Source organism: Tachypleus tridentatus, chromosome 2, assembly GCF_004210375.1.
Source record: "Tachypleus tridentatus isolate NWPU-2018 chromosome 2, ASM421037v1, whole genome shotgun sequence".
Taxonomy (NCBI): domain Eukaryota; kingdom Metazoa; phylum Arthropoda; class Merostomata; order Xiphosura; family Limulidae; genus Tachypleus; species Tachypleus tridentatus.
In genome coordinates this window covers 106448880-106735556 of record NC_134826.1, presented here as the reverse complement: position 1 = coordinate 106735556, position 286677 = coordinate 106448880, and the positions used below count along the sequence as shown (strand labels likewise).

Sequence of the window (286677 nt, the reverse complement as noted above, 5' to 3'; positions counted from 1 at the left end):
TATTGGATAGAACTAGTGACATGGGACTGTTCATACTTAAACATTTATTTGTTTGTGGTTTTGTTCACTGAATATAAAGTTAGATTTGGTGAAAGTGAATTCTATAATTGTTGCTTATTGGTTGGTAGGGTATGTCTATTAATGAGTTGGAGCCTTGGATATAAAGTTCTAAAGCTATCTTACAGGATTCGATAGATGAGACTTTTGTGAAGAAGGAGATTACTTCCAAACTAGCCATTATAGCTTTGTGGTTTAGTTGATTAAAAACAGATTTAAAGTTAAAATAGCCTTTGAAAAAATACCTGACCGATGTTACATATTTAGAAATTGCCCACACTATGTATTTATCAAGGTTGTAGTTGAACGATTCACAGTTCGACAATATGGATCGTAGTGGACAAACGGGTTTGTGAAATTTCAACTGTTAGTTAGCTGAGACGGCCATGGTTAGAGACTGACTTCAACCTGTGGCCAAGCATGAATTCCACAATCTCCTCAGTGATGCATTGTATAGCCATCAATTTGCGCCAACTTCTCAAAAATATGGGCATCAATATCCACGCTTTGGATGGAGCAACGAATATCACCAAGCTTTCTGGTACTTTCTTTAACGGATGCTACAGTAATGGGTATATTCAGAGCAAGATAGCGAGTTCTTATTGGACACCAATACCAATAACAATGATTGGTTGGTTTGGTGTTTTATGGCACAAAGCATCTAGGCTATCTGCGCCAAACATCCGGTAAAAATCTAAAATTAAAGTAAATTTAGTAAAATTCATAAAAGGAAATTAAAGTAAAACAAAGTTTGACAAAATATAAATAGCATTAAAACCAATGTTTACATCTAGTCCACAGAGATAACAGAAAAACTACAGTAGTACAAGTTGTAAAGGACTTTTTGTAGCATAATTGTAGTTATCAAAACCCGCCGGGAAGACAAAAAGGTAAGTACAAAAACCAGTCCTTGTTCCGAGTTATTTGAAGTTATAGCCATTTTCAGAAAGTAAAGTAATAAAAGTTTAAAAAGACTTGCAGCAAAATTTTAAGTATAACTCGCCAGGATGACTGACGGGTAGATCAAACAGTAGCGTTAGACACCTGTAGTTGACCTTTCCAGCCTTGGTTTCGAGTTATTGACGTCACAGTCATTTTCTAATCTCAAATCGAACTAGATGGACTTTGATGCTTAAAAGGGAATCACATTAAAAAGGTATAATATATAACTCAAAAAGCTTAAATAGCATTATAAGGATTAATGGCCTTTAAAAAACTTAAAACATTTCCAAAGTGGACAGTGTCACCATCACCAATAACACTGTTTGTTTGTTTTGAATTTCGCACAAAGCTACTCGAGAGCTATCTGTGCTAGCCGTCCCTAATTTAGCATTGTAAAACTAGAGGGTAGGCAGCTAGTCATCACCACCCACCGCCAACTCTTGGGCTTCTCTTTTACTAACGAATATTGGGATTGACCGTAACATTATAACGCCCTCACGGCTGAAAGGGCGAGCATGTTTGGCGCGACGGGGATGCAAACCCGCGACCTTCAGATTACGAGTCGCACGCCTTAACACGCTTGGCCATGCCGGGCCTCCATGTATGGAACAGGCACTGCCGTAATAGTGCCAGAGCAGATAGATTTAGCTGCGATGTCGGCGAGCTCGTTCCCGCGAATATCAACGTGGCCCGGTATCCAGAAAAACTGGATAGAAGTAGATGTTAATGTGAAATGAACCAGTAGGTTTTTAATATCGGCGAGAACAGAGTGTGATATAACGTGAAGCGATTCCAGGGCCAGTAGAGAATTAAGCAAGACAGTATAAACAGTGCAGTTTGAGTACTGCTTGGCTTCTACACGATCCAGAGCAAGAGAAATGGCGTACAGTTCAGCAGTGAACACAGAAGCTGTAGAGGGGATTCTGCGCGCAACTGCGAGCATCATATGGGAATTGAAACCATAGTAATTTCACCCCTAGAAAATTAAAGCCATTAAGTAGGAAAATATATAAGTCACTTTAGAAGCTCAAGAAAAAGCAACTAAAGGAGCCCCATTTAACATTGCTGCTTCTTGCTGTGGAGCTAGGTAAGGCCCGACCACTGCTAATAGACGAAAGTAGCATAGATGCACATAAACTGATGCACTTCTATGGTTAATTAGAAGTACTTTATGATCACTGTTAAATCCTGAACTGTGATTATCTGACTGGACTGCGACTAGCTGTACCCAGAACTCTAATGCAAGATATTCTCTAAACTTAACACAAAAACTGGAGACCATAAAGATTTTAATTACACTCATGCTAATATGTGGTTCTTCTGACTACATCAAAATCAATATGATCAATATTAGTATGAATATTGCATATTGTATTCCACTCACAGAAAGAACTAGCCAAAACAATGAGCCAGATAAGGAGTCACTAGAGCTAGAGACAGAAGATAGTTCCAACAATTAACATGGTTGCTAATACGGAGTTCATAATAGATATGGGTTGAACTGAATGCTCTTCATTAGCTAGGATAGTCGTAATTTAAAAGACAGTGATGGAAACAATTTTGTGACCATTGCTTTCAGAGAACCTAAGTGGTGATATGAAATACCTTGTACTCACAACACTGTATGATTACTGCTCAGTCACAAAGTAGGACAGTTGCTAATTAGCATGATCACTGACTGAAGGGAAATGACATTCATTGCTTTCTGATATATCAGTTGTTATTGTAAGACACTGCGTGTACACTACGTTGTAAGGATACCACTCAATCATCAGAGTTAAGATAGGTTGTTTATCATAAAATTAACTTCACTTTCTGAACTACTGAAAAAAGTTTCACTTGCTGAGATATCCACTGGATATTGGATATTAACTGCTTGAATTACTTCAGAAGCTAAAGCAGTCATGTACTGAAAAAAAAGTTATTGAAAAGATGTTGTAACCATTTCCTTGCAAGCCACTTAGTGAATCTTCTAAAACAAAAAGTCACCCAGTGCTTCATGTGAATCACTCCCATGACCTAGCTGAGTGAATTATAAATTACTTAAGAAACATGAAACTTATAAATACAATGAACGAATGTTCATAGAAAGTTACCAGTGACTGTAATATATATATATTTATTTTGTGATAACGAAAATAAAAACTAAGGTGAGTTTGACAGTTCCGAGATGACAATATCATCCTTATTGAGGCACAGATTTAAGTGGATAATCTGATAAAGTTATTAGGTGTTGTATAATACAAAAGAAGTGTTACACAAAGAATGCAATAGAAAGAAATATGGGCATGGACACACAGCGTTTGATTTTCATGTTGATAACACTGGGGAACACTTTTTCAGTAACGTTGAGTTGCATTGGATATTTTAACTGATTCTGAAGGAGTTTTAGGCGCTGATTTCAAATCTGAAATTAGTTTTTCTCTACAAGCTCTAGTTTGTATGCAATTTGAGGTTAATGAAATTGTACAAATGTGAACTTGCGTAAACCATGTATAAGCATTTTCACGTCCATATATATAGATAGCTTCTAATATTTTGATCATTCTTCTTTTGTTTCAGATCAAACATGGCTTCCAAAAATAGATATCATTGCAGAAGCAAGCCTGATGCCTTCTGCTACATATGTGGATGCTACACACTCAATCGTCAGAGACGTAACATATCCTCGTTCGTCAAGCGTGCCTACAAGGCATATTTTGAAGTTCATCTTGGTGATCAAGAAAAGCAATGGGCTCCTCATGTTGTGTGCCACAATTGTGAGGAAATGCTTCGAGACTGGACCAAAGGAAAACACAATGGTTTGCCTTTTGGTGTTACAATGATTTGGCGCGAACCCACCAACCATGTAACTGACTGTTATTTCTGCATGGTAAACACAACGGGTGTTGGGAAGAAAAACCGACTTAAGATTACGTATCCGAACATTCCCTCAGCTATTCGGCCTGCTCCGCACTTTGAAGAAGTTCCTGTTCCAGTTTTCAAAGGCTTGCCTTCAATGGACGATAAAGACATTGGATATGATACAAGCGAACAAGACAGTTGTGACAGTGAATTGTCAGAAAAGTGTACACAATCGGAGAACTGTTCTTCAGACACTAAACCTTTCCCCGTCCCCAAGCCTCTTCCACACGCTAAACTGAATGATTTAGTGCGGGATTTAGGTCTTTCAAAGAAAGCAGCAGAGCTTTTGGCATTAAGATTACAAGGCAGAAATCTTGTTGATCACTCTGTTAAAGTATCATATTTCAGAAAGCGTGACCAGCTTTTTGTGACCTTCTTTTCAGAAGACAGACAGTTTGTTTACTGCCATGACATCCAAGGGCTTCTCAAAGAACTGGGTGTACCTTACTATAGTCCTGCTGAATGGAGACTCTTTTTAGACAGTTCAAAACGCAGTCTAAAGTGTGTTCTTTTACATAATGGGAATGTTTATGGAGCAGTACCTGTCGGTCACTCAGTGCATTTGCGGGAAGACTATGATGATATGAGAATGGTCATGGACTTATTAAAATATCATGAGCACAATTGGATCATTTGTGTAGACTTAAAGATGGTCAACTTTCTTCTTGGACAACAGAAAGGTTTCACCAAGTTTCCATGTTTCCTCTGTATGTGGGACAGCCGAGCACGAGACAGACATTGGGTCCAGAAGGACTGGCCTATTCGTGACACCCTTGAAGCAGGCATGCCAAATATCATACAAGACCCAATTGTAAGCAGAGATAAGATCATCTTTCCTCCTCTTCACATCAAATTAGGTTTGATGAAGCAATTTGTCAAGGCACTGGAAACCGAAGGTGAATGTTTCCAACACATCATCACAGCTTTACCAGGGTTATCATTTGAGAAGATCAAAGCAGGCGTGTTTGATGGCCCACAGATTCGAACCCTAATTCGTGATGATCAGTTTGTTGCTAAGATGACCGCTTTAGAAAAGGTAGCATGGTTATCCTTTGTGGCAGTCGTTCAGAACTTCCTTGGAAACAATAAGGCGGAGAACTACAGTGAACTTGTGAACAGAATGCTCCTCGCTTTTTTGTGATCTCGGGTGCAACATGAGCATCAAGCTTCATTTTTTGAACAGCCACCTTGATAAGTTCCCTGACAACCTGGGGGCTGTGAGTGACGAACAAGGAGAACGATTCCACCAAGACCTAAAGGTCATGGAAGAACGCAACCAAGGGCGCTGGGACAAAAGTATGATGGCTGACTACTGCTGGAGCATTAAACGAGATTGTACAGATGAAGTGTACAAACGCAAAAGTTACAAACGCAAATTCCTACCTGAATAAAATACACAAACAAATTGATAAGCTATTCCTATAATTTCCTATAATAACGAAAAATTAAAAAATAAATAAAAATGTCAAATTGCATAAAATCTGTAGCTTGCAGACAAAAAACCGACTTCAGATTTGAAATCAACACACTCAAACTGACTATAGAAAGGTCTTTTTTTAAATGCAACAAAATGAGTGTTCCCCAGTGTAATTGATGATACGATGTTAAGTGTGAGAACTAAACAAGAAGGTACTATTTCAAAATACAGTGAGTTTGTTATTTTGGTTTTTACCAGAAAATGGAAATTTTAATTTTGACATTCGAATATTCGACATGTAATGAATTCTCATGGAAGAGATAAAAGTAACAAACAAATGCATGCTTCATTTGAGAATTTTACCTAGTGTTTCTTGTAATGCAGTTATAAAGGGCATTGAAAAATATGTTTGAGTTGGATCAAACTGAAATATTCCTGACAAATATGAACTTTCTGTATCTATTGTTTTATTTGATTATGATAAAATACGTTCAGTCATGTAGATTAAAATATTAACAATTAGCACACAGTTCACTGAATATTGTCTTAAAATTGTTTAAACACAAGGAGCAGAATCTAAATTATGAAAATGGCAGTAGATGTACTGAGGAGGCAAAAATTAGCATCTGCGTGTAGTGAAAACGTTTTAAATCATGCCAAAAAATAGTATTACACTTGTAACTGAAAGTAAATCCATATGGCAGTCTCAGACAGACTATGCCCGACTACGTGGTCTGTTGAAAACATACGCGGACTGTTTGAATTGCGCGGCTCCAGTTGGCTCCAGGGGAATCCGCTTGGTGTCGCTACGTTCGCACAGATCAGCTGATTACGACGCCATTTCCCGATTGCAGATATCTTCATTTGTGTATTAGCTACGCGGTTTTAAGTGAAGTGCGATTTTTTCGTTTGGCGGATTTCAGAATGAATGACCTGAAGGAGCAACGACTTGCTGTGAAATTTTGTGTTAAACTTGGAAAATCTGCGACTGGAACTTTTGCTATGCTTAATACGGCTTACGGTGATGTTGCTATGAAGCGTACGGCATGTTTCAAGTGGCATGAACGTTTTAAGGATGGTCGGCAGTCCATTGAAGATGATGAGCGTCCTGGACGTCCTTCCACGTCAACTGACGACCCACACGTCGACAAAATCAACACCCTGGTGCGGGCAAATCGACGTCTGACTGTCAGGGAGCTTGCTGAAGAGTGTGGAATATCAGTTGGATCTTGTTACGAGATTTTGACCGAAAAATTGAAGATGTACCGCGTTGCTGCGAAATTTGTGCCACGCCTGATGACGGACGAACAAAAAGCCCATCGCGTCCAGGTTTGTCAGGAACTGCTTGATCGTTCAGAAGAAGATGAAAACTTCTTGTCAAGGATCATAACAGGTGATGAATCATGGGTTTATGGTTATGACATTGAAACGAAGGTTCAATCGTCCCAGTGGATGGGTGAAACATCCCCCAGACCCAAAAAAGCTCGCTAAGTTCGATCCAAGGTCAAGGTGATGCTGACAGTTTTCTTCGATACTAAGGGTGTTGTTCACCACGAGTACCTCCCCAAAGGCTCCACAATGAACCAGACTTACTACATTGAAGTTCTGAAACGTCTGAGGGATGCCATCCGTCGCAAAAGGCCAGAAATGTGGAGGAGTGGCGACTGGTTTTTCCATCACGGCAATGCTCCAGCCCATTCAGCCCTCAGAAATCGTGAGTTTTTGGCCAAACACTCGATCACTGTTCTTCCCCACCCACCCCTACTCACCTGATCTTGCTCCTTGCGATTTTTTCTTGTTCCCCAAACTCAAAAGACCCTTGAAAGAAAGAGACGATTCCCGAGATTAAGGCAAATGCGACGAAGGAGCTGGAGGACATTACAAAAGAAGCGTACCAGGACTGTTTCAACAAGTTGAAACACAGTTGGGATAAGTGTGTGCGTTGGGGAGGAGAGTACTTTGAAGGGGTCCCAGACCTGTAATTTCTAAATAAAGTACATTTTGTTTTATGACGTCAGTCCGCGTATTTTTTTAACAGACCTCGTATGTATCATTTTAAAGCAAATGGACTCTCTTTTGTTTATTGTTGAAATGTAGAGCTAGCATGTCACATACATCTACTGTAAAGAATGTGACTCGTAGATAAAGTCAGACAATTAATAATTTTTGACAAAAGCAGAAAGAACATCTACATGTAGTAGCTCATTTAATGTTCAGAATGGAAATATCTGCAGAAAGGTAAGAATATGTTTTTTACAAGATAATAGTTAAACATAGATTCTTTAAGCTTTAGCAAAGCAAATCTACTTATGAAGTTAAACATGAGATTTAAATAAGTGTCTTTATCAAGACAAATAGATGTTATATATTAAACTAGTGAAAATATCCGGCTTAACTTGAGTTATTAGATTAATGGTGTGAGTATTTTTAACCTATTTTAGCACAACACTATAATATATATACTTTTGTTGTTACGCGATATGAGATAAAAGCCATCGCTGAAATGCATTTTTAGCAAAATGCACTGTTTTTTCATATGTATTAGAAGTTGTTATACAAGAAACCAGTTATATTCTATGTGATTCTTTGCTAGTTTGCTTTATTAAAGAAATGCACACCCGTCTGCATGCGTATACATGAATAAGTTACAATAGTCGCACGCTCTTAGGGACAACATGCACTTCCTACGTGGTTCTTCACTAGTTATATATATATTTATATATACATGTATACAAACCCATATACACACCCTTTTATTATTATAGATATATAAATGAATGGGCGATAAACGTTTTACTTACAAAATTGCAGAAGATACAAAAAATATATCATGCAAATGAGATCTAGAAGCAAAAACTATAGAACTAATGAATCACTGAAGTGTTTTATATTTACATATAAATTTGCATGCAACTGTAAAAGTATGCGAGGTAAATTATTGGATATAATATTTGCCTCATTCAAATATAATGATAATATGTGTAATAAAAATTGACATATATAACAGTGTTATAATAGCTGTCTCGTTGGAATAATAATTTTACTTGTAGAGGCAAAATAGTACGTATGTTAAAATCCTACATGACTAAAGAAACGCTCTCCTTAGTTACATCGTCTAATAACCAAACAAGACGAGCATTAACCTTCCTCTCTTAGGTCGTACACAGACAGCTCGTCAAAGCAACTGGACGGTAGTTTGGGATTCTTCTCAGGCTTAGAGAAAGATAGGACAATAGCCTGGCACCAAGCATCAGGAAAACATTCTTCTGCCAGATCTGGTTCAAAACAATCAGAAGAATAGCAAGAGAAGCAGGAGATATATGGGACAGCATTTCATAGTGTGCATCATCAGGTCTCATTGATGTACTACCAGACCAATAAAGATCTAGGTTGAGTTCAACCAGTGTAAAGGAACGATTCTAGTCATAGAGAAAATTACCTCGAAAGGAAAGAGGTGATGCTCTGTCCAAGTATTGATGGTTAAGAAGGTGGAGGATGAAGCAAAAGTGCTAGATGCCTGGCAAAATCTTTCATCTAGAGGAAGAGCGATGCTGGCCATCAGCGAGCAAGATCGAAAGGGGGACAGATTTATATTGCCCACTGACCTTTCGAATCTTATCCCATGTTACCTTGGAACTGATGGTTGTGAACTTAATCCAAGATTACTTCTGGCTTTGACGGAAAACGATGCTGGAAAACGATGAGATGCAAGAGTGTGTGGTACCTACAAAAAGTATCCCAGGCCTATGTTTGAGCTTTCCATGTCATGTGGCTGGAAGGATTCCACCACGGACAAAGATATCATAGAAAACGTGTTGAGGTTTTAGTAATACACTCAGTTACTGCTGCCACACAGTCATTGATTGATGGCTTAGAAACGATGGCAGGATCAAGTTCTGAGAGAACAGTGAAAGAGGGCAAGTTTCCTTGACCCACCTTTTACAGGAACACGGGTCAGGTGGAACCGACCATGACCAGTCTCTCTCAAAATTATAGGAAAATGATCATTGCATCGTGGATTATTGTCAATCTTCCATAAAAAGTGGGAGAACAGTGAAGGGAAGCAAAGTGAGAGATCAATAGCAATAAAGGATTGACTAGGTGCATAAAAATAAGTATAAGAACTACTACTGAAAAGAGAAAGGTTGTGATCACAAAGCATGCACTCTACAGAGCGACCCCTCCCATTAATATCAGTACTTCCCCAGAGGTAATGATGTCCATTAACGTCCCCCAGGATTAAAAAGGAAGATGGAAACTGTTCAGTAAGAGTATCAATGTCTGATTGACCATAGATCTCTCCAGGCAACAGGTAGAGAGAACAAACAGTGACGGCACGACCCAAGGAAACATGAATGGCTACAGCCTCCAAAGGTGCATCGAGTGTCAAAGACATGGTAGACACATGTTGATCAATCAACAGTGCCACCCCTCCATGCACTCTTCCATCACACAGCCTGTCATTTCTGTGCAACAAAAACTGCAAAATGTGACTGTATCAGAAGGTTTCAAAAATGTTTCCTAAAAGGAAAGACATACAGGATGGTAGGAAACAATTGGTACTTTGATGTCATCCAGATTAGAACATAAACCTCGACAGTTCCATTGTATCAAGGTGGCCATTTTTATTTATGTGAAGGCGAATTGGGTAGATATCCCTTCTGTTTACGACCATGTCATTTTTATTTATTGTCTTTATTCGAGGGAGGTCTGTAGACCTCCATGGATCCTGCCCTTGGTCGATTGGACATGCCTTTGTTGTTGGAAGAGGATTCCAATGACTTAGGACGTAAACGAATGATCATTTTGAATCTTGGGGTGGAAGAAGAAGATGTATCTGGTGAAGTGCCCGTACCCAGAACCAAAGGAAGTGGATCTTGGGATTTTTTTAATGTATGTTAAGAACAGAGATGAGTGTTAACATTGATACATCAACTTTTTTAACCATGGAGGTCAAAAGACTTTTTATTTGGTTTGAGCACGATTCTTTTAAAGGCACAGAGAGATCCATTTGCACTCCCACTGTAGTAGTGGAACGAAATGCAACAGCATACGTCCGAGATGAAGTGGTGCACAGCAACTTTTGAGCCTCAGCGTAAGTAATGTTTTGAATTATTTTCATACGCTGTACCTCTTTTTCTTCCAACCATTTATGGCAAGAACGAAATTTGGACGGGTGAGAGCCATAGCAATTGACACCATGAAGGTCCGTTTCACACTCATAGGCATCATGATCCTTGCCACCACTACAAGCACACGTCAAGGAATCGAGACTGAACTGCTGACACTGGACACATCCAAGAGAGTTTGGAATGTATGACCATATCTTGCGATTAAGATAACCTGCTTTGATGGTGGCAGGTGTTGCAGAGATATAAATGTCAGAATAAGGACATTGATCGGCATCATAATTCCATCTTTGCGAATGGAGATACGCCTCACTGCAAAAACTCCTTGAGTGGAGAAATCTGCGAGAATCTCTGACTTGGAGACGTTCTTCAAATCCCTCTTAACAATAATTTCTCATGATGAATTCAAAGTGGTATGAGGTGTAACCTCAATAGGCATATCCACAATTGCCTTTGAATGCAAGAGGAGTTCACTGTGTTGAGATGTTGATGTTTTCACCAACATGTCACCAGATCCAAGCTTCTTTACTGATTTTGAAGTGCCAGCAAGTCCATTTTCAATGAAAAAGGGAGACATCTGTCCTAAAGGTTTGTCTGAAAGAGAATGTAGTATAAAAAAATGAGGTACAGGTATTAAAGATGCTGAAGATTGCTGCTCAGAATCTTCAAGACGTGGTCGTTTACCTATGGAATGTTTTTTTCACTATTTTAAAGTTTTTATTTGGGGAATCCATAATAAAGAAAGAATATTTCGGTGCCCACTGACTCAATCCACCATGAAGTTCTATGAGAGGATACACTACAATGCTAAACAAGGACACTGCAGCAACGCCAGGGTCTCGTGAGCACTGTACCCAAACACCAGCATTGAATACAGTGTCCACAACACCTGTTAAGAACATCAAACACTGCTACTTCATTGACCCTAGTCCAAGTACACCATCTGATTAATCTTAGGGACCATCGCAACAACGCCCGTCTACAGGAATTCAAGGCCAAAGTGGTGTATTATGGCTGGACTGCTCAACCACCACAATTCTCTCCTCCCTTTCACTGATCACCACGCACGCCAAACCCGTGGGTTTATGTTTAGATAACAGAAGATGCAAACTGAAATAACAGAACCTTCCCTTGGAGGTCCCCTCACCACGTACAGGAATCCACACCGAGGGGGTAAGACCGAAGAATCTTAGGGCAAGTTTCTAAGATGTAGACTTTTCTCTCATGGCACTAGTTTTGGACGAAATGTGTATAGTTCAGTGGATGAGATTTCTGTATGGCAAAAATATTTCATCACGTTTGTTGACTTAAATTTTATCGTGAATATATGTAAATAAGTTTGATATCAAATAGTAAATTATAATTCAAATTTTAGTATTATACTTTAGTTAATTACTTAATTTTAAAGTAAATATTAAAACACACCTAAATATCTATTTTTGTTTATCAACTGGCATGATGAAAGAAGTATTGGTTCAAATTAGATATTTGTAATATCCAAATACAAAGTCTATAGTTTCTTATGAATTAGGAACTCAAATTCTTTATTCTTTATTTAGATCATCTAGACCATGGTTTTTCAAACTATGCTCCACGGAACCCTTGGGCACTGTCATAGTTATATGGGGCTCTGCGAGGAAATTGTAGATTACTATTTTTTCCTAAAATTGTGAAATTGAATCAGAATAAGCTGTAGAAAAAAAGTAAAATACATCTTTAATAAACACGTTTATCGCGTATTGGACCTCTTAATATTTTATTCTGCCCAATGCCTACAATTTCATTTAGCTTAGGGAAAGTTCTCACGGTGAAAGTGTTAATACAATCTCGATTAACTTTGACAGTGGCACCACTGGTTGCTAGTAGATATGGTACCATCTCAAGATAGCATGCGTCATTGGAGATGCAAGATAGCCTGGTGATTATCGTATGAAACATCAGTCAACCTTGGGTAGTGATACCAACTGTCTTTTAAAAGCCAGATCTGAATTAGTGGCTAAATCCCAAACGAAATGACGTCACAGCTGAAACTTATCTAAATTTGAAACATTGTGATGCAATTAGATGCAGTATCAATTGTTTCAATATAAAAGTATATTTATATGAAGTATAATTATATTTATAACAAGTATAACTGGTAATTGTCAAGTTATGTTAGATTCGTCGTAGTTTATAATTCGATAAACTTGGTACCAATGAGCTCTATGATGTCATGTTTCATTTCATTCGAGATTTAGACGCACGTCAGATTTAGCTTAATATTTTGTTATTTGACTTTAAATTTCTGTTTAAAAAAATTGTAAAAATAATAGGCAACCCTTTTCCTTTAGAAAAATACATCATTCTAGTGGCCTAACCTTTTTTCCACAAATCTTTATATCTGACTTCATTATGGCAGCACTGATCTTAGACCAATATGTCATTGTATAACAATAAAACTCAAGTGCTTGAACAAGTTTTCATTAAGAAGTTTTTAAATCCATGAAATACTTTTAAAGCGCCAAAGATGTAAGAATACGATTTTAGACAAATTAATAATTATTTGTCACTCTTATAATGCATAAGTGGCTGAATATCTGTAATAAATCAAATACGAGTAAAAATCTTCCTAGGCCTACTACGAATTCATCGGCGTTATCGTCGCGTGCAAGCACGCAGGATTATGCAAAAAGTACCGAAACAAGAAAGATTGTTTGTTTTTTGGAATTTCGCACAAAGCTACTCGAGGGCTATCTGTGCTAACCGTCCCTAATTTAGCAGTGTAAGACTAGAGGGAAGGCAGCTAGTCATCACCACCCACCGCCAACTCTAGGGTTACTCTTTTATCAACGAATAGTGGGATTGACCGTCACATTATACGCCCCCACGGCTGGGAGGGCGAGCATGTTTAGCGCGACGCGGGCGCGAACCCGCGACCCTCGGATTACGAGTCGCACGCCTTACGCGCTTGGCCATGCCGGGCCGACAAGAAAGAAAAGACAGTATGATGAAAGTTTTACTGAATATGGTTTTACATAGACAGGTAATGAAGATGGGCCTAGTGGGTTATATGTTGAATGTTAAACTATCTTGAGTAACAGTAACTTGTATCCAGCAAAGTTAAAACGGCACCTCGAAACAAGACACTCACAATTAAAATATCCAACTTCCGAGTATTTAAAAAAAAGTGTTTGCAATTAAATGCAAGGAAAGCTCCATTTCGTTCATTTGTTCATCAGAAACAAGAAAGGTGCTTTCATTGCTTTATATCGTATTAGTAACCGTATTGCAAAAGCAGGTGAAGCTCATACAATTGCAGAAGATTTGATAAAACCATGTGCAAAAGATTTGATAGAGTGCATGATTGATGAGAAATTTCTTAAAAATCTTAACTTTGTGCCCATTTCTGACAACTCGGTTTCTCGAAGAGTCTAGGATATGTCAGGAAATTGCTTAACGGGGTCAATAAGGTGATTAAAAGGTAGTCCAACTTCTTCACTTCATATGGATCAATCAACAGATATCGCAGTTTATGCGATGTTGCTTGTGTTTGATCGCTACACTCATGAAGCTAGTTTTGTAGAAGACATGGTAATTTGCAAACCTTTGCCTACTCAAACAACAGGCGAAGAAATATTTAAACTGATCGATTTATTTATGGAAGAACATGAGATCCAATGGCAGCTTTACTCAAGTATTTGCAATGATGAGGCTGCAGCTATGACTGGAAAATTTTCAGGCACAGTGGCAAGCATAAAAAAGAAAATCTCAGACATCGAGAGTATGCACAGCTGTCTTCACTATCATCGTTATGCAACTGCAATGAAACGAATGCCAGAAAACTTAAAAAAGGTATTGGGTGATGTCATAAAAATAATTAATTTTATAAAATCAAGATCACTTAATGCGAGGATCTTTAGTTTACTCTGTGAGGATATGAGAAGCTTGCATAAAATTTTGCTACATCATACTAAAGTCCGATGGCTTTCTCGGGGAAAAGTGCTTGCTCGGTTTTACGAACTGCGTGAGGAGATAGGTTTCTTTTTATATGAATGCTATTTTGAACTTCCATACAAATTGAGGAACAAATGCTGGATACAGAAAGTGGCTTACCTTTTGGACGTATTTGCCTATCTAAATGAAGTGAATGGTACAATGCAGGGTACCAGAGTAACGTACTTCAAAGCTCAGAGTAAAATGGAAGCGCTTCAACATCAGCTAAAACTTTGGGGTGAAAGTATACGTATGGAAGAACTTGATTGTTTCAAAAATCTCAGTGATTTTTTTACTTATGAATGAAATTTCCTTAAGTGAAGATGCAAAAGTTTCTGATTTATGTACAACTATTGGAGAGTACTTCCATCCTCATTTAGAAACATTACTGTGGATTCAAAATCCCTTTGTTGACTCTGCAAATACTAACGATTTGCCTTTGAAAGAGAAAGAACAGCTTATAGAAATTTCAACTAATCACAACCTAAAAACAAAATTTCAGCAGGAAGAAATTACACAGTTTTGGATTCAAATGACCATGAAATAGCCTGAAATAAGTAACAGAGCTTTGAAAATTTTGATGCGTTTTCCAACAACATATCTTTGTGAGCAAACATTTTCACTCTATACAGCTGCAATTACCAAATTTAGAAACAGGCTAAATACGGAATATGATTTGCGCTTACAGGTAAAAACCATAACTCCAAATACTGAACTTCTTTCTGAAAAAAAGCAGGCCCATCCGAGCCACTGGTAAATAAGTATACTGTACTTTTACTGATGTAAATTTTGCAAGCTGAAAGTTTTGAACAAGTAGAAGCAAAACTTCTTTAAATATTGATATTTTTAATACATTTATATTCTGAAAACTTGAAGTAAACTTTATCTGGTGCTAGTGATAGATTGTTTCTATTTCTAGTGTATAATTTTTATTAAGGCTCTGGAATGTTTTTTTCTTTCTGATGTGAAGCTCTGCAGGTCTAAAAAGTTTGAGGATCACTGTTCTAGCCTATAAGAACCTCCTATCTTTCCATTTTGTGATATATTAATAGATATATTAAGTCAACCAAGGTGGCCCCGTACACCTCTTTCATTTTCCAAAATACTTCCTTATGTTCGCCTATTTTGCCCAGTGACATTGTATAACTAAACTAAAGCTCAGAATGTTCCCCTAATGGTTTTCTCAGCCTCTGTGAAGTATTTGCGTGGCAAACTTTTCATGCTAGATTTCATGCGGTAAGATAACACGTTGATTTTCAAAGAGATACGACGTGATATCCGCTCTTTCTAGAAAGCATTTGCTCGTCACTCCCTAGAAACCCTAATTCGAACCTAACCTAAATTTAATAAGTATCTACAACGGATATTTAGGGTTAGGTCTACATTCAGTACCCGCTGAGGCCGGAAACCTATTCCACTGAGAAGAGTCATCGTGTACATTCGAGTATTTTTTTACCAGTCTCTTGTAAACCCTTAAAAAATAATTAGAAATAAACCGATCCAAACACAATCAACACTTACGATGTGATTGTCGGGCGTGTAATGAAATCAAGGATGAAAAAACAAGGCTACCGTATCTTGTTCTTCGAGTCACTCAAACAAAGCATCGATCTCTTTCTACTTAGACAAGTCTAGCGTGGGTAGCAATAATGTAACGAACTGGGATACTAGTTTAGAACTATATAACCTAATTAGTCGTGCTAAATTAGAACTCGGTAAATTAACAAAAAAGAAAGGGCTGGGCGTTCTGCGGGATTAGTGCCTGAGTGAGGCGGAAAAAATGTTTTTGATTAAATTCTAATTTCTTATTTAATTAATAATTTCTTTGAATATTAATTAATTCTTGTTCAATTAATAATTTGTTTAAATATTAATAAATTATTTTTAATTAATATATTCTCTTCTTTTTTCTGCCGTCATCATTCCGAAGGTCGCTATTCGAAAGAATGATTGATAATTTGCTGATGGAAAATTAGAGAATTGTTTGTTTGTGTTGGAATTTCGCATAAAGTAACTCGAGGGCTATCTGTGCTAGCCGTCCCTAATTTAGCAGTGTAAGACTAGAGGGAAGGCAACTAGTCATCACCACCCACCGCCAACTCTAGGGTTATTCTTTTACCAACGAATAGTGGGATTGACTGTAACATTATAACGCCCCCACGGCTGGGAGGGCGAGCATGTTTGGCGCGACGCGGGCGCGAACTCGCGACCCTCGGATTACGAGTCGCGCGCCTTACGCGCTTGGCCATGCCGGGCAATAGGAAAATAAGAGAAACCATGGGGAGTAGGTAAAAGTGAAAATCCGCGCTGTTTCAAAAATTTAAGTAAGAATCAACTTTCTGTGGAATGGAAAGCGAACAATAAAACGTGGATGACAAGAGCTACATTCGAAGAATTTTTGAACAAATTAAGCAAAAGAATGGAACAAGAAAATAGGAATATTCTACATTTCCTAGATAATGCAACTTGTCACCCAAACGTTCAACTTTCAAATGTTCTTTTAGTCTTTCTACCTCCATGTACAGCATCAGTTCTACAGCCACTAGATAACGGAATTAATTATACAGTATATAAAATTGAAATACAGAAATTTGATACTTCGGTATATTATTGCAGACATGGACGATTGTAAGAGAGTGTCTGAAATTACCATGAAAATTGACGTGTTAGGTCATTCAATCACATGCGTAAAAGATGAATGCGTAATAAAGTGCTTTCGAGACTGTAGATTTATTCTTGATAATGGCGGAGATTGTGGAGAGGTTTGTTATGACGATTCTAGTGAAATCCAAAGTCTGATTAAGAAGACTTATTTATGCAGATGATTCTGTGAACGCGGAAAGTTTTGTAAGCATTGACAAGAATGTTTTAACAGAAACTAATGACATTGATTTAAAATCTATAATAGAATCGCAAGATAGTAACAGTGTGAGAGATTAAGAAGATTAACAAAATGGAAAAGACAGTGAGGAAATAGAAATTCCTACTTAATCGTAAGTGTTAAGTTATATTAACGCTATTAAATTGTAAGTAAAAAATGAAGGGGGGAAATGAACTTCATGAAAAGGCCCTAGAACTGGTGTTCTCTTTTAACCGCATGAGAAAGCCCATTAAAAATGAAATAGTTGAAACTAAACACTTTCTTCAAATAAATTTAATTAAGATTTGGTGTATTTATGTATATTTTGAATGTCTGTTTTTGTTTTTATACTAATAAATATGGCGTAAACAGTATAATAACTTTATTCACAAATGTCTTACTTCCGTTGAGTCAACGGCCAGGTGGGTTAAGGCGTTCGACTCGTAATCTGAAGTTCGCGAGTTCGAATCCTCGTCACACCAAATATTCCCGCCCTTTCAACCGAGGGAGTGTTATAATGCGACTGTCAATCCCACTATTCGTTGGTAAAAGAGTAGCCAAAGAGTTGGCGGTAAGTGGTGATGACTAGTCTTACACTGCTAAATTAGGGACGGCTAGCGCAGATAGCCCTCGAGTAGCTTTGCGCGAAATTCAAAAATACACAAACAAACCTTTGAGTCAAGCAAGTATAACGTTCCGCTCAAAAATTAATATAATTAAGGAAATGCATGTTGACTGTCTCAGCCGGAAAACCTGCTTAAGCCAGAATTTTTACTCGGTCTCGTGCGATTTCGCCGTAGACAGATTTTACTGTATTAGCAATAACCGTTATTATAAATTGCATTGTTGTGTGTATATTAAAATATATTTGTGTTAAGAAAGAAAATTTTATGTATCAATCTTGTTGGCAAGTATCATACTTAATACATAAACATTTAATTAACTTTTAAATTCAAATTTCCTGTTATTTGAAATCGTAATACATAACGTACGTAACATAATAAATCGAAGACTCGTCCGAGATAGATTATAATACGTAAAAATACAGCGAACTAAAACTATTTAGAGAAATAAGTAAATACAAGCAAATATAATTCCCATTGAACGATTAGCTAAGGGCAGAGTCGTCCTAAAAAACTGCCGAAGACAAAGACTTTAAGCTGAATGGCCGAAAGAAGCATTTAGTCCTAAGAACATTGAAATACACTTACGAGATATGAAACTCAATACACAGCTCTTCATAGTCAGTGGGATACACTGTTTCATAAACACTAAAAACATCAAAGATAAAATTACACAAATCTAGATCCCATACACGAAAACTGAAAGTATAATTTCAAGGACACAACAACCTACTAACAATATCAAAATACACACACACAACGTGAAGGAGCCCATAACTAATGGTATCAGACTATATATCAGAAATCTGAAGTCGAAAGAACGACAAAACAGGCCGTGGTCATCAGGAGCATAGATTTTTTACACCTGATGGGGGGGGGATGATTTTTGCAACCACGTATGTGGACTGTTCAATTTGCAAATTGGTAATCTCTGATTACGTGAACCTGAAAGCTGTAAACATCCAGTCACAGAGTAATGCGGCCCGGCATGGCCAAGCGTGCTAAGGCGTGCGACTCGTAATCTGAGGGTCGCGGGTTCGCATCCCCGTCGCGCCAAACATGCTCGCCCTTTCAGCCGTGGGGGCGTTATAAGGTTACGGTCAATCCCACTAAAAAGCATTTGACAGCGTATGGCACAATGCCATCAAGTACAAACTAACTCACCTAAAAATAAACACTACTAGAGTTAAATGGATATCAAACTTCCTGACAGATAGAACAGCACAAGTAAAAAGTCAATAAAACTATATCTAACTCGTTTAATGTAACTGCAGGAGTGCCTCTAGGATCAGTCCTTTCTCCACTATTGTATATTATTTTCGTCAGCGACATACCTTTCCCCAATTTAACATACACTCATAATTCACAATACGCAGACGACATTGCTATCTGGAGCACCTCCAGAAACCCAGTAATGGCCATGTCTCGCGTGCAAGAATCACTTAACAACGTCTCGACCTGGAGTAACAAGTGGAGAGTAGTTTTAAATCCAACCAAAACACAAGCAATCACCTTTTACAGGAAACTAAAAAGACAAAGAAAAACTCTAGAAAAAGTAAAATTATCACTCGGAAATACGCCCATTAACATGAACAAACACATCACATTCCTTGGTATCACTTTTGACACAAAACTAATATGGAAAAAACATGTTAACAACATACACTCATCAATCAAAAAACGCATTTCACATTTAATGACTTTAACTAGCAAACTCTCAAAATGCTCACCAAAAACCATTATACAAATATATAAGGCTTACATCCGTCCGCTAATAGAGTATGGATGTCAAGTCACATATAATATGTCACATATAACACACTCCAGAAAATCCAAGTTCAACAAAACAAAATACCAAAATCTGCATTCAGACTACCATCATACACTCCAGTAAATTATATACATCAAATCAGTAACTTTCCAACGCTAAGAAACAGACTAACAGAAATGTCACACAAATACTATTTAAAAGCAGAACACAGAAACAAACTAACTGCATCACTCTGTAAATTAACCAGTGCACCAACCAAATTTATTTCACCATACAACGTATTTCAGGAATCACAAATCACACAACAAAGTACTTAAAGGGCAAAACTCACGTAAATATTATGTATTTTCTTTTTCAGGTCTCGGGCACAGGACAGGTAAACCTTTTGTCGCCTGTCCTGTGAAAGTGGGTTTTTCTCGGGGCGCTCCCGTTCCCCCCACAGCAAAAACTTAGGCATTGGATCTTTAGATCCCAGCCAGGGCAACTTTATTGCCATGCCCTGAATCGGGTCGTTTCGTTTCGCGTTTATGTTCACATTTACTATGCCATCTGCCTTTCGGGAAGAGTTATGGCTGTTTTCTCCGGTGCTACCTTTGTCTCGTTCATGAATAATATTAATTATGACCAACTTCACTCCTTCACCCAAAAAGAGCCCCAAAAAAGGAAAAAAAAACCAGCTAAATTCAATAACCTTCCACGAAAGGGGACGAAGAGGAACCACAACGTTCCTGAACACCCCAGTTGGAGAGATAATTCTTCTGATTTCTCTCTTTCTAAACTAAACCCCTGCCACGTTAGTTTGCGTTTGCACTATTCGTTGGTAAAAGAGTAGCCCAAGAGTTGGCGGTGGGTGGTGATGACTAGCTGCCTTCCCTCTAGTCTTACACTGCTAAATTAGGGACGGCTAGCGCAGATAGCCCTCGAGTAGCTTTGTGCGAAATTCAAAAAACAAACAAACAAAACACAGAGTAATCTTGTTGTCACGATACTTCAAGGTTTCCATGTAGGTTTGTATAAGTGAGGTGTTGTGAACAGTTTTCAAAATGTTAATAGAATAAAGACAAATGTGTTACAAATTAACTGCCACATGAATTTATTCCTGCACACTGCACAGTATAAAAGATGGCCATTATACTTGACAAGGTTACTAATAACTTTCATTGCATGAATTACGTTTTCAAATATTAATAAAATTAGTAATTACCTTTGATAAGTTTATATCTACTGAAAAACTGTTCATGTTGTTTGATAAAAATAATTAAAATGTCTTTGCGAACTCTTGAAAATTACACATCAATACAATGTAGCACATAATTATTCATACTTTTCATTGAAGTAAGATTCATTTAGTCCTCCAGTCTACATGTTCCCAAACGTAGACCTCCTTTGTGATGATCTGTTTATGAATTCTTTCATAAGCTCTTCTATATTTATCTTGTCGACCTCATCTTTGTGAGTGTGACAAACTGCCACATGGTTGAGGCGGCACTGAGACATAGTTGATCTTAACCACGTCTTGAACTGTCTTAATGCAGAAAAGATTCGCACCTGGATACTGGACATACAAGCAAAATTTTTCTGAGAAGAAACATTTCACTAAACATCTGCTGGCTTGTTTCATGCATTTTACAGTAAGCATCCTTCGCACCTTTCAGAGATACTGCTTTTGTTGTTCCTTTGAACATGGACAACTGAAACTCGAGCCGTTGTGCAGAGATTTCTGGATATAAGTTTATAACCGAGTTGTCAATCTTGCCTGATGTGATCATGTCCTCAAGTGCCAGATATTGCCTCAAGTCATTCTTGTCTGCATTGAATCTAGCGGTCAGATGTTCTATGACTGTGTCCACAAATTCAAAATATTGGCTTCTGTAGTAATCTCTAGCTGCTGCAGAATGGTGTGCTGAGTCATCACCTGTGATTCTTCAGGGGGGTCTGTGAATCCATGATAGTTCAATAGGCACCAGATCTAAGGAAGTTACCTTTTTCTCAGCTTCATCAAATATCTTGTTGTAATTTTCCTCTGTTCGTAGTACCCGCAATTGCTCAACTGTCATTGCAGATGCTTCAATCATGCCATATACTGTCGCTGATTTTGCTTGTAACTCATGGTTTAGTTCCTCTAATGCAGCTAATGGATGCTGAGCCATCAACAATCCTAAAACTGTCTTTCCTTTGTCAGATCTGTCCAGCAGACCACGTGCTTTTACTGCTACATCTGATTTTTCATTTGCTAATTCAGACAGCCACAATGGTCCAGTTAAATACATCCGCCCACTATGTACAACACGCTGGTTGTGCCGCCTATCTGCAATTACATGTGCTAATGATCACTACAGTGACATTGTTGATTCTTTGTCTGAATTAGCAAATGAAAATTCAGATGTAGCAGTAAAGCACGTGGTCTGCTAGACCATCAACCATTAATGCAAAGATTTTACTTTGCTGCACTTCGTGTGCTGGCCCGGCATGGTCAAGCGTGTTATGACGTGCGACTCGTAATCCGAGGGTCGCGGGTTCGCATCCCCGTCGCGCCAAACATGCACGTCCTTTCAGCCGTGGGGCGTTATAAAGTGACGGTCAATCCCACTATTCGTTGGTAAAAGAGTAGCCCAAAAGTTGGCGGTGGGTGGTGATGACTAGCTGCCTTCCCTCTAGTCTTACACTGCTAAATTAGGGACGGCTAGCACAGATAGTCCTCGAGTAACTTTGTGCGAAATTCCAACACAAACAAACTTCGTGTGCTATGTTCCTCAGTATTTGATGGCTGAACATTTCCATTATTTTATTCTGAGCCTGGGGTGATGTAAATGTGGTTTTCTTTGACAAGTAGGCCGTCAACTCAGGATCTTCCTCTTCCAGGAGCTTCATTAACTGCAGGAAGTTCCCCTCCGTATCAGTATGTCCACGTAATGCTAAACCTTGACGCAGTAAAAAATGTAAACTTCTGAATATTTTGGCTAGTCTTCTCTTGCATTCTTCCTGCTGCTTCTTTTTTCCATCATGTAGCTGGACAGTCACTGGAGTTACATCAAGTGAACCTTCTGGAGATATAGCGAATCTGTGCTGAGAGCAGGATTGGTGTTCGTTAAATTTCTGTTTTGCCTTTTTACAGTTGCAAAAGCCGGTGGATATGAAGGTATACTCCACTGGCCTGTCCAATTTCCCTGTAAAGAGGCCTCTATTTTCCTCCTTGGCACAATGAAAGCATATGACTTTTTGAATCTGATTGTCGAAGTGCAGCCATGGGAACTCATCAAACCACTTGCCCTGGAAGTTGATATTTTGAAATTTTGCTTTCTGTTGTAGTATCAGTTGTGCGTCTGGATGATATGGCTTTCCACACTGTATCTGTGGAGTGTCAGATTTTTCATCACTGCACAAAGTTGTTTCACAACTATCTGGTGGTTCATGATGTGCAATAGTTGCACAAGCATTTTCGGACTCGTCCTCTGATGAACATGGTATTTCCTCTGTATGGTAAGTTTCTATTCCTTTGCTTGAAGTTGTTGGATTATCTGCATCTGCATTGTCACTTGTAGTACTAGTAACTGACTTGCAGAATTGTCAATATCGGAAAGTTTCAGACGCTTGCTTGTCATAATTGGAATCTGTTTCACAGATGACTCAACAGGCTAAAATACAGTCTTTATTGAAACACTCTAACGTACAACGAACGAAGATAGAACAGAATGGAAGTGGGACTGAACTGTACAATGTATTTAAGTCGAACGCGCGAACCTCACAGTGACTACCGAGCCGATTGACCGCCTGGGCATCGCTGGGACAATAATGTGTGCAAGTTACAACACAAGTAATTGCAAGTTTCTCGAAAAATACTTAAACAATCACAAATATATTATATTCCTGTTAAAGCTCATCAAAAGGCAAACACGTTGTGATATAATGTCTATAAGCACGTCTATTAAATAAAAACACCTAAACAAAAACTAGTAATACAATTCGAGTAGAGGCTTCAGGCTGTTGAAATCGCCCCTTTTGTTTTCTAATTATACAAGAAAATACAATATTTTTACTATCTATTATAAGAGAATATATTGTTCTGTTACCATAAAGCACCAGCACTTTAGTAGAGGGCGGTGATAATATGAAATTTCATGGATTAATGAGGGCCACAAACACAGGTCTAATGTGCCCTGTTGTAAAATCGAGGCTCAGACTAAAGGGAGCGGAGGGAGTGATGTAGGGCGCGTCTGGATCAGAGCAACCCAAACCTGTCGTTAAACAACTACTTAACAAAGGACTCAACTTCGCAATAGCACCTAGGTACATTCCAACCATAGAAATCAAAACATGTTTAGAAGACCTAGCCAGGAGACTTGTGATATTTCTACAGAGAAAAAAACAAGGAAACAACCAAAACAACCAACAGAAAGAAGACAACTTAGATAATTTTATTGACATCCAACAGCCAAACTTCCCAGGTAAAATTACAAATTTATATTTTCCAGAAACACCTAAAACAACATCTTAAACGATTTTTCAAAGAATTTTCATCAACATAATTTCACAAAACAGAAAACTAAAAAACAACCTTACAAAAGAGACATTAATTCCATTAAAACCTAAAACAAGACAAAACATAAAATTCTAAAAGCAGATAAAGGTAACGCATAGTCATAATGAACACGAATGAATACATCCAAAAAATGAATAACATCCTATCAGACACGAACAAATTTAAACCAATACACACAAATCCAACAAAGACACACGAGACACAACTGAACAAATTACTACTACAAATGAAAAAAGCCAACACAATTTCACAAACACTTAATTCCTACCTACGTAAAACCGACTCACGCACACCGCAAATATACGGCATCCCCAAACCTCATAAACCAGAGTGTCCATTACGACCAATAATGTCCACATATGAATCGTTTAATTACAATCTTGGTAAATGCATAGCATGGGCATTCTCCAAATATGTAACATCAGCCAGCTCATTTATCAAAGACTCTTTTAATTTCAACTCTAATCTAAATCAACTTAATCATAAAGCCTTAATGGCCAGTTTCGATGTTACATCCCTCTTTACAGAAGTTCCAACCACTGAAGCCTGCAAGATAGCCTTAGAACTCTATATCCGAGACCCTAACCCAACTATAGAAATTCCCAGTAACCAGTTAGCAACCCTCATAGAATTCACCACGATAAAGACAAACTTCATGTTCAACAACCAAAACTATATACAAACAAATGGCCTAAGCATGGGCAACCCAGTATCACCAGTTCTAGCCAATATTTTTATGACACAAGTTGAAACACAAGCAATTAACACAGCATTACATCCACCACTATACTGGTACAGATATGTAGATGACACGGTTGCGGGATTCAAATCTACAGAACACATACTTAATTTTTTCAATCACATTAACTCTATACATCCCAACATTTACTTCACATGTGAACAGGAAGAAAGCAATCAAATATCATTTCTTAACCTCAAAATTACAAGAACTAACACACAATTCAAAACAGAAATCCACCGAAAAATCACCCATACTGGACTATACATTCCTTGGCACATGAAACAAAACAAAAACTCAACATACTAAGAAACCAAATAAACACAGCCATAAAACTATGCTCACCAGATAAAATTAACGATGAATTAGACAAAATAAAACAATACTTCACCAACATCAATAAGTTTCCTCCACAAACCGTAGAAAACATTATACGCACACACCTAGACAGAAAGCAAAATCAACCAACTAAAGTAAATACAGCTCACGAATCAAAAAACCACGAAACCATATACTGCTGTATACCATACATTCCTGACATCAGCAAACAAATAACCAACATTTGGCAAAAATTAGTAACAAAATATGACATTCCAGTTAATACCAAATTTATTCAAAAACCCGGCACAAAACTGAGGTCTATACTATGTAAAAACTACACTGACAAACACCACACAAACATTATTTATAAAATACAATGTGATAACTGCCACGACTTCTATATTGGGAGAAACAAGTAGAAAAATGGAAACCAGATTCAAAGAACATAAAAAGTCACCTTCACACGTTTTCGAACACTGCAAGTCAAATAAACACAACATAACCATAGAAAACACTCAAATACTAAATAAAGAAACAAACATAAACAAACGCAAAATTAAAGAAGCCTTACTTATGCAACAACTTAAACCCAAAATAAACCAATATAAAGGAACGCCTTTATACCTATATTAATATAATACGCCCGCGTCGCGCTAAACATGCTCGCCCTCTCAGCCGTGGGGTGTATAATGTGACGGTCAATCCCACTATTCGTTGGTAAAGAGTAGCCCAAGAGTTGGCGGTGGGTGGTGATGACTAGCTGCCTTCCCTCTAGTCTTACACTGCTAAATTAGGGACGGCTAGCACAGATAGCCCTCGAGTAGCTTTGTGCGAAATTCCAAAACAAACAAACAAACAAAATTAATATAATAAAATAAATAAAATTATATATTCAAACATCTAATACCGCCCTCTACATTTCGACACACAGTTACACAACCCCTTTCAAACATGTTGTCAGCTTCCGGTCAGTTACCTCTTTTTTTGTGAACCTGACGATGACCGAAGAAGGTCGAAACGTTGTTCGCTCTTCTATGTAAAATATTTTCTCAACCCAAACGAGCCGTTTTTGCATATAAACGTCCCTAATTTAGCAGTGTAAGACTAGAGGGAAGGCAGCTAGTCATCACCACCCACCGCCAACTCTTGGGCTACTCTTTTACCAACGAATAGTGGGATTGACCGTAACATTATAACGCCCTCACGGCTGAAAGGGCGAGCATGTTTGGCGCGACGGGGATGCGAACCCGCGACCCTCGGATTACGAGTCGCACGCCTTAACACGCTTGGCCATGCCGGGCCAGCTAAAAAGAGTAAGGCGTTCGACAATAAAACCAGCTAGACATGCATAATAACAAATGGCGTAGGAAAACCGCACAATATACACATAAGATTGATATAGCTACAAGCTACAAATTGCCTGCCAGATCTTGATCACAGGAGTTTACGCTTGGGAGTAATATTTTCGAATTTCATGCTCTGTTCAATCTATTGTGATGAAAATTTTATTTAATCTTACACTACGTACAACACGTAGGTAGATTATGTGACAGTGCTTGCAAGCCTTGCATGTATACTTAGGCCTACTGACTGATACTTACGAACTTAGATCGAAAAGCTTAGAAGCACGTCTATATTAAAGATGTACATTTCGGCTACTGAAAAAGCCTACATCTAGGCCTAATTATGTAATTCGATTGGTAAGAACACGAGAATCGCAAGAACAAACGCATAATTTGTAGGCCTGTGATGCGATAAAACAATTCAACAGACCAAACTGTAGGGGGGGGATGATTGTATGCCCCATACCCCCTATCTAAAATGAAGGTGGGGGATGTATCCCACCCATATCCCCCAGGATCTACGCCCCTGGTGGTCATTACACAAAGCTTTAATATTCAACGCTACGGTTGCATAGCGGCAACATTCAAGTCGTTACCACATTGCGTTTGTTATGGAGGTATCCACCTGATAAGTGACTGTACAAAGGAAAACAGTATGCTTTGTGATGTAACTGTAACCAACACCACACGGCAAACTATGAAGGTTGCCTAAAATATAAGGGCATTAAAACAAGAATATTCAACATGAATAACACTACATAATAAAAAACACCAAGAACACAGCTACAACAACAAATAAGAAAAGCACTACTTCTCACACCCATAATGCTAAAATCAACCATAACAATATACGCTTATGTAGTTAAACAACAACCGCAACAGACCAAATCTTCAAATAATATAAAAGGGTTAAATCCAACATACAGTTTTGTTTGTTTTGAATTTCGCGCAAAGCTACACGAGGGCTATCTGCGCTAGCTGTTCCTAATTTTGTAGTGTAAGACTAGAGGAAAGGCAGATAGTCATCACCACCCACCGCCAACTTTTGGGCTACTCTTTTACGAACGAATAGTGGGATTGACCGTCATGTTATAACGCCCACCACAACTGAAAGGGCGAGCATATTTAGTGTGACGGGGATTCGAATCCGCGACCCTCAGATTATGATTCCAGTCCCTTATCCACCTGGCCATGCTAGACCATTAAGTGAATGAAACTCAAGTATCAACAACACAACACCTGTAAAAGAAATACATCTCAAACTTATTTGATGCTATTAAAAACATTTTTTAAAGATTTCATTACACAGTATCAAAGTCCGAATACAAAACTGTTACTTTTGCTATAAACATACCAAAAGTCCATAACAATAATTCCACTTATAGTATAAAAATTCATAGGTACATTTTTAACATAAACATTCACAATCAAACACATTAACATCCAAGGTGGTTTTGCTTCCAAGCGGCGCAAGATTTGAGACCTAATATTATATAAACTAATCCTGATATTGTTGTTACTGAAACTATGTGTTATAAAGATAATTCATTTCACTTTTGTGGATATATTATCTTAAACGTTGACAGAATAAACAAAAATGACCCCAATAGAGACATAGCATTATTGTGTAAATCTACTTTTTTTTATTAATGTAATAGATATTCAAAATATTAACGAAAATATTACCATAGATGTCAATGTATCAAATAATACGATAATAATCATTGCAGGAATTTATTGTTATCTCCCCAAATTACTGGATACACAATTTCTGCATGAATAGAACATAATAAACAATTAACAATAATTGGTAATCTTAATATTAAACATAAATTTCGATTGCAATTAAACAAACCAAATGCAAAAAGGCTCTTAAACATTGTAAATGATTCCGGTTTGCGTTGTTAAATGACAGCGCCTAGCCATACCAGTGACGGACATCACACAACTGATATACTAGATATATGCATAGTACAATAGAACTAACAAATAACCTTCCAAAACATGTGTCTTTGATCTCGCATTTCATCACTATCAACTAATAATATCGGAAAGTAATTGGTCTGAATATGCAAATTAATTAGATAAATTAATATCAAATTTATAGTTTAAATTGCACAAGAACCATTGATGCATACTGTCAAACAATAAAAGGCGCTGTAAAAACGATAACGAAATAAGTACAGAAAGTAGAAACTGCATGCACATATAAAGACAATCAAAAGAATACTTAGAAATCAACACATGGATACAAGAGGTCCAAATACTAAAAAGCAAATTAACTTCCTGAGAAATGAAATTAAACAATTAAAACAATATAGTTGGGACGGTTACTGCTCCAAACGAAATGAATATATTGACTAAGAAATTTTGGATACCTTTAAAAAGATGCACAAACAATCAAAGCATTCACAACTATCAGACTTTATGCTACAATAACAAAATAGCGTACACAAATAAACAAAAAGTCACTACAACAATCCCCAAAAAAATAATAATGAAGATCCAGCACAAAAAAATCATAAACATAACTAAACCCGAGGTTATACTATCCATAAAACAAACAAAGTACAAATGCAAACAATACTGTTAAAGAAAGGCACTTAAAGAAAGTGATTGTTTGATCACTTAACGGCTTTATTTAATGTCACTAAATTTGGGATACATCCTTGCCGCTTGCAAGCAAACAAGTGTTGTTGTGTTCTTGAAGAAAACCAGCGAATAAGCTGAAAAATTAAAGACCAATTACTTTAACTAGTTGTCTAGACACAACTAGTTGTGATGGTGGTTAGATTTTATATGCAATGCATCCTACGACTTCATCTACGTAATTTGTGCTATTCACTTTACACTAAAACGAAAACTCGCTAATTGAACTACTTAAAGAAAATAGCAGTATCTATGAGGTTTTAATTCCAAAATCATAGATAGAGCTTGTGTTAAGTTCCAAAATTGTAGAAAATATCTTAACTCCAACCTTTCTCCTATCAACTACATTACAGTGAATGATTAGCAATAGGATCTCAAATTTTCTAGATATTACGTCAAAATTACCTGAAATTCAAAGTGGTTAAAGAATATTTCGGCAAACAACTGATCATTTAGTTAGGCTTACTGAAACCATAATAGATAGCTTTAACCAAAATAAATGCACTGTAAGTTGCTTTACCAGTATCGAGAAAGCATTTGACACTATGGCATAATGGTTTAAGATTCAAATTAAAAGAAATGAAATTACCAATAGCAGTTATTTGCTGGTTATCCAACTTTCTTGACAACAGAAAATGTAGATTAAATGGTGAAAGCACCTACTCGAAGTATTTTACTCCTAAGCCGGGTGTTCCTCAAGAAGAGGTAGTTAGTCCTATCCTGTACATCATGCATGTAAGGGACATGCTATAAAACGATATTAATTGTAGTTCAGCTTCAGAGTCTGAAATAATTTAAACACACCTCTATAGCATAAAACAACTTACAACGAGTTTTAAGTTAATAAATAGAGTACTGTCAGAAACATCCACTTCCCTTATTTCAATTTCAGGCCTACCATTTCTTATCTGCTTTGGTGCCATGCACAGATTCTAAGCAGCTGACTAGAATATTGCCAAACACTAAGATACTCTGTGATGGAAACATTATGTTGACTAAATTGCATTATCTAATAAATTTGTGCAAACAATTTTGAATGATAAAAGTTCAAGGTGCCTGTCATGTCTTTCTGATTCAGTCATGCAGTTGGTTAAAACTGGTTATCTCACTTAACTTCCCTGGACGCCTAGGTATAGCCAGTTCACTTCCAAAGTGATGTAACCAGCTGTGGCACATATATTATATGACGACCAGAACATCTTCCCTATTGACTTGGAGCAGCAGTGGTATGTGTCAGTTGCTGGTTTGTCCTCAATAAAGAATGACTGATTATTGATTATTTGAAAATTAGCACAAAGCTACACAACAGGCTATCTGTTTCTTGCAGTATATGTCTGCAGATATATATCGCTATGACACTGGGAGGCCAATAAAGAATTAGTTGGAAATGATATACTAATTTGTGTATGATCGTCTATTCAAGGGACAGAATAAAGGTAATGTCGCTAGGAAATATACTATAAGACAGAGATGAGAATTCTTTTATTTTTGGCTGGGTTTAAAGCAATGGAAAAGACTGATTCGAATGAAACACAGCAAAAACAAAATAAGTGAAGTTTAAAATAAAGTGATGATTGTGTCACCTTTATAGGAAAGATATGTAATCTTAGTATAAAATATTTCTAATTATCTGATTAACATACATACTAATAACAATCCCAATCCCATTTTTCTCACTATACAGGCGCTACCCCAAAATTAATAGTTACTTTCACTACAAACCAAAAAAGTCTGTATCCCTGGGGCGTTACCCGAGTTGGAAGTGGAAAATTTCATTGTTGATTTCTATAAAGTATATTTGTTACAAAAAACTATCTTACAATTACAGCAAACTCTTCTACAACCTAACTGACTGACCCAATTTCAAGAACAATTAGGATGAGAGGAATTTAATGGCTAGATCGCTTTCGTTTTTAAATACAAATGCTAAATGTGTAGAGAAATCTTGGAAGATTTATATATTGACTAAGATGGCAGGAAACACATGGCATACCTGCATACCAAAGTGTCAAACGAAATTATAATAAAGTTCTGATACAGGTTGTTCAACCACAACTTTATATCGGCTGTGGTTGTCACGTGGTTTACTGATTATTTTATATTTGAAATATTTTAAATACCTTTCGAACTTCAATAATAATTGACTGAAATATTTAATATGATTATTATTGCTTCACACTTCTCGTGGATAAATCTAGCTTTTTGAGAAGTACTGGTAGATTAAATCGTCCTGGAAATAAAATTATGTTATCTCAAGTGAAATTGACGACAGAATTTGATCTGTATTGTATTCCTGGTTCAAAGAGGTATTGTTACTCAGGTAAGCTACCCACGCATAACAAGAGGATCCAATATTTCGCTGGATAAAATATTAATGTGAGGATATGTACGGGAGACAAAACACAACTACGCATTGTTGTTGCTAATTTATATTTCCCAATTGTATTACACGTCTTTCAGGTTAAATATACGAAAAGTAGAGTAAGAATAAAACTAAATTAATTTTAAATTAAAATATGGTAACAAGCAGTCTTAAATACTCTTAGAACCACTTACTGTATCACATCTAGGATGCTCTGCTTATATAGATATAAAAACACTATAGCACACTTTTCATGCTTCTACTTCATCATATAATTTGCCAAAGTTCACCAAACTGTGAGGATCATACTTCACATTACAATATAACCAGATGTACCAAAACTGTGTCCAGTTACTTCAATTGCTTTCTTTTTCAATTTTTTTTCATCATATTCAATATTTGTTTATCAATAGGATTGTTACTACTTGCAATATTCCTTGACTTGAATAAGACTTTAGGTTTCACAGCAGCAGTATTTCTGGAATTCAAAAGTTTTACAAATGGATACTCTTACTCAATGGCAAGAAAGCTCATTTATATTTATTTGTTGTTAGAACTGTAATGGTACACCAATGATGTTACGGTCCTACATAAGATCTTACCTTCCACTTCTTTAACTTCATTAATCACTTCTATGATGCATGATATGCTCGAGTGGTAAGTGCAGAGTCACACTAACAGTGGCCAAAGTGCTTATGAAATACTATTAAGACAAGCAGTTCTTTGTTTCTTATATGGTATCAGTACTGAGTTGACGTAAATGTACCCGTAACTTATGCTATAATATACTACATGCCATAATGCGTGTGATAGCACTGCTCTTGTTCAGCAATTACTGACATGTGCATCAAGACTCAATGGAATTTTTCCCTTTTCAAATAATTTAACACCAGATCATCAACCAAGTCACATTTTACTGACTTCAGTCCATCTAAGATGCAGTTCTGCTCATTGGAGATGCTGCTGTCAACAGTTTGCCTATAAATCATGTGTAATATGATGCAAAGCCAAACAAAGCTTTATAATTCTGTTTTGTTGTAGTTTTGGATGAGTATACCATTGTTCACACTTCAACAAGATCTATAGACACTTTGTTCTTACTCCCATGTATCCAAGAAACTCCATGTGCCGACATGAAAATATTTCTTTGGCATCAGTTTCACAGCTTTTCTCAAACGATAAAATTCTTACTAGATATTCAACTGGGGACTGAAATATACAACAAAACACAAAATATTATTGACTAAATTAGACATCCGTTATATATGCATACAATAAAATAAATTAATAAAAACCTCCTTGAGTGCTGAAAGCATATTAAATATCTGTTCATTATCTTGATAAACTTGCCAGGAGATATACCATAAATATAGTGTACTGTACGAAGAGGACTTTTCCTATGCATCAAGACATTTGACAATGCATGTGAATTGAAATACATCTATATATGTTATCTCATTCACTTCACAAAAGTCCACATAAAGTCTTAATGTGTCCCATTTTTTTTTTTTTTCAACAATCACTACAGCAGTGACAAACTATTTGAAGATTGAATGATTCCAACATTCAGCATCTGATCTTTAGATTATTGGCTGTATCGGTGATAATTCAGTGAAGTTTGTATGGATATTGCTTCACAGCATGTGCATCTCTGGTATCTATATGATACTATGTTATATTTATTCTTCCCAGCGACCATCGATCTAAACATATACATCAGTCAAATCTGTCAATAACTGTTTAAACTTTATCTACTAATCTGAAGTTAGATTGTCTCAATAATCTTTGATCAGCGATCTTAGGCTTATTGCCAAATGTATTTGTTAGCATTATGTGACTATCTAGTAACAGTAGTTACACAACTAGCTTCAGCTACTTCTTCTTCTTGCTTTATGCCTTTTTTTTTTCAGTCTTTATTTCTACTATTCTTTTGCCATTATTACAAATCATAACTGGAAATTATCTTGCCCTCTGAAATATAATCATACAAGCAAGAAAGCCTGATTTAAACCAATAATTTTAATGGCATTATTTATATACACTTATGCAATATCTGGCTCTTGTCATATTTTCATTGACATTCTATGAGTTTTACACAAAGATTTAACCCGGGACCTGGGTTATACTAACAGATAGCATCTGTAATAAATCTAAATTTAAAATTTCAATTCTTGAACTGAGTTCTGTCATCAAATTTTTACACATTTAAAGAATCTACCAACACTGATTAGGAATCCATCTTCTACATTCCCAGTAAATCAATGGGGGTGTACGTAAGAGTGACTGATGCACTGTAAGACCAACTAGAGTTTTAAAAACCCTGTATAAATTAAATTTTACCTGAAGTTCATGTTGTTTTACAGGTATATATCAAGCCTTATTCAGCCTTGTAAATGGCATACATATCATTACGTTTGAAGAAACATGCAGGGACAATTTTCTCTCATATCAGAGTACTATTATATAATAATGTATGCCAATGTAAACCATCAGAAACAGCTGTGATTAGCTTTAAGAAAAATAAATATCCAACAAATGAAAGAACTGTGAAAGAAAATGCAATTTCATTCAATAATATCAGAGAGATCACAATGTTTGTTATTTTAGAGATAATTTTTGGAAAACTTCTAAACTATTGAAGATTGCCAAAGTCAGAAGTATTGTAATGGCATAGAGATATGGATACGACAATTCTTGTTCTTGGTAGCATCCTTTCCTTGAACCTAATATTGTGTAGTGTTGTGAGTTCTTGCATCTGGTCAAAATGTTTGGGTTTTCTCAAATAATATAGATTATTTTTACTGAATAAAGCAGCAGATGAGCACATAGAAATCATTTGTAAAGTATACCAAAAAATCTCTTTTTGATACATTATAAAAGTTTACAAATTGAAGTTTAAAATTATAACATTGGTATATTTATTAATGAAACTGAAAGAAACCACAGTGATACTACAAATTAATTTGAAGTTGTATCATTAGCAGCTAAGCTACAGATGTCGAATTTCCTTAGCTGAGTGGTATGATATGCTGTGTAAATAAATCTAGTTAGCAAATTGTCATCAAGTGTTTCAGAACTTGTTTTATCATCAACTGGACCAAGAAAATGAAGTTGTCTGGATGTTATCATCATTCGCGGAAAGTTACTTGCTGCAATAACTATTTTTTGTGAATATATTTTAAAAAATATTAATTAATTAAAAGACAATAATTAAGCACTACTTATGAATTCAAGAAGTACAAAAAGGTGATGATTAAATGTCATTCGTGACTAGATAATGAATAGTGATATTAAAGATAATTCATTAATTAATTATTTTCTAAGGTTGTCTCAAAGTTCATTACGGTGAATATCTAGTTTAGTTCAAAGGGTTTTCTCTGTAGTTAAGGGATGACTTTTTAGGCTCAAAGGTTTGGCTCTGCTAATCTGTGAATGAAACTAAGTTTAGTTTTAGCTTTTTGTGTGTTTATTGTTAAATGCAGGGGTACACAATGAATTACCTGTTTTATGCCAACCACGAGTATCAAAACCTAGTTTTGACCATTATAAACTTTCAGACTTACCACTAAGCCATTGGAGGGCCTAGCTGTTAGACATTACTATTTAAATATACATGATACCTGATGTTTAGTTTTCTATCTAAAGTTTTCCAATACCTATAATACAGTGGTTCCCAACCTTTTTTATGCCCCGCACCCCTAAAAAATGTTAATATGTTCTTGCACCCCTCACAGTAATTATTTATTTAAGAATAAAGGTGAAGGTGGCCAAAACAAGTTTTTATAATGTTATCTCGCACCCCTGGTTGGGAACCACTGCTATAATAAGCTGAATAACATCTACCAGAAGAAATATTATGGTAATGAGTTTCGTTCATAGAAAAATAAATAAGTTGTCTATTTAACATTTACTTACTATTCAAAGATACTTAGTAAATATTAAGTTAATCCTTAGAAATGTTCCATATCTTAAACATTAGTAGCTCTACTTTGTCAGTCCAGTTGTAGTATATAAGCTCACCATATATTTCCTATGCACTTAGTTAATATATAATTTTTGTTAAAAGTTTCTTCACATATTAAGCATTATTAACACTAACATAGAAAGTCAATCACTTGAACTACCAACATATGAGTTATAAAGTTATGTAAAGAAACCTGCATAAACTATCTCTTCTAAAAATAACTAAATTTAACACTTGCATTGTACTTAAATGGAAAAAGTCATATATATCTAACAATAAGCCACTCTTCAAAAAAATATTTACACTATTTTTATACTATGTACAAAGATTGTTTTCAGTTCATGCAAAAAGCCTACTCCTACAGTCTGTACCAAAATTTGCAGTCCTCTTGAAGGCTTTAATGTAGAACTAGAACTGGTAATTCTGGAGGCACAGTGTTCGCTTCATGATCATCATATTGTCGACTTTGTTAAAATATAGCATTCTAAGGATTGGTGAACTTCCTAACATCTTCAGCATCTGGAATGCCATCTGATGTGGTTGTTCCCACTTCGATTTGTTTGTATGGTCTTTCTTTATCAAGTCTGATGTGGTACAATAGCTTCAGCTTAGTTTGGGATGAACTTCCTGTAGTATTTTGCTAACCCCAAGAAAGAGCTGACTTGCTACTTGGTTGTTAGAGCTGGTGCATTGTGTATGCACTAACTGTCAGAGCACAATGCCGGTTAGCTTCTCTTCCATGGCTATCTGTTGGTCATCTGCCTTATGTCCAACAACGTTCAGAACCAATGTAGCACTTAGATGATCTGATTGTCAGGCCTGCTGTTCTCACTTGTCCAAACAGCTTTCTGATTTTTTCAGATAATCTTTCCATATGGTTGTGTGTGTCAGAATGTCGTTCATGTAATACTCAATGTTGGTGTTTTTGTATAACTTCCTCAACATGTGATTGAATGTCACTACTGAGTTGAAAAATCCAAACAAAATCAAAAGATAAGACAGCCTTTTCGACACCAGATGGATGCTAACAGTTTAAGAGGAAGCTGTCTAGTTTTTCCATGACAACCTCTGGGTTACCCATAGGTTCGGAGTTAAAGTTCATCCCGAGGTTTAGCTTCCAGAAGTGTATGCAAAAGTGATTTAAGTCATCCCTCTTCTTCACAATTTAACTAGTGAAGAGTAGATCGTCTTTGAAGGCTCCATGATTCAAGCTTATAACATTGCCCCAACTTCTTGCTTGAATTAAGTCTCTCTTTGCGTAGAACATTTGGTAGGACTTTATGTTGATTTGGACTTATTCTTGTATTGTACAAGGTCTTTCATGCCTTGTCTTTTTATGATGACATCTACATAGTGGCATAATAGATCTTGTAGCTTTTTCTTTTCCTTGCCAGTCAGTTCTTCATTAATGTTGACATCTTTTTGCATCTCATTTTTACCCAGCAGTCTTAGGTCTAGTAAATTTTAATGTTCTGTCATAAAGTCACTGTATTCTAGTACTGCATCTTTAACAATCACACATGTAATGTCTATCTGCCTTTCAATAGCTACACCTATTAAGTCCTATCACTTTCGAAGTACCTTTTCAACAGATTGGCATGGTAGATCTTGGTCTTCCCATCCATATCATCTTATAGTCCATTATGCTGGCCACTTCCTGAACCTCAAAAGGACCTTTTCACTGCATAATGAGTTTGTTGTATGTGGGTAGCAGGATCAAGACCATCTGTCCGACCTTAATGTTTATCATTGACAATTTTGTCATAGAAGTTCTACTCACCACACTCAGTGGCATAATATTCTAAAGAAGGTTGACCTGTCTCCTTCAGTTTGTTTTTGAGGTGTAACACATACTTGTATGTGCTCCTCACCTTTGACTCTTCTGCTCCTGTCCTTAGTTATTTTAATATCTGCATTGGACCTTGTACTGTTTTCTATACAGTAACTCAAATGGTAAATCCTGTACTCGTTTGTGGGACTTCTCAGTAAGCAAATAATACTGTTACAAGTACCTGTTCCAGTCACGTGGTCTCTCTTGACATATCCTTTTTTAGCGTGATCTTTAAGACTCAATTTACTCTCTCACAAAGTCAGTTACATCTGGAGTTATATGGGGTAGTAAAGAAAGATCTAGTGCTAATGAGTTTGCACACCTCTTACGTCAGTTCTGGGGTAAACTGGATCCTTCTGTCAATTCAAAGTTTTTTTGAAATCCGTCTCTTTAGAACATTTCCAGGAGAGATTTTGCTGTTCTCTCCATCTCTATCTTTAGAAATGCTATTGCTTTTAGACAATGCACCACACGGTCAACTACTGTCTGCACATGACAGTTGTTCTTCTGAGATACAAGTGTTATTGATTTGATCAAGCCCACTCTATTGAATGGTTCTTATATGAGATGCACAGTGACATCTTTACTTTCCAACTTGATATTGTTCTTTGACAGAAATCATGACCTGCACAACCTGGCAATGTCTCCAATGACCTCAGGCCAATGGAAATTGCTGGTGATTTTATCTGTCATTTTTCTTTCCTCCTAGGTCTCCTCCCCAAATTGACTCATGAGCCAATGTCATAACTTGAGTCCATTATTCTGCTGGTATTGTAATATGTTTAATTTTCGCAGTAAAACTGCCTTTGGAGATCCAATACAGCATTCCCCTCTCGTTCTCTGTTCTGTAAGTCCCTTTCCCATTGATCTTATGCTCAACTTTCTCTCAGGCACTGTCCTAAATTTTCTGCAGTGAAGGATCTTTCTTCAGTTCTCGTAGATTTATGTTCAGGATGTCACCTATTGAGACTTGCAGAAATTTGATTTCTTGTTTTTTCCTTTTTCTGAGCTCTTCCAGGAGACTACAAATGCCTACTCAGTATTATTTCTGTTTGGTTCCTCCAAACTTCTACTGCCTTACATATTGCAAATTACCAATTCATAGAGGAATGCCTTCATCCACACAGCTTTAAGATCTACCATGTAATATAAAGTATCCACCTTTATTCGTGCTATAGGAAGCTTCCTCACCACCCCATCAGTCAGCAAACACAAATGTACCTTGCCTTTCATCTTGTTGTCATAATATACTAAATTTGTTCTAACTGCTGCACCCAGTGTCTCATAGGACTTTCACTTTCTTGTCTGAACATATCTCTCACCTATTAGCATGCTCTGGTTTGTTGGCACCTCTTGATATTTTTCTCATGCCCTTATAACTATGTACACTGTTGACCTGTTCGCTAATTTCAGGTGACCATTAATCATGCACTATTTAATCATATTTATAGCACTTCCTTCTTTAGATGAATCTGATGAGTTGTCTCTTTTCTGTTTCTTCTGGCAGCAACATCCATGGTGACAGCCACTCTTTTCTTATTTCTTACCAGCACAATATTTGTACACAGCTACAGCTGTTCTGTGTCAATTTCTGTTGTTGCTTGTCGGTGACACACTTGCATTCCTTCACAATATACACAATTTTATAACAAGCGTAATATCTCTTCTCCCCTTTGACTGTAAATTTCTTGTCACCTTTTTCGGCATCCTGCATGTGGTCAATCACCCCTGGTTTCAACTTTGACTGGTGACTTGTTTGTAGACTGTTTGGAAATATTTCATCAACTACTAGGGATATCGTTTGTAAAGGTTAAAAGTGATTTGCAGTGACTGCCTTTTACCAGTGACGCCCTGAAATTACACATTGATCGAGCAAATTATTAAGCAAAGATATGGCTCCCAATGTATAGGTTGGAAGCCCTGCAGAAAGTGGTGGCTAGGAAGAAACACATGAAGGATTGTAAGTTGTATGGAAGAAGCTGCCATATATTCCAGCCATATGTTTAGAACTCTTACCGTGTGGATGCTAAACCAAATTTAAAACAGGATCCAAAAGTTTCAAGAGCCTTCTAAAATGTACGCTAGCATGTTCACACACTTCTATTAGTTGTTTTAGTCCCGCTGAGTGGCTTGAAAATTGAATGAAGTACCTTTTGACAACTTAAGCACATTATCACATTGTGGAAGGATATATAGATGTGTACAGAACGGATACAAACTAGCCTATCTTAGTCCTTTTTGCTATGTAAAAAATACGAAGAAATAAAGTCATTAAAATAGCTACCTTTTCTTATTTTTCATCAAAATAAACTTAAAGATTAGTTAGGTCACATATTAAGATATTTTATACATTGTTTTAACACTTTAAACAATATTATAGATAATGAAAGTAAATTTCAACTGTTTATTATATTTACAACGTTGAAAGGGGTTGTTTTGTTAATTTTGTCTAAATTGTCTTGAAATTGACCTTGAAGATGAAATGCTGATATGATATCTCATTTGACTCGAACACTGGGCGAACAAAGGAGACATGTAAGTAATAACAAAAAATGACATAAAAACTTTAAGCACATTTAATAGATTTATCCGGCCTATTATTAGGTTTCGAAACAAATATTGCACACTACGGCTGATGACACTTGACGTGAACAAATGCAAAAAAGAAAAGTTAGCAACTCAGAGGAACTCATTTTGTTTCCTTCTTTCAAGGTAAATTCGTACTGTACTATCTGCATTCCAATTGTTAGAGACAATTGAACTCTGGATTTTATCATTGTGTCCGACCATAGAACTATGAAAGGAACATACATTTGAAAGCTTTGCTTTTATACCAAATGAGTGGAAAACATACTACAAGTTCCCATAATACAAATTTGCCACCAGATTAATTTCTATGTTGAATAAAAGTGAAAACATTTTATCAAAAGTCTTATCTGATGTATACCTGCTGATTGTGCGTATTTTCTCACAGTTAACGAGTCAGGCCATCCTGAAGTTATTCGTAATTTTATTTCTATTTAATTTACTACTCCGTTTCTACAACTTATTTTCAACTTATATAGTGTCCACCGCTAGTACAGCGGTAAGTCTACGGATTTACAACGTAAAATCAGCCCTTCGATTCCCTTCGGTGGACTCAGCAGACAGCCCCATGTGGCTTTGCTTTATGAAAACACACTTGTATGGTATTATTTCTTTATTACTACAAATTTATCAAAACCCGGCAGTTCTAGTCACTAGTCCAAACATTCTTTTTCAGTAAATTGTTTATCTTTGTTTAAACTTTAAACCATGTCTTGTTTCTTTCACCCCATTTGCAACAGATTGCCAGATAATACGTATTCAAACTTCATGATGTTACGAAGATCAGAATTTGTGCTTGTTTTGTAGCTGGAATAATATACTTTACTTACTCTAAACTTATTAAATAAGTTAGTTAGTCAACATAACTCACCACCAACTCTTGAACTAGTAATTTATCAACGAATAGTAAGATTTGCCATTACAATACACCAACGGGTGAAAAGACGAACATGTTCGGTGAAAAGGATTCGAACCAACATCCAACTTATTACGATTCAGGCACTCAAGTCCATGCCACCTCCAACCAAAAAGTGTTTAAATTGTCTCAGTTTCTCTATCTTAACGTGAGTTTGATATATGCGATAACATTCACGATGTGACACAATAAGGCATAGAGTGGGTGTGACATTATAGTTTGATACCAGAGGACTTGTTATTTTAGATGGATGTTGCTGCCAAGTTACAATAAGAAAATGGTACTATTAAAGGAGATGTTTCTATAAATAGATTGTTTTACAAAGGATATGTTTGTATCGGCGGATTATGTTACTTGGCAGATAGGTGTATCGTGAGTGTTTTACATAGGTAGATACTATTTCTATAGCCAGACAGTGTTACTTTACAGTCATAGAATTGCATATCGATTTGTACGAGGTTCAGTTTGTTTATAGTTTAAATTTATATATTTAACCGTATTACATGTATTACAAAGGCATGTGATATTACTAGGTAGAAAGTGTCTTAACTTATGATTATATCATCAATGTCTACATTTAATTTTTGTTCTAAAATGTTACAAGTAAAAACCATTATTTTAATGAGACAACTATTATGACGCGTTATGTATGTTAATTTTTATTACACATATTTAACTTTAGATGTAACATTTCTAGGTAACTGTGTTACTCTTTAATTAAATCTAGTTTAAACAACAATTTTATTTACTCTTGCCAATGCAATTCTCAAATATAACCATGCGTATTCATCATAACTTAATATATTACAAGAATGATACGTTTGACTATTATCGTCAATTTTACGTGCTTCATGCTGTTCTTTTTTCAGTACTTGTAATATAGGGTACACTTGTTCAACGTGTATATATTAATAAGAATTAATTTAATCAGTTACTTATTATCATGAGCCACAGTATTTAAATAATTATAAAAATGAGAAGTCTGACTTTGATAAAACAAAGAGAACCTTATCCGATGTCATATCAATACCATGATAGGCAGATCGATACAAAAACGAAATAGAGGTAATATTATTAACACATACAACATTAATTACATTACTCCGTCCTGCTAAGAAAAAATCTTGTTCAGCTATGGTGTGACATTATAGTTTGATAATGTGATGCTCTATAACATTTAGAGCATGTTACCAGGTTAATGGTATCCACTGTTTAAACTCCTCTCATTCTGTTGAAGAAAAAGTGATACCTTTTTGGTTGGCTATAGCTTTCCTTCTCAAATGTTCTTTAGTTGCCTAATATGAATATTCAGATTATTCTTGTAAATTGATAGTGATGTAATGGTCGTTTCCAGTAGAATCAATATGATATGAATCAAAACCTTCATTATGTTGTATAATAATAGAGAAACTTAACTGTTTATTCTGTTTTACTGGTTCTTCTTGACTACTGGAATTGTTCTTTTTCCCCATTTCATTAATGTCAGCAATATTTCTTTTATTTCCAGTAGACTAAAATGTAAGCAAAAAACAGCACCATTGTTCATCAGTATAATAAATATGACTGAAAACAAACATTACTATACCAAATAAACTCAATAAATATATGTACAAGTAAAGACAGACATACTTGTTACAATATACTTATATTTAAATTGGTTCATCATACATTTTTTCATGAAATAGAAATGTATCACTTTGATTAATGATGAAAGGAACAGGATACTATTTGAAGAGTGACCCATATTTGATGAACTTTAGAGTGTTTGTTGTAGAGATATATTAAAAATTAGAATATGTCTGAAGTTCTTATTGTACCTACCAACAACACCCAGAAACAACCAATTCTGTTACCATTCGAGTACGTAGAAATATAATTCGTCGTATCATACAAAGAAATCGTAAATATATATTTTGTGTTTTGTAAAGTAGATGTAGCTTTTAGTTCTAAGAAGTTACAATAAATATTAAAATTAACAAGTAGAATTGAATTGCTCATAGTCAAGTTATATTTCCTTTTAAAAAATACCTTAAGTTGTATTTTCTGAATATTTGTAGGCTGACAATTTTAACTTTTGGCCAATTGCTGTCTGTCAGGTACGGTTTAATCTTAGTGAGTAATGAGCATAAAATATTTCTGCTGTAAAGTACGATGAACTCAGCAAAATACAAAATTTGTACATCTTTTTCAGTTATGTTCATTTGTTTAAAAAATGTATTTAATGCTTCGGTGAGTCAATAAGTGTCACATAATTTCTTATTTGTCAAAAATATTTAATATAAATGTTTCAAAGTGACAAGATTTCGGTGTCAATACAAATTAGAAATAATATATTTTATCAAAAAGATGTTTCTATTGCAAAATTTTCTAACACCAGACCTCCACTTTCAACGGTATGATCATTTATTCTGTCAGGGTTAAGATTATGACTGATTATTTGGCCACGTGATGAAACTCTTCCGCCCATTGTGTTTCCTAAAGCTAACGTTTAACCATTCTATCAGCAGTTTTAAAGTTGTAGTCTTAGGCATATATATTAACTAGGATAGGCCAACAATAGAATTAAAAAATGATCTATCTGTATTAAACATTCGTTTTTCAAAATTGTAAAAATATTACTAATTAAGCTTATATGCATCAGCAAAAAATAAGCTATGGATAAAGATTTGTGTAAATATCTACAGAAAGACAAGATTATATGGTTAAATATATGTACATACATAGATCCTTAAAATATTAGCAAAACAAATTAACCTATAAAACTAAATATGAAATTTAAATAAGTATCGGTTTCAGAGCGAACAAAAGTTATTTTTAATCCATTTCTATAATTGTTATATTGTATAAATGTTTTACATATAAAACTTAAGAAAGTGAGAAAAGTATTTCATCAAATTAAATGTAGAAGCAAATATAATCTGTACATTAAGTACGTATTAAATTAATAGTTAGAAATACAATCAGTTATAGTAGCTGTCTCGTTCAGTATTTATGACAATGAAACATATATAATAGACATTGTTCAGGATGTATATCAGTTAGAAAAACTAAAACTAATAAATTAGCAATATGTGTGTATGTAGAATGGATTATGCTCTTACATGTTCGTTCAAATAATGGTTTTACTTGTAATATTTTAGGACATAAAATTAAATCTAGATACTGATGACGTAATAACAAGTTGATGCACCTTAGAATGAGCTAATTTTTCTGATCTTGTTTTGAACATATTTAAATTTTAGTTTGTTTTGAATTTCGCGCAAAACTACACGAGGGCTATCTGCGCTAGCCGTCCCTAATTTAGCAGTGTAAGACTAGAGGGAAGGCAACTAGTCATCACTACCCACCGCCAATTCTTGGGCTACTCTTTTACCAACGAATAGTGGGATTGACCGTAACATTATAACGCCCCCACGGCTGAAAGGGCGAGCATGTTTAGTGTAACGGGGATTCAAACCCGCGACCCTCAGATTACGAGTTGAGTCCCTTAACTACCTAGCCCTGCTGGGCCTTTAAGTTTTATGTGCGTAACTATAAAATACAGGCAGTTTCTGTTTCTGCATGACATGAATCTTGGTGTGATGGCATAAGTACAAGAAAAGAATTACAATAAATAGATGTGTCTAAATATCTTTGTTTATTCCTTTTCATCAGTACGTTTAAAGAAACAAACTATTATTTTTCTTAGTTTCAAAGGTAAATTGTATAGAATTTATATTCTATTCAAATAGCTTGCAAAGTCTGTTAACGCTTTATTACTATATATCCACAACAAGAATGCGTGATCTATGTACCTTATCCAAATATCACCTTTATAGTTGCACCATTTATGACTTTTGTTTTAAATGCATCCATATACGTCACATAACAACAATGAAAATGGGGATTCCATTGTTAATCCTTCATTCGTAATGACTTGTTCATAAAAGGCATTGTTAACCTGTAAAAATGGATTATTTACATGCACACCTTTGCAAGGTTAATTTTATCTATTATTTCCACCAGGTGAAATTTTATTTTGTAACATTGTATCTTGTATTAGAATTATCATCACATTAAAATATAATTTAAATATGTACTTAATCATTACACATTAACACATACACTAATTGCTGAAGAAAAACTGCATCTGGTAAGCTACAAATGCCACCACTGATGGCTAAGCCTTACTATCTATGATGCCTTAATGTCCTTGCCATACATGAGCCACTCAACTAAAAAAAAAGTTTTAATGGCACCAAAAAAAAAAAAAAATCTCTGGCAACATTCAGCCAAACTAATGTTTGAGCTAAAATCTATTTATTTGTGATGTGTAAGTTGAATACAATATTCCAAGACAAGTACTAATAATAATAGCCAAACAAGCAAAATATTTATTGATGTATAATCAATCCACCCATTTTATCTTCCATCACATGTAAGTAAATACAGTCAAATCCCATAAAATGAAAACTATTCTATTCAGATCCATCAAAAGCTAACTTATACTGTTCTGAAAAAAAAATCCCTTATTGCACATGAATAATTCATACTTAATTGGGTGAACTTAGAGAATCTAGTATTGTTTACTCCAAAAAATTTGAGTATTCAAATTCCTAGCAATCATTCTCAAACATGCAAATAGATGTCTTTGTTGACACATCTGCTGAGACCAACTACCCTAGCTAACCATCAACTTTGGGTCATGAGCTGTTTTCTTAGCAAAATTCTACTCAACAGCTCAGAAAATAGAGATTGCAATACTCTCTCTGTCCTGTTAATTTTACAATTCAATAAATTATCCTAAATTTGTGATAACTGAATGTCAATCACTAAAGATAGTGCATAAATTTTATTGTGAAATACCATTCAATGGCTCAGAAAGCAAAGAACACCTCTTCCTTGCTTTTGATCTCACAATCAGTGACTGTCTTAATTACTGGCATGTAATCCCAGCCACAGTGATCACAAGGTCATCACTGGCACCTTTTCTGACCAGTAGGGTTAACTTCTGGATTTTTTTAAAACACTTTTTCATCTTGCATGACTAGATAAGAAGATTCAATATCTCACTCATCATCTGAGCTGAGATGACAGGAAACAGTAGTCTCATCATTTTATGGCTCTTATGTCTTGATTCTTAATTCTTGGTCAAGTTAATACATAAGAGACATGTCAGTAACATACAACTGCAGCTTGTTGATATTTTCTAAGTGCATCACTGCATCTTTTATGCCAGTGGATCAACCTACTAATGTATGAAATACAGTCATGTCCAGCCTAAATCAAACTGTTTCCATATCACAAGAATGCACCAAGCCATACTTAGCTCCTATGTTAAGAGCTTGACTTTTTGCCTCTTTTATCATAACACCAATTCCTATTGGTTGTTGCATCAACCAATGCTTACCTTATCTACTCCAAATAACCTTGAACACACTGTGGTACATCTACCCTAGGGAAGGACTATACATCACATCCATTAGGAGCAAAATTTCCTGGTAAATTTTTTTTTTTTTTGTATTTTATGCAAGGCTACATAAGGGTTATCTGCACTACCCATCCCTAATTTAGCAGCGTAAGGCTAGAGGAAAGGCAACTATTCATCACCATCCGCTGCCAAATCTTTTACTAACAAATAGTGGAACTGACCATCACATTATAATATCCCCAAAGCTAAAAGGGCAAGCATGCTTGGAGTGACAGATTTGAACCTGCAACTCTCAGCTTACAAGTCAAGTGCCTTAACCACCTGGTCATTTCTGGTTAAACATTAGCCTGTTCACCAAACAACCTGTTGATGTCTGTCCTGTTGGATGGTGTAATCATGACTATGACAAGTGTTCATTACAGTTGGTTTTGCAAACACTAATAAACTTCATATGCATTTTGCTGATAGTTTGTATCACAAATTCTGCCAAACAATCAAATTATGGTAATACAGTGTATTGAGTAGTTTGGTCCAATTCAAAAAATTTCTTGCAACTAAAATTAACTCCCAGATAAATGTGAATTTCTTCAGGGGCACCACAGTGGGAAATTAGTGCTGGACTAAGTGGAAATATAAATTAATAGATAAGCTTTGGTCCACTTAGTAAAGTATAATTGATACAGGTATGTACTTACTCCTTCTCTAGTTTCAAGAAAAAAATCTAACAATGTCTAAAGCATTTTGGGTAAAGGAGAACCAATTATTTTCTGCTGGAGTGAAACCTGTCCAGTGCACTCTGTTCACACTGCTTATCACATCATCCATAAAGCAACCTCTCAAAACTGCTGTAACACATTAATAGCATTATATAGTAATAACAATGTAACTGTCACTACAAAATAAATATTTTTGAGTCATCACATGACTTGCCAGTAGAAATTGACAGTCTATTTTTGTACAGTATTCTCTACATTACAGCAATCAGTCTCACAAAAGTGCATGTGACACCCTCATTGAATGATCTATTTCCATAAGTAAGTAGGTTAAGGGAAACTTAAGGGTTTTCTTGTCTAATTAAAACCCAAAAGGCTTTCAAAACTGATGGATGGCATTATAGCCTGTATTCATGAGTATTCACATTCTAGTCTTATGTTTTACACATGAAACTATTATTAATTTGTGAGCAGCTTGCTTTCAGGTTGTGGTATTACCAAGTTACTGCATGACCACACATGTGCACAACTTAAAGGTAACATTAGTCAACAAGAAAAAAACAGACACATGACCATAATTTCTGTGTCAGCTTTTGTTTAAAGAAAATTACATGCTAGCTATTTTTTCAGTTATACAACTAATAGTATTGTAATTAAGTTTTGTTTCTGGCCTTCTATAAACTACTTTCTAAACAAAACTTACAAAATAAACATAAATCTTGAAGATAACTCTGCCAAAAGATTTGTCCACAATATATATACATTATTTCTTATCCAGAACTCTAATCTTAATCTTGTAAAATAAACTCGTTTGATAATCTTACATGCAACAGAAGGTTAAAATTTTGGAGACAAAATTTAATCATCTACTGCCTATCAAATCACATAATACATGACCTTAACACATTAAAGAAAATTAGATCAAATGTTAATTTCAACACATTCATCAATAATTGTAAAAAACTAGTAACAATACCTTGAAACAAAGCACATTACTGATTTACTTAACACATACAGACTATTAATATTACTCAAAACAGACTAATAAACACCTGGTTAGAGATAAAAATACTAATGATATCTGAACTTTAAATCTTGAGCTTTTCTGAAATTTTATTATAAAGGACATATACTTTTATACCTAAATGACTTGTTCCATAAATACTCATGATACCATCAAGTATTTTTGTTAAACACAAATGGTCATCTGTACTGTTCCAACCACAGATATCAAGACCTGGTTTTCAGCATTATACACCTTCAGAAATACAATTGAGCCACTGAAGTGGGCTATCAGTCACTTATACAAAGTCAGTCAGTGTCATTATACTATGAAGACTAGAAGCCATGTAATTTTTACAATTTTGGAATTTCTTGTAAAACTAAAAATGTTAAGGGTTGTTTACAGAAAAACTACTAAATATATCTGCCAAAGCCCTAATTTGAACTGCTGACCAGAATGAAGGGAACTGACTGGCAACATCATCACATTCACTAAGCTACTCTTTAACAACAAATTGTAGAATTGATCACCATTTTATAATGCTCCCACAGCTGAAAGGATAAAGATATTTGGCACTGGGTTTCAATTCCATAATCCACAGATTACAATATGTAACACAAATTTTGTTTCTGGATAGTATGTGTTATTTCTTAATTGCTTATGTTGTAGACGTACAAAAAATGACCATTATTCCTTTCAAACTTTGCTTTTGTGACCTGCATAATGAAATTAAGAAATTAATCTATTTTCTATGTAAAAACGGGCAAATTTGCACATTTTTATTTACATAAGGTCTGAATAAAACAACATATGAATCAAGATTTACATGTATTTATACTAAAGTTATACAAAAATGTTTAGAAGTGAGTAGTTTTTTGAGATTTGCAACTGTTATGTAAATCACTTTCACGTATCAGCCCCCAAATATAGTCTGTTATTGTGTTTTCATTATACGCTCCTTGGTAGCGGCATTCAAAGTCCAGTATATCTTGGTGGAAGCACTTGCCTTGCTCCTTTCAGTATGCTCCTATGTTCTCCTTGAATTCATCAAGATGAGCATCAAGGATATGAACTTTCAGGGACAACCTGCAACCCATTTTGCTGTAGTTCTTCACCAGAATCTCAACCAGTTCCACATAATTTTCAGCCTTATGATTGCCCAAGAGTCCCTGAACCACTGCGACAAAGCTGCCCAAGCATTTTTTTTCCTTCCTACTGAGCTTCTTGGGGGATTCTGTGTACTCCAGAATCTTCTTTATTTGTGTCCAATGAAGATACCAACTTTGACCTTTGCCTTAGACAGCTTAGGGAAGAAATCTTGAAGGCATTTGAAGTCTGCAGACTCCTTATCAAGAGCTGTGGCAAATTGTTTCATAAGACCCAATTTTATGTGCAATGGTGGGAACAACACCTACTGGAGGTCCACTGGTGGCTCACACTTGACATTGCACCTCCCCACAGATAACTTGGTCTGTTGTGGCCAGTGCTTCCTGTTGTACTGCATTGCTGTCCAAAAGGCAAAGATAACAGGGAAACTTGGTAAAGCTCCTTTGGAGACCCATCATGAATGCCACCATTTTGAAGTCTCCAATAACCTCCAAGCCATATTCATCATACTTCGAGGCTTCTAGCAAGGTCTTGATGTTGTTGTATTCCTCTTTGAGGTGCACCAAATGAGCCAGGGGAAGAGATAGATACTTATTCCCATTATGGAGCAGCACAGCTTTGAGGCTTCTGGATGAGCTATCAATGAAGAGGCACCACTCATTTGGGTTACAGGCAATTAAAATTGCCTCAGCACTGAATCTATCTGGAATGTTGTAGAAAATGGGTAAATTTGAAAATTTCATTACCCAGGTCCCAAAAGCAAAGTTTAAGGAGAAAAACAGGTCTTTTCCATTTACTTTAGGCATAAACAATTGGAAAATAACCATTTCTGCCCAGGAACAAGTAAAAATTTTGTTGCATAATGTTATGGATACAGCATCCCAACCACCAGGCCTTTATAAAGTGCTTCAAAAATTAAGAATTTTAGGATTACTAGAGATATCCAATTTCATTGCCAAAGCTAAAAGTGAAACTTTTATTGATTCTTGAATGTTAGACAAATTACTGACAAGTTTACAAAGTGTAAAACTTTTACAATAACAACAAAAAAGCAATATGATTTCATTATTGTTATATGGAGACATTAAAGAAAGTTATCATACTAAGTTGTAGGAGAAATTGTTCACTTTTCTTAACTTAAAGTTATTTATTGCTGTTGAAAGGTTGAAGAAATTTACAAGTTCAAACAGTATAAAATAATTTGTTTTAGAAATTAGATTGTAATTGGATTCTCAAATAATAGCCGTATGGTTAAAAGTTTGTGGGCATGTAACCAAGTGAGTTGCGTGTAACTTGTTTCAACTCAATGGAACTTAATTTAGAAATTAAATAGCAGATTTTTTGTCTTGAATACAAATTTTATTTTGTAATAAAAATCTAGTAACTTTAGTTTCAAACAGGTAGTTGGACTATTTACAGAGAATGATACTCTGTAATATTTTGATAATCTTAAGTATATTCTGTTTTCACTGTATTTCTACTCCTAAATTTATAATTAAAACACACTAATTCCAAAATAATAGGTTCAAGTTTCAATAACAGCAAACTGTTTCTCTTCTCCAGTATATTATAGTTAAGGCACCAAATACTTGTATTCACAGAATGGATTTGTTAATCAAAAGCACTCAAATAAATGTGCAGATATTTCAAAGGTATTGAACCAAGACATGCTCTTTTATTCATATTCTCTTAAAAAATTATTTTTAAAGTGCACATGGAAAAAATATATACATGTAAAATCTTTAAAAAGCATTAGTCAGACATTACCACTGACTTCAAAGTATCACATGTGACAAGTCTAGGAAAGCAACATTCTATATTTTGTACTTTCTGTTACTTTGAAAATATTGAAAGATGAAACAAAACAATACCTAAAATGGAAGAGAAAAATTAATATTTGAACTTGAATAGGTGACTAAGAAAATGACACAAATATAACTACAAAAAATTATGACCTGAAAAAATGAAGCTGAAGAAACAAGCACTGCCTTATTTGGTTAGATACACAGGTATAAATAAAATTGGAACACAGTTCAAAATTAATCATCAATACATTTAAAGTTTCTTGTTACTTGTTAACCCTTAAAAGGTAGCCATCACCAATTGATGCTGCTACCTACAACATTCCCAGTGTTTAATGTTTAAGTAAAATACTTAATTCATGGTTTCACATTGCCTTCCAAGACTTTATCAATGAATATCATTTTATTGCATTATATAAATAAACATAAAAATATGTTACGAGTTAATAAAACACAATATGAAAGGTAGATTGTCTAAAAATTGAAATCTATAAAATGATAATTTTACTTTTCTAGCACACAATATAATTAAGAAAGACAAAACAAAAAGAATCTACTACAATTCAGATTATTTATTTTTCAGTGTTTTATTTTCTAAGTCATTAGTTGGATAGTTAATACTGGATCATACTGACATTGTAGGGGAAATTAACTAACCAGTAGGCATGGTAACATTTGACTCACATTGTGTCTAAACCCCCAAACAAAATCACTTTAACCTGTAATAATATTTTCAACTTCCTTTTGTACATTTAGTTATTTACTCTACTTTTAGAGATGCAATAGACTATAAAATTATGTAACCTGTATTTGTTAAGAATTCTTAAAATTTGATACATACATATATATATATATTAACACCAGCTTTAAAAGTTTTGATCAAAACATAACTTTTTTGAGCTTTAGAAATTATTCAAACATAAATGTGGATGTACATACGAGTTTTTTACCTCTTAAAGGACCTGAAAATAATTTTTATTTAGTTAGTAAAGATGATAAGTATAGAAAAATTTCTTGAACTATATTTTCCACTTCGTTCAGGCCCATGTTTTAAAGTCTCTTCAGTAAAAAACAAAAAAGATTCCAACATCCAGAAGAGTGCATGTTGGATTCAAATGCATTACTAAGTCATGAGAGAGTAGCAATAAATGGACTTGAGCCAAACAACAAAAGAGAGAAAAAAACAAAACAACATTCACCTAGGTAACTGTTTCTGCTGTTGTTACATTGGTGCTCCTTCCCACTCAATGAGATACTGCACAATGCCCTGGGATGTCACTCGCCGTGCCAGCACACGGAACTTTTCGCCTTTAATAATACGACTGGATGATCCAAGGTAATTGCTGATCAAAGACTGCTGGTCTCCAGTAGAGAGATCTGAATTCTTAGAAATGCTGACTAGTGAACTGTCAAAGATGTTATCAAATCCCATTGTTGTGTTTTTAACACTATAAAGCTGTCCATTCAGCCATGATTTTTTGGTATCATTCATTTTCTTAACAACTTTTTTTTTAACTTCTCTAATTTTAAAGATCTGAGTATCATCTTCACTGAGCTGATCTTTAATTGGTCTTATTGGTGGGATGTTTCTGACTGGTTTATCTAAGTCTCTGAAAGGATGATTGACACCCTCAAAGTTGATGGGTGGAGGGATAATAGTGTCCAGTGTAGTGAAAGATGATATATCATCACCATCTAACACTTCCTGCTTGATGGTTGAGCTGTGACCAGTGCTTTTAATGCTGCTCTTAGAACTGTTTGTGCCATTAGTCCTCTAGTAAAAAAATTGTAACAAAGAACATGTTACAAATGTGGGTTTCAGTTGATGCTCGAAAATACAAGTAACTTTAAAATCTACCATTATCAAAAACACACTTTACTGTGTTCTACTCATTCAGCTAAAATTATTACATAGTTACATATTCAATTGTACCATTTAGAAAAAATGTGAATAATTCCCAAGCATACATCAGTTTTAGAGTAGCTTCTAATGTTAATGTGTATATATATCCTGATAAAATACACAATTTGGATTAAAAAAATCAGTATTCAACATCACTTCAGAAAGCACTACTTTACAGTTGGCTGAAAAGTTAAATTAACACAAAACTTTTAACTTCCAAAGTAATTTATAATTTTCAACATGAATGGGAATGTACTCTAAATACGTTTTTTTACACCCTTTTGCCTCAAACAAGTTAAAAAATACTGAATTAAAAATGTTATATATAAGTTACAACTACAGATTTTAGCCAGATAAATAAAAATTGTAAACTAATTCCATGTAAGCCTTTGGGTTAATAGACAAGAATATGTCTTAATCTTAAAATTCAATTTGACACCATATGGAGAACATCATAAGTTAAAACATTTTACTTATAAAACTGTTTCCATCAATATGTATATTAATGACGTTAAATTTAATCTTTTAAATTACAACACAAAGTAATAGCTAGGTGGGAATTTTCATGGTAAAGCATGTTAAATGTGAAGAATTTGATAAAAAAATGTCTAGGATTTTTAGTTTAAAATATAGATATTAGTTTTGTTAATTCAAATTAGTTTGATAAATACCTTCTTATTATGAGCTTCCACTGAACAACTAGTAATTCGATGTCCATTTGATGAAGTAGAAGAATCATATGGAGAATCATTACTTTTTAACTTTTTTCTTATACGAAATAAAGAGCTGAAATAATTCACAATTACAATAAACATTGAAATGAAATATATTTTAACATGCATATATCATAAAAAGCAATGTTAAACAGCAATAACAAAGATAAACTAGCTTTCCAAACTTAAGAGTTTTTAGTTAACATATTATTTAAAGAGCTGAGAACAAGAAATATGCTCATGACTCTTTTGGAGAAAACTCGCAAATTTTCTAAGAATGCATTTCAAAAAGAGAGAGAGAGAATTGTTATGATGTAGCTTCAAGCACCTATCTTCAAGCCTCAAAGATTACAAAATGTTAAATATAACACTTTTGTCAGTCATGCTACCTTACCACATAGGTCAATACAGTCAGAGTTATACTTTTCAAAAGCATGACTCTCTGGTTAACTTATATTTTTTAACATGCACTTTTACTGCACACATCTGACACAGTACTTATAGCATAACAAGGTATTAGTATTTATGAATTTAATAATTTATAACTATGTCCAACCTAATGTGTTTACTTTTTTTGTTAAATCCCTAGTTATAAGCTTGAAAATATAATCTTTATATTTTGATTCAACTTGTTTTTGCAGTTTTCCCTTCCTCTTTTTAAAATTCAAAATTTTTAACTACATTGTTTAAAACAATTAAATTTTATGTCCATTTACAGAGAATAAATTTTAATCCACAAACAAGCATATACATCCAGTTGAATGTTACATGTTCTTCAACAGTTTGCTTCTGCATTGGCTATTTTTCCACCCAGTCATTATTCACTGAGCTAAGCGATTTGTGCATGAAATTTTATGTAAACACATTTAAAAGTGTTGAGTACAAAGGAAGCTGTTCACAATAATGTCATATACATTATTTATTTATAACCACATAAATCAACTTTCAATGAAAAATAATCAAGTTTTTAAACAGGTCGTGGACATTTGCAGCATTTCATGTGGTATATATGTCTAGGTTTTAGTGCAAAATACTTAGCTAATTTTGCTGTAGACTTGTGGGAAAAAAAAACTGAAATACCCATTTATGTTTTCAGCAAAGTACAAAAATTAGAAGAACATATCACCACAAGAGAATAGAAACCCACTATGGTAATTGTCTGCTGTTAGTAAACTCACTGAAACATATGCAGGTAACCATGTAGATAAAGTATGACAGGGAACTTGAGAAACATTGAATCCTCAATATGACAATTTTCAGTTAATACACTATAAGTTCCATACATTATTTTCCAATTGATATGCATTAGCAAAACACCAGGTTTTTTTTCAATGACTGAAAATGGACTTTCTTCAGGGCAAAAAAAAGGAGGTGTTTAAATTAATTTAAAAACTACTCTACAATATACTTAATACTGCATTCATTACTACTGTCTAGGTTTCATTAAAAAATTTGTAGCTATTTCTTTGAAATGGGTAGTAAAACTATTATCAACAAGAAGTCTGGAGATAGTTACAAATTGGTTGGTTGGTTGATTTGGTGTTTAATGGCACAAAGCAGCTAGGCTATCTGTGCCAAACATCCAGTAAAAAGTTAAAATTAAAGTAAAATTAGGAAATTCATAAAATGAATTTAAGGTAACATAAAACAAAGTAAAAAAAATAGCACAAAACCAATGTTTACATCTAGTCTACTACATTAAGAGAAAACTACAGTAATACAAGTGTTAGAGGACTTTCTGTAGCATAACTGTAATTATCTGAACTTGTCAGGAAGACTAACAGGCAAGTACAAAAACCACAGTAAGTCATCTGTAGTTGGCCTTTCCAGTCCTGGTTCAGAGTTTTTTAACGTTATGGTGATTTGTATGTGTATGATTATTTATTTTCATGCATTTTTCCCACCCTGTATGATACTTATTACTTTTGGCCAACAAGGCAAGAAAATCTGCCATCACTTGAAAAAAAATCTTGGCCACCTCACTTCCTCAGCAAACCGACAAGCAAGTATTGCTCACATTAGCCATTGCAAGTCAAGCAAATGTGAGATAGGCCATCTATTTATAGCACTCTGTAACCTGTAGAGAGCCGTGCCATAAAGCAGCATTTTGGCTTTGGCCTATTTGAAACTCAAAGTAGAAGTGTTTCCATTGAATGTAAAAAAAATATGGCAGGGTTACTAGTCCATAACTAGCCTGTTTGCTTAGATGGTTAATGAAATTAAAATTACAGAACATTTGTCCTATTATCAGTGATGAAAGGCAATTTTACTCCCTTGCCTTTCAATACTATTATTTGGAAGAGTTTAGTAATATCTTTCCAAGGTAAAAAGCCCAAGACTGAACACAATATTGCACTTTGGTTAGTTAACTGAAAAAAATGATAAAACAATTTGCAATAAAATGATAAGGCGCAAATATGCATATAGTTAATAGCATTTTACACAGTATTTTGTTAAAGGTTTTATATCATCAAATTGACCCTGCTACACTCCAGTATCTAAAAGTCACAATACAAGTTTTTTTCAACTGTTATGAAGATAGTAAAATAGATATAGATTAGTAAATCTGTTATTTTATTATAACAAATAAGTAAACATTACTTTCATTACATTAAAACTATACAAAGAAAATAGATTGCTAAACAATATATAGAAACATGTGGGAGCAATAGGAGAGGCCCACATCTTCCCAAACATTCACTGGGAGTTGTTTTTTTTTTAAATACCAAAAGAAGTGCAAAGAAAATACAGGTTAGGAATGGTCTAAAAAGGTGTGACAGCCAGATACCTTAAACAATTAACCAATTACAAAACATTTAAATCTCAAGAACATTAAAAAACAAACAACCTTGTTATCTCCATTTTACCTGTAGTTTTCAGTTATGCTGAGAACTGTATTTTTCAAAATATTTGAAATTGAAAATGAATGTTAAGGAATGAAAAAAATATTTTGATAAAATTTGTAAAGAAATTGTTAAAACCTTATTTCATTTCCTGCTATTAAAAATATGGCTACTAAGTAAAAGGAATTAGATATTTTCCCCCATGGGCCAATTTCTCTCTCCATAACTAATTGTACAAATAAGAATGGAAAGCAAAAGACAAATGATGATGACATTTTATGTTGTGTCCAGTAGAACATTTGGTGACCAATTTGGCAGCAATTTGTTCTAGTAAGAACACTGAATATACAATGTTTTGCCTTGGCTGAAGAGGAAGCACTTGTTTAAATTTAAACAAATGTTTGAGAACTGTTTTAAGAAAGCTGCATTATTAACATTTCAGATATAATTGTGAAATATACTGATAAGAAAAAAATCATTTGAAGAGCAAAGATTAGAATTAGTCATGGTAGCATATACACAATTATTTATTCAGAGTAAATGTCAAAGAAATTAGGTTTGACATTACTTTTTCTTGGAAGTAGGTGTGCACAGACAATTTTGAAGGACCAAATGGATTCTTGTCATCACACAGTAAATGATAAAATACAGGAGTAGCTAACATAATTAACCAAAATCATGTTTTGTGTGTGAATACATTATGAAATAAGTGCATGTATGTGTGTCTAATTTCCCCTGGCTATTCGAGATTTATGGTCACTATGCATTAACGATTTCCTATTTTCAGTTCTTCATTTATCTAATCATTGCAGTACTAATTCTTTGCATAATCTTGATTTAATTGTCTTCTAAGTTTACATAATAAATTAAAAATTTTAATTTTCAAATACATTTAGTGTCCTTATCACTTTTAGAATCTGCACATATACCAGGTAGTAAATACTGATGCATAACCAAAACTTGCCAAATACAGCAAGTTTCGAGATACTGACTACATGATACAAACTGTACTGCAGTAGTTCTTATTGTGAATATCAGAATACAACCTAACATATATCAATACAAAACCTCAACCTATGTTCTACTGTTGTGGATAAGCTGTAACAAAAATGTTTAAATCACTTTTAACAATTAACAGGCACATAGTTGCGATGTCTGAACAGCTGTATTTATATGTTCTTAAGATATCAAATCACAATAAGACCACATTCTAATTTCCATTAAAAATAAGATACACATACAGATGAAACTGAAATGCATTTAAAAGTGAAATCATCATCACAAGTTCACAATCTTCTTTCAAGAGGGAGCCCAACTTCACACATACAATCATTTATTATTGCACAAAAAAAATTTGTTTGAATACAATTTCAAACATTGATTACTCCTTAGATATATACACAAAAAAAACAGCCGTGTCCTATCTTAGGAATGTACAGATCTTTTGACATATTATGTACATTTACCCATCATCACAAAATCACTTACTGGTTATAAACACTAAAAACAGCTGTAGCAACCCACTTCATGTGTCCTATTGTAAGTATGCATGGCTATTTTGATATATTTTGCACATTTACCCATCATCATGAGATGGTACCTTTATTTTATCTATAAATTGATCAATTATTAATTTTTAGTTCTGACATTTATTCCAGTTTTATATATTATTTTTCTTTAATTATGCAATAATGCTAATCGTTTGTAGCTCATGAAGGATACTGACAAAAGAACAGACTGTCAAAGATATTTAAGTATTGTACATAAAACAAACATGAAGATAAATAGAAGCTGAACAAACAAACAACAAACTACAAAACCTTATTCTGCTGCATACCATATGTTCCAAACATCAGTGAAAAAAATAACCAACATCTGGAAAAAACTTAACAAAACACAACATTCCAGTAAACACCAAATTTATTCAAAAACCAGGTACAAAACTAAAGTCCACACTATGGAAAAACTACACTGACAAACACAACACCAATGTTATTTATAAAATACAATGCAACAACTGCCATGACTTCTATTATTGGAGAAACAAGCAGAAAAATGAAAACTAGATTCAAAGAAACACCTTCACATTTTTGAACACTGCAAATCAAATAAATACAACATAACCATAGAAAACACCCAGATATTAAGTAGGGAAATAAATGTAAACAAATTCAAAAAAGCGCTACTTATAAAGCAACTAAAACCAAGCTTAAACCAATATAAAGGAACACCTATATACTTATAATAATTAATAATCTAACATCCACATGCAACGCCCCCTACAATCCAGTACCTGTTTATACTCTCATCCCTAAGACGTGTCCTTCAATGGTTACATTCAAACTCTCTCTTTCTTAACCTAAAGATGACCTAGGAAAGTCGAAACGTTGTTCTCTCTTTATCAATGAAAGTGTTAATACCCATACCAGCAGTTCTGAGATATATTTTAATTCCAAGTGGGTTTCTCATCATCAAGAAACATATATAAGGTTTTATTTCAGTTGCTAACACACACAAATCTGAATTAGGTTTTGTGAATGATTACAAACATTCAATAATTGTTTCACTGTAGCACACAAACATGTATATCTATGAAGCCAACTTCATGAAGAAACAGACAGACAAGAAAATACTGTCTTTGCTTCATTTATGGCCCAAACTGTCCCTTTTTACATTAAACACAATATAAACTATATGTATTGTAATAATGGCTGTTTATGTTGGCAGGTACACAGAAGCTAAGGGGTGAATTGATACATTTAAATAAATCATATACTGTCAAAACACTTACTCTTTTTCTTTTTTAGGTTTTCCTTTTGTATCACTAGCAGACTTCTCATTGATTGGTCCAACAGCAGGAAGGATGACTGAGGGGGCTGGAGGAGGGATTCGAACTCTCAAACCCCAAAGAGTAGTCTTCTTCTTTATCTCTTTCCCACATTTAAATCTTTAGAGCAACAAACAGGAAAAGAAAAAAATGCTGCACACTACAAACTTGTCACTTACAAAAAGTTAACATCATATCATAAAAGCTCCTGTTGACAGAAAAGTTTACAAGATTACATTGACTGAACCATATACCCTACTTAATGCAATTTTCCATTTTTGGAATAAATTATCATTAACATTTTTTATCCATCTTATTGCTAACAATAATTTAAGTGCTCTTGATTAGATCAGCAAATCAATCTATCAAACAAGAAAAGAGAAATGGAAGAGGGAATCATATTAACTATAGTACATTCTAAAGGAAATGTTTTAGTTTCAACATAATCCAATTATCACAGCTATACTTTTAAAAGTATATATATAACATTGAAGTAACCAGGCTATACTTTGCTCTGAAATCAAATCATTATATACAATTTCTAGTGGCCACTTCTATCTCTATCATGTATGCTGTTGACATTTCTAACACTTTTTTCCTTTATTAAGAGTATTTGTCATCTCATTTACTGAAGACATTTCTGAAGGACAATACTTGTTAAAGTGATTATATATTCAAAATAACATGTAACCAATTTCAGAAAGAAGTATTCAGCCACTATCCATAATTTGAAGGAGAATTACATGTGTGTGCACACCCTAACATAACAATCTAAAAATACAGTATTAGAAGGGTTTTAAGATATCACTCTTGTAAAACAATACCAACATAGTAGCTGGAAAAACAGCTGTTACTCTGTAACATGCTCTGAAGAAGTTCTGAAAGATGTCTAGTACTCCTATTCTCCATTATTACTTTAAAATCTCAGTCAATTGATAATGATTAGAACAGTTTTTCAGTAGTCTCAAAAATATTATAAAGGGCTAAGACCTGAGCAAAACTAAATTCTAAAGCATTGATATTATTTCAAAGCCAAGCAAGAAAACATGGTAGATAGTAGGGAACTATTCAATGACCAGAATGTAGCCCATACCACAGCACCTCAACCAGAATTCTTCCAATACCTTGAAATTTGTGCAAAGTTATTCTCAATTATTATTCCAGTAAATGTAAAAGTGCTCAGATTTCCTGAAACTGATGTGTACTTTATGCACTTTACTTCTACAACCAAAATATTCATGAAGAACATGGTCAAAAGACCTTACAGTAGTGAATGCTGAGATTGGACTCAATAAGAATACAGTGCAGTTATTTCAAAGAAATCTTCCGGCACTTTTCTTCCAGTCCAAACAACAAATTCTAAGCTCCAGCAGAATTATCCTCTGACCTAAATACTGTTTAAGCATTATACTTTCATATAGTCTGCAGTGTTGAATGATCTCACACAAAACCAATAATTAATTTTCATGGTTCCAGAAGTTTATGATCCTTCCACATATTTACCGAACCCACGTGGTTTTGACATTGTATAAGCTGTGTCAATACCAATTGGCTGGTTTATCCTAGGATCTGTTATCATTAAATTGCACTACCATGCAAGACTAGTGGACCATATCATACACTTAAGAGTTGTGTAGGTATTTCTGGCAAACTATTATATATATATATATTTATACACACACAAACATAATATAAATCACAAAGAATAATTTCTTAAAATTTTAAAATATCTGAGGTACTCCTTCACTATAAAAAATTCCCTGATATCTTTTACACAAATTTTTATTAAAATCAATACAAATAGTTTTGTTCAATTGGTGTTGGTAAGATAAAAGATAGCCTTTTTTTATATTTACAAAAACCATTCTCATTACAATAAAAAAATTATAATTTTTCATTTAACGATGTTTTATAGTTAAAATGTGTGTAATAGTTTTCAAAAGCTTGATTTACATACCTACTCCTATTATTATGTAGAGCTGACATTAGTATTTCTCTCCTCTTCTCTTCAGGTACAGTAGCAGGCTATTAGCAAAGACACAAAACAATCATTGAATTTTCATTATATTGATATATTTTTCTCTGTCTTCATTTACCAAATCTAAATAGTAAAATAAGAGGTAAAACGTGGAGATAACATTAAATGTTTTGCTAGCATGAATTATTTTCCTTGAGAAAATGAGAAAATAATTATACTTCAGGTATGCTCTCAAGCAAAATTACTACTAGCTATTTGGAAAAGTAATTATTTTTAAAATTAAGTTTTAATATTCTACCTTAGGTGGATCAAAGTTTGCAACTACTAGTTATTTTTCTGTATATCCCTAAAGGTACTGTTTCTCTGATTTTGAAATTGTTCTGTCTTAAAAAAAACAGGAACACAAACATATCATAAGGCATTAAAAAAATTGCAGCTGATACATCTGAAATCTGTCACTCACCAAGTTCAATAATTAAGAGACATGCAATGCAGCACCATCCATTTAAATACATACATAATGAATCACTTTTAAAGTTCTCTTAGATTAAAAAAAGCATCTAGAAACATAAGTTCTTTAAAATGTTTGCTTCCACATGTAATTAATCAATGTTCAATGATTGATTTTAAATTCTGAAAAATTCTTATTCCTTCATCCATATTAAACTCATTATTAAAAGCAGTGTAAAAGAAAAAAGTGACCATTAGTAAGAAAATTTTGTTTTATGAATTTAGTGTTTAGGTTTCCAGAATTAACTTAAAAGGTAGAATAAGTTTTGGACTTCTAGTTTAGACTTTCCAAGACTTTAATATTTCAATACTGCACCCTAGTAAAATTCTACAACAGTAATGAACAAAATGTTGTAATGCTGCATATGTTTTTATACCAATAATTGAGTAGTTGATTTGCCATAAAACCTACTTTTGATGTATATAACTAAAAATCGACAAAAGGACTAAATTAAATTTTGTAATTTGATCCTACTTCCTATGACCACAGGTTAAGGCTACATCATCAGGTTTATAGATTTGAATTCAAAATTTTATTGAACTACTGTTTTATGAATGCATATCAAGAAGTTTGGTATCAAATTGCAGATTAATTTCTTAATTTGAAAGTATGAAAAAACACCCTAAATATCAATTTTATGCATTACACGGTATGCTGAATGCAGCATCGATTCAAATTATAGGTTTCTGATGTATAAACAAAATCTATAGTTTCTGACAAATTAGATTCTCAAATTATCAATATTTATAAGCTAGAATGTAAGATAAGAACCTTCTGTCTTCTCCATTTTCTGAAATATTAATATATTTATTGAATCAGCCAAAGTGACCTTACCCAATTCTACCATTTTTTAAAATACTTGCTTACAATATCACCTTTGCCCAGTGATGTGTGTATAATCAATCAAAAGCTCAGAATGTCTCCTTAGTGGTTTTCTCAGCCTCTGCTAAGTAGTTACATATGAAACTTTCTTTTCATGCTAGATTCCAGGTGGCAAGGTAAGACATTAGTGAGCTCAATAAATCATTTTCTTTTAGACCCACATATAGCTTAGCTACTTGATTTGATATGGTGGAATTCTGTAATATTTATACAGTAATTTATAATTTTTCATTTCAAAATGCATACATATAAACCTAAATAAAATTTCTTTTACATCCTCCATGTGTGAAATTTTATAAGGTTTAGAAACTTGCAGCAAGCAGGAAATGAGTACAAAGTTCGTAACTAGAAGAGATAACAGTTTTCTAATTTTTTTTTCTATTCATACAAATACATTAGTGGAAATGACAGGTAAAATACATTTTTCTAAAAAAAATTTGGTAATTACAATGAGGTTATAAAGATTTTGCTTGTGAAATTTGAAATTTTTCTGATGTGTAAAGGTATTTTAAATCTTAAAATCAAAATTACTTTTCACATTGCATAATCAACATTAAAAAAAATGTATGAGCAAATCATTACTTAAAAATCTTAAAATCTGTTACAAAAGTCTGATATTTTATATAAACTAGACTCATGTTTACTGATAATCTGCAAAATTTTGATATGATGCACTTACTGTATCAACAGTTATAGCATGAAAACTATAAGAAACACAAAATGGTTATAAGGTCCAATCCCTGAGACTAGGCCCACAGTGAAATAGTTAAACACTGCAATGTAGTCAAATAATTTTTAAACTAATTATATAAGAAAGGAAATTTAAAAATTTCATGAAGCTGTATTCTCTTAAAATACTCACTTAACAATGTCTTCAAATTATTTCCAGTATCCCCTTCCTATTTCCACAGTTCAAGCGTGGTTTGTAAAACAATAATCAGAGGCAGGATGCCATATTCAAATGACAAGAACAACGTAGTGAGAAAATGAAACCAATTACAGCTTTAATTGTAAAACTTTATGAACTTTAGAATCAGCAGGATAAAACAAGCACTGTGTATATCAACAATTATGCTTGACATAGCTATCCCTAATAAAAATGGGATAGATATACTTTGTTTTCATTTTATGGTAAAACTATTGTAAACTAAGAAACAAAACATTCAAAAAACACAAAATTTTGAAAAAATCAAGAAAAATTAATATTCTGAGATGTTCAATCAACATGTAGGTTGCACCAATATTATACAATAACATTCTCAACCATGTGCATATAGTTATTTATAATATTTAAAGCAAAAAGTTCAAAAAAAGGGTTTGTGCTGTGCAATGATTTTATAATTTACAGAATAATGTAAAATGACTACATCATTATACTTTAAGACATATTTGCAGGTGATTACTCCAATTAATTTTTACAATATATATACTAACAAACTCACTTTAATTTGTTGCATTCAACTGAATTTAAAATCCTTTTGGCATTACAGTTACAGCTGTTTCAGAGCTAATAAACCTAGTAACTGATTAAAATTTATCAAATATGCTAAACTATTCTTTAGATATACAGTCAGCTTTGTTAACATTTTTATTCAATGTCATATTTCATTTAAAAAGTTTACTCTGACTCAGAACTATGAGTATCTAAATGTCAATTTAAAGCAAAATCAGCTTTTATGCAATTTTCATATGAAATATTTGAAGTACACCTTTTAGAATTTCCTCAAGCTGTTTTAGTGGAAAAGTCTATTCTAGATACTAAGTTAATTTTCTCTGCAACTTATAAAATGTTATCAAAACTACCAGTTTTTGAGAAATCAGATTATTAAAAATCTTTTTTCTTTAGTTTTTTTTCCTCTGTCATATTGTTCAAAAATAAGAATATACTACTAATGCTGAGGTTCACTGTATATCACCTGAAACTGCATATATAATGTTCACAGCTTTTAGCTCAAATGAAATTTGAATTATTGCACTAGAAGCCATAACATTAACCCCTGCATTATCATCATTGCTTGAAACATTGGTGCTGGCTACAGTATCATTAGCTGGAGTTTATTGTGGTTGTCCATTTTGTTTTTCTTATTCATACTAAAATAGGAAACACCATACAAGCAAAACAAAAACTTTTGTTAAAATCAGCATGCATTTTACCTGAAATTAAGATTTAAAGTTTATTTTAGCACCAGTTCATTAAAATTTTAAGAGAGAAACTCAAATCATGTTTCACTCACCTCATAACCCAATGTTAGAATTTTAATATGTGAAGGTCTTTACACAAACCATGAATAGTGAGTATTGATTTTATTAATTTTTTATTAATAATTGTAATGATTTATTTTATTAAAGTTATATGAGAAAAATGTATATGCAGGAAAAGCTGTTAAAATTAAATTTTACTTATTTCTGTCATTGGGATGAAATTGTTTAAGTTGTGAATAATCTTTCATTTAACTGTTTAAATCCAAGACTAATTTCAAATAACAGGTAACCTTAATTTGTTCTGTTGATAAGTTTTAACTTTCATTGTGTTAGAATACATAAAAAATCCATTATATTTAAATTTCTGCAAAAAGTTAAAAATTTTCCTTCAAGTAATAATGGCAGTAACAGGCCAAAGAATAAAAATGTTTAGATTAGTTTAAAAAAAAATCTAAGGATATTTAAGGATGTTTACTAAAAATATATTAGGGAAAACATTCAGTTCAGCATAGTTACAGACCTTCATTGAATAACAATAAAAATATAAAAGACATATTACATATTTAAAATAAAGCTCTTATCTCTTTCACCTCATGTATACTTTACTATGCATGACAGGTTTTAATGTCTTATTCAAAATGTTGTTAAACCTTTTGTTATGCCAATTAATAGATCAAAATCTTAGCTAACAATCCATATTTTAATAATATACAAGTTTTAAGTTCCTAATTCTATGAAAACTTGTTTAAAAAACCCTGAATATCCCTTAGCATGACACGTGACATATATTCTCTAGACATCTTGTCTTCTATTTTTTTCACCACCACATGAAAGAGTAAAAAGCCCCCCAGTGGCACAGCAGTATGTCTCTGGACTTGCACAGCTATTAAGAGAGAGAGAAGAGTTTTGATACCTGTGGTGAGCAGAGTATAGATAGCTCATTATGAAGCTTTGTGCTCAATTCCAAACAAATAAAAAGTAAAAAATTAAACATAGTCATTATAGAATCATTATTGCTCCAACCATAATTTTTTTTTCTAGCCTTCAATTTTGTTTGGTTATAGAGCTATCAACATAGAATCAAACCCTTTACCACACCCACCTGTCATATCCTCTCTTTCAGGATACATAATCAGTTTTCTCTTACATTTAATGATGTATTACATATAACCAATAAAAAGTCAAAGTTTTTTATCTATCAAGTCATGTATTGTACAACACTGTTTTGAATTGATAATAGTTAATTTCACTCGAAGTACAAGCAACATTCTAGTGAGAAACTTAATGACTAGCTAAGATGATTTTGAAATGGCATTATTTAATTAAATAAAATTATTTAAAGCATTACTACCATTAGCATGAAAAACTCGCATATTGCTATCAATCAACTACAAGAAAAAAATATCAGGGTAAGTACTTTATTTCTTGTTTATTCTTTATTTATTATAAAAGTAACTAAAATTTTTATGGTTAGTTAAGATTAGGTAAAATAAATAATACCATAAAAATGTTTCATGAAGCATAAGTACAGCACGTGCCCTGAAGGATTTACAACTTACAATGGTTCAGATAGTACTCGGACTCAGTTCAAAGGACAATCAAAATGACAATGATAATTAATTATAAACAGGTGTATAATGTTACCAACCTTAAGCTACTGAAGATAAAGAAATGTAATTTCATGTTACCATATCAAGTTACTTAGTAGTAATTTTGATTTATTTTGCTTTTAGTTGTTATGAGGCCCCTACAACTGACTGATTCCATTTTGAACTAGGTTAGAGAAAATAAAATAGTTTTATTGAGAAAAAAAAAAGCATTTGAAATGTATTTTACAAGTTTTGGGGATTACATAAACAAAATTTCAGCTTTTTGAAATGAGAAAAGGTATTTTTAACATTGAGATGAAAATCACTTTACAAATGGACTACTCTGAACAAATACTCAACATATTCACGACAAAACTTTTAGTTTATTAAACAAAATTGCTCAAAATATTTTTTAAATGCAAAACTTCTAATATTAACTGAAAGACTGACAAACTTTGTGAAGAATATACACACTGTACTGAAGGTTAGAATTATTAGGTAAAAAGACTTTAAACAAGGTAAAAATAACATATTTTGAAGATTAATCTTTAAAGACAAAATTATTTTTTCTTTTTTTAAGTGGTATTTACATTAGCAGTAGTTGTGATCTGTGGGTATATATTTTCTATCCCTTTAGTTGCTAGATAATTTTTTAATATTCAGCATAATTGAAGGTTTATTTTTGGTACACAAAATTAGTCAAGAGAACTACTTTACCACCTCATTACAACACTAATGTTGTGAGCCATGTCCATCCAAGTTCAATATAGGTGGAAAAACATAACCAACAAGTAAAAAAGGCACTCATGCTGAACAAGTAGATTCAACAGACTACTAATCAATTAAATAAAATGACTGTTTATTCACACAGAGAAAAGAGATATCAAAAGAACACAGATAAGATAAAGTACATAGAAACTGTTTCACTTGGTTTTGAGCCTCTTTCTGAACATTAGGAAGAGCATTTTGTATATGCATCACAATTCCTACAACAGCCATTGGCTGTCTTTCCATCCAGTATAAATCTTTAAAGTATTTAACCAAACATGATGCAGGGAGAGATGATCTTTCTTACATTGAAATTTCACTGTCATTGTTGTTATCAACCGTTGTTTGGCTTTGGACATTCTTTATGACCTTTTCATCCAAGAACTTTTCATAGATGGGGTAGCCATCATTGATTTTAAGCCATTGAGTGATGTCACTGTCCTGTAGATTGGCACCAAAAACACTCCTGGTTATAGCTGTATCATTTGCATCAAAGTTATTGCAATCCACAGACTTAGTTTCAGCTTCATTTATTTTTTGACTGAATCCCAGTAGGTCATCTTCATCATCATTACTGCCTTCACAACTGTTGAATAAACAAATCAGGCCTTTTTTCCAGCACCTTTCTATGCACTTCAAAGAAATATGTTCTGAATCTCTACCTCCATTGTTGAAAGCCTCTTTAAGGCTTTACTTCAAAAAGTAGGTGTTCTTTGAACTGTCTACTATTGAGTGGATAAGACATCTGCAGTTATTTCATATGAAGTCAGCAGTAGCCCTTGGTCAAGTGGCTGTATTTATGAAGTTGTGTTTTAGAAGAATTCCACCTTGATCAAATCATTTCTAGAGATAAGAGTTCCTATCGAAGGATGGCTGGCACAGTTATCTTGCAAAAGCAATGCTTTAGATTCCATCTTGTTTCTTCTCAGTTCTTTATAAATAGCAGAAATAAAGCTATTATGGAATCAGTCTTCAAAAATTGAGCTATTCATCCCAGTATTTTTGCTGTGTTCATGTTCTTCACACTGATATGGTGAAAGCAGTGAAGTTTCTTTTATTTTCCCATTGTAAATGGTGTTAGCTTGTGATTACCTGTCTTGTTGCAGCAGAAGAGAATCATTATTCTCATCTTTATCTGCTTTAATTCACAAGTTTTTGCACTGTGATTTTTCTTTACTAGTGTCTTAACAAGCAACATATGGATGTAAAGAGCTGTCTCATTATAATTAAAAACTTTGTCATCAGAGTAGCCACCTGCCTCCAGTATCTTTGGCACTTTCTTAGGATATAAACTGGCAGCCTCCTTCTCTGCTGAATTTTGTTCACTGTAGACACTTAGCCAATTCTGTGACAATCTTCGATTCTACACAGCCATCCACTGCTTGCCTTGAATTCTGTGTTGCCATTAGATGATTTCAGAATGTCTTTGCTATTAGTTGAAGAATTGTCCAAAAAAGGTATGCTATCCACTCTGTGTGAACCACATGTACAGCACCTTGTCAAATTTCACATACTCAGCTTGCAAAGCTCTCTATTCTTTTATGGCCACCTTCATCCACATCCTAAGCATTGATCCAGCTATCCCTAATTGTTTGATACAGAATTCTTGCTTCTTTTCTTTATTTCATAAATTGAAAGTTTCTCAAATATTAAATAGACTTTCCATTCCTCGATATCAGTGACACACCAGTATGTGTGGACATTTTGGGTTTGTATTAAATGTGCATTATCTCTTTTAAATGTTACTTCTAAAAGGTGTAAATAGCTAATTATACTATATATTTATGTGGCAGAAACAGGTGGTTTACAGAAAAAAGAATATGACCAACTAAATCTGTAGCCTTAAAAAAACAATTGACATTTTCAGTGAATAATTAAAAATGACCAAAAGTGAGCAGGCTTAACACTACTCTAAATCTGCTGGAACTAACAACATAATATCTCTCTTTCTGAAACTGAGCAGTATCTTGGTTTCACTTATAAAGAATCCAAGGAACTTTCTGTCCTCTCAACAAAGTTAAACTATTTCCTCTTTAATGACATAATTTATGACCAGATAGATTAAATCTCCACTGGATCAAACAACAGCTAAGTTTTCTCTGCTACCATGCATGCAAGTGATTTTAAACTGGGCCTTTTCAAATGCTGTATCAATGATGTCTTGCTATTTCAACAACTGAGCCACATCTTCAAATTCCATTCTTACCATAACTTCCAACATCCCAAAATAAATTAATATCAAAACTTGCTATTTACATCCATGGATTTTACACTTTGGGTTTCCTGCTTTTTCTTTTTCTCTTCATTTTGTGACAGATTGTAATGAATATAGCCTGTGAACAATGTAACAATGAGCTATGCCAGCAAATTATATAAATTTTAGGAGTCACAGCACCAGTGTTATATCTGAGAAAGCATTATAATTGATGTTGTTGTGATGAGGCAGTAGTGTATTAAATTTCTCTCATCTTGATAACTCGCAAAACTGCATGAATCACCAAGTCCATTGCTGCACACCTTTTCATTAAGAGGTCATCACTGGAGCATGAGTGATTCTATGAACAGGAAAGTGGTTTGTTCTAATGGTAAACAAGTTGACTATCTATATGTGTGACACCCATTCTAATACACACTGTTAGATAAGACTGCATTTTAGAGACTTAGCTTTCGATATACTTTTCCCCACGTTAAATTTTACTAAGATTTACAGAGGCATACCAAGACTAATCGAAATCCTTTGTTTCCTAGACTGCTAGTTTTCAGAACTGAGAATGAATCAACTTAGACTCTAACTCTATAGGGAAAGAAGTATATTGAAAAGAAAGTGCAAATTCTCTCTCTCTAGCTAACTACAGTTACGACAGAAAGTGTTCATACCTCTGCATCATGAGTAGTTTTTTCCTCATAACATTAGTATCATGATTAGGATAATGATAGTATATTATAAATATTATACTAACACACATCTACATGAAGTTTTATGTAAATTGAACGACAAATAAACTGTTTATAAACAAATAACCAAACATAGGAGGGGCAGAAAGTGTTCATGCATCTACTTTAAGGGTCAGTTGTGTAGCCTTTCAGGTGAATTACTTAGCGCAATCTCTCCTCATAGCCCTCCATGATTGTTTGACAGTGCTCGACTGGTAGTTTCTTCCATTCTTCTTTACAGAAGGCCTCCAACTTTTGCAAGTTTTTTGGATGATGCTGATGAACCCTGGTCTTCAATTCATGAAAAACGTTTTCAATTGGGTTGAGATCTGGTGACTGCGATGGCCACTCCAGAATGCTTATATGCTTCCTCTACAACTAGAATTGCACATATGTGTGCTTAGGGTCATTGTCATGCTGGAAGATCCAACAACACCCAAGCCCCAAGTTCCGAGCATCATTCTTGATACAAGTACCTAATATATCAATGTACTCTTCTTTTTTCATAATTCCGTTGATGCGGTGAAGTCTGCCTACACCAGAAGAGCTGAAGAAACCCCACAGCATGATCGAGCCACCTCCATGTTTAACTGTAGAGACAGTGTTCCTTAGAAGATTTTGTTCCTCCTTCTTACGGAAAATATAGGGAACATCATTGTGGCCGAAAAGCTCGATTTTAGTCTCGTCTGACCAAAGAATACTCTTCCAATAGGTAAAGGCTTTATCTACATGCTTTCTTGCATATCTCAATTGTACTTCTAAATGAACAAGCTTTAAATATGGAGTTCTACGAGGACAGCATGCTTTGAACCCAGAAGAGCGTAACATGTTTGTAACTGTAGAGGTGCTTACTTCAACCCCACTTTCCCTTACCAGTTTCTGTATGTCATTACGTATTAAACGAGGGTTCCTACTAACTTCTCTGAGAACCTTCCTCTTGGTTTTCTCTGGAATTTTGTTGGGGCATACAGAAGGAGGGAGGTTAGCAGTTGATCCTGTAAGCTTAAACTTGGTAATTATGCTTTGAACAGTAGATTTCGGCACAGTGAGTTGTGTAGCAGTACCGGAAAGAGACATACGAGACTTGTATTTTACAATAATTAGGTTTTTTTAAATCACTGGACAGTTGTTTCCTGTTCGCCATGATGACCAAGCAGATAATGACGGAGACGGCGCTAAATTGCCAGAAGTAAATGTTTTGCTGGCTAAATTCCAATAATCATGAACACAGTGTCTAGTTCTGGAATGGTATAATGTAGTTTATTCACCAGACTAAACAACATATTTATGGGAATAATGTTTTTTTCACATGTTCTGAACTGTATGAACACTTTCTGCTCCTCCTATTTTTGGTCATTTGTTTATAAACAGTTTATTTGTTGTTTAATTTACATAAAAACTTATGTAGATGTGTGTAAGTATATTATTTATAATATATTATACTTCTATTAGCCTAATCGTGATACTTTTCAAGTTATGAGCATCAAACCACTCGGGACACAGAGGTACAAACTTTCTGTCGTAACTGTACAAGCACTTGTTCAAGTGTTTAACTTAAGTTGGATTTTAGTTGTGTTGAATGTTTTATAATGTTGACTCATTTGAAAGCAAAGAAAATACAAACACTGCTCTGCTTTGAGGTTCCTAGAAACTACCCTGAAGGAAATTGGAGTAAACACTTAAAAGTATCACAGAGTAGGTTGGAAGAAGAAATTAATTTATGAGTGAATTGTACATACAATCCACAGAAGCAAGATGGCAAGTCTATCAGTTTTGATCAATGACTCAGCAAGTGAAGAACACTTAGAAGCAGGATTTGATTTTAACAGTTGTTTGAAGTCACTAAAAACTTTGAGATGACCAACTTAAAACATAGCATTTTCCAACAAATGACTAGACATCCTGAAACAGGCCCTACACAAAACAACACTGCAGTACAATGTACACTTATCCATGGCCATACAACACATAATGTTGACTCTGATCCTTGAACAAAATTATCAATAAATCTCTAAGTCCAAACTTTTTTTGTTGTTGTTGTTAAAATGTTAGCTTTTTTGGTTGACTAATCATGCTACTTCAGTCACTAAATTTTCTACTGTGAACAGGCTGTGCCTCTTTACTGCTTTATTCATGTAAATTTTGTAAGGAGAGTAACTGAGCTTGAATGGCTGTGTGTGTACATATACAGTTCATTACCACACTTTTTTTCTCTTTTGCCAGTTATAGGTAAGATTTATTTTTAAAATGAACACAATGTTTCGATCACTAGTGCGATCATTTCATTTTCAAGTACACAAGTTTAAATGCTAAAGAACATTTAGTATTTAAATCAAAACTCAAACAATATGCATAAAATTGTAATAAACCAGAAATATAACAAAATTGAAGCTCAAAACTGTTTCTCCTTCACCATTTCTTGCTGTCATCCTAAAGTCATAAAGGATTATGCCTATAGTCAAAGCACCAAAATACTGAACTAAAACTTGCCAGGAACTAAAAAGAATCAGTCAAAGGCTAGGAATTGATTGCTTCAACTCACAACAATTCAACTCCAACTGCCTTTTGCTGTCTGCAATATTTAAAAATAACTTTAATGTAGAATTAAACCAGCCTGTAGAATGTAGAATTTGTAACTAACATGTTGACCTCAACTCCTTTCCAATAAATCTTCAGTACGAACTAAAATGGTCAATTTACAAAATAAAACTCAGAATTTTCCCTGTTAGTTATCAAAGTGGAAAAAAATTACCCCCTTTCAATTATGCACACAGGCCCTAGCTACCCCAAGAAAAGTGGGGAAATCCATAAATTAAACAGAACAATAATAACTGTACACAAAATTTTATAAAAATTTTGATCAGCACAAACCAGAATAACAACAATTATATCCAGTTTTGCCTTCCTTTTAGTCAATACAAACTATAAGTATGAATGACAATACACACGTGTTTTCAAACAGAATTATCACCATGAACTATCTGCTGTGTCCACTGAGGGGAATCGATCTTCCAATTTTAGCACTGTAGAATCAGACTTACCACTGTTCCAACTGGCAAAGCTGGTTAGAACGAAAACACTAAATGCAATTGGCCACGATTATTGTTCTATTTAAATATTTTATGTTACTGGTTGTTTCCTTAAGATACTATGTAACATTAGCATGGTTTGACCTTATCTTTCCTAATGTAATGAAATTTCTCAGAATAAAAGATGACAAAATATTGGTTGAATAAAGATTAAAAATTGCTAACTAAACATTTTATAAAAATACAAAACAAGACATAAAACATCAAAATTAGTCTTTGTACACTAATACTATCGTAATTGGACCTTTTTTAAGAGCAATGTTTTTGGTTTTTTTTGGACAACAAATGCATCCTTTGGATGACCTTAAATACAGGTTAGAACAAATCAGGCCTAGCCAGTGAATAAGGAAAGTCAAATGGATGGATATTCGTTTCTGCCTGCAAGAGAAAAAGAGCCAGAAATAGAACTCCTAGATGAAACAGAAGACATCACAACACTCGTAAATCTAATGATATATCATGCATTCTATGCAAATTCATCACCATGACTAGTCAACACAAACTCCATTTAGGCAAATAGAATTAAAATAGAAAGAATGGAGACTTAAGTTCTGTCTTGGAGACAGCTCACACAACAAAGGTAGTTATGGCTGGCCCGAGTTCTAGCACTAGCAGCCATGTAATGGAAATACTATAGAACATATTGGTCAATTTCACCTGAGACACTAATGCTCCTTGGGAGTTACCTGATAACAGGCAGATCATGCTGAGTAGACTGTATGTGAGAGAGGAAATCACAGTACCTCTCATGTTCACAACTAATGTTTAGCAGTTTACTATATACGAATTCAAGTGCACCCGTGCTGTAAAATGTCAAAATAGGTCTCACACATGAAATGAAACTTTACCTGTCCAAAAAGCAAGCACCACTAGATTAACACTTATCTATTTTAGGAGGGATAAAATTTCACTTTTTTTTCTGCACTGATGGTTGATTGTTTATCTGGCTTTTAGCTGGAGCATTCAGCAGCATGGTTAGAAAGATAGAAACACCCAAAGTTGTGGATGATTTAGACAACTACACTCAATGCAGTGGCAGGAACTTTTTGGCTTACTATACCGATGTAATTATGGGGCAAAATGGTCAAATAGGTCATACAAAAGTAATTAAACAACTCAACAATTCAGGTGATATTTAAGAGATTTAACAGCTGCTACAAATGCTTCCATGAAAGATTAGTGCAGCCGCAGCTTAGATGTAGCAGACATTAAAGGACATGATTACAGAGCTTACACAGAGTTCTAAGTCAGTAATGATTGACAAAAAGAAGGAAAATACACAGGTGTTCTGTTGTTTACAGATACCTGTACTCAGTAACTTGCACCGACACATTTTCTTTTTACTACTAAAAACAGATGAATGTCTGAATCCTTTGGAAGAAGCAAAATGGTTCAACACTTAAAAACTGGCAAGCCAAACTGAATGATGAGAGCAGACATAACTATTAGCTGATTTGTATGGATTTAGCTTTAAGCCATTTGGCCTGTGTAATGTTCTCATCACTTTTTAGAGGGTTTTGAGCTTTCACAGAGGAGCTAAGAGTAGTAGCTGGACTATGCTGATGTCATAAAAGCATTTAGTCATGTTTGATTCAGTGACCAAGAACCTTAAAATATTTCCATGAATAAGGGAAAAAAAAAAAAAAAAAGCTTGAAATTAAAACTGAAAAAAAATTACATTCAGGAGCATGTAAGTGGAATTTGTTAGTTGTATCATAGATACAGGTGGAATCTCCATGAATCCTATTAAAGTAGCAGCAGTGTGAGAATGAGCTCAATCTGTGACCGAGTAAAATGTCAGCAGTTTACTCAACTTTGCATATTACTAATAATGGTTGTTGGCCAACTTCTCTAAGATCACCACACCATTAATGGCTCTTATAAGGTGGAGATGCACTTCAAATGGAGAGAGAGATGTGAGGAAGCAAACGACTCCATGAAAAAAGCTTCAGAAAAATTCCTAGTGTTGCCATACCCACAACAGCTCAGCGAGTTCTTGTCAGATAACAATCCCAGTAAATAAATTGTTAGCAGTGTTATCACAGTTGCAGGATGGAGTATAACTTGTAATAGCATATGCCAGATGTATTCTAATGGCACAGAAATACAGATACTGTAGAGAAAAGAAAAAACTAATACAGATGTAGTCCTAGTTGAGCACTGTCAAATAATACTTGGATACTTAAAAATTCACTATTTGAATAAACCATATGTTGTTGAAAAGACTGATAAATTTCTATCACATTTACTAATACATACTTTTTAATATTGATGTTAGTTAAATATATATTTAGAAAATGCATGTAACTTATACTGTTAAATGTGTATTGCAAAATTCCTACCTATTCACCAAATTTGTAAAATATTCTCAAGCGTAAGAATCAACAATCGACTATTTGTTGGTTTACTATAATTGGCCTTGGAAACAATAACTATGTTAAATACTCATTAATTGAGAAAGTATAGATATTTAACCAGGAACATTTGTAGATTTCTAACATTACGAACTGTTTAGCTTCAAGATTATCTTTGGATGTTAGTATTTCTATGAAGACACTGTATAACTTCAGCAGAAAAACTCACAAGTGAAGATCTGGCTTGCTACTCATTAAAAGAACAGTACCAATTCAACTTGAAATTAATTCATTTATTGTGAACTGTCAACAAAATATTTCAGTTACAGAGAAGATAGAAGACTCGATATTGTTTGCAAGTTTGTAAAACTTCTCTATATAAATTGTTACTTGTATTAACTATCTGTAACAGAAAATCAAATATTTAAATTCAGGAAAAGATAGAAAACTCGATATTGTTTGTAAGTTTATAAAACTTCTCTATATAAATCATTACTCACATCAATTATTTGTAATAACCATTATTGTAAACTGTATTAGTGTCTGTACATTAAAATATATTTGTGTTAAAAAAGAAAACTGTGTCAAAATAAAACACTATCAATACATCTTGTTTGCTTGTTGGCATAGATCACAATTTTGATATATGTTAACATTCAATTAACTTCTCAATTAAAACTAAACTTTCAGGTATTTGAAATCATAATGCATAATATAATAAATTGGAGGCTCATCTGTGATCAATTATAATACATAAAAATACACTGGAGGCTCATGTTCAAGATCTAAATCAGAAACAAAATTTGTTCTAAATTCAAATTAAAATCATAATTCAATTTATATTTCAGTGCCAACAACAACTGATCACATCTGATTGTCAACATTTTCTTCAATCAGCCTCTTTTGAACAAGTAGAAAGATATAACAAAAGTGAATTACTTGATACTGCCAAAGTTTTAGAATTAGAAGATAAACAAACAATGAGAAAAAATGAACCAAAAAACGAATTCCTGAAATACTTGTTGATCATGATTCCATTAAGGGAATACTCTGGTATCTTCACTAAACAATCAGAGTTGAGTGATAAAAATAAGTTAGAGATCCAGCTAAAATTCAAACGAATTGAGCTTGAACAAGACTGTGTCAAAGCCGAGACAGAATGAGCTTGTATTGAAGCTGAGAAAGAGAAAGAGCAAGTCCATATTAAAGATGAAAAAGAAAGTAAGCATCTCAAGGGTGAACAAGCCCATATCAAGACTGAAAAGGAAATTATACTCAACTCCAATCAACCAAGGCAAAATGACAAATTTGAACTCAATCAATACATTAATATACCAAAATTTTAATGAAAATAAAGCTGATAAATATTTCAAACACTTTTGAGAAATTGGCAAAAACCATGGAATAATTCAAAAATGGTTATTATTGTTACAAAGTGTTCTAACTGGTAAAGCACAAGAAGCTTATACCACTCTCTTTCACTAGAATATTGTACAGATTATGATAAAGTTAAAGAAGCTATTCTCAAACCTTACAAATTAGTACCAGAGGCTTAATCATCAAAAGATGAGGTTATCACAAGTAAGACAGCCAAACTTAATGGAATTTGCTCTCATAAAAAAGGTTTATTTTGATCAATGGTGTAATTCTATGCATATTGGAAACAGTTTTGACAAATTAAAACAATTACGTCTAATTGAGGAATTTCAATGTTTTGCTAGTGATGACAAGATGAAACAGTATAGGAAGCAGCTGCTCTTACTGATTACATTTTAAAACATAAAAATCACTTGTCATAAAAAGAAATTCCTGTCATTTCAATAAATATTTATATCTGTTCAATCCATTAAAGTTCACATTTCTTCTAAATCATTGTTCCCAAAGCAAATCATTAGGAAATGTTTAAAGGTGCCCCTGAAACCACATCCTTTAGCCAAATATTGAGCAGGACATTTCACAACGTTATAAAACTTGTCATAAAAATCCAACCAGAAAATTCATGTTGTATACTGTCATGATGAGTTAAATTGTATAATGTACATATATATATATATATATCTAACATCTTAGTTAAAAACTGTCTAGTGCCAATTATTATTTTTTTAAGGAGGGAGGTGTAATGTATTTACTAATGTATATTTTAAGATTGATGTTTGTTTTCATTAAATACATATTTTGAAATGCACATAACTTATACCATTAAATGTGTAACACAAAATTCTTGCCTATTCACTAAATTTCTAGGAGATTCTTGAGCATACAATATACTGTGTGAGTTTGTAAAACACTAGTGATTGCCAGTATTGTTGCCAATTGAACTTTTGAGAACATTGCCAAAAGTTTATAAATCAAAGTGCCAAAAGACAGTTTTATATTGTTGGTTTGCTACAACTGATACACTATAAACCACAGAAACTAAAACTGTGGTAAATGCTTATTATTCAGAAAAATACATATATTTAACCAGGAATATTTGTATATTTCAAAATTTACAAACTGTTTAACTTTGGTGGATCAACTTTGGACATTAGTATTTCTACAAAGACATTGTATATCTTCAGCAGAAAACCCCACATGTTTAGAGCTGGCAAGCCACATGTTAAGTGAACTGCACCAATTTTAATATTGAAATTAATTTGCTCACCTTGAACCATCAATAAAGTATTCACTTCAGGACCAGATAAAAGATATAATACTGTTCGTAAAATCTTTGTATCCAAATTATTTGTAATAACCGTTACTGTAAATTGTATTACTGTCTGTATATTAAAACATATTTGTGTTCTAATAAAATTGTTACATACTGACCTTCAAATAACTTCTAAACTAAAATTAAAATTTCAGGCTATTAAAAATTGTAATACATAATAAATTGGAGCTATTCTGAGATAAATTATGGAATATCAGGAATATGATCTTGTTATACTGCATTGCCTGGTCTCCAACATAGAAATGTCGAAGGATTGTGAAAACCTGTTTGTAGAATTTCCTGATTCTGGACACCATACAAGACAGGCCTTAACAAATCCCATGCACCAACTCACCATGGCAAATAAAACTTTTATTGTGGCACAAAGTATATTCTCCAATTTTATTTATGCACAGGGTATTCTAAGTGGAACTCCATCTACAACAGTTCTTGGCTTTGGTAAGTCTAGAAACTATTTTCACATTCTTTGAGTTTTAGTACTAAAGTGAACTTTGTTTCTTTGATTTTAATGGAGGATTCAGCACTTCAATGTTTGTTTTTCAAGAATGAAGTGCTGTGATCGTACATCTTACTGATTTTGTGCCATATTTATTTTCCTTCTTTCTCTTAATTCAACCAATCAGTGCACATGTTTAGGCTCATACAGGATCAAAGGCAGTTAGTTGAGGAAATGCTTTCAAGTGGTTGTTGGTATCAAGTGATCATTAGCATACATTCATTGCTGTAAAAGCAAATGAATATACATTAATGCCTCAATTTTCTCCACTGGTCTGGGGAAATTAAAAAATCATGGATAACAAAAACAGTAGATAATCAAGACACAAGTGTATCTCACTAATTAATCCTTTCTTTAATCTAAATAAAAATGTTAAAATATATTTAAGTTCCTTGTTTTAAATTATAATCCTATTACTGTTATTTAATCATATTATCCTGAAAAAACTATGAAAGTCATCACAATCTTTATAATAAAAGTCAAATGTTTGCTGGTTGTGCTAGATTTCTTCATATTCTTCAAGTTACACAAGTGCAATTTTATTTCCTATTTTGGTTGTCTTTTCTTGTTTTAGTTTACTTTAATTGCTAACACAGGCATAAATAGCTCTTAAATTTCATCACTTTTTCTACTAGTAACAGGGAAGTGCATTTGCACCCTATCAATGCCTGTGAAACATAAGTAAAAAAATTAGCACAAATCTATTTGAGAATTACCAAAACAACTCCTTTGTTGAAACAGACTGAAAATACCAACTACTTGGAGGAAAGAAAATAATTCATAACTGAGCAACATCCAACTACAACCTAAACATGCATCTATGGTTAAAGGATACCTGCCATGTAACATAACAGTGGACAGCAACTGAAGTTGAGTAAAATCTTTAAAAACTCTTGATATGTATTTTGTGTATTTTCCAATACTATGTTTTTAATCAGTAATCAAATAAAGTTAACTAAGTTACATGTGTTTTGTATTTCTGCCCTTACAGTTACAAATAAAGGGAGCAAGGCCAGACTCAAACTGACTTATGATTTGAATACATGCCATATCCTACATGTGGAAAACCCAGATAATCACCTGAAGTTATGAAACCTAAGCTACTTAATAAGCAACAAAACATGTAAATTATTATCTAGACTTGTAATGGCTTAATTATTTTTAGAAAATTTGGACAAAAGAAATAAACGTGGACTGATGACACACAATACTCAAAGCATGAGTGTAGCCCTTACTTCATGGTACAAACAGCAGTGAAGTTAGGTTAGGCATACCTGGCTCCTAGATCTAGAAATATTTGTTGAGGTTTGGTAGAGGAGAGAAACTATTTCTACCATAGAAATAACAAGAGATATAATATGAAATTCCACAAGAAAAACTTCAGGAACTAACAAATGAGTACCGTGTTTCTCCGATAATAAGACCTATCCATAAAATAAGACCTAATGTGATTTTTGGGGATAGTTTTAATATAAGCCCACCCCTTAAAATAAGCCCCAGTTAAGAGTGGCAGGAAGAGGAAAGAAATAAAAAAAAATTAACTTATTAATTAGTTTAATAGTTAATTAGTTTGTTTAAGTGTTAATCAGTTAGTTTAATAGTTTAATAATAGTTTATTTTAAATGGTTAGTTTAATAGTTTTACTTTGTAACTTCATTTTTTTAATATATCAAAATAAGACATCCCCCGAAAATAAGCCCTAGTGTCATATTTTGGAGTGAAAATTAATACAAGCCCTGTCTTATTTTCGGAGAAACACAATAACTAAAGAACCTAGATCATGTTAGGTGTTCTTGGCCTTGCAGCTAGGTGAAGTCTGATCAGTTCAGGCAGAGTAACACAGCATGTATGCACATAAATGTGCACCCTAATAAAAGTTATTATTATTAATAATAATTTCCTATTTTGGTTGTCTTTTCTTGTTTTAGTTTACTTTAATTGCTAACACAGGCATAAATAGCTCTTAAATTTCATCACTTTTTCTACTAGTAAAATTGTAAAACCTGTGTGGTTGCACCAGGTCCAACCACTTCACAGCTAGGTGAAGTCTGATCAGTTCAGGCAGAGTAACACAGCATGTATGCACATAACCTATGGTACTTAAATGAGCAACAATGAGTGCAGGAAATTGTGATGTACTGTCACCTCCAACTATTGAGCTATCTTTCTCAGTTTATGTTGCAGCTAGTGGTCCTTAGAGCTTTCAGGTACAAGATTGTCCAGATTTTGCAACACAGAAGAGTATAAAAGTGTCAAATATTGTGTGCCACCCAGAGAAAGAGCCAGCCTAAGCAGAGTAAACTCCAGCAGATAGTTTTTGGTTCTTCCTTGTAGAGAATATGATATCACTGGTCCTCTTCCACAAAACAGAAAAAGTCTGTACCACTGACTTCATATAGCAGGGCAAATCTTATCCATTGGTCAATTCAGAGGCAAAAACTGATTTGTTGGTGGAACAATGAAAAAATACAAATGGATCAGGAACTAATTTCAACAGTCAGCTGTTGCTCTGAGTTGTGTGAAGTGCAATATTATACTCCCAGTATGATAATCCAGCAGAATACATGATGCAGACTACAGACAGTATGCTTGTCAAGTTTGTTAATCCCGGATGAAATTACTTAGATGAAAATTTAGGCCACGATGGTGCACCACAAAACTGAGTAGAGATTGACATGTTATTCATTGAATACTACAATGTACAGGTAGGAAACCCTGTTGACATGATGCATGGTTCTCTCCCCACAGCAAATGTTCCACTGTGTCCACAACAATGTATGTGGTTGTTAAAGGTGAATTTTCAACAAATTTAATAATTGCCTTAGAAACTGTACTTTGGTCAGGTATAATTCCTGTATGGTTGCCATATTTTTAAACACTTTAGTTTTTGAGTAAAAAATGAAACAAAATATGCGGGTCCTTGAACTTAAGTTCCTCTCAGTCATTTGACTGTTTCTGTGACGTTTTACAACTATGATGTAATAGTTGCCAAACACACTTCGTTGCACGCCAACCACTTTGTGCCTTTCAGTGCTGATGTTTTATGTAAATCTATCAGTACTTTTTTTCGGATTACATACTTTGTGCGACTATTTTTTGTCTTGGTATTGCTACTTTATGTTTGTTTTATGATAACATGGTTTACCACGTTAAATACCATGAAAAATACCATTTTTCAAATTTAACATTTCAAGAAAAATTGAAATAAGACTATGTCTTGAACATGTTGAAGTAATCAAGTACGTTATGTATTTTTTAAAAAAATCATTGTAGACTTGTAAACAATCAAATATAAACTCCATAACATATTTCCATAACTCATCATAATAAAATTAATCTTAACACAGTACTTTGACACTGTCATATTAAATGTAAATCTCAAACCTCATAAAGCATGTTGTTTTAATATAAAATGTTATTTTTTCAGTATCACTCACAGTTCTGCTACTCTCGCTCGTGGAACTGTTTCTCATCACTAGAACTTGTCAGATCTGTATCAAAAGTAACTGTTCTAGGTTCGTTCAGAGTAGGTTTGAATTGATATGGCGCTACTTGACACTGTTCAGAACACAAAGTCAAAACAGACTCTGCCTCTGTTTCTCCGTATGCACCGGATATGTTTATTTACATTCAACGTGCTGGCATTGGTGGTTTGTTTGGCAACTATTACGTCACAGTACTTTTCCTAATGGCAAACGTAAAAACTAAAACATTTGGATTGCCACTCGGAAAGGGCTCTTTCTGCACCAAGTTCTATGTTTCATTTATTAGCGCATATGTTTTATAAAAAATGTGAACCTGCAAAATTAATCACTATGAGTAGTTCTTTTGATTGCAATGTTTTCTTTTTTCTGTAAAATTCACCTTTAAAGTCTGGTGTATCTGACATAACCAATGGATGCATGTTAACAGTAAGGAAAGGCCACCTTACATCAAAAGCACTACTAGAATAAGAAAATGAAGGAATGAGTGTGGCTTTTGTAATGCTAATTGGATGAAAACACTTCCACTATATATGGACAAGTCCTTATCTTGTGATCTAATGAGTCATGTCATTTAGAATACGAGTTACAGCTGTCAAGATGAGGCTTTGATTTAAAAAACACACCAATCTCAAGTACTTTAAAGCACATGTTAAGTGTGCTAATTTTTACAAAGATAAAAATTTACAGTTTCAACTCATTTTAAAATCACAATCATAAGCTGCTTTAACTTACATGCCAAAAAGTTAGCACTAGGAATCATCATAGTGATCACTAAACATAATATATGCAAACACGTAATTCGAAAAACCAACTACACAACTCGTATCAAGAAGTTACATATTACAATTATAGTAGTAGAGGGCCCATCAATTAAAGCAGGGGTTCCCAACCTTTTGGCACTCGCGACTTGAAAATGTAATTGATGAAATAAAATTAATGTTATCCCAAGCTACTTCTAACAAGGCTACACGACTCCCCTGCCAAGGCTTTGCGACCCCTCAAGGGGGTCGCGACCCACCGGTTGGGAACCCCTGAACTAAAGTAACAAAATGATTCAAAATTAAAATACTTACCTCTCCCTGAAGCTGAAATAATGACCAATTAGAATTCAGGAATGGGACAATAGAAGTGTCAATATCAAAGTATTTCTTGTTATTTTGAATAGTAAGATTAAACATAATGAGGTGAGCTACATCCGTCCTACACATAAAAGGAAAACAAAAGAAAAAAACTTTACTTTAATGTTACAAATAAGATTAAAATAAGTTAATAAATAATATAATTAACTCTTTAAAAAAATACACTTTTAGTACATTGAAAATGTATATCAAATAAAATTTAATGTTTGCTAGTATAAATATTCTAAAATTTCTTTTTTCATACTAAATTAAAAAAAGATAGAAAATTTCTTAGTATTGTACAAATGTTCAAAATGGCTATTGGTGCATAGCCCTCCATTATTTTGAACTTATACACTATTAAGAAAGCAGCTAGTCAGCACCATCCACTTTCAACTCTTAGAACTATTCCTGTCTGATCAAAGGATGAGATTTGATAACTCTAGCCCTTTCATTATGGGTTGAGTGGAATCCACCCAGCTCGTAACCACAAAAGTATCCACAAGAATAATTACACTGAGTTTTGATAATGTATGCACATGTTTACAAAATTTTGCAGGTTAATGGCAAACATTACAAAGCTTTCATACACAAAATATGAGGTTTTTCAATGAAGTATTAAGATATTTTAATTGAAGATTTTCTCATAAAATCTTTTATTTCTGAATGTTGACTATCCTGCATGCAAAGTAATTTTCAAATTTCACATGTAAAATTTTTATAACATCCATGTAATTATCAAATGCTTTTTAAGAAAAATCTTTATTTTTGTTGCTTGATCAATCTCGGTCCCATATTTTTTATGATGGTTATGAGAAATATAAATTATGCTTTGTAGAATGACTACAAATTACAACTGAAAAACAAATGTTTATTCTATATAACATTATACATTTGTGAGTGTGTGTATTGACCTTTCAGCCATTGCTGTCTAATTTGATAGAAGTTACAATCACAAGGTGCAGATACTCTCATGTTACTATACCCAAGAATATAAAAACAAACCTTAACAAAACAATCCATCTTGGTTGCATGTTAGTGTACAAGTATTTTGTAAAATACAGTCATTTTAATAACGCATAATAAACAAATATATATAAAATACACATTATTACTATTTACAAATATGTTTTTAAACTTATTTTCCTTAAAACATAGAATAGTGAATAAAGAAGTAGAGCTAACAATTATCTCTTCTACTAGTTCTAGTTATGAAATTTGTATGCAACTGCTGTTTGTCATAGGTTGCTAAGCCTTAGGCAATTTTGCATGTGCAGGATGTGAAACAATTTTTTTTTTTTAAAGTTTTGTATACACATTTCAAATATCAAAAAATCATAAATTACTATATCAATACCACAAAATTCTAGTATAATTTATTAGTAACTGAGCTGTATTTGGGTCTAAAAACAATATACAATTTTGAACAGGCTAAAGGCTCAACTTACCAGACAATGCTATAATATTTTAAAATAGCCGAGAAAACCACTTGTGAAACATTCTGAGCTTTCAATTGGTTATTCACATTATATACAAAATCAACTGTATATAAGACACCTTTTCCAAAAATCAAAGAACATGAATTACAAAACTGTGTTCAATTCAGTACATTTGTGATATTTTAGCATACAAAAACGAGGTTTTTATTTTATATACTAGCTTTTAAGTATCAGTAACTTAAGTTCCTAATTTGTACAAACATACAGACTTTATATTTTAGTATAATAAACATCCAATTTGAAGCAGTGCTGTATTCACCGTTCCATGTACCATACAAAAATCAATGTTTAGGCATTTTTAAAAATTTGAATTATAATCTAGTTTGATACCAAACCTAAAGACATAAATTCATAAAATAATAGTTCAATAAAATTTTGAATGCAAGTCAACAAACACTAACATGATCTTTGATCTATGATCTGTTGTAATCTGGTTAAACATGCACTCAATCCAAAATGTAGAGTACATTTTTGTAACAAATTCACAGTCTAAGCATACTAACCACTAGGCTATGTCCAGCTCAAGAAGAAAATAAAAATAACTTGCTTCAAAGTAATTTTATTGACTATTAGAAGTATCTAATGCCATTTCTACTGTTTCTGATGCAGCAAAAGGCAAAAGCTTGTTTTCACCATTTTATTTTCACCTTCAGACATTATCATTATTTTGACAATTTTAGACTAATCTCTTTTTTTCAAAGCTAAATTTAATATATAGTACTGTCCAAAAGTGTTAATGAAAAAGTCAAAAATTAATTTCAGTCTACTTTAAAAGAACAACAAAAAGTAAATCACACACAAATTATTAAAAATTTATTAGTTTTCATATTTAGTATAACAAACTCAGTGGAAGTGATCTAGTCCAGCAAACAGTTACTGTGTGTGTCCTCATTTTCCTTTAATAACTGGAGACGGTCTTTCAAGTATTGTTGTAAGATATTTAACCACTGTATTTTCGAATTTTACTCCAAATGTCTTTGACACATTCCCATAAAGGTTCTTTGCAAGTAACTTTTTATTTGTCAAGTTTTTGATCTATCAATTCCCAGATCTGCTCAACTAGGTTGAGACCAGGGCTCTGTGACAGCTATTAGTATAATTTGAATGTCTCGAACAGATTTGTTTTTCTAGCTAAGTAATTTCTGCATAGGTTGAATGAATGTTTGGGGTAATTAACATCTTCATACTAGAATCCTTTTTGAATAACATGCAAACCACTGGGTATACCAAGCAGATAAGTACCTGATGATATTTGTATTGGTCCATTATTTCATTTATTTTGGAAACTTCTCCTTGTCCTCTCATTAAAAAAACACCCCAAACTATCACACTGCCTCCCCATGATTCATGGTAGGTGTGATGCATCGAGGTAAGTATCTGTCACCTGTTTTAGACCGTACGTACAACCTATGCTTTGAATCAAATACTTCATACGTGGACTTGTCCATCCATAACACCTTTCTCCAATCATCTGCACTCCAGTTTTGTACTTTTTGGCAAATTTCAGTTTCTTAGCAACATTTAGAGATCAAAACAGATTTTTTAACTGCCACACAAAAAATATTCCATTCTCATTGAGTCTTCTTGCTACCATAGATCTGGACATTTTTGTCATTTGGCATACTTAACATCAGTATCACTGAATTTAGATGTTTTGCCTCTTTCTTTTCTGCTTTTAAATTTAAATTGGTCTCACGATCTAGAGTGTACATGACAGTGTTTGGGGGAGCTTTTCAAGTCTGCAACAATTTGTCAAAGAATACAACCAGCATCACAAAGTTTTTATTCAAACTCTCTGCTCCACTGAGAATTCTATGTGCTTTTGGGGCTTTGGCATGACAACAAAACTTAATATATAGTGTTAAACAGTTTTTAGCAAGGTTTATTTGTGGAGTGCTATCGAATTGATTACTTCCAGCACATACCAGTACCATAAGCTAGCTTCTTTCAATGTAGTCAAAATACTGCACAGTGTACCATAACAGTTATTTCAGACCCTAAAGTTTATCAGCATGTCACCTTATGACATGCCCTTGGTACAAGTATATAGAAATTCTAAAGAATTATAAGTATTTTCGTCCTGGCTTATTCAGTTGTCAACAGGAATCAGTGAAGAATTACAAAAGTGTTGAGATTTACATTCTGCAATTACATGGAAAAATTATCCCAACAAGATGGAAAGAATGAAGGAATATTCTCTTGTCCTAACACTTTTGCTTAGTACTGTTTAAGTAGATGTTAATCAAAAACAATTATGAAAATTACATTTATAAACTGCCAATTTCTTGATTGCATAACAGTTTAATAAACAAAAACATTATGTTGAAAATCAAAAGGTCTTTACCATTTTAGAGCTAGCCTGGTTAAAAACTCAGGACCAGTATTACACACTGAGCAGACAAAGATGTAGAATCGGTCTCCATACAAAAGGGGAACATTCAAACATTGAAGACAAGCTAGAATATATATATATGTATAAAAAAACAAAAAAACAAAAATAGCAATCAGTAATCTAGGGAAGCAATTGACCCAATGATTATTGTTGCAGGAAATGTTATCTTGCTATCTAAACAATTAATTTATATCTAACACTGAAATTGAGCCACATACAGCAAAACCTTCAGATGATTGTTTTACATAATTGTGAAAGTTATGTAACAAACTTAAGAAAAAAACTTTATAGTTAGTGCAATTTCAGTCATAAATTGTATGCTTATTTGTTTCTAAAGCACAGCCAGCTTTTGGCATTACACCTCAACTTTTAATTTTATCTTGTGCCAAACAAAATATTCTGTATTACTAAACTAAATTATGGAATTTTTTTTTTTTTCAGTTTGACCTTGCTACTATTAACATGTCCTTCCACTTCTATAAGAAACATCTCTCACGATAGCACATTTTTTTTAAATAAAGCAATCAAACCATTAACCCTTAAACAGTGTCATCATCAACTGATGATGCTACCTACAACATTCCCACTGTTTAAAGGTTAATATAATAGTGACTAAAATTATGTATTTTTTCTGTTTATAGAGTTAATTTGTATTTAAAATCCTTATCTAGTTTTCTCTGAAAATATTTAAGTATGTGCATATTTTATACTATATTTCCATCAAGATAGCAAAATAGTGATTACCAAATTACCAAGTATAAAACAAAGGGTTGAAATATAGAAGTTAGCACTTGTGGTGAATAGGAGTTTCACTACAGAAGTTTAATAATATTAATCTAGCATTCATAAGATAATGGAAAACAAAATTATCTGTTAGTGAAACTTCCTAGTTTTAAAATTTTCATTTATAATTAGTCTCAAATTAGGTGGGTGGGTGTTTTCTTATTGCAAAGCCACATTGTGCTATCTGCTGAGCCCACCGAGGGGAATCAAACCCCTGATTTTAGTGCTACAAATAAGTAGACTTACCGCTGCACTAGCGGGGAGGCTCAAATTAGGTGGGAATTTAATTTGTATGTTGATTTTGTATTTCAGCAGGACTGCCACACCTCTTCTCATGTAATTAGCAGTAACTATGATATTCAACAGTGTGTATGTATTTTATTACTTGGATTTTTAGTTCCATTTTTCATGATTTAAATAATGAGTGACTACTATCTCAAACACATTTTGAAGTTCTCTGCTAAATGCAAAAATAAGGACTGAAAGATAAAGATTTCATTCTAACAAATATATATATATATATATCAGAATTACATTTAAATTTTTATCATTCTTATTGCATAATTTTACTGAACAAATTTTCATTTTAATTGGTTTTTATTATCAAACTGACATCATTGATTTTGACAAAAAAACATCTTTATTTTCTTACGCTATCGCATTTGTGGACCACCTGAGTGTTAACACCGAAAAGTACTTATGATACCAGTTAATGTCATCAACAAGCATATACTGGAGACTAGACTAATTTCTATGGAGTAATAAAGCAAAGTCAAATAACTAGTCCGACACACAACTTCAGATATGTATTTTAGAATTTTTCCTAATGAATGAATATATTAATCAAAGAATAAAAGTTAAACATATTTCTTAAACAATACAGTTTAAAAAATACATCAATATTTACAAACAGCTAACAATACCTCAAGAAACTATACATACATATATAACAATGGCTAAACTAAAAAGCTTAACATTTGGCATTATCTAAAAGCCATTTTTTGTTAAAAAGCATATGAAGTATTTAAGCAATTAATCAAAATGTGACAATGTGTCACAAAATATGAAGTCTTTAAAAACAACAATATCACTGCTATACAACTTATATACTACCATAAGGTTTTGCTAGGTCCATTAAGCTGTAATATTCTGAAGATTTTATATACAGTTCTAAGAGATATGGTACAAAATCTTTATTCATACAGAAGTTAAAAACAGATACACGAGTGCCAGAAAGTTATGATTAATAATGTAGACAAGCTTTTCACTTTCAAGAATTAATTTATCTTAATAATGTATCCATTCTATTTTAAGAAACCTGACCAACCAAGAAAGTTTAATGAACAATAATACATCCTACCTTCATGAAACCACTGCTTACACCGACAACACTGCAGCATCTTTAAATACCACCTATAAATAAACAATTTTTAATCATAACTAATGATTTTTCTAACTTTTATTAGACTAAGGAAACAAAAAGAAGGGAATGCTTTGCAGACATACACAAAAAACAAATGAAACTCTAATGCTATTACATGTTCAACAGAATTATAACAGCTGTAAGAGAGCGAGAAATCATTATAGCAGGTGTTAATTCCTTTCATGTACTCCAAGGCATGAAATGTACTACTATAAACTGAAGTTTTGCTAGGCACACTATATTTTTTCACTATAAGAACTAACTTATTAAAAAATTGCAAATGTATATCTACCTATATTTATAGCAATGACTTCTTCCACAGTATTAAAAAATTAAAACTAATACGATTTACTACAAAATATGCCGTGCAAACATAATGTCTACATGATATTGGGATGTTTAACGATTTAAATTTCAAGTCATAATATGTAAAAAAATTAATATTTTATTGCAGTCAATATACATCATAAAATCAAAACACTAACAAAGCTGTCCAATGTATGAAATACACCTTGCTTTTTCTCATCATACCTAGGAAAAAGACAATGAAGTTATGAATGGTCAAGTCTATGCAATTTTACTCAAACATAGTTGTTTCATGTTGTGTCAACTAAACTTTTCTCAATTAAAAATTATTCTAATCCCAGTGAAAAATAATCATGTACATTAAAATGTGTTGCAAATATGAAACTAAATAACTGGACACTAAAGTGTCCACAAGCTAGTAATTAAACCATAACTGTTGTATATCAAGCCTATAATGGATTAGTTTCCTGTCAGTAAACAAGCTACTAGCCTAACTAAAAGTTCAGTGACAGCAGAAATTTTATAATGTAAATGAAATTATAACAAATGTATCAATTTTTTATATATCTTAGTAATTAAACATAAAGGTGGATTACAAATAAAAGCATATATTTTTTGTAAGCAGAACCACATTATTCTTGAGCTAATATGATTGACAGTTATTATGAGGTGAATGTTATATGCTACAAAGTATGCTCACAAGAAAACAAACACACACACATGGTAAATGAAAACTGAACTAAAATTCTTTTAAACATTATTAGTGTTTGAAAATTATAGCAACAAAGTTACACATTATTTTTAGTTATTTGTTTCAAATCATCATACCAATTCTTAGTTATCCTTCTCAGTTTCAATCACATATTTTTGGAATACAAATTGGGCAGCAGGTAAATGCAAGTTTGAAAGTGCTCATATTTTATACTGTTTTTAATTCAAAGTTAACATTTTCCTTATCTAAAAATCCATTTCAGATAGTTGCTCACCTTTCTGTATAACAGGTACTACCTTGTAACACTACTGAGAAGATATCCTTGCATGTCACAAACTGTAAACAAAGTTACCACACCTACATGCATTAATATGGACTACACTAGCCTATGATATAATCATCACCAGAGTACAGATCTTCAACAAAAGAAAGGCAACACATCCATGTGCAGCAATACCCACAAACACAAGTACTTGAACAAAGACTCATTCTTGATGAATCAAATAAATACACTGAAGGTGGTAAGTTGTGCTTAACTACCTGAAATATATTTTCTGATAAGTAAAATGTTAACTTCATGAATATTTACTCACCTCTATGTACAACAAAGAGCTAAATTCCACACTGATAAGATGGAGAAGGATACAGAGTAAACAAGGAAATTTAAAAAAAAATTAATTCAGCTTGTTTCTTAAATCAGTGTCAAAAAGAGATAATCTATGAGGTGTGTCACCAACAGGGGAAGAGGAAAGGATAGTCTAAGTGGACAACATTTGGTAGAAAACCATATCCATTTCATGCAATAAAAGTGGCAGAGTGAAATAGCTGTGGAAAGAACCTTCTGCATGGTGTGAAAGCACTAAGGTATGAAACCTTTCAAGTCTTGCTTATGAAAACATTAACTAGTTAGGCAATATATCTCCTTGAAGATACTGGAAAACTTATCTCAAAGATATATTCCTTTCTAGTGACAAAGAAGAAATATAGCATTTTTTCAACTAACAATAACAACACGTTTAAAGGGTATTCAAATTACTTTAAGTAATGGAAGTGAGGAAAAACAATAAATCATTATTAAAACTAATATAAATCTACAGTGTGTATTATCAAAAATAGACTATTAATTTGGAAAACTCACTCTCCTGGGCCTCCACAGTAGCAATAACATTGCTCACTGTTAGACTTGTGTTGAGCATCCCATGTTAAGGAATGAATCTGTTGAAGAAAAGTATATGTTAGAGTGTGAAAACTATCATAAATAAAAATTATCTATATTGAAACTTTAAAATTAAATTTGTTCATATACTTTCAATAGCAATGAAGTAAATGTAGTGATGATTCAAAAACTACTTATGCAGAAAAGGACAAAAAATAGAAGTTTGTTCAACCTTTTATAATTTGAACATGCAATTTATACTTTTTAGTATCCCTTTTATTATTATTATTTGAATAATTAATACTATATTGTATTTCTTCTCGTATCACATGGCCTGACACTGAATCTTTATTTCTTAAGTAAATTTTAAGAAACAATATTCCTTGCATGCACTAATATAAAAATCTCCTAACATTCTAAACCTGTAATTCTTTCCACATTCTGCCAGAATGTTTTCATGATTTCCTAATAATTACCACCATACCTTATAAAACTTCATTATTCTTGATTTTGTTGATAACAACATGGTTTGGAATAGTTTTCAACCAAAGAGGCATAAATATTATCAGATGCTGTCATTCATTGCCTGATGGGTAAATTGAGATTTTAAGCCATACACTGCCAGCATCCATTTAGGTTGAAGGAATTAAGCCTATTTGTTGTGTAAGAAATGTTTATTAATGTATTCTTTACTATTAAATAAACATTTTCTAAAACTTAAAACATGCCTTGTAACAGCCACATATTTTAGTTCTGATTTGTTTTCTTAAAATAGATAAAACTGTGGCTTCACAAATCAAAATACAGTTAAATACATAAAACGAATTTATATTTTTATATTAACAAATGTGACCTTGTAAAATTTCCATAAATAAATCTAATTTTAGTGTGTAATGAAAAAATGTGATGATATGTGTATGATTAATTCCCACTCCTTGATTCCCTTTACTATAAAAAAAGTCCTGTTGTCTTGACACACTTAAATAAATAACAGATGATGTTGACAACACGCATAAGGAGCGTTTTTGAAAGCAATTTCAAACCAAAACAATGGAAAAGTACCAATCATCTTTTCATTGTTGTACAAGTTCTCTATTAATGCTCTAAATTTTTTGTCAGCTTTAAATGTTTTCATGCCTTTTGGTATTTGTGGTTGAGAAATTTTTGCCAATACTTTTATTATGAATTTTATGTTAATTGCTTTATAATGCTGCCTTAGAGTGAAACTATTTTATCTATGTGTATCAAATTTCATTTTATACATGAATTTTTTATGCAATAGACATGTGATGTTGTATTAAATAAATGTGATCAATAAATAATTTTACACAAAACACAAACAAAACAATATTAAGTTACCTCTGTTGAACTATTAATCACCATAATTATTATACCAATTTGTTATGTCATCTGATTACCAATATGGTATATAAACTATTATGTTCAAGCCTTGGTAATAACAAATGACACAACTTCAATGCAGTCATTCATTATTCAGTTACTGATCCTTTGAGTAATGATTTCCTGTCAGATATGAAATTTTTATTATGGTAGATAAGTTGATTGTGTCAGAACGCATACATTCTGCTTTGCCAATAAAGCAATAACAGGCATAGAAACCATAACAAACAATAAATTGTTTTAGTCCTCTGTTTTTCTTTTTCCCAAATCAGCTGTTCAAAAACCTTGGGAAAAATCCATATATGGAATTACAGGTGCCAAAGATTACATTTGTTGCATTTTTGAATGAGATAGGATGTTGCTCAAAGTAATAAAAATGTCTACCTATTACTGCTGAGCATGTTGCATTGATGAGAATATGCAAACAATTACTCAATTTTTTTTTTATGAAGAAGAGTAAATAACTATACAAAGGACAATGAACAAAATATTACATAAAATTCTTGATACATTAAAAAGAAAATTCAACTGAACAACATGCATCTTTGTGGTGTTATCATGGGGGAACCCAGGAAGATAGAGTATAATAAATGTGTTTTGTTACATGCAACTTGTTACAATCTCGAAATGGTTAGATCAACAAAATTTACATAAACCCAACAGTGCTGACATAAACAGGTAGAACTGTACATAAGACAAGTCTGCAATGATTTTATTTTCTTAAATTTTTTACACTGAATCAGAAAATATCCATTTTTCTCCATGGCACAAGATTTTTTCACAAAACGTTTTTTGTACTTTTACATAAGTGAATAAGTTTCATAACATTTTGTTATGCTTAAAATGTCGACAACCACTGGCTACAGATTTCTCTGTACCAAATCCAACACTAGTCTTATCCATCATTCTAGAAACACCACTGGTGCATGACAGGCCTCATTACATGCCATTTGTGAATAGTATTTATTTGTGTGTGCACTCTAAAATTTTTTCTTCAATATAATTTATTCCTCACTGCACAGTCCTCAATAAAATGTAGACATGAAGAGTGTTTGAAATTTAACATTTCAACAAAAAAAGAAAAGTTCTCTCTGTTTATATTTAAAGGAATCAGTTATGGTGTGTCTGAATTAAGATCAAACTTTTTTTTTAACCAACCTTTAAAAAACCCACTTAAAAGATGAGATAGATATCTGAATAGCTTTATCCATCTAAAAACACCTGAAGATTTAATAAAAGTTACAAAATTATAATTACCAATAACAAGGTATTTTATTGTTAAACTCTTTCAACATGTTACATGAAACTACAGTAATTAATATAAATTATCAATTTATGTATATCAGTTACAAGACCAAATGGTTTGTGAACTTCATGCTTTTCAACAACTAAGCCACATAAACTGAAGCACAATAAACAGGATTTTTATAGTTATTTTAAATAACCATAATACTAACAGAGCATATCATTCTTAGCTTATGTAAGTGCTTTCAAATCAGAACATATTTCTAACTTACATCATAAGGAAGTGCCATTTTCATCTCTTGCATAGCATGACCTTAAAATGAAATACAAAACTGAATGTTTCATGATAAGTTTACATAGTTTAGTTAAATCTTAAAATATTAGTTGTATTTTATAAACCTACTATAAAATACAGTATATGACAAAAAGAAAACAAATATATGAACAATAAAAAACAACAAATTTTCATTACACAACTCTAAACATCAATAAAAAAAATTGGTAATACAAAATACACCAAAACATATGCTGAATTTCTTTTTTCCTTGCAGCAAATTTAATCAACACTTTGTATTTTCAGATTCTAAAATAAATCTCACATAAAGCACGAATTAAAGAAAAACTTCAAACAGTTAGTATGTAAATTATTATGCATAAATAATTTTAAACAGTTGTTAAAAATACATCTAAAAACTTACAAATATTTTAATTTATGAAGCATTAAATACTAAGTTATGAAAAATAACAGCTTCAGAACAAAACAAGATTTTCTATTTACCAGTATTGTACTGGGTTACAAATCAACTTTCTTTCTACTTGAATAGCAATATAAGCTTACCATTAACTCCCTTCTTGACAGCTCCTCCTTTCTGCAATAAGAAATGCTAGCATATATATATGAGTCAACTATTTGAAATTCCAACTACCAAAGGTACACTAATGGGATGACGAGACTTTAATAGGAACAGTTTATTTCTTTATCTCAACTACACATGAACAATGTTTATATCAGGTAGTTTAGACAGTGGTAGTAGCACTCAAAATACCAAATAAATTAAAGTCTGTATTATTTTGTGGAGTGATATTTATTATACCTATTGCTTTTAAAAAGGATGGGGATATATGATTTCTTGTAGAACTGTCTCAGATAACAGTTTGTAGTTTGCACAATAGTTATTGCACTGTTTAACATTGCTCTTTTTATTATAGCATAAAGCTTATATTTTTATAAAATGTCATGTCTAATTTGGAAATTACAGGCTTGACTTACTCTATGAGCAATTGTGCTGCAAACATTTTCCAATTTTATGTTTGTTGTGTTTAATCATCCTTTACTCTAGAGTGCTAACAATTTCGATGTTCAACATGAAAACTGAAGATTTTCCAACACTGAAAATATATGATACCTACTTTCACACACAGCTTCCCCCATTCAGTGCTAGCCTCTATACACACATTTTTTGCTTGCTACTAGCATTGAACTTCCACATAAAATTATACTTTATAATTATAAAAGTGATACTTGCACTGTTGTATGCAAATGAGCATGCAACAATCCTCCACCAACAGGAGTGCAATACACCTCCTAGTGCAGTGAACTCCCTCTATACTACTTATTCAATCATCACTTTGAGATTAAGCAAGAAAAGGAACACCAATAGTGGGGATGATTGGTGGAAAGTGAGAGTAAAGATAAGATCAATCACACACATATATTTTCCAGTGTTGGAAAATGTTAACTTCTCATGCAATACCTTACTTCCTCTTACATACAGCCAGAATTCCACACAGAAGTAATGGAGAACATCTAACCATTCATGCCCTCCTCTAATTTGATCTACAATTGTTACCAATCTCTCAGATCTTGTTGTTAATTCTTTTCAAAACTCAATACATTTTAGAAAATACTACCAATGCTCAAAAGTTACAACAATGGTTACTCCAAAATGCTCCCAGATTAGAAGTGAATCAGAACTGAATTTAACCTTAGCATCATCAGCAAAGCAAACCCATAAATATCTACAATTTAGTAAAAGATGAAATAATAGATCAAAATATAAAAATGAAATGTGTTTAGAACTCCCCAGAACTCACACAGACTTACCCCTACAATGAAATTTTCAATTCAAATTTACACAGTTCAAAAGAATGACCAATAAAACATAAAAATATATGGGAAACTATGGACCTGCATGAAATTCTCATGCCAGGTAACTAACGATAGTTGATACTGATAAATCTTGGATGAAAAGCCATGTGAAAAACTGTGAAGGATGGGGAGCAGAAGCAGAAGGGAAGAAAGAATATATACTGCAAGTGAAAAAAATCTGAAACACCTTGCAAAAGACCAGACAAAACTTGCATATGAAGTTGGAATTATGATGCATCTGCATAAAAAAGGGAAGAACAAAGTTAAAATTAATGGGAGAAAAAAAGAGGCATGGAGGATTGGAGAAGGTTCAACAGAAGAAATCACGATTTAACTGGCCAATATGGAACTACCAGAAAGAGTTTCCCTAATGAGAAAAAGAGAGAACAAGAGGGAGGAGATGAACAGGAGGGTAAGCACAGAGACAGAAGTTGGTGCAGTACTGACTAAATGCATCTACTGCTAGATCTGATGAATGTGGAACAGGAGATTATTAAAGGGCAAATTTGGTGTTATCATAAGTGGCAAATGCATCTATAAGAGAAGTTTCCACACAACAGCAAAGCCAATTCATAGGCAATGTCCCATTAAACTTCAACAAACAATCAACAAGATTCATGGCACCTGGGATATGATAAAACTACTAGCAATGGTGTTAGAGAATGTGCCCAGAAGAAAAAGGTGAGAAGAGGAGGCATAAGAAAGAAGAAAAAAACTAAGAGCCCTTCTGAGGAATTGAAATAGTGAGAAAATGTGGAATTATCCATACAGATTATAACTATATGGCCATGTAATATTGAAAGAAAGTGATATAAAGCCATCATTCTGCTGAAAGTTCCAAGAGATTGATATGTAAGGACAATTCGTCCTGGAACCATTGATTCAAATTGGTAAAATGTCTATGCATGCTCCACATCCCATGAAAGCATATATAAAAAAATAGGCCTGTGACATTAATGTTGCCAAGTCACCCAAAGGAATGAAAGAGAGTATTTGTGAGATTAGCCTTGTCTGATTTGACTAATCAACAAAGAAAATCTGTTTCCTAAAAGAGGAAAAAGCAGTTGTAGAAAATTTGTTGAGATGGAGCCAAATATAAAACTAAGATCTGGAGCAAAAGCCCACTGTTAAGTAAGAAAAGTATCCATAGTAAATTGAAAGAGATCAAGAAATTGGCTGAAACTAGACACCAATCCCTTTTCCTTAGAAACAATGAAATGAGAGAAATAAAGTACTGGAAAAGGATCAGAAACCCATTTGACAGCATCTTTAGCCAAATGATCTCACACTGCCATGGAAAGATATTGGCAAAAAAAAATGATTGCTTAGATGAGTGGAAGTATTAGAAACAGTCAACAGTGGAGGAAGAGAAGAAAAAAAATAAAGAAAAAGGCCCTCTGACATAACATCTACATATTCAACAACTGGCTAAAAACTGAACTAAATAGGCCCTATTAACCCTTAGCCTACAGGACAGTCACAACCACAAATGATGGCACTGAAGTCTATTTGTGGAAAAAGAAAGGACTGAAACAGAAAAATGGGAAATGTGTGCAGGGAGAGTAGGAGAAGCAGAAGGATAGTAGACTGAAAAAGGTGAAGGAGCATGAGAGAGATGTAAAACCAAAGAGGATAAGAAACATCATTAGCATGCAGCCCCAATTTGACTACAGTGAATCAGGTACTCCAGTTAAAATCATTTTGGCAGAAAGAAAAAGCCAAACAAAAATACCTAACATAAAAAGAAAGTAAAAACACTTGAGTAACAAGGACATCTATCCCTAACAAATTCTAGCAAAAGGTCAACCAAATATGAAGTGAACAAATATCCACTGAAAACCTTTCAGGGGAATGATAAATTATCATAGAAAGAAGGTGAAGGGAATAGACAAAAATATACTTTAAAAAGCTAGTGTAAAAAAAGTGGGAAAAGTAAGCCTTAGAAAGTTGAACAGAAGACATAGGTGCTGATTCCTTCATCTGAAGAGTTTGGAAGTCTTGGAAAGGCAGTACAGTTTAATGTTAAGCTGTGCATACAAGATAACAAAGAAAAGGGTACAAGGCATCAATGAACTTTTCATAATTGAATATGGACTTCAATATTTGGAAAGAAAGTAAAAACATAAAAGTATGAAGCAAGCAGCAAATTACATTGTGAAGAAAGAGAAAGTAACATATATGTCCCAGATTATGAAATGCCTTAGGTAAATTCAACACAGCATGAACATAAACTTACACAAAAATGTCTGGTGGGAAAAACCCAACAAAATCCATTCTGTTGTAAGCAGAAAACAGGTTCAGACTGACATGAAGACTGCATGAAAGACTCCATCTGCCACACAAAAGCCATCACACTTTCCCAACAAACAAAAACAAACTCAATGCCATTTAGTAAATAATCTAATGTGAAAAGACACCATATTCCCCTACACCAGACAAAGTGGAGGTTAGTGTGGCATAACTATGTGGAAATAAAGACACAAAATATGCATACCCAGAAAAATTTGGTTGGTTGGCATTTTATAGTGCAAAGCAACTATGCTATCTGAGCCAAACTATCTGAAAAAATTAAATGTAAAATTATTAAAAGTTGCAAAAAGGAATCAAGTTAAAGGAAAACAAAGTTTAATTTTTGAGTTAAAACTTAAATGAGCACTAAATCAAATTTTAAAATCTAGTTTACGGTAGTAAAAAAAGAAAGTAAAGAGAAAGACATTCTGTGGCATAATTTTAATTATTGTAACTTGCCAGGATGACTAATGGCTATGTTCAAATATCAGTATTAGTCACCTGAAGTTGGCCTTTTCAGTCCTGGTTTTGAGTTATTTAACATCACGGCCATTTCCTAATTTCGTATCAAACTACTTTTACTTTTATTCGTAAAAAGAAATCATGTTAAAAACAATGTCTAATTTATGAGTTAAAAACTTAAATAGTGTTGAAAAGGACAATGGCCTTTACATACTAAAAAGATTTGTCAGATGAACAGTGTCACCATTACCAATAACACTGTCCAACATCAGTGATAAACTTTGGGACAAAACATGTCTTAAATGGTGCCATCATTGAGAGTTGTAATGACAGCATGACAGTAAAATATGAACTATTGTGACCTGAGTGTCACACAGACCACACATTGGTGCATCAGTCCTGGATCAAAGAAAACAAGTTAGAAAACTGACCAATGCGTAGTCTAGTTTGGACAACTTCCTCTTTCTGATCTTTACGTAAACAAGACGGCCAACATCCAATAGAAGGTTTTATCTGGAAAAACTTTGTTTTCATGTTGCTCACTCCACGTCGACTACCAACTGGCATGAAGCTAAACTTTGAATACAGGTCCATAGGTTCATGTATGGAATAGGCACAGCAGTGATTGTGCAAGAGCAGACAGACTTGGTTGTGGTGTCAGCAAGCCCATTCTCACAAATACCAATGCAGCCTGGTATCCAGAAGAACTGGATAAAAGTAGATGTTAAAGAAAAATGAGCCAAGTGATTATGAATATCAGCAGAACTGGATGAGAACTAATGGGAAGCAATTCCAAGGCCATTAGAAAACTAAGCGAGTCTGTATAAATATTACAATTTGAGTACTACTTAGCTTCTATGTGATCCAGGGCAAGAGAAATGGCATACAGTTTGGTAGTGAGCACAGAAGCTGAAAAGGGGATTCTTTGCACAGCCACTGAACCACATCAAACAAGAGTAGAAACCACAGAGTCACCTGATTTCAAACCATCCTTATAAATGGGAATGGAGGAATGGTTTGAAAGATTGTCAGCAAATAACAGACAGTATTTCCAATCAGGAGTGTATGCTTTTCTCAGATGACTTAAAGATAGGTAACATCTGGGGACTGTAATAAGCTATAGTGGGATGAGCAGACCAGTGGATACTGCAATGTTATCCAAGGACAGACCCAATTCATCCAACTGCACCTGGATACAAAGGCTAAAGGAAACAATGGCAGATCATCTGTTCTGAAAAGGCATGGACCACTGAGGAAGTAAAACACATACACAGGTGGGATGCTGTGGTAAGGATCAAAGTTTTGAAGGATACAGTAAAGACAGTTGCAAATTACAGAGGTGTAGAAGAGATTCATGAGACCCTGTGTATAAGCTCTGAACTGGGGAAGTGAGGAAAGCCCCAGTGCAGAGCCAAAGTCTCTGATGATGAATTGGGGTCCAGCATCTTTAAGGCCAAAGTGATCCATAGTCTAGTTTCAATTGAATAAGAGTACAATATATCTTTAGCATAGAACACTGATCCACTCCCCAAGTGGTGGAAGAGAGGACATGGTTGATGTTCAGTGCTCTTGTACATTTGACCTCTAGCTGCTTGATGTGTGGCATAAAGTTCAGTTTATGGTCAAAGATAAGCCCCAAGAACTTTGTCTCAAGGACCACAGGTAGCACAATTTCACTGATGCAGGGTTCAGGATCAGGGTGAATACCCCATTGGTGGCTAAAGTGCATGCAAACAGTTTTGGAGAGAGAGAAGTTTTACTGTTAGGAGCTGACTTAGACACTAGATGAAACAAAATGAACAGTACTGTCTGTCCTTTCTGAATATGGATCATGAAGTTCCAAAGTAAATAACCTCAAAATTTCTTACAATATTTTTACACACAAGTTTTTTTCTATTCTTAACAGCTTAAGTAAAAACTTGACAAACATAAAGGAAAGAACAACCAATAATTACTTAGTTGGATCAAATAAGCTCACATAACAAATTTCCACAACTTTCACTTCTTTGAAAAAAACAGTGAGGTAGTATTTATCAACTTACTAATAGTATAATTGTAATAAGACAATTGTCTAAAGTTTCATCAAATGTTTATGTTATGACTGTAGAATGTCTGGGCTGATCCAACAAGTCAATTAGAGAATGTATCTTACAGAAGTTTTTGAATCCCAGTTCTGAGAACACATTTGGGTAGGATTTGCTGGCTTCCTTACAATATAGAAGTTGCAACAAGAATTGTCTAAAGTACTTTATAAAAGTGAGAGAAAATATTTATAATATGGTTCTTTACAAAGTTGCATCTGATCAAATAAACTTGGGTGGTAAGGCTTTGGTTGTAACATAGGTGTGAAAGAGCTTATTAAATATTCTATTCCTATTTTACCATGCTCACACAGTGACCAAAAAATGCATAATTTCCAGTACTTTATAAAGTACAATGGGGTTATGGTTACCATACATTATATGTTCACATAAATATATTTAAATTTCAGTAATTTTTCTTAAAACAGTGAATAAAACATATTTGGAAAACACTAATCTCCAGTACTTACAATGTTTTTTGTTTTTTTCACTCATAAATCATACTTGCTAACCCTTGTCATAAGCCTTGTCCAAATTCACATGGTGATGTAGAAATATTTTTTTTATACTACGTATATGCATTTTTTGAATACCAAACAAATATAAATGACTACACTGATACCACAAAAGTCTACTGTAATTTATCAGAATTCTTAACTATGCTGTATTTGGGTTTAAAAAAAAATTTACATTTGGAATTTATATAGCATTGATCATAATACTTCAAACGCTCCACCAATATAAGAGCTTTTCTCTCATACATATCTTAGAAAGACTAGCAGAATTACCTAGAGGAAATGTACAGCTTTGGATTGGTTGTAGAATTCTTGGTATAAAAAAGCAGGCATAAAAAAATAAATCTTCTCAAATGACGAAGCAGTCAGTGTAGCCAATATAATGGATTCAATAAATATATCTCAGCAAATATAAATGATGAGAAGTTCTTATTTTGTATTCTAGCTTTCCAGTTCATATGAGACTACTACAGACGTTGTACCATGGGCATCATAAAATGTAATCTGACCAAACCCAGAAGCTGACGTACTTGTGTGACACAGAAAAAAAAACACATTTAGCAATTACTCTTTTCATACTTGCTTTCAAGTTAAAAAACTAAGTATTATATAATACCAAAAGTTGAATTAAAACTTACAAGTTATCTAGTTTATGATACACGTTTATAATAGTTCAATAAAATTCTAAATGAAAGTCTACAAACACAATGACATGCCCTCTGACCTCTAGCTACGTGTTGCTATAATCACTTCAGAATCACACATATATGTTTATTAAATGCCAGGAAATTTACTTGTTACTACCTGTTAAGTGAACTTGTGAAAAATGTATGTTATTTATTTTAAATTCTATTTTAAAATATAATTACTTGTAACCACCTTTAGTTTTTAAAAAACTGTCTTTTGTGCCCAATAACAGACGTATTTATTTTTCTCCCATTGAAATATTTGCATTTCCTGTACTTTTTCTCTTGAAATTCAGCCTCAAATTACAATAGCTTTTTATTAACACATAGCTGCATCTTTTATTTTACCATAATACTACCTAAAAGATACATTAAATCAGCAATTTTATACAATATTCTCTGTCATTCAGTTAATATTGTATTGTATAAATGATTTATTGTTAAATAATATAAAAAAAATTACATTGTGTAAATGCATATACTGATAATTTATGATAACAAAATTTGAAGCTATCTAGCTTTGAAAGTAAATTTAGTATCCAGGTTTAAGTGTTAGGAACATTTATTCATATTGAATAATCCTTTATCACCATCAAATGAGTACTGCAATTTCATACACCATCAAGTAACTATTGTTAGAATGAATAAATCTATTTTACATTTCATCATAATCATGTAAAGATATTACGAAAAATGTCTTTTACAATTGTAATCTCAAAATCTTACCTTTGCTGTAGAAGCAAATATACAGTTTCTACAAAACCATAGAACCTCTGGCTTCAAAATCTCTGCAGAAATCTTTGGTCTGTGACAACGTTGGTGATATCCTTGAAATAAGTTTGTATATTTACCACAGAAGTTGTTTGTTTTTTTCCATTATTTCTTATATACTGATACTACACATTTATGTAAAGCAGAATTCAAAATACAAACAAATACTGAAGCTTATTCATACAACTATTTTGATGAATCTACAATAATACATGTAACAGTAAAATGTTCTTGAATTTAGTAAGATCTCTAAACAATATATGCAATTCTTAAGTCAGTCTAGTTTATGCTGCTACATTTCAGTTTTCAGTAAAATATATTTATATATACCCTGCTTTGTGATTCATTTTATACATACTTCTAAGTATTTCTGAAACCTACTGTCAAATTGATAGTACTTATAACCTTCATAACCAACTGTAATTTGTTACTTCTGAAACCACATCTTTACAACAAATCTATTGGATACATTATCCTGTTTTTGCATTAGAAAATACACCCAAAGTCCAATGTATTCTTTAGGAAGTACAAGTTATTAGTAAACATTCTAATTAATATCCTGAGAGAATGAAAAAAAAACGATGATGGTAAAGTATATTTTTTTGAAAATATTTTTAAACTGCAATATCCATATCAGATTTTGAGTGTCATTATTCTATCTCAATGAAATTCCAATCTGTTAACACTCATCATTTTGGTTTGTACATTTATGATAGTTTAATGAATGTACTGGGACAAAAAACCCTGAAAAGAAAGATGTGTTTTTTCTGTTGGAGTGCCATTTGAATAAGTATGATCTTTGGTATTATTCACAAAATGGTAATTTACTGCCATTGATCATTACAAGTAGTTATTTATTCAGTATTCTTAGAGACAGCTTCAAGAATAATAAAATTTTGTGATTTGTTCTTTTTTCTTCCTAATGTACTTCAGTTTCATTACATCAGGATCTGTGGACTAGTTGAAACAAATGTTATTTCTTTCAAACCATCATTACATCAGGATCTGTGGACTAGTTGAAACAAATGTTATTTCTTTCAAACCACTTCTGGATGTGGAATGAAATATTATCATAGTAAAAGAGGAATGACCCTCCTCCATAGAATACAAGCAACGCAATATTGTCCAGAACATTGCAAAACAACACAGCAATTAACAATCTCTACTTCAACCACTACTAGGAGATTAAACCAAAAACATTTAAAGACCTTCAAAATGACAATAAGCCCAACAAGCCTTCTTCGTCATAAAAACAGACATGTTGAAAGAGTCTTCAGGTTGTTATAAGAAACATATCCGTCCACCTAAAGTAATATTCCTTTTCATCATTTCTACTTCTTCAACATCTTACATTAAATACGGATAGCTGAGTTGCATTCATACTGCCAATGCTGCAAACAACCACACCTCTTAGAAGGTCACTTTTTTTCTGACATCTCAATACAAAGTAGACATAGGTAGCTTCTAAAAGGATGCATCAATAAGAAAATAAGTTGATTATAGACTAATCAATATTGTGCAATTATCATGTAACGTCTGTATTTTGTCTTTCAGATAACTTGTACAATAATGCTATAGACAAATGCAAACCACTAATGGTGGTTCTGTAAACTCTGTTCAATGTAATGCTTAATAGGTTTGTAATTTGACAAAACATACAAGCATAATTATTATGAAACAAAAGAAAAATTATAATTTTCATTCTCTTTAGCACTATGATAGGAATAAAATTACAAGAATAAAAATATGTTTCACATTAATTTTTAAGATCTAAAGTATAATGTTCAAATGCATAGTAGTGAACTTAGATTAATATATAGATACTAGAACTGGCAAATACCTCTCTAATTCTAACGATTTATCTCAGCAAGTAGAGTTTATTGTTTAAAATCAAAACTCGTGTAATATCAGTTGTCCTTTTATTTTCCATATTACAGGGAGACCACACACTTAGAAATATTTTGCAAGATTTTCCAGTCCAGCAAATAAGTGTGCAAACACTGAAATTTAACTTTTTCTCATAAGCCTATATAAATAAAGTCATTAATAAATATTATTTTAGCTTAAAACATAGCTATGAAAAGAGAAAAACTTCAGACTATGGTACAACAGAAAAGAACAAAAAATTTTCAAACAAGAATATTGCAAAGTTAATAGCTGCTGGTGGAGGGGAGTCTCAGTTATCCCCCAACTTTTCCAGGTTTTAAGATTTGTGGCTACCTTATGTAAGACAGGTTTCACAATGTTTCGTATCTCAAGGTTCAGATGAATTATACACAAGTGAGACAAAAAAAAACTTAAGGACTGTTTAAATATCCAGCCTTGGATTGTTGAACTGCTCTACTTATAATTTTGTGTTTGTCAAGGGGAAATTATTACTTTAGAAAAAATATCAAATGCTGAATGATGAATTCTTCTACTATCTAAGACTCTATTGCAGCTGGAAATGTATAAATTTAAACATATTTGGAAATTTTAAGAATGTTAACAAAATAAAGATATTTGAGTAATTAAACTTCATAAACACTAGTGACTATCCTTAAAACTTGTTAAAATAAAAAAATAACCACAAAATATGATGACAAAAACAATTTTGACTTCGCAATTGTGTAATATTTGTCTAAGAAAATGTTCAAAATTCATTAACATTTAGTTCATTTAAATAAACAGATAAATTAATACAATCAAAGGCAGAAATTAATCTTAATAAATCCTATGTAGCAAGGCATCATAGGATTTATATGCAATTTCAATTGAAAAGATCCTATAATTATCTAGGTATGTTGTTCCAATCATTTTTTGTTTCATTTTTTTTACACACCTTTTAAAATTTTGCAGTTTATTCATTTTGGTTGCACAAAATATTACCAAACATTTTACTTTTCTGTTTTTCTACATTATGTAACAAGTTCTGATTCTATGAGAAGTCATTTAACTACTTTTTGTTACTTGGACTGCAAGAAAAAAATTGATGTAACTGAAGATTTTAAATAGTAAAAAATAAGGCAAAACATATCATTAATAGAAATATGTGTAATTAAAACAAATTAGACCAATTACAAATCTTGTATTTTACAATGAATATTCACTTTGGACAACAACTTGCCATGAGTGGTAGGAAATATTTTTATGTTATATATTTGTTTTTATGTTTTGTACTTGAAAAAGATCACATTAGCAACTGAAATGTTACACCTAATTTAAGTTAATCTAAAAATAAAAATAGTTCACACTACCAACTGTAAAGCATCAAATTGAATATGCAAATCTTATTACTATGCACTCAACATAAACTCAGTTACACATAGCTTAGAAAACATTAATAATTTGTCATAAATATATACAGTAATTCAAATGATTCAATACCACTAAATAGCATGCAATTCAAATTTTGTTTTAGAATTCATAATAGCTAAATTTGGGAGTTGTTAACATCTAAATGTAATACAATACCTTCTTGAATATTAGAAGCTAATTTACATAATTTACCGAGTTTCAAATTCACAATTTCTGAAATATTTAAAATACTTTAAACTTATTTGACAGATAAGTTAATACTATGCTTGTTTCTTTGAAATCAAAATATGCAAGTTTTTAAATTAAGGAACTTGTACTACTATAACTTTACAAGTTTTGCTACAGATATATTTTTGTAATTCTAAATCTATCAATAGTTAAACACAACTTTTTTCTGTTTTTCTAATAAAATTTTATATTCACAATCCAAAGAGAGAAAGCATACATTCACAAAAATGAAGACCTGTAAAGGTAGACAAAGCCAACATTGTTTAACTTGTGACCTCCATTTCAGCTTTGGATTTCAAATAATCTATCACAAACAGATGAAGTACATAATATTTTTCTTTAATCAATCCAGTCCTAGAATCAAACTCGTGAATTTTAAAAACATACATAGCACTTTTTCTCAGTGTTGTAACAAATTATCAAACAAACTTATTAAAGAATACCAAATACCAAAACAGGTATATTGTGATTAATTCAAAACTGAATTTTAGTTTGAATTCTAGTGAATTTTAACACTTTCAATAATGTTATATTTTCACTATTGCTTGATAACTTTTATGAATGAAAGTTTGATAATAGTTCTTTTTACTATATATTTATTAATGTTTTAAAAGCATATAAACCTGGGAGTTTTAATACTACACAAATTGCTACTGTATGAACAGGATAGATGTAATTGTAGACTTTGTGAACATCGCTTAAAATTTCATTTATGAAGACTTATTCTAAAATTTCTAGTGAATTAATAATTTAATCTTTAAATGATATTCTATGTTTACAAATTGCATTCATAAAAGTTTAGGAAATATATATATCAAATGTACTTTTCTGTATAATTCAAAAATCTATTTAACTTGTTAAAAGTATTTTTACCTAAGTTGCAGTGGTCACAGATGACAATTTCATTTGGAGCTTCAGATTCTCCATTCTCACACTTCACACAAACAATTTCTCCACCTGGCAGAGTTCCTGAAATTGTTGAATAAATTTTGCATACATCTATTCCACTCTGATGATGGCAACAAATTCAAAGATTACTTATAACTTCTGTATGATTTTAAAGAAAAACTTAGAAATTTTCTACAAAAAATTGATAAATAAATATTTATTACTAATTATTAAATAATTAAGTAATATCTATAAATAGTAGGAAAAACGATTTACCAGAACAATTAGTTTTTGAATACACACAGCTGCAGAAGATTAGTCTACCTACATGAACATTTAATATCAATAGACACAAGTATGTATAGATTGTCAAAAACATTATGCACAAAGCACAAGTTTGTGTATCAATTGTTTTAGTTTTAAAAATTAGATCATCCAGTTACTCATTTGTGCTCTAGTTGTTTACTGCACTTGCTAAGTAATCCAAGTATTGTAGCATATAGCATTACAAATCATTAGCAAATAATACAAATAACAGATTCTAATCACTCAATCATGCATTTTGAATACATTGTTCCAAAGACTTAAGTTATAATCATAAGTAGCAGTCTGTTGGTATTTGATGAAAAGGGCACAGTACAAGCCTAGTGACTGTATTTTTCCATTTGTTAGTATTTACTTGTATCTACCAGCATTGCTCTAAATATTACAAGCCTGATGCAAGGTGTTTGAGATGTCACTAATTCAGAGGCAGTTGTTAACACAGCATAGATATATATATCACAAGCAAAGTTCAGATTTGTTGACCCTCTGGTTCCAAAATCATCTAATTAAACAAGCAACTTAAGAATTTTCCCAGCCTAAAATTAATCACAATTTTAGAATATAAATTACCTCTTTGCATGTCTTTGAACAAAGTCCAATATTCTGATGAATCTTCAAACCTCACTAACGCTTGCCTTAATTTTTCATCAACCTATATATATACATGCATACATGTAGGTGTTTATAAATATATGTACACACACACACACACACACACACACACATAGTGTAAAACATTAGACAACTACAATTCACAATTACTTTTATTTTTCTCTTGTTAAACTGCACATACTAGCAAATGGTTCAATTGCACTTACCATAAAAAACAAACATCTTTCAAAATTAAAGAAAGCTAACAATAAACCCAAGATGTTATAATAAACTCAACAAAAAATCTGAAAATCCTGCATTCAGTACCAAATAATGAACTTAAAATAGCACATTACTTTATTATAAGTACATATAACAAACAGTGGAAATAAAATATTGTCAAGCTTTATAAATTTAGCAATATTACTAAAAACAATATTCACAACTTTTATGTTAAAATATATACATCATAAACATGTTTTGTTGCACAAGGTGTAAAATGTTTTATTGTAAAAGATGTTCACAAATTATTAATACGTCTTGACTAAACAGAATACAAACGATACTAGATAAACAGCTGCAGTGTCCTACCTGTGTGAGATTGATCCCTGATTGACTTTTCTACTAGTGTAAATGGAGTATATGATGGACATTGTCTTTAAAGCAAAGAATCCTGAGTGGTATTAGCTTCGTTGTCATGCTTTCTTTTATTATTTTTCTGTTTCCTAGCTAAATACATGTTTTTAGTACACACAATTAAAAAAAAATACAAAATATTTCAGGAGTGCTTTATAATGAAACTATCACTTATATCAATAATAATGGTTCAACTATCATTAAGCTTACCTTAATAATAACTCCTAGATATAATAACCCATCAGTCCATCTACACAAAACATCCAGTCCCTCTCGAAACTTCCGTCTCTTTTTTTTTGATTGACCCAAACTCCTTCCCGAGAAGACTAAAGAAACACACTTGTCTCTCTGAGCCCATACACCTTCTTCTTGATGGTCACTTTCAAATTCCTGTGGCCACTTTCTCTCAGTCTGCAACCCTTCCAACTTGTTTCCATCCAGTGTACTTTCTGACATTGCCCACTTCAAGAAATACACAATTTACTGGCACTACATATGATGATAATGAACCCACACAAACTGAGCAAATTAAATAAAGGAATAAAAGTTTTTAAATTTCACATTATTTTTAAATCAAGCTTCTATTCCTGAACCACAAATGTAATTTTTGGATAAATTTAATTCATACTTCATTAATTATAAAATATGTACACAGTTGACTATCCCTGAACAGCCAATTCCTCCATTGCAGCCAAAATATTATAATCAACAATTTGTTTATCTTTACCATTACAAAATAATTCTCCAGGCCAACCACTCCCCTATTCCATACTATGACCACCAAAATCAGTTCCAAGGCCATTTTTCACTTTTTACATTGTGACTGGCTGCTAATTTGTTTTGATGATAAACATTAACAGGTGTGGATGTTGTTGATTACAATTGTGTTCAATATTTGCAAAACTCAGCATGTCACTTTTAAATTATCATTTTTATTGCCTACCTGAATGTAATCTTATCTAGCATAAAATTTTCTAATTTTTACATTTTAGCTATTCTTATAATCATAAATAATAGTTTAATATGAAGAAATATAGCACATATATTTTGTTTTTTTATTGTCAACTGTCCTTATAGCCCTGAATTTTTCACCAGTGCAACTAATTCACATTTTTTTTTCTTTAAATAAATATGAACAGAAGATTACAAAATATTTCAACAGCAGAGAAAGTTAGGTATCTGCCAGAAATTTTCTGGCTTTCTTGTTTGTCTGTTTTCAATTTTGTGTAAAGCTACACGAGGGCTATCTGTGCCAGCCGTCCCTAATTTTGCAGTGTAAGACTAGAGGGAAGGCAGCTAGTCATCACTACCCATTGCCAACTCTTTGGCTACTCTTTTACCAATGAATAGGAGCATTGACCATCACATATGTCACCACAGATGAAAAGGTGAGTACATTTGGTGTGATGGGGATTAGAACTCACGATCCTCTGATTAGGAGTCAAGTGCCTTAACAACCTGGCCATGCTGGGCCTACTTGCTCTCTAATCATGTGACTTGTTCAGTTAAAAATACTGAATCATTATGTTCTTGTGGGAAAACATTTTTCTCATCAGCTAAATTATAATTTATCTGTAAATTTATCTAGATTTATGAGTAACAATCTCAAATTATTATGGTCTTGGCAACAAAAAGCGTGTGCTATGAAAATTCCAGTTTATGGACTGACACTGAAAAAAAAACAAAAAACAACAGCCACTATTCTGGGTCTTCCTGGATCAAAACATCATCTGAATGGCTCATTTAGTTCAAAGCCAAACATAACATTTTGCAACCTTCAAACAGTGGTGAATATAGCAATGTCAATGCTATGGCAGTTGATAAATGAAATGTTAAATTGTCTATTATAGAGAGAGATGCACAAAAAGATATCTACAATATGGATGAAACTAGGGTCATTTATCATTGTTTACCAGGTAAAACATTGTGAGTAAAAGGTGAACAGTGCACTGGATGGAAGCAGTCAAAAGACAGACTAAGTGTTGCATTATGTCACAGTGTTTGTGAATTTTAATGTGCTGTAGTGATTGGTAAGAGCACAAAACCAAAGTACTTCATAAACTTAAACATAAAGAGTGACTTATTCATGACTTAGTACATTAACAAGAGGGCATAAATATTTAACATCACCTTCAAAGACTAAGTTGCGGGCTTCAATAAGCACATGAAATCAGACATAAATACACCACAAAGACACCTCAAGTGGTCTTGCATAACATCCCATTTCAAATGGCCATATATGGAATTTTTTTCCACTGTTCTGCCTCTGTACAGTCTTTCAGGAAATAAGTATGCCCTGGGATGCACAATCAGCCACCTAGCAGGATCCTACAAGTAAATACTATAATAGGAAAAGAAAATATACCTGTCTAAAGACAATGGGTAGACTATAGGACAGTGAATGGAGGTAGGCAGTAACTTTGGGTAAATGAGACACCCAGATGAAGATAACGGGCAACAAAGTGTGATAGAGAATCCATATGCCAGCTTGTAAGATCACATCTTGCAGCCAGCAGAAACAGATGAACTGATAAATAAGATGAAGAATCTGACAGAATGAAATGCAGAACAGTCTGCAAGCATCAACTCTGAGTAGACCAACTATAAACACTGATAAAAGCCACAAAAGTGAAAAGTATAAGAAAAGTAGCAATGAATGGCAAAACGTCTTTCTGTGTCCAATCAACCATACAGGTGTGAAACAGAAGGAATAGATATAGGAAAAAATGAAAATCTCCTCCCCGAGTGGCTGAAGTCTTATGGAAAAAAGACCAGTAAGGATAAAGAAAAATAGAAAAATGGATACAAGAAGAGAGGTCAGACAAAGGTATCCAGGTAAGAATAGGAATTACATCTTATGAGAAAAGTGGTGTGAACTGCAGGTTACCAATAGCTCAAAAGGGGCAGGAGTAAGAATGCAGGACACCACTGAAGTCTCAACTGAGCATGAGAATGAAGTCAGTTGGTTGGATGATTTGGTGTTTTATGGCACAAAGCAGCTAGGCTACCTGCACCAAACATCTGGTAAAAAGTTAAAATGAAAAGAAATTTAGTAAAATTCATAAACAGAAACTAAGGTAAAATAAAACAAAGTAGATAAAAAAAGCATAAAACCTATGCTTATATCTAGTTTAGAGCATTAAGAGAAAAACTACAGTAATATAAGTGGAAGAGGACTTTTTGTAGCATAACTGAAATCTCACCAGGAAGACTAACAGGTTAAGTACAAAAACCACCATCAGCCACTTGAAGTTGGCCTTTCCAGTCCTGGTTCCAAGTTATTTGACATTATGGCCATTTCCGAAAAGTAAAGTAATAAAAGTTTTAAGAGACTTGTAGCACAATTTTAATAATAACTCCCCAGGATGACTAATGGGTAGTTCAAACAGCAGTGTTAGTCAAGTTGACCTTTCCAGACCTAGTTTCGAGTATTTTGATATTACAGCAATTTTCTAATTTCAAATCAAACCAGATGGGCTGTGATTCCTAGAAGGAAATCAAATTGAAAAATGTCTAACATACAAATTAAAAAACTTAAAGGCATTAAAAAGATTAATGGCCTTTAAAAAGCCAAAACTTTTCCAAGGTGGACAGTGTCACCATCACCAATAACATTGTCTAACATTATGGAAAAACCTTGGGTTTTAAAATGGTGCCGTCATTGGTGCATCAGTCCCAGATAAAAAAAAAATGATGAGTTAAAAAACTGTGACCAATGCATAGTCTATTTAGAACAGCTACCTCTTTCTGATCCTTACGGAAGCAAGACAACCAAAGTCCAATATAGGGTTTTATTTGTAAAAGCTTGTTTTCATGTTGCTCACTCCAAGTCGACTGCCATCTGACACAGAGCCAAGGCTTGAATACAGGATGAAGCACAGCAGTGAGAATACCAGAGAGATTTAGCTCTGGTGTCGGAGATCTCATTCCCTCAAATACCAACGTGGCCCAATATTCAGGAAAACTGGATAGAAGTAGAAGTTAAAGAGAAATGGGCCAATCAGTTTTGAATATCTGCAAGAACAGGGTGGGAACTAACGTGAAGCAATTCCAAGGCCAGTACAGGGCAAAGTGAGTTGGTATAAACAGAGCAGTTTGAGTACTGCTTAGCTTCTATGTGATCCAGGGCAAGAGAAATGGCATACAGAAGTTGTAGAGGGGATTTTGCATGCAACCACTGAACCACAACAAACCATGGCAGAGCTCACACAGTCACCTGATTTAGAATCATCTGTATAAATAGGAATGGAAGGATAGTTTGAAAGATGATCAACAAATAACAGACAGTATTTCCAATTGGGAGTGTCTGTTTTTCTCAAATGACTTAAAAATAGTTCACATTTGGGGACTAAGAAGTCATGGTGAGATGGGTTAACCAGTGGATACAGCAATGTTATCCAAGAATAGACCCAATTCATCCAATTGCACCTGGATATGAAGGCCAAAAGGAGCAATGGCATATTGTCTGTACTGAAAAAGTATGGCCCACCAAGAAAGGAAAACAAATCCCCAGGTGGGATGCTTTGGTAAGAAATGAAGTTTTGAAGCATATAATAAAGATAGCTGCACCTGATGGAGGTGCAAAGAAGGTTTATGAGACTATGTATAAGCTCTGAACTGGGGAAGTGCAGAAAGCCACAGTCCTTGATGATGAATGGGGTCCAACATCTTTAAGGCCAAGGTTCTGACAGAGCTATAGACCAATGACCATAGTTGAGTTTCGATCCAATAAAACCATATATCTTTGGCACAGAATATCGATCTGCTCTCCAAGTGGTGGAAGAGAGGACACAGAGAATGTTCAGTGATCTTATACATTTGACTTGTGGCTGCTTTATGTGTGGTATAAAGGTCAGCTTACAATCAAAGATAAGCCCCATGAACTTTGTCCCAGGGACCACAGGCAACACAACTTCACCAATACTGAATTCGAGATCAGGGTGAATACCCTGTTGGTGGCAAAAGTGTTTTAGAAAGAGAGAAATTAAAGCCATTTCTGTGGTCCACTTCAGTAAACAACTGAGGCCAGTCTGTAGCTGATGGTCAATATACTTCATGTTCAACGACTGAAGAGATAAGAAAGCTGTCAACATAGAGCCCACTTGCAACAGTAAGAGAAAGTTGTTCAGTGATCTTCATTAATCTTTATACTGAAAAGTGTGACACTCAAAACAGCCCTGAGGGCCTCCAAGTTCCTGTAAAATAGAACAGGAAAGTGTCAAACTTACACAAACTTGGAATCTCCTGTCCATTAAAAATATTTAATATAAATGGGCAAATGTCCATGTAACCCAAAAACATGGAAGTCTTGCAAAATGCCACACCTCCATATTGTATCATAAGCCTTCTCAATATCAAGGAATACTGACACAAGATGTTATTTAAGAAAGGCTTCCCTGACAGACATTTCAAGTTGAATCAGGCAGTTCACAGTAAAGCATTGTTGTCAGAACCCATACTTGTGGGCAAGAAGAGATTTTTTTTAGTTGAGTCACCAAAAAAGATGAGCAATAACCATCCTTTCTAAGATCTTACAGAGAGAGCTCATCAAAGCAATTGGACAGTAAGTTTGAGGAATCTTGGGATCCTTCCCAGGCTTAGAGAAAGGTAGGACAATACCCTTGTGCCAGGCATCAGGAAAAACATTCTCCTGCAAGATATGGTTAAAAACAATTAGAAGAACAGCAAGAGAAGCAGGAGATAGATGGCACAGCATGCCATAGTGTATATCATCAAGTTCAACCGATGTCAGGCCAGTTTGAGTTCCACCAGTGTAAAGGGATGATTACAGTCATAGAGACAATCAGCTCAAAAGGAAAAAGGTGATAGCTCTGCCCAAGTCTTGATGTCTAAGGTGGAAGAAAACACAGAAGAGCAAGACACCTGGCAAAAGCTTTTACCTAGAGTACCAGCTACTTCTTGGCCATCAGAGGGCAAGATCGAGAGGGGGACAGAATTATATTGTCCACTAACCTTTTGTATTTTGTCTCATATGAATTTGGAACTGGTGGTAGAAGATATGCTGATTGTGAACTTAATCCACGATTCCTTCTGGCTTTGATGTCTTACCCACTGAGCATGTACATGGGCCTGCTGGAAAGTGATGCAGTGCGAGAGTGTGGAATATCTACAAAGAGTATCCCAGGCCCATTTTTGAGCCTTCCATGCCATGTGGCTAGCAGGATTCCACCATGAACGAGGATATCATGTAAAACATGTCGAGGTTTAAGTAATACATTGAACAGCTGCTTGTATAATACAGTCAATTACTGCTACCACACAGTCATCTATTGATAGCTTACAAATGATGGCAGGATCAAGTTCTGCGAGAGCAGTGAAAGAAAGCCAATTTGCTTGATCCAGCTTTCACAGGGGCACACGAGTCGGGTAGCATTGACCATGGACAATCTCTCAAAATTATAGAAACATTATCACTGCCTCGTATATTATTGTCAACCTCCAAGAAAAATGGGAAAATAATGAAGGGGAGCATACTGAGAGATTAATAGCAGTAAACGACTGACTAGGTGCATGAAAATAAGTAGAACCACTATTGAAAAGAGAAAGGTTGTAATAAGAGAACACACGCTCTATGGAGTGACCTCTCCTCTCAAGGTCAGCACTTCCCCAGAGGTGTTGATGTCCATTAAAGTCCCCCAGGATTAAAAAGGGAGACAGCAACTGTTCAATGAAAGCAATAAGGTCTGAATGATCATGTCTCTCTCCAGGTGACAAGTAGAGAGAAGAGACAGTGGTGGTACGACTCAAGTAAATACAGATGGCTAGAGCCTCCAAGGATGTGTCGAGTGGCAAACAGGGTTTGCACACGCTGATCAACCAAGAGTGCCACCCCTCCATCACACAGCCTGTCATTTCTGTACAAAGAAAACTGCCAAAAGGTGACTGTACTGGCAGGTTTCAAAAATGTTTGCTGTAAGGAAAGACATACAGGATGGTAGGAAGCAATCAGTGTTTTGATGTCATCCAGATTAAAACGTAAACCTCAACAGTTCCATTGTATCAAGGTGGTCATTTTTATTTACGTGTAAGCAAATTGGGTGGAGAACCCTTCTGTTTATGACCACTTCTTTTTTCTTTACTGTTTTTATTCGAGGGAGATCTATCGACCTTCATGGATCCTGTCCTGGATCAATTCGGCAGATCTCTGCTGTTGGAAGAGGTTTGCAGTGACTGATGACATGAATGAATGATTGTTTTGCATCATGGGGTGGGAGAAGAAGACGATCTGATGAAATGCCCATACCCAAAAACAAAGGAAGAGGATCTTGGGATTTGCTGGAATGTATGTAAGGGACAGAGTTGATTCATCAACGTTTCTAACCATGGAAGTCAAAAGACTTTTCATTTGGTTTGAGAACAATTATTTTGGAGGCACAGAGATACTCTTCTGCACTCCCACTGTAGTAGTGTAATGAAGTGCAACAGCATACATCCAAAATGAAGTGGTGCACAGCAACTTTTGAGCCTCAGGATAAGTAATGTAATGAATCATTTTCAAATGCTGCACCTCTTTTTCCTCCAACCATTTAGGGGAAGAATGAAAGTAGAACAGGTGAGAGCCATTGCAATTGATGCAATGAGGGCCCATTTCACACTCATAGGCATCATGATCCTTACTATCCTTACTTGAGCACATGTCAAGGAACAACTACATAATGTTTTTGAATGACCGAACCACTGCCACTGGAAGATAATGTGCCTCAATAATGACAGGTGGACATGGTGATGTAAATGTCAGAATGAGGACATTGGTCAGCATCGTAATTATATCTTTGCGAGTGGAAATGCACCTCACTGCAGAAATTCCTTGGGTGAAGAAACCAGCAAGAATCTCTGACTTGGGGATGTTCTTCAAATTCTTCTGAACAATAACTCCTCATGGTGATTTCAAAGTAGCATGAGGTGTAGCCTCAATAGATATATCCCCAATTACCTTTGAATGCAAGAAGAGTTCACTATGTTGAGATGTGGATGTTTCCACCAATATATCACCAGATCGAACTTTCTTTACTGACTTTGGAAAGCCAGTAAGTCCCTTCCGAATGAAAAAGAGAGACATTTGCACTAAAGGTTTGCCTGAAAGAGAATGCAGTATAAAAAAAATGAGGTAAAATAGGTGTTATAGTATTGAAGATTGCTGCTCAGAATCTTCAAGACATAGTCGTTTACCTATGGACTGTTTTTTCACTATTTTATTTAAGTTTTTATTTGGAGGATCCATAATAAAAAAAAAAGAAAATTTTGGTGCCCACTGACCCCACCTACCATGGAGTCCTATGAGGGGATGCACTACAATGCCAAACAAGTACACTGCAGCAATGCCAGGGTTTCTTGAGCGCTATACCCAACACACCAGCAGATACAATGTTCACAATACCTGTTAAGAACATCCAACACTGGTATTTGATTCACCCTAGCCGAAGTGGACCAGCCGATTGACTCAAGGGAGGCCACCCCAAGGCTGTCTGTCTACAGGAATTCAAAGCAAAAGTGGTGTGTTAGGGTTGGACCCCTCAACCACCAGGATGCTCTCCTCCCCTTCACGAATCACCACACATGGCAAACACATGGGTGGACATTTAGATCCCAGAGGAGGTAAACTGAAAGAACAGAATGTTCCCTGGGAGGTCCCCTCACCAGGTAAAGGAATCCATATTGAGAGAAAATTAAAAATATTTCCAGATGAGTAAGATATTGAGCAGTAATAGGGGAAGTAAAGGAAAAGAGAATCACCCAAAATGTTCTTTGAAGCACAGTAGAGTAACTCAGACTTCAGATTAGATAGGAGGCATAAGAAAATATAGTAAAAGAAGTATAAGGCACTAGTGGGCAAAACCAAGGCCAAATTTTTCACACACAGACTCAACACAGATAAAGGCAATCCTCAATATGGGAATAGAGTAAGGAATTCAGAATGATTAATATTAAGGACTTAAATATCAGATAAAGGGTGGATGGATAAGGCTTAAGACTACAGGAACATAACTGGTTCAGGAAGAGGTATACAAAATTTGTTGGAATTAGAATTAAGAAGTAGGGCACGCAGTGGATAAAGAAAGAATCATTCACATCTTTAAGATTACGTCCTAAAGCATACCTGAGAGAGGGAAACAAACTCAACCTATTTATTATCACCTCAAAACAAGGGGAAGAAATGTCTGAAAAAAGGACAGAGGCTAAAGATCCTGAATACATAAAGGAAAACCTTACCCTATGCACCATGACTATCATATTATCCCCAGTGAGCATGTCCCATAAGCCATAGTAGTTACCTAACCTGTATGAAGAAATTATTCACTAACACAAGTAGTTTAGATGTTGCATATAACTAACAAATTCATGGTTTGTGAAAAAAAAAAGGAAAGAAAGAAAGAAGGAAATTTAGTTCCTAAAACATTGTGAGTCTGATAAATTGAAAAAGAAAATAGAATCATGAGTGGAAAAGCATAGAGGGAATTTGTATCCAAGGTGGTTTACCATCTTCCTAGTGGTGGAGGGTTTTAGCTACGTAACATCATTGCAATAGCACAATTCAGAAGAAATCTTGTGAGCTTAGATAGGATTTGTTTAATGAGTAGCACCATGGAAATGTCCAATGCAGATTCACAGGGAAGATAACTGTCTGAAGAGATATGTATTGTCTCAGAACTTTTATTTTCTACACCCCAACACCAACCGTAGAAAATTCATCACTATACAGTGAAATAAATAGTTGAAATACATGAAACAAAATGTTTTTTCATGATGACAAGAAAACCAACTTGTAGAGAAAATTATATATTTAAAATGTTTTTTCATTTCTCCTTTGAGAAATTTTTCTGCCAGATCTTTAATTATCTTCACAATTTCAACTGTTCACCTTTACACATCTCTAAATTTTATAGTTTTACTGTTAGACTTCATTGGGAAAACTGTTCTTTACTTCATGAAAAGCAGTAAATCACTGAAACCCATCAAAATTTTGTCATTATGATTTTCAGTAACTTGTGTGGTACCACAAACAAAAATCCACAAAAACAGTTCATATATTGAGTATTCAAGATTCAGACAATTAGAAAAATAACTAGGGTATGTGTAACAACCAATTCTTCATCACAGAACACAATTTTAAATATTTTCCTCACAATAAAAACATGACTTTCACTAGAGCTGTAAGGGAGGATTTGATTACATCTTTATTGATGTAATTACTAAATACACTATTGAAAAACTTAAGTTTTTAAGAAGAAAATATTTTTTTCAGTAAAAATTGCCATGTTTAATATATAAAAACTTTTTTAAGAATTTTTTTTAAGGAAATGTTCATTTAATCCACAATTGTCAAACTTATAAAAATAATCAACTTATTGAAATCAGGGTTTTGAACTAGTACTCTTCGGTTGTTCCTTCAATCCAAATAATAAAAATATTGCCATTAGTTGATAAAGCTACACAATTGGCTGTTTGTACTCTGTCAAAATGATTTTTCTAATCATCTCATGTGAGAGTAACTAATTTTAGTTTTCTTTTTAGCCATTTCATATAAGATTGATTTTTTTTTAGCCATCACATATTAGAATAATTTATTGATTGGAAGTAATCAATTAACAAATTCCACTAATCTTTCAACTCTAATCAAGTTTTATATAATTTTTTGTGAAACAAAGAAACCAAGTTCAAATTCAACATCACTTTTCTTTACATTATTCAAATCAGGTATCATTCAATTTGTTTGTCTCCATTCTAGCATTTTTTCTGCAAAAAGAATTCCACAACTGTATGCAGCATTTTATTTATCTTATACAAGGTAACAGAAAATTCCTTGTTCATAAATTAAAATTCAATACGAATTATATATAAAAGTTCAATTAATAGCTATGATATAAAATAACACTTGCAAATATTATTCATATGTGCAATATCTTATTACTAACAAATGTTCTTTATACAAGTGGCTTAAAGAATGGTAATTCAAGGTTGACCTGAGCAGTCATATATCAATGACTGCTACAACTACTAGACATTCATAAATGTTGCATGCGAAAGGCAGGTGTAATGGTTTACAACAGTGGAATAAGACTCCAGACCAGAGTATAGGGGTTGGTCAATCTGACCAATCTCATAATCAACATAAAATTTTAAAGGTTGAAAAATGCAAAATACATTGAACAGCACTGTTCTATCCTTTTGATATGGATAACAATGTTAAAAAGTATTTCACATGAAATGTCTACTTTTGGCATTTTCACATTTCCTATGTTTTTCTTAATGTTATCAGCTGAATTAGAAAGTTGCTGATCATACAGCAATGAATCAGCACTCTTGCCACTGCTGTTTATGTAACACCCTAATACAATACCATCAGTAGCAAATCTCTTGCAGTACAATTACTATAACATTCCCCAGAATTTATCATAATCCTGGCTCTGAAAACACAGTGAGAGGATTTATCAGCTTGTTTATAGTATAGTGGTTGTCTTTTGAATATTGTCTATTGATTTACCTCTCATCAGAATTCTCATTTCATCTTATTTTATTCCAATCTGAAAAATTTTTTTGTTTGGATTAATTGTGAGACTAACCTTACCGAGTTCATTTCCATTTGCTGTTGTTTCTGCATTTCCTACCTACAATGAATCCAATATAGCAACATCACCTTCAAAGTATAAATTATTTAAGTCCTCATTATTTGTCCGTTTCTCATTTATCACTTGTTGGCTACATAGGATGCCTTTTTAATCACACAGTCACTTCTATTGACAAACAACAATACAGATAAGATGCAGTCTTGACTAATATCTGTGGTAGCTCTAAACCACAACTTTAATCCAAATTTGGGTCTAACTTCACAAACACTATCTTTGTATAAACATTTCATTGCAATTACTAGCTTTTCATGTATACCTAACTCCTGGCAATCCTCCACAGAGAATTCCTAAGAATCCTGTCAAACATTTTTCTAGAGTCATTGTAATTAATTATAAAGGTTTCTGTCATACACAAAATTTCTCAATTATCTGTCACAGCATTAAAACTTTTCACAACAAGATCATCCTAATAAAAAATTTGTTCTGGTCTGAGCATTACCTCTTCAGAGTTTTGTATCTTATTCAATAGAATTCTTCACATCCCTTTGGCAGGCACTGACATTACGCAAATATCTCTGGTTTGAGAACTGGCTCAAATCATCCATTTTTTGGAAGTAACAGTACAATGATCATTCAATTTTTCCAATCATTTAGAACTTCTTCAATTTACACCCTATTACAAAAAATTGTCAAATGTCAATAACTCATGTTGCTCTTACTTTTAATAATTCTGCATGGATTTTATTCATACCCACTACTTTTCCATTTTTTAACTCTGATAGTTTTTTTCACCTCTTCTTTGGTTATGTATTTTTTAAATAATATCTAGATTTGGTGTATTACTGAAGTTGTGCATAATTATCATTTCTGCACAATTCATAGTTGCTTCTTGTGTTTTAATCACATTGCTCTTGGAGTCTCCAATTGGTCCCATTGATAACTTACCTTTACTAAACAATACCAAAATAATGCTTGTTTTTGAATTACCTTCTTTCACAACTTCTTCAGCTACGATGGTTTTACTCAAGCATCATTTATTCCTATCTCTTTTACACTTTTGCTTGATTTCCTTGTCCATATTTCTATACTGGCATTTAACTTCTTTAATTTGCAATTTTACTCTGCTAAAACATAAATGTCTTTCTTTGATCAATGGTATTATGTTTGTAATCAATCATTCTATTTTTGTTCCTCTTTTAAATCCAATTACTTCTTCGACAACATCAAACATAGCAACTTTTCAGTATTTATCTATATTCTCTTCCTGTAAGATCTGCAGAGTAGACTATAACTGTTCTTTAGTGCCACTTTAACATTTGTCCATATTTCATGGTCTAAAATTTATTGTATAATCTCCTTTCTTCTTCTGTTGTAACAACTTTCTTTACCATCACCTTTAATGTAGCTACTAAAAGGAAGTGATAATAAGCAATAGTTGCACCTCTAAACACTTTTGAATCTTGTAATGAGGAAGCTCATCTTGAAATACAGATGTGGTCTATCAGGTTCATAGTATGCCCATCTGGTGATTTCCAGGTGAGCTTGTGAATGTCTTTATGCTTAAACATACTTCCTCCAATGTATCTGTTCCTTCACCTGTTGCATTAACACCTATCACACTTTCTCATCCACTGCAACCATTACAATTCAGACATTGTTCTCACAAGAAATAATTTACATATCATGACTAGAAACATCTATCACGTGTTGAACTTGTTTGAAAAATGATATTTAAACATAACCTTGACTGAGTATTTTGGAGTGTGTACCTGTAGTGAGAGAACTATAGTAACTGAACAAATATAATTGTCACTTATTGGTTCCCAGGACAGAAAAGCCCTTTGAGTTTTTATTGATTGATATATTTATGCATTGTTCCAGAGTATTTGCTCTGGAATTATGCTTGTTACACCTTTAAAAATACACTGCTGGCCAAAATCTTAAGGCCAATGAACATGAAAAAAAAATATGCATTTTGTGTTGTTAGATTCAACCACTTATTTGAGTAGAACTTCAAATGATGAAAATAAGAAATAGTCGAGTTGCAAAAGCAAGGTCTCTCTCAACGTGCATCGCTGGTGAGATTTCGCGTAGTAAAACCAGATTAAGGCCCTTACAGATGCAGAATGCAGCTCAAGAACAATAAGACAGCATCTATGAGAGAAAGGTCTTAAAAACCGTAAACATCTTCAAAAGCCACGCCTCCTTCCACACCACGAAACAGCTTGGTTAAACTTTGCTGAGAAGCACCAAACATGGGACGTAGAAATGTGGAAGAAGGTTTTGTTCTCTGATGAGACAATTTAACCTGGATGGTCCAGATGGCTTCCAACACTACTGGCACGATAAGGATATCCCACCAGTAACATTTTCTACACGACACAGTGGAGGAAGTTCCATCATGATCTGGGGTGCTTTCTCCTTCCATGGACAATGGAGCTTTAGGTTATACAGGGGTGCCAAACAGCAGCTAGCTACATTGACATGTTGGAGAGAGCATCCTTATTGACTGAAGGTCCTCGCTTGTGTGGAAATGACTGGATCTTTCAGCAGGGTAATGCTGCAATCCACAATGCCTTCAAAACAAAGGACCTTTTCATGGCAAATAACGTGATTCTTTTGGACCATACAGCGTGTTCGCCCGAACTGAACCCCATTGAAAATGTTTGGGGGTGGATGGCAAGGGAAGTCTATAGAAATGGAAGTCAATTCCAAAAAATACATGATCTTCATGAAGCCATCTTCACCACTTGGAATAACAGTCCAGCCAGCCTACTGCAAATGCTTATATCAACCATGCCAAAGGGAATGTTTGCATTTATTTGCAATGACAGCTATGCAACTCACTACTGAGACCTCTTGTTGGGCATTTCCAACCCTGTTTAGGACTTCTTTTTGGTATGGTCTTAAAGTTTTGACTAGCTAGTATTTAGGCTAATTTCATAGTATTCACATTTTCTCCATTAAATGCTGAAAAAGTTTTTATTTTCCATTTTCTTATTTTAATCTTTCAAAGCTCTACTCAAATAAGTGTTTGAATCAAACAATGCAAAATGCATATTTTTTCTTTATGTTCATTGGCCTTAAGATTTTGACCAGCAATGTACATCAGTTAGTGCTCATCCATATCATCTCACTCACATCCAAATTGTGTAACCAACAGTTCACCTCTAACCAGTTGTACCAGTTTGCCCACATTATACTGCATTCTTATAAACTAAATACATAGAGATGTCTTTAAAAATTTCAAGGATAATTTAAGTTTGTGTATCTATTATATTTCTCAGGATAAGGTCAAATCTTCTTCAGTGAAATCTAAAAACCAATAAAAAATTTAGAAATTACCCATTGCATAATCTTTTATAACTCCTTCTCCTTCATCATCCCTCACAGGTCTAATTCTCAATTTAACATTATACTTATATTTAAATGTATTTACAGAAATTCTTCTTTTAATTTCAATATTATGTATTTATTTTTAAATGCTTTTTTTGGTTTTATAACATCTTTTCTGAATAATTGTCTCAGTCTTCTTCAGTCCTCCAAGTTTTTCATTTTACTTGTTAACATTCTTTTTGAATTTGTAATGCTTATCCTAATTTTATTCCCACTACTTTTAGTAAGCCACCCTTATCTGTTAGTTGCAACTTTCCTTTTTTAATTCTCTTAAAAATAGTTCTCTTGAATACTTAACTTTAACCTCCCACATCTATCAAGCATTTTTATCTAACTCACTATTCTAAATGATCAGAATTTATCCTTGTCTCACTCCCTGAAAATTAGCCTTCTAAGGTGTGAAACCAATATCTTATTATTCTTGGTCTCCACGAGTAATTAAACATAATACTTAATTGTACAACTAGTATCCAGATGACCCTCACTTCTACCATATTTGCAACATATACACCAGAAGTTAATTATAAGTTTAAAATATCATCCTTCCTAGAAGATTCCACAATAATTAAAAAAAATAACTTGACAAAAAACCTTCCATCCAATATGCATAAAATAAAAATCCCCACAGTCTCATTAGCTGCAGCTTTTTTATTTCATTATTAATTCCATCAATCTGATATTATAAATTCCAATTAAAACTAAAAGACTTTTGCTTCCTCTATCTGGTAACATAGATATCTATGATTTATATTTCTTATCATCTTTAATATCCTCAATTTAATGGACTGAAGTTCATGCCTCACATGGAATGCTACTTCTCCTCCCTTTTTAAAATATTTTCTCTATTTAAAAGCCTATAGTTTTTATTCCAAATAAATTTCTATTATCAGAACAAACTAAATAACCACATCTTACCGATACCCATAACATCACAATTCCATATTCCAACAAGACTCATAAATTTTGTTCCTGCTGTTTCTAACATCAGAAAGATAACAAGCCTTTTTCAGTTTGAAACACTAAACTTTGTGCACAATCTGTACACTTCAACAAATGTTTAAGTAATTTTTGCTCTTACTTTAGCCTTAAGAGTGCTTATTTCAATTTATCATTTATTATGTCACATTCAACACATAACTACCTTGATTACAAACTTCAAATGAGTAGTAAAATAAGTTCACTTAGTTTAATCAATTATATTTCTATCAGAACTGTGGTTGTAAGCTGTAACACATAATGGTTTATATATATATATATATAAGTTGTTTGATACTGCACGTACAATAAGCTTACAATTAATGTTTTAAGGAATAAGCTATGCTGCATCAAACAATTTACTGTCTTGTGAATGACTTGTTATTTTAAAGTGATGCATTCACCACCTTAGACTTTTCATGTTTAACGTGTTTCACCAGTATCCAATACTGTTTTAATACTACTTAGTAGTAATTGTGATAGCATACAAGTTTTATAAAACTATATTTAAGTAATACTAATAGTTACATAGGCTTAAAATTCATAGACAAAAACAGTGAAAAGTTTTCTATTAGATGAGGCTTGGAACAATTATTAATGATAATATATTTGATTATACAAATAAATATAAATAATGCAATTAGCAAACACCTACTCATAAGGCCACATTCTAATACTTTTATTACCACCCAGTACTCAGTAGTGATACTACTAGTGATAAAAGTTCAAGTAGGAGTAGCAACACAAGTTAATAATAGCAGAATCAACGAATTTGAAATTTATGCAAATCTTTAAAGTTTCTGAATAATTAGTAAGGATTAAGCAGATATTTAGGAGAACAAGTGATACATACTTTTAGTAATGAAGGAAGAAAATATTTTCCTTAAAACGATGTACGCTTCTTATACCTCATTCAATGGTAGTCTACATGGCATAAAATTCTGTTACAAATTCCTTCACTACATGTTATACATTTGCCCGTAATTTTAAAATAAACGAGATTACCGGGCAACTTACCCGCCATATTCTAGCCAATCGGAAAGCACCATTTAGTAACCAACCGCAAAATACTCGTGAGAGCAACTAGAAAAACTCGTGAGAAAACAAAGCAACACGGCACTTTTAAAAATAAATACAAAGTATTTTTAATACAGAAATAAAAGAAAAATATAAAATATGAGTAAATATTTCAATAATTACACTTACCATGTGTATTTCAAGAAAAAGGTTGAAAACTCATCAAGGAAATATAGAACAACATATTCAACGCTCGATTTCCAGCCATCTTGGAAGACGCGTCAATAAGTTTCATAACGTGTCGCTAGACGACAAATATTTTGCAAAATGTTTACTTCATTCGGATGCGACTACGACAATACTGCAAATTACTTAATATTTTTATTTTCGGACTTGAAAAATCAAAATATTTGTTTAAAATTTACTGCTATAATTATTTTTCATACGAGAATATAGAATTAACTTATAAAATGATTATTATTGATTTTATCATGTCAAAATATTTTTTGTTTGAATCCAGATTTACTGAGCTGTGAAAGAGAATTAGGACAAAAGAACATTTTGTCATTCTTTCCAGTTTATTGGATTAATTCTTCCATGCCATTATAGAATGTAAATTTCAACACTTTCGTAATGCTCCATTGGTTCCTATTGACAAATGAATGAGCCAGGATAAGATTACTTATCGTTATTTAGAATACCTATATTCTCGTACCAAGGGCATGCCATAAGGGTTCTGCTTGAATGAACATACTGATCAGATATAGGGTCTGAAATAATTGCTCTGGTACTCCATGCAGTGTCTTAACTATGTAGAAAGAAGCTAGGAAGGAGCTAACATATGATACCGACAGAAAAAAATCAATTTAATAGCATTGTTATGAACTTCGCGCAAAGCTACACAAGGGATATCTGCGTTAGCTGTCCCTAATTTAGCATTGTAAGACTAGAGAGAAGGGCGCTAGTCATCACCACTCACCACCAACTCTTGCACTACTTTTTACCAACGAATAGTGGGATTGACCGTCACAGTATAATGCCCCCACGAATGAATGGGCGAGCATGTTTGGTGTGACGAGGATTTGAATCCGCGACTTTCAAATTACGAGTCGAACCCCTTAACCAACCTGGCCATGCCGGGCCCAATTTAATGGCATTCCACAAGTAAACCTTAATAAAAAGCAGTGTTTAGCACTATATATTAAGTTTTGTTCTCATGCCACGGCCCAAAAACGTATAGAATTGTCAGTAGAGAGAGAGATCGCATAAAAGCTTTATGTAATCCTGGTAGGACTCTCTGAAAAATTGCTGCAGACTTAAAATGTTCCTCAAACACTTTCAAATACACACTAGATCATGAGACCGAAACAAGTAAGTTTTAAAATAGGAAAGAAAAAACAGAGCACTTAAACTCAATGAAATTGATCTTTTTCTTTTATGCGGTCAACGGGACAGAAGGAAGACTGCTACTCATCTCAGACATGAGATAAAGGACCATATGCCAAATGGACAGAAAAGTGTCCAGATCTACAATGTGAAGAAGATTCTAAGAGAATAGAATATTTGATCATGAAGCAGTTTACAATCCTTTACACCGATCTCTAAATATTGTCAAGAAACTGAAAGTTGCTTTAAAAAATTGCAAAAGCTGGACTGTTGGTGACTAGAAAAGGGTGTCATAGACAGATGAGTCCAAGTGTAGAATAATTGGCTCAGACCGTAGGTTGTACGTGCAATGGAAAAAGGTGAAAGATACTTTCCTCAATGCATAACACCTGCTATGAAGAATGTGAGAGGCAGTGAATGGTTTGAGAATGGTTTTATGCTTATACAACAGGAAGGATTTGCAAAATAGATGGAATAATGGATAAGTGAAAGTAGCATCAGAGTGTACCCAATGGTTTGCTCATCATTGGTAAAGAATTTTACTACTAAGAAGATAGTGACCTCAAATACTCACTTAAGCCAAAATTATTTAGTTAAGAAAGAAACTGACTGAGTTATTCAAATGTTACAATGGCTCCAATCTTAACCCAATTTGAGCAGATTTGGAAATTGAAAGATCAAAAACTTTGCAATTCAAAAGTTACTTCCAAAGAAATTCTATGAGTGTATGTTAGAAATATTTGGAGTAAAATCCCAAAGGAAACTTTAATTAACTAAATATGTTGTAACAATGCCTGAAAGACTGTTTGCAGTTATTATAGCAAAACGGGGACACACAAAATATTAATTAACTGTTTGCTGGACTCAAGCACTTTCACACAGTTAGAGTTATATTAAATATGAAGATTAATAAAATTTTAATATTTCTCCTGTGATGTACCTTCCATGATTTTTTAAAAAATTAGTCTGAAATATAATTTTTCAATTTGTCCTAACACTTTTGTACATTAATGTATATAAACTAACTGCTAAATGTAATTGTAAATTTATAAATATTCAGTCACCTCAGTACTGTTCTATACTTGAATCCAGGATATATACTGAACAGAGAGAGTGCAGCTAGCCAGGAACACCTATTACCACAAGGAGATTATTTGGCTTTGAAACAAAAATAGAGCATTGATTGCTACTTATAATGAGCCCCAAGCTGAAAGTCCGGAGTACGTACAGCAATATTCATGGAACCTTCGATGATGACTGACACATATAGAGCAAATGTTTGGTGGAACAGTAAATGTGCAAATACAGTTTCATTTTAGGTGTCTTTTTTGTCCTCAGTGCTACATCGGTATGTTTGAAGAAGCATACCACTAGAAACCAGTTTTCGATACCCGTGGTGGCCAGAGCACAGATATCTTATTATGTAGCTTTGTGCTTAATTCCAAAACAAACTTTTTTGTTTTCATTATTCTTCATATTCAGAACATACTAAACAGACTCTTCGAGCATCCTACTGTAACAACAGAAGCTATGTGCTGTATGTGACATATTATATGAGGTTTACAAGTTGAAAACCTAAAATATCATTTACTTTCTAGCAGAACCTCCCTAAAACAATCGTTAGTAATTCACTAATTGTTATTATCTCTGAAATTACTTTGTCATTTCAGAGGTTTCTAAAATAATGTTGAATATTTTAAATAAGTGCTTTATTTAAACTGTAAAATATATTAAAGGTTTAATTTATTTTAAATCAACTTCACTATTACACACCCTTTAGAGGCTTTTATGTAGTAAATTTGGTTATAATAACTTAACACTTTTGTACTAACAGTGCTTATCAAGGATATGAGATCAGTAATAGTAGTTATTTTATAATTAAAAATATTAGTACAGAATATACGCACAGCGAAACCGTTTAGTGGCATTATAGCTAAAGTGGTGAATACACTGGCCACTAAATCAATACTGTATTACTTTTTACAGCTGCAAAGGCCAGAAAGTGTTGATATGTAAAAAACGTTTAATTTATTAATTTCATGAGCTCACCTCTTGACCTTTGTTCAGTAATCATACGCCTGTCAGTTGTAAATGTTGTATTCACAGAAATTATGTGTTCCCTCTAATAAGACCAACATTATTAATATAATACAATATCGTTCATTTATATTTTATAAAATATAACAATATTTAATTGCTTTTGTGGCAATGTGTTGTATTTTTTAACGAGATAAAGTTATTATTATCAGGAGAACGTGTTAAATGCTGTGTTTCACCCATCCACTGGGACGATTGGACCTTCGTTTCAATGTCATAACCATAAACCCATGATTCATCACCTGTTATGATCCTTGACAAGAAGTTTTCATCTTCTTCTGAACGATCAAGCAGTTCCTGACAAACCTGGACGCGATGGGCTTTTTGTTCGTCTGTCATCAGGCGTGGCACAAATTTCGCAGCAACGCGGTACATCTTCAATTTTTCGGTCAAAATCTCGTAACAAGATCCAACTGATATCCCACACTCTTCAGCAAGCTCCCTGACAGTCAGACGTCGATTTGCCCGCACCAGGGTGTTGATTTTGTCGACGTGTGGGTCGTCAGTTGACGTGGAAGGACGTCCAGGACGCTCATCATCTTCAATGGACTGTCGACCATCCTTAAAACGTTCATGCCACTTGAAACATGCCGTACGCTTCATAGCAACATCACCATAAACCGTGTTAAGCATAGCAAAAGTTTCAGTCGCAGATTCTCCAAGTTTAACACAAAATTTAACAGCAAGTCGTTGCTCCTTCAGGTCATTCATTCTGAAATCCGCCAAACAAAAAAATCGCACTTCACTTAAAACCGCGTAGCTAATACACAAATGAAGATATCTGCAATCGGGAAATGGCGTCGTAATCAGCTGATCTGTACGAACTTAGCGACACCAAGCGGATTCCTCTGGAGCCAACTGGAGCCGCGCAATTCAAACAGTCCGCGTATGTTTTGAACAGACCTCGTAGTAGATACTTTTAATAGCATCATATTCTTGTAAGTTCTGTGATCTCCCAACAAAAGGTATGACACGGAAGAAAAGACGTATCTATACTCTTATATAGAATTAGTTTGTAAAGAGTGTTGATATAAATTCACATAGAAACTATGTCAAACATTAATTAATATGATTAAACTTAGTGTTTTAGATTTATCTGTAGAGATTGGTGGCCAATGACATTCTTATTACAATAAAGTTAACAGTATTCCTACCGTATAGCATATTATTATAGATACGACTTTATCAGTTAAATTTAAGATGAAAATTATGATTTACAAAATTATAAGGTGTGAGTGTTCAACTTTGTATTTTAAGAATGTTTTAGAACAATTGCTCTAAACTGAGGTCTAGAATAGCAATTCAAAATAGTATATAGAACACATAGAGAATATATACTCTATATAAGCATTCACGTTAGTGCATGTAATTATGTTACCGTGAGCGAAATTCAGAAAGAAAAAACATCTCAGTTTATTTTCAGTCAACTTGTGTATACAGTTTTGTATTACTGTGAGTTTAACCATAAAGAGCATATAGTAGCGATTTTTAAAGTGAAAGTTTGTTTGTTTGTTTGTTTTTTGAATTTCGCGCAAATCTACTCGAGGGCTATCTGCGTTAGCCGTCCCTCATTTAGCAGTGTAAGACTAGAGCGGAGGCAGCTAGTCATCACCACCCACCGCCAACTCTTGGGCTACTATTTTACCAACGAATAGTGGGATTGACCGTCACATTATAAGGCCCCCACGGCTGAAAAGGCGAGCATGTTTGGTGCAACCGGGATTTGAACTCGCGACCCTCGGATTACGAGTCGAACGCCTTAACACACTTGGCCATGCCGGGCCCTAAAGTGAAAGTATCATAGCTTTTATTATAATAATAGAGATAGAAGATAATGATTTTTCTTCTAAAGGATGTCCTAAAGTAATTGAACTTACCTGTATATAGACTTCGACGAAAATGAGACAATTATTTACAACTTTGAATACAACTGTGGTAACCAATAGAGTAACGAATTTTTGTACATACGTTTGATTTGTTTTTAAATATATTATTTTAAAACAAGTGGACTTTATGTTATTTGTTTATTCTTAAAATTATCGCCAACAACTCACAAGCGCCAACTAAAACACTTGAGAAAACAAAATATAAAAGTTCTAGTTTTTATATCTTAAACACCAATGTAATTATGATAAAAATTTACGAAATTAGTGAAGTTCATCGCAGATTACAATGTTGATAATATAATCAAATGTTGAGACACGTTCAGATATTCTGCACTGAGTTCGTCAACATCTTTTGCAGAATCTTCTGTTTACAAAACCTTGGTAACACAACCCGCTTATAGAACACAGGTTATTTAACTATCCATTTATAGAAACACCACACATCCTGGTAGTGCTAGCCTTAGTACCACAATTTGCCAAGTAAAACCATCCGTTTGTAAGACCTTAGTAACATAATACATCTACTAACTCCACGTAAAACGCATAGAATATAGTAAATAAATATAAATAAAAACTATAACAATAAGCTGAGAGAAACTGTGTAGGAATAAAAAGAGGTTATGAAGGTAACTGGCTATGTGATTATTGTAAAAAGGGTTCAATGGATATATGTGAAATATCATAGAAATATAATTGCTAGTTTTACTTTACTCAATGTTATAATATAAATCAATTTACAAATAAGCGTACTTATTTGAAATAAATTTAGCGTATTATAATGTCAACTGATATATCTGTAGATACGTGAAATGTCTATCCATTTTTGATTATATACGAATATCAACAATTGTGTGATTACTTTTACATTTGAATGGAAAAGCCTCATAGACTGGTTGTGTTTCTTAACAAGCTATACAAATAAAACACTTCTTTAAGGATTTAAGGAAAAATTTTCATTCCATCGAAAACTTATTTTAATATTTTTAACCTACACGACCATGCACAGTTTCTGACTTTTCTTTCATCGTTTTTTCGGGTTCCAAAATTTTGCAGTATTAAGGCAACAAATGAATGATAACAGAGGACTAGATTATATTATACCAGTATGTATTGTACCGCGATCAGATTAACTAGCTTGTAATTACCTAGAAATATATGATCTTATTACAAATGAATATATTAACATCTCTGAAATAATGTGGTATATGTTGCCTTTTGTTTTCATTCCATGTATCATAAAAGGAAGAACCTTAAGCAGTGTTACAGACATGTTGTTATAGAAACAACACACCCGTGGTGGGCAAAGCATAGCCCATTGTGTAGCTTTGTGCTTAATTCAAAACAACAACAACAACAACCTTTTATAATTTATATTATGTATCGACAAGGATGAATTTCAAGTGGTGTTATGGACAAGTTATTATACATACAATATATATATTTACTTTATAATGTTATGTTTCCCTGAAGAGAGGCTATTATCAAGGTATCTTCGACTGCGTGAAAGGAACTGTACTTTATGAACGCAAAATATATATTTTTACTTTATAAAATAGCTATGTGTTTCTTTGATGAGAGTTTATATTTTTTAACCTTCAATAAAGTCGGACTTTGAATATCAAATGGTAAAGTTTAGTAAGTCGTTTTGATTATACTGAATACATAATATTGTGAAGAAATCTTAGTCGATATTAAATAAATAATAGAATATGTTGAAAACTGGCATTTGTCTGTAATATTACTTACATACACCTGAGCTTGATATTAAGTATTTATTAAACATTTTAAAGAAAGTAACTCAACTGTTTATACGTTTCAGTGTTAACAGTTGTTAATATGTAACACTATTTCGTGCACATGTTAGAAGTTTATTTTCCTGTTACCTGAGGCAACATGTCTTTACTGCATTTTATGTTATTCACGATTGTTACAGATATAAGTTTCGTGTCCTTTTCTACCTTAAAGTATTTCGTCAGGTTTGTCTTAAGTATAGTTCACATGGTAAAACAGTAGTAAATTATTGGTAGAGTTGCGGAAGGAAGTTGTCTTTTAGTAGCGATTTCCTGTTCCGTTCTGACAGGTATTCCAGTTTTTAGTGCATCCCGTTCTACACATTTAGGAGAGTAACATTAATGTAAAGGAAGGATATTTTTCGTACCACTTGACCAGTTTTTGTACACAATCTCTGATTCAGTATGCATGTGGAGCTTTTCAAATAAATTCATATTTTGAACGTAGTCGAACGTTACATTGATTTTTTTGTTTTTGTTGTTGTTTAAGGATGTATTTTGTGTGTGTTTTCTTATAGCAAAGCCACATCTGGCTATCTGCTGAGTCCAGCGAGTGAAATCGAGCCCCTGATTTTAGCATTGTAAATCCGAAGATTTACCGCTGTATCAGTGGGTGACAGTACGTATTCTCGGGTCTCTTTTGCACTGTCTGGCATTTATTGTATGCGTACTGGTGTCAATAGCGCTGCAACGCACTTATAATGCCTATTCAAAGCCGAAATGTTATGACTTCTGCAAAAGGCATTCACTAAGTTGGAGGCACATACTCATAAAAGGCTGTTGTACTGATCAAAGCTTTGACCAATAATTATTTATTTGATGGTTCTTGATGACGAGATACATTTTTATTTGATGTTTCATCACATGACTCATCAACGTGGTCATTGCGAGAAATATGTACATGTCAGTAACATACACATCTTGCCAACATGGGATACAAGAATATGTAAACAAATCTTTTTGACCCACACAAAACTCAAAATACTTGGCTATCCTAGGCACATTATGATCTATTAAAGCGCCGTCGAAAAAAGTCTGGAAATATTTAACTTCTGTGCTGTTTGTTTTTAGTCTAATCTTCCCGAAATCAGAGAGAAGTTGCTTCCACCTGACCAAAGGCAGAGTGCGTTTCCGGTGGTACCCGCTTCTCTATCCCTCACTCTCACTGTTACCTTGTTTTTGACATGCTTATGGAAATACAACTTTATTTTCTCACATGATTTTCTTCATAACTATCTCACGAAAATATATTTTACGATTCACCTCTAATTTCACCTAACACTTCCTGAATTTTAATCGGGGTCAGTGCTTCTTCTATGTTTATTTCAGGCAAATGGAGGGTGTCAACGACAATTCATGACAGGTATTTCGATTTTAAATCAGAGGTGGTCAGAATCTTTTATTTTCCTTTGCCATACTCACGAGATTAAGGTTTATTTCATGACGTGAATTATAACAAATTTTGAACTAATGGCTAAGGCTCTGAATAGCTTGTTACACTTTAGTGGGACTGTAGGAAGGTTTTGTTTGTTTGAATTTCGCACAAAGCTACTCGAGGGCTATCTGTGCTAGCCGTCCCTAATTTAGTAGTGTAAGACTAGAGGGAAGGCAGTTAGTCATCATCACCCACCGCCAACTCTTGGGCTACTCTTTTAACAACGAAAAGTGGGATGGACCGTCACATTATAACACCCCCACGGCTGGGAGGGGGAGCATGTTTGGCGCGACTCAGGCGCGAACCCGCGACCCTCAGATTACGAAGCGCACGCCTTAACGCGCTAGGCCATGCCAGGCCCCCTGTAGGAAGGTGTTAATACATAATTGTTGAGTGAGTAGCTTGGCGAGAGCATGTAATAAGCATGACTAATAAAGTGAAATGAAAGCCTCAAGCGTTCGGGAAAGTAAAGTTTGTATGTATGTCTGTTTTTGAATTTTGCGCAAAGCTACACAAGGGCTATCCGTGCTATCCGTCCCTAATTTAGCAGTGTAAGACTAAATTGGCAACTAGTCATCACCACCCACTACCAACTCTTTGACTATCCTTTTACTGCTCCCAAGGCTGAAAATGCGAGCATGTTTAGTGTGAGAGGGATTTGAATTCGCCGCGATCCTCAAGTTACTAATCGAGCGCCCTAACCATGCCAGGATTTGGGAAAGCTTTGAGTCTTGAGCTGAAAACAAAACATGGCTGTGAAGGAGAAAACTGGATGGCAGAAAAAAGTTGACATAGACAATGATGTAGTCGAAAACTTTGAACAAAGCATTAAGTTGCAATGTTAATCGTATTCTGTAAACAAAATAGAACAAAATTTATCAATAAACTAAGGCATTTCTGAATAACTTCAAATTTCTTTAGAACGATATCTATATATACTTGTGTAGTAAGTCTGTTTTTTGTTAATACGAGTATATTACTTTACTGGTTTTGCTCCGAGTCTCACACTAATTTTTAATTCTAATTCTCTTCTTTCATTATTTTTTTAGGGCTGATATTAAAGGATCCAACTACCAAGTGTATAATTTTGCTATGGGGGAAATGGGAGTATTATGAGAAACCCCCTTTTCACGGCCGAAAAAAATTCACGATTTGAGACTGGTGAAGTTGGAAGGAAGAAAAGCACAAGGTTATTACACATTAGGCGTAACTTAACACCTTGAAAACGGCTAAAATGATGAGAAGTCGAAGGAAAATCTGGAAAAATAAGGTAGTTGTCTTCTTCGGGGAATGCGTCTTTTATGGCGATATAATGATAGGAGCGCTAAATCAGAAAATTTCGATTGAACTCGGCAACGTTTATGCACTGATGGGGTGATTGAAACTGTCTGAGTGAAGAGCGAAGGAATATTCGAAAGTCGTGAATGGATTGTTCTTCTGTGTGGACTCGCCTTGTTTTCTTGGAGATGCTTGTTTGTTTTTTGAATTTTGCACAAAGCTACTCGAGGGCTATATGTTCTAGCCGTCCCTAATTTAGCAGTGTAAGACTAGAGGGAAGGCAGCTAGTCATCACCACCCACCGCCAACTCTTGGGTTATTCTTTTACCAACGAATAATGGGATTGACCGTCACATTATAACGCCCCTACGGCTGAAAGGGCGAGCATGTTTGGTGCGACCGGGATTCGAACCCGCGACCCTCGGATTACGAATCGAACACCTTAACACATTTGGCCATGTCGGGCCACTTTGGAAAGGAAATAAAGTTTTATTCTTGTGTTTTACTACAAATTAAAGGCGCAGGAGCTTTACACTTAATTTTGTTTTGAAATAACTACTTTTACCATGTTTTAAAAAAACATGGGATTGTCTTTAATGATTTACTGATGAGCTGGAGGTTGAAAACATTGTAGAAGTCTAAGTGCGTTGTCTTGGTTTTCTTGTCTAAAATAGAAGAGAAAAGTAAAAAAAAAAAAAAAACATATGAGTGCTGCTGTGGCTGTAGAAGCTGTTAGTGTCTTGAGACAGGGAGAAGATTGGATGGTAGTTCGAAAATTGACACTGAATGGAATAGCCGAGTGAATATTTTCATGTGAAACCGACTGGTCAAGGCTCCTAAAAAACAACAGAGAAAAGTTGTGAATTAGATCTGGGTAGATCACAGATAACTCGAGTTCTTGAATTCCGTGAAGAACACAGATAGGTTAGGTGTTCAGGAGTGAAGGTTTAAATAAAAATGGATCTTGTCTTCGTAGATTTAATGGCAGCGTTAGGCTTGTGTTTCCTTGGTTGAGAAAGATGTTTTTTGATATACAGTTAATGTGGACTTTGTGGGTTGTCTTCCCACGGGAAGAACTGTCACTTTATTTCCGAGTGTAAAAAAAGACGTCTTCATGATTAAGCGAGGAATTTAGGTTAGCTGAGAGTTGTAGATTTTTCTCCGCTATTTATATGAAAAGAGGTAACATCACTGGTACAAAGAGATTTCAGTTTGGAATTCAAACGGTGGCGGGAAGAACTAAAACATCACAACATGTGGTTTGGTTTGAATTTTGCGCAAGCCTAAATAGGTTAGCTGTGCTTAATTTAGCACCCACCGGCAACTCTTGGACTACTCTTTTAGATTATAATACTCTTGGCTAAAAAGGCGAACATGTTTAATGGAACTGGAATACGAACCCGAGTCCTTCAGATTGGAAGTCAAGCGCCCTAGCTTTCATATGATGTAAGAAGTACTAAAAAGATTCATAATTACGATAGAATAACTGTAGTTACTAATTTTGTCTTAATAATCTCACTGTTGATAACAATTCCAATAATGAAAATTATTGTTACAAGTGAGATTATTGAGAAAAAATTATGTATTAACATTTTTCACTTTCGACTAAATAAAGGCCTTCAGATTAGTTAGAGCCAACGTTTTGTCCACACTAATTTTCGTAAAGAACAAATTAAGAACATTGTGTGGCAAAATTTTATGATAATTATAAATGTTCTAATATGTTAAATTTTTCGAATGATGAAAATATCCAGAGGTTTCTAGTAGTAGAATACTGAAATATAATTTATAATAAAAAAAATACAAAATATTTGTGAAACATTCACGAATCGTGCACAGCTACCAAGAGCTGAGTAAGACATAAGGAGTACCAAAATGGTATTCTTTGATAGATTGTTTAGGCAGAGTATTCATGATAAAACTTAGTCGCATGGAGGGCAACTACCTGTTGCAGAAACACAAAAGTAGAAGTCGATGTTTCGAAAGCCTTCCACTTTTCGTCTGCATCCTATCTATTCATATAAGTTTCACTTTAGTTGGTGGTGTATTTATAATTTGCTTTAATAGTAAAATTCCACATTTAAATCCGTATTACAATGAGTAGGTTAATTGAAACTGGTAGGTGCACTACAAATAAAAAATAACAATTCATGCCACAAAGCAAGACTAATTCTGAATATGTATGTTTAATTACTAACGTCTTAGAATGGTCTACTTACACCCTAAAATTAAGCGTTACTGAACATTCCCGGAATCATTTGGTGGAAGTATTTTGAAAGTTTAGATCACTCTTTTCTAGTTATAGTAAAGTAATCAAGTTTCTAAAATAGGAACGAAGGCCATCTATATCATATGCGTGTGTGTGTTTTTTTCTTAGAGCAAAGTCACATCGGGTTATTTGCTGAGCCCATCGAAGGGAATCAAACCATGATTTTAGCGTTGTAAGTCCGTAGACTTACCGCTGTACTAGTGGGGTGCCCATCTATACCATACAACTAGTTGAAAGTAGTTGAAAACATGTGATCATATCTTTCATCGTTTAGTATATGTCCTGATATTTTTGGCATTCCATCATACCTCACACTGACTAATATGTGCCCTCATCTTTTTGGCATATGGTCGTAACTCCGATCAGCAATCTGCGAAGTAAAAACGCTATAAACCGGGTTTCAATGCTCGACGTGAGCAGAGCACAGGTAGTCCATTGTGTAGCTTTGTGCTTAATTTCAAATAACTCTGATCAATTTGTGTGTTCTGATATGTTTTGCAGCTGGTCATGATATAGATCAATTTCTACATGTATAAGACTATGTAAGCATGACATGACCGTTATATTGGTTCAATTTCACTACAAATTTAGTGATAACTATGTAAGTGTCAGCTTAAACTGCAAGGGTGAGAATTCACTGAATGTAGCTTTCTTTCGCTGAATCAAATTAGTATTGAAGTAACTGGACTTTACAGGGATTTTGCTACAATGTTCTGTCTCTATGTAAAAGTAAACCTATATAAGTACTGAGAGAAAGCAAAGCCAAGTACAAAGCAGTCATGGGGAATTTCAATGCCAAAATAAGAATTAATGGAGACAACAAACTGTTTCAAAGTCTAGGAAAATGTGGAATAAATAATATATATATGCATATATGTATATATATATATATATATATAGAGAGAGAGAGAGAAAGATTTATTGAGTTCGCAGAAAAAGAACAGATAAAAAAGGAAATACTTTGTTTGAGAAACAAAAAAAAAAAAAAAAAGATATTGGGCCTGCCAAAGCCCAGGTGAGAGCACAAAATATCAAATCGACTCTATACTGGTGAACAAAAATGAAATCACAGAAAACTGTTAAGTCATGACCAAGGCAGACATAGAAAGTGATAACAGAATTCTGAGAACAAGAATTAAGATAAATGAAAGATTGATGAGACTTTAAAACATACGACAGAATAAAGCTCTCAAGATCAATATTAATCATCTAAATGAAAATATAAGAGATTCTGAGTTAAATATAAGTAATAAGTTTGGTGTTTTGGAAAAAGACCAAGATTTTGATAACTTTTCTGAAAAACTAAATGAGATTTTAATACAAAAATAGAAAAACCAACAGGTTTTTAAAACACACTTTTAACAAAGATGAGGAGTATGAGCTTATAAAGAAACAAGATGACAGAAGAAAGAAATTAAGACAAATAGAGAGGAAGACCACACAAGAAAATGTTGAATATGCTGAATTAAAAAAGATAGAAAGAAAGAAAAGAAGAAGAGAGCAAGGAAAGAAGAGACTAAAAAGATCATAAAAGCTGGTAGAGGACCTAAGAATATTAATAGAAAGGCTGTAAGAGGAAAATATGCTTAATCATCATAAATGATACAACAGAAATAGTTTAAATGTGTAGATTTTTCTATCAATTTGCAAGTAAATTTGTCAGACATACTTTAATTTCTGACTTCCCTAACTTATGAAGTTTGGCCTACCAGTAAACCTATTCTGCAGCAAACGTTATGGAAAAAAAAATCTCTATTGAGAATTTAAGTGAAACTAATGCAAAATTTAAATATAAATATAAATTTGATTGAAACTAAAGAAGATGTAACAAGGAATTATAACAACAAGACTGACTAAATTATGAAATAAATAAAAAATATGCACAAAAATTGTAATAACAAAAGTTAAGACGTACGAAATGATACCAATGAAATGGAAGAGAATATAGTTGGCTGTAACAAATTTACTATTACGTGTTTATTTTAATATTCGTTTCAGTTGAATATATATTTAGAAATGCATGAAACTTGTATTGTTAAGTGTGTATTGCAAAGATCCTGCCTGTTCTGTAAATTTGTAGAAGATTCTCGAGTGTAAGAATTTCCAATGTACTAGGTGTGCATGTTGTACTAGTGATGACAGTATTGTTACCGAGTGAGCTTTCCTTAAAGATTATAAATCAACTCGCAGAGAAACAGTTTAATACTATTGTTAGTATGCTATAAAACTCGAAAGCTATAAATGTGATAAACGCTTATTAATCGGAAAACTACGGAACGTTTATAGATTTCGAACATTACAAGCCATTTAACTTCAGTGGATGAGCATCGACGTTATTCTTTCTAGAAGACATTAGATATTGTCGTCGGAGGAAAACTTACATGTGCTTCAAGCCAGCCAGCCGTCAGGTTTTTGTTTGTTTGTTTGTTTTGGAATTTCGCACAAAGCTACTCGAGGGTTATCTGTGCTAGCCGTCCCTAATTTAGCAGTGTAAGACTAGAGGGAAGGCAGCTAGTCATCACCACCCACCGCCAACTCTTGGGCTACTCTTTTACCAACGAATAGTGGGATTGACCGTCACATTATACGCCCCCACGGCTGGGAGGGCGAGCATGTTTAGCGCGACGCGGGCACAAACCCGCGACCCTCGGATAACGAGTCGCACGCCTTACGCGCTTGGCCATGCCAGGCCCCAGCCGTCAGGAGAAGTGTACCTGTGTATCAACATAGAATTAAATTGCTCTCTGTGAACATCGATAAAAGATTCAGTTCCAGATCAGATAGAAAACTCGGTATTGTTTGTAAGATCGTAAAACTCTTGTGTATAAACCATTATTTGTGATAATTATTTCTAACAACTTTTAATATAAATTGATTGCTGTTTGTATATTGAATTATATTTGTGTTAAGACAGACAATTATGTGTATCAAGCATATTAGCAAATATCATAAATTTGATACGTCGTGATATTCAATTAACTTCTGAATTAAAATTAAAATTTCCGAATATTTGATATCTTAAGACGTAACGTGCGTAAGATAATGACGTGGAGATTCGTCCGAGATAAATTATAATAGGGAACATGGCATAATGAAACATTCCAAGAACGAGTTGGTAAATAGAAAGACCAAAGTAGCCACACTATTTTCTTCATCCACTCAAGAACAGTAGCCTACTACACCATTTACAATAAGGTATAAAATGGCCAAATCTATTTGATCTACACCTATTACAATTACTAATTTATTATATGTGACTGTAATCCCCCCCCCTTAACTACTCCAGCTATGAAATTTCAAGTTTAGTTTGACAACATCGCTCAATCTAAAAAACCAACGGAATATGACTGATAGGTGGCATGGAAAACATTTCATCTCAGTTCGAAATAGGATACAGAGTGAAAGAGTGAATAGTAAACAACAAGGTATTAATCTTGCTTCTTATTTAAGAGACGAGTTATGACACCATTAAGTAACCTCATTGTTGAGAGCAGAACAACTGTCAAGCACAGATAGCTGCTTTGTTCAGCAGATTCGGAGTGACACAACAGAAGAAAGCATGCAAAACCAAAGTTCTTGAACAAAGTACGAAGGAACAAAGAGACTTGATATGAGATTTGAAAAGGTTTACCAAAACATTTTAACCGTAAACTTCATCTACATAAAAAAATTAATTGGCACATTTACAATTTATAGATGCCATAGCAAACGACGATGTAAGATTAACCTCTCAACTTCACGATGGAACTTGAATCCATTAAAGTCACAAATACACATTAAAAGCAGCTGTTTAACCATCACTTACCTCAAGCAGTTGGAAAATGCAATGGAAATTAGGGTTACCTGATCGGTTGATCGTGAAATCATCGGTAGCTTTAAATAATAAAGAACTCTCAACAGATTAGATTACAATATTCATCACTAATTTTTTGATATTATAAAGTTTTTAATCATCATGATGCAAAAACAAATAAGAATGAACTGAAAACTCTTAAGATTTATTTGTTTGCGATCGATAAAAACTTTATAAGCTTGCACTGATCTCTTCCAAGCATAAATGTTGTATATACAAGACCATTTAATGTAAGTGTTATTATTTTTTATTTTTGTTTCTTTGTTTTGAAGTTAAGCACGAAGCTAAAAAATTAGCTATCAGTGCTCTGCCTACTACAAGTATCAAAACACAATTTATAGCGTTATAAGACCAAAGACTTGAGGGCATTATTTATTTTATTTTGTGACTTAATATTTAATAGTTGTTTTTTTTTTTTTAAATTTGGAGTGTTACAGATGGATTGTTTTAAAAGTGATAGTTGTAACAAATTTTGTTACATAACTCTATAAGTCGTACGTTGTGTTTATTACTTAGGGTTTACTAATATTGCTGACTTCACATTGACCCGGCATGACCGGATGATTAGGACGCTCGACTCGCAGATTCAAATCCACGTCACACCAAACAAGCTCGTCCTTTCAGCCATAGGGGCTTTATAATGTGTTGATCAATTCAACTATTCCTTGGTTAAAGAAGAGGCCAAGATGTTGGTGACGCGTGTTGTTGACCAGCTGCCTTCCCTCTAGTCTCACACTGCTAGATTAGGGGAAGCTAACGCAGATAGCCCCCGTATAGCATTGCGCGAAATTCAAAACAAACAAACAGATGCCGTGTTACTGGAATAGTAAATTATATAAATAATATTAGAACAAAAGTTTGGCGAAGAACAAACTATTCTAGGAGTTTAACTGGTAAAAACAGTGGAGCTACGGCAGACAACATCATAAAAATATATAAAACATACATTAGACCCGTCATTGACTATGCAGCTCCTACATGGATAAATGTAAACAAAAAAAAAAACTTATTCAAACAAAACTACAAACAATACAAAATACACTACTCAAAACAGCTTATAAAGCGCCCAGAACAACATCATCTGAATTTATGCATAAATACGCACACATGGAAACAATAGCAGATAGACTTCTACATAGTACAATAAACTATTTTGACAAAAAGTGGAGAAACAATGATCTAGAGAGCGAACTTGACAGGTATTGTTTACGTGATGATGATAGACCTAAACAAGTTTCCCCAGTGAATATATATTTTCTAAATAAATAAAATAAAATAAAAAAATAAAAGGCCACCTAATAACTAGACTCCACATTGGATTAGGAATTAATTACAAAACTTCGAAGGTTTTTTTTGTGCAAACGTTTTCTAGTTAATACCTAACTGATGAAAGTGCAAATAATCTATGGAACTACAAGAGAAATGTTTTATTTGCACCAAGTGTGTGTATAGATTGTGCATGGACATTGCCCTGAAAGGGGCCTGAGTAAGTGCGGTTACTCTGGCTCTCGTGTACCATATATAAATACGGTTGACAGTTGTAAAACCAAAATTTGAAGGAAGGAGGAAGAGGTTACCGAAACTTGACCCTCCTGGGTAGATAAACATCAATACCCAAATACGCATACAGAGAGAGAGAGTTACTGGAATCTTTGGTATTTTCCTCGTTAGTACTGTAACCTTACAACACCGCTTGCGTAATTTTCAGACCACTGCAAGTGCAGTTTAGTAAGTACATTAGTCAGCGAAAGAAAACGTGAAATTATCTGTCGTGTGTGTGATTAGCGGTAATGGGCGATATTTTAAAGTGCGTTTCACATTAATAGAGATAAGGGAAATAATTTGTCTTGTACTATAGGGTAGCATAAATGAATTATTCACTGATACTATTGTAATAAGAGTAGAGAAGAATAGTTCGACTTCTCAGTTAGTAACTGTATCAGTCAAAATGGACTTTTGACAAGAAAAGAGAACTATTTGGAGTTTGAAATACAGTTGTGGTATCCAGTAGCTAAAGAATTATTGTACATAATTTGATTTGTCTTTCTATGAGTACCACCACGTAGTATAAAATGTCTGTGGACTTACTACGCAAAAAAACATTTTGATACCTGTGGTGGACAGAGTCCAGACAGCTTACTGTGAAACTTTGTGGCTAATTACAAACAAACAGTTCAATGCTTCTAGAAGTGATACTTCACCTACCCATGCTATCTAATTGCAACATTATTACCATGTTAAATATAACTTTTCAAGCATTGAACATAACCTATATTTGGAAGATGTTGTAAAACATTCTAATCTACTGTATGTTTTGTACATCTGGCGAAGAAAACTTTGTATATCTGAAAGTTTTAAGCCACATTCTGTGTATAGCTTGTCTATTGGAGAGAGGTTCGAATGTTCGTCTCTGCTTTTCTTGATGCTACACATTCTTGTATGAAATATTTAAGTGACATTCACGACTTGAAATACTAAAATATACAGTAATAATGGATACAAAGTGTTTAATGACTTAATATATCCATGGTACACATTTGTTCAACATACTTATCTAGTACTTCCATTTATGGTATTAAGGTATAGTTTGGGTGCTCATATTGATAAGGTAACATATTATTCTGTTTAAGATAAATACTGTTATTTGCGTTATTAATTTAAACGCGCCTGTGCCTAATATATTTTTGTTTAATGTTAATGTTTGGTGCAATAGAATAAGCCCTTATTCATTATTTGCGCAGGAGAGCATATATAACTCTTAGACGTTATTGTTCTATGTTTTGCCTTTTGTAGAAAGTTGTAATTTATCTATATTTCAGAGTTAAATATTAATTTTTAACGCCTTTTAAAAACAGAGGAAGCATTTTTAGATATCTATTTAAGAAGGCTCAAATGCTTATTTTAAGTCTTGATATCAATTTATACCTTTCTTTAAGGCTTGTAGTAAATTTTTTGTTTCAGTAGATTAAAATTATAAGTGACGAGAACCTTAATTGTTTTACAATTAATAATGTTCATCAGTTTATCCATAGTTTTTATAATATAATAACAAACCTTCATAAACTCTTTTCAAAATAAACACGTGAAATGCTTTCGACATTACTTGAGATATATGATAAAATGACAGTCCTAGGACTTTGTTAGATTTGTTTTCACGCCTAATAACACAGAAAAATTGAAGCGTGTTGCTGGGAAAATAAAATTACATTGAATGTTTTTTATTACATATGATGTTAAACTAGGGTTCAAATACATTACATAACATCTCTTTCACCTTTTCAAACATATACCTGACTTTTTTGTTGGTGAACTTATTTATAATACGATAAACACCACTAATATAAATCATTTACAATACAGTTTTTCATGCTTTGCATAATGGCTAACTGATAGTAAGTTATGCCAATTCATTAAATGAAACGTTGTAGTAAAATATTATCTAACAGGTCTTATATAAACAGAACCTATTTATCTCACACTATTTTCATACAAAAATTTATTCATTATGAGTATATAATAACTTATCTGGCATTTGTTGGCAAATTTATAACGAACACTTCGAAGTTATGTTCATATGAGTAGTCTCATAATGTGGATGCCGATCAAAATCAATGGTACTCGAAAGCTTTTCCGGTGACTTCATTTAGGAAACTTTCTAACTTTGGAAAGGATTGTTTGTTTTGTTTGTTCTTTAATTTCGCACAAAGCTACTCGAGGGCTATCTGCACTAGCCGTCCCTAATTTAGTAGTGTAATACTAGAGGGAAGGCAGCTAGTCATCACCACCCACCGCCAACTCTTGGGCTACTCTTTTACCAACGAATAATGGGATTGACCGTCACATTATAACGCCCCTACGGCTGAAAGGGCGAGCATGTTTGGTGCGACCGGGATTCGAACCCGCGACCCTCGGATTACGAATCGAACACCTTAACACATTTGGCCATGTCGGGCCACTTTGGAAAGGAAATAAAGTTTTATTCTTGTGTTTTACTATAAATTAAAGGCGCAGGAGCTTTACACTTAATTTTGTTTTGAAATAACTACTTTTACCATGTTTTAAAAAAAACAAATTTTCACAAAAACGTCCACAAATTTGTTAAAATATTTAATGCCATACTACTGGTGTGGAAATATGCACTTCAGAACGGCTGGTATGGGTATTAACACTTTTATTGATAAGCAGAGAACAATGTTTAAACCTTCCTTGGTCATCTCCAGAAAGGTCGAAACGTTGTTTTCTGCTTATCAATAAAAGTGTTAATATCCATACTAGCCGTTCTGAGATATATTTTTTTTACTTCAAGTAGGCTTCTCGTCATCAAGAATTGTATATCATCAGCAGAGCCCAACGCTTTCTGAGATGTGTTAATATTTGCCTCTATGAACTTGTTTTTGCCTTTGTACGAGTTATTGTTGCTGGGTAAGAAGGTTCATTGGGACAGTTGTGTGTTATTTCGATTTCTTGAGTGACCCATCATTAATATTTGTTTCTTGTTTTATTTTGGTAGTTTAAATATTAAGGATGGCTGGATTGGTCTGGAATTAAAGGAGAAAGAAAATGTGCGATACTTAACTATCCCATATGTTAGCTTTCCATTAGTTAATATGTAAATTTTTTGAAATTTCTGTATTTCCTTTCAGTTCAGTTTGAATGCTGAAGTAAGCAGCTTGACCTTCACTTTCGCTTATGCTCATGGTACATGAATTCACTAATTGACAATTAGCTCTGTTTCTTAAAGGGAAAAAAAATGATAGCTTGTGATGTTTTGAAATAGATGATTGTCTTTTCTGTGAACCAAGGGCTGCCACACTCTTACGCTCAAAATGGAATGTAAAAAGTAAAGTGCACAAGGTGTAGTCACATACAAACTTATCTTTGTTGATGGTACTGTATTATATATGTAAAGCCACGTTTGTTCCCGCGAAAGATGGGCCTGGCATGGCCAAGCGCGTAAAGCGTGCGACTCGTAATCTGAGGGTCGCAGGTTTGCGCCCGCGTCGCGCTAAACATGCTCGCCCTCCCAGCCGTGGGGGCGTATAAAGTGACGGTCAACCCCACTATTCGTTGGTAAAAGAGTAGCCCAAGAGTTGGCGGTGGGTGGTGATGACTAGCTGCCTTCCTTCTAGTCTTACACTGTAAAATTAGGGACGGCTAGCACAGATAGCCCTCGAGTAGCTTTGTGCGAAATTCTAAAACAAACAAACAATCCCGCGAAAGAAACCTTTTGGCCTTCGCTTTTAAATTTTAAGTCTCACCTTCATGTGAATTGGGATTGTTGTAAAATTTAACCTTCAATAAGGCCAGGATTGGGTTTTACTTAAAGTTGTAATTTTAGGTGGATGCTGTAGAAAGTAATACAAAAATAATAATTATCACACAGTCTCTTTTTACATACATATATTTTGCTGTCTGTGATGTAAGTACTCCTAGTTAACAGGGTCAATCCCATCCAAACTTTGTGGGATGATAGTTTTCTGTTGTTTATCCTTTATTATCTTTGACATAAGTTGACGCTAATTAATTTATAGATGACGCTACGTCCTTGCGCAAACAGATAGTGCGCTAGCAGTCTTTATATAGAAGAACGCAATGAAAAAAAATGGCCACCACTATTGCAATAATACTTAAACATAATGTATACGTTTTAAATAAATTGCGTGAAAGATTTGATTTTTGTGTTATTTATCATGATATCTACCCTCACATTTATTAAAGTTCATAACCTGGACAAATGACGGATGCTTCCTCTTGTTTATTTATAGCATAACATCTCATTACAGTATTCATTATTACCACCCCCAAAATTTTGTATAGGTTTAAAGAACTCAAATGTATATATTTAAAACATTATATACTCTGTACAATTGTCAGGGGAACTTTGTAGGAGGAAGTAGTGTCGGTAAGACTGCTTTCTGTAACCCAATTTCAGTATCCATCGCTTTGTATCTTTCCACAGTGTTTCACGTGAATAATTAACAGACAATCATTGATCGCAGAAGTGTCTCAGGGAACGAAGCTGGAAGGTTACAAGTCAAAATAGGAAGTTGGTATAACTCAGAAAGTGACCTAGGAGTAGTGAGATAATTGAGAGAAAAATACACACACACACGTTTTTATGTTTTACATACATACAAAGAATATTTTACATTTAACTTTTTTGGTATAAGTTCAGTACATTAGCAGGATTATAATGCTAAAGAACCAGGTTTGATACCCGAAATGGGCTTTGTGCATATATATATATACATATAATTATCTTGCACTAGTCTCCCATTATAAAATGTACCTATATTATGCTACTGCAGAAATAAGAGGGCTGTTTGAATTGCACGGCTCCAGTTGGTTCCAGGGGAATCCGCTTGGTGTCGCTAAGTTCGCACAGATCAGCTGATTACGACGCCATTTCCCGATTGCAGATATCTTCATTTGTGAATTAGCTACGCGGTTTTAAGTGAAGTGCGATTTTTTCGTTTGGCGGATTTCAGAATGAATGACCTGAAGGAGCAACGACTTGCTGTAAAATGTTTTGTTAAAGTTGGAAAATCTGCGACTGAAACTTTTGCTATGCTTAACACGGCTTACGATGATGTTTCTATGAAGCGTACGGCATGTTTCAAGTGGCATGAACGTTTTAAGAATGGTCGACAGTCCATTGAAGATGATGAGCGTCTTGGACGTCCTTCCACGTCAACTGACGACCCACACGTCGACAAAATCAACACCCTGGTGCGGGCAAATCGACGTCTGACTGTCAGGGAGCTTGTTGATGAGTATGGGATATCAGTTGGATCTTGTTACGAGATTTTGACCGAAAAATTGAAGATGCACCGCGTTGCTGCAAGAAATTCAGCCCTCAGAACTCGTGAGTTTTGGCCAAACACTGGTTTTCCATCACGACAACGCTCAGCCCATGTTCTCGTCCCACTCGATCACTGTTCCCCCACCCCTACTCACCTGACCTTGCTCCTTGAGATTTTTTCTTGTTCCCCAAACTCAAAAGAACCTTGAAAGGAAGAAGATTTGAGACGATTTCCGAGATTAAGGCAAATGCGACGAAAGAGCTGGAGGACATTACAAAAGAAGCGTACGAGGACTGCTTCAACAAGTGAAAACACCGTTCGGATAAGTGTGTGCGTTGGGGAGGAGAGTACTTTGAAGGGGTCCCAGACCTGTAACTTCTAAATAAAGTACATTTTGTTTTATGACGTCAGTCCGCGTATTTTTTGAACAGACCTTGTAAGTTTACTCTAAGAATGTCACGCATGTGGTGACTTAGTTCATTTCGTTATTTAAATATTGTTTTGGATCATTCTCAGATAGTTTTTCTTTCATTTTTTCGTGAGAAAACCTTATATAAATGTGAACAGCAATCTTTTACACCGATGGAGCAAGTGATACCTTAAGGATATACCATCACTTTTTTTTTTTGTAGGAATGAGCCATGATAATATAGGTAACACTTGCATCCTGAGAAAACTAATATTGTAGAACTAATTGCATAATACTACGTTTCCTTAGTGTCAAACAAATTTTTCAAAAGCTATCATAGACCTACAAAGATCTGCAGGTTTTTGACAACTTCCATAAAGGTATTGACCTTCATCCACACACTCAACATACTGAACAAAGATTATTTTCACTATCTTTTAAACTTGATCCAGTGTCTTACTTTACTGTAAACTCAGTCAAAATAAAGATAAATCAGTTTAATTCCACAATGCATTTTGTGCTTCTCTTATCTCGCTTATCCTATCAAATCACTCATAGCAAAATAAGTGAACTTGAGAATACTACATTATTAAAAGTAAACATTTGACTTGACTGATTAAAAAAGAGATTGATCACAATTTTCAAAAAAGTAAAAAATCAACCTTTATTTAATTCTTCAATAATATCAAATTAAAAGATGAGCGCACTTCTAGATCACAAAGATAGACATTTGAAATCATTGTCTGTTATTGAAACAGCTCTTTTCAGGACAAGAGAGTATGACATTACAATTATAGATATAATAACGTAATCTCTCTCAGAGTGCAGCACTATTACGTCATTGGGTATCTCAACTGAAAGTAGAGAAAGTTTAACTTCCGGATATTTCTAAACTTAGTTATGGCGATGTTACCACTGAAAATAAATATGATATCCGAAAATAAATCTCTAACACACATTTTAACTGTATGTAATTAGGACAAGTGAATTAAAATTAGTATTGCGCAAAACTGATTTTCTATATCAGATAGTCTGTTTGTGCTCTAAAATAGATATTTCTAAGAAATGGTGAAATTCTCAAAAAACAATGTCAGTATTCAAATGCGCATATAAAAGGATTTTACTCATATGTGTATTTTATAATGTCGATTACTAAAATAGAAGAAAATATGTATAACTTTGCTTCGAATAAAAACTTTCACTATGAGCACAATTATAGATTTAATTTGAAAGGTTAACAAAACTGCTGATTTTCCAATAATATTCACTGTTTACATGATTTTATTGAATCAAATATATATTAACCAGGCAAGTAGATTAAAAATTTCGTAATTGTAAATTTATCTCATGTGCCTTTCTTTTCTTTTTACTTCCCATTCCTTTGAGTGACAAAAGTAAATGATACCCATTAATATTATAGCAGGTACCAATTATAATACATGAGCTATTAAAACGAGTCATTTGGATATATTAATCTTTATTGACTCCTTTAAACAAAATCACATATAATACTATCTAATTGGTCTAATAATAATAATACCTGAGATGGAAGGATTTTGTATTGGGACAGGTTAAGATCTCCACTAATACTTCCTTTAAAAAGAGAAGAAAAAATTAGATGGAATCTAATTGGGGTGTCCAAAGTTATTAATAGAATGATTAATACCGATATTTTATATTGTTTTCAATTTTAATTGTGAAACTGACAAAGCACGGTGAAACAAATATAAATTTTGACCGAATAGGAGGCATATTTGTCTAAGAAAATTTTATTTTTTAACAGGGTGATAGCGTGGTATTTAGGAATTTTAAAAAGGCTCTATAAGTATTTAAATGATCAGGGCCGGATTTCAGTATTATATTTTGTTGTGAATGGAACTATTTGATTTAATGTAATGTTATGACCTCAGGTACTGAGTGTTTTTACAGCAGCATTTTTCAATCTAAATGCTGTTACGTTCTTACTGAAATCACATGTAAAGCCAGTAAAGATTCCTTAAAAACTACTACCAGTTCTACTATATTGTAATGCCACTCAATGAAACGACTCAATATTGATTTCTTGAATTTTTCAATATTTGTCATCTTCGTTCTATGTTGTAACACTATTTTGAATATAAATATAAATTAAAATAATTATTATTGCTTTTCATCTCGTATACTCTCGCGAGAGATTTTGTTACTACGCAGTAAAAACGAATTTGTAAGGCAGCTGTTATAGGAATTAGGCTTAAGGTTTGAAAGTGGAATATTTAGGTTCGTAATTTAACATAATCATATTGTTACCGTAGACTGCTGGTAAGAAATAGAGTATACGCTTTTGTTACAAATTTATAATTGTATTTTAATGTAAAATATTTGGAGTAGAAAGTATGGACGAAAAGTTTAACATTATCTAAAATCTAATCTTTATAGTTGCAACTGAAAGTGAAACTCTTGGTCTCCACTGTAACACTAACTTGTAAGCTTTGACTCGGGTGTTCTTAAAATGTTTACGAAAAATTGTGACTACTTTATTAAAGTAATTAATGAATTTGATGAAAAATTACATTTGAAATTAAAAGTTGCAAGTTGATTCTTAATTTTCTATGCCCTTAAGTGGCTTAGCAGTAAGTCTGTGGGCTTATGACTTAAAAATCAAATTTTGATATATTTGGTGGGCACAGTGTAAATAGCCCAAGAAATAATTTAGTATATGATATGTACAAAAAATTAAAAACTTGTATCATTTTGTGCTTCGTATTCCATACTTTATCTCAGTAAATAATGTTATTAGCTACTACACCAGTTATATGTTAGCCTCATTTTAAAAGAATTCCATGGATTATATTGAACTTTAATCCATTCACGATGGGCTCAGTATAACATACATGAGTTAATCTACACATTTCTGCATGTTAAGTATCTGCACTATCACTTTTGATACAGCATGTCTATCATCCCAGAATTTGGTAGACTTTTGTTAAAGACAACAAGATTGTATTATATAAAAAATCAGATGTTTTAACGAAATATTTTTACTAAAGATTAGTTTGTGAAAATATCAAGTATGTTTCGTAAATAGTCTCCATGCAAAGTGATTTCCTGCTGTGATTAAAAACTTTTTAATTCCAAAAATCTCAAATATTATTTGCATAGTCCCTGAAACCTCCTAAATACATTTCAAACATTATTCTCCATACTTTGTGTGGGGTCTGTCACTTAACTAATCTCACAATCATAAAGAGATTGGGGGGAGTAAATATAAATTATGCTTTTTTTTATGGTAGAATGACTACATATTATAACTCAAAAATACAAATGTTTAGTCTAAATAGTTTTAAGTCTCATAATGCTATGTATGAACACATATATTTATTATTTTTCATTGTATTGACCTTCCAGTCATGCAATGCAAGTGCACTCAGGTCACATGTATCCAGTAATATAAAATTAACCCTTCATCTTCTTAAAGTTTCATAGTTTTACTAACATATGAAATGGTTTAACTTTTATTAAAGTGGTGTATTTCATCTTACTTTATCCTTCACTGATAATGTGTTTACTTTAAACAAATGCTTAATGCTTCACAACTTGAAAATGAAACTGGCTGTGAACAGCATTCATCATTTGCATTCCAGTTTCTGTCTTTTTTTTGGCAATTGCAGTCATGTTCAGGGACTTGTGTAAGAGTATTGTGGTGTCTGCTTCTGCCTTTCTTAATGCTAACTTTAGAGTAAAGGGCAACAAAGGTCATTTTGACCTTCGTGGTAATTTTCATAGTCAGTTGGACAAATTTGTATCTGTTAGTTCTCTGTTGTCAGGGGCTTAAAGTGCTGAATAAAAATATAAAAAGCTAGAATTCTGATGAAAAGACAACTGGGACACTTAGGCATCCTGAAGGGACCTTTTGGGTTTTTGGGACAATCCAAATTTCAGGATTGTAATAGCCAATCCAAAATATATGGCCATCTTATTGCTGGTACTTCTATATGGTTATGAGTTATGTCATAATTTTTAATACTGCAATGAAAAGTAGTACTAACTAGTTAGCACCGTGTGCTACCTGTGCTGGATGATTGTGTTAAATAGTGAGTTAATTGAAGTCATAAAGTAAATCATTTCATGTAAGAAAATTGCAAGGAGAATCATATTATTGTTTCAGAGAAGGAAGTGTACTGGCATAATTCCTGACCACATTCAGCCTTATACTGCTTTTAAAAAATTACCAAGAATCTGTTTTACTGCTGTAAAGAGTGAATACAGCTGCTGCTGCTTTAATAGTAGTTAATGGGACCACTTGTACATATTTTTGCTGTTCTACACAAATTTGTACAGTCCACACACTAGAACAACAAAAATGTGTTCTAGCTGCTAATAGTTTCTGTTGGTGCACTCATGTATGTTCCAGTTTTGTGTCAAAAATTAAAAGGTTGTAATGTCATTATTTATGTTTATTATGGCAACGCCTGATGATGATTTGTTAAATTTCATCCTTTAAAAAAAATGACTTGTAAAATGTAATTTAACAAAATGTTACAGCTGCATTTTGTAAAAAATAATTTAAAATACTTTTGCTGATAAAATTCTGGAAGTGATTAATCCTTATTGAAAAAAAAAATTACCTGGAGCACTGCCACATCATTATAGTTGATGTATTTTTCATTCTCTTAGTTTTATCCTTGTTCATTTAATAAGTTGATAAGTGTCTGCAAATCACAAACTACAAATGTCTATGGGAGACAAAAGATGGTTCTAAAATTATACTGTAAGAAACCTCTGGTTTGGACTTTGAAATAAACAGTTTGAGAATTATAAAAAAAAGTTATTTTTATGTATGTTTGGGCTTGTGGTTTAATGATTTGCCATTTTTTTTTATTTCTGTGCAGTTGCAAATGTGTTCTAGTATAAATTCAATAAGCAAAGAATTAGACTTTCAGCACAAGGAATCATATTACTGTATAATGCACCTGAGCTGTTCATTCAACTACTTCCTCTGATGCTGGTTACTATTACTTTGAGTGACTTTCTTTTGCATGTTGTATACTGGTTAAGACACCAAACTAAGAATAATTTTGCAACTTTTCATTTTTATTTATGTTCTGTAAAATGTTTGATCATTTGCAACCTTTTTATTCAAGTAGATATATCGTAGAGACTTAATAAATTTAATCATTTTTCGAAACTTTAATCTTTTTCTGCATACTTTGTAATTAATGCAAAAGACTATAATAATTTTAATTGTGGTAGAAGTTAACTCTATTTAGATTACTGATTATAAAAACTATTTCAAGATTGTAATTATCAGATTAAAATAAAGAATTAACACAAATGTTAGCTAAATAAGTAAGAGAACTTATTTTAATTAACAGGAATGGTTACTGTCCCAACTCTTTGATAACGACTAAGATCTCAAAAGTATTTTAAAATAATAATTACTTTAACTAGAAATGTATATTGTAGTTGAACTTAATAACACTACTGCTAAATAATAAGTAATTTTAATGTTAGCTTTATCTACAGTTTAGTTTATAAACAGATAACATAATTTTATGATAAGTCTGCAAATTTTTGATGGATAGATAACAACGTTAATAGAAAATTGAGACTAATATTAGAATAACCTTAATATGGTTATAGGTAATTAAGAGATGAATGAAGTATACAGGGTGTGATAGATACTATAGTTGAGTTGTTTGAGAACTGAGGGTTTGATACCAATTTTCAAGAGGATCAGAAAGATGCAGCACTTTTCATATACAGAGCTTGGGGTAAAGATTTATATTACTTATTGGGGCAATAGGTGTAGGTTCAGTTAGCATTTAAAATATAAGTTCTGATAGATTACCTGCTTGAATAAGGAAGGAGATAGTCAAGTGGTATACATAGTGATGGATTTTGTTTTCTTTCCATTGTACTGATGAAATTGTTTCTAGTGGAGAGAACAGGAAGACTAGAACCAGAATTTGCTTGCCATGTGCTAAAGTACAGGATATTATAGAGTGTATTGTTAATTCAGCTGTTGGTACCAAAGAGCTTTGTGTTTGTAGTGCAAGTGATGTCAAAAATTGTTAATTAGGAGAGATTCATAAATAACGCTTTCATAGATTTAGTTATGTGCCTTAGGTAAGTGCTTCTGACACAATTACATACCTCCATTGCTCTCTAACATGCAATATTTTGCTCCTCACTAGCTTTAAAACTCACTCCTAGTATGCAACAATCCTTTATCAATAGGTGTGCAAAATATTTTCTTATTACAGCTGACTCCATCTTTGCAGTTGAACCCAAGCTTCTCTTCTCAATTTGGCATGACAATGTTAAAGTCTTGTGCTTGATTTCAGTGTTTTTATTTTTTGTCTTCTTAATTGCATGTTAAAAATATTCACTTACTGAGTTGGATATTTGGTTATCAATTCTATTTCTCACTCAGTTACAGGTAGTCATTCAATATTTATGGATTCACAATTTAATGTTGTGTTTACAGTGACTGATGGTACCACCATCAACACTTGTATTGACAGCTGCAAATGCAGCATTATTGATGGAGGAAGTGTCTGTGACAACTTCTTAAGATATATCTTTTTTCTTGCTGATCTACAAGGAATTCTACCTGATGCAGACTTGGACATTCTTTTTCCCCTTTCTTCACTGTTCAGGCATGTTCTCTTAGCCTGTTGAAGTACCTAGACTATCATCACAATTTTAGATTTGATATCACAATAATGTGTTTTTGGTCGCCTGTGTCATTTGATCTCCCCTTCCTTACTAACAGCAGCATCTGGCTCTCAGTTTTGTCTTCATCTCGTAACCTGATAATGTAGCCCATGCTTGATGTTTTGAAGATCAATTGTGTACAAAGGTTAGTATGGTGTGTGCCCCCTACATACACACACTACAGAGACTTTTGCACTTGCATCTCATCATTCAGGAAACCTTTTGGGCCATTTGAGGTTTGTCAGAAGGACTCTCACTTCTTTACCTCCTGCCTTATCTCATTTCCTTCCTTCCCAAGATCCTGTTTCCCACTAGTGTCACACAGAAGCAGTTCAAGACCTTCTTAACATGGGTGCCCTTGATCATGTTTCACCTGTACTTCCAGGATTCTAGTCCCAGCTTTTTGTTGCCCACAGCTAGACCAGGTATTGGTGTCCTGTTTTTGATCTATTCCATCTGAATCGTTTCCTTGATGCACCTCAATTCTCCAGGGTTGTGGATGACAAGATTCAAAGTGTTCAGCACTCATATTCACATTTTTGTTGCCTAAATTTTAAATTATTTTATAGATTTTGTTCATGAGATTATGTTTATCAACTTTGAGCTCTTTTTTTGGGCTGACATTGGCACCCTAAACTTTCTTTCAGTTAGTCTTGTTATTTCGCCCAATTCCTGTATTTTCACAGGTTCAATTTCCCTTTCTATATGAAAAATTGTTTTTTTTTTGTGATTTCATCCTTTGCATTGTTTTCCTCACACATCTAAAGTCTTTTCAGACAAGTCATGTTAATGGGTTGGTTTATCAAAGTGGAGAAGCCTGTTTTCTACCCTTCTCAACACCTTTTTTGTTTGCGGGTGTTTTTTAACTTGTATCAGAGTTGAGTTTAGCCTTCTCTTTGTCTGTGATCCATGGATTTTTTAATTCTTTGGCACTATCACCCTTTCAATATCACTGGAGTACTACAAGTTCAATGGCACCTCACCAGGGACCATCTGGATTTACAGATATCCTTTTCTGCTTTACTTCATTCCAACTTTCTTTGGTGGTTAGACATGAACAACATGACATTGGGAGTACCTTTTTCTATTCTCTTTCTGGATATCTTTTTTTCAAATATGCCTCATTGGAAGGAAGGGGTGCCTGCTGCAATAAACAGGAGATTTCAACCATTGGTGTTAGGAGGAGTTAGGCCTTCACATCATTGTTTTGGAATTCTTTGCTGCTTATCCAGTGATAGCTCATTTTCTGACATCTCTGTAGGGCAAGACAGTTATGATTCTTTCCAACAACTCAACAGTTGTTTCATACATCACCAGTCAAGGGGGCTTTTGATCCCAGTCTTTATGTTCCCCCATTAGATCTCCTCTTCTAGCCTCTCAGTCATCAAATTTGTTTGCTGATTTGTCATTTATCATTTGTCCATCCTGACAAGATTTAACAGTGGTCTCTTAATTCCAGATATTTTGGGGATGTTTACCAATTATTTGAATGCTAAGCTTCCTCTAGTTTGGTTCCCAGTTCCATATAATTTGGCTTTGACTATGAATGCTTTTAGCCACAGTTGGAAGGGCCTTTTCTATTATCCAACCTGGGATTGTGTTATCTTTCCTCGGTGGGCCATACTTTTTCAGAATAGACGATCTGCCCTTGTTTCTTTTGGGCTTCATATCCAGGTGCAGTTGGATGAATTGGGTCTGTCTTTGGATAACATTGCTGTATCCATTGGTCAGCCCATTCCACTGTGGCTTTTTACGGTCCCCCAGTGTCACCTGTCTTTAAGTCATCTGAGAAAAGCAGACACTCCTGATAGGAAATACTGTCTGTTATTTGCTGAACATCTTTTGAACCATTCTTTCACTCCTATTTATACAGATGGTTCAAAATCAGGTGACTGTGTAGGCTCTGCCATGGTTTGTTGCAGTTCAGTAGCTACATGCAGAATCCCCTCTACAGCTTCTATATTCACTGCTGAACTGTATGCCATTTATCTTGCCCTGGATCACATAGAAGCTAAGCAGTATTCAAACTGCACTATTTATACTGACTCGCTTAGTTCTCTACTGGCCCTGGAATCGCTTCACGTTAGTTCACACCTTGTTCTTGCTGATATTTAAAACCGATTGGCTTAATTATCTTTAACATCTACTTCTATCCAGCTTTCCTGGATACCGGGCCATGTTGGTATTCGTGGTAACGAGCTTACTGATGCCACAGCAAAATTTATCTGCTCTGGCACTATTACTGCTGTGCCTGTTCCATAAATGTACTATAGTCCTGTATTCAATGCTCGGCTCCATGCCAGTTGGCAGTCGACGTGGAATGAGCAACGTTACAACAAATAAAACCCTATATTGGACTTTGGCCATCTTGCTTTCGTAAGGATCGGAAAGAGGAAGTTGTTCTAACTAGACTATGCATTGGTCACAGTTTAACTCATCATTTTCTTTTATCTGGAACTGATGCATCATTGTATAGTCTGTGTGATACTCAGGTCACAGTAAACTACATTTTACTTTCTTGCCATCTTTAGACTCTCAACAACAGTGCCATTTTCACCATATTCTGTCCAAAGGTTTGTCCATAATGTTAGACAGTGTTATTGGAAATGGTGACACTGTCCACCTTGGAAATGATTTTAGTTCTTTAAAGGCCATCAGTCTTTTTTAAGTTTTTTAATTTATACATTAGATCTTTTTTTAATGAGATTCACTTTTAAGAATTGCAGTCCATCTAGTTTGATTTGAAATTAGAAAATGGCTGGAAAGGCCAACTTCAGGTGACTAATGCTGCAGTTCGAACTACCTGTTAGTCATCCTGGTGAGTTATTATTAAAATTTTGCACGAGTCTTTTAAAATTTTTATTACTTTTTGAAAATGGCCATAATGCCAAATAACGTGGAACCAGGACTGGAAAGGCCAACTTCAAGTGACTGACAGTGGTTTTTGTACTTAACCTGTTAGTCTTCCTGGCGAGTTTAGATAATTACAATTATGCTACAAAAAGTCCTCTACTACTTATATTACTGTAGTTTTTCTCTTAATGCTCTAGACTAGATGTAAACATAGGTTTTATGCTTTTTTTATTTACTTTGTTTTATTTTACCTTAAATTCCTTTTATGAATTTCTTAATTTTACTTTAATTTTAAATATTTACTGGATGTTTGGCACAGATAGCCTAGCTGCTTTGTGCCATAAAACACCAAATCAACCAACCAACTTTTCTTTTATACATACCCTCCCATCTGTGTAGTTTCTGTCATTTATTTCACTCTGTGTCAGGTCTTTCTTGTGGCTCCTTTCTGGCCAGCTCAACCATGGTTTCTATCCCTGTCCATTCTCCAGAAACAACCTCCATTACTTTCCCGCTCTCTTGGTCCCTCTTCTGGTAACCTTACTTAGGGGTGCTTCATTCCTGAATTCTGGCTTCATGTTGGCTTTGTCTTATCCCTTGTGAATGATCTACTTTTTTAAAGAGAGGTTAATGACCACCCATTTCACTTTCCTTGATGATGTGTTTCTCTGAGCGTCAAACTTATTTCTTTCCCATCCTTCTTCCCATGGAGAAAGGTGTCCTTATCACTTATCAACTCCTAGCCACTGAAGTGGTGGATCATAGCAGAATCCTCCTGAATGTGCACAGTTTCACTTATTTGAGAATAGGTCAGTTACATTATGCCTGTGTTGAAGATGTAATTATCCTTCTGCTGCATTTATGTTGTTGTTTTTTTGTATTCCCCCAGTCTGCACTGGATTTGCCTGTCTGTTTTGGAATATTCCTCTTCAGCTAGAAATCCTCCCTCCTACTGCCACTTGAAAGTTAAGTCCTGGTTGATTGGTTTGGGTAATAGCTGGACCAGCAAACATAAATCCTCACATGTGAGTGGGCTGGGAGCTTCTTTCAACTGTAGCCTGGATGTCATATCTCCAATGCTGATTGTTATTCCACTTATCTGATGTTGTCCAGATATTATATTCCAGGGGTTTGTTTTTGCATGTTGTGCTGAATTTGCAAACATGATGGTTTAGGCTCTCAGAAAGGATTCTTTTCTTTCCTTCTGGTTTCTAGACTTGAAGTGAATGGTTTTTGACCCTCTTTTTGTCTTAGACCAGCTAAATTTCTTCTGGTATTACTGGTCTGGACTGGAGTTGAGCTGTTGCTTATGGTTTCATATGCCCTGTTCTTTTAACACATATTCCTCTTCATTAGCAATTTAGAATTACTTTGTTCTATCCTTTAATCGTGAAACCACACCTGTAGTATCTACATGAGGTGAAAAGTATACCTGGATCAGATGTGGTGTGTTTCCTCTTCGTAGAGAAGACACACTTCATGGTTACTTTTAATATGATACTTATCTAGGTAATTTACATTGATGCCTCCATCTGCTTAACATGATATTCTAACTGTAACTGTGAGTGAAGGTAAATAATCATGTTGGAAGTTAATATTTTCTTACACTGAAAATATATTTATTACCTCTGCTCTCACTTCCAACCTGTCTTTCCCTCTTCTAGTGTCTTTCTTTATATCTAATCTGGAGTGAAGATTGGGTTCAAGTACATAAAGTCAGCTGTGATAGGAAGGTTTGTCACACTCCTACTGGTAGAGAATTAATTGTATGCTATTGTGCATGCCTATATGTAACTGAATTATGTGGTATACATGTAGAATTAGGTATAAGTTTCAAGGCTAATGGTAAGATAAGTATCGAATGGAAATGTGCATTTTATAGTGTATGAAAGTATTAACCTTAAGGCCTTTGCATGTTCTTATTCATATAAATGACATTGGTCAGGGAGTAACTGTTAATCTAATCAAGATTGCTGAAGATAAAACCCTTGGATGTTTCTAACTGTTTTGAAGATGATGAGGTTCCACAAAATGACTTTGATCAAGTGGTAAGTTGGAAAAAAAGTGTGTTGAGTACATACTATTGAAAAAGATTCCAAAAGAGTACTTTTCTTATCCTGAGCTATCTTGATCTTGATTTGCCCTTTAAGCATCGCTAAAAAAACTTGGTTAACAGCACATCAGTCTTTAATGCCCATTCATTTTTGCACCATTTTAGAATATTTACTAATTATGTGACTACCCTCCACCAATCATACTGTGCCATCTATAGTAGTGCAGCTAGCTCCATCTATTATTCTAGCACATTCGTCACTTTATTGGTATTCTACTGAATATGTATTTAACTCATTTTCAGTGTGGCGACAAAATTTTGTTTGGGCTTGATCACAAATTTATATCAGTTTCAACTTTAAATTTTGATTTCTATTGTATCTACTCATTTGTTTTAGAAATATTTTTGTTTCCTGAGTTCTAATCTATTAGAGATTTATTATGGAAGAGGATAAAATTCTTATGTAACTAGACAATAGTTTTGACACAAGTCCCAAGTCTCAGGATTGAAGAAGTATGCTGGGGAAGCATAGGTTTTAGTTTGCTGGAGTTCATCTCTTATATTTGGACAATGATTTCTTCTTTTTTGAGCTATGATTTTCTGAAAAGAAAGATATGACAACTGTGTCAAAATTTACTTTTACAGCACTTTCCACCTGTTACCTTGCCTCCATGTAATATGTTGGGTTAGGTATAGTTCTTTTTCCCAGGAAATCTGTGGTAGGTATTTCATTGTGCACTGACTTCTGAATCATCCCATCCTTATGTTTTCCATCTTTCCTAGCTCTTTACCTAGTTGTTTTTATCAGGTTTTGTCCATTTCAATTTTTTCTATGTTGGGCTGCCCTACCAAACAGCTTCTTTTTTCCTGCTTCCAGAAAGCCTTTTCCTCCTTGGGTTTTCTCTTTTTTTCCATTATTTTTGTCTTGTTCATCCACCTTATTTCTTTGTTCTGTGGTATTGGGATCTCACTATTTTCCTTCATGTTCTGTCCAGTTCTCCCTTTGAACCCATTGCAATGTGTTCCTTGTATCACATTTCATTTAAGACCTGTTTCCTTCTTGTCCTGGCATGCAGTCATCATCATTCATATATTTATGCATTTAATGTTTCCTACATCCTTTAACATTTCTATAATGTTATCCTCTGTCAGGATTGGGTTTTTCTTCCCAGGAAATTGGCTATCCTTTTCTTTTCCTACCTGTGCTCCTATTCTGATGTGGATTAATTACTTTGTTGTTCAGTTCATTCCATACTATATTATGTGGCTCATCCTTTCCTGGTTCTTGCTTCCCTCTGTTTGTTTTGTGGAATTCTTCTGTTTCCCATGATCTGTAACTTGGTTGGGTTTGTCAACTTGTACAACTGACATATTCTGACTTGTCCATGGAAGGTTACTACTCAAAACTGCCATCCTTTGGAAGATATATTCAAGCTGGTATGTAGACAACTCCCAATGCAGTTCCACATTATTTTTAAGACCTAGCCGTGTCATTCTTGGGCCGGTATCATCATCCTTCTGTAGTGATTCTGCATATGTCTGTTTCTCCTTTCAGTAGAGTAAACTGACATTATTATTTTCAATCTTTCATTGATGTGCATTGTACTTCAGGTATTATATTTGCACTAATTCTGTACTTCTATAATGCTCACTGTTAAGATGGGGTTTTTCTGTAAGAACACTGGCCACTTATTGTGTGTTTGTGTATATATATTATATCACTTTTTCATATGTAAAGGACCATTGCTCACAGCATGAGTAAAGCAAATGAGGATATTTGCCCATTCATATTGGCCTGTGATTCTCACAGTAGTGGGTATTTCTGCTTTGCAAATTAGGGAATTGCAGACACCTATTGCACTATTTCTAGAATGTATTCTCCTTCCCCTTTTTCTTCTAAAGGAGCATGGAAGATTGTCACTTCCAGTTTCCAGTCATTGAAGTGGTGGACCATGGAGGTTTCCTCCCGAGTGTGGTTTGTACAATAAACTAAATCACACTTTGTAGCCTATTTGCATCCACTCTGTGAGAAGAAAATTATTGTCATTTTACTAATTGATTATGCAGTAACATAATGATCTGAATCCAAAGTGCTTTCCCCAGATGTTTTTGTCTGGGCTGACTGGACTTGTTAATTATAAAAATTTTTTGTGAGTTACTTTGCCTAGATGAACTGAACTTGGCATATGCAGTAATATTTCAAGGAGCTTTCTCTGGATGTAATTGCCCAAGCAGACTGCACTTGGTTTAGTACTGTATATCCAAGGTGCTTTCTCCTTGGTTTTATTCAGGTGGACCACACTTTTTTATTGTAAAAACTTGTGTGAGGTATTTCCACTGAATTATTTTCTGGATAGACAGCAGCTAATGTATTCCAGTGTGTCCCAAGACTACCCTTGGCATATAATTATTTGGACCTGTTGATTACACACTAGAAATGCAGTTTTTGTCCATGCTGTGCCATTTCACATCATAGTTATACAGCACTTCTCTAGAGAACAGTGCTGTGCATTTTCTTGAAACTATAGCGCCTGTGTATTACATTCTGCCCTATATTTGTTACTGAGTGTAAAGCATACCTGTTCCAGAAATAGTGCTATACCCTACAGGTATGGCTTCTTTTCCTATTATAGCACATCAGTTTTTTCAGGATAGTTGCTCTTTACTTGATTGAATACTGTCGAACCTTCACTAGTTCTTTTAGCTTTTGAATGTAGAATTCTAGTTTTAGTTGGAAGTTTACATTTTCTTAGGCTGAAAATGTATTTCTGGTAGGTGCTTACCTCCACTTCCTACTGTCTCTCTTCGCTGATAACTGGTGTTTCTATTTTGAACCTGCCAGTTCTCAAAAGTGAAGACTGTACTAGAAACATAAAGGTAGTCACATGAACAGCACATTCTGAAATTGTGTGGAAATGAAGAGGTGTAAAAGCCTGGTTTATTATGAGCAATAAAATTTTTGATATTATTCATTACCTCCTCTCACCTAAATAGCTATTCTCATTCAGTGCTTTCCTTTATATTTATGAAAAAAATTTCCATACATCACAAACCTTGAAGCTCTTTCCCATCTTTGAATTGACTAGTTCAAATGCATCTCACCTGCAAATCATCATGTAACAACACTCCACCAGTAAGAGTGCTACAAACTTTCTTAACGTACATGTTTAATTCTGCCAAATTATCAGTTCTAGTTTGTCAGTACTCATGTAATTTTTAGTTGATGCTCTTTTCAAATGTTTATTTTTATTTGTTTCTGTAATTTTGTATTAATTTCTATCAAGAAGTTTACTCTTTATTATACAATAGTGATATTTGTAACTTGTTGAGTTACTCCGAAGTAAAATTATTTTATATTTCTTCTGGGTTACAGAAATTATTTATTCGTCACAACCTTTTGTTACTTTCTGCCAACACATTTCTGTTTGGTTATTCATTTTGATTTATGAATTCCACATTATCATTTTGGAGGTTAAATGTTCTTTTGGTACATATACTCAGGTTTCAGATAGCTGTATTCTGCGGGAAAATTTTTCAGATTTATTTTGTCAGTAAATTGAATATCTAAGGATCTGATCTTCATTGAGCCTCATCTCAAATTTAGGGGCCCACACATTTTGACACAAGGTTTGCTGACTTTGGAAAAATAAGATGCTGTTATGTTTTTTGTATAATTTTATTTTTAACATTATCATGTGCAGTTATTGAGTTTCTATAACAAAAGTTTCATTGGATTGGTCGGTACTTGTATTCATGGTCAGGTTAGCAATTTTTAGTCCAAGATGTATCTTTTTTTATATATATATTATTCGATTAGGCTTAGAATGGGCTTTGTTAATTGAGGATTGCATGTTATTCGTCTTACTGGCATATCAATCATTAGTTTAACTACATTGTTTTTCTTCCTTATATTGTGTTTTGTACATATATTATAGTTACTATGCATTTATTCAATTTTATACAATCACACATATTTTGTTTTTGTAATTATTTATCTTTTATCATTCTTACTATAAATTTGGTTTGTGTGGAACCCTTGAACCAGTGTCCACATAAACTTCTCCCAGTGTTATACATACTTACTGTCAGGTTAAGATTTGTATTTTAATGCTTAGTGATATACTTTGTTCTGTACCATTCAGTTAAGCTTCAAAAGGGATTTTTATTTTCAGTTTTACTTCTTGGTTAACCCTTTTGTTACAGGCTCAGTATAATATACACGAATTTATCTACACATTTGCACACATTAAGTATTTGCACTGTAACCTTTGATATGATGTGTATCTTCAAAAAATTTTGTATGCTTTTAACAAATATTAGAAGTATTTTGTATATAAAAAATCAGATTTTGTAATCAAATACTTTTACTAAAGTTTGTTTGTGAAAATAATTTTTTTTCTTTCAAGTTTAATGCAAAGTGATTTCACGTTATGATTAAAAACATTTTTTTCATTCCAAAAATCTTGGATATTATTTGCATAGTCTTTAGAATCTCCTAAATACATTTCAAATATTTGTTTTCAGTAATACTATATTCTGTGTTATTTTCTATACTCTAACTGTGTGGAATCTGTCACTTGACCAAAATTGCAAGCATCATAAAAATTACGATACAAATATAAATTATGCTTTTTTGTGTGCTAGAATAACTACATATTATAATACAGAAATACAAGTGTTTAGTTTAAGTACCTTAAGTCTCATAATGTTACACATGAACATATGTATTATTTTTCATTATATCATTTTTCTAGCCATGCCAAGTCAACATTACATAATTAGCATTGATGTGGTGCAGTGCATTCAGGTCAGATTCCCAATAATATAAAACTGACCTGTCTCAGCTGTGTTTCAGTGGACTAGTATTTTGTAATATTTATTCACATTTCAGTTTTTATACCTTATATATGTATATAGAGTACTACTATTTAGAAATAAATTATTAAATGTATTTTTCCTAAAACATAGAACAATAAATGAAGCAAAGAATTATCTTTTCTAGCTATGACATTTGAACTCTGTTGCTGCTGGATATAGGTTGCTAAGCCTTTTTAAATTTTTCACATGGAAGATATCAAATAACAATATTTTCTAGGTTATATATATATATAGTTGAATAACCAAAAAAATCATAAGTAACTATGCTGATACTATAGAATTACACTAGAATTTATTAAACTTAGTAGGAGTATTTAGATTTTAAAAAAATTGAAACTTCAAGCAAACTAAAAACACAACCTACCTCCTTGAAAACTTGGATCGAAATAACATAGTAGCTTATTCAAAGATTAAAGTGGCTGAGAAAACCATTGTGGAGACATTCTAAGTTGTTGATTGGTTAATCGCATGTCACATGTTGTGGTAAGAGTATACAAGGAATCATTTCAAAAAATGGCAAGAATTGAACAAGACCATGATATTTGATTCAGTACATAAGCCACATCTCAGCAAAATGAAAAGATACAATGTTCTTATTTTATATTCTGTCTTGTTAATATCAGACATTTGAGTTCCTAATTTGTGTGAAATTATCAACTTAATATTTTGACATCACAAACGTTTTAAACAGTGCTGCATACAACATACCTTGGCCCGGCATGGCTAAGCGTGTTAAGGTGTGCGACTCGTAATCTGAGGGTCGCTGGTTTGCATCCCAGTCGTGCCAAACATGCTCGCCCTCCCAGCCGTGGGGCGTTATAATATGATGGCCAATCCCACTATTCATTGGTAAAAGAGTAGCCCAAGAGTTGGCAGTGGGTGGTGATGACTAGCTGCCTTCCCTTTAGTCTTACACTGCTAAATTAGGGACGGCTATCACAGATAGCCCTCGAGTAGTTTGTGTGAAATTCCAAAACAAGCAAACAATACAACATACCATGTGACTAAAATTTATATTTAAATGTGTTCTTTTAATATTTACTTACTTTTAAATTAAGAAATTAATTCATATGTAATATTAAAGTTTGAATTCTAATCTACAATATGATTTCAAACTTATTGACATGAATTCATAAAATAACAGTTCAATAAAATTTCAAATACAAGTTAACAAATGCAATGATATGGTCTTTGACCCGTGATCTTTAGAAAGGGAAAATTGATAATCAGTGTGTCTTGTTCATTTAAGTTTAACGAGTGGCTGTTATTTTTCATTTACTCTTGGTTCTATTTATGGGTTGAGGTATAATTAGGTTAAATATTTCCAACATATAACATCACACACAGATGTTTATTTCAGTGTATAATTTCTTAACATTTCCACTATATCGACTGTTTCTTTTGTGTCTTTCTTGTTTTTGGCATTATTTATGTTTGTGATGGACCCTGGGGTGCAGGGCTTACATTAACTGTTCTTAATATTGCATACTTTTTTCCTATAACAACTAAACCCATTTTCAGACCAGCCATATTTTGTCAGTTTTCCTCCATCTTATCATGGATTGCCTTCCAGACCTCAACTGCGGTATCTGCTAGACCTATCTCAATTTTTTTTAGGCATATTTCATGGTATATTCCCAGTCTTGTGACATTGTTTCATGAGGATTTTTTTGTCTTTGTTTTGAAAATAGGTACTTTTGCATTTTTCCCTATATAGGCTTTAATTCATTTTTGTCTGAGCTTACCATCAGGTAGATTTTCTTCCTGATTTTATTTCACTTGTATCTCTGTTAATACTATCCATTTTATCCCCTACTTAGTTTTTAATTTTCTTTTGCTCTATCAACTGGGCCCGGCATGGCCAAGCTAGTTAAGGCGTGCGACTCGTAATCTGAGGGTCGCTGGTTCGCATCCCTGTTGAGCCAAACATGCTCACCCTTTCAGCCGTGGGGGCGTTATAATATGACGGTCATCCCACTATTCTTTGGTAAAAGAGTAGCCCAAGAGTTGGCAGTGTGTGGTGATGACTAGCTGCCTTCTCTCTAGTCTTACACTGCAAAATTAGGGAATGGCTAGCACAGATAGCCCTCGAGTAGCTTCTTGCGAAATTCAAAAACAAACCAACAAACAAACAATATATCAACTGTCTTACAATTACTGTTTACATTCCACTTTCTTTCTTTGTTGTTCCACCTATATTTATGATTTTCATGGGATATCTCCTCCTCCTTTTCTCTGTATTAAGACATTTGCTAGCTTTGGTTCTTCCTCACCACATGTGGCTTATTTGCTTTAAGGATCTCACAGGGTGGTACATACTGTTTGGTTACTGTCCACTGCCAATGGAGGCTTACAATCAGTTGTTTTTCTCCAGTGTTTTTTTGTACATTTAATGTTAATTGGATATCTGTGATTCTATATTCAATTTCTGTTAGTTGCTCTTTTGTTTCATTTTGAGATACTATCATCTTTATTCATTTTCCATGTCTAGCACCTTCCAGTCCTTTCCCTATCTTACCTATGAGTTTATTTTTATCCATCTTGTATGCTTGATGCTTATTGGGGTTTGGGATTGATAAGTTCCACCTGAAGCAGTTATTGGGTATTCCCACTCTTAATATATAATCTTTGATCATAATTGAATAGGCTGTTTCTACATAACTGCAAATTCTCACTGTACATGTTCTTAACTTTGGTCTTTTCACTATTTTATTTGGTACCAGTTTTTTTGTCTTGACCTTTGGACTTCTTTCAGTTCCATATGTCTTGTAAGGCTGTCTGTGTTAATCTATCGTCCACATTTTGAGAGATTTTGCCTACATCGTTTGTTTAATGTCTAGTTTTGCATAGCTCCTTTCAAATTGGGGTAGTATTAATATACTTGTGTACTCGTTCCACAGTCAGCTTGGATAGTTTGACAAGTTCTTCCTGTTGCATACCTCTCATTATAGTCCATTTTTAAACACTCTTTCCATCAATACAATCCATTTTCTTCTTTAAATGCATTCAAAGGAGTTTTCTGTTATCCAAGCCTTTACTCTGGATTTTTCTCATAAATTTCAACCTTCCCTTTTTGCCTATGTGCAATACTAGTTAAACATTTCACTCACAACATTGGGGTTACTGCTTCCTCATGATTTTCTGAAGTTTTTGTTCCTTGATGTTCATCTTCAAAGATTGGGTGTGTGGTTAAATCAACAATAGGCCTCTGAACAGTGGTCTACAAGCATAAAATCTTATCCATTTCACACCTTCTGCCAGCTCATGGTGCTTTAATTCACTCTCCTCCTCATTTCCAGATTTGACTAATCATGTTTCATTTGACTTTTTGATGGTCTTGGTTTATATCACTCACCAAGGGGACACTCATTCTTGTTCACTTTGTTGTAAACATTGGATTTTCTTTTTTGAACCCACTCACTTTACGTACATCTTCTGGAAGGTCATGCTCCAGATAATTTGCCCTTGTTGATAACTGACTTTCCAGTCCCAACACACACTCTTCATCCTCTTAATTTTTGGTAGCTCAGCCTTCTGTGGGCCAGTTCTTCATGTAAAGGTTTTTATTCTTCTGTGGCTTCCCAGTTAGTTATACCTTTTGTTTTTGGTCTCTGGATCATCATCATTTCTTCATGACTGTCTTTAAGTTCATACAGGCTATCATTCAGTTTCAAACAATAGTTGTTTTTATTATTCCATCAGTCTTCTTCCCCAAAGTTTTGTTCATCCATATCTCTCCAGTTCAGATCTTTTGAATTGATGTTTTCTGTTTTTCACTGCTTTAGTTTTCTTGGCTGTTTCAGCTTGATTTTCTTTTTCTGGATCAATTTTATTAACCTTCATTTTAGTGACTCATGGTATTACATTTCTTTGACCTTTTCTTACCATCTTCCACATTTCTTCTTTATGTGATCCACATGACTTTCTCTGTCTAGTGTGTGCTGTGGGTTGTTTCATTGTTTTTAGTGATTCTTTCCTTTGAATTCATTTCCCATGATTTTCTTCCTTACTCTACTTCTTTGTGATTCTTTTGTGCTCTTCTTCCCTTACCTACAATATCAGGTTTACCACTTCCTCCACTTTTATGGATTACTTCTGTTCCCTGATGCTCATCTTCATAAGTGAGGTGTGTGGTTTGATCTTCCTAATTTTTTTTGTGGCTGTCAAACATCAGGACTACATCTTATACATTAATCTCTCATTCTCTGTTTTGGGTATCTGTTTCTTTCTTGTCAGGGTACTGTCATCCACCTGTTGCCATCCTTCATTCTTTTATGTACCTCTTATTTTTCGTGGGAATATCTCTTGTTTTCTTTCTTGATCTCAGTATCCAAATGGTATGGTTCCTGTCAAGGTATACTTAAACTGGTCAAATCTGCACTGCAAGACCACATCAACTTACATGTTATGATTTCCATGGACAACAAATGCACACTGTTGAGATACAGTATTTCACTGTATATTTATCCTTGCAATATGTTTGCTTGTCCCAAATTGTACTTATTCATTGACTATATAGCTAAACCAGAAGGGGAGAGCTGCCCATTCTTGTCATGCGTTGTATTGAATAAATAGATATGGTCTGCTTTTCAAAATAAGTTCCAATTGATTCTCCACCATGCTTTCTTAAGAGTCATTATCGATTTTCTGTTTTAAGCTTCTAGGGTGGTGACTGTGGAAGAATCCTCCTGAATGTATTAATGAAATACTAGTAATGTGTGTGTACGCATCTATATTTTTTTATATATATATACATTAGTTGAGAGTATAGCAGTATTGCTCTGCTAGTGTTGATAATGAGCTGTCAAAATTGCTGTTCACCTCTTTTATTGGGATCCCTCATCCTTTCTCCATATGGTTGTCAGTTCCTCATGGCTGGGTTTTAGCATTAGAGATGAACCAGTCAATGTAAGTTCTCACATATGCATTATTGATGTCTGTATTCTCTCACTCATTTATTCTCTTGTTACTTCATTCATGTTGGGTCTCAAATTGGAGGTACTTACAAATAAATATAGTTCTTCCCATTCTGCTATCCATTGATATTCTTATTATTCTGAGGATGTTACTGTGCTTAGGGCATTTTCTCTCATTTTAAACTTGAGTGTGATGGTTTGCATTACACAGAAATCTTTGTGATGTTGAATTTCCAGATTAGTCAATCAGTTTCTCATGTCGCTATCATATTTCCTGTTCATGGGTCAGGAGTATATAAGATTCTCTCTAAGTGATTAAGTGAAAATAGTATGATCCTCTTTCCTACTTCCATATGGAGGTTGGGACCAAATGGCTAGGTTTTAGATTGTATTTGGCTTATCAATGGTATGATCCTCATCATATACTTCTGTGGATGTTGGTTCCCAGCATTGTGGGTTTTGGATGTCAGAGTATGGTCTGTCATGTCCTAGCACTATACCTTGTGGAAAATCTTTTCATCATACCCACTTTTGTGTTTTCCAGAATTTTGATATCTTACAGTTTGGATGCCTTTCCTGCCTAGTTTTCATCCACATGGATCTAATTCTCCGTCTTCCCACCCATCTATATGAGATCTTTCCACAATCAATGAAAATATACATGATGCAGAAGTGGGGTAATTTTCCACATATGAGGTTCTACTCTTTGGATGCATCTTTCCCTTGCGTTGGTCCCTCCACCTTTTCAATGTGGTATTCTAGCTATTTGTGTGAAAGGAAGCAATGTACCGTATCAGAAGTTATAATTTTCTCATAATGAAAATGTATTTTCCACAGACAATCACCTCCCTCTCACCTCACACTTTTTCTCCCCACTGAAAAGTGATGTTTCCATTTTATGCCAAAACTCAGAGTGATATTTTGGGAGAATTGAATAGAGGGAGGATGCCCCATGCATCAAGAGATAGTGTTGCACTGTTATGGGTGGACGGTTGTTGCATGATAATTTGCATGTGATATGCATTTGAATCATTAAATTCAAAGGTGGGTGGGTGCTTCAAGGCTTGTGGCATGTGAAACAGATCTTTTGCACACAGATGGCAGTACTGAATGGGAATAGCAATTTAGTTGAATGGAGGTAAGTATTTATTGGAAATACATTTTTATTGTACGAAAATTATAGCTTTTAGTAAAGCTTAGAGGGCAAACCAAGGTCATGATAGTTTTGGATGGGAGGAGATAAATTTTCAGTGTAAGAAAATGTCACCTTTTTTTTATGCAAACCATCAAGTAACTTGACAGCCACAACTGATATAAAGTTGTAATGGAATAGCATCTATTAAAAACTAAATTTTGACATTTTTCTTAAGTATTATGATGCCACCAAATCCTGCATGCTTTGAATACTTTGTACAATTTACAATTTTGACTGCCTTTACAGACCTTTTGAAAATAGTTCAGAGGAGGGCCACTGGGATAAAGGTGAGGGTAGAAGGGTTATCTTATAGGGTTAAGAAATTTTTTTTTTCTCTTGAGAAGAGTAGGACGTGATGAAAGTAAAATTTCCAAGTTTATCCACAGGGTCAATAGAATAAAGGCCTGTAGTTTTTTTGTGTTGTATACTGAATACATTAGGAAAAGGGGACACAAATGTAAGATTTGGAAAATGGAAGCTGTATTCCAGTTAGAAGCTTTATTTTTCTAACATAGTGATTACCTTATTGTGTAACTTGCTTTAAACAGAAGTAAAAGCTAAAACTTTACAAGATTTTAAGAGGCAAAACCAATGATTTCCTGAAAAATAAATATGAGTTCAATTGTTATTTTCCTTTTGTTTGGATTAGGTATGCTGGAACATCACTGAAGGACTAAATGGTCCCGTGTTGTCCATATATCATATATTTTGGAGTTAGCTAGTAACAAAAAATAGGATGGCCTAGGTAGGCAAAATGAGCCTCATGTTATTTCTTGAAAATGAAATAGTAGGTGTAGCTGGCAGTGTGCAAAAAATGACTTTTAATCCACATTCATAGCAACTTTTTCATTTTGTTGAAAAAGTAATTAAAAGCAAGTCAACAAAAGATTTTTAAATGTTGGATTTATGTGAATAGTAATTGTTGTCAAGAGGTCCTGTAGAGCTAGGTGATTGACGATTATTTATGAATGTCACGTATATCAGTTAATGTGACATGATGTAATGGATTAATCAGCATTATTATTAAATCAATCTCATGAATATAATCATCTAATTGAAATCAGAGTTTCCAGTTAATTTCATTTTTGATTATTTCAGTTATCCAAATAATCAAAATATTGCTGTAATCAATTCTTATTATTAGTTTTAATTAAATCAGGGTTGCTCAACTTAAGCAACAAGGGCCATAGCTAAAAGAAATAACTAATCAATTGAAATTTTCCAGTTGTTACTATTTTTTATTGTTTTACAATTGCTAAGTGCAAGTTGTTTGACAAGTCAGTCATCTTGTTAAAGAAATAAAGCTGTTTGAACTGGAATTCGAACCATCTTTTCATGTTCTTCACCCTGTGTCCTCTCATTTTATTATCTTCAGAATTCAGCACAGTGAAATTAAAAAGTCTGTGTTTGTGTGTCTCAACTTATAACTGGTGCACTGCTAGACCAATTGTAATCAATCTTGGCATGTACTGTTAGGGCTTCTAGGATATTAATATCGAGGGTGAGGTTAAGACCTGATCACTTTGTGGCACTACCAAAGGCCTTATGTCTTCCCATTATGTTGAATGCATACATCAGCTGGTATATTTTCATTTTTAAAACTTTTTTCACTTTGAAATGTGTTAAAAAAAACAAAAAATTGCTTCTTTTGTTAAAGGAACAGTGGTGTTGCAGAGTAAAGAATGAAATTGAAGGAAGTTATTAATAACAGCTTGAAATATTTAATTACTCAGTAGTGTTTTAAAGAAGAGCTGAAATCGTGTTTTTATTTAGAGTTTTTACAAACTAAAATACCCATCAACTGACAGGGAATCCTTAAATTTAATTAAAACTGTAAATTTAATAACAGTCATATATTTCAAAGTAACAGCTTGAACAAAAACTTTATTTAAACATTTTTAAATTACAACATAGGTTATTTATAAACAACTTTTGCAGTTTGCTTTCCATCTACTGATAAATATATATTTTGAGGTAATCCCACCTTTGAAGACCTTACATCTCACTTGCCATGAAAAAAGCATAGTTGTTTAAGAAATAATCCAGCAACTTTCATACTTTAATCATGAATCCCTTTATAATATTCAGCATTATATAAAGTGACAATTTGACAAAATTGTTTAAGATTGACTTAATAGGAGTAACTAACCAGCAGGCTTTATAAAATAGAAATAGGGTTAAGTTCAATTTTGACCCCCCTTAGGATATTCCTCATAGCACTTAGTGTTTACATAAAAATTGTAGTTTAGACCAATTGGCTCAGAGGAGTTAAGGTGCAACAAACAAACATTTCATCTTTATATATGGTAATATATTTTCATAAAACTGGTGAATGCTCAGCAGGACACTATTAATTTGACATAGCTATTACAGGAATGATATTTGCTTAAAAGAGTAGAGAGAATGTTAATGGTCTTAAAGAAATTTGAGCATTAAAACTTGAACGTGTTTTCACTCAAAACAGATTGTGATGGCTTGAAACATTAAAAATGTTAAATTTTTATAAAATGTGTTTGTATTGTGAAATAAGTTTAAATGCAATGATTAGATGTAGAGTCACTAAATACAGTCTTTGAAATGCAGGGCTAGACTTTTGTTTTGTTGTTTTTGTGGTGGGTCGATTGTAAGTGTAAGGATCTACAGTGGTAAAATATAAAGCTTGATTCTCTATACTGGAGAAAGTGCAGATATACCATTGTGTAGCATTTTTCTAAAACAGAATTTTTTTTTATTTAGCTGATACCACTTCTGTGTTAAATATACACATTATTGCAATGATGTGATTTGTATGTACTGTTATTTTAGAATTACATTCAAACTTGTAATGGAAAGGTGCAGAGTTATATTTGAGGTTATTTGGAACGTAAAGAAAAATTTATGTATATTTTTGAATGTGTGTAACAGGTAAAAAAGAGTGGCTTATTTGGGCACAGAGATTACCAACTTTTTATTTTGCTCATCAAGCTATCAGTAGTCAGGCTTCTTTTCTGTTAGGTATATTGTGTTTCTTGAGTAAATCATACTTGATTCTCCTGAAAAAAAATACTTCTTTTAGAAAAGGATACTAGATTTAGCAGCTCTAACTAATTTGCTTGTGAAAAAACAACAAAATGAAATAAGCTATTCATCATAATGAGGCCATCTGATGTCCTCAGTGGGAACAAAATTATGCCATGTGACACAGGGGTCTCCAAACTGTGGCCCATGGGCAGCATTCAGCCCATGACTTCAGTTTATATGGCCCACCAACAGTTTATTAAAGTTCTATAATTTTTTTAAATTATAAAAAAAACAACAAAAAACATAATTGACCAAAAGCTTATCTAGTTGCAATACACCCTGCCAACAGTTCATGGAAGTAATAAAATGATATATTATCATTTTCATTTTTAATGATATAAAAATAAAACGTAATTGAACAAAACCAATCTAGGTGCGATACACTTTTTTATTTGCTGAAAAATGTCATATAACTTAGCATTATGTCATCTCAGTGTCCTGAAGCAGGGTGCTTCTTCTCACGCTTGTCCTGTTTACCTCAGTGTGTGTCAGTGAATGCTTGTGTTTACTTTGTTTAGGTCCATAGCTATTCCTAGTTATTGTGTCAGGACAAGAGTTGAAGAGAAAAGGTAACTCTGGATCTTGTGTTTTAAGAACAGGGGAGTGTGAACTACTTTGTTATTGAATCATGTAACAAAGCATTGTACTTAATATGCAATGAGACTATTGCTGTGCGAGAAGAATACAACATTTGTAAACATTACCAAACCAAACACTTATAAAATCTAATCTCAGTTCACGGAATGCTACATTTGGACAAATTCTAAACCTTGAAAAGTAACTTATCATCATGACAGTTTGTATTTAAGAGGAAGAAAGCCGAGAATAAAGCTGCAAGAAGAGCAAGTTTCTGAGTGGCACACCTGTTAGCCAAGCGAGGAAAACCATTTACCAAATGGTAAGCTAATTAATTTATGTATGATTAAAGCAGCCAGAAAAATGTGCCCAGAAAAAGTAGACTTTTTTGAGACTATTAGCCTTTTGATGAATACAGTTGCTTGTAGAGTTGAAGAAGCAATAGTGTGCCTCAGCTGAAAGACAAGGCCAAAGAGTTTGAGTGCTTTTCGATCATGCTTGACGAGTCAACAAATGTGTCCAACACCAAGTTGCTGTTGTTTATTCATGGAGTCAATATTAATTTTGAAGTGACTGAAGAATAAGCGTCTGTGCACATTATGCACGGAATAACCACAGGTGAGGACATTTTGAACAAAGTAAAAAAATCACTAACTCTGTACAACCTGGAATGGAAATGGCTGAAGTGCAAACAACAGATTACAGGAAAAATATGTGTGGTGCAGGAATAGGTTTAGTTGGACAAATTTACAAAGCAGTTGATGGTGTAGGTTGTTCCAAGCCGATGGTACTTTACTCCATTGTTTATCAGCAGTATCTGGATCTGTCATGTGTCATGGAACCTGTAGTTTCAACTTCATTCACTCTCTTGAACTCAACCATTGTCAATTCTGTGAATTTTTGGCAGAAATAGAAGCAATATATCTTGATTTGCCCTACCACACTTCATTTTGATGGCTTAGCTGTGGGAAGGTTTTGTCATGATTTTTTGTATTGAAATTTTCTTAAATGAAAAGAACTGCCCTTAACAGTTACTCACAAACAGTGAATGGCTTTGAAAATTAGATTTTTGTGTGGACTTGTCCATGTGCCAGAATGAATTTGATCTTAGATTACAAGACAAAACTGAGGTGAAAGAATTTTGGCAAAAACTAATTCTTTGTGAGTCCCAGTTGATGAGGAATTGCTTCACACACTCTTTCCATGTTGTGAAAAGTTCAAGCAAGAAGCAGGATCCCCATTTCCCCACAGGATATTTTTGCATAAAATATCCTTTATCACCTGAAACTACAGTTCAAGGAGTGTTTATCTGATCTTGATACAAGTACAGCAGAAATAAGGATCTTCCAAAACTTATTTTATTGTGTTATTGATGAATTGCCACCTGAAGTTGAAATGGAAGTGAATAATCTGTAATCCAAAGACACATTGAAGTACAAATACAAAGAAGAGAAACTGATAGTGTTCTGTAAGTGCCTTCAAAAGTGATCAATATGTTAATTTGCTCATGGATTCATTTCAGTTTTTGGCATTACCTATTTCTGTGAAAAGACATTTTTAAAGATGAAGTACATGGTATCTAGTTACAGATCAGCCTTATCAGATGCACATTTGCAATCACTTTTGAACCTTACTTAAGTGTAATTTTTTCAGAAGAGCACCAGTTTTGTGCTTCTCACTAAGGCTATGAAAGGACAATTGTGCATTTTAAATATTTTCAGCACATGCTCTTATGAGAAATAGATTAGTGATGTTGTATTCTTATCATGTATGCATCACTATTTAATTTTTTTATGATCCTTCTGGCCTGCAAAGCCTAAAACAATTTATCTCCTGGTCTTTGTCTAAAAGGGTTTGAAGACCCCTGCCATATGATATCCCCATGTGGAAGGTAACTCTTGAATGTTTTGGTTGTGTCTTACTTTTCTGTTACTTAAACAGAGATTTATCATTGTAATAATTTCTAATAGGTTGAAATTTAAGTAACTGTGGATATTAACATTAGTGATTTTTATAATACTTTTTCTATGGCACTAATAAATGTTTGACATTAATTATGTAAGATAATCTTTTTTCTGAATTTTTAAGTTTTTTTCTGAAATGGCAGGGTTGTAGGGTGAACAGTGGTTGTGGCTGCCTCAGTCTGCATGTCTAGCACTCCCTTGCATTGTTATTGCTGCTGTGTGACACTAAATATTGCTGAGCAAGAGTTTATCATAAACACAAAATTTCTTCATTGATGTTGCAGTACAGTTTACTTCACAGTTAGCTTGTTAGAAACAAACTTTTTCAGAAAAGTAACAGAACAAATATCTTTCATGCTAAAATACTTTTTAAGACAAAACCAGAAAAAAAAACCTCATCATGAAACTTGAACAAACAGCAAACTGAGTTGTACATAGCATGGCACATCATACTATATAATCCACAGTGGATAGTATGCAAGTTGATTTTCTTTTAATAAAGTTGATGTGGTGTGTAAAAATGTTTTCAGAATTTAACAGATATTTAAAATATAGAAGTATATCAGTATGTTTTTTTGTATAAAACCTTTTAATCTCATCATGCCTATTTGTATCAGTTGCCTGCTGTTAAAGATAGATCAATCAGAAAAGTAAAATTTTAGAGTAAAATTTGTCTCTACCTTTATATTTTTAGACTTGTCATTCACCCCATAAGATGTGTTGGCCTAGTGACTGCTTGTATGGAATGTTTTGTTAGGCTTTTCAAATAAATTTGTAAATTAAAATTATAAACGAAAATAATAGGTGTTTTTTTTTCCTTCTTGCCTGTGGGGCTAGACTGGTTTTTACCACCCAGCAGTCATATCATCTTAGCTTCTATCCTGTGAATTGGCTCACACTAATGTTGTTTGACCTATCAAGAATATCATTCAAACAATATGCCATAATTTAACTAAAAGGGCTAAATGAAACATTCCTGTTTTCTTTCTTTGGCTGAAAGCAAACACAAACTTAAACCAGGATCATTCCATGTCAACTCATCCAGAGCTTCTCAGTTCATGTCAAAGATTTCTTTGAATAAATATGAGCAAAAACCTCATTTTGATGTGTTCAGCCATGCAGTACATCTTTAGGATTTTGCATGGCTGAATAAATCAAAATGAAGTTTTTGCTTGAATTTGTTTCAAGAAAATCTATGACATGAACGAGGAGAAATTCTTTTTTCTGGGTGAGTTGGCATGGAATTACTCACCATTATTACAAGCTTTATCATACAGTTATACTTGAGAGAAACATTTAAATGTGCTTTCTTTTTATAATACATAATTTAGACCCCAAGACACAAATAATGAACAATCAAGACCCAAAAGTATGTTTCAAATTTATAATTCCTTTGTTATGCATAATGTATTAGTTTGTTAAATAACCTTTTGCATGGCAGGTTATCAAAATATATAACATCTTAGGATAAAATTTAATTCAAATTTTATCATTTTAGTAAGCATATTCTTGAAATTTTGTCTGATGCCTTTGATCAGTAAGGTTCATGTTTTGAAAGCAGTAAGATACAGTAAGATGCTTCTTTGTAATTGTTTGATGAGCTGTATGATAGTTGCTGGTATTAAGATATTTGGTTTTAATACATTATTAAGTTGTGGTAATAGTACTTTTTCAGGTAAAACCTACACTTTATTTGTATGCAGTCTGTTACATAAGTTATTACTATCAGTGTTATTAATAAACAAGTTAGGCAATGAATAATGTTAAATCCCCTTAGGTGTAACACCCTTTTGTAAAGTTTAATTTTTACCACACCAACCAATAAGTCTACGGAGATCATATTTGAAAACCTGATAATAGTTACATTTTTTATGTCAGTTATTGTAACATTGCCATCTCATCTATAATATAGATTGTTAATGGCTTAATCCCTCAAATGTGATTTTTTGATAGCTGTGTTTTTTTAACAGTTAACAAGTGAAAAGATGTTTAGTTGATTTGTATGAGAAATACTTTCAAGATTTTATGAAAATCTTTATTGTTTATGTTACTTTAGTGGTAAATATGTTTTAGAATTTTTATTACTGCTTTAGTTAGTATAGAATATAATTAATAATTCTCTATAAACTACAAATACATTTTCATCATTTTTCTTGTAGATACTAAAAAAAAGTAAATTTCTCAAGTCAGTTGAAGTTTTTAACATGTACAATGGAATAGGACTTCAAACACCACGGGGTAGTGGTACAAATGGCTATGTCCAGAGGAACTTGTCATTAGTTAAACAAGTGAAAGACAAAGTAAATTACAAAACAGAAGAAGACATCAAGAAACTTGATGCTTTAGCTAACAAGCAACCAAATGAAGACATACTAGCCCATGAAAGGAAACGAAAAGTTGAACTGAAATGTATGGAAATGCAAGAATTGATGGAAGAACAAGGGTAAGTGTTATTATAAAATTTTGAATTAATAATTACATTAACATAAAAAGTAATAGTACTGTTACAACCTCTAAATTGTTTCTTGACCTGGTGTTCACACCTTTCCATTCACAAAATTTTACGGGAATGATTACAAGACCTCATTGTCATTAAAATCACAGTAGCTGTATTTACAAAAAGTTAACTTTCTCAAATTATCTGTGAAGTTTAATGTTCTTGATATAGGTAAGTCAAAAATATTTGTGGCCTTATGAAGTTATATATTAAATTTCCATATATTACTGCATTTTTCTCATTATTCATTTTTCTTATTTTTGTATTTGAAGAGCTGAGTACAAATAAAGTATCACCTAATGGGTAATACAAATTTCAACAAGTTTAGCAAGAAACCAAACTTCTCAGTTTCCCTTTTTAATGTCCAGTGGCTGTATTTGTTGTGCCTGATAAATGAAAGAATAAGAACAAATAGTTGAATTTACTTCAAGCTCTATTAGTGTCAACTAACAATTTTATCCATTTCAGTTCTTTACTTTGCTAATATTACAAAGGTTAAGTTATAACTACAATCAGTATCATTCATTATTACACTGAAAAGTTCCTGTTTAACTATCAAAATGTTTTGCTAGTATATAAATAGATCAAAATATTCACTTTCTTGTCATCTTTGAAATGGTTGGTTCTTCATAAGCTTTTTTCTACTAGCTGGTTAACATATAAGATCAAATAAGGTGATAATCTTTCAAATTAATTTTTGTAGATGTTTTAATTTATCAGCACTTAATTTATCACCCATAAAACCAATTTATTGGAATTGAGCAATCCTTATACTTCCTGATAATCAACAGGGCTTACAATTTACACTGCATACTTGCAACTTGCTTATGGGCCTTCATAATGGGAAGTCAGACTTTTTGCTGCATGTAATTTTACTACATCAGTAGTGTCAGTTAAAATAATCAATTAATGTGACAAAAGTTATCAGCAACTCAAAATTAATGTTCCCAGTTGTTACAGTTTTCAATTATTCAAACTGTCCAAGGAATTGAAATATTGCCATGGTAAATTCTTATTATTTTCTGTTAATTTGAGGCTTCTTAATTTAATCTGTGAGAGACATGAAGATAATCAACTGTTTAAAATTAATGTTTCCAATTATTACATCTATCCAAGTTTCATGTGAGAATAATTATTTGAATGTAATCAATGAATAAGCCTGGCAATTAATTGATTTCACAAATTACCCAACTCTGTGCTTGTGATGCAAAATTGAACGAAAACATAAAACTGCAACTCTAAATTACTGAACTTTTTCACGTGATTAAATGTTGATTCCTGTTACATTACGATTGTTTAGTCACTATTATACACCAAAAGCAATTCTTGTTTGAGTGTTGAATTTAATTGAGTGTTTTCTTATTCCAAGCTACATTAGTATTAACTAATAATTTTGTCCCTTTCAATTTTTTATTTTGTTAATATTACAAATCTAAAGTTATAACTACAATCACTAACATTAATTATTAGTGACAAGTTCCTGTTCTTTCATTGGAGCACTTTGCAGACTGCTTATTGCTGTGTAGATATGTACTAAATCATCAGAGAATGTGTATGAATTGGAACACAATTTTTTTTGTATGCATTAGAGAAATGGCAAATTAAAAGATAAAACATTTTTAAACAAATAGATTATAAAAATGAAACTGATGATGAGCAAGAGTTCTTCAATAACAATAAAAAAGCAAAATTATGTGTTGCAGTAGTTGTTAACACTACCAACAACTGATTAAAATAACTAGGTATTAAACTTTGTTGCACTCTTGAAAATAATTATTTGACAGTGATTGAACTATTGCATATGATATACTGCATGCAAAAGATCAGTTACATTCAGTGAGTGAATTTTAATTCAGTTATTTATCTCAGATGTCATACTTTGATAATTATGGTGTCAATTTAGCCAGTTGATGTTTTGCATGTGTTAGACAGAAAAAAATAATATTTTTACTTTTTTTTATTATTATTATTGAAATTTTGTCTAGGAAGTCTAACATAGTCAGTAAAAAATATTAATAAAGCTTTTCATCATACTTTAATCAACATATCTTTTTAAACTGACAAACTAACATGAAACATCTGTTTAGTGAGTTATTCACAGAGAAAACATTTAATTCCATCTGATATGAAACTATGGATTTATGTAGGAAGAAATCTATAGTTGGAAATTTTTCCTCATAACATTCAAGGTCAGATTTTAAAATATATACATGTATATGAAATGTTGGTTGGTTTACTGACATACTTCATTGGACCATCTGAAGAATTGTTATCCCAGGTTCTCAACCTAAAGAATTATTATACCAAGCCACATTTAATATAAGCTGTATAATCAGGGTAACAAAATGCAAAAAGTCAAATCTTGTGTTTAATACATCCTCATTAACCTTTTTGCAGTGGGTCAAATGTCAAAATCATCTTGTTTATTGACTTGCATTTAAAATTTTATTGAACTGTTATCTTATGAAATTATATCTGTAAATTTTTGTACCAAATTGTGGATTATAAATCAAACTTTAATATTGTATATGAGCTAATTTCTCAATTTAAAAGTAAATGTTAAAAGAACACACCTAATAGATTTTAGTAAGTCACATGGTATGTTCAGTGCAGCATTGTTTAAAATTAGGTGTTTGTGATGTCAAAATACTAAGGTTATAGTTTTGTACAAATTAGGAACTCAAATTACCAATATCAACAAGCTAAAATATAAAAGGAGAACCTTGTATCTTTTTATTTTGCTTATATACTGAATCAAACACAGTGGCTCCATTCACCTTTTTTTCATTTTTGGAAACTGTTCCTTATATCCACTGACTTCAATATATGATATGTTAATAACCAATTGACAGCTTAGAATACCCCTTAATAGTTTTCTTAACTATTTTAATCTGTGAAAAGGGTGCCACATTTTATTGAATAAAATTCCATATTTTTTAAACCTAAATTCATCTTGGTTACTAAGCTTACTTAAGTGTAATTCTGTGGTATCAGTGTAGTTATTCATGGTTTTTCAATTATTCAACTGTATATATAAAACCTAAAAGAAATTTTGTTTTATATTCTCCATGTGAAAAATTTTAAAAAGCTCAGCAACCTATGTCTAGCAGCAACTGAGTTCAAAGGTTGTTGCTAGAAGAGATAATTGTTTGCTCTACTTTATTTATTGTTCTATATTTTAAGAAAAACAAGTTGAATAATTTATTTCTAAATAGTAATAATCTGTAAATAATATTTGAGGTTTTTGGAACAAAGAATAGTTTTTAATCATAACATGAAATCACTCTGCTCTCATACTAGTAGTGAAGCAGACTTGATATTTTCATAAACAAATCTTTAGAAAAATATTTCATTGAAAAATCTGATTTTTTGTGTACAAATGAATTTGTAATATTTAATAAATATTTACCAAATTTTGTGAAAATACACAAGCTGTATCAAACGTTGTAGTGCAAACACTCAACGTGCAAATGAGTAGATGAACTAGTGTATATTATACCAAACCCATTGCAAAAGGGTTAAAAGGCTACCATGTTCTTTCAAACTGAAATTTCAAGGAGGTAGATTGTATCTTTAGTCTGCTCGAAGCTTCATATTGTTTTAGATCTAAATACAACTTAGTTATTAATCTTGATAGACTATGGAGGAATTCTATGGTATCTGTGTAGTAATTTGTGATATTTTGGTTATTTAACTATATCTATACCTTGTTTTATATCCTTCACATGCAGAATTTTGAAATGCTTAGCTACTTATGCCCCTCAGCAACTGAGTTTAAAGGTCATAGGTAAAGAGATAATTGTTTGCTTTGCTTCTGTATTTATTATTCTATATTTTAAGAAACATAAGTTTTTAATCATTTCTTTCTAAAGAGTAATAATCTATATACATATATAATGTATAATAATTAAAATGTGACTACATATTACAAAGTATTATTCCACTAAAACTCAGCCAAGACAAAGAAGACTAAAGGTCAACTTTATATTATAGGATATGTAACATGAGTTTACATGCACCACATCAGTGCAAATTATGTGATGTTGACTCTGTATGACTGGATGGTCAATATAATAAAAAATGATAAATATATATATTCATATATGTAGCATTATGAGATTTAAGCTACATAGACAAAACATTTGTATTTTCACATTATAATTTGTAAGTTATTAAAGCATGCAAAAAGTATAATTTATATTTATTTCTAATTTTTTATGATAGTTATGAGGTTGGTCAAGTGATAGACCCAACTTAGAGTATAGAAAATAGCATAACATTTTGTCTTACTGAAAACAAATGTTTAAAATGTATTTAGGTATCAGAGATTACACAAATAATATTTGTGATTTTGCAATGAAGAATAGTGCTTTTAATCATAATATGAAATCACTTTGCACTCAGACTAATAACGAAATAACTATTTTTACAAACAAGTCTTTTGTAAAAATGCTTCATAAAACAGTTATTTTTTATGCACAAAAGAATTTTCAATCTTACTAGAAGTCTTATCAAAATTTGTGAAGATGTACTTACTGCATCAAAAGTTATAAATTCTTGACACATGCAAATGTGTATACAAACTTGTGTATGTTAAACTGAGTCCATTGCAAAAGGGTTAATCCTTAGCGATTTCAAAAAAAAATTATTTCAGCCAATATTTCACCATTGCAGCTTCATCAGAGCAGTTAGTATTGTAAGTAAATAGCTCGTGTACTACTAAAACTGATATGGTCATAATATCAAAACTAGTTTTCATTACTATTTGGAGAGTAAAATATCTTTTTTTGCTTTTTATTTCTTATTGCCAAAATATGCAAGTCCTTTCAGTTTAAAGTATTAATAGAAAAAATATTAACAGCAACCATTTAAAGCAATAATTGGCTGTTATTCTTTTTACAGACGTATATATACGTCTTCAGCTTGTCAAAGGAGATAGCCTAAACAATCAGAATGCTCCAAATATAGCCTTTCATGTTCATATAATCTCCAGCAAGTGTGTACATGCATTTAAAACAACAGGTGAACCTGACGATGACTGAAGAAGGTCAAAATGTTGTTTGCTTTTCTATGTAAAATATTTTCTCAACCCATATGAGCCATTTTAACATATATATTTCTCTACAAGTGGGTTTTCTCGACATCACTGAGGTCACATTATTGAACAAATTATTTCATAACAATTACACTCTTAACAAAGAAGAAATTTAAATTTATTTCTAATACTTAAATTCAAGTTTCCAATTTTATTATTACACTACTAGAACTTTTCATGAAATATTTATTTAAGTATGAAACAGTTCTAAATATTGAACTAGGTCATTTCTAGTTCTTAAACTGTCAAAGAAAAGAAGCGAAGCACCACACTAACAGCCTGTTTTTTGTATTTTCCAGCATTCTCATATTTTTATTTTTACAGTTATTTAATTTTAGTAATTTTTACACAGTTCATTTTTTGAGTATAAGCATGTTTATTATTTTTAAAGTTAAATGTGTAATTTTTTTATATTTGCTAATAGTAATTTTTAATATTATACATTTTATACAGCTATTGTCAAGAAGAAATTGATAAAAAAGTGGCAGCATTTCGTTTGATGTTATCGGAAAAGATAGATACAGGGGAGCAGGATGTTGCTAGAGATGATTCTGGACGACCAATGTAAGTTACTTTGTACTGAGCTGATTGAACTTTCTGTGTAGTTTATGATGTTATCCTGTAGTTTACTGTATATGTTACACATCGTAATTTATCATGGATGTATCTCCAATTTATTATGTTGTGTATTTTAGGTATTACAACTTCAAATAACTAGAAGTTTAAATTTGAATTTAGAAGTTAATTGAATGTCAATATATATAAAATTTAAGATATTTATGAACAAAATTCATACACAATTTTCTTTTGTAACAAAAGTATATTTTTGTATACAAATGATACAATTTATAATAATGGTTATTACGGTTTAAGATTTGTATAGAAGTTTTACAAACTTACAAACTATACTGAGTTGTCTGTCTAGTCTAGAACTGAATATTTTATTGATGGTCCAGATCCACAACAAGCAAATTAATTCTGAGATGATATTTTTACACCTCATTTTAGCTAGCTAGCTCTCGTTTCCTGGCTGGCTTCATTCCACTTACAAGTTGATTTTTTACCAGAAAAAATATATTTAAAGTCTTTGTAGAAATACTAACACCCAAAGTTAATTTACTAAAGTTTGTAATGTTCTAAAGCTGTAAACGTCTCTGGTCAAATATCTGTAGTTTTCTGATTAAAAAACGTCTGTTACAATTATAGCTTCTGAGGCTTGTAGTATACTGACTGTAGCTTACTGACAATATTCTATTGCTGTCTCTCCACATCAAATTATAAACTTTATGTGAGGTTTTTGAAAATTCAGTAGGCAACAATATAAAACATTGATTCTAACTCTCAAGAATCTTCTACAGATTTATAGAACAAGCAAGAATTGTGCTACTCACATTTAACAATATGCATTACTTGCACTAAACTGAAACAAATATAGTTGTTAAAATATATATATACATTAACAGTAAATCTGTTACATATGTTTTATGAAATCTCTTTGTGAACATATTACAGCATGTATTAAGACCTTTGTAAAATATTGCATTAATAATTCCAGTTCTGCAACAGTTTATTGTGCATTATGATTACCATCAAAGTGCTAGTGTTTATAAAACATTTCATGTTACAAGATTCACGTTTTTTTCTGCTGGAAGACACCACAATATATTGTGAATTATTAAAGTAGCCATTGTAATGATACAAGGTGATTTATACAATATAATTGTTATTTATATAAATTAAAACATATCTGTGGAGTGCACTCGATGTATTAAAAGTAATTAATTTATATCTATCAATATTTGTGGTTATTACGGTTGGTTGGAACTTGTATCTAGTTACTTTTAGCAGCAATAGATGGCAGTGAAGTTTACATAAAAATTCATGACTTTTCCACTTGATGAAATTTGTGTAATGTTTATAACATGCTGGCTTTTACTCTCAATTAATTTTAATCACAATAACAATAATAGATTTTAATGTTTCACTTTATTTAAGTCAATAAAATGAAACACAGGAAGGTTTCAGCATTGGTGTAGTTAGATAGTTGAGAAAAAAATTGGCCTAAGAAAAGTCCTACCTCTGTTAGTGGAATTTTTTTTTTTTAATAGTTCTGTTTTTAAATTAGTTGCTGTAAAGGAATATTGTTACTATTATTAGAACTGATATGTTCGGGAAAGTCACATGATCAAGCATGCTCTCTTTTCTGAACTGAAAAACTGAATACTAGACATCATTGATTTTCAGTTTCTTCTGGTCTCTCTCTACTAAAATGATTTATTGCAAACTTTTTCAAAACATTAACATAAAATATAAAGATTGTTAGCAATCTATATTAAAAAAAATGGCTTAGTTAAATACCAATCTTACACCTTAAAAAGTATGGTACTGTGAAGTAATTTGTAGAACAGAAAACATTCCATGACAAAACCTCACTTTTGCATGAGGATATTATGTGACAGTAAACCTCCATCAACAGCCTCTCAGTGCAGTAACTCTTACATTGCATTTGCTTTCAGAATAACTTCATTTTTTTCCTCTACATTAAATTTAATTTATACAGGGTTTTCGGAAAGTCAATGTGCAGTTTTGTAATCATATTTTATTAAGTCTATTTCAAGCTCACAACTGATAGCGGTGTTTAGAAACAAAACAAGAAGGATCCAGTCCTGTATTGATGCCAACAGGGGTCACTTTCAACATTGTTTATAATTGTCATTCATATTTACCTCCTGCATTCTATATTGAAACATGTCTGTTAATAAATATATAAATGCACAGTGACTTCCCAAACACCCTATTTATTGACATTTCTTATCTTAGTTCAATTTCTTAGATTTGCATTCATTAACAAAATTTTGAATTTTGTTTTACAAAGCATTGAGTTCTATCATGAATTCTCAAGTGATGGTGACTTGTACTTTATCCTGTGAGGGTAACAACATCACACTCACACTTCGACTATGACTTTTAGAAGCTCGTTTACTGTTAAAGATGATACAACCACTGCATAGCATGTTGTGGGGTTTCTCTTGGATAGTGGGCTTTCTCCTCCTCTCTGTTCAGCTGACATTCCCTCCCTTAGTTTGATAATGACTAGGAAGATGATAGGTTTGGTTGGCCTTATGCTCTACCTGGACTTTATTTGGGTACCATATTATCAGTTGAAGAAAATCCTGAACATTCCACTATCTTTCAGGGCATGATTTTTTTTATGTGTTCCATTCTTTGTATGATTTTTCTGCTTGTTTTCTCCATAAAACCAGTACTTTGTATTTCCTCCCACACGTGGGTGCTTTGCACCCAGCCTGTAATCGTACTATAAGTTTTGATAATATGTGTGCATCTTTACAAAATTTTGTAGATCATTGGTAAATATTACAAGGCTTTTGTACAAAAAAATATCAGATTTTAAATTAAAGATCTTTTCTGAAATTTTTCTTGTGGAATGTTGACTATCCAAGATACAAAGTAATTTTTATTGTAAGATTAGAGATACTCTTCTCTGAATATTGTCAGATTTCATTTATGTAAGTCTGTACAACTTTCTAGATAATTATGAAACTTTTTTTTTGAAAAAATTTGTATTCTACTTACATTAATTGTATATAGGTTTGGTTGACTTGACTGATCTCACAACCACCATGAAAAATTAGGATATAAATCTCAAGTTACTTGTTTTGTATTATTGTTATAACAGGAAACCATAAATGCTTATTCTAAATAGTTTAAATATGGTAACATTATACATCTATTTATATTTATTAATTTTTTTTTGTTTATTGACCTTTGAGTTATGTGTGACCAATTGATAATACCGCCCATCAATTTGTAAATCACATGACACATATGCAGCTCACATTACCATGTTCAATAGCATAAAACTGGCCTTTGCAAAGTACAAATTTTATTTTAATACTAGCACATCAGTATTTTGTATTTGGTTACCATACATTACATGTGTATGTGTGTGGATATGTTATTACTATTTATAAATATATTTTGAAATTTAAGTTATTTTTCTTAAAGCTATAATAGCAAATACACAAGATCTGATCTCTACTACTTATGATGTTATGAAGCAGTTTTGTATTCACTTGTACTTACTAAGCCATGTCAAATTTTGCATGTGAAGGATGTAAAAAATAATCGTTTTTGTAAGTTTTTTATGTATTTTGAAATGAAAATTATAAATTATTATATTGATACCATAAAGTTTCTCTGTAATCTATCAGGCTTTGTAACTAAGTTGTATTTTTAGAGTCTAAAAAAATCTCATTTTTAATCAACATATTGCCTTGATTACAACTCTTAAACACTAATGATATCTTTATCTTCTTAAGTAGTTAAAATGCTTTATGTAGTCCATAATAGCACTTTTGATGGGTTATAAATATGTAATAGAGGGAATGCATGTAAGTAAACAAGTATTTTCAAAAGAGGAACAAAATAACAGAACTAGTGTTGTGTATTCTCTAAGTATAATTATCTTAGCAAATAGAAAAGGTAGGAGGTTGTTATTTTATATTTTGTTTTATCAGTATTGGTAATTTGAATTTCTAATTCATAAGAAACTATAGATGTATTGGGGGCATTATAAAATGTAATCTTACCAGAAACAGATGATGATGCATCATGTGACACACAAAAATTGATATTTAGTTTTTTAATATTTAATTTTAAATTAAGAAGTTAAACGATATTTAATACTGAAATTCAAATTATAATACACAGTTTGATACCAGAATTATTGATATATTTTTTTATATATATATTCATGGAATATTACTTTAATAAACTTTATAAAATAAGCCTGCATATATAATGAAATGCCCTCTGACTTGTACGTATATAGGAAAGGGTTAATATTGTGTTGCACACACTCACATATGCTCTGTTTGAACCATTGGGTTCTTGTAATTTATAAGACTTGTTTTCTTCCTCCTACTTCTTACTAGTGCCCACTGTTGAGATAGGGTGTTCTGCAAGACCTCTAGAATTATATTTGTGGTATACATATTTACTCAGTTGTCCAATTCAGACAATATCAATTTTATGGACTATCACGGAAAAAAAAAACAGCACCAGGAGATGTCTGCCCATTTCTTTAACTTATGCTTGCTGGGTTTTTGCCATCCTACTGGTATAGAGTAATTGTTGCATGATGCTATTATGTTATCATGCTCCAACACAGTTCTTGTTAATTTTCAGTTATTATTGAATAATCTGACTCAGTATCAATACAGTATACTACTTTCATACCATTAATTTTTAGTGTTAAGTGTGGCAGATTGGGTTTAGTTGTAATGAAATAATTAATGAGTTCTTACTTTCATGATATTCAAAACCTTCTTTGACCTCTGCTCTCATTTCTTGACTGCTGTACTTCATATTTTTGTTTGTTGTTTATAAACTTTAACATTTCCTTACCTGCAAATGTATTTCTGATATAACCTCTTCATGTGGTTAAGCTATCTTTCCCACACATCTGCCTTAGGGAGTTGCATACCACTAGCCTTTAGTTAATTCCCACCTAATCTCACAAGAATAAGAGGATGACACACATCCTATTACATTAACAATCTCTTATGTATTTGCATTTGTGAATTTTCATTTTTTGACAAGGTAAGAAATAATATGGTGCATCAGATGTAGGGGTGGATAGGTGGGACTGTAAGTATGTAGAGGTGTCTGTTGGAAATACATTTTCAGATGAGGAAAATGTTAACTTTACTGATGGTTTATAACTTGTTGCCTGTCTATTCTGTAAAATATGATAATGTTAATAAATATAGTTGAAAACGGATTTCTTTTGCAATTTTAAAGATTTATATTTATTTGTAAGCATGATTTTTTTAATGATATCACCAAAATTTTCTTTGGGATCCTTTGTTTCATGTAGGTAAAAGTTATGGATCTTCAATAAATAAAGGTTTTTAAAGAGCTCTTCCTGTGATTCTATCACCAGAACAATGTCTTGGTTTCTGTTCTATTTATTAGTTCTGCATTATAAGGAGTGGTTTATTGCAGTTATTAAACTGCTTTCTAATAGATGTCAGCTTGTACATATAGAATATTCTTAAACCAGTACCCATAAAAACTGATCATTTTCTCCAGCCTTTCTAATTTTCACTCACAATTAATATTTAAAGTTTGTTTAGAATAAAATAAACATTTCTAGAGAACCATGTCTTATTGTTTTATTAGAGATTGTTACCAGAAAAGATAATATTAATTTTCTAACTAGGAAATTACCAAATTAGCTTATTAACCTTATCAAGATGTGTCTTCCTGTGGTCATGGTTCAAAAGCCACATCATTGCATTTGTTGACTTATGTTCAAAATTTAATTAAATTACTATTTTATGAATTTGTATTTTCTATTTACTGATATACCCCTCTTGTACTACATCAAATACAGTGGCCCTGCTCACTTTTTTTTCTATTTTTGTAAATGCTCCCTTATATACACTTATTTATGTCTGTGACATGTGAGTAACCAATCTAAAGCTCAGAATTTGCCCTAGTGGCTTTCTCAACGTTTTTTCAAGTGTCACATTATCTTTTCTTTCATTTCGAAACAAAAATTTAGGAAGGTAGATTGAATCTTTAGTATGCTCAAAATCTCATATTTTTTAGACTCAGATACTGCTTATTTACTAAGTTTGATAAATTACAATGGAATTCTGTGGTATTTATGTAGTTGTTTATGATTTTTTTGTTATTTCAAATGTATATACAAAATGTAGAAAACTTATTTCATTACACATGTGCAATATTAAAAGTCTTAGCAACCTACAGCAAATGAGTACAAAGGTCATCATAACTAGAAGATATAATTGTTTACTACACTTATTTACTTACTGTTCTGTTTGAAGAAAAATAAGTTCAAGAATTATTTGTAAATAACTATAATGTATATAAATTAAATGTGACTGTATTTTAGAAAGTACTATCACTAGTTCACTGAAACACAGCCAAGACAGGTCACCTTGTAAAAGTTAGTTTTATATTATTGGATACAGTAACATATAGTGCATATGTGCTGCATCATTTGTAACTTTGTTGATGTTAACCACTAATGATGAAAGGTCAATATAATAAATATATAATATGACATTTAAGGCATTTACGCAGTTGACTACTTTCTTTCCCTCTAGTGTATCAATTTAGAATAAGGGAATGGCTGTGTATAAATAACTTTTGTATAAACCTTTACAAAAATTTGAAACAAACCCACAACAAAGATGCAAAGCATTCAAAATCATTTCATATTTAAGTATGGTTTGATTTTTGTATATAAAATTCTTGATGGTACCTGCCTACTTTGAAATATGTATCTGAACAAAATGTAGAATAGTTTTTAATATAGCTTGGAATATATGTTTTATTAGTTTATCTGTTTAGGAGTAAAATATGTTTTATAACCTTTTTTGAGAATGTGCTTTATACAGGGTGTTTGGAAAGTCACTGTGCAGTTTTGTAATCATATTTTATTCAGTCTATTTCAAGCCAGCAACTGATAGTGGTGTTTAGAAACAAAATAAGAAGGATCCAGTTCTGTATTGATCCCAACAGGGGTCACTTTCAACATTGTTTATAATTATCATTCATATTTACCTCCTGCATTCTATATTGAAACATGTCTGTTAATAAATATATAAGTGCACAGTGACTTTCCGAACACCCTGTATTTTTAGATAGTGTATATGTGTGCATGTGTATCTAGCTGAGGAGTAAGTGCATTCTGATCATTATAGGTAAGAACAGTATATTAGACTAGATGTATTTCTGCAAGGTCCTTGAAAGTGTTCTATTGTTGAAGTTCATATGTCATGCTATGTTGTAGCCTGCTGAGTACGTAAATCTTATGATTCATGGTTTGTGCACATTTTACTGTCATTGTGACAGGTCAAATTGCAAAGTTAGGTGCCCCTTATTTGACACCTAATTATCAGTGGAATAATGATTTGCCTTTTGTCAATGAACTTCTTAAACATTTATAACAATCAAACGTCATTTTTTGGATAGACAGGGAGTGGTATAGATGTACTGAGAGTTGATTTATAGTGATAAAAAATGCGTAATCTCTTGACCAGATTGGTATTAAAGATCAAAATTATTCGTTTTTTAAAAACTTAGAATGAGGGAAATAAAAAGACAGAAATGGTGATAAACAATTCATTCGAACTTTAGTAAAGTTAGCAATCATGGATAAAAAATGATCGCCCGTCAGGGACTCAGTATGGTGGATGAGGGGTGCTGTAAAAGAACCAATTACTTCAACCATCCATCAGTGACATCTCAAGCTGCTGAGATTTTATGCTCTTGTCATGTAGGTCTGAAGCAGGGTTTCCATGGCAACCTTGCCCACTAGGCGAATGATTTAATAGAAATTTTTAGGGAGGCCGGCTCTTTGGCTGTGAAAGATAGTTGGAGCTTTTGTGCGGGTAATCACGCGCTGTTACGTTTAATTTAAAAGCCATTCTAGGACCCCGTATGTAAATATGTGTTCTTCATAACTAAACTTTAACTTAACTGCATTCTTTTTCTTCTGTTTTTTGCTTCACAAAAGAAATGGATAATAAGTTTTACTTACTAATAAAAATGTAAATTTCTACACTCAAAGAATTACTGATTCGAAATAAATAGTAATTAATTTCAGGGAAACAATGAAACAGTTTTCTTAAACAAAACATGCAAGTGCTTTTTTAATTCCGTTATTCTAAACTCTGGAAGTAAACTTATAACCACACAAATACAAACAGAAAACGTGAGAAAACAGTAGGGAAAGAAGTAACCCACAAGATTAAAAACTGAACTTGGCTTTAAATAACAACATATTAATTACTTTCTGTCAATAAGCTATTTTACTAACTAAGTCAGTCTTCCAGTAAAATAATGTACAGAGAGAAAAAGCACAAATCCGTAAGTCTGAAGTTGACACTAGAAACTAAACCAGTTATGTACATTACAATGCCTTTTATAACGTTGACTTACCTATAGTAACACTTCAGTTTAATTGATTGGATTAATCATCCACATTAGAATATGTCTTAAATCGTCATACCACCTACATTAACACCCCAGTCTAACTTGTTTTTTTGGCCACAAGCCTGCAAGAGCTAGAAGAATATAAGAGTTAAAATCCCCATTCCTTTGACTTATGTCAGCACTTACATGTTCAAACAAATCATGTTGCTTATCTTTGTCTTATTTATATGTTTTAACATAGTCCTATACAATTAATGTATGTTCCTTTGTTTGGTGATAATTAGCCATAATTTATTATATTTAATGATAGGTCAGATGATATATACTTTTATGAATAAAAATACAGCATTTAATTGCTTACAAGTTACAATGTCTTTGTTCGAAGATGTTTCTCTTTGGTGCCTTTGTGTTATGTTCTGAAGTTTTTATTGGCCGTAATAACCAAATTACCATTTAAATAAGAATGAATACCATAATAATATTGCAGCATAAGGTGGGATTTTAGGTAGAATTATTTGTGGTTGTACACTTTTGTAAGTCTGGGAAAATCCAACATTTTGACTAGAAAGTCAGTGGAAATGTTTTGTCCTCGTCATGGCACATCTTTACAAATGTCGTGTTTAATGTAAAATGTTAACTGCGATCTCACGCGTCCTGGAAGATATAAACATTTTTATACTTAATTTCTTGGCCTGGAAAAGTCTCCTTAAGTGGGGGAAAACCTAAAAAACTTGAAAAACTGTGATTTTAAGAACTGTATCACGTGACTTTCTAAAGTAAAGGTCTGGGATGGCCTGGTGGTTAAGACACTCGATTCGTGTCGTGAGTTCGAATCCTGTTACCAAAAATGAAAGGGATTCAGCCGTCAATCCCACTTATTTTTGTTCAAGAGTTGACAGTGAATGTCGTTGAATATCCTGTTATTATTTTAGAATTAGGGACAGCTAATGTAAATAGCTAACCGTAAAGTAGCTTAGCGCAAAATCCAAAAAGAAATCTGACTTATTAATAATTTTTCATTTCATTGAACAGCTAAATTAAAATGTGGTTAAATAAAATTTAAATAACTTAAAAGGTATGAGGGTGGTGTAGATATGTGGCGTGACGCAAATCTTTAATGAAAAATGGCTAAAATCCCCTGAAAAATTATTTTTCACCAAGAGTTAATTAATGAACATGTTACTTCAGTATGTAGATAATTAAACATATTGCTGAAGTCATTAGAGCAACTGTTTATTATGTTGTGGGGTAAAATGAGTTTAGTCCTGTAGTGTAGTAAGACGTACAGTACACTATAAATGACCCTATTCTGGAAGTTTCGATTCAGGTAGTATTCACTCAAAATTAATTTCAAACGGCTTCAGTTCTGTTAGTTTGCCTTGTTTAATGTGATAGTTGTTCACTCTTTCCCTGAGTACAAACATGCCGAGCTTCTTTGGAAATTAACTGGGGTTCGTTTTCGTGGTTCACTCTGTTAACTAGTGTTCATATTACAGTAATCAAGGGGAGTTTGTTCGTTTTACCACCGAATGTTTAGATTGTTCGATATGCATCGTAATATATGTCAAATATGACGGAGACTGAGAACACTTTTTTTTGTTCAGCAGTAGTTTATTTTATTTTCATTTTTTTAAACTGCGAAGAAATAACTAATACGTAGCACAGGAGAAGAGTGAAAGACATTCTTGGAGACAACTCTCGTCGCCTTCACCGCATTAACAGTTTGAAACAACATTTTATGAAGATGGCAACGGTGGCAACAGATATATTAGAGGACAGGGACGCAGGACAATGAAACGTATAAAACTGCGTTTGTTACACCCGTTATCTGTATTAATTCTTTGGGCATATTTCCAGTTGTGTACGTGTAAGTTATCACAGTACTGTACTGTTGAAACTACGCGGGCATATGTAATTTCCGGCTACGTAAAATGTGCGGTTCGTTTTCTGTTTGCAAACGGACCAAAACTACCTGTACATGTGAATTCGGTTCATTTCGTTCGCCAGTCGAACTTTGCTGTTTAAAGTTTTATAAACAAAAATAATCGTTCCGAGTCCGAAAAATCGTCCCACTTTGAATAAATCCATATACTACAACAGTGATTCTCAAATTCTCTATTTGAAAATATTTCAAATCGTGACGACCCACGCACACACGAAATCCTACAAAGTGATAGCACTTTACTGTATATACTTTATAATATGTGTTATCGCAATATTCTTTATGATCTCAAGATTTCTTTACAATAACTTTGCGATCCTTTTTTATCTTGACTCAAAATTTGAGAAATTGTCTTAGGATATGTAACCATAGTTCAGGAGTATAGTCTTATACGTAGCTTCCAGTGCACATGACCGTATATCAGGAGTAAAGATCTATTCCAAGACACTCATTACGAGTATTCATATTATAGTTTAAGGAAAAATTTGAAATACGCCCACCATACTTAGCACGTATTATCACGTATTTTTATTATCTTTTTTCCGATTTATTTGTTTTTGTTGTTATTAACACTAGCAGAAACGCCACCCAATTACTAATTGTAGTGTTCATACCTCATTGAAAACAGAAAACGTGTGAATTTGCTTTTAAAAAAAAATTGGGAAGTGCTGCATGCGAAAAGTGTTCGGATTGTGCTTTATAGTCGTACGTGCAACACATTGCATCAAAATGATAGAAAGTACACATTCAAAACTTTCCTAAATTGTACTGATATAAGCTGTAATGTCTTTGCATACCATAGTTATTTGTATAATTGTGTGAATATTGAAATTCCAAAGAGTGAAATTTTGTATGGATTTTAGTTTGTAGTTCCATTTAATGGATGGCGAAGGAGTTATAGTGAGCTGAAATTTATTTGAAACTACACGTGGTATAAAAAAACGAAAAAAACGCCATCTACACGGTTGTTCACCAAGCTTTAATGTGTTCATAATTTGACCTGTTTTAGATTAAGATAAAATGCTTCTGTGAAACCACATTTTGGACTTATATCCCATGCAATAATTTATTGGGATTAGCAGATACCGAAGCTGAAAAAGTATGACGTAAGTATTTTTCAACACGTTATAAAACACCGGCTGCCGTACGTACAGTATGAAGCTATCAGTATAGCTTATAACAGTACAGAGTACTGGCTTACGTGAATACTGTAATATTTAACACTTTCCTCAAACAGTGTGACGTCATCAGTAATGTTTAAAATAGTTCAAATCACTGACTGTTGTTTTGTTGTGGTTTTGAATTAAGCACAAAACTACATAATAGGCTCTCTGTTCTCTGTCCCACGGGTATCAAAACCTGGTTTTTAGCGTTGTAAGTCCGTAGAGAAACCATAAATCTTATAATATTTAACACCTCCTTTAAACAATGATGCAACCAGCATTGTTTAAAACTAGTATAGAATACTATAATGATTTTATATGTATGCTACATATTTCTTGACTTTTACTTTTGTAAAAATAAAATAAATCTGTTGCATACATAAAGAATCATTAAACAGTTGGTCCGCTGTACAGTATCGAATTATAAATTAAGCACAATGTCATAATATTATTCACACACCTAAATTCATTTAGGTTATTGTATGATGAATTAAAAAGATATAAAAAACCGTGAAATCTAGATAAAGTACTGGCTGCGGTAAATTTTATGGTATGTAACACCTACCACAAACAGTATATTGTTATGAACATTGGCATATCGATCACAGAATATTATAGGTAAATTTGAAAATGGTCTTGTAATATAATATTCGAAAATATAAAGGGTCAAGATGGAAAATTTGTGAGTTATTTTGTGAAAAAAAAAGTATAATGAAATTTAAACAAAGTTACGTAGTAAAATAAAGATTAATTAGGAATTATTTTACTCTTCATCATTGACTGAGGAACATTGGTTTAATACAGAAACAATGTACGCGAAGAGAACTATGCAATAATTACGTTTAGAAGCACACAACCGAAGTTGTAATATTTAATTCGTTATTGTTCCCATTTCATTCAAGGCTCGAAGCGTTTTATGTACCTTTGTTTTATAATAAACCATAGTTCCTGCTCCTAAACTCGGAGGAAGAAAAAAGGAATTTTGGTGATGGGTGTAGCACGTGTTCAACGCCAATAAAGTGAATATCTTAGATTCCAAGCCCTTAGGATGCAAGATAGTTTCTCATATCGTTTTCCATAACATTAGTTACAAACTCACATATCGAATCATTGAAGTGGAAACATTATGGCAAGCACTGTAGTATGCTGCAGAGTCCACCCGCGAGACAGTTGCCGTTTCGATGTTATTAAAAGTCTGAAATTGCAGCCTGCATCTTTGCACAACCAGCGGTTACGTTGGATCAATAAAACAGGACGTGTGTGGCGATAGCGTCGCCATCAGTGGTTCACTAAGATTGTGTAACTTTACTCATCTAAAGTATTCGCTCTTCATATTTCTATCACAAGAGGTAATTCCGGTGCAAGTCTTCTTTTCTCTTCGAGCTAGGTTTTCGGTCGTAATCTTCTAAGCACCCGAATTGTTTCACAACATACGAATGTAATTTCGTTAAATATCCACCGAAACTTTTGTTTCCTGCCTTTGGGATATTAGGGTTTTATTACCATTCTGCATGTGTTTAAGATTAGAATTTCATTTGAAGTGGTAAAGCCGTATATGGCAATTCTAATACGGTTCGTTTCTCATCAGACGAATTACAGCTTTCAGCATGCAGGTACTTTAAACCAAATATTTGAGTACAACAAAATAAATTGGGAAAAGTAGGAAGAGTGAGTGTGATAGTGGAACAGAATACTGGTTTTATTCTTTAAGCTGCAGTACTCTTGCATTGATATTAGTGCTGTTAGTTTGCAGAAAGCTTTGAGCTCCACACCCCTGCTACATGTATATATCTGAGATATGTTACTAAGGCGTGGAGCTCAATCCTTTTTCATTTGAATGTCTGCTGATGCAGCTTATATGAACTAAAGTGGAGACCAATGCAGAAACAAGTATTCTCATTCTCATTATACTGAGTTATAGGTGGACGGAGTGATACATATAAGGGGACAGATTAGTGTTATATTTAGAATTTTTTGGGCCCTCATCAAGCATGCCCCCTCAACACAACTTTATTGAGTGAGTGGCACTTCGGATATCGTATTAGAAAAATCATTAGATCATGAAATGGATTTAATTAACTTTTTGTATCACCATAAACATAAACATTTGTCGAATATATCAAAGTGTTTAGAAGAAACAAACAGAAAAATAAGTTTAAAAATTAATTTAATCTGATCACAAAAATCAGAGCACATATACTTGGAAAATTGTAAAATAGAAATAAACTAATTTCTAAATATTTTACTTGCTTCCTTTTTCTTCTCATACTACATTTATCAATTACCTATTCGAAGTTCATTTGTTTTATAATTTCGTTTTCAATACATACAGTGCCAAAGCTGTTAATTTTCCTTGCGAAAGATTGATACATAAGTAATTCTCGACTTATTTGAGTGTAGAAAACTCCGTTACGCGCTTGCATTTGTAGTTGATGTCGTTAAATGTATTCGAAACATTACTTCCATATTAGAGAATTTGTTGTTATATTAGTTTCAAAAATATAATTTAACATCTCTCTCGGCGTCCTTTTTCCTTTTTTGCTAGAGTTAAAAACTGATACGCCCCCAGTGGTACAGCAGCATCTCTGCGGACTTACAACGCTAAAAACCGGGTTTCGATACTCGTGGTGAAAAGAGCACAGAGAAACCATTGTGTAGCTTTATGCTTAATTACAAACAACAACGAAAACTGATACATTTGATCATCGAAATATTTACTATTTCGTTTTCTGTAGTAATTTTAATTCATTTGTGAATGACGAAACGTTCTATTAGTATTTAATAGATGAATGTATGTCAGTGTTTGAAATCAACCTTTATGACAATTGTGATACTAATATTTCTCGAGTAGAAAGTATTCTTGAGAAAGACTTTTGTACGTATTAAAGGAGCATCCCCTGCGTCAGGGTCATTAATTTTTTTTCTTCTAATGGTTCCGTTTTTTTTAAATCGTAGTATTGTTCATATATATTTAAAATATTCTACAAGAACTTGATACAAGTCTGTCATTACCTGTAAGTAGTTGGTTTAAGACTTGTTTGTTGCATCTAAACGACTGAGAATTCCATACAATAAATGCGTCATAATGATAAATCCCAAGTTTCTCTTTTGGCTCAAGTTCTGTGTTTCTTACTGGGTCGACCGTTTCTGTGAACAGCCTTGGCATAATTCATTAAGAGTTTGCATTATTTCATGGTAACTAATTGTGATAGCTTCTATGGCATCTGCTCTAGTAGACAATCGAGAGTCACAGAAGTGTTTATAGTTAGATGATTATTGATCTTAGAGTTAATGTCCTTGTACTTGGTCCGCCGATGGGTTAAAACAAATAAATATTCTTAACGAAGTCAAACTATTCTGTGACAACCATACAACATTCTGCTGAAGAAGTTTCATTTGAGTTCAGTGAATGGTTTGAACATGGTGTATAGAGTGCAGGGATACTATTACTTCATTTTTGGTTTTACGCCTAGATATTTGCGTGACATATCGGCATTGTTGTCATAATTTTGTCCCCACCAGTCTAGTGTATTGAATTGTATATCATTTAATACTGTTAATTTCAAATTCTCTCCGATGTAAGAAAATACAGGAACAAAGCAGAAAGCAAGTTTTACATCTTCACCATTGGGTTGTGTATACCTAAGAATGATCATTAATTTATCAACGTGATTAATAACTCTAGAAGAGCCTATAATTAAAGAGTAATAATTTGCATTCTTTATTATTTGATTTTGTTTTTACGATATCATTCATAACACTTACGAATTCGTTACATATTATGAAATTTATATAGTTGCAAAACCTGGTCCATTATTTGCACATTTCTTTGTTTTGGCAGAAATAGATCAAACTAGATATTCTATAGCACCAAAATAATTTCAATTGTTAACAAGAGGAGAATAATGTTCCCGGATGCTCCTCTAAATGCCATTGCATACTTAAATATTTTATTGTAAAAACACGTTTTGAGAATTCTCGGTACCTAATTTCAAACTTTTTCTAATTATGTGTATAGGTGACCTACAGATGAGGATCTTCTCTGAAACGTATTTATTGATGACATATGATCTTGTGATTTCGTATGGTCCGATAAACTTTTGGCCCGGCGTTGCCATATGGTAAAGGCGCTCAACTCGTCTCACCAAACATACTCGCCCTTTCAGCCGTTAATGTTACGGTCAGTTTCACTATTTGTTGGTGATGACTAGTTGCATTCCCTCTTGTATTACACTGCTAAATTAGGAACGGCTAGTGTAGATATAGCCCTCGTGTAGTTTTGTGCGAAATTAAAAACAAACAAACAACAAAAACCGATAAACTTTTGTGTACTCTTCACTAGTTGTTGTAATCAGAAGTCACAGTTGATTTCTTCGTATACTAGATAATTTGCATACATAACAGTATATGCAACCACTAATTTTAATTTTCTTTCACCTATTATTTTATTTTTTTGACGATATAATGTATTTTTACATAACATTCTAGTTGACATTTTATTCTCTTCCGTAACAATTATATTTGAAGATTCTAATTAATGTTGCTCAGAGAAAGGTTTCTGTATCAAAAAAGTAATTTTGAATTTCTGATTTGGTATCTGGCTAGTAAGCTATATTTCTAAACCACGAATTTTCATTGTTGTTTATTCTTTTCTCTTTAGCTATTTTCATTATTGTTATTTGTAGCTAGACTAATGTTTTATTGACTTTTAACTTTAGAAACTTCATTTGACGAATTGAACTCCTCAGTTTTGTTTCCAGAAACATGTGTTTCTTCTCCTTCCTCTTCTCTTTGCTGCTTCCTTTTTCTTTTTATGCACCTGGTTCGTTCATTTTCAATATCTGTTTGGATAGTGCGACTTTAATCGTATGAAAGAGAAAATAATTATAGAGCTCACTACTTGTTAATTAGTAATTTAATTGCAAAAACACAGAACGTTAAACATTGCATGATACTTGACCATTCCTTTATTTTTTGATATAGGTACTAATAACTCGGGGTAGCAAATATAAAACATGTAAATTTCAAATACTAAATAACTATTTATCTCATGTCTTAAAGAATATGTCAGTTGTTTTTTAAACTTATTTATAATGCAATATAAAACCACAGTGTAACGGAGCAAACTACTATACCGTTACACATACATTGTGTAATACCTACTAACAAGTACATGAAGTTGCAGTTTAAGCGCATGATTAATACTGGATCACTAATGACCTAACTTGGCCATTTTGTTAAAAAAAACAGTGTAGTAAAAAGTAACTAAAGTATTAAAACTAATGTAAATAGATAGTATTTGTCTCACTGTATTATATACAGTAATTTTATTCATGACGTACGCGTAATAATAATGTATTTAGCATTTGTTGAAAGTCGTGTTACGTTTATTGTTCCTTACTGCGAGTTCTAAAGTACGACTCTTACCCTGCATTAGTCATTTTGCCAAAGGATCATATCACAGAACTACAGAAACTATATGTAGATAATGTAATCAAAAGCACTGTATAGTGTGATAAAAGGTGTGGCCAAACAAAATAAAGCGTACGACTTAAAGGAACGAAATTAACATTGGTGGCCAAACTGGTAACGACAGTTACAGCACTGATGTTAATTTTACAGCAAATATTCATTCATTAGTTAGCCAGGCCGCGTTTTTTTTGTTCAACTTGTGCCCCGATAATGGGCAAAACTTATTCTGAAACACATTCCTATATGTTCAGCTGTATGACTGTAGTTTTTTAATTGTGATGGTAAAATCGGTGAATTTCAGCGTCTTTTCTTTTGATTGTTTTTGTGGATTTGGCTTTGTTAGCTTGCTGAGCTAAAGAAACGCGCTTTAATTAGGTATTTTCAAAATTGAAATGTGCTGCGAGCAAAACGTGCAGGTTATCATAGAGATGTAGCCGAGGGTTTCGGATGAACAAAAATTTGGTTGTGTTTCGTCAATGTGTCTAACAATTGTGCAAGCAAACGTAATTTGGGAAATTCAGTCAATGATTGTGATTTTTGTGCGCCAGCGATACCAAGCGTGGAGCGCTAGAATACTTGCCTCGATTTTATTATCACCACGATCTATACCAGCCTATCCTTAAATCTAATAATGTGCTCAAAGTAGTGCATCGTATGTTTCATATATACAGGTGGAAGAATCTTGAGAAGGACAGTCTTTCTTGTAGCACCAGAAAGCGCTGTCGTTTCGTTCAAGTTGCGTGGTGATCGGTATCTCAACGATGTGACGAGCGGACTTTCGTAGTTGATATTTGAGTTACAAAATAATATAGTTAAAAAATATTTTACCAATAAGAAATATAAAGTACATGGTTGGTTATGAATGATATATAACTTTGAATACGTTAAATGTGATTAAATTATACGAATACAGAATAATTATAAAATATTAAATATTATAACAATAATGAAGCACTATTTTTATCTCTTGTTAAAGTTAAAATATATGGTGATGAAAATATAAAACAACTAACTTAGGTTGTTACAAAATACCTGAACTCAAAAGTGACTACAAAAATAAACTATCAATTAGTAAGTTTGATACAGTTCAAGAAATTTAATTGATACGAAAAAACATATGTTAATGTAAAAAAAAAGTTAATAACAAGAAAATAATGTATGATTTAAAACATTCAAAGTGAATATTTAATATAATATTTTATTAGTATTGTCATCAAATTTAATTTTAAATACTACTTCCCCTGCTAATAAGCTTTAAGTAAATAAAAATTTGTTCAAGAAAAGAAAGAAAGAAAGAAAAGTGGATGGATGGTTCATATAATTCCTTCAGAAACAAGATAGTCGGGATGAAATCTGCATAATCCCTTACATAATAGCACAGACACAGTGCAGAAGAATGTTATCAAACAAAAATAAAATACGTAGGTATATGCCATTTTTACTATCTTGTTTGTATTGTTTTTGAAGGATTTATATTAGCCTTCCTTACAATTACTTTCTTCTTTGAAAATTTTTCTTTGCTTGTGTTTGTAACGCGGTGTTTCAATAAACATAATGAGGTTATATTCATAACTAAGTTTCCACTGTAATATGTGTTGTTTGTCTCTTAGCTGATGATTCCTGTTTTATCCTGTGCTTAAGTTTTTTTAAGAAATATCAAATGTGAAAGCTAACTACGAGTGATAATGATAACAACGTTTACACTAAATTATGATTTTTCAAAATTACTACTAATTATCAATAATACTTATAAAAACGGATAATTTGTTTGAAACTGTCATCTCAGAGAAATTAGTTGACACCATTGGTTTGGTTTATGAGTTATCATGTAACAATAGATAAAGAATAACAAGAAATTTTAACTTTTTCTATGGTATTTACAGACATTCCCAGAAACTTGGGTCATTACACGGATATAGTTATAAAAGGAAACTGTATAGTACAGTAAATTTTTGATAATCTATTGAGGGAATATTTAAAATACCATTTCGATGAACAATCCGAGCCATTATGATAATAATAACATAGCTCAACGGGTAATTGGTTGTGTCAACTAAAATAATTCTAGAAAAATTAACATCAAGAGAAAATATATCAACATCCCCATTTTAATTTTAAGGGAGAAACTTGTTCATAAAATCACAAATGATTTTTCAAAAATTGATGTCGCACATTTTCTTCAGGTTGTACCTGATAGAGGTAGGCGTGAAGGGCTTAAAACAAATGTAATATCCCGAAGCGTATTTGAAAGAAATATCGTCTGTAGCTGTTTTCAACAAGAGAGTCCCCCGCTGTTACAGCGGTAAGTCTACGGATTTACAAGGCTAAGATTAGGGGTTCAATTCTTCTCGGCGGACTCAGCAGATAGTCCGATATGGCTTTGCTATGAAAAAAAAACACACATACACACGAGAAACCAGTTGAAAGAGAAGTTGACGCTTGCGCATTGTAACAGAGTTTGCATATCTTTAACCAGTAAGTAAGGTGGTTAAATATTCAAACTGTTTTTACTGCATAATGCCAACCTTTACCAATTAAATAATACAAATAATTTACCTGGATATTTAATTTTATAAATTTTTACCTCTAATTAATTCATATTTTATTATTAGTAGTAATATTAATTTTTGAAACCCACAATTTTGGACCGCTTTATTTGTGAACACCTAGCACTTACCTAGTTCGACTTATGGTAAATACGGCCCTACATATGTTAATTGCTTAAATTTTAATGTTGCAGCTTTAATTTAAGTGAGTTCCACCAATTCATATGCTTGAGGCAGAATAAAGATAACATATTCGAAAAATTTAGTAATATATAATAGAGGTAATGAAGAGATCCGTAATAGAGGTATAAAATCGAATTATTGGGAAGAGGATAAAACGCCATTTTTATCCATCTTTCAGAGTTTATTTGTCGTTGCGTGTGTTCAATTAATAATAATACTTTTAAGTTCTAACATATGGCTCTAAAGTAAATAGATTTTTCCATCATAGCTACACGTATAATTTCGTTGAATCACGCATTAATGTTTCTGGTGTATGCATATATGTGTACTTATATTTCTTTTATAATACCTCAGTCTTTTGATATTTATTTCTTATCATCTGTTGCCTAGAGAACGGAAATGATTTTGCTTTGTGCAGAAGCCTTTTATTTAAAATACAGGGCGCTTCCTGCATGCGGCTATCAATGATCCCGAACGAGGTTTTATCAGCGCGCGCTTCACGAGCTTTCCCTTGGATAACAGTTAGGTGTCACGCTGCAGGCACAGCGGGTGTACAAGTACTGCACATTAAGATAGGCTGCCTCCCTGCTTTGCTGTAACGAGAAATTAATGCCTGTCTTTTCAGCTTCTCTTGACTGTTTATTATCAGATTAAGTTACAACTTATACTGCTGAAGGTACTAAACCTTCAGTCTGGTGAATCTTATCCTTAGAGGGCAGCAGTCTTAAACTCAACCCGTTTGATTGATTTTATGATAGTTTCAAGCCAAGAGAGATGCATAGGTCAGCTGTTTCATTTGTGTCCTATCATGTACTGAAATACCAACCGCACTAGACACTTTTTTTTTTCTGAATTTGAAATAGAGAAATAATATTCTTCGAAAAACTGTAGTATGTAAATTTCCGAAATAACTTGTTTACTTTGTACAAAACAAAGAATACTTGGAATACGTAGTATTGTAGATCGGGCAAGATAAAAGCCACTGTTGTGAATGTCATCAGTCTACTGTTATACCCTGGTCTGAGAAGCAAACAATAGGTCATTTATCATGTGCAACATATAGTGTTGCCTCTCCAGCTTGTCTTTGTACATTAAGGCGAATAATTATCGTGAACTGTTACTGTACTCCAAAGAAACTTGTATGTTCTATTCATGTGGTGAGCCATTAGACAATAATTACAATAAGTTCTTGCTTATTCATATCTCATAGTGTCCATAGTAGAATGTAGAACTGTTTTCAGAGCAAGGAATAAGATAAACTATTCGCATACAACAAAAGGAGAGTACCGCCGTCTGTTAATTTTAGCTCGCATCACTCGAAAGGTGCTTTCCCTGACACTCAGTTAAAATGGTCAAAATGGCATGCCGTGTTAATATCCATACAATGTTAACAAGAACATTTCCAATAGACAAAATGAGTCATACTTATGGCGAGAGTGAAATTAAGAAGTGGGCAGAAATAAGTGTTTATGGACGTAGTGATATCTATATCCGTGCTTGAATGGCCGACACTTTCTTAAAATGGGGGTATTAACCATACAAAGTGGATTGCCTGTTATTACAGTCCAATTGAGCATGTTTAGGAACCTGCCACGAAAGTCGTTGCATTCCGTCAAGTGATTCCAGAAAGTTGAAATGCCTGAGAAATAGTTGTTTTAGAACTGTGGCTGATATATCAGGGCCTTAACCACACACTTTAACAGTGGTGTCACTCTGTTTTTGCTATTTGGTGAGATATGTATACCTATTGTTGAAATGTAAACACTTAAAATCACGTCTGCCAAATATTAATTGTGAGATTGAATGACCATTCATTTACATTTCAAGCTACGTGTTAGTTATAAAATGTCAGATCCTTATAAAAAATAAATTGAAAAGTCGTTGACATTCTTTTGTAATAGTGAATTTTACTTTGTCATAGCTAAAAATATTATAAACTTAAAATTTGTAAGTTTGAGCAACAGTAAGTAATTGTCTTTTCAACACTTGTGTAGTCTGCAATTAATCTTTAAAATAATATATATTAGATCTTGTTATCGAAGGAACTGAACGTAGCAATCCATTTTTATGAATGGCGAATATGTTTGAAAAGTATCTTGAAGATGATACCTGTATCTAGGTGTTCAAATGAAATTATACTTCTAGTCTTATAAATTCTTTATTCAGAAGTTATAACGTAGTTTTGGAGCGTCGTGTATTATAAATTGTGGAACTTAAGTCTTATAATGCAAATTGTAGAACTTCATCACTGACTGATTAATTGCACATTAGAGGAGTTTATCACCGGTCAAGATACGGTTTTTCCTCCCTTCAGTAATGGAGTTCCGTCACAGTATGTATATCAGTGCACAGTCCAGGTAGCACGGCACTGCCCCAATACCGAACTAACAGCCACAGGAACCCAGCCGGTTGGCTGGCGGAACAATTTTTAATGTTTTCTTAATTTATTATTTATCAGTGTGTGTGTTTTGTGAATATTATTGTTTTTAACACCAAGCAGCCGTTATAAATAAGATGAATTTAATATATTTAGTCTTCAACTATTTTAAACTAGAAGAGTTTGTCATAGGTTGTCCTTCAAGCAGTAATCTTTGTAAGATTATAGTAACAATACCTGATTCGATTCAAGTAGAGCTTTTCATTTCCACGTTTTAAATAACAAGAAGAATTAACCACAGTGAAATTCCTATATTTTATAATTTGCGTATCACGTTATACGTTAAATATTAAAAGTTATCAATTGATTAAATGATAAATTTATTAAAGTAACTATCGTTAAAGAAGATTAGAATTAGAAAATGTGCAAGTAAGTATTTATACTGCTCGGCCTAATGTTGCACCTAATAAGCCTAACTGCATCTACGAGGGCTGTTCAAAAAATACGTGGACTGACGTCATAAAACAAAATGTACTTTATTTAGAAGTTACAGGTCTGGGACCCCTTCAAAGTACTCTCCTCCCCAACGCACACACTTATCCCAACGGTGTTTTCACTTGTTGAAGCAGTCCTCGTACGCTTCTTTTGTAATGTCCTCCACCTCTTTCGTCGCATTTGCCTTAATCTCGGAAATCGTCTCAAATCTTCTTCCTTTCAAGGTTCTTTTGAGTTTGGGGAACAAGAAAAAATCTCAAGGAGCAAGGTCAGGTGAGTAGGGGGGTGGGGAAGAACAGTGATCGAGTGTTTGGCCAAAAACTCACGAGTTCTGAAGGCTGAATTTCGCAGCAACGCGGTGCATCTTCAATGTTTCGGTCAAAATCTCGTAACAAGATCCAACTGATATCCCACACTCTTCAGCAAGCTCCCTGACAGTCAGACGTCGATTTGCCCGCACCAGGGTGTTGATTTTGTCGACGTGTGAGTCGTCAGTTAACGTGGAAGGACGTCCAGGACGCTCATCATCTTCAATGGACTGTCGACCATCCTTGAAACGTTCATGTTACTTGAAACATGCCGTACGATTCATAGCAACATCACCGCTAGCCGTGTTAAGCATAGCAAAAAGTTTCAGTCGCAGATTTTCCAAGTTTAACACAAAATTTCACAGCAAGTTGTTGCTCCTTCAGATCATTCATTCTGAAATCCGACAAACGAAAAAATCGCACTTCACTTAAAACCGCGTAGCTAATACACAAATGAAGATATCTGCAATCGGGAAATGGCGTCGTAATCAGCTGATCTGTGCGAACCTAGCGACACCAAGCGGATTCCCCTGGAACCAACTGGAGCCGCGCAATTCAAACAGTCCGCGTATTTTTTGAACAGCCCTCGTATAGTAATAACAAACCAGGAACTTTTAAAAAGTATGAAATCCAAACAAATCCGAGTAAAATATCTTGAATGACCTACTCTAGGTTTTAATGATAACCAAATGCTTATTTGTATCAAATTCTATTTATTTTTATAAATTACCTACTATTGGCTTTAGTTATGATGAAATAAATAATTAAAATTTATATAATAATTAAGTTGTCTTTTTCTTATTTTATATATTATCTTTCGTTTACACTTACAATTCCAGTTGAAAAGTAACATAATGATGACTATATGCCAAGCTTGTTATCTACAAAAATATTATCTATGCATAATTTTAGGCACAGATAGCATTTAACAGAATGTGTAATGTCAGATCTTATAAACTGAAAAACTTCATGCCTTGTAAATTGTAGGACTTGAGGAATTATAACTTTGATACAAGTTTTAAGTCTTAAATTACGGTAATGTAGACCGTTACATCTTGTAATAAAATACCAGATTACACCCATTTTCTAACATACATAAACCTCAGGAGTTAGTAATGAGTTTATTTACAACATTGATTTTTTTAAAGATTTTTTGGAAATTATATTTGACAAAGTCATGGGTCCACAAGCAGTGTGGTACTTAAATACTTTAATTTAAAAAGCCGATGGAATCATGGGCTCCATTTATAATTGTATGGTTCAGCATGTAAAATAACTACTTTAAATATGTGTTTTTATTAAAGGCATGCCCCCTGCTGGCACAGTGGTACATCTACGGATTTACAACGCTAAAATTAGGGGTTCTATTTCCCTCGGTGGGCTCAGCAGGTAGCCCAATGTGGCTTTGCTATAAGAAAACACACACCAAGGGCATATTGGTAAAGCTACATTGGTACTGGAAGTTTCAGTGTGAAATGTGATTCAACACGTTATTTATACCACACAACACTTCGTTAATGCAGTAAATATGCTTTAGCTTAAAAAAGTGTTTCGAAATTGTTTCTACAGGATTTAAATAGCTCATTACAGCACGACTGTTTTCTCTGGAACACATAGTAATGTAGTGAAATATTGAAGACGCCTTTTAAAAGTTTAAACATGTTTTAAGGGTAGGTTCAACTTGTAAGTTTGTAAATGATACAAACTGTGTTACAGGACATGATTGTTTACCTGACCTGACATGGTCATGCCGTTAGGATGCTTAACTTGCAGTCTGAGAGTTGCGTGTTTGAATCCCCGTTTCACCAGACATGCTTGCCCTTTCAGCCATGTTATAGTGTGACGGTGAATCTCACTGGTTATTGGCAAAAGAGTAGCTCAAGAGTAGTAAAATATGTGAAGAGACTTTTTAAAGTACAGTAATTTTTATTGAAAAATGCACACACACAGTACAGAAACTTTCATTGAATAAAAAACTTTTGCAACACCGTCATGTGCACAACCCTCTACTCGACCCAGGATCTTTCTGTAATCCATCCACTGTACAAAGACAAGGCTTTCCAAGCATTCATTTCAACAGCCTGACCTTAGAAATTCATAGAGACTGCATCTGGTGATTTTACAGTTATGTTTCTGGATGGTCATGATGCCATAAGTTGATCTGTATTTCCGTGTTTTCAAATAATGTTAACTACAGATTTCATTGCTGGCTTGGAAATTCCTATTTTGAACATACCTTGATGATCTTAGGGTATGAATATCAGAAATTACTCTTATACATCCTTCCCAAAACAATGAATTTTCGATGGAATCAAACTACCTGCGCAAGGGCATAAAATGTCAAAAGGTAGTATTAATACACACTTTTATATGTAAAAACGGCTCGTTTGGGTTGAGAAAATATTTTACATAGAAGAGCGAACAACGTTCGCTCAAAAACGTGCAGCACTACAAACGTGCAAAAACGTTCAAAAACCAGGCACAAAACTGAGGTCTATACTATGTAAAAACTACACTGACAAACACCACACCAACATTATTTACAAAATACAATGTGATAACTGCCACGACTTCTATATTGGAGAAACAAGTAGAAAAATGGAAACCAGATTCAAAGAACATAAAAAGTCACCTTCACACGTTTTCGAACACTGCAAGTCAAATAAACACAACATAACAATAGAAAACACTCAATTACTATATAAAGAAACAAACATAAACAAACGCAAAATTAAAGAAGCCTCATTTATACAACAACTTAAACCCAAAAATAAACCAATATAAAGGAACGCCTTTATACCTATATTAATATAATAAAATAAATAAATTATATATTCAAACATCTAACACCGCCCTCTACATTCCGACACTCAGTTACACAACCCCTTTCAAACATGTGGTCAGCTTCCGGTCAGTTACCTCTTTCTTTGTGAACCTGACGATGACCGAAAAAGGTCGAAACTTTGTTCGCTCTTCCATGTAAAATATTTTCTCAACCCAAACGAGCCGTTTTTGCATATAAATTTCTCATCAAGAGGGTTTCTCGACATCACTGATTAATACACACTGTTCCACAGCTGTGGTTGTGACGTGAGATACTGATTTATTTATCTGTTTCAGATCATGTTAATATAACGTATTCAATCCCCTGTCTCAAATAAAGAAATTTTAACTTTACCTTAATACAGTGGAAGTTTTGGTGGACTAAATGGTGCTTAATGAATGTCGTTTATGCTTGTAAATTGAGCTGTTTCTTTTATAAATAAAAGCTACAATTGGGGATTGAAGGCATTTCTTTTAGAAGTGTGGGTTATTCTATGTAAAATGATTGGATATTATATTCTTGAATTAAAGATATACTGAGAGGCACTAAAAACGCAACAACCTACATACAGTTAAATATAAGTTTTGAATGTACACATCATGAAAGCATCATGTCTTTGCACTACACAATATTCAAATTTGATTAGAAACTGCACACAAACAGTTTAATCGGGATTTCAACGTCGAGAACACTGATAACGGGCATATTCTCCATTCGCCGTCAGAAGAGCCTGGATCATGCGTGGCATAGATGTCGCCAGATTGTCAGTCTGCCTCTGGGGGACGATGTCCCACTTAGCCAGAAGTGCTGCACGTAGTTCATCGAGAGAGCTGGGTGCAGGATCCCGATGACGGATGCGCTAGTCCAGAATGTCCCATTGAGCATATCGGGCGAATATGGAGGTCAGTCCAGAACAACCACATTGTTCTCATTCAAACAATTTGTACACACCCTTGCCATGTGCGGAGGTGCGTTGTAGGTGCACCCCAAAGTGTGCCGCGACCCTGGCTGATGTCATTAGCATCTCGACCGCCTGATCTCTGCTTTCTTGCGTTAACCGTGGCATCTTTCTTTGTGGTGAAATTAAACTTTTAAAACCAGATATTTTATAGGCTGAAGGAACAGTGTGATACTGCACACGAAAGTTTTTCCATACTCTCACATTATGTACAACAGCAAGGGATGGGTAAGTTTTGACCGGTTTAAATACTGACACGTGATCACGCTGAGTGAAATGATCTGAACTACTGATTTGTTTTCAGAGAATACTCATAATTAAAACCCAGGCTTGTTTGCACCGTTATAGCTCAATCTGTATGAAACAACTCATTTTATTACCTGTTGCGTTCTTAATGCCACTCAGAATATTTAATACAAATAGAGATCCTGCTCGTAAAGTGAGATATTCAAGATACGTTAATAATATAGTTCTTGATATTTTTCGTAATTTACTCGTTTTTTTGGGAATTGATATAGCTGCATTTCGAATAATAACTGCTTACTTTAAAACGTTGACTTCTAAGTAAATTTGAACTTTGTAAAAATCATCAGTCATTGACAAATTGTATTTCTAGATTGTAAATATCAATTTGTCGTGGAAATTTTGCAGCTTGTTTAGCACGTAATTATTATTTTACTTTTCCTTGAGGTCGAAATACGTAGTGACATAAGGGTATAGGTTTAGTTAATTTGCAAGTGTGTTTGTATGTGATGCATTTGTCTAGTTTTGGATATGATACGAGAAATAATAATAATAAAGAATGACGTGTGCGATCCCTGTAGAGCTGTGCTGTATAACTAGAACTTGTTAGTGGTTGGTCCAATTGCTGTAAGCCGACACGTTGATCCAATCATTTCCGCTGAGGGCGTGGCTCTCTGCTGCAGCGAGCGCGAGCAGGATAAACACCCATCGTCATAGTTACAGGGGATGTTAAAGATGCTGGATGGAAATACCTCATACAGGCTGGGTATCACTTGACAACATGGCCTCACCTTTATGTTTTCAGGCTACCAGTGCGCTATAGTTCATACATTAATAGAAAGTTTTGTTAAAATGCCGCCAGTATATTCGTTAGTTAAAAAAAAAGGAAAGAAGTGATAAACTGAACTTCATCATCTGGAATGTGCCAGCGAAATCATAAATAGAGGTTAGACTCGCTCCTGACCAGAAATAGGTAGCCATTTTGTACGAGACGTAAACAGGTATCAATTTTCTATGATATGCTTGTTCTAAATCTGTCTGTACATATTGCACCTCAGGAAGAAGGTCTCGAACCTCTATGACTTTAATTTGTCACTAAGGCACATCATGTCAACCCTTCAGATCCTTGAAAGGCTTTTGTCAAGTAGGACACTTATAGCTCAGTCATGAAATTGATTAAGTTGAGCTCAAAATACGACAAACTAGACTGATTGTGTATATACTCAGCTGTGTATAAAAGAATTTGATCCGATTAAAAACCGTTTTTTCTCTCTCTCTCTTTAAGTCGCATCGTAATGTCTTCCAACCCTGTCGTAGTTTTTGAGTCAGTTGTGATAGTGTGAAGCGTGGTTATCCAAACAACTCATTCTCACCTTGTAAAGTATACTTTTGTTTTCTGTGTGATAGAAAAACTAGTGATTTAAAAATAATCAGGATAACTACCTTAAATATATAACGCTAGATAGAAAATAAGTACGTCATTCGGTAGTTGTTCCAAGTAAAGAGATGTCTGACTTCAGTAAATACGGCCGATGTTAAACACCGTATCATCAAATTGGGCCTCATTGCAGATGAAATATATATTTATCAGGACAGCACAGAGGTCTTGATTCCGCGATGAAATTGCAACACTTCAGTCCTTTGTAACAAAGACTGCTAAGATAGGAAATTACAATCACACAACCTGCTCTTTGAAACGCTGGTACAGCTAGAAGCACCAGTTGTAAATGTCATCTAATAGAAACAGTAAAATGTTGTAAGAATAAAAGCTAGTCTTCCATTAACTCATGTCTTCCAGTTAACGGCCTTACAATCTTCCCTGTGGTCAAGTGTTCAGTTGTGCCTTTCTGCTAGTGCAAGGTGTCATTCCTTCCAACGTCTTCCAGTGCGCAGGTGTTGATATGGTTTGGAACTCAGTCTTAAACTTATGATATTTTTAAATAAAGCAATTTATTGCTCTATTAGTAAAGTTAACGTTAGCGATAGAGAAACTATGTTCCATTTCTCTGTTGAAGGATCAGTGAGTTTGTAGTTACTGGTTGTATTGAACAACTTTGCTACTGCTCAGTTTTATGATTCTGCTCAAAATTTTGTCTTCCAAGTAGAGTTACTGCATTTGTTTTGATATATATGTAATACAATATATCTGTAATACAAGATGTCGGTAAGAGCTCCAGATACTCCTAGCCTGTTTAGTAGAACCTCTCGATGCAGTCTTCAGCGGCTTCACGTGAATGAGGTGCAGTATAAGTTATAAGAATTCTACTAGTGGTCCAGTATTTCGAATCCATCTTTATCCTTCTGAACTTGAGACTTATAGATCTGAATTTTCTCTGAGTGCAGTCAAGAAGCACAATGAATCGTGATAGTTTACATTATGCGATGTGGATAGAGGCGACTCGTCGTCTTGTCGTTAGAACTGGTCTTCCTTTCACGCCCAGGGGGCCGTCGCCAGAGACCGCGACCCATGCCTCCGCCCCACCCTATCACGGGTAACTTCATCTTAAATAAATTATGGAAAGGAAATTTTCGAGCATTTTTGCAACAACAACCTAGAAAACGCAGACGGAGAAACAACAGAAGAAGAAAAAGGGGGCGTCTGGGTCGTGGCAAGACACTTCGAAGTGTTGTGAGGTAAGCGGTTGATTCTAGTTACTTAACTGGTGTATAGTGGATTTCGTATTTTTGTACACTGGGTAAATTAAACTTATTTAACAAGAGACCCTTATTCTTCATTTTCTCTGTATAATTAAGACCAAAACCTTTTTTTTATCAATTTTCACATTTTATTTTTTTTTGGTATCATATATTTTCTTTCTATGATCCAACGTATGTTTCATTTTGTTTATCCCCAGAACTTTCAGTTATTCATAACACTAGAACCAGTTTGTGGTTGTTTCTGGATTTTCTAAAAGTCTATGTTTATGTCTGCGTATATTTCCGCTAGTAGGCATTTGCAGAATCAGCTGTGATTTTGCTAGATTGCCCCACAGTGGAAATTTTACATATATAAATATTGCCGCAGTTCACGGTTGGAGTATTTATAACATGAACTTGAAACTACTTCTGAATTTGCTGCATGATGCACGTTTTATAAATATTATTCTGTTTCTGTTTCAGAAGTAGATAATTTGGAAGATATAAAGCTAGAGTCAGCTGATACCTTGTCTCTTGTGATGACTAAAAAAAACTCGAAGTAAAAATCAGTAATATTGCCTCATAATTTTATGTATTTATTGATGCAATAATACATTTGTATTACTGATCAAGGAAAGACGAACCTCAGGTAAGAGAGCTGGTGTCAGTTTGTCACCTGTTTGCATTTTCCACTGAATCTTCATTTTTGGTTTTTCGTATACTATGTGTTTCCAGACTTTCTCGGTACAAAGCCCCTCAGGACATTCCTATTCTGATCAAGGCATCTCTTCCCCCGTTCAATCAGTGAATGTATAGATAAGGAGTACCTTTTAACGGTATTGTGTATTTGCTATGGCTCCCCTTATACTTTCCTGTGTTCCCCCATTATACAGTATTATAAGTATGGTTTCAGATAGTGCTAATTAGCCGTATTTTATATTTGCGTTAAGCTCTATATACAGTTGTTTGGTACTGAGAAGAATTACTACCATGAAATCGGCTATCCTCAGCGTTACTTTCATCATCTACTTAAAGCTTTCTGTTTTAGTTATGTACAAGCTGTTATATATTGTATTGACCTTCATTACTTATCTTCTGTCATATTTTTTACATCAGCTGTTTTTAGTTGTATTCGTTTGCAATAGATGTTTTCGTTGTTGGCTTTCCATCTGTCATATTGTGTTAAGTCATTCCCCAACTGTGGTATTCATTACATCAGCTATTTTCTGCCATATTAGCTTAGGTAAGTTATTTGTCGTACTGATATTCATTAGTTGTTTTCGGGCATTTTGGTTTACATCAGTTGTTTTTTTCTGTCCTATTGATTGAAATTAGTTGTTTCATGTCGTATTGACTCAAAAATCATGTATGTTTGCTTCCCAACATTGTTAACTTTGTCTTCTCTGTATCTCTGTAGGTTTTACTAACTTTCTTATGGAAAATCTCTACGAACTTTATGTAGTTTTCTGGAGGAATTTCCTTTTGTAAGGCTTCATTATTTCCTTTATTTTATAATTCCATGTATACGCTTTATTTGGTATTCCTCGAAAGAACTTTTTACAAAGTTTTATTTTTGATAGATTCTTGTGTACGCAAAATGTTTCTCTAAATATTGTTCAAAATACGGGTAATGAAAGTTATCTGAGGGTTAGACGTAATATGTATGAGAGCGCAGATAATTTTATATTGGAGAAGTCACAATTTACTCATAATTCTATAAATACTGTTGAGAATAAAAATATTACAGGTAATAAAAGTTTGCCTGGAAGTAGGGTGTACAATGTATGCATGTGTATAATAATTCTACAACAATCACTGGCCACCTTCTTTAACCCTTAAACGGCAGATATCATCAGTTGATGCTGCTACCTGTGATATTCCCTCTGTTTAAGAGTTATGTATTTGATTACTGCCCTGTGGCCAAGTTGATAAAACTTTATAATGGTGTTCACTGTGTCTGTGAGTCATGAGTATTTACGGAGTGTTTTATAACTCTTCTGGATGATAAAAGACATATTACTAGACTGTGTATTAAAAAATACCATTTTATTACTTAACCGCAATAATTGGACACCGCATTTCGGAGCAGTTTGGCTTAACATTAAGTAGGACGATTTCATGTTGGAGTGTATTTAGGCCTGTCATGAATTAGGACAACATAATTTAAATGTCGGGATGCATTTCGGTTTAGCGTGAACTGGAAATACTTGTTTTGTTGTTGTTTTTCAGTGTCGCTTATCCACTCGAGAATCTTTCTGGGAAAATTAATATTGAAACAAAAGCTAAGAAACAGTTAATTTCATGCTGAACTAAAATGTTTTGAAAGGTTTCGGTTTCGGGGCACTCCTAGAAGTAACAAAATCATCATAACCTTTTACGCTATGAAATTTAGTTTAGTTTATTCAATTACTTACATTGAATTGTGAACAACCACAAGTTTAACGAACTTTAAAACACAATAGCTAACTTTACTAATAAAGATACGATAAATGTTTTGGACTGTAATTCTGATACAAAGTAAATAAGGTGGATCATTATAAATTTACGATAAATGTTTTAAAACCTAAGCCTTACGAAATGTGGTTTGTAAATTCGTTTTTCCTTTGCTCGTGAAGAAAAGATACTCATTCTTCAAAATTGTTGAGCCATTAGATCGTTTTTCGGACTAGAACGTTAAAGCTTTGTATTTCATAACTACCACACGAACGATCTTTTTGTAGATCCATAAAATCGGCCATTTCGGAGAAGTTTGTATTGTTTTAACCAGACAAAAAGGAAACCTTTGTCACTATTTTCGAGGTATGGGTCGATGGACAAAAACTCGTGACCCGAGATTGTGAGAGCCAAAAGAGAGATGTTAACATTTAAAGTAAAATGATCGTACGTATATAGTATATAGTAAACCGTTGTGTCTGTCTTAGCGCGTCCTCCGCCGGTACAGCGGTAAGTCTACGGATTTACAATGCTAAAATCAGGGTTTCGATTCCTCTCGGTGGACTCAGCAGATAGCCCGGTGTGGCTTTGCTATAAGAAAACACACACACACAGTCCTAGCGCTCGTTTGTCTCCCATATGAAAAGCTGTGCACGCACGTAAAGCTCAACATTCAGTTTTGAAATTATGGAAGAACGAACAAGAATAATGTTGATCCCAAATTATATTACACACTTCAAAATACGACGTAACTTGAATAATGAAAATACCGATTTACTGCATGTTGTTGTTGAGCGGCTCATAGCATGACTGAAATGCTCAACAATTACTTTTCATGGTTACAGGTATACGTAACTCAGAGCCTTGGTTCTAAGTGAAACCCAGAAAGCAACATAATTGACCTTTTTAAACTTTATACAATAATTAAAATTGATTGATTAACTTAATTCCCGTGCATGGTGAGGGGACCATACCGGGAACGTTCTGTGTTCTCAATTTACCTCCTCTGAAATGAGAACATCCGACCACGTATTTGTCGTGCACGACGACCCGTCAACGGGAGTAGAGGATTCTGGTATTTAAAGGGTGTCAGTGACAGTTTAACACACCATTTTGTCTTAGATTCCAGTAGACAGGTGGTCTTGGGGTTGCTCTCCCAAGGTCAGTTGGCTTTTCCTGTTGGGATAAGATCAACTAAATACCAGTGTTTGGCGTTCTCTGGGGGTGTTGTGGACATTGTGTCTGATTCTTGTGTTTTGGTATAATGCTCATGAAGCCCTGGCATTGCTCCAATATTCTTGTTTGGCGTTATAGTCCTTCTCTTCGTAGGACTCCATTGTGGGTGGGGTTAGTGGGCACTGAAGTATTTTACTTTTTTTATGGATCCCTACAGCTCCACAAAAAAGTAAAATCGTAAAAACTATTTAACGGATAGGGGCCACATATGGAGTACTGTTCCATTGTCACAACCGAAGACAGTTCCTGCACTTCATTTTCTGATTTTACATTATTTGACTGAGAAATCATTCAGTAAAATATCTTCCTTTTTCATCTAATAAAGATTACATGCACTCCAAAGTCAGTCAGTAAGTTACGTTTTGAAAAAAAATTGGTGTAGACATGTATATTACACCATAGCGAGCTCCACCTTAGGTGAAAGGTCATAAGGGACAATTCTGTTAGGTTACTCCCCACCCTACTTTGAATTCTTCACAAAGAATTATCGTAAAGAGAAATTGAAAGACCATTCCTGAATTAAATATCTTTAGTGGTTTCTCCAGACAAGGAGTTTTATCTGTGCAATACATTTCCATATAAAAATATGAAATACTGCAGCCTAAAAGTGTTTTGAAATTTACGTTGCTGCATGCTCCTGCCTATGAGACAGGTAGTCTTAACTGTTTGGTACAACCGTATATTCCCAACCCCCTCATATATTTCCAGTGTCAACAGTTCAGACATTCAAAGCATTTGTTGTGGTTCTTTGGCATATCCTCATTGCTGTGGCAAAGACTACGGCATCTACTAGTGTCAACTGGATTTTTGCTGTGCTAATTGTGGTGGTTTTTGCACCTTTTACTATCGATCTTGTCTTAAGTGGGTGAAGGAAAAAAGAAGTAAAATGTTTATGTACTATCAGTAACATTTCTCACCCAGAGTCTAACTAGACTACGCATTGGTCACAGTTTTTAACTCATCGTTTTCTTTTATCTGGAACTGATGCACCAGTGTGTAGTTTGTGTAACACTCGAATCACTATCAGCCACATTTTACTTTCTTGCCATCGTTACGATTCTCAACGACGGCAGAATTTTAAACATGTTTTTTCCCAGGGTTTATCTGTAACAGACAGTGTTATTGGTGATGGTGACACTGTCCACCTTGATAAAGTTTTTAGTTTTTTAATGGCCATTAATTTTTTTAAACTCATTTAAGTGTTGGATATTTATTCATTACACCGTTTTAATTGTGGTTCCCTTTTCAGAGTCTCAATCTCTCTAGTTCGATTTGACATTGTAAAATGGCCAGAACATTAAATAACTCGACACCAGGACTGGAAAGGCCAACTTCAGGTGACCAACGGTGCTGTTTGAACTACCCGTTTGTAGTTTGCACCCTCAGTTAACCCAGGGCAGGTTCCATGGAAGTTAATAGACCTCTTTCTCGTAAAGAAAACGTCTTGGTTGCGAACAAAAGGTTTCTATACCCAGTTTTTCTCCATCTAAATAAAAATGTCCACTCTGAAATAGTGGAAATGTCGAAGTTCCATTCTAATTTGGATGATATGAAGGCCCTGATCAATTCCTCTCATTCTCTGTGTCTCTTCTGTGAGTTTGTACACTGAGTCCCATGAATCTCCTCTTAACCTCGGCCATTTGCAAATTTGTTTCCATTATGCTTTTAAACTGATCCTTACCACAACAATCTGGGGCTGTCTTTCGTCCTTAGTAGGCTATGCTTTTCTGGAATAGACGATCTTCCATTCATTCTTTTGTTCTTCATATCCAGGTGCAGCTGGTTGAGTTTGATGTGTCATTGAATGACATTGCTGTCTCCACTGGTTAGCCCATCCCACGATAGCTTATTACCATCCCCACCTGTAATCCTTTCTTTAGTCATCTGAAGAAGGCATATACTCCCAACTAGAAGTACTGTATTCTTTTTGTTGAACATTTTTCAAACCATCCTTCTATTCCCGTTTATACAGATGGTTCAAAATCAGGTGTATCTTTGGGTTCTGCCATGGTTTTTGTGAGTTGGTAGTTGCTCACAGGATTCCCTCTACAGTTTCTGTGTTTCTGCTGAGTTGTATGCCATTTCTCTTGTCCTGAATCACATAGAAGCTATGCATTGCACTGACTGTACTGTTTACAATGACTCACTTAGCTCTCTACTGGCCCTGGAATCGCTTAAAATTCTTTCTCGCCCTGTTCCCCTCGATATTCAACAATGGCTGACTGATTTTTCTCTATCTTCTATTGGTATTCAGTTTTTTCTGGACGTCTAGCCATATCAGTATTCGCGGGAACGAGTTCGCTAACATTGCAACCAAGTCAGTCTGTGCCAGTGCTACCATAGCCATGCCTATATCGTATGTGGATTACAATATTGTATTGAAGGCTCGTTTTCACGCTAGTTGGCAGTTGATTTGGAGTGAGCAACATGATAAGCTTTTCCAGATTAAACCATCTGTTGTTCTTTGGCCAGTTTTTTGATAAGGATTAGGGCTTTTTTTTTAAATCTACAACTGATTAACAGTTGTATGGCCTTTGTGACACTCAAATCACAATAGCTCTTGTTTTACTGTGATGCCGTTATAATGACTTTGCGTGGCAGCATCATTTTAGACGTCTTTTCTACGCGTTTACCCGTGACTTTGGACAGCCTCACTGTCGATGGTTATACTGTCCAACGTACTTGTATTTTTAATTCTTTACGAGCCATTGGCTTTTTAATTCTTTTCAAATCTTTTATCTGAATTTTGGACATTGTTTCATTTAACTTGATTTACTTTTACGTTTTTACTGGTTGTTTGGCACAGGTAGCTTAGTTCATAATGACGAGAAACCCACTTGATGTAAAAATGTGTTCTCAAAATGTCTGGTATGGGTATTAAAACTTTAATCAAAATAAAGTATAGAACAACGTTTCAACTTTCTTAAGTCATTTTCAGGTTAACCTGAAAATAGCTTAGTTGCTTTGCACCACTAAATAACTAACCATACTATCACTGTTTGTTCTCTTTACCTGTTTCTAAAAGAAACTTTTAATCTGTTTGCTTCTTGGGAGGCCCAGTAGGGCCAGGTGGGTTAAGGCGTTCGAGTCGTAATCTGAGGGTCGCGAGTTCGAATCCCCGTTGCACCAAACATTCTCGCCCTTTTAGCCACGGGGGCGTTATAATGTGACGGTCAATCTCACTATTCGCTGATAAAAGTGTAGCCCAAGAGTTGGCGGTGGGTGGTGATGACTTGTTCTCTTCCCTCTTACACTGCTAAATTAGAGACGGCTAGTGCATGGACCCCTCGAGTAGCTTTGCGCGAAATTCAAAAACAAACAAACAAGCTTCTTGGGCTTTTTTTTTTTAGTTTTTAACATGATTTTTTTACATTTTATAGCATTTTACTTTTGATATTTTTCCCAGTTCTTTGTCGCAGATAGTCTAATTGTTTTGTGCCAAAACACCAGCAAAGAACCTATGAAGACTAACTTAAACTTTACCCCGTCGCTGGGGACGGGCACTTTTGCTTGTAGCAATTAAGCTAAGTCAGTGATTCAGGTTAGGTGAAGGTAGAACGTATTTAAAAGATATCCAAATTGATTTGGCATACCAGCTGAATCAGAAATGCACGATTGATTATTGCATTGACATAGAAACATAAAAAAGAAAAAGGCACAATAGTATCATTTATCTTCAAAATGATTGATTGCCATTAATTTCAATATTTTGTGAAACTAATGTCACAGTGAAGCCCAAAGGTTCAGTGTTGAAATTGAAGCAGACACATGATGCATTACAAAATGATTTCCCTAGCAATTCTTAATTTTAAAATGCTATTAATGCCCACCATGGTTACCACCGTAGTATAATCTATATAAATTTTAGATATCACATTTTCATTAATATTTTGTTCTTTTGAACATTTTAGAAGATGTATCGAAATAACTGTAAACCACCTAATTTAGAAATGCGCCCCCACCATTTTGACCATCTTAAACGCGGTACTAAAAGATGCTGCTTGACTGGCTTGTGTAGCAGCAGGTGGTAAAACATTTTGGTCACAGTGCAGTTCACTGGCTTAGGAACAAATCAAACTATTTATGCTTATTAATCTTGTTGTTGTCGAGTCTTACATTGTTGGCACTTTATGTTCACATCCAGTCACTGGCTTAGGGGCGGATAAAAAAATATAGTAATTGTAATCGTTATAACTGGAACGTACGTTGTAAATCATTTACTCTCCACAGTGTATGCACTGGTTTTGGAACAGATCAAAGTTTAATCATGTTAATTTTGTTATCGGGTCTTACATCGTTGCTGATTTTCTCGCTTCAGTGCAAACGTGGTTTAGGAGTTAGGAAAGGATTTTAATAATGAATCATACTAATCTTTGTTATGATGTGAACGCTTTTACAAGCTGGCGAAACATGATTGTAACAACACAATATTTATTTAAACTATAAACCCATATTTTGACTTCGTGTTATTACCTAAAATTACCTTTGGTGGATTCAAAATAGGGATTTGTAGGTTGAGTAAATAATGTCTACATTATCCTCCAGCCTTGTTTCCTTGTTTTTTTTTAATATCACTTTTTGTAAGTTTTTGAATTCCCAATTTTTTTATTTATCTTGTTTGCTGCCTATTTAATGTTCAACTGTTGGCAAAGACGTACTTGATCTGGTAGCTAACTTTATACATTGTAATGATAATAAACATAGCTAGTGGCTAGCTGGTGCGGTTCATGATGATTTACTGCAGATACTTACTACTTTATCGCATTATTTCGAGCTGTAAAATGTTAATCTACAGTTTTAGATTGTCATAGCGATTGATTTGGAAATACAGTGAGTTGTTGTAATTTCTTTGCAACTAACTTATTTATGTATAATGCATAGCAATGGGGAAATATATGCCTAGACTAAGACACAACTGCCCACTTAAGTGTGTATAACATCAGTAGAAAAACAACCTTTTCAAATAAAACATACACGTCTAAATCATCGCTTGAAATAAACGTTCGTGTCTTTTAAACTAATTATTTTTCGAATATGTGTAATAAAATATAATATTATATATACTGATTATTTTTTAATTCTTTCACTTCATGCATATTATAGGGATTGGATCTCTAAAGATATGGATTTTATAGTATACAATAATAGATGAACTCGATGCTTTGTAAACTATAAGTGTACAATACTATATAGTATACAAAGCATCGAGTTCATCTATTATTGGCTGTTAATTACTGTTTCACCTTGTACGTAAATCCTTTAAAGGAGCACCAAATATTTATAAGACAGCTAACTTCAAGATATGATTATAACACCGTTTACACTAGAATTATGATGTTTTGTTGAGCTTATGTAAAATATAGGTTAAACAAATCGACTTTTCAGTATCCCTATTTCCTTGGATTACCTTATTTAGTATTCTACAAGAGGTGTGAATGCAATACATCAAGCGGTTTTTATTGTAGGCTGGCAACAGAATAATAACAACAACAAGAATTACAAACTGACCGTTTGAGCGGATTTTCTTTCCCTTGCAAGTCTAACATACGTGCTTTTTTATGCGTTTTGCCCAAATAGTCTGTTACGGTTTTGTGCAATTCCTTGCGATCCCTATTATGAAGAACTATCGTGGTTCATGATTATATTTGTCATAAAAGACATTACTGTTAGGCCTCTTGTAGGTTTAAACATTACATTCTATATTTAGTCCATTTGGGACTGTCGAGAATTAGATGAGTCTATGTATAATAATAGTATTCCCAACATACTGTATTCGTCGTATCCAGTTGACTCTGTGTAGTTGAATCACTTAATACACATGATGTACAAATTTAGTTTTAAAATATGGATTTTACTGTCCTATTATGGGATTAATGCGCGAGCTCGTCAGACGTCAGTCTCCCGCACGTGGCAACTTGAAACGCGACTTTCACATTCACATTGATTCAGATCTCGCATGAAACCCACTCATCTGAAGCAATGTAACAGAGAAAGAGCACTCTCAGTCGCCTGGTTACTGCCACAGCTGCTTGATATACTGTACAAACTCGTTAAACTTGACAGGAAATTATAAGGCGGCTTATCGAAGAAGAAAACAGGCCTAATAGGATTTCCATGTTATGATTGGCGAGTGTGACAAATTTATTACTGCATGAAGAAGCAAGAGTTTCTCTTTTATTATTTTTATTACTTCACTACTATTGTTTCTGGTTGGTTTCATACAAGATAGATGGAACTGGGTAATTGAAAACAGCTCCATATATCTTAGATCTTGACGTAGATGAGAATCGTTACTCATTGATTACTTTTTATTTAGAATGTTTTAGAGAAAAATTATCTCTAGAGGGCCGTTTCTCACAACTGTCTGGTTAATTAGAAATTAGATTATTTTAAAGTTAATGATGCATCACGAAGAATTCGCTTTTTTTTTATGACCGGAAATGGGCCTGTGAAGTAAACAGTCAAGAAGTCGTAGGGTTGCTCTTTTGAAAGTAACTAATAATATTGCCACAATAATATTCGTAAGAAAGTTTACTAGGTAGCCTAGAAAAGTTGGAACGTGTTATTATTACTATTCCTAATTCATTCGCCTTGTAGTAACGATTGTCAAAATTATGGCAAAGTATTTGTACGTGGAAATTAACTATTCATTTTAAACCTCCAAACCTAATTGCTGATAGAAGGAGTAAAATAGTCGAGTTAGTTGGTCAGTTATTCGTTAATCTGGACAACCTTTTTCGATGAAAAAGTGGTTCAGTTGCATGAACATCAGAATATATAATTTGCACTTTAAAGCCGTTTTTGCCACAGTGAACAGCGATAAAGACTCAACATAAACATTTATGGAAAGTGAAATCCTTTTGTGAACTTTCTAGTATATTCACCGCTGCGAATAGCGCTAAGAACTCAACACGTGTGTGAGTGTGTAAAATCTAGTCCTCATGTACAATTTCTAGTAGCTATTTACCACTGAGAATAACGGTAAGAGCTCAACACAAACGTGTGTGAAAATTTAAGGTCTGGTGTACACTATTTGTAGACTCTTAACGACTACGAATATTGGTAAGGACTCCAACATGAACGTGTGGAAAATCAAGCCGTGATTGTGCACTTTCAAAAGAGTCTTTGCGTCTGGCTCCTCAATGGCACAGTGATATGTCTGCGGACTTGCACGATCTAAAAATCGAGCTCCGAGTTTCATGATGGACAGAACATTATTTTCAGTGGCAAGGATTCAGTAAAAAGTGTATTATTAAATTGACTAAGTGCAATTTGGGGTTCTCGTGAACTATATTTAACCACCATGCAAAGGTACTTTCTTGCAGGTTTCAAACAGTTGTGTAATTTTCACGATTTTTCTAGTGTCAAAATTGGCCATGATGAGATTGCGTGGTGGAAACATGTTGCATTTGCCAGCAAATGTTGGTTTCTAATTAGAAACATCAACCCTTTTAGGTTGCAAATTATATTTTATTACTTCAAACTAACTTAAAATGAAAGTGACCGACCCACATCCAGTAAAGAAAAAAAGCGACGTTGCAAGCAAAAGGTCTCCTTGTCATATACTCCTCCAAAATAAATAAAAATGGACACGTTAATTCAATAGAACTGTCGAGGTTTTCAATCAAATATGAATGGCATCAAGGATTTGATTGACTTCTATCATCCCAAACGTCTTTCTTTTCAGGAAACATTTTTTAAAACTTACTAATACAGTCACAATTCGATAATACTCCTTACACCGAAATGGCAGGTCATGTGTAGGACAAGGACATGGGGGAGTAGCACTGCTGGTTGATCAACATGTACCCACCTGGTCCTTGTTATTGAATATGCCCTTGGAGGCTGTAACCGTACATATCTCCTTGTTTGCTCTCATAAGTTTTTTCAAATTAAGCCTTCCTTAATTCTTTGGCCATCTTGTTTCTGTAAAGATCGAATGGAAGTTGTGTTGTCTGTATGGCACTCAGGTCACAATCATACATATTTTATTATCATGCCGTCGTTACAACCAAGGACGACGACGCCATTTTAAACATATTTTTAAGTTAGGTTTGCTCTTGACATTTTTATTGGACTATATACTGTTTTAGCATGATTTATTTTTCACATTTATGCCACTAAACGTGAAATACCTACCTACCTCAGACAACAAATAATCATCGACCAGCATTTCTACAATATGCTTTGTTAGTTCATTTTCGTCCATACTTTTTAACTTTTAATTTAAAATTTTGGCAATTTCAAGTAGTTTACTTTTGCTATATTCTTCTAGTTGTTCGAGGGAGGATGTTTCAAGAAAATCTTGATAATAAGACATGACCAAATCTTGTTCTTGGCACTGATAAATATGAATCGAATTATGATTCAATTTTAATTTATTTAGAATTTGTGTCTGATTTAGATCTCGGACACGAGTCACCAATTTATCGTGTTATATATTATAATTTATTTCAGACGAGTCTTCAATTTATTATGTTACTTATTACCATTTCAAATAACCGAGAATTTTAATTTTAATTCGGTATTTATCTGAATTTCGATATATATCAAATTTATGTTATTTGTCAACAAGAATGGTACACACAGTTTTCTTTCTTAACATAAATATATTTTTATACACAAACAACAATACAACTTATGGAAACGGATATTGCAAATAGTTATTACAAATTATGGTTTATATACAATAGTTTTATTGATATTATTGCATCTCACTGAGTCTAGCTTGGTCTCGCACTGCTGACTTTTTACTGAAGTAGATATTTAATATCCTTTTAAAAATACTAACGCCCATAGTTAATTCACTGAAGTTGAACGGTTTGTAATGTATGGAATCTATAATATTCCTGGTCGAATTCTGTATTTTTTTGACTAATAAGCGTTAATTGCAATAATAGCTTCCGAGACCTGTAGCACACTGACTGTAGCTGACGAATAATATTCTTATATTATTGTCTCTTGGCGCTTTAGTTTATAGGGTTTAAGGCATATTTTTAGAACGTTCAACAAAGTTCAAACACGCTAGTGTTTTCATAAAATAAATATTGTTGATCCTACTGTCAAGAATCTTCTACAAATTTAGAGAACAGGCGGGACTTGCTTAATACGCTACCAACAGTATATGTCCCATACATTAAAAGAAGCTGTACTGCAACAAACTCAGGTATCAAAATAAACGTATAACGGTAAATTCGTTACACTTATCACTACCTTCTTTGTGTAATCCCTTAGATATTTTTAATAATTATAATATTGTGTTGAAGCCTCCCACTTGGTTTGTACGATAGAATGTGTGATGCTTTACGTTTCAGGAATTTTTCTTTTCTTTTTTTTGAGCTAGGTAACTATCCATTGCTAAATACACATTAATAGAAAATATGTACATTGTCTATATGTAAACACGCCAGCTGAGAAGGCCTCGTCAGCACTGAATGTGGGAGATTGGGTGTGATTGGCATATTGTTTTATGTTATTTGCTTTCATTTATGGTTCTTTGAATTACTGATGTTGGCACTGTGATTATTTGATCCATTTATCATTTATTTTGAATGAGTTAAGATTATGATAATGGGAATAAAATACTTTTATAATATTGTTTTATTAATCGTTATCATATTTCTTAGTTGTAAATAACAAAAATAAAAATTCTTGATAATTACACTTCACTTACTAAATCTAGTTCGCACCGTTACAGTGTAAGTCTTGCAACTGCTCTAAATAGTGATCAGACCATTGCTGTAAATGTTTTATTTGAACTGCCTGGGCATAGGAGAAGGACTTCGTCGACACTGAATATGGCATATATAGCGTGGTTGATATGTGATATTATTTGCTTTCAGTCATAGGATGTTAGAATTAGTGTGGATATGCTTCTCAAATACAACCTAAACGTTCATGCGCTGAGCTTTTAATATCTGTCTATCTAACAGAGTTTGACGAAAATATATATAAAACAGGCTTAGGTACCATACTGTTCCAACCGACGGCTTCAGAGTTATAATTTTTACGGGTCTCACAGTAGTGGATTTCTGACGGATTGTTTGTTCACCTTGCAATCTCAGGAAATGATTGTGGCCTCTTTTACGAGCTAAGAATCTTTAAATGTACCGAAGAATAGGCGCAATGGGTTGTACTTGAAAATTATTGAAAGTATTTTGATATTTGTTTATTTTTGTTACGTGTATATACGACTGGCATATCAAGTTTTACCGCCGGAACAAGTCATTTCAGGATTTCGTTGGTTTGTTTCCCGTTTTATACAACTGGGTTGTTCTTCCCTTAAAACGAATCTGAGTCCATACCTGTTTCGCACGACCAGTACACCATTAGTTTCATCATTGCTTATAGTGTGTATCATTTGAACAGCCCCAAGACTTCGTCATTAATGATTTTTAAATATTATCGTAATTTTTGTCATCTTTATTTCAGTGTAACATTTTAACCAAGATTTTGTAGAATTGACTTCGAACTTTAAAATGAGAGGATGATTTCATTTACGCAATTAAGTTATTATTATTATTTGTACGAATTGTGTAAAGTATGTATGTCATTGTCTTATTTATGTAAAGGCAGGTTCTTGTTTTCGTTTTCGTTTTGGTATTTCAATTAAAACCATTTCAGTATCGAAAATAAAACATCACTGGTTTAAAGTTTATATATTATTGTAATGTGAAGACTAGAAATGATTATTTATAGTGTGTAATACAAATGGTAACAATTTTACTTATGCAGCTTTGAATTTACTTTTACCTTTGGTTGATGAACACGTAGATACAAATAAGAAATTCGAATATTGTGAAAATGTGTCGGGTAAATCAATACGTGGTTTGCAATTGAGTTAACCAACTATATACATGAGAGAGAAAATAAACATACAAAAGTCAGTGTAAGAGGTTTCAGTGAACCACTTGAAAATATATTAAATTCTTGACGTTTATTTAGAAACCTGCTGAACTGAATAGTTTATGTAAAAATACAATAAACATTTTTATAATAGGCAAGTTTTGATTTTAATAACTAAAACTTTCAATAATATGGGTTAAAATGTCGTAGTTATTTTAATCACAATTTGTTTACTGTAAAAGTTGCTATTATTGTATTGTCGAATTAATCACAATAAGTATTTTTTACATCGTGCAACATGCAATCCTGAGATCCGAACTGTATTGTTTTTAACAAGAGGACTTCGGTGGCTTTACTACTCTGGATGCCAAAAAGTGTTCACGATGTCAGTATGAGAATGAAGTTAAATCTAAACATCGGCATAACACGAAGCTATTGGAGACATACTTAGGGCTTTCGACTTCGGTAGTGAGGAGAACTTATTATTTAGCATATTAAAATTCAACACGAAGTTCCCTGTCAGAGTGATAAAGCCAAGTGTCAGTAGCAGTGGAGAATAACATTTAGCTTGGGTGCCCTGCCATGCCGCAACCCCTGCTGGAGAGAAACCATGCAACCATTCCGATATCGATCCAGCCGCTCTCTGCTATACAAATTATAATTAATGTTTGAAGTTTACTGCGCATGCTCTATCAAATCCATGGACGTGGGTGAACAACGGAGTCCCGGTATACTTTGCGCATCACTAACTTGACTACTTGAAACAAAGAGGATCCATGATATCTCCTCTGACATGTATTGAAGTTATAGTATTTTATATTTATTACAAAAACATGACTACCGATGATGGGTACGTAAATAGTAAACATAAAGGGCTTTTTTTTCATATTGGTTTAGTTGTTGGTGTCATAAAATAAAAGTAACACTGCCCCACTTACAAGATTTTTTAATTGTAGTCGATATTATAGGTCTTCACATTTTGGAGTTCCTTTTCAAATTACTGTTCGATCTATTGTGATTCATACAGAGTGATTGTTGCTACAAATATCAAATGTAAGTCCAGTCCATGTGCTGATAAATTTAAACATAAGTGTACGTGACCTTGTCTTACTAGGGTGCTTAGTCTCTGACCAAAAGCTAAGTTTGGAGTTGACATTGTTCGCAGAAACGGTTGCTGAACGTCAACGTAGCTTTACTGTGGTGCCAAACCATTTTTTACTTTGAAAAATGAGTTATCACCCACAAACCCTGTTTTAAATGTACAGTTTAGTCTAGTACATTAAAGACTTTATTTTTGTCTGTAAAGGGTGGTCCAAATTTATTTTGTATTTCAAAATTCATTAATTAAGTATCTAAGGAATTAACTTATGTACCTTTCAACAACTTGTATCTCAACTCTTACAGTTTTTATTGGTATGTTAGTCTACTATGGATGCTTGCACCATTAATGACTCTCAGCAGGTTTAACTGTTATTTTATTTCAGTCCATGCTTATTGCAACATGTCTATGTTTATAGTGGCAGTTGGTGTCCTGGTGTCCATCTTCCTGGTCTTTAACTCCATGATGTTTGGTATAGGTGTGAATTACACAATATCCTTGAGACACCCATGTGCTCCTTTCCTGAACCATTGTTGGTAGTTATACTGCACCACAGTCATTAGCTTGGTCTTCACAAGCCAAATGATGCATTGAGTTGTTTTATTTGTTTTTTATTGCAAGAATTCAATTGTATTTAATAATACTACTCACTGAAGTAAAAAGAAAGCATAATAAAAGTTATTTAATTTGAGCTAAAAGTTGTTGAAGACTGCATCATTGTATTTCCTTAGTTATTTAATTATCAAATTTTAAAATAGGAAGGATAATGTTGGACCATCCCATATATTACATCAATAAAAATTAATACAATAGTATATGAATAGTAGGGGAGTATCATTTTATACAATTTCTAAAATAAATTTTTATGTACAGAATTTATTATCCCACTTTTTATATAAAAAATGTTAAAATATGTAGGCAACACTGTTTAGTTCACAGTAACGTGAAAGTTTTATAACAGTACGTGTTTGTCAGTACCACTTTTTTGCTACAAGGTAGTATACGTTTTAAAACAGCAATGATTTTGTCTGTACCACCATTTTGCAAATAAGAAAATGAAAATGTCAGATCAACAATAACGTAGGGTTCTCTGTGTCACTGTTTTGTTAATAAGAAAGTAAATTTTTTTAATCTTCAATAATGTCTGCTTGTTTGTATAACTTACAGTGTCAAGGAAAGCCACCAAATGGCAGCAGCTAATCAGAAGAAGAATGAGAAACTTAAAGAGGCTTTGGGTATCAGTGAACATTTTGTGGAAGGAAGCTCTTTAGATCCTCAACGTAAACAGAAAGAGGCCTTAGTAATGGCAAAGGCCCAGAAAAAATACATGTAAGTTTTGTTGATAAAAACTTGATACATGAGAACATTTACAGTTTTGAAACTGTGGGAAATCCTAAAATATATACATATTTATGTGTGTGTAATTATGTATGTCACACAGACACACACATAAGTAGTGGAAAAAAAGTGCCCCCATTGAAAATATTAATATCCTTTATTAGATAACAGAAGAATATGTAAAACTATAAGTTTTTATAATGCTTTCAGTGAGATCTGTTCAAATATGATTTCAAATCGTAATTTTAACACTGGCTTTCATAAATACCTAAATTTTCATGATTTAGTTATAATTTTTCATAAAGAGTGTTATGTACCTGCTGTAGTTTCTTAGATCTTCTTATTCAAGTTAGCCTACAAAATGATCAAACAAGTTTCTCTGCAATTGTGGAGTCATTAAAAGATGTATTAGAAATAATAAAATTGATGTTATGGAATGGCCAGGTCAATAAGCTGACATCAATCCAGTTGAAAATTTATAGGCAGAATTAAACCTGACTAACGAAAGATCACAAGCCAAATGTAGAAGATGAACTTTTTTAAAGTACTTGAAGGAGGATGGCAGTCAATCACTTAGGAATATCTGCACAGATACAATAAAAGCATGTCATGTCAGTATGAAGCAGTACTGAAATCCAAGGGAGTTCTAACTTTTGAAACTCATTTGTGTTATTTTTAGTTTCATTTTTATGTTCCATTATTGCAGAGACACATTTTTAATAATTTTGTAGGCTAATTCAAATAAGAAGATCTAAGAAACTACAGCAAGTACACAACACTTTTTTATGAGGAAATGTAACTAAAATCTTGAAAGGTTCAGGTATTTACAAAAGAAGATAGTGTTAAAATTAGGACTTGAGATCATATTTGAACAGATCTCATTAGGTGTGTTCTAAAAACTTATATTTTAACTTACTTTTCTGTGTAATAAAATATATAACAAATTAACATTTTCCAGAGGGGTCACTTTTTTTCTGCTCCTTGTATTTTTTTAAAATAAAATTGAACCATTAAATTACTGTATTCTGTTGTTTATTATTAGAGGTTCTGTATATTGGTGTTACTGGGTAAACTGTTTTTTACCTATTACAGCACACTGTTAAGAAGTTTTATATAAAGTATATAAACATAAGATACCTTAGCAGTAATTAGTAGTATTGATTACAATATATTAATAATATTTTTAAACTAATTTTTGTCCAACTCATGTGCCACTTACTTACAAGGGACCCTGTAACCAACAAGATTGTGGAGATGCAAGTTGTTGTATAAATAGGTAGAAAATTTGTTTAAAAATCTTATAGGGTTCATAATATTTTGGTTAAGTATTCATAAAAATTTGAAACTGAGAAGATTTTAACAGCTGGTTAATTAAACATTTAATGAATGGAATGACTAATATTCAAAATATGTTTATTTATTTTTCTCCCTAAATTTCCAAATATCACTCATTTGTGAAGTTTTTTTAACAAAGCTCAAACTGACAGAAGTATTTGTAGTTTTGTAATTTTTGTTTGTTTGTTTGTTTCTTTCCAACAGCAGTTTGTTTCATGATTGTAGCAGCTCATCTTCTTCAGAAAGAGAAAAGAAAACTAAATCTACAGAGAAAGAGGAAAAGTGCGTTCAATTTTAGTATTTTTGTTGCATGGATATAGGATTTTAGTATAAAGTTGTGTATGCAGGGTTGGTATGGGTTTATAGAATTTCTGTAAAGACAGGGATATATATATATATGTTTTACAGACCTTAAGATGGAGAGATTTTGGACATTTATGAACTATGCATAAAATATAATCAAATTAAACTACTTGTCTTACATGCTATGGAAAAGAACTTATAGGTATACAAATTGTTTTTATCTAACATCTCAAGAAAAGAATAATAAATTAAGAAAATATAAATTACACTGTACAGACTTGTAAAAACTTAAAATATATCAATAAGCGTACTCAGGGGCATTGGAAATGAGTCCTGGGGAACACCTCATTTTCATAACATCTTGTTTGTTAAAAAAAAACTAAATGCCATGTCATTTAATTAGTCATGCGCATGAATGGATTAAGGAGAATCCCACTGTCCCTATCTGCTATCTAGAAAAACCACAGCCAAGGGAACAGGTTTGGAGAAATTTGGAAATAATATTTAGTTTTATTAAATACTTCAAGTATTTTTGGGCAGTTCTACAGTTGTTATTTGGGTTAAAGTATCGAAAGATTGAAGAAAAAAGGTTTGGAATGTTAATGGAAAGAGGCTTAAGATGAAGCAACTTATCAGTATACTCTTAGATATGCCATTAGTATAGAAGAATTAGGCAGATGAAACTAACTTATTCCTATTATACAAAATGTGTGTGTGTGTGTGTGTGTCAGAAATAAATTGAAAACTAGGAGGACGAGAGGTTAAATTTGTAAAGAAAAATCAACATTGAGTTTGAAATAAATATTATTTTTTCATTGTTTATTTGTTGATGGATTTTTTTGTATGTTTATAGACAAAAATCTATAATAATTCTTGTGGTAATTATGTTTACCAAGTAAGACAAAAAGTATTAGACTTCTGTAGTGTGGGTGTGGATAACTATGTTATATGGTCTGCTGTATTTAATAAAACACTAAATGGTTAGTGTGTTACTTTATAAGATAAATAATTATTTGTTGTGCACTTCTGTACTGTGAGTGTATGTAACTAATTTTGTGAAGTGATTTGCTGGATATAATGGAAATACTAGAACAGAAAGTGCTGTGTTTAAATTTATTAGTTCACACATTTTTCAGTTTGACATCACTGAGTAATTACAGTGTATAAGAGAAGAACCACATTTTAATTAGATGAACACGTTAAATTGGTTGCAAATTGCTAAATCCTTAAGGATTGTGTAATTTATTTCAGTATTTGTAATCGCCTACAAAATAGTAACAACATGCACTGATTTGCATCTCAGTATAATTTAATTTTGGATCTTGTAGAGACGATGAAGTATTATTGATTAAGAAAAGGACATCAAAGAAACATCACCAAGAGAGGTGAGATAGAAATGAAAGTATTAAATTGTATTATATAATTTTATAGCAGCTTGTTAAAATTGAAATTTATATAGTTTATCTCTACATTCAACTGTAAGATTTATTTTGATCAAATCATTCAGTATTTTGAAGTATAAGAATTGTTTATTTTTATGTCTGTTAATATTGTTTAATCAATCAAAAGCTTATATGAAATATAAAGATATGATGTGATTAATTGTAATCTTTGTTATTCCATCTGTTGCTGAGATTAAATTTTGACTTTTCAGTTACTGATACCCTGAACCATTTTCACCTCAGTATTTAAAGTGGTATATGCAGTTTTCCAAATTGCATATTATCTACACCAATAGAAGCAAATTGATATGCATTTCTATTGCAGCTTAATTTATTTTGTTTTCTGGAGCTGGTAATAACGTGATCTACTTTATTACTTTTAATGTGGATTAACACCACTTTTGTTTTTAACTGTCACTAAAATATTTATTTCAAGTTTATACCTTTACTGAAAATGATTTTTTGTACAATCAGTTGAAACAGCATCTATTAGAACTGTAAATTTGTTAATTCAATGGGTCAATGTTTGCTCTTTTATCATATTTTAAGAGAACCTGAGGCAGAATATTGCAAGTAGTTTTCTGTAATTTTTTGTGTACATCATATGTAGTTTCAATGTATTTTGCTGGAAATGAGATAAACCTTTATTTGTTGGATCCTCTTTATTTTTCATCAGTGATGTCAAATTACCTTTTTTGTTTCAATGGAAAAAAATATACCATAATTTAAAAGGAAATATATTTTTCAGAAAATGTAAAGGACTTGTAATGATATGTTACATTTTCTGATAAGAAAATGTAAAAATTACAAAAAAAAGATAGCGTTTTGTTTCAATTAATTTTGTTGCTCAGTTTTAAAATTAACAATTAAATGAATAGGCAGGTGCTTTCTAATGGTGTATTGTTTAAAAGCTAAACATTCTCCATCTATTTTGTGCATGATGCCAGTTCTTACATGATAGTACTATAAAATAACCTTGTTTTTCATAGTGGTACTAATAACAGTAATCAAGTAGTAACATTAATGAAAGAAATTAATTCATTTTTATACAATTGGGAATGAACAATCTAATGTTTTGGATAAACTTAATTTTTATTTTTGAGAGCAAACATATTTCTGAACTTTCGTATTAATATTTCAGTTTTTGTATTACATTGTGTTAAGATCAATATGTGAAATTTTTTTGCGTTACAGTATATTAAAATTGAGATTGTTGAATTTTTATTTTTCAAGTCAATGAGATTTTTTTTTGCATTGCAGTATGGTAAAATAAATAAAGTTTTTTTTTAAAGTTACAGAGATGTTTTAGGACTTAGCTTCCTGATGAAGATTGATTCTTAAAGATTTCATTATTTTTTGATAAAAACAAGATTTAAATCATAAAAATTGATTTTAAAATTTAAACTTTTGTCTAACACTTCATATCTGAATATTAAACCACAGTTTTTTTATAATACAAAGAAGAGTTAGACTTCCAATTTTATTTTAGAAATGAAGCTTTAGGATATCAGTGGTATTGAATTTGATGTTGTTTTATCTGATTTCCAGAACATAAATGTTTACATTCTCATATAATGATTAACTTAAATATTGCAGGGTAAAATGTTTTAGAAACATGTTTCTAGCTGTTCTTGTCTGAGTTCTGATTTGGCTCGATAAAAATACTTTTCTGTTTTTTCTTCTCAAACATTTTGTAAAAGCAGAGTGATTATATGCTAACTGATGTTGATTTGATTCAGAATGCTTGTTCAGTGCTTACAGTTTAAAACATTTGAAAATGAGCTCAATTCCTCAAAGAAAGAGTGAGTTACACTGCTTTATTCAGTAGCTGGAAGTAATGCTGTTTTATTTTTCTTGTTTTAAGACAGTACATGGCTTAGAAATGAAGGTAATTTTATATATTTCTCTAATCTGAGTATGGGCATTTCAAATTTGTTTATTCTTACATTTGATAATTAAAACAAGTACAGTACTTAAACTTACAAAATGTGCTGCTGTTAATTCAGTATAGACTTGAATACCAGGTAAAGTTGCTGTCATTAAGCTACTGCACTGCTATTAACTTTTATGTGATTGTATGCATGCAAATAGCATAATGAAAAATTTAAGTACTATTAAAATGACAGTTTAGTCTTAATGTAATTCCTTGAGTTTTGAAATCCCATACCAAGGTAATTTTTGATGCCTTTAAAAGTCTACATGTGTTATTTTTCCTTTTTATGATCTATCATAAAATTGTACATTGTTTAGAATAATCAAGTTAAAAATATACATATATATTTTTGCAGTGTGAAATGGGATTTTAAAAATTAGTTTTTGTGAAAATGTTATCAAAACTATTCAAATACAAAGTTTATCAACCAGTTAAAAAAGAAAAATTAATCTAGTCATTAAACTTCTGTTAACCCTTGAGGTATGTCCGTCACCATATGGCGACAGTATAATGCAATTTCAATTTCATGCTAGAAATGCAAATCAGTGGCACAAAATGAATAGAGAAAAGTCTGATCTGCACAATTCATTATCTCTGCTAAATATTTTTATATATAACATGGTGTTTACTGCTATTAAAAAAATTGATAATATTTTTACCCAAAAGACATCAAATATCGCTAGTGTCTTCAAGCTTGAAGAGACAATTGAACTTTGGCAAGCTGACAATGATTATAGCTCTGAACCAGGATTATTGGATGATGATTTTGAGTGTGATAAGATTGATATTGGTGTTGAAGGTTATGGTAGTAGTGCCAAAGCTGAGCCAGTGGGTGCAGTTGATGATGGTGACAGTGATTGTGAGGTTCACATTTCTAACAGAACCAAATTTCAAAGTAGAGTTCATGGGAGACCTCATGGACCTGTTGCAGAATATAAAAATAATATACTTGTTGTCATTGTTAGTACAACTGGGGAGTACTACACAGTGGACAAGTACCAGTAGATTGGAATTTATCAGATGTTACTCTTATCTTCAAGAGAGGTAACAGAAGCTGTCTCAGTAATTATAGGCCTGTTAGTCTTATGTAAGCTCTAAGAAAAGTTTTGAAAAGTCTGATAAAAGATACTTTGCAAAAGCATTTAACATATTTTAGAATTTTATCACACAATCAACATGGTTTCAATAATGGAAAACTTTGCTTTACACATCTTTTGATATGCTTTGAAAATATTATTTCATATGTAAATGAGGATAAGGGTGTAAATTTGGTGTATTTTGATTTCCAGAAAGCATTTAAGTGCCAAATAAAAATCTTGTTAAGTGACTTATCTCTATAAGTATGTGGGGTAACTAATTTGAAAGAAGAGTGGCTTGATGGATGAAAGTAGAGGGCTGTTATAAATGGAGTTTGGTCAAACTGAATTAATGTTGCAAATGGTGTACCTCAGGAATCAGTCTTAGGACTATTGCTCTTTTTGATTTACGTTAATGACATAGATAAAGGAATGGTCAATAAATGTCTTAAATTTGCTGATGATATCAAGATCTTGGGTGTTGCTAGCTGTAAAGAAGATGCTGCTGCTTTACAAAATGATCTAGATTATATAGTGGGTTGGGCAGATGGATTTTAATTATAACAAATGCAAGATCTTGCATGTGGGTTATCATAATTTGCATTATAAGTTTAATTTGTATGGGAATAACATTAACAATGACAAGAAAGAAAATGATTTTGGTGTAATGGTTGATCATTTTCTTAACCCATTCAAGCAGTGTGTTGTTGCTAATGGTAGTGCATACATCAAATAGGATTTTAGGTTGTTCCTATTGAATACAAGTCCAAAGAGGTAATGATATCATTGTAATTAAGCCGCATATTTTGTTTTGTGTTCAGTTTTGGACTCTAACCTTAAGAAGGGCCTTTATTTGTTGGAAAAGATTCAGAAGAGGACTACTAAAATGGTGCCTGGGATGGAGGAGTTGTCATATGAGGAAACATTAAGACCCTTCAAATTCTTTTCTCTTGAAAAAAGAAGAGTCAGAGGAGATTTGATTGAAGTGTTTAAGATTTTAAAAGAAATGAATAAGGTTGATGCATCAACATTTTTCTACTTAACAGCAAGAATTATAGAGCTAGGGAGGACAGATATAGATTTAGGCCAAGTAGAAGCTGTCTTTAGCAAATAAAATTTTGTTTTTCAAATAGGGTGGCTGGCCTTTAGATGTTGTGAATGCAGTAAATTCAAGTGAGTTTAAAAGAAAGCTAGATAGATATATGAATGATAAGGGCTGGCTTTAAACTTTGTTTTTGTTTTTATTTAATAGTTTTAGTTTGGTTTAGAGAATGGAATGGCCAAAATGAATCAACAGGTCTCTTGTTGCCCCTAAACATTATGCTGTGTTTTATTGGAAGTGTGATATAGCAGAAATACAAGTTTTTTCAAATTATTTGTGTAATTTGAATCTTCACTTCTACTGAATAATTTTTTTTCCATATGTGTCTTGGATTATTTCAAAAGCTTTTAGTGGTATAATTGATCTAATTAGGCATGTATATAAACCTGAATATACAAAAAAGTACATACCCAAAGGGTTAATAGTTTTTTTTTGTCCCCTCCCAGTATTTTACCTGTTTTATCAAAATTATCTAGTTGTAAATTATTAAGATGGCTTAGGGCAAATGATGATATTCAGTTTGCATTATAATGTAAATTAGATATCATTACTTACAAGAATTGTGTTAATTACTATTAATTGTCCTTATATTTAGCTTAGGATGACATTCACATTTTAAGGATTGTTGTGTGTAGCTTGTGGTTTTGTGTGAGGAATGGTGTTTCTTTTTTGTTAGGTCGATTTCTGCAACATCAAAGAACAAAAGAAAAACTTCTGATAAAAGAAAGAAAAGGTACATATTGTCATATTTTTATTTCTACTTTTATAAAGCTGTTCCTATGGATAACTTCAACCGCAATCCATTAATTAATTTTGGGTTGTTTTAATAAGCATAATGATAATCAAAATTTTATATTGTGTGTTAAGTAGCTGAGTTACAAAACTTAGTAAGTAGCTCAGTACTAGATCCCTTAAACTGCAAACTGATTTGAAGCATCTATGTAAACAACTCAAAGCATTCTAAACAGTGGATGACCCAAGTCAGCACTGGTGTAATGGAAAACATGGACATAGCAGTTAACTTTGTAGAACTCTTAGATTTTATCAAATGTATCATCAGAAACTTAACTTTATGCAAACTTTATTATTATTGCTTTCAAATGAATGTTATATGTCAAGAACTCTATAATCTGTTTCTAAAACTTACCAGGTATTGTAACATGTAAGTAGTTCAGGTTATAAAGTTTTATAGTTGTACCCTGAAGATCATCTCTTTGATGATGCAAAGCTGGTAAGAAGTATTAATTTTGGGAGTTTTAGGTTTTTATCTTTCATGAATATGTCATGCATTGGAAATAATTATAAAAATAGTGATGAAAATGGTATAATAGGCAAATAATACAGGAATACTCACCCCTTTATTGTCTGAAAATAAACTGTATCAGTATTGTTTATTTATAGTAGAGGTGTAACTTTTCACTTATGAGTGAATCCAAATGGCTGTAGATTGAATAATATTTGTTATTCACAATTATTTACACTAAAAATTTATGATTTTATTATGTTTATGTCACACAAATATATTCACTTACTTTTTTCAAATGTGTGTCTAAACAGTAAAAAAACTTCCAAATAACTTCAGTATCTTCAACCAAAAGCATACTTTCTTGCTACTATATTGCTTTGTGTCAACACAGTCTAATATAGTGGCAAGCTTTTACAGCAACATCTAACAGTGATCAGTATCAACTGGCTTAGTGCTATACAATTTCAGATTAAAATTTTCATTATACCTATAATTGACAGTGTTATTCATGACATGATTCCTCAACATTTGTCAGGTTTTTATGTATGGGCAGGATTCTCTGCTGTAGGTATCTGTGACTTGTATGCATTAAATTTCAACAGGAAACAAACAGCATGCATTTGACTTGTTTTAAAATAGTATATTAAAACAAGTCAAACACAGATACAAATGTCTGTTACATTGTTGGTTACCACAGACATTACCAGAACTTTAAGTAATCATTTTCTTTTGTTTCTTCTGTCTTTCTTTCTCTGCATTTTTTTTCTGACAAAAAATTCTTCTTCTCTATTCTGTTATCTCTTTTGCAATGGATCACAGGTCAGAGGCCAGGTTATATTGTTTTTTGACTCCCATATAAAACTTTATTGAACTGCTATTTTATGTAAGTTTGTTATCAAATTGTACATTATAGTTCAAATCTTATTATTATATATAAATTAATTTCTTAATTTAAAAATAAATATTAAAAGAATAAACCTAAATATCAATTTTGTTGTTTCACATGGCATGTTGAATGCAGCACTGGTTCAAATTAGATGTTTATCTCAAAATACTAAGTCTGTAGTTCATGTGAATTACAAACTCAAATTATCAATATTGATAAGCTATTATACAAAATAAGAACCTCATATTTTTTCTATTTGTTTAAATATGACTTATGTACTGAATCAAATATAGTGGCCCCATTCACCTCTTTACAGATTTGGAAATGGTCCCTTATATACACTTACTTCAATATATGTCATTTTAATAACCAATCAGCAGCTTAGAATGTCTCCCTAGTTACTTTCTCAGCCATTTTAAAGTGTTAAGAAGCCACCTTATTTTTCAAACCAAGATGTCAAACTGGTAGTTTCTCTTTATTTTACTTGAAATTACATATTGTTTTAGACAAAATAGAACTTAGTTACTAAACTTGATAAAGTATTGTGAAACTTTGTGATGTAAATATAGTTATTTGTTGTTTATTCTAAATTTTTGTATACCACTTCAAAAAAATTATTTTGTTTCACATCCTGCACATGCAAAATGTTGATAAGATAAAAGTCTTAGCAATCTATGGTTATCAGCAAATGTGTACACAGGTCATTATAATTAGAAGACACAATTTTTCTGTACTTACTTATTTACTGTTTTTTTTTTTCAAAAAATAAATGTAAGAACTTATTTGTAAATAATAATAATCTATATGCATATATAATGTATAATAACACTATGCAACAAAATTTTTATTTTTTTCTTGTTCCTGTACTGAAAGTGTTATTTCCTAATTGTTTATGCCTAACGTAAATGGAAAAGACCTATTTTTCTCTTCAAAGTTTGCTTTTGTGACCTGGGTAATGAAATTTTCAAATTTACCCATTTTCCAGAACATTCCAGGTAGATTCAGTGATGAGTAGGTGATAGAGAATTTTTTCGAACTTTCTACAGTGTTGTACAGGGTGTTCAGAAAGTCACTGTGCACTTGTATATTTATTAACAGACATGTTTCAATATAGAACACAGGAGGTAAATATGAATGACAATTATAAATAATGTTGAAAGTGACTGCCACTGGCATCAGTACAGGCCTGGATCTTTCTTATTTTGTTTCTAAACACTGCTACCAGTTGCTGGCTTGAAATAGACTGAGTAAAATATGATTACAAAACTGCACAGTAACTTTTCAAACACCCTGTAGAAGCCTTAAAGCTGTGCTGCTTTATAATGGGAATAAGTATCCGTCTCTTTCCCTGGCTCATTCGGTGCACCTAAAAGAGGAGTACAACAGCGTCAAGACCTTGCTTGGAGCCTAGAAGTTTGATGAGTACGGAAACTTCAAAATGGTGGTGTTCTTGATGGGTTTTCAAGGAGGCTTTACCAAGTTTCCCTGTTGTCTTTGCTTTTGGGACAGCAGGGATACCACAGCACATTACAACAGGAGGCACTAGCCACAATGGACCGAATTCCCTGTGGGGTGGCACAGTGTCAAGTGTGAGCTACTAGTAGACCTCCAGAAAGTGTTGTTCCCACCATTGCACATAAAATTGGGTCTTATGAAACAATATGTCACAGCTCTTGATAAGGTGTCTGTAGCATTCAGATACCTTCAAGACTTCTTCCCTAAGCTGTCTGAGGCAAAGGTCAAAGCTGATGTCTTTGTTGGACCACAAATAAAGAAGATCCTGAAGTACACAGTATTCCCCAAGAAGCTGAGTATGAAGAAAAAAAGAAGTTTGGGGCAGCTTTGTTGCAGTGGTTCGGAGCTTCTTGGGCAGTTACAAAGCCAAAAATTATGTGGAACTGGTTGAGGCTCTGGTGAAGAATTACAACAAAATGGGCTGCAGGATGCCCCTGAAAGTCCATACCCTTGATGCTCATCTTGATAAATTAAAGGAGAAAATGGGAGCATACTCAGAGGAGCAAGACGAGCGCCTCCACAAAGATATACTGGACTTTGAATGCTGCTACCAAGGAGTGTATAACAAAAACATGATAGGAGGCTGATACATGAAAGTGATTTGCATTACAGTTACAAATTTCAAAACCTACTCACTTCTACACATTTCTGTTCATTTTTGTAAACTTTAGTGTAAATACATGTAAATCTGGATTCATATGTTGTTTTATTCAAACCTTATAAAAATGAAAATGTGTAAATTTGCCTGATTCTACATAGAAAATAGCTTAATTTCTAAATTTCATTATCCAGATCACAAAACCAATATTTGTAGGGAATAATGATCATTTTCTGTACTTTTACAACATAAGCAATTAAGAAATAACACATGCTATCTAAAAACAAAATTTGTGTTACATAGTGTAATTGAAATGCGGCAGTATTTTACCAAATACTTGTTCTCTAAAGTACAGCCAAGACAGGTCCCTTTGTAAAGACTAAAAGCCAGTTTTATATTACTAGAATAAGTAACATGAGTATACATATGCTGCATCAATGCAACTTCTGTAATGCTAGTCAAGGCACAACTGGAAGGTCTGTATAATAAAGATAATAAATATATAATGCTATGCGACTTAAGCTATTTACACTAAACATTTATATTTTTATGTTATAATCTGTAGTCATTCTGGAGAGAAAAAACATAATTTATATTTAGTTCCTACTGTTTTATGGTGGTTATGAGGTCAGTCAAACTTATAGACCTCATATATTTAGGGTAGAGAAAATAACAGACAAAATATAAATTTTAATGAAAACAAGTGTATGAAATACATTTAGGAGGTTTTAGTGATTACACAAGTAATATTTGAGATTTTTTGGGAAGAAAATAGTTTTTAATTATAACATGAAAATTGTTTCACCCTCTGATTTGTAATGAAACAGACTCTTATTTTCACAAACAAATCTTTGGTAAAAATATGGTCTAAAAATATGATTTTTTGTGTACTGGATAGGCTTGCAGTTTTTACTAAAAGTCTACCAAATTTTTGAAGTTATACATATTGCACCAAAAATTTATAAATACTTAATTCTTGGATATTATATTGAGTCTGTTGTGAAAGGGTTATTACAATACAGTTTGTGATAATTTCCCTTCAAAAGTTACCACTATACACAATTTATGGCTAATCATGCAGTCTAGATCTCTCCAACTAACTACATTTTTGATGTGTATATATGTATAATATAACCTGACAGGTGCCTATGATGTTTAATACTCTACAGGATATTATGGTGTAATAAGACTCAATTAAAACAATGAGTAAAACAAAGAAGGTTCTAGTGATTTGATGTGATAATACAAATGCCATTTCACAACAAGTGAACTACACAACATCCAACCAATAAGAAAGCAGAACTAATATGTAACCTATAAAAGTATAGGCTATCTTATCATGCCCGGTAGTGGTAGTAACATCTACTAATGGCACCCAAGATTAAAATATCAAAGCTTTCATTAATAAAAGATTAGTTCATGTAAATAGTTATGTTTTAACACAAGCTGTATGCAAGACTTCAAAGAGAGTACATAAAAATGGCACTCTTAATAATAAAATGGTTCAGTGTAGAAAACCAAAATTCTTCAAAAGTGATATTAAGTTCCTCTGGTTATGTTCTTTATTAGATAGATGACAGTCAAATACAGTTCTTGCCAATAACCTTGTTTTAAGTACTGGCATGAATGTTATCTTGAGAATAATAAGATACACCTCAGTATGAAGCAGCCTTAATGAATATACATCCGTTTAAAATTCATTGCTGAGTAGAGAGGACATAACGAAAAGATTGAAATGGATATCCAACTATAAGCAATGGCTTGAGCAAAGCTGGAAACAATTTTTATAGGTGAATCCAGAAACAGTCAATTACAATTTGTTTGATAGTGAAGGTTTCCGTTCATATTACATACTGTAGGGTCATAAAAGGATGGAAACAACTACTAAATACATAACAAATTTGAAATTAACTACAGACAAAGTTTAAGTATCATCGGGCATAGAAGATTATAAATTAATGAGTTCAGTCTGAAGTGAATAAAGTGGTTAAGAAGTAATTCTTGGTTTTGTGAGAAAGTGATTAGTTGTAGGCCCTACAAAGAACAGTTGAATGTACTCTGAAGTTTAGAAGGCTTATAAATAGACCTGAGAATTTTTTATAGTTTTTTTTAGATACTCTTTCCATTCCTGAAAATATTTTTATGATCGATTTAATTTGTGTGAAAGGTATAATAAGATATTAGCTACACATTATTAGGTTTAAATAGCACAGTAGTGATGGCAAAATATTTTGGTGACTCAAATCCTTATTTACTGAAAATTATTGTAGAGTTTATTGACAGTTAATGATAGTTATTATAAATAATAACCAAGAATATTGTTAGCAAAGTATTGAGGTTTTATTGTGTATACTTATTATGAAAGCATTGTTAGTTAAGTCTGTATGTTTCTTCATAATACAAATGAAATAATAAAAATGATTTATAAATGTGTAAGTATGTACTTTATTTTTTAACTAGTTAGTGTAAAACTTTTATTTTCTCAGCAACAAGGATTATAAAAAGAAGCATCATAATCGGTCTTCACCTTCAGAGTCCAGTAGTTCTTCAACATCTGGTTCATCAAGTGATAGCTCATATAGTAGTAGCAGTCAGTTTAGTTCTGAAAGCTCAGACCCATCAGACAGTAGTAGGTTAGTACCTGCTGGCCTACATATTTTTGTTGAAACTGTTTTGTGACACATATGGTTAGTAGTTAATCCAAAACAATTCTTTAAACAGGGGTTTTGGTGTTTGAAAGGAATTTTGTAAATTCCCATGATGTTTATTGATACAAACATTTTACTTCATTATATTACATATGAATTAAAGTTTCATTTATTTAGAAGCCAGTGTTTGTGAGAACAGAGGTAATTTTGTGATAATGTTTTAAAGTTAAATCTATGTTGGTTGAAGGATAATCCCTGAACTATTATGCCAGTGACCTATTTTTCTGTGTATTACTGCATAATTAATCAAAATTATTAATTACTAGAACATTACCATTAGCTGATAGGCAAGTGGGGTTACATAAGCTCACATTTATCACTTTTATAAAACAAACATAGTAAACAAAATGGACCTTTCATTGAGGCCAAACTGAAGCAGTACAAACACTGGGTTTGGAAAACATGAAGTTTCATAGTTCTTGTAATGGTAAATTTATTCTCTATGAATAACATGTACCTCATACAAAGAAGATCACTAACTTTCATGGTTTAAGACATAACATCATCACAGTGTTGGGGAATTATGCAGTAGTATCAATTTTTATAACATGATGCAGAGATACCAGTCATTCTTAATTGTGTTTATAAATTGTTCTGCTTTTTTGTTGTTGGTGTTTTTTTTTTTTTTTTTGTTGTTGTTTTGCATTTTTTAAGTTTGATATAAGACAGTCTGGTTAATTTGTTATGTTTGTGAAATGACACATCACCATCAGGATCACAGCTGTTTTAGAGCCTGTACTTCTGCAGCTGTATTCAAACCTGACTGAATTATTGGCCAGTCAGAAATCAAATTGATAGCTTGTCAATTCAGAAGTTGAGACACCCATATTAGTTTTGTTCTTGACATCTTTTTGATGAAACTGTCTGGTTAAGAATGTGTATTCAAAAAGAGCATGGGGGAGAGAGTCCCATCCTAAGATGGCATTATCACAAGAAAAACTTTTAAACTAAGTAAAAAAACAGTTAATTTTATGCCTTAAACACTACCAATAAAATAAAGGTAAAAAGTGTATGACATTCCTTCTGATGTCTGTTGAAAACAAAGTAGGATCAGTTTTATAACGTGACAGTCCCACTGTGTCTGTTGAAAACATAAAATTAGTTTTATGATATGACTGGTCTACTGTGGTCTTCTTGTTTAGTTAGTTTTTATCTTGGTTTTCTTGGTTGTACATCAACATTGTCATTAGTTTTAACAGTGCCTCAGTTTCCTGGCTTGTATATCAGCATTGTCATTAGGCTTAACAATGTCTTAGTTTCCTGGTTTGTACATAAGCATTATCATTTTCATTAACAGTATTTCAGTTTCTTAGCATTTAATGTCTCCAAACTGCATAATATTGTTGGATTACAAAGAAATGTTAAAAGTTTGCTTACTGATGAATAACTTACACACACTTCACCAATAACATTGTCCTAACAATTGCAGGAATAAGGTGTCATTCTATAAATGCACAAGTTTCAGAAACCTGTATTATGAGTTACATCATTATTGAAATGATGCTAGCTTGGCCAATTCCCAAATCACTTATTGAAAAAATAATTATTTCATCTTCCATTAGTCATCTAACATTATAAAATCAATAATATATACATTTTGATGCCATCTATTCTGATCTACTATCAAGCTTACTTGTACACTAAGTTTTATAATATTTAACACTTATCTTTAGGAACTATATTGTTTAATTTGTTGATTGTATGAATGTAAAAAGATACTATACACATACTTCCATGTCATTAACATTGCTCTCTCTCTCTCTCATTACTGCATCTAACACTACTACTACTGCTATTATTATTGTGAGAAATGTTGAAACTAAATCAAAAACCTTTTTGGACTGATAATGTTTAATATGATATATGTATTGTGGCTGTATTTATTACTAGACTTTTCAATTTGCTTTTTGATCTGTTAACAAGATTGTTATCTGAAGACATTTGTCATACCAAAACAAGTTGTTGCATACTGTGCAGTATTACCATACCCTGTTTCATTTGCACTAGTGGTCCATCAGTGTAACATAAACATCTAATTTAGGAGCTGTACTTACAGAAAGAACTTCATGTTTTAGATAACATCAAGTAAAAACCTAATTTGATTATGGCCAAGCTAAAGAGATTGTCAGTATAAACTTTCATCATCCCTGCTTCATGTAAAGTAACTGGAGATGAAATCCTTGTTATAATTTTAGGGGTCTCTCATCTTTCTTTGTTTTATTTGTACAAGAACGTGGACACCTAATTTTAGTTCAACAAATAAATATGGTTAGCCATTTTATAGATTATTTAAAAACATTTCATGAGTTAACTTTTTAAGGTTTTGTTTAAAGGTGGAGTGGTTGTTCTTTTTTGTTCAAATAATACAGATATCAATTTTAAAATATAAACTTCCCAATAGTCTTAAAGCTATAAACTCTTTTGTTAAAGTGGTCTCATTTCACAGATGCATTGGTGACCTTTCAAGAAGTCTTTAACAAATTTTTTATAGCTTTTGTTTTAATTAGATAATAATGCAATATTTCATTTTATTAAATTATAGTACTGTTCTGACACTTTTCATTTGTTCTTATAGTGATTTAAAACCTTGTGCTTATGTCTTTATTTACTGTAAATTACAGTTTTTGTGATGTTTTAAATTTGCGTTTGTAACCAGTTGTGTTAAAGTTTGATTATTTTGTGCTCACTGTACTTGCTTTTCTACATTTATGATATACATTTTTTTATAATTGTATTTTACATAGTCAGTACTTTGTTTATCTTAGTTTAAATAAAGTGATTTATTAGCTTTGAGCTTTAAAAGTAGTTTTATAAAATTCCTCCACAGTATGATAATTATACAGTGGGCAGTAATATTAACTAGATACCCTTTACATTGGCCTATTTACAGATTTTGAGTATTCTCTCAATAAAGGTGAGTACAATAAATGAATCTAAATTTTACTCTTTCACACTTCAAATATTCTGGTCTACTAACAGTCTTGGTCTTGCATTTTCTTAGTACTAATCTTGAGTATGTTATTAAAGATTGTATTAATTCACCAGCCAAAGTTTAAACTAACAGCAGAAAATCTGCCAAACATATTTCATCAACCACTGAGGAGAAGGGCTAGATAATGTTGAAAATGTATGGCAAGTTGTTGGTTTTAACTTATGGTGTTAAACTTTATTTGTTTACCATTGAAATAAAATATTTAATGCTGTTTACTCACTGTTAACGCTTAGAAGGATAAATTGAAATATGATATTAGAATGCAAATTATGTGTTTGCTATTAGTGAAACAAAAAATAATTCTTTACTATTTAAAGGTATTAACATAATTTTGTCTTCCTTTAATGAAAAATAAATATTTGACTTTAAAGTTATTTACATTTTTAAAAGTGATTTTAGACAGTGCAATCATTAATGTCAGCTGTGTCTTTATGGACTTCATGTGCCTTTATTTTGTGAGCTTATGTTTTTTGAACAAATACCACAAATCCTTCAGCATAAAACCCAAAACAACCTAAAACATATTTTCTTAAAAAAATTATTGATAATACTATTTATAAGAGTTTGTTAAACAATTTTTTATACAAAATATGACAGTGAAGATGAGTTTGCATACTAGACCTTCCATTTTACTCTGTGGTTTTATGTTTTAAAAATACAAGGTAATTCTACATAATAAAAAATTTTCAAAATAAGTCACATTGTGCCTGCCAAAAAGACTGCTATATTAGAATCATTTCAATTAATTTTAAATTGTAGCTGTTGTTTTTCTTAATGAAACAGCTTCTTCTTAAGTTTTAAAACATTTTGGTTGTTATGTCAACAGTGTTTTTATTTGCAGCGGCTCATGTATCTTCTAAAAGATACTGTGTTGTATCAAATAATTTTTTGGTCACCTGGAGTTTTGTCACACTATCTTGGATATGTGCAGACATCATTAATTCTTGTTCATTGTGTTCTTTAATTGAAAGTTCGTATATACAACTTATGTTGCATCTCATTATTCTTCTAAGGTAAGCAGTATTTACTAGACAATTAATTTGTATTGCAAACTGCTAGTTGGTATGTGATAAATTGTTACCTGCATCACAGCTTAATTGATCTGGATGTGAGTGAGGTTCTAACGTTCATTTAAACCTGCTTGTGGAAATGGAGTTTTATCTTGTCTGAGTTTATTTACTGTTCCCCTTCATGTGAGGTAGATATAGACATCTAAATTTTGTTCTAGCATTGATGAAAGTTGTGTTCATATCTTGATAATATATTCAATGTATTGAAAGTGTTTTAATAAGTACCTTAATATTAACTGAAAGAACACTTCCAACATTTATAAATTATTACTGTATCAAATTTTTTAAAAGTATGCTAGACACTATATTAACAAATGAGAAATGCTAAATAACCCTATAGAAACAGTTTCAGCCAACTGAATCAATCTTGTAATCACTGTCTGATAATGAATATATCTCTCTGTATATAGTAAATATATCTTCATAAAATTTGGCAAGCTTGTGTTAAACATTACACATATTTAGTTTATTTAAAAAAAGTTATTTTTTATTAAGTACTTTTACTTGTGATTTTTCTATGAATTTTCAAAGCCTTTACTGAGTTAGTCTGATTGGAAGGTAATTTTCATGCTAAGAATAAAATATTTCTTTTTAACATACAGTTTTCACATTTCTTTTTCATAATATCAGAATTGGGGGGCAGGGTCTTTTTTAGATTTTATCTCTTATTATATAATCTCTAACATTAAATATAGCGATTATTAGTGTGTGGTGAATAAAATGTTGGATAACATGAAATAAAATAAAAATATTGTTTTTTTATATTTCTTTAGAATAGCTATAGATTGTAACAGAAGATAGTTACTGTTATTTATTGTAACAGCTTCATATCTCTGACCTTTTCACATCTGTTGTCATTTAATTTTATTATTCTTTGAACTATGTCGAAGTAGTATGGGAAAGAAATAAATCACCTAGCAAGAGCTTTGAACAAACAAATTATCAAGTATCATCACATTATGGCAATCTGCATGGTTTCCTAGAACAAAGGTCACAGTTGTTTTTTATTTATTCTTGTCTACTCTAATAAATTTCTAAGGTTTACATTTTGGTTAATTTTATCTAAAAACATATAATAGTAAATAAAAAAATATATATAAAAAAAGGAGATTAGCATTCCTTTAGTTCTTATGCCTTTTGTGCTTGGTTGTGTGGTTTAGTAATCCTATTTTTTCTCTCACTTTGCTGGTTATTCAAACATAATCGTGTAGCTTTAAAATATGTATTGCAGAAGCCTAAACGTATTAGGTACTATAAAGTCATGCCTCAAAAACCACTATAATCCATATGGATTTCTTACTGTCCTATGAATTGGTTAAAAAAGTTCCGTTCCTACCCAGACCAGTATGTTTAATTTAAATGCATGAAGTTCTCTTTGTAAATTATCAGCTTTGACCGTTACAACAAAATGAACAGTTGTCTGATGTATATAACTTAGAATATGCTGTTTCTATTGGCTGTAAACATTTTCCACATGAATAAATATAGTGATAGCTCAATGAAGCAAGAAGATAAAAAGGTTAAAATATTGTATTCTGCCTTTTACTGTTATACACTACTAATTGGTTTAATTAATCTAAAGCTATTCTAAGAAAAGAGAAATAAAATTTGTAAAAGAGAAGTCAGGATTCCACCATATCATTTGACTTGAAGGTGCGTATTGAGAGTTTATATAAATATTTTCTTTTGAAATTTAGATAATATAAAAAAAATTTAAATTGTAAAGTATCATTTTTCATGTAATGTTTACTAATATGCATTAATAATAAAGTAGTGTAATTAAATAATCAGTGTAACTCAGTAAAATGGTTGTGACATGTGCACACTTTGATTCTCCCATATGCATAAAATTAACTTGCTAATGATCTAATAAAAGATAACCATTAAAAGATCTGTAAGAGCTGATTATCTGGTGACAAGCTTGGCAATGTCAACTCCAGGCTGATGTAGTTGATTGAAAGTGCAAGTCCAGTGTAAAACAGAGGAACTTAAATTGTATCAGATATGAACTAATAATGTGTGAAACAAACTACTCAAGATGTTTTCTCTCTCTCTCAAGCTTGAATCAAATATACAAAAAGATTAGGCTAGACATTGCACGTAAATCGTATATAATCTTGCGTTTGTTGTAAAAGATGTTATTGTAGACTTACAAGTTTGTACAATATAATGTTAAACTTGTAAAATTGTTCTAATAACAGTTTTTGATATATAGCTAAGCCTCAGTTGAAGATCTAGTATTATTGTAAGACTTTTTCTACAATGTTTGTTGTATTTTGATGGTTGTATTAATGTTATAATGCCGTTATTTTTACTGTTCTATTCTAATTATTACAGCTCACATTCCTCAAGTGATAAACGATACAAGCAGAAACACAAAAAAAGAGTGAAGAAGGGACATGAAAAGAAAAAATATGAGGAAAAGACCAAGAAAAAATCAATAAAGGAACATCAGTCTCACAGAGAAACTCAAGAAAATTCAAAGGTAGGAATGATCAAATAAATTTTGAATGGTAAATAACTAATAAAATTTTGTGGATCAGTGCTTGGTGAGGTATTGGATTTGGGAGGCACACCCTTTACTATAAGCAGATTTAATTTTTAATAAACATTCTTTTAAATTTCATTGGTTCAGAGGTGTGTATTTGTAGAGTAATTCTGTTGTGCTAGACATTAGTAACACACTGAACAATGTTAGAAAATAGCTTTAAAAAGATACAGATATAAAACTTTATTCCAACGTGATTGTAAAGCAGAATGAAATATGTACTGCAGGTTTGTAGAGAAATTAAACAGTTTATATATTGTAAGTAGGTGTGATATCAGTGTTGGTGTGTGGTATACACAAATAATTCATTTACCTTACTAAAGCATGCTTCCCTTTGAAGGCTTAACCCTTGCAGGTGAGATGATAATAAACTATTCTTTGCTTTTCCTATTTTTTTGCTTTATGTTTTTAATTAAGTCAATTTTTTTTCTTTATTGTAAAGCTAAGATTGTTCCAAGTTATGGAAGAGGTACTTGTAATGTTATACATAGATTTTTGATACACTTGCTATAATTTCTTGAGAAATGAATGTTTAAGGAGAAAAGTAATATTATTTTGAATTATTAACTGGTTACAATGTTGATTGGAGTGTATTTAATAATCATTAAACTAAAGAAACAACAAAAAATTGCCTCCATGGCATTAATACATTTTTTCTTTCATTGTTTTATCTATACATTCAGATGGAATGTAGGTGTAAAAAATCTGAAAGAGCCAAGAATATTATGCTCATCAAATACAAAAGTGTTCTATGCAAATAGACATCATAGTTTACATGTTAGTTGGCATTTTGAAAATTAAGGGAATCTTTAGTCATGGTATTAAAAGTGAGAGACTTATTCTGATAATTTCCAATCATGTAACACAAGAAGGAAAACACTTTTAAGCAAAATCTTTGTACTGTGTCACTTAAAGAGGTTTTAATGGTAAGTAATTACTCATTTTTGGTAGTTTAATAGACTTCATCCACCAAGAATCAGGGTGAGAGTTTATAGTTGGTGTCCATGTTTCTTCTTTTAGTTAGTTTGGGTTATTTTTGAGATTAGTTGTAATTTGATGAAAAAAATTGATGGAGGGGCAGTATCAATGTTGGAATGGTTGGGAGAAACATGTTCTCAATCTAGTAATGCTGTTTATCTGTGATAACTAGTGGTAAAACATGAAGCTGGAATTTTCACAATGTTTGTTGAACGAAATGTGCTAATTTATAGGAAGTTTGCAGACCAAATATACCTACACAAGTTTTAGCTGTTAATTTTCTCTCATCCATTTTCAGTGCATGTTGTCTGTTAATGAATTGGTTTTGCAATAATGATCTTTTAAATATGCAAGAGTTGGAAAAAATAATTGAGGGAAGGGCAGGAAAATATTGTCAAAGAAGTAGATCATGGACTGGAAAACAAATTAAAATGGAACAAGATGTCAGTTGGAATGTGAATTTGATTGGAAAGAAGAAGTGCTTTTACATAAAGTAGATACTGCCAGAAGGGCTATGTGCAGTTTGTGCAAAGTTCTCACAAATTACTCATTTCACAGAGCAAAGAGTCTAGGTGTTTGAAAAAACAGGCTTCCATAACACTTATCTGCATAAAAATTACAATCTGATCAGTTGAATTTTGATCACAGTCACAATAATGATAGACCTTAAATATACCTTGGATAAAGACCTGGACAAAAGCTCTACAAGTGCATTTTATGACATTCACACTTCATTTCTGAAAGCCAATATCAAAAAAGATAGTCACACCACAAGTTGTTTAAGGTGGCAATTAAAATGGAAGTAACTAGGTTATATATTCTACATTTCAGCTATAAACAGTTATGTATTTTTAAGACCTTTTGCAATAGTTTTAAATTTTAAACAGTTTCTAAAATGAGTGGTAATAGAATATGAAATCTTACTGCTCAAAAAACCTTTTTATTTTATAAAATGACTGATTATTTTGTTATACCTTAATTTTCAAGAGTTATGTAAGTTGTATTTTTGTTCATAATTGTGTGTAATGTTAATTGGTTTAATGTGATATTAATGTGTGTGCATGTGTGTGTGTGTGATCTTATATAGCTATTAACTATACTATATTGTTTATATTGTATTTATTTAATAATCACTCCAATGTACCTTTTCAATTACACAGCATTCATTCAGTCTCACATCAAATCTGATTAAGATTAATTGCTTGAAACTTTATTATTAAATGATGTAACTGTTTTTTTCTTGAACTATTTTACAAGTAAAGTTTTCAACATTTTACCACAATATTCTCATATCAAATATTATAAAGAGTACTTCCTTGAAATGTCTTTCCCAAACAAAATATCACTTTTTCTTTTCTGAACATTTGTTTAAAAAATATTCTTCTGTGTATTGAGAAAGACAGGCTTACATGTGTGGGCTACTGTCATCGCTTAAGTTCACCATTCTACATAGTTTTGTGTTTACCTTTTAAAGGCATGCACTGCTTACACCTAAGAGCACCTAAAACCCTTTGAATAAACCAATACAAATACCTTTATACCTATATTAATAAATATAATCCAACATCTAAACACGCCCCCTACATTCCTACACTCAGTTACACAACATCCTTCAAACGTGGTCAGCTATTGGTCAGTTACCTCTTTCTTTCTTTTTGAACCTGACGATGACCGAAGAAGGTCGAAACGTTGTTCACTCCTCTACATAAAAAAATGTTCTCAACCCAAACCAGCTGTTTTTACGTATATTTTTTTCTACAAGTGGGTTTTCTCATCATCACTGATCCTTTGAATTGTGGCTTTTTGAAGATACATGCCTTTTTTAGGTCATTGTTTCCTTTAAGACATTCTCACTCCTGGTGTTTTTGTTTAAAGACTTTATCTCATAACTGTTGGGGTGGATGAAGTTTTTACACTATTTAAAATGAATTATAATTTCCATGAAGAGATATAAATTTCATAACTTTGTATGAACAAACAGCTAGAAGTTATAGAGTTTTATATTGTTAAATGGAAACAGATGAAGTTTTGCAGTTTATAGAGCCCAGTTTTTTGTCTGCAAATATAAAGTCATTTTATAGAATTTTTTTTTCTAAATTAAAGCTAAACAATAATGAGCTTGTAATGATTTATGTTCTACTTGAACCATTTTATGTAACTTTCGAAGTTTTGAAATAAAGTGATTGTTAAAATCTTAAGATGCTTTATTTCCAAAGTATTTTAAGATTTCTACATTATGTAGAGGTTTCAGACAAGCTTGATTTATGTTTATAGAGATGGAAAACTGACTTGTCACACATTAGAATAATCACACCTGTTCCACTCCACTTTGTAATCATTTTAAAGCAGGAGTACATGTTTGTCACAGCTTTTATGAAAGGGAGTTATGACAATAGACTAAAACACTTCTTTATAGTGATCACAACAGTAAGAAATTAATTTAGATGTACCGAACATATTTTTGGTAGATGGATGTAGAAGTGTGTCATCTTTGGCCCCTTTCTGGTGGTTTAAATTTTTTTTTTTTAAATTCTATACAGTTGTTATACCATGTCTTGAAAATTATATCTAATTACATCTAACACGGAGATGTAAGTGACTGTTACTTTTTTCTTATAATTATCATGAATAATTATAGTTAATTACATCTAACACGGAGATGTAAGTGACTGTTACGTTTTTCTAATAATTATCATGAATAGTTATCACAAAAATAACCTCATGGACTCTTTGAGAAACTATTGTTCTTACGACACAACAGTTAACATTGTGTTAACATAAAATAAACTGTAAATTGGAGCAAGAAATAATGGTAAACATATATCAGTGCCAAGTTTCAATGGTAACATCACGTTTATGTTAAGCGTTTTAGATTCAGCATAAGAAATAATTGTTTCAAAATATTTATCTCAGATGACACTCATTTATTGATTCATGTTATTTACATCTTCCATTTGGATGCAGATCATTTACAGATCATGTATGTAGTACATTAAAATGATGAAGAAGTATTAATAATACTGAAACTTTAATGGATGAAAATTATTCATTTAATATCAAAGAGTAATAATCTATTTTTTTACTAATTTTTTCTCAACATCTTAATTTAGCATTTTTAAATTTCAGAAAATAATGCACATTCAGCTATATAGTTAAATGCTGGAAAAAATTACTCAGCGAAATATTGCTTTAAAACACTTTGCTAAGACTTCCAGTTACCTTAAGTTTTTCCATTGTTTGTCAGTTATCCATTCAGGATGTGTTATAAAGATTTTCACCAAGTGGCTCTACTTACGAGAGATTCAGGTGGTATTTTACACTTATCATTTTGTCTGTAGTATGTGGAAATATGTTGTTCAGTACAAATTAGTTTTCTGAAATAAAGATTGATCTGAATTAGTTTTACTTATCTTAGTTTATTTTTTTATGGAAAAATTTGCATACATTTGTTTTTTTTTCATATAACAGTTTTCAACAAACATCATTTTAATCTGTAATGGTAAGTGAAAGATTTTTAAAGAAAGTGTCTAAAATATAGTTAAGAGATGTTTTGTATCAGCCACACTATAAAATTTTATTTCAAAGGTGTGAATAATTGTTTAAAACCAGTTTAACTCCTTAAACTTGAGCAGGCACTGCCAGTATTTGGCCAAAAATACTGATTTACCCTTCAGATGGTAACAGTGTCCAATAACATTAATCTCTTTTTGGCTGAAAATTAATACAAACCATGCTGTTATTCACCTTTTATAAATAGATTAAAGATTTTATTAGGTATGGTAATAATTATAAAGACATCATGACAATAATTCCAGCAGAATGTGTAAAACATTAATGGTTTAATGAGCTAATTAACATTTTAGGGCTAACTTTAGTAAATAAATCAGTATGGCATAAGTGAGACAAAACTAAGTCTCATCTTTCTCCAAGCTCAAATAATTACTTGCTAGGTTTGTATTTATGCAAGACCTTCATATGTTTTATTGACTGTAATAGGAAATAGTACTGTCAAACATATTTATTAATTACATAAGACCACAAAATTGTATTGATTTTATAGCAACTGCTTATTTGCAAGGTATATCCACACAAAATTAACTTTAAAAAATAGGTTGGTGTAACTGTACTTGTGTGTATTAATTGACTTCAGTTAGTATTTTATATACATAATATTTATACTGGATGATATGTAACACTTGTGATTTTGTCTTGATACTCAACTGCTACCAGTAGGATTGGTCAAAGAGTAAGTATAAGTATGAAAATATTGCTAGCCAGTGTCCAGCGAACATGGGACATAACAGTTCTCTTTTGACAACATTTTCTCTATGTTATTTCTACACTTCTATATATCACAAATTTTATATATTTTTGCATGTTAAAAATTAATACTTGAGTTTTTATTTCATATATTATTAATGCTTGTTTACCTGAAGAAAATTCTATAAAATTCAAATAAACATGTAGTTGTATGAAACTATTATGTATATAGAAGAATGTTGGTCAGAAATGTAACTTTAAAAAATAAACTTTAAAATGAAAATGCACTTATCTAAACACCATTTTCTAAACATTAACTTTTATTGACTAACTTTTGTTATAGTAATTTTTCATAGTACATTTTGTTAATACCTCCTCTATGTCTGTCACTGGTTTTGTAAAAACAAGTATTTTAGTTTTTATTTCTCATACTTTATCAAACATTTTTGTCAATCTTATTATGTTAATATTTAATTTCTTTTTTGTGTTTTGGTAAAGCAACTAATAATATCTTGCACAGTCTTCTTATTGCTGACTAAAATAACTAATGTTATTTAAAAAAAACTTGTAAAGTGTAATACATTTCAAATATTAATTGTGGGGTGTGTGATATACCTAACATATTTAAATCTCTTAATGTATGAAATGTTATAGTTAGAAATTTCTGTAATTATCTTAAACTTAAAAGTGTTCCCTTGTAATAACATTTTGTTTAATAACTACCTTTTAAATGTTAATTTTTCTTTTAATACACTAGTAATAAGTTTTTATTTTCTTTATTAATGCGTTGAAATTTTTTTATAAATATACATGCTTGTATATATCTACAAAATTTGGACGTCAATAATATGCTGCTTTACTTTATTTTTCAGAAACATCTTTCTTGGCATAGTTTGTCTTGTTCAGTATCACCAAGTCCTCACTCTCCAAAAGTTTTGACACACTTAAATGTTGATGAGCACTCCCATTCAACTAGAAAACATGATAGTGGTGCAAGGAAATCTGACAAAAAATCTAGTTCAAAACGAGAGAGATCCAGTTCTACAGAAATATCTGCCTATCAACAAAAAATTGATAAAAAACGCAAAGCTTCATTATCAAATTCTGATGAAGAAACCAAGAAAAACAAAAAAAGAAGAAGAGGCAAATCATCATCATCATCATCTACTGGCTCATCCTCTGGGTAATTTAGCTTACTGATATTCTTCATGTGTCCTTTTCACATTCAGACATTATGTAATGTGCATGTATTCTTGACTGAAAATTATTCAAGGTTCTTGAAACATTGTTACAGTTTCTACATGTTTGTAACAATGTAACATAAGATTTCAAAAATTTCAAAATGTAAGGAGTTGGGTGTAGCTGAGACCAAAACCAGTTGACAGTTAATAATTTATTAAAATGAAAAATCTTTTTTCTGTTTTTTGAAAGTTTGTTGTGACAACTTTTTCAGGATCATTAAACTTAAGATTGAACAAAAAGAAATGGCTGAATATTAACCATTTAAAAACTTTAAGTTCATTATATTCTTAGTAAAGTGAAAAAGTTGCAAAATATTTTAAATCAAAGGTTACAATTTATGGTATCATCACTGATCTATAAAAGGTGCAATAAAAATTGAAAAGCAATGTAAGAAAAACAGATGAAGAAACAATGTATACTGTCCTTGTTTTATTTTATTGAGACCTTTAAATGTGCAATATAAGTAGTTTGTATTTCTACTTAAAAACTTTGAATGTGCTTGAATTTTTTTATTGCCCTGGCATGGATTTATGATTATGATTATGTGACTTATAATCTGTGGGTTGTAGGTTTGAATCTCAGAGCCTGAATGTGCTCACTCTTTCAGCCACGAGAATATTATATTGTAACACTCAATCCTGCTTTTCACTGGTAAAGAGTAGCCCAAGAGCTAATGGTGTATGTTTTTAATAAGCTTCTTTTCTTTGGTGTATAACCTCTATATTAAAGACTGCTAGTTCAGATAACCCTTAAGTAGCTTTATGCAAAATTCAACAACTAACTTGTTTTTCAATAAAGCCTGAACTTTTGTAAAAAAACATTTTTACAGTTCAGCTTTTAAAAACTTACTTTAAAAAATCATAACTTTTAGTGCATGTGGTTAATCATTTTTAAAATATTAATATTCTGTATGATATGTATAAACTAGTTTTTATTTGGAAATTTCATTTATCATTGGCCCTTGCTAAGGTCTTAAACCAGTTGGAATGTAAAATAACATTTTGTGTGACATTGTTGTTTATTTCTATTGGTTTAAGATCTTAGCAAGGGCAAATGATGTAAGAGTAAGTACTTTTTATGTGAGATTTTTCCATAATGTTTATCTAATTCTGCTGTATGTGTATAATAAACACAATCTTATTTGTTTAATAAGGGTTGTGGAAAGTGTTGCTTACACGTACTTATAATGATGTTGCATTGTTCAACAAACAGTAAATCTACAACGGTAATTGAAAGTAATCATTAGTGTTTTCATGTTCCATAAGTAGGGTATACTTTCATTAATAACATTGGTTAGAATGTTTAAAATCCAGTTTGTATTTGTTTTTTATTGTTTTGCATTGTTAGCTTATTGTACGAACTTAAGACTAACCCAAATCTTCTAAAATGAGCATAGCTTGTGAGGTATAATTGGGTTTATGGTCAAATATGTAATTAATAGTAAGGGTATCCAAATAATGAAACAATACATTCTCAACATTATAAGTAAAAATATAAGAACAGTATAGTTAATCAACTATACTCGTTATGAGATTAATTTTTAGTTTTGATCAAACTAAACAGCTTACTTTGTCAGGGGAATCTAATGTAGTGTAAGTATAAATAGTTACTATGTTATGAGCTGGGTGGGAGAATCTGTGATGTAATGTAAATATAAGCAGTTACTACGTTGTAAGCCAGGTAGAAGAATCTGTAAGGTGATATAAAAATGAACATCTATTAGGTTGTGAACTTGGTAGGAGAATCTGTAATATAAATATAACCAGTTATGCTAATGTCGACCAGGTGAGAAACTCAAATTTGTTTGAAGAGTGGGAGTAAAACTACATAGAACATTCTACTTTAGTTTTGTCCTTATGTCAGCTGTTAGTATTTAACTGAAGAAATAGTAAGCAGTTTGCACAGCTTATTCTGTGGAGTATAAAAATATGTCATTAAAGATTTGATCATATTTTCTGTTGAAACTTAATAGTGAGGAAGAGCTCACCAAGAAGTTATACAAGAAACATCACACCAGAATGAATGAAAGTAAATGGAATATAGATGAAAAAATACCAGATCCCAGAGAAATGGGAAAGATTGACCGAAAATACCCAAAGGAGAAATCACAAACACCTGAAAGAGAAGAAGGTCGAGACTCTCGTTCTCTAAGTTATTCACCAATCCCTAATAGTCGAAGTTTGTATGCACGAAGTCGCACAGAGGCTGATTCAACATCAAAGTTGAATGGCAAGAGGTAAAGAAAGTCTGCTTCATTTTAATTGGTAAAAAGTGAAGATAAATGTAAAACAAAAGTATCAGTTACCTTGTATTGAAGTTTTTATTATTGTTACTTTGGTCATTTCTGTATGTTACAAAAAATTGTTTAAAACTGAAATTAACACTTACTAATACCTTGTTCACCAATAATATTCATTTTACCATTTTATGCAATCACATGGCATATAAAAAAGTGCATAGGTTTGAAGGTTTCTGCTCATACCATCTTCATTATGATCATCCATAAGATCAGTTTAGATTGGGCAATGTGGGAATGGGGGACTTATAATCAAGACTGAACTCACTTTGACTCTCCATCTCTGTAGATCAAGATAAGGTACTTGTTCTCATACAGTCATCATATGAGACATACTTGGAAGTGTGTACAGTAGCACCAAGACTGGTAGCTTCAATCTTATAACAATAGAATTAGCATTATAATTATAAGCAAATACTGTAGCAATAACTTATTGGTCAAATTAGTATTAAATATGAGAAGTAAACTTTTTTACTTGTTTTGCTATTTCACCTTTTTTTATTTAAAATTACTTTATAATTAAAAAATATTTGGAACTAAAATTTCTGTGTGGCCTACTCATCTGAACTTTAAGAAAAGGTTTCAAATGTTTACACACAAACATACCACTGTTAAACTGGTCATTTATGAAGATTTTAAGATTGAGAAGTATTTCTGATGGTCAATAATAATGTTCTTCTATTTAATTCTGTTCCTATAATGCTTTAAAAATCTGTTTCTAGTATTTGTAATAATTTTTAAATGATGTTAGTAAAAATAAAATGTTTTGCTTAAAATATTTGCCAAACTTTGCATATAAACTAATGTTTGCAAACAGATTATTAAACTTACTTTCACTGTAAATATTTATAATTTTTAAGCGTTAACTATTTTCTAAATTTACATCAATGTAGATCTAAACTAGCCAGCAAATATCATGATGAAACCTCTCGGTCATCCCTGCCAGAACGAGGGGAAAAAAGAACTGATAAAAAGAAAGAATACAGCACCAAATCACCACAGTCTGACTACAAATTTGATTATAGAAGAGAGGAGGCTCAGTACATTTCTGCCAAGAAAGACAAAAATCCATCTCCAAGAACAGATAGAAAAGAAATTTATCTGTGCAGTCGAGATGAAGACAGGTATTCCAAATCCCAGAGTATTATCAAAAGCCCTCCATGTAGAAAAAGCAATGGACATGACAGTTCATCTTCATTGTCTTCATCACATTCGTCTTTACCTCAGAAAGCAAAGACATTTTCAAAATCTGATTCTCGTGAAACAGTGTCACCAACCCCAGACTATCAAATTGCCAAAAAGAGAAGACATTCCAGATCATCATCACGATCTTCATTACGATCTAGGTCAAGGTCAGAGTCACACCATTCTTCTGTCCACACAAGCTCAAGGACACAGTCTTCTCGAAGGTAAGTTACATACTTCAGTGTGTTTCATATAAACAAAACAAGATTTATATTTATTCCCTATCTTTTAGAAACATAATATTCTGTTTGTTTAGTTTATTTGTAAATATTTTATTGGTATAAATTTTATTCAGTTTATTATTGCTCAGTTCTCTTTTATTGGAAATAAGAGTAAAATATTTTTATTACAAATATATAGTAGCTTGAGATTGAATTACTCTTTATTTGCTATTTGTAACTGTGTGAAATCCTCATGGAAGTCTGATCCTGAAAAATTATAATTTAGAACTGAACAGTATTTAAAAAGCTGTTTAACACTTTGCCCCAGGTATCCTTCACAATGCATGGCAGAAAGTGATAGTGTCTTACATTCAAAATTTTATTGAACTACTTTTTTCATGTTATACCAATTAGTATAGCTTAAAATTATAGATAGTAATCCGTATTTTAATAGTATATAAGTTTTAAGTTCCCAGTTCTACGGGGCAATCTTTTAAAAAATCCCGAGTTTCCCATAGCTGTTTCTCTAGGCTTTTTGTCTTCTCTATTTGATCCACCCCTTTTCTTGAAAAAGTATGAAATTAAATGTAAATTATTCACTATAGAATTATCTTTGCTCAGGCAAAACCATAATTTTTATAGCTTTCAGTTTTGTTTGGTTACAGAGCTATGGAACAAAAAGTCAGACCCCTCCTACTGCACCCACCTGTCACATCCTCTTTTACAGGTTTTGTTGATAGCTCCTTCTCATGTTTAATTATTCATGACTTTAACTACTAGATAGTCAAGGTTTTTATATATCTAATGATGTATTATATAACATATTCTGTGCAGATAAGAATAAATTTCATTAGGAGTACAACTGATGTACACATCATCAACTTAACAACTTGCTTTGACAAATTTATAACTGCTCTTGTCACATAGTTAGAGCGCCAGAAAAATTTTAGCTAGTTGAAATTGTTTGCTTTTTTGCAATTAGTCTATGCTCTTTGGTACAATATTTAATTAAATAAGAAGTATTTTGTGCATTACTACCATTAGTATAAAAAAAGTGAGGTTAGCTGTTATCAACAAGAAAAAAAAGGTTGTGTAAGGACTTTATTTGTTTCTTTTCTCCATGTTTATTCTTTATTTATTGTTATAAAAATAACAAATGTAAAAATAGAGATATTTTTCAGTTAGTTAAAATTAGATTAAGTAAAAGAAATTGTAATAGTATGAAAATGTTTCATGAGGTATGAGTGTGAGCAGCACATGTGTAATGTAATTCAATAATGTAGTATGAACTGCATATGCCCTGAGTGATTTTCAACTTACAGTAGCACAGATAGTGATTATAAACTGTTCAAAAGGTAATAAAGCAATAAAATTTAATTATAAATAGATGTATATGAGCTTAAAGCTACTTTAAGACAAAAATGTAGTTTCATGTTACCATTTGAAATCATTTTATAAAAAAGTAAGAGTAATTTAGATATTTTTGTGGTGGTTACAATGTCTAGTGAACTGACTGATCCCACTTTGAGATAAGTAAGGAAAATAATGGATAAACTATCATTTCATTGAAAAAAGTTTGAAATGGATTTAGGAGGTTTTAGAGACAGGAGAAAGGAAATTTGATGTTTTTAAGATGAGGAAAAGTATTTTTGATCTTCAAAGTTACTTTACACACAGGCTATTCAAAATAAATACTTAATATATTTATAAACAAATCTTTATTTCAGTTTATTAACTCTATCACCACAAGTATCCTTTATTACTCATCACACAAAGTTTTAATATCTTACATTCAAAATTTTAAAGTTATTTTTTGTTTATGTTATACCAATTAATATGGCATAAATACTTAGATAATAATCCATATTTTAACAGTATATAAGTTTAAATTTCTTAATTCTGTAAGGACATTTTTTTTAAATCCTGAATTTCTCCTATTATGATGCATTTTCTCTTAGCATGTCATTCCAACTTTATTCATCACCTCTCAAAAAAAAGAATGAAATTAAATGTAAATTATTCATGAGTGGTCAAATAAATCACATTTTTTATGATTTTCAATTTTGTTTGGTTACATAGCTATCAAACAGAAAACAAGACACCTCCTGCCTAACCCACCTCTCACATCTTGTTTTTCATATTTCGTTAATAGTTAACTCTCACATTTAATTATATATTACCTATAACATATAGAATCTCAATGTTTTTATCTATCTAATGACATATTATATAACATTATGTTCTGAATAATCTGTGATGACGAGAAAATCCACTTGTAGAGAAAATTATATATGTAAAAAATGGCTGGTATAGGTAGAGAAGCACCACTTAGAGGAGCAAACATTGTTTTGACCTTCTTCGGTCATTGTCAGGTTCACAAAGAAAGAAAGAGGAAACTCACCACATGTTTGAAAGTGGTCGTGTAATTGAATGCAGGAATATAGAGGGTGTGCCTAGATGTTGGATTATATTTATTAATATAGGTATAAAGGTGTTCCTTTGTATTGTTTTATTTTGGGCTTGAGTTGTTGTATAAGTAAGGCTTCTGTAATTCTGAGTTTGTTTATGTTTGTTTCTTTATTTAGTATTTGGGTGTTCTCTATGGCTATGCTGTGTTTATTTGATTTGCAGTGTTTGAAAATGTGTGAGGGTGACTTTTTGTGTTCTGTTTTCCATTTTTCTACTTGTTTCTCCAATATAGAAGTCATGGCAGTTATCACATTGTATTTTATAAATAATGTTGGTGTGGTGTTTGTCAGTGTAGTTTTTACATAGTATATACCTTAGTTTTGTGCCTGGTTTTTGAATAAATTTGGCATTAACTGGAATGTCATATTTTTTTACTAGTTTTTGTCAAATAAACACAACATAACCATAGAAAAACACCCAAATACTAAATAAAGAAACAAACATAAACAAATGCAAATTTAAAGAAGCCTTACTTATACAACAACCCAAGCCCAAAATAAACCAATACAAATACCTTTATACCTATATTAAAAAATATAATCCAACATCTAAGCACGCATTCTACATTCCTACATGCAGTTACACAACCCCCTTCAAACGTGTGGTCAGCTATCGGTCAGTTACCTTTTTCTTTTTTTTTGTGAACCTGACAATGACCGAAGAAGGTCAAAATGTTGTTTGCTCCTCTACATAAAAAAATATTCTCAACCCAAACCAGCTGTTTTTACATATATTTTTTCTACAAGTGGGTTTTTTCATCATCACTGATCTTTTGAATTGTAGCTTTTTGAAGATACATGCCTTTTTTAGGTCGTTGTTTCCTTTAAGACATTCTCACCCCTGATGTCTTTGTTTAAAGACTTTATCTCATAACTGTTGGGGTGGATGAAGTTTTTACACTGTTTAAAATGAATTATAATTTCCATGCAGAGATATAAATTTCATAACTTTGTATGAACAAACAGCTAGAAGTTATAGAGTTTTGTATTGTTAAATGGAAACTGATGAAGTTTTGTAGCTTATAGAGCCCAGTTGTTTGTCTGCAAATATAAAGTCATTTTATAGAAATATTTTAATTTCACTTCTCTACATAGTGATTTCTCTATCCATACCAGCCATTCTATATATATACTATGTTCTGAATGGTTATATGTCAGTTTCACTCAGAGTAGCAACATTATTCCTGTGGCAAGGTTAATGACTAGCTTGGGTGAATTTGTAATGACTTATGGCAAAGTTAGGTAGCCAGAAAATCTTTGAGAGGTAAGGGTATTGTCTTCTTTTTCATGTTATTACTCTATTTTGTTTGGAGTCTTATTTAATTAAATAAAGATTATTAATTGCAACACAATGAAGAGTATAAAAATTAGGGTTAACTCTCTTCAATAACCAAGAGTATGAAAAAAGATTGGATAAGTATTTTATTTCTTATTTTTTATATTATTCTTTATGTATAATTAGTAGAGCAACTAAAATGTAAAAATAAGGATATTTTTAAGTTAATTAAGATTAGATTAAGTATAATAAATAGTAATGTAATAAAAATGTTTCACAAAGCATGCACATGAGCTGTTTGTACAAGTTGTAGTAGCTCATGGGTAAGGTAATTTGACAGCGAAAAGTGAGCTGTACATGTCTCAAGTGAGTTACAACTTAAAATGGCACAGTTAGTCACAGTTCAAAGGGCAATAAAACAACGAAATTTAATTATAAATAGATCTATACTGTTATGAAATTATAGATAAGTAGGATAAATGAATGTGATTATATTTTACAATATAAAGCCATTCTAGAAAGAAAGAAAGGGTAATTTAGATTTATTTAGATTATTTTGGTGATTACAATTTGTTTGTTTGTTAGTAATTAAGCACAAAGCTACACAGTGGGCTATCTGTGTTCTGCCCACCACTGATGATCACAACATCCATCAAATTGACTGATCCTGTTTCAAGTTAGGGTAGAAAAAATAACAGATAAACTGTCAAGAGTTACTGGGAGAAAAAAAATGTTCAAAATGTATCTAGGGACTACACAAAGGAAGTTTGAGATTTTTGAGATAAGGAAAAGTATTTTTAATCTTAACATGAAAATTACATTGCATACAGACTATTCAAAACAAATACCCAAAATATTCATAGATACATCTTTATTTTATTTTATTAAAAATAATTCACTAAAATGTATGATTTTTATGCATATTAGAGATATGTAATACTAACTGAAATATTGCCAAATTTTGTGAGATATACACACTATATTGAAAGATAAAAGTATTAAATTTACAAAGTCTTTAAACAAGAACAAAGAGTTCCCATGATCAGTCATCTAGACTGAGCCTGTATTGAAAGAGTTAAAAATACTTTACTAAAAATACAATTTTTTATATGTGAAAGACTTACAGTGTCAACTGAAAGACTGCCAATATTGTAAAAATATACAGGCTGTTTTGAAAGTTTGAAGTACTAAGCATATACAGACTTTAAATGAGTACAAAAGGGAATGTGGTCTGTCAAGTTGACCAAGCCCATATTGAGAGAGTTAATAGATTTCAGAAGTGAAACACATAATGTTCTTTGTTTACTTTTTAAATGTACTGTAGTATTTTTGTATAATGGATATCACAAAAAAACCTGATTTTCCTTTAGGAACCATAGCAACAGTTCAAAGAGTTCTGTTTACCAGTCTTCATCTCGTTCAGTATCACGATCCAGGTCTAGAAGCAGAAGTGAATCCTGTCAAACCCGAAGTTGGAGCAGGTCTAGCAGAAGAAGTTCTAGGTAAGCTGTAGGTAATTCATTGAGAGGTGCTTGGAGTTTGTGGGCTTGTAGAATATTTTGAAAGTTCCTCATAAGGAGTTTGAAGCTGTCAGGATGGTTAGGGATTTTGAAAGTTCTTGGCAAAACATAAAAGAGTACTAATAAGTGCTTTAAACTCTCAGGCTGGTAGGGAATTTTAAAGGAATTTGGTAAGGTATAAAAAGTAGTAACAGGTACTTCAAACTCATAACCCTGTCACAACAGGCATTCTTTACTGCACGTATCATAAGGTTTTAGTGACTTAAACTCAAAGTTTTATTAATCTGCTTTTTGTTTGTTATTTTAATTAATATAGAATAAAACTGTAGCAAATAATCCATATTTTAATACTACATAAGCTTTATGTTCCTAATTCTACAAGGCAATATTTAAAATGTCCTGAATTTCCCCAAGTGTGACTCTCTCCATTAATCATATTCTCTGTTTTATACACCATCCCTCCAATAAGTGTGAATTAAATGTAAATTTCTCACTATAAAATCATCATTGCTTGGACAAAACAATTTTTATAGTCTTTAATCTTGTATGGTTAAAGAGCTGTCAAGCCCAGCATGGCCAGGTAGGTTAAGGCATTCAATTTATAATCTGAGGGTCGCAGGTTCGAATCCCCATCACACCAAATATGCTTGCCTTTTCAGCTGTGGGGACATTATAATGTAATGATCAATCTCATTATTTGTTGGTAAAAGAGTAGCCCAAGAGTTGGCAGTGGGTAGTGATGACTAGCTGTCTTCCCTCTAGTCTTACACTGCTGAATCAGGGACTGCTAGTGCAGATATCCCTTGTGTAGCTTTGCATGAAATTTAAAACAAACAAACAAAGAGCTGTCAAATAAAAGAACAGACCTCTTTTGCCCCACCCACCTATCTCTTTCTCTCTGTCAAGATTTGTAAATGTTTCTCTTGTAAGCTTAATTCTATATTGTCTATAACCAACAGAAAGCTAAGGTTTTGTGTATCAATTGACATACTGTATAACATTGTTTTCTTAAAGAAGAATGGTCAATTTCATTGTTAATACAAGCTTAATTCCCATATGAAAGATAACACCTAGCTTAAATGAATTTGCAGTAACTGTTGTTGCATAGTTAGATAGTCAGAAACATTGTGATAGTTAAGAAGATTTGTCTACTTTTTGTATGCTATTATTCTATGTTCTTTTGTATGTTATTTAATTAAATAAAACTTATTTTGTGTATTACTACCATTAGTATAAAAAAATAGGATTAAGTATCAATGACATTCAACAGCAAGAAAAAGAAAGATTCAGGTGAGTAGTTTATGTTTATTCTTTATTTATTTATTACAATAAAAGTAACAAAATGTAAAAATGGGTATTTCTTTAGGCTAGATCAGGTAAAATGAATATTAATAGAATAAAATATTTTAATGGGGTACACATGTGAGTAGCTCCTAAGTAACAACAAGCTGGGTACCATAATTCAATAGCATAATGTGGCCTTCAAATTCTTTAAGTGTTTTAGAACTTAAAATGGCAAGAATAATGGGTAAATATGGTTCAAAAGGCAATAAAATTTATAAATGGATGTATAGTGTTATGAGTTTAAAGCTATTTATGATAAATGTGTGTAGTTTCATGTAACAATTTGAAGTTTTTCTAGAATTTAACAAAAGGGTATTTTAGATTCCAGTTTTTTCTTTTTTTGTAATTACAAGGACAGTCAAATTGATCAGTGTTGTATAGAGTTGCAGTAGAGAAAATAACAGATAAAATATGAAGATTTAGTGAAAAGAAATATTTGAAATGTATGAAGGAGGTTTTAGAGGTAAAAAAAGTATTTTTAATATAACATAAAAATCACTTTGCACACAGCCTATTCAAAACAAATACTTGGTATATTCACAGACAAATTTTTAGTGAAAAATACTCCATTGAAAAAATTGATTTTTTTAACTGCAAAATATATGTAATGTGTACTAAAAATCTGTCAAATCTGTGAAGATACATGTGCTGTATTAAAAGTTATAGTTTTAAAACTATATACAAGTAAAAATGGTCCAGTTGTCAGTCCTTGGGCTCAACCCTGTATTGAAAGAGTCAAGCTGGTTAAATATATTGAAAATTCCTAATGAAAGATTAGAGAGTGGCTAACATATTCTTCAAGCTGTCAGATTGGTTTGAGATTTTGAAAGATTCTGATAGAATAAAAGGGAGTGGTAATGGGGGCTTTAAGCTCTGATTGATTGGGTATTTTGGGTATATTATTATTTTCTTAATTTTTAATAACTGCAACATTTATTGTCCAGTGTCTTTCACAGTGACCATAACTATATTCAATTGTCTCATTAGAATAATTCAACTTTGGATCTTCTAATGATAAATTTACACTAAGGCAGAGGTTAAGCCATGTAACTGTGGCTACTTGCTTTTGAATAAAGAAGTAATTGCTGTTCTATACAAACCTGACTAAAGGTAGCTTTCCAGTATTACTTTGCATCTTGATAATAATGTGATATTTATTTTTTAAGACAATATTCAAAATAGACTTTTTCCAGATAGTAACAACCCTGGAACTTTGTACCCTTTTTGCTAGAGAACATACCTTTTGCTAGATTATCTCTTTAGAATGTTTTTCCATCTGTAATAATTTTCTAAGTGAGTAATATTGTTAGATGCTACATTAACAGAAAAGTGTGCTTTTTTTTTTCTTGTGGTGTTATGTATTACGTTATTTCTTTTATTTTTAGGAGCCCTTCCATACCTAAACGACGAGGCTCACCAAGTTTCTTGGAAAAACGACGCATTACGAGGTAGGATGTGTTGCTTCAGCCATCATCAGACAATAGGAATCATCAAATATATTATATGCATGATACCCTTCTTTTGGTTTTTGTTTTCACCTAGATTAAATTGGTTTGTTTTTACGTTTTTTTCATTTATTAAAAACCATGACTTTTATGTTCTGTTTGCTTCATTTTTTTATCACTAGTTTTGTTATTGTAAAAAGTAATATAAAAAGTTTATGAAGTGGCTATTCTTCTTAGGTCAAGAAGCAGAAGTACGTCCAAGGGTCGTCACCACCATTACTCCTACTCTAGGTCTGACAGAATGAGGAAAGCAAGAGATAGTCCAAGGAGAAGTTTTAGCCGGCACCACTCCCATGACCGGCATTACTGAGACCCAAGTATATTGGTCTTAGAAATTTTTGTATTTATACCTGGATAAAGGCTTGAACAATCAATCCAAATATATTCTGACATAAAAACACTTCATAAAATATTTTCTTTTGCATAAAATTAGGTAGCACATATTGTACAAAGCTGTAAATTATGTCCTTCCAATGGATACAAATTTTAATCATTTAAAAAACCCCAGCTTAATCTCTTATTGGTCCATCAAGTTACAGAAAAGAAAGTAAATATTTGAGAATGATTACATACACTACATGGCCAAAAGTATGTGGACACCCCTTCTAATTAGTGGGTTCAGCTATTTCAGCCACACCCATTGCTAACAGGTGCATAAAATCAAGCATACAGCTGTACAATCTACATAGACAAACATTGGCAGTATAATGGGTTGTACTGATGCCACCTTTCCAACAAGTCAATATGTTAAATTTCTGCCCTACTAGAGCTGCCCTGGTCAACTGTAAATGCTATTATTGGGAAGTGGAAATATATAGGATCAACAACTACTCAGCCACAAAGTGGTAGGCCACACTAGCTCACTGAATGGGACATTCGAGTGGTGAAGCGCGTATTGCGTAAAAATCATCTGTCCACAGTTGCAACACTCACTACCGAGTTCCAAACTGCTTATGGAAGCAACATAAACACAAGAACTGTTCATCTGGAGCTTCATGAAATGCATTTTCATGGCTAAGCAGCCACACACAAGCCTAAGATCATCATGCGCAATGCTATTACTGCCTGACCTCACTAATGATCTTGTGGCTGAATAGGAGAGAATCCCCACAGCCATGTTCCAAAATTTAGTGAAATGTTTTTCCAGAAGAGTGGAGGCTGTTATAGCAGCAAAGGTAGAACCAACTCCATATTAATGCCCATGGTTTTGGAATGTGATGTTACACAAGCCCATATGGGTGTGATGGTTGGGTGTCCATATACTATTGGCCATGTAGTGTATATTTCGATTGTTCAGGCTTTTTTTGCACAAATAATTTCTCTTTATTCCTTTTATTTCTTTCTCTTCTAGGACTACTAATAAAGAAGCATTTCCACTTAACATGTAAAAGTACCTTGCTTTTGTGACCATTTAAGTTTAACAAACTTGTTTAATTCTTGTTATTTATTCATATTTCCTACTTTTAATTGTGTATATTGTTTTCCTTATGATCAAATTGATTTTTAGAAGTAAACATTTCATTAGCTTTCAGAAACAGTTTCTACAAAGTATCATTGCACTGTTTTAAAAATTTTAAACATCTTGTGTGATGAGGGCAGCATGTGGTTTAGTGATTAGCATGCTTGGATTATGAAGCAAGAAGATTCATGGCTCGTTACCTCATAAAAAAATTTATCACTTTATCTTCCCCGCTGATTTCTCCAAGCCTGTTCCCTTGGCTGTGGTTTCGCTAGATAGTAGATAGGGACAGTGTGAATCTCGTTAAGTGCAGTCAAATTGCACTTTTCTCTCAGACAAGAGTAGTCAAGCATTTGGGTATAGTTAGTGTTGACTTGTTGATTTCCTTATTATTTATCTGTTCAAAATTATGTACAATAGCCCTTTGTGTAGCTTGGTGAAGAAAGGTACTTTACAACTTGTGTAACAAAGATTATTACATGTTGGTCAAATAATATATCCCAAGTTTAACCTAAGCACTTTTCTTTTGTCACTTGTAAGAAATGTGTTTACCTTTATAGTAATTCAAATTTCATGCAATTTTTTTAACTGTCCACATATAAGAAAATGTTCATGCACATCCTTTCTCATTTGCATTTATTTACATAATGATGAAAGTGATGAATTTTCTGATAATTATTTATAGAGATATCATTGTAAACAAATATTAGAAATGTCACAGTTTTAAAGCTTTTTTTATTTCTTTGCTCTTCATAATTGTGTTTATTTTTCAGGTGCCATTATGTTTAATTTTAATGTTTATTAAGTTTTTTGTTTTTTCTTGATTTGCAGTTGAACCCTCACAGCTAAGCATGAACCCCACACAGGTAATTTGTTGCTTTTGTTATACTTTATTTTTCTTTTCTAAATTTGAGTTGATTTTTGTTTTTCTTTTCCTACTATGTATCACATCTGTTTGCTTATCTTTCAAGGGTTGCTTGTTGCATGGTAACTAATGTGTTCATTTTGAAAAAGCACACATTTTATTTGTTTTTCTCATACTCTAAATTGATAGTTTCTTTTTATGTCCTTCAGCCAGAATAAAACTCAATTGAAATTATTTATAATATAAAAATGTATCTAATACATAAAGCAACCGAAAAAACTTTCCCTCATGTTTACTTTTAATTAGATTTTGATACTAAACCTAATATATTGGTGATATAATGTTTTTTACACCAGTCTTTAACAAGATCAGCAGTATTGATTGTTACATTGTTTTCCTGAAAAAACCAGCTTCATTTGAGAATAAAGTGTTTGCCATAAGATGATCCTGGTCTGAAATAAAGTTTTTAGTAAACATTTGCTGTCACTATACCTTTTGGTGAGATTGTAGGCCCTAAACTACTCCAGTAATAAGCTGACTATGCTTAACTAATGTTATAAGATATTTAGAACTTTATGCTTCTGTTTATTTTCACTACACATTTCATGGAAAGGTATTAAAAGTGATTTATTTAATCAATTTTCGATTAAGGTTTGGTTTATTTTTCATGTTCTTGACACCATTTTACTCAGGCTTTAGAATTTTTTGGTGTTATTAAAAGTTTCTGAATGGTAAACTTGCCATGAAAAACCTGTCTCTCACATTTTTTTGTCAGAGATTGACTTTTTGTAGGCTATTGTTAAGTTCTTAATTTACACATTTTTGACAGTGTAGTCTTTTGTTTTGTCTCACTACTCGTGTTCATGCTTATCAGTGACACTTATCAGCTTAGTTTTTCAACAGAAGTTGTGTTTATCTGATGTAGCTTTTCATTATCATTGATGAAATCACTTTTGACACTGTTTCCCAGCATACATTCTTTATTTTAGATATACATGTCGCTGAGAAACCAGCTATATTTTCACCAATATTCATGCTTCTTTAAAATTTTCATAACCTTATAAGTTTAACACTAAAAATACAGACAAATTGATTGAAATAAAATGATTTAATTTCACATAAGTTATCATATTGCCAGTCCAGTTTTCTCCATCTCTCTTGTAGAGGCCACAACTTGGACTTAAAAAGTGACTTACATTGATTATTTTGTCCAACCCTCTATATACATTTTAACTGAATGTGTGATGTATGTAAGTATGCTTAAATCTGAGCATATACAACTAGTTATGTATAATTATGGTGTCAGACAATGCTTGTTAATATAATTATTATATTTCATTATGGATGGTTCTTAAGATGATTTATATAAAACAGTTCTATCCTGAAATATTTGATATAACCATAAACCTTGATCAAATTATCAGAAATGTTGAAATCATCTGCATATATAAGTAGCGTAATTTTATCATCACTTGCTAATGTTACTACTAGTATTATAGTGTGAACAGTAGTTGTATCAACAGGTATTTGTTTTTATTGCTTGCATTATATACACTGTGGTAGCAATATATGAGATATTTAACCCTTTCACTCCAACTATGACGTATATATTTCTCAGTGCAGTGAGAATGTACATTTCAGCTGCAGTGAAAAGGTTAAAACAGCATGTTGTTTTACAAGTGTGTTAGTGTGTATAGTTTTTAACTTTAATACATATGTGTGTTTTGTGGAATAGTGTACAAAACTTGTTTCATGCAAAAATCATATGGCAAAGACAATTCTTGATGCTGTAATTATTAGAGCCATCTTACCACTGTGTGTTTGAATCAAAGGTCAAGCAACCTACTAATAGTTCTTTTTCTAGGTGAAAGAACCAAGTAACTAATACTTTTTTTTCTCTTGCCTAGGTGAAGTTTAAAATATCATTAACACTTCAATTTTTTAACAGCATCATGTTAACATTTTGAATATTTATGATATTACTTAATGTTTGTTTTTATGTTGCTATATTTGTGTTTCAAATATTGTGTTTTTAGCTTTTATTTTTTATCTTCTTTTTGTTACTTATGCTTGATTATAAAAAAATCCCTCCCTTCATTAACTAATCCCTACACCTCCTGTGTTATTTGCAAGCATGAACCATTGGAAGGAGACAACTAAAAAGGTGGAGATTTTTTTATTTAACTTTTCAACTGAATAGTATCTTTTATTTAACTTTTCAACTGAATAGTATCTTTTATTTAACTTTTCAACTGAATAGTATCTTTTATTTAACTTTTCAATTGAATAAAACTGTTAAAAAAGTTATAAAATTTAATTTAAAAATAACCTTTTAAGTAATTTAAATAAATTTCTCTAGAGATTAGGAAGTGAGACTGTAGAATTTTAATTTCTGTTCTGCTTACTATGTTTATGATTTAATCAATTGTGCTAACTGGGTGGAATGAATTGAATTGGATTTTCTAGAAAAGCAGTAAAGACTTTTTTTCATCATTCTACCCTGGTAAAACACTGAGCAGAAATGTAATGCTGTATTCCATGTCTTTGCAATTATTATGTAGAACTTGTATTGTTTACAGTATTTTATAAGCATTTCAATCCTATACATATATATAATGTGTGTGTGTGTGTGTGTTTATAAGAAGTCTGAAATTTATACATCTGACATGTATGCAAGTACTAGAATAAACTGTAAATGAAATTAGTTAATGTATCATAAGCTTATGTTTATGTATATGTATAACTTTGTTATGTGAAGAGAAATAATGAACTTATAAATATATGTTTGCACCAAAAGTTCAGCATCATAAAATTACAACACTCCAGTTTAAAGAAAAAAAATGTTTTAATTACATGTGAACAAAATGTTTATTCTGAAGTCACTGAATAATATGCCGATACCTTCCTGATAGGTCCATCAGGCAAAATACTGTTTTGTTTTATGTAAAATTTAAACATTACCATTTGACAATTGTCTGCTCATTATCCTGAATAGTCAGTCCTTTTACAATAAGCTCAATATAATATACACAAGTTCGTATACTCATTTGCACACGTTGAGTATTTATACTACAACTTTTGATGCAGCATGTGTATCCTCACAAAATTTAGTACACTTTTATGTGAATATTGCAAAGTTTTTGTACACAAAAAGTCATGTTTCTGAATGCAGAATATTTACTAAAGATTTGGTTGTGAAAATATTAAGCCTGTTTTATTACTAGTCTGAGTGCAAAGTAATTTTCATGTTATGATTAAAAACTGTTCTTTGTCCCAAATATCTCAGATATTATTTTTTAAAACCTCCAAAGTATATGAGGTTCTTATTGTATATTCTAGTTTGTCAGTATTGGTAATATGATTTCTAATTCATAAGAAATTATAGACATAGATCACAAACATCTAATTTGAACCAGTGCTGCATTCAACATACCATTTGACACACCAAAATTGATATTTAGGTTTGTTTTTTTATTATTTACTTTTAAATTAAGAAATTAACTAATGTATAATACTAAGATTTGAATTATAATATACAATTTGATAACAAACTTAGAAATAAATCCATAAAGTAGCAGTTCAATAAAATTTTGAACTGAAGTTAACAAACAAGATGACCTGGCCTTTGACCCATGATCCATTGGAAAAGGAATAACAGAATAGAAAAGAATAATTTTTCTTGTCAATTGTGTTCTAAAGTAACTTAATCAGCCTGTGTGGATTTTGATGAGAAAAAAAAAAAGAGAATTATTTAAAGTTCTGGTTCAAACTGTGGTAACCATCAGTGTAATAGACATTTCCATCTATGTTTGACTTGTTTTAATATACTGTTTTAAAACAAGTGGAATGTGTGCTGTTTATGTTTTGTTGAAATTTAATGCATACAAGTCAGACACCTACAGTAAAGAATCATGCCCATACATAAAAACCTGACAAATGTTTAGGAATCATGTCACAAAATTAAAAAAATATCTAATGTATAATATTAAAATTTGAATTATAACCTACAATTTGATACCAAACCTAATGACATAAATTCATAAAATGGTAGTTCAGTAAAATTTTGAATGCAAGTCAACAAACATGATAACATGGCCTTTGACCCATGACCCATCGAGATATGGTTAAGTAAAAGAAATTAAAACAGAGTTTTGTCTGTTAACTAAACTAAATTGTAGTGTACAGGTTGTAGTTTTATGACTGGTGAATGCAGATACAAGTTTAGGTAGATAAGCAAACTGATCACAGTAATCAATTTCTCTGTCAAGAAACTGTTTAAAAGCCAAACAGTATAGACTTTTATTGCTTTGTGACTCAGAAGTTGTAGAGGTAAAGTTTAGCTAAGAAATCACATACAGTAATTAATTTTGTTATCAAGAAATTATTTACAACTCAATAAAGTACAAGTTTGTGGCTTTATGAACCTTGAAAGTTTTAGTCAAGGCTTTGCTAGATAACATGCATTGTATTAACAAACTTACAAAAAACATTTTTCACAGTGACATTTAACAAAATCTCAGAAATTAAGAAATGGAGAAAATTAGTTAAATATTTTGGCATTCAGCAAGTTTTACATTTTTATATACCAAAAACAGTGCTCTGCATTATGTTAATTGTCAAATTATAACACTGAATTCTTTCTGTAAGCATTTGAGTGCACGATGTTAGGAGTTATTAGCAAATCTTTGATAGTTGTTATCAATTTTTTTTTTTTTTTTAAATAGATTTAACTATATATTTGTTTCACCCACAATCTTGGTCAATTCATCACAGAATCTCATGTGTAAAATGAACTGATTTATTAAAAGAGCATCAAAAATATGTCCGACCTTCTGACATTTAATCATCATATAACACAAATAACACTAGCTGTTATTGAAGCAGCCCTGTAATATGTTCAAAGTTCTGACAAGTAATACAACTAGTAGTAGTAGTACTTGCTTCTTTATTGAAATAATAAGTCTTATGTCACATTAACTTTTTAATGGTGAAAAGCATGTGTTTGATTGAATGAAACTAACCCTAAAATAAATAATTTTATTTCTTAACTATTGAGTGTGTTATTGCAATAAATTCTAAATTGTCTTATCATACCATAATATTTCAAATTGAACTAACTAAAATGTAAAATTTTGAGCAGTTTATAGTTTTTATCTTAAAATTGTGCAACATTTCAGGAAATCTTCCCACCTTATGACTTTTTTTTTTCTCTCAATATTACAGTGCTCGTAAGCGCCCAGTACCTTACCGCCGACCCTCACCACCAACTCCTAGTAGCCTTAGTTCTTGGTCTTACAGGTCAAGATCAAGGTCAAAATCTCCTTCTCCCTATTTCTCACAGTCTTGTTCAAGATCCAGAAGTATTTCTCGTTCTCCCAGGTCAAACTACTCATGGAGCCCTTTAACAAGAATGTTTAGAAGTGATAGTCTAGATAGTCCCCGAAGATAGTCTATAATAAGCTGTTATTATTGTTCTAAGTTATTCAAAGTTAGCTTTAATTTAATTCAGAATTCATCTGTGTTTTTATAATTGATGGCATTTGCATAATAAGGAATTGTCAGTTTAAAAAGCTTCTGTTTGAAAAAAAAAAAAGTCCTAAGTTTCGGTTTGATTGACTTGTAAATGTTCAAATTGTGTTTCTGATTATTACAGTATGTTTACTTCCCAAAGTGATAAATTGGTTACTAGTATTGTCTGGTATTTTTCATTTCCCATTATATTTTGCAAAAGAAAAAAAAAGTTTAATAATATGTTTATAATTTGAGTAAACTTGACAAATTTTTAATTTCTTCAATACAATCAACACTTGGTATAATTTGCAGGTATCAAAGGGTTTTAAATGTTTTTTTTAAGAAGGTTTTAAGTCAATAGTGTAATGACTAACAAAATGTACTGCACAGTCATAAGTAATATTTTTCTTTAATGGTATTAGATTTTTTTCCCTTTTTTTCTTAATGTTTTCTTAATAATATTGAAAGACATTAGTCACATGAACTGACTAAATACAATATATTCTTCAGTATAGATATATGTACACACACTACAACTTTGAATTCTATTGAAACTCAGGTCATCATGATCTTCTCACTTTTGTAGTTCATACATTGTTTTAATCAAACTTGATATAACCTTTAATGATCGTAGATTATGATATAAAAATTTATTTAAATTATAGGATTTGGAAATGTTAATTTTTATCACGTTTAATGAACTTCAATTAGTAGCTTATAACTGAAAACTAGTTTTCAGTTTTGAGTCAAAAATAGACAAATAGTGTATTTAATAAAAAAAAAAAATTCAGTGAAACATTTCACATACAAATTCTGCATAAATGTAGCTTGCAACCAACTCAAAGTCTCTTCCTCCCCCCTTTCCTTATTCATCCTTTACCTGTTTACAGCACTAAACACAGTTAATATTAACTGTGGCACTTTAGTTTGATGTTGGTTTTACTGTTGAAAATAAATATGTTACTCATATAAAGTATTTAAAATAGTGTGTGAATTCATTGTAATTATTTTGTTTGTGTCGGGTACAGAAAGCAATAAAAACTTGTTTTGTTTTTATCGCAGGTCCTCCACGTAAAGGTTAAAACATATCATGATGAAAAACATTTTTTCTATTATGCTACTTTCTACTAAGAGTTAAAGGGTTTTACTTGAGCCTATAATGAGCTAGCCCATAATTTCAGTTGGGAAGACAATGATTTGGTAAATAGTTTGATTATGAAGCACTTAATGAAAACATAATATCTTGTTGGATTTTCAAGGAAATGTATAAGAAAATTTTATCCATATCCAAATGATATGTTGATATTGGTTAATCCTGTAATTTGGTTAATAAACAGATAACACTACAGAAATTGATGGCATATACTGAGCAGAAACTAACAATCTAATTTCTTGTTTATATTAAACTACAGTCCCCTTTGCCCCTCCAGCTCTAGTTTTGGAGCTTGTTTTGATTTTCTGTTAAACCTCTTTTTACAGTATTTTCACAATAATAACAAGTGGTCAGTTATTTCACAATATCTTAGAAGGTGGAGTATCGTGGTATATTGTATTAATTTAGATTTTTCAGAGTAGAGAATGGTTGTCAAAAATGATAAACTGTTTTGATCCCTTTTTTAAGTATCTTACATTAAAGCTTGCATAATTTGTTGTTGTGTACTTGTACTTATCATGATATGTAGTATCTGTTAGCATTTTTTTCTTCTCTGTAATTTTGGTGACATTAAAAGCTATTGTATAATTCAAATTTCAGTTTGTTGAGTAAGTTTATTTTGTGGATCAAACTTTTACAGTAAAGAGAAAGAATTGTAAGTACAAGTTCTAAAATTAAGAAAAAGAAATAGGGAATTATTTCAATTGCCTCAGTCTTTAAATTTATCCTTGAGAACTAATATATATATGTAAATCGGGTCTATCAGTGATGTCGAGAAAACCCACTTGTAGAGAAACATATATATGTAAAAACGGCTCGTTTTGGTTGAGAAAATTTTTTACGTAGAGGAGCGAACAACGTTTCCACCTTCGATCGTGAACCTGACGATGAACGAAGAAGATCGAAACGTTGTTCGCTCCTCTACGTAAAAAATTTTCTCAACCTAAACGAGCCGTTTTTATATATATAAATCAGGACTATCGTTCTCACACAGCTGGATATTTGTTTGACCAAATAAATTGAGCTGAAAGTTTCAGACACTTCAAATGTGAGAGTAAAAAGTAAAATTTACAGCCTTCCAGTTACCAAGTTTAAAAATATAAAATAAACTGACTGAAGTTTTCTATCAACCCAAACAAAAATAAAGAAAAATTAATGTAACAACAGGAGTAAACCATAAGAGTCAATCAATATAAACAAAATGTAATAATAATTTACAAATATATATCTTATTTTTGAAACAAACTTACTTCCAGAAACAAATGACCAAGGTAAGAGAAGTTCTTGCCGTTTAATAAAGCGAAAACAAAAAGTTATCACGAGTAAACCGATCTTTTAATACTCTTCCTAAGGGATCTATTCTAGAAACTGGTGATTTAGGGTTATATCGATAAAAGAAGCTTGGCACAACCTATAAAACGAAAAAAATATATATGTGGATTAGGATATGGTGGTACCATACTGGAAACCGTTTTTCTCATATTAACTTCATTGTAATTTTAATTTGAGAATTGCTAGGGAAATCATTTTATAATGCATCGTGCAACTGACTCATCTATAACACTTCACCTTTGTACTTCACTGTGCTGTTACTTTCACGAAATATTCAAAGCAATTATTTCTTATAATTTTGCTAACAGTACTATTGTGCCCGGTTATTTTATGTTTTTGATTTCAGTGCAGTAATAAGTTGATGACTTAAAACTCTTAAGATAAGGATAAACGTTGTATCTCAGAACAGCTGGTATAGGTTATTAACACTTTTATTGATAAGCAACATTTCAAACGTCCTAGGTCGTATTCAGATTAAGCTGGAGCAAAACCCTCTACAGAAAAAGACTGCAACACAACTCTTTGCGATAATGATCCATGCATCTTCGCGCGCAAAATGTCATTATTTTCCTCTGCATGTTTGCGATTAGACATGTCTATTCTTGCTTAGAGTTTTCAAAGTAGGTAATTCAAAAACTTTACCTTGTATTTTAATCTATTCAGTAACAATTCGTAAATTAATGTGAATGCCTCTTTCACTGCTGGTCTGAATACAAATATCACCACCTGTTACCAACATTTAGGAGGTTCTTGCTTGTTAAAATGATCGTAATAACCACTGTGTAACGTAACAGGTGCCCTTCAGTGTGAGGCGGCATTCTTGGGTCGCGATACTCCTTCCCTAACTACTTGTATTTCATCACAGTTCATATGTGGATATGGACGTTGATGGTTGGTTGTATTTACTTATTCCTATGTAAGTAAACATATACGTTAATGTTTATTTACAATTCGTTGCTTTTTCACATTTGACACGTCTTTCCGTGGGACAGCGATTTTCAAGAAGTATGGGGTGGTTGTTATTCTCACTGCACAATCGGATACAACACAAGTGGATTACTTAGCTTATATCTGCTTCTTGCTGAAACTCCCATGAACTCGTGTGCACGTGACATGTAGTTTTACGGCTACAAAAAAAAAATGTATTTATAAACGGCGCACGAGCGTTTAGGAAAATGATAGAGTGTTTTGGTTTTTAAGCACATTTTGAATTATAAATGTTGACGTAAATATTATCCGTGATTGGATTCATGTGTTAGGTTGTGTTAAGAGAATGACGTATTATCAAGATATCAGATTATGAGCATTGTGTATGTTATCAACTTAAAACAATATCTTTGATATTTTCAGTAAAGGTCTAATACTCTGTTAATTACAACAATAAAGTAGTTAACAAAAAAAAATATTTCCAGTAAGTAGAGACCTTAAGACAAATAGATTAGGCCTTGGCCGACTGGATCGCCTTAAAATCAACAATATTCGTAGTACTGCGACTAGTAACAGTTATCAAATTAGTATTATAGTATACTCTGTTGCTATAGGTTTCAGTAATGAGACAAGCAAATCGTAATATCTTAAATACTTTTCATTATTGCCATAATCGGTTAAAAATATGCATTTTCTTAAAGTAATTTTAATCAAATATTAAATATTTAGTAGTAATGATTCTCTTGTTAATAAGACGATAACATTATTTTACATGAAGACGGTAGTGATACATTAGTAACACAAGAAGTTGTTTCCTAATTATTATTTTTATATGTAATCTCCCCAAGCGTTAATAAATCGTTTTTATATAAATTGTTATCAAAGAAGCAGAACGAGGAACCTGCCTTTAATTGGTTTGAGGGCCCGGCATGTTCAAATCCCCGTCGCACCAAATATGCTCGCCCTTTCAGCCGTGGGAGCATTATAATGTGACAGTCAATCTCACTATTCGTTGGTAAAAGAGTAGCCCAATTTTTTTATGTACTTACTATTTAAATTACCTATGATGATTACATTTTTATTATACTGATATAGTTTATTTAATACATTAATCTTTATGGTCTTTGATGGAGAACAATACATTTAAGCTATCGTTATTCTTTTACTGTTTGAGATATGGATATTCATTACTATACATTCGTTAATTGTTTTTACCTCTGTGTTACAGATAGGGTTATATAAATTATTGCAATAACCATTTTCAGGTTATTTCCATTTGATCTACCTTTTCTAATCGTTGTATATCCAATAAATTTGAAACTAATATTTTTGTTTAACATGATTTCTGAAGTAGCCAAGACGTTGGTATTTGTACAAGTTAATATGTCCCTGATCACGTATTTCGTGGAAACCAATGTTACATATTATAATTTACTTCGGACGAGTCTCTGATTTATTACGTTACGTGTGTTAACGTTTTGCTGTTTCAAATAACCGCAAATTTGAATTTAGAAGTTTATCAGTTGCTGATATGTATCAAATATCAAGACTGATACACACAATTTCCTTTTTTAAAACAATTATGTTTTAATTTACAAACATGAAAACAATACAATTTAAAATAATTGTTATTACTAACAAATATAATAAAATGATAGTTTATATACAACAGTTTTACAAACTTACGTACTATACTGATTGTCACACGTCGCTAAAGCTAGCTAGCTTGATTAGCCTCATACCGATTACAAGTTTACTTCTTACCGATGAGTTGGCGGTGGGTGGTGATGACTAGCTGCCTTCCCTCTAGTCTTACACTGCTAAATTAGGGACGGCTAGCACAGATAGCCCTCGAGTAGCTTTGTGCGAAATTTCCAAACAAACAAAAATCTTACCGATGAAGATAAATAACGTCCTCGTCGAAATACTCGCGTCCGAAGTTATTCATCGGCCCCTAATTAAGGTGAAAGAGCAGCTACTACTCTGGTAGATAGTAGTTATAAAGTGTAAATGACAACCAGAACGTTGCCTAGGCATAATATAACCATCAAAAAGATTGTCAGTTGAAGCACCTAGAGCTCCCAACATACTTGGGGGAAGAAGTATGTTATCTCCAAAAGGATTTAACACCTACTCTGAAGATTTTTTTTAATGAGATTTGTATATATATATAATAATTATTATTATTTGTGTGTATCTTTAAATTATGCATGTATTGTTTTAATTTACGCCCAGTTTTATTTTATTTAATGTATCATTGATTTTAAAGGCCCCTTTCTTGTGTATTTATGTTAGTTGTCCACTTCTAAATGGTAAAAGGATTCATTTGTTAAAGGGTTTTATGTATGTGAAATTCATTCCATTTTGTATTTATATAAATTTGGTTAAAAGATTAACTTTTATCTTATATTATCGAAAGTACCCGGATTTGCTCTGGATATTCTAGATGACTACATCAGCGTGTGCACATGTGTGTGTGTGTTCTAAACCTATTTCACTGTAGCAAAACAGTAAAAAATATTTGAAACATATTTTTTATTTCGCAGAAACATAAAAAGTCGTAAAGGTGCGATAATAATAAACCTATAAAAAAAGCCAGCGTGTGTCACGTCATGCTTGAATTCTAGGAATAAGAGGAGTCGTAAAAGCCAAAAGACATTTATTCAGATAAAATAGTTTTTTCAATGGTTGGCTGCCCATTACTATTTTATTAATGGGGTGCAAGGTATCCGTGAAGGGGGTTGCCATGAAACCTTGTAAGGATAGTGAATGCTGATGTGGTTTAAAGAAGCTAATAAATAAACCTAAAGTAATGAGATTATGTAGCCTATAGATAAATACATACAATTTATCATGTAAGTAAAAACATCGATCCAATTTTTAAACATAAATTGTTTCTGAATTTAACCAATGGAGCTTCTATATTAATAAATCAACAAATCTATTTTCAATATCGTAATTTATACATTTCATTTTATTCATTCACTACATAGACTAACAATAATATTAGGTTATACTTTTGGTGCTAAGCTACATGACATGAAAGCCATTGATGGAATGCATTGTTATCAAAACACACAGACTTTTCTATATATCTTAAGCTGTTATATAAGGAACCGCTTCTTTTCTGTGTTTTTTTTTCGCTAACTTCCCATATTAAAACGATGCGCGCACACATAAACGCAAACCCGTGGATAAGATGAGTAATAATACTCAGGTTCACACTCTCAAGGTCCACTTGGTATAGGTGCAAAATTTTAGGTTTCTAGGTTAGCTTACTTTATTAAAAAGAAGTGCATGCGCATGAATAAGTTGCACACATTCAAAGTTTACATAGTACGGGTGGAAATTTTTAGGTTTCTTTCCAGGAAATTAGTCATAATTTCATCACAAAATATAGCCGTAAAACGTTGTAAATAAAACTATCCTGGTAAATTAACAATAAAATTAAACTAAAAATAGAACAAGCTATTAGAAAATCAAAGCTAAGTTAAACAAATTTTATACTAGTTTGTAATCAGCAAGAAGAACAATTTTTAAATGTTGTTGTACCAGTTAAAGTTAACCACCTGCAAGAACTAGCAACAGTTAGAAAATATTAAAGTCCATAAAAAGGTAATCTTACAGGGATAAACCTACCTCTAAATACTGAACACATTATCATCAAACGGTTTGCTTTGGTTTTGAATTTCACGCAAAGCTACACGAGGACTATCTGCGCTAGCAGTCACTAATTAAGCAGTGTAAGACTAGAGGGAAGTCAGCTAGTCATCAGTAGCCCAACTCTTGAGCTACTCTTTTACCAACGAATAATAGGATTGACCATCACATTATAACGTCCCCACGGCTGAAAGGGCGAACATGTTTGATGCGACGGGGATATAAACTCGCGATCCTCGGATTACGAGTTGAGTGCCTTAACCACCTGGCCGTGCCGGGACCAGTAACATCAACAAAGTCAGATTTGCTGGCAGCCGCACCTCACACCCGTGATTTTTGTTTACCGTGATCCGAGTGCAGAAATGAGGCAGCCCTTGGTCATTATGTGATTCGTTGACAGAAGAAACAGCCTTTGTCTCAAAACGTCACTAGCTATCTTTCTTCTAAAAGAAAACACAGTTATCTGAAA

The 286677-nt window shown here is 32.9% G+C and overlaps 2 protein-coding genes across 12 annotated transcripts; one reads left to right on the top strand and one right to left on the bottom strand.

The window, feature by feature from the left end:
- Positions 1 to 50496: 50496 nt before the first annotated feature.
- Positions 50497 to 126480, bottom strand: LOC143244785 (metal-response element-binding transcription factor 2-like). Of its 4 annotated transcripts, XM_076490104.1 has the most exons (16): positions 126363 to 126480; positions 109408 to 109659; positions 109153 to 109290; positions 108541 to 108622; positions 107632 to 107727; positions 103189 to 103289; positions 95119 to 95149; positions 94553 to 94593; positions 91617 to 91693; positions 89398 to 89450; positions 87207 to 87318; positions 83319 to 83445; positions 61205 to 61272; positions 59212 to 59367; positions 53536 to 53650; positions 50497 to 52735 (listed from the first exon to the last, which is right to left on the bottom strand). In XM_076490104.1, exons 4-16 carry the CDS (start codon positions 108548 to 108550, stop codon positions 52184 to 52186), a joined length of 1539 nt encoding a protein of 512 aa, XP_076346219.1. In that variant the 5' UTR covers positions 108551 to 108622; positions 109153 to 109290; positions 109408 to 109659; positions 126363 to 126480; the 3' UTR covers positions 50497 to 52183. The 4 variants fall into 4 exon arrangements, with proteins under 4 accessions (XP_076346219.1, XP_076346216.1, XP_076346217.1 ...); XM_076490101.1 differs by lacking the exon at positions 109153 to 109290; XM_076490102.1 differs by lacking the exon at positions 109153 to 109290 and having other exon boundaries at positions 109408 to 109680; positions 126363 to 126456.
- A 25045-nt stretch (positions 126481 to 151525) lies between these two features.
- LOC143244784 (uncharacterized) lies at positions 151526 to 280883 on the top strand. 8 transcript variants are annotated; one of them, XR_013025323.1, is made up of 18 exons: positions 151548 to 151677; positions 179730 to 180013; positions 185616 to 185726; positions 232082 to 232243; positions 233792 to 233869; positions 235219 to 235275; positions 240120 to 240176; positions 246175 to 246321; positions 252796 to 252943; positions 259117 to 259427; positions 261459 to 261722; positions 262676 to 263191; positions 268303 to 268434; positions 271182 to 271244; positions 271479 to 271618; positions 273592 to 273626; positions 275759 to 275789; positions 278849 to 279131. XR_013025323.1 is itself a non-coding variant. In XM_076490096.1 (17 exons), exons 2-15 carry the CDS (start codon positions 179775 to 179777, stop codon positions 271609 to 271611), a joined length of 2418 nt encoding a protein of 805 aa, XP_076346211.1. In that variant the 5' UTR covers positions 151526 to 151635; positions 179730 to 179774; the 3' UTR covers positions 271612 to 271618; positions 273592 to 273626; positions 278849 to 280883. The 8 variants fall into 8 exon arrangements, 7 of the variants coding, with proteins under 7 accessions (XP_076346211.1, XP_076346209.1, XP_076346210.1 ...); XM_076490096.1 differs by lacking the exon at positions 275759 to 275789 and having other exon boundaries at positions 151526 to 151635; positions 278849 to 280883; XM_076490095.1 differs by lacking the exon at positions 275759 to 275789 and having other exon boundaries at positions 278849 to 280883.
- The last annotated feature ends 5794 nt before the right edge of the window (positions 280884 to 286677 follow it).

What these genes read in the sequence shown, in the direction of transcription:
- LOC143244784 (XM_076490094.1), top strand. Translation starts at nt 179,775, where the DNA reads ATGTACAATGGAATAGGACTTCAAACACCACGGGGTAGTGGTACAAAT. An exon ending in AAACTCAAGAAAATTCAAAG is followed by an intron (nt 252,944 to 259,116) that starts GTAGGAATGATC and finishes TTTATTTTTCAG; the next exon opens with AAACATCTTTCTTGGCATAG. An exon ending in TCTACTGGCTCATCCTCTGG is followed by an intron (nt 259,428 to 261,458) that starts GTAATTTAGCTT and finishes GAAACTTAATAG; the next exon opens with TGAGGAAGAGCTCACCAAGA.
- LOC143244785 (XM_076490101.1), bottom strand. An exon ending in CTGTGACCACTGCAACTTAG is followed by an intron (nt 103,290 to 107,631) that starts GTAAAAATACTT and finishes ACTTATTTCAAG; the next exon opens with GATATCACCAACGTTGTCAC. An exon ending in ACCAGGCTAGCTCTAAAATG is followed by an intron (nt 83,446 to 87,206) that starts GTAAAGACCTTT and finishes TTTTATGTGTAG; the next exon opens with GACGGATGTAGCTCACCTCA.